General features: G+C 32.3%; 5 protein-coding genes across 15 annotated transcripts in view; 3 read left to right on the plus strand and 2 right to left on the minus strand.

The window, feature by feature from the left end:
• Positions 1-17,859: 17,859 nt before the first annotated feature.
• LOC143232273 (methylosome subunit pICln-like) lies at positions 17,860-52,504 on the plus strand. Of its 7 annotated transcripts, none has more exons than XR_013017472.1 (7): positions 17,860-17,953; positions 32,222-32,396; positions 34,043-34,185; positions 34,845-34,934; positions 45,280-45,351; positions 46,299-46,480; positions 47,281-52,504. XR_013017472.1 is itself a non-coding variant. In XM_076467461.1 (7 exons), exons 2-7 carry the CDS (start codon positions 32,278-32,280, stop codon positions 47,337-47,339), a joined length of 597 nt encoding a protein of 198 aa, XP_076323576.1. In that variant the 5' UTR covers positions 17,860-17,953; positions 32,222-32,277; the 3' UTR covers positions 47,340-52,504. The 7 variants fall into 7 exon arrangements, 6 of the variants coding, with proteins under 6 accessions (XP_076323576.1, XP_076323580.1, XP_076323581.1 ...); XM_076467461.1 differs by having other exon boundaries at positions 46,299-46,412; XM_076467465.1 differs by having other exon boundaries at positions 46,299-46,388.
• Positions 52,505-56,195: 3,691 nt separating this feature from the next.
• On the plus strand, positions 56,196-62,752 carry LOC143232274 (apolipoprotein D-like). Of its 2 annotated transcripts, XM_076467467.1 has the most exons (6): positions 56,225-56,467; positions 56,719-56,849; positions 57,041-57,126; positions 57,521-57,616; positions 57,856-57,988; positions 60,519-62,752. In XM_076467467.1, exons 1-5 carry the CDS (start codon positions 56,345-56,347, stop codon positions 57,981-57,983), a joined length of 564 nt encoding a protein of 187 aa, XP_076323582.1. In that variant the 5' UTR covers positions 56,225-56,344; the 3' UTR covers positions 57,984-57,988; positions 60,519-62,752. The 2 variants fall into 2 exon arrangements, with proteins under 2 accessions (XP_076323583.1, XP_076323582.1); XM_076467468.1 differs by lacking the exon at positions 57,856-57,988 and having other exon boundaries at positions 56,196-56,467.
• Positions 59,229-101,263, minus strand: Mcm7 (minichromosome maintenance 7). The gene is made up of 15 exons (XM_076467460.1): positions 101,045-101,263; positions 100,695-100,774; positions 95,163-95,327; positions 92,505-92,629; positions 91,924-92,104; positions 91,191-91,328; positions 88,631-88,813; positions 86,483-86,561; positions 80,667-80,798; positions 79,692-79,775; positions 75,471-75,682; positions 62,755-62,936; positions 60,543-60,795; positions 60,068-60,177; positions 59,229-59,622 (listed from the first exon to the last, which is right to left on the minus strand). The coding sequence occupies exons 1-15, from the start codon at positions 101,073-101,075 to the stop codon at positions 59,415-59,417; spliced, it is 2,163 nt and encodes a 720-aa protein (XP_076323575.1). The 5' UTR covers positions 101,076-101,263; the 3' UTR covers positions 59,229-59,414.
• A 6,271-nt stretch (positions 101,264-107,534) lies between these two features.
• Positions 107,535-224,580, minus strand: LOC143232276 (serine/threonine-protein kinase mig-15-like). 4 transcript variants are annotated; one of them, XM_076467469.1, is made up of 28 exons: positions 223,979-224,580; positions 217,942-218,007; positions 195,715-195,771; positions 182,586-182,630; positions 180,660-180,740; positions 179,187-179,235; positions 178,177-178,238; positions 177,381-177,471; positions 177,015-177,087; positions 173,074-173,131; positions 170,699-170,753; positions 170,218-170,466; positions 168,428-168,503; positions 161,142-161,320; positions 158,254-158,432; positions 149,460-149,716; positions 146,417-146,469; positions 145,927-146,015; positions 143,031-143,303; positions 141,852-142,073; positions 140,659-140,887; positions 137,938-138,149; positions 137,517-137,583; positions 135,328-135,578; positions 123,158-123,236; positions 114,692-114,772; positions 113,122-113,261; positions 107,535-112,723 (listed from the first exon to the last, which is right to left on the minus strand). In XM_076467469.1, the coding sequence occupies exons 1-28, from the start codon at positions 224,039-224,041 to the stop codon at positions 112,640-112,642; spliced, it is 3,420 nt and encodes a 1,139-aa protein (XP_076323584.1). In that variant the 5' UTR covers positions 224,042-224,580; the 3' UTR covers positions 107,535-112,639. The 4 variants fall into 4 exon arrangements, 3 of the variants coding, with proteins under 3 accessions (XP_076323584.1, XP_076323585.1, XP_076323587.1); XM_076467470.1 differs by lacking the exon at positions 143,031-143,303; XR_013017473.1 differs by lacking the exon at positions 107,535-112,723 and having other exon boundaries at positions 113,211-113,261; positions 123,154-123,236.
• An 8,094-nt stretch (positions 224,581-232,674) lies between these two features.
• unc80 (unc80, NALCN channel complex subunit) overlaps positions 232,675-288,358 on the plus strand; it is a 148,975-nt gene continuing 93,291 nt past the window's right edge. The window contains exons 1-20 of the mRNA XM_076467475.1: positions 232,675-232,828; positions 233,304-233,469; positions 234,846-234,894; positions 236,375-236,395; positions 248,303-248,382; positions 249,210-249,438; positions 251,839-252,061; positions 253,531-253,625; positions 254,250-254,324; positions 256,700-256,932; positions 265,277-266,000; positions 266,439-266,630; positions 267,658-267,959; positions 269,099-269,337; positions 270,499-270,677; positions 277,702-277,853; positions 280,565-280,712; positions 286,044-286,218; positions 286,504-286,776; positions 287,791-287,981. Coding sequence (XP_076323590.1) covers positions 233,381-233,469; positions 234,846-234,894; positions 236,375-236,395; positions 248,303-248,382; positions 249,210-249,438; positions 251,839-252,061; positions 253,531-253,625; positions 254,250-254,324; positions 256,700-256,932; positions 265,277-266,000; positions 266,439-266,630; positions 267,658-267,959; positions 269,099-269,337; positions 270,499-270,677; positions 277,702-277,853; positions 280,565-280,712; positions 286,044-286,218; positions 286,504-286,776; positions 287,791-287,981 — 3,669 coding nt within the window. The 5' untranslated portion in view covers positions 232,675-232,828; positions 233,304-233,380. The remainder of the gene's footprint in view (positions 232,829-233,303; positions 233,470-234,845; positions 234,895-236,374; positions 236,396-248,302; positions 248,383-249,209; positions 249,439-251,838; positions 252,062-253,530; positions 253,626-254,249; positions 254,325-256,699; positions 256,933-265,276; positions 266,001-266,438; positions 266,631-267,657; positions 267,960-269,098; positions 269,338-270,498; positions 270,678-277,701; positions 277,854-280,564; positions 280,713-286,043; positions 286,219-286,503; positions 286,777-287,790; positions 287,982-288,358) is intronic.

Consider the following 288,358-nt stretch of genomic DNA (forward strand, 5'->3'; position numbering starts at 1 on the left):
GTTCTCTGTTGTGACCATGACCCGCAAGAGTGGCGTCTCTTTATTGATTCATCAATGTTAAGCCTCAAAGCTGTTCTGTTACACAATGACAACGTTCACCCTTCAATACCTGTTGGCTATGCAGCACACATGAAAGAAACCTACGAGAGCATGGAAATGTTGCTGAAGCACATCCAGTACAGCAAGTACAACTGGAATATCTGTGGAGATCTGAAAGTCGTTGCTCTGTTACTGGGACTGCAGCTCGGCTATACAAAGTACTGTTGTTTCATCTGTGAATGGGACAGTCGTGCCAAAGAGTCACATTATTCTAGACAGAGTTGACCACTCCGTAAAAGGTTAGTTCCAGGACAGAAAAATGTGGCGCATGAACCGCTTGTCGACCCGGCAAAGATTTTTTGCCTCCTCTTCACATAAAATTAGGACTTACGAAGAATTTCGTGAAAACAATGAACAAAAAAGGCGAAGGTTTTCTTTATTTAAGACAGATGTTTCCAAAAATAATTGAGGCCAAGATCAAAGAAGGCATTTTTGTTGGCCCTCAGATCAGACATGTTATGAGTGACAAGCGGTTCGTAGATCTCTTAGTTGAGCCGGAAAAGATTGCCTGGAAAGCGTTCAAAGATGTTGTTGACAATTTTCTTGGTAATTACAGAGCCCCACATTACATTCAGCTGGTAGACAAACTTTTCAAAGCATACAAAACAATGAAGTACAACATGTCACTCAAGATTCATTTCCTCCACTCACACTTGGACTTCTTCCCCGCAAATCTCGGTGTTGTCAGTGACGAACATGGTGAAAGGATTCACCAGGACATTGCTACAATGGGAAAACGATATCAGGGCAACCGGAATCCGTCAGTGCTTGCTGACTACTGTTGGACAATGCAACGTAATGCACCGGACATTGAATACAAACGAAAATCAGGAGAAAAACACTTTTAATTATGCTGAGCTCAATAGCGTATTTGAAACATAAACACAATTAAACACGTTACTGCCGGTACACAGTTAACTGTCTATTTCTCAGAGTTCCTACGTGATGAAGCAAAACCAAAACTATATTTGTGCATACCCACCAGGTACCTGTCACAATCAGCAAAAACTTTTCAGAAAAATTGTTGTGTAGTGTTATCGATTAAGCCTATCTGCCTGCAATGTGTAAATTCACAAATCTGTTAAACATAAGAAAATTAATAACGAATTGAGTTAATTAACGCACATACAATTTTAAATAGTAAAATAGTTATGCAGTTGGTGATGACTCGTACTATATATTTATTGATTCCATTTTCTGACACTGTGTTCCTGGTTTTCGCTTGAAGTGCTTCTTTAACCCCCTTTTGGTTTCGGTAGCTAGAAGTCCAAAGGAGCTTATATTTGCCAGTTTTTCTAAAGTTAAACTATTTTGATTGAGAGTGAGTGACATGTGGTTTAACTGGAATACTGGTTACTGTGTGTTCGTTTTCTGTAAGTTTTTATTTTTTAGAATAATTTTGGTCACTTTCGATTATTGGAAGATCATGAATAAATAGTTCTCTTTATTTTCGACTGAATGGAAACTGTACTTTTCATTAAGATAGTTCAAAAAAACGTTTAATTTTGTATGATCACGTCCTTAGATTACAAATATCTCATGAACATACTTGCCACCAGGTATATATAACGCAACAGACAAAGCACTATTTTTTAATTCGTTTGTGTAAATTTAACAAATAGCAAAGGAAAAGGGGGAACTATTGATGTACTGTACTTCATATTGTAGACAAAATATTTCCAAATGAAATACGGTGTTGAAAGACAGGTTTTAAATGTTTTTATTACTGTGTGGTCTAACATTTTTTGTTTCAATGTGATAGCATATTATAACTTTAGAGTTTTTGTAATTACTGAAATAACGTCATTTTTGGTACTTTTGTAAGCATTAAATTATACCAAACTACAAGTATGTGTGTGGAGTGTATTCTATGATCTTTAATTTTCTTAACAAAATCGTTTCAATCTATAATGTTGTCAATAGTTAAAGACTTTTACCACCGAACATTTTGTTTTTGGATTTTCGCCCGTTACAAAATGTCACGCTTTAATTACCAAATTCGAGTGCTCTATGGGTGCTGTGGGTGCTTAATTGCTCTAATATTTATGAATGCGACTGATGCTAAGGACCCTGAAGCTGTACGAAAAATACATCCAGTACCCTTATTCATTTTGAAAAGCCTTCGAGTGGTACAGCAGTATGTTTGTGGATTCACGCCGCTAAAACGGGGTTTCGATACCCGTGATGGGCAGATCACAGATAGCCCATTGTGTAGCTTTGTGCTTAATTCTAAACAAACAAACATTTCGAAAAGGTGCTAGTAATGGCTGTAGGAATGACTTATTATAAGTTTCTTCTAGAGTGATTTTCATGCCCTAAGTTGATCCTTTTCCTTTGTTTTAAAATGTCATTATAGAAAACGAATATTTCCTACTTATAAGTTCTAAATTTCTAGTCTGAGCGCATTTGGATGGTCTGAGCTGTAGCATAACCTACCTAAAAGTGACCAGTTATCGGTGGCATCACACTTAATGCCAAACAACGTCAAACTCTAGTTCTGATGTTTATCACTCAACTGCGACATGAAATTGGCTGTGATTACGAAATGACTTTTTGATTTGCATACCCAAAATCACTTTAATGTAATATACTCCACCCCTTCTATTCATCTTCATGAACATAGAAAGAAAAGGTATTTTATTTAAGATCGTTTACTAAATAACTTTTTATAACTGTATGCACTTTTTATTTGCTCGTTGTTAAGTGCAAAATTACATAATGGATTATCTCTGTCTTGCCCACCTCTGGTATCGAAATATGAATGATAGCGTCATAAGAGATCACGATTACCACTGAGCCACCAGGGTAAAGTTCATAAGCGCTTTTGTTGAACAATCAATAAAAGAAATTTTCACTGCATAAAGTTTGATAATCTGTGGTGCTTTGACAGAATAGACTTTCAATGCCATGTTCTTTATGAGTATTATGAGCTAATATGTTGTTACCTTACAATTATCTATCCACAAAAAGTAATATAGCATGGGTGCTAAACTTAACTGATCATCAGAATAATCTCAAAGTCCCTTTAAAATTACTATCTACAGAGATATAAAGATATGTACGAACAAAAAGAAATTCCAATAACAACACTTGACACCAACAACTACACAGTAATAGAAAGTTTAATGAATAAGAATCTCTTGTAAACATTAAATTCACAAATAGAACTACATATTACATGCTTTATACGAAATTCAACAAAATAAACAAATATGATAAGTATAAATTGTTCCATCAGAAACTGTTAAATATTCACTTCTGAAGGAGTATTTACAAACAATCAAAAGCTGCTATAATGCAGTATTCTTACAGTAGTATATCAAACCTGAAATGTTTTTTTTCAAACTGTTAAAGAACGTTGTGTGTGATATATAGTACCACCGTTGTAAAAAAAAATATTAGATAAAATAAGAAAACAAATTAGAGGAGATAAAAGAGGTCTTATCCCATACGAAAGAAGACGTTGTTCCCTTACAATAGATACGCTTTAACTTAATTTAAAATCATTTTCAAGCTTATTTTAATTGGCCTAGTCTTTTGACGTTTTCATTTACTTGGTACTGTTGTTTGTTTCTGAATTTCGCGCAAAGCTACACGAAGGCTATTTGCAGTCTTACACTGCAAAATTAGGGACGGCTAGCACAGATAGCCCTCGAGTAGCTTTGTGCGAAATTCCAAAAAACAAACAATCTTATAATGATTGGATTTTTATTAGTCTTTAACAATGACTGTGCCCTTAATGAGGCCTTCTCAAGATATTTGGGTCCTTAAAAATAGTCTTTCAACATAACCCTGTCCATATTAAAAGCTCTTACAACAGATGTACCCATAATGTTGTTATTCATAATGACTGTATTACTGACAGAGTCAGTCACAGCAATTGAATATTTCGTCAAGTGTTATATAATTTAGTATTCAATAGAGTCTCTTCCGAAGTTCAGTTCATAATAAAGCTCTTTATAACAGTTAAATTGCCCATAAAGCTGTTATTTATAATAGCTTAGTTATTGATGGAATTTCTCACATAGTTGAACCTTTTATGAATATTTTATTTAACCAGTTCTGTAATGGTGTGTCTTCAAAAGTCAACTGTTTACGAAGCTTCTTATAACAGTTGGGTTCTTGAGAAATCTTTTGTAACATCTGTGTACCAATTGAAGTCTTTTTCAATGGCTGAATCTTTACTAAAGGGTCCGTAACAATTGGGTCCATAATGATCACTATTATAACAACTGATTCTTTACTGGAGTCTTCAACATTAATTGCGAACTTAATGATATTTGCACAGTGAAAGGTCCTTGGTGAATTCTCCAACAAAAGCTGATTTTTTTCACAGCAGTTGGTTCCTTAATGATGTTCTCAGAATGGGTATGTTGTAAATGAAGTCTCTTATAATGTTTGTGCAAGACACTAGTAATGGATGATGTTCACAATTGCTTCATCCTTAATCGAGTTCCACAATAGCTGAGTCTTTTATAGAGTCTCCTACAACACTGATTCCTGCGTGAGGTAACTCACAATGGTTAGTATTCTTAATAACGTTCCTCACAACAGTTACTATTATGAACCACAATTCCATAAGAATCTCCTAAAATCTTTGGGTTCCTTATAGCCCAATGACTGAGCCTGATTTGTATATATTTAATCAATAAAGTTTGCAACATTTTTCACAATGACTAATTTCTTATTGAAATCTCTTACATGAAATGGCTGATAATGGAATCTCCCTTATTGCTGAGTCCTCTCACAACAGTTAGCTTTCTTAATAACCATTAATTTCTTACAGCGGCTGGTTCCACAAAAAAGTCAACCATAATATTTTGCCTTTAATACAGTATCCGAGAACGGGTGTAATTTCAGTGGCTGATCATTATTTATATCTCTTAAAACAATTAGTTCCTCAATAATATCTCTTTGAACAGCTGGGTTCCTAATGGAGTCCCTTACAATGATTAGGTCCATAAGAACTACTCTCTGACAACATCTGGTGAGCTTATTGAAATATTTCACAATGTCCGGCTCCTTGAAAGAGGAGGCCGGTATGGCTAGGAGGTTAAAGCACTCGACTCATAATCCGAGGGTCACTGGTTCGAATCCCCATCGCACCAAAAATGCTTGCACTTTCAGCCATGGGGGCGTTATAATATGCGGTTAATCGTACTATTCATTGGTTAAAGAGTAGCCCAAGAGTTAGTAATGACTAGTTGCCTTCCCTTTAGTCTTACATTGCTAAAATTAATGGCGGCTAACACAGATAACCCTCGTGTAGCTTTGCCCGAAATTCAAAAACAAAACAAGCAAACAAACAAATCCTTATAAGAATCTATCACAACGATTAATTTCGAAGGAGCCTCTCAGAATGATGGGGCTTTAATGGAGTTTTCAAAATGGCTGATTTCTTAATAAAGTGTTTTAAAATGACTGTACTCTTGATTAAGTTTTTTACATAAATTGTGTCCTTAATGTATACTCTCATAGTACCCGAGCCTTTAAAAATCCCTCATAATGGCGGCTAGAATTTTAAAGAAGTTTTTTACATTGTCTGGGTCATTTATGAAATACATCTAAATGCTGAATTTTTACTATGATTTATTACAATGTTTAGTGTTCTTAAAGCACATTAGTCTCAGAATGGCTGATTTTATAAATAAATCTCTCACATTATCTTGGTTTTTTATAGTTCAGTGGTTCAATCTTACTGGAATGTCTTTGATTAAGTCTCTCACATCAGCCAACTTCTTACTGGGTTTTCTCACACATCTGGATTGTTACTGAAATCTCCTACAATTGCAGAGCTCCTAAGATAATATCCCAAACGGTTGGCTTGCTAATGACGTTCTTAATTCTGTCTGTTAGAATAAATGAGTCTTTGATGTTGTTTTTTGTAATGACTATATCTTAACAGGGTATCCTCCAATTACTCGCTCCTTAATGGAATATCTTTCAATGACTGGATCCTTAAAAGTATTGTACAACTGTTGGATTTGTTATCATCCATTTGTTTCAGTTAAATCGCGAAATTCATTCATCTCTCTTCACAAACCTGACCTGTTATTATGACGTTCTGAATTATAGTGTAGGATTACATCTTCTTATAAATTTCGTTAAACATTCAACAATGTAATCAGTAAGTTAGCTTAGAATTCATTTGTTTTACTGAAATTAGTTTTTAAATTACAAAGCAATTTTTACTATTATAAAACCATTAAATTATACGTGTTTTTGAAATAGATCTTCTAAATAAATTAAATGTTAAATACATGTTTAAAAACAACTTATTATATTAATTAAAGTTCCGTTAATTGTAGCACAAATCAAATCGGCAGTTCTTCATTTCTACACGTAGATAACATTAAAATATATACCCTTTCGAAAGTCGAAACGCTATGTCTAAAAGGTTTTAAACTGTGAATAAATGAAAGAAACGTAAGAAGAAAAACATCTTTTAGTCAACTTTACATAAGCCTTTTCCAGATCTATATGAAAAGGAAAATTGAAGGTAAAAATGATTGATTCAGAATTCCAAGGGAAATTGAAAAATACTGATGATATTTTCACTGTCAATATTTTGTATAAAATATCAGGAAACAAAACAATGATATTTACTGTGAATAAACTTGTTGTTAGTTAATTTATAGTAATCCTTACATACCTTTCTTAACACCCATCATTTCTAACGAGCTGTACACTGGTATAACAAGATTCAGTGTCTACGTGACGCCACGTAATTCCTCCTAAACTTTTAGTCTCATCGACTTCTAAATGGTACTAAACGAATCATCCCTTCGATTTCCCTCGGTGGACTCAGCAGATAGCCTAATGTGGCTTTGCTATAAGAAAAAGACACATGAATCATCTCGATCCTGAAGTTTGCACACAGGTAAACATTTTTACTCCACACGTTGGGGAACCCGAGGATTTCCCACGAAAACCCCTTCTCTTAAACTACTAGACCCATCAACCTCTAAATGATACCAAACAAATAATCCATCGAGTAACCCAGGGACTTCCAGAAAACCCTTTCTCCCAAATTGTTAGACTCACTTCTAAGTGATGCCAAAAGAATAGTCTCGGCCCTGATGTTTGCAAAAAATCAAAACTTTTCACTAAGTTCCTTAGGAAACCCGGGTATTTTTCAAAAGCACTTTTATGGACATTCTCCAAAGGCGAACCTCAAACATGGCATTAACTGGCATTAGATCACGTAAATAAGTAAATTTACTAATTACTGATCGTAACTTGGTTAAATAAGTTACATTTGTATTGCAGCGCCAATTATAATTAGGCTGAAAAAGTGCAAATAATACTTCAAGCATTAAATTTACATTATAGCAACCATGTAAATGTGGGTCATAGACCCATGGGTTCATTAGTGCTATTACATCTTTTACGAAAAAATATTGCTTGAAGTTTGTTTTTTTTTCGATTTGTTTCCCACATAAACATAAGTATCTATTTGAAAACTATGGAAGTTATCCTTTTATGTATACAGATGAAGAAATCTAACCATAATGTTTTTTGTGTAATATACTAATTGAGACTGTATCACCTTGTTTAGATAAAAATTATAAATCTTTAGCTTGCTTATCAGTTATCATGTCACTATGTAGATGTAGATATTCTTATTGAAAAATCAAAGATAATTGAATAACAATTGTGGTAAATACAAGCATTTTGTCTTTAATTGACCGACAAGAAAAACTGAAGTTTTTGGAAGCAGAAAAGCTACATATGACAGCCGTAGGATAGTCACACATATATGATAGAATACAATACAACTACCGCATGAAACACTAGACAGCTTCTGTGAATCCTGTTAAATGAAAACACAATCTCGAATGTAATTAATATGTTCTAAACGATATTTTGTGTTTGCTTCTCTGTTTGTTTTTTAAACTATAAGTTTCACAATAGGCTGTCTGTGCTTTGCAGACGTAACGGGCGTATGGGAAGTCCGTGGGCTTCGTCGTTACACTCATTACAAAGAAATTTAATTGAATCTCAGGTCATGCTTTCACAAGTGGAACATGCAGGCTACTAACTGAAGGAAGTATGGAATAAAGAGCTCACACAGGGACAACTAAATACAAATCAGTCTTCTTGTTTATTCACTGTTGAGCATGTATCGGAACTCTGAAGGTTATCTAGGAACAATACTAAATCTAAATCACTGAATTATTCATTTTAAAGATCTGGGTGTTCGTACTAAAACCTTCTGTTATGTTCAACAATATAGACAAACATCAGTTAAATTATCAACTAAGTTAACACAAATTATCTTGATCATAATTGTTATAAATGCATTAATAATTATTTTAAATTATAATTCAGCAGCTCCTATAAAAGTGGTATCAAACCTACTATGTGTTAATACATTTAACATCATTCACTTTTCTCTCTTTACACGTTATTGAACGTTTATTAGAACACTGCTACACTAAATCAGAAATAATATACTTACAAAGATAACTTCTTGTAGGTTCTGGATTACTGCCTCTTCCGTCTTCTGCAATCATAAAAATTCCCCGGAGCAGCTTAAAATTTTGAATCGAAAACACGGAATTATATTCACAACTTTTAGTATTTTCCCGATTTTAAGAAAAGTTTAGTAGATGTATTTTTAAAAGTAGTTATTTCAATTCGATTAGTACAAGTGGGCTGTTTCATCAATGAGTGGACTAGTTCGTTAGAGACTAACCAAAATCCACTTTGTTATTGGACCTTACACAACTTATTTGTGTCCCTTATCTAATATCTTTGGCGAAATCATCTAAGGCATTTAATTTAGTATATACAGAGACAAACCATGTGACTCTGGTCTCTTCACAAATATTAATTTACTCATTGGTTTTTGGTAACATTAATTTCGTTATGTGCTTTGCCTAAACAATTACAGTGTTATTTCAACATTCCACGTCTGTCCAGCGATAGAATTCTTGAGCGTAATTTTCTGCACTTCTCAGGTCAAGACTTGGAATATATCTCTAGCTAACTCATGTAATGGGTGTTAAGCCTTTATTTTCCTTATTTGGTATAGTGGTCCACTAGTTAGTGTCCACATTTTTATAATATTTTCGTTCTGCCACTTTCTCCGTACTATACGTTATAAAAAAATAAAACGTACATCTTGAAACCCTTTAAATATGTATATACTTAGTATTTATGTTTCAAAAATACTTCACAGACTACAGGTATTGAAACCTATTATTTCATGTTACACCCTCTCAAGCTCATTGTTGTTGTTGTTGTTTTGAATTAAGCAAAAAGCTACACAATGGGCTATCTGTGATTTGCCTACCACGGCTATCGAAACCCGGTTTTTCGCATTGTAAGTCCACAGACATACCGCTGAGCCACTGGGGGGGCAGCTCATTGTTGAGCTATTGTGTGGCTCTGAATTGGAACTCGAGAAATGTTTACAAGTTTTGCAAGTATGAAATATGTGATATTGGTAACATACACAGATTTGAACCCGACCCGTTAACTGTGAAGCTCAGAAACGACAAGAGGATGAACATGTAACCCTTACAATGAAGGGGGTGAGCTAGGATAAAAGCTGCTCACCAAAGAACAACAAACAGACTTACAAACAAAGGTACAACAGTATAAATTAGATACGAGTAGAGAAATGAAATTTGTGGTTGTATCATATGAAAATTATTTTGAAATGAGATAGAATCAATAACATAATTTAATATGCAAAATATAAATCCAAAGCACAGAAAAGTTTAGATATGATTTATTAAATTATTCATACCTAACAAACAATATTAAAGAAAGTTATAACATCTTCTTTGATTATGTGATTGTAAGAGATTATCAGTTTAATATTACATAATATACAAATAAACAAGTATTTCTCTTAGGATGTTTATGGTCTTCCAGAAAATATATTATTTAGGTTTTTAATTAAATGATTCATTAAACTATTATATATTACATTTTGGAATTATTGTCTACAATTACTGTTTCATTGCTCGTTATGTATGACAGAACTAAATTCGGAACAATTTTGTGCATTAAGACTCTCTCTCTATATATATATATATGACTCAATTAAAAGCATTTTTGTTTTCTTTATTGATAAATTATGCAGATTTATTACCTGAAGAACTCATATCTAAATCGAGATAGTGGATCAGTAGTTTCTGTAATTTCCAGTTCAAGAGGACAAAGTTTAATAATATCTGAAACTGAAATTATTTGCAATGAAAAATAGTTCATAACTACAATAATTACATATATTAAAACTTATTAACACACAAGTGAAACTGACACCATTTTACATAAATTTAGATCTCTGAAGAAAACAGTTTTCGATTTTTTGTGTTTAAACTGCACTGGGCAACAACCAAAAGAACTTTAATTCGTGACCCGACATGACCAAGAGGTTAAAGCACTCGACTCGTTGTCCGAGGATCGCGGGTTCGAATCCCCGTCACTCTAAACATGCTCGCCCTTTCAACCGTGGGAGCGTTATAATGCAACGATCAATCCCACTATTCGTTGGTAAAAGAGTAACCCAGGAGTTGGCGATGGGTTACGATGACTAGCCGCCTTCCCTCTAGTCTTACACTACATGAGAAACTGATAAAACTAAATTCTGAAACAATAAAATTAAATGTGTATTATACATTAAATAGAAATAAACTGAACAAGTAAACTTGTAGCGTATCCACCCTTTACTCTAGTGTTTCGAACACACAGATTCATGTTCATTTCCCAAAACGAAGTTCGTTCTTTATTATATATGGGATCTTGTTTCTTCAGTTTTAGCCCCTTGAAATTAATGCGTCTTAGGGTACTCCTAATCAGTAAACTAACCTTTTCTACTTTCACATCCTCCTTATCGAGTTTACTATAAATTCTTGGGTACTTTATTTTTAAGTGGAGACCACGTGGTCACCAACTACACTCATCCTCAATTTCCGATTATTGAATCAAACCCGCGTTTGAAGAATAAAACTAACATTGCTGCCTAATGGCTAAACCTACAAAGCCAATACTTAAAACAGACTAGGTGTTAGTAGCTTCACATAATCTTCCTACACGTAGAGTGTGTACTTGTATAGGACCAGCTGATAATTAACTAAAAACAAGAATTACTTGTTTATGATGCAGAATTCAACTGAATAAAAATTAATAAACAATCCCCCTACTCGGCCCGGCATGGCCAGGTGGTTAAGGCACTCGACTCTTAATCCACGGGTCGCTTTTGTTCTTTGTTTTGCTTTGTGATATAAATAATTTATATATATATTAAACTGCCTTTGAACATTTCCATTAAACGATCCGTAGTCATCCTGGAGTGTAATAACTTATGAAAAAACGTTTGTAATAGAATTTCAAAGCAAAAATACAAACCTGTGTTCAATATTGAGAAATAAAGATACAGCATCTTGTACAATAAAATATGCTTTGGGATAGATCTGTGTCGGAAGGTTACATACTTTGAAAAACTCGTTTTTTACACATCTGAGCTTTAAAATGTCCCAATAATCATTAACAAAAGCCTTGTTACAATGAGTTGGACAGCACTATCCAACAAACGCCATGTAAGTTATCGAATTGAAGTAGAAGTATTTATTTCGTATGTGACATCAGTCAGCAACACTAGACAAGAAAAACGTCTATTTCGTCGTTTCGATGACCATTTAATTTCACTGACGAAGGTTTTTTTTTTTTTGTTTTTAATTTCGCGCAAAGTTACACGAAGGTTATCTGCGCTAGCCGTCCCCAATTTAGCAGTGTATAAGACTAGAAGGAAGGCAGCTAGTCATCACTACCCACCGCCAACTCTTGGGTTACTCTTTTATCAACGAATAGTGGGATTGATCGTCACATTATAACGCTCCCACGGCTGAAAGAGCGAGCATGTTTGGTGCGACCGCGATTCGAACATCCGCGACCTCGGATTACGAGTCGAACGCCTTAACCCACCTGACCATGCCGGGCTTTTGACGAAGGTGTATGGAACATCTCTCGTACTAGTCTTCTTGTATTATAGATCTACTTGAACAACAACTAAAAATTTACCTAAAATTAATGATTTTATAAGTCATTACAAGCTCCTTTTATATCCTAAAAGTACGAACTTACGATAGAACATAAAATTATGAGTAATAAATGCAAATCTTTAAGGAAACAATCCTTTAAGTTTTATAAATACATAAATATATACGTAACCTAGTTAGCTACAGTAAAGTTTGATGTTACAAAAAGTATTGAAAAAAGCAAGTCAAAACTACAAACTGAGTTATTTGAGTTTGAGCAAAAATAGATTTTTAAAAAATTTCTTCCACGAAAAAGAAAACATATTAATCAGAAACGGTTTTGCATAAAATTTGATGGATATTTTTATTTTCACGATAAATTCATGCACTTGGCGCTCGGCTAGGTTATTCCGCATTGCGTCTTTACTTTTAACTTATTATACCAACACTCATTACACGTATAAGGTGTAATGGCACTACACCCCCTTGCATCCCCCCTGTCGCTAAAATCGTAATGGACAGACAGTAATCGAACTATTCTATATGGATAAATGCATGTTAACCTTTATGTCTCCTTTTCGAGAAATCAAACGTGACGTAACATACACTGGCTTTTGTACAGGTTAGTTGGTTTTTTTATTATATTTGTTCGTTTTTTTTTTTATATTAGCTATATTTTTGTGTTCCAACAATACCAAGCATATACCCGTTTCACTTTAATTGCTCTTCAGGATCTCTACCAGCCTACCCTCAAATCTAATTATACGCCCAAAGTAGTTCATCGTCCATAACATATATATATAAGGATGCTGATATATTATAATATATTTTTCGGTACAAAAAGCAATTATTAGGATCTCAGACAAAAAAGTCCTGTGAAAGAATTAGAGCGATAAAGATCAGAATTGTTTCTGAACGCTTGTGTGGAAAATTGACTTAGATGAGAATTCACTGAAAAAGTGAAATTTTGATTTACTTCAGAAACATGTATGTAGCGATTTAGGATGATTTACAAAGACAATAAGCATTAGTTTTGCTCGTCCAGTACTGTGAAATATTCAGGCATTTTCAAGATGATTTTAAACTGTCAATATTTATGGTCGTGATTTTACTTCATCACGAGTGTGTGTGTGTTTTCTTATTGAAAAGCCACATCGGGCTATCTGCTGATTTCATCACGATCCCTATTATAAAACACAACCGTACTTAATGAAATAACTCTTTTCTATACCTTTCAGCATCATGTACATAAAATCTGTTTCCAAATTCAAACAGTATTTTCGTATGTTTCGATATCTGTAACCACTTTGCCATAATCGCTTGTTTATTTTATTCTTTTATAATTAAGCACAAAGCTACACAATGAGCTACATATCTGTGCTTTACCCACCACGGGTATCGAAACCCGGTTTCTAGTGGTGCGAGTCAGCAAACATACCTCTGCGCCACTGGAGGGCGTCATAATGGTGTTACTTTAATCAATATTTTTGACATCTGTATTACATAAGCATAAGAAATGTAAATTAATCATATAATTTTTATATTTTCTTGAAGGTAAATGATTAGGAAGGATAAAAGACAAAATTTTCGTTATATTACATTAAGCATTTTGTTAAAAACGATAGATTTAGTAACTTATATGCAGGGATAGCCAAGGTATTCAACAAGCATTTAAAATAAACAATAACAAAGAACATTACTTTGTAAGATGATTATCACTCACTTTCATTTTTTTCTCTACCCAACAACCCCAAAAAACAAGTCAATAAACCACCGCTAAGATACCAAAACAAAGTGACCGTTACTCCAAACTGTTCTTCAATCTTCTTGTTTCAGTCAAGATAACTGTACAACTACTTTATCACAAATGTCAGTTTAAACATAAATCTAATCTATGTGTTTGAGGGCAGTGCTCAATGTAATTGTTTAGTCTTAATAACTTCTAGTAGTTAAAAAAAGTCACAATTTAAGTTAAACGATGTAATCATTACTTCTTGAAATAAGCATTCGAACAGAAATCTGATGTTCCTTTAAAAGGCTTCAGAACAGGATGAAACAAGAATTAATAGCCAACACTAAATGAATACTAAATGACTGTAACATGTAGAATATTCAATTCTTTGTACACTATATAATTAGTGACTTTAGACAGTCAAATTCTTTATTATCTACGAAGTGACGAAATTAAAAATAATTAATACACAGAAAATTAAACTTTACTGTACACGTTAAAATAAAATACACTAACTTTCAACCAAGGGAAAAACGTCCCTCCAAAAAAAATTGACAAACGTAAAATGACACTGTAAAAAATGCAAACAAGGATATAAGGATGAAACAGCTATATATAGGTAATCTTTACATAACTTTCAACCTTATAATTCTAATTCTTTACAATACCTATGAATATAGAATATTGTTTTTTAAATATCTAACAGATGTTACAGCTATTCTTGGTTTTCCTGTTATCGTTGTTTATCTTGTCTTATTTTTAAGATACATCCTACAATACATTCCTGACGTATTGATTCTTGCTCTCGAGAATCTTCTACAAACTTAGAGAATAGGCGGGACTTGCGCAATACATACACAACGATATACGTCACAGGCGTAAAAAAAGAAATTATACTGAAACAAAAGTAGGTATTAAAACAAATGTACAACAGTAAATCCGTTACAATACCTATCATGCTCACATCCACCAAAAGACAGTGCTTTCGGTACGTAATGAGCCTGCTCTTTTAGTGTTTCTTTTTCTCTTGATTGTGTATTTGTTTTTTGTGCGTCATTTAACAAGTAACTGTTTTGTTCGTTTGAAGTTTTTCTTAAGCATAAAGATACATATGAGCTATCTGTGTTTTGCCCACCATAGGTATCGAAATCCGGCTTCTATTGTTGTAATTCCTCAGAAACCCCGCTGTGCCACTGGGAAACCAGGATATTCCCATTGATGTTTGGGTGCTGTTATTGCAACTATTCAATATTGTACCTTTAGCGATTTTTACGTATGATATAGTTTTTCTTTTTGTTTTGAAAAGTGTGTTCTGTTGTAAATATGTATATATATATATATATATATCAAATCAACTTCAGATCTAACTAACTTATTATAGTTACTGTGTATATATAATTACAGAATATAAAAAATATTGTAAATGGGAAAAAAACAGTGACGAATGTTTTCAGTATGAATGTTGTTATTCAGTAGTTTTCAACTAATGAAACAACTGAGAAAGAAATATATCTAAACATCACCCAAAGTATTGTTAGCAATATATACTTTCATTCTACATGTTTTTATAATATAGTCCCCTAGTGTGCAAGCTGATAAAAGTAATTTCGGTCCAGACACAGGAAATATAATAATTGTTTTTTTCTTGGTACTGGCTGTTGGCCATAACTCTCTCTTTACTGACAGTAGTTTGAAATCTTTAAACCAGGATATAAGATAGTTTTTCTTCAAAGTGAAATGATGAATAAAAAAATTGATGGCTTTGTAGTTGGACTAAGTATTTTTTCGGTTTCTCTGTCTACTGTTTCTGTAGTTATACTGAACACCAAATTAAAGACCACAAGTGCCAGGAGGACTATTTAAAAGTTAGTTTCATTTACATAGTTTTTAATAATGAGGAACAATAATAATGAGTTATTTGTTTGCGAATTTTAGCAAATGACAGCATGAAGCCAAATAAACGTATAAAACATTGGGAAACCAAACGCCCTGAGTATGTGGGCAATTTAATTTTTCAAGCTACAAATAAAATAATTGAAGTAGAAAAGAAATCTTCTTTGCTACTTAAAGCCTTGAAAACTTCTTTAAAGGCATTTTACTTAACTGGGAAAACACAATATAGGAAAGGCATTAGTTTCCAATTTCCACAAAAATGTGGCATATCACGCATGGAGAAAGATATGGTGAGGCCTCAAGTATATATTTTTATCATATGAAATTGGCTCAAGGCATAATCTGTATTGACATAGAAACTGATAACAACCAACCAGAACAGTTTGGAATTTGCCATACATTGAAGAAACCAAATACGTTGCAAATTTAACTCAGCTTCTAGAAGGTATTTGTATGATATATGAAAAGGAAGTGTATAAAGAGTTTTTATTTTTCCAAGCGCTGAAAGAGCAATATACAGTGGAAACGTTTTTTCTTATTCATGAGGCTTTCACTAAACTCAGTGTTTCTTTAATTAATTGTTTCGGAATATGCACTGATGGGGAAACTGCATTTTGTGAAACAAGAAAGGGTTCACAGCCAAAGTAAATTCACTTGCTCCAGATTTAACACTAACACGTTTCATCACACACAGGGAAACACTAGCTTCAAAAAAATTGTAGCCTAAAGCAAATAAAATGTTACAAAATGTAGTGAATATTGTGAATTTTGTGAAATCAAGAGCATTTAACAGCAGACTATTTTCCGTTCATTGTAGAGAAATAGGATCCACGTTTCACAAGGTCCTGCTGCATACATGAGTGCGTCGGTTGTTTCGTTAGAAGTTACTCGATCTCATTGCAGAGCTGAAAGACGAACTTTGTATTTTTTGTTAAATTGAAATCCAACACTAGCAATGCATTTTAGGAATGAAAAGTTGTTTCTAATGCTGTGCTACTTGACTAATAGTTTCGACAAATTCAAGGACCATAACTTATCAATGCTTCATCAGAAACATAGTATTTTCCAACTGAGTAACAAAGTGTCTGCATTTCGCAACGTAAAACCTGTGCTTATAGAAAACTTGATATTATTAAGTAGTTTAACTGTACATCCACAGCTTAAGATTGGTCACACGCTCAAACAAGTCAAAGATAGGGTAAGCTTGTTACTTAAAATTACATTAAATCTCAAAATCTGATACTTTGCTTAGTTCCATTAACTTGCTATAGTCTTTATTTCTTGAACGTTAACATTTAGATATTGGTCTCAAACTTTATATTCTTAATTCTAATTTCCATAGCATACTTTGATCTGTTCATCATAATAACTACTGGATAGTGATAGTGTCTTGATATTCATTAATAGGGGAGTAAACTAAAGCTGTTTGCTTAATACTATTTATCATTTTAAACCTTTTTAATTTTTATGGTATGAACGTCTTTTGTAAGCTGTCGAAGCATTGATTCTTTTAATTATACTTGCCATAAGAAATTGATGTAACATAATATCTTATAACAAGTATATTTAATACAATAATACTTCGCCAGCTTGTAAACGGCATTTACACCGTAACAATTATTGTTGTAAAAATTGGCCATATTAATAGTATTCTGGCCACTTCTTTGTTCGTTGTGTTTAATTCGGCCTAAACAGCTGTGAATTAAACAAAACGCGTTGTCAGCAATGGATATAACAAATTGTAAGTGTGGTTGAAATACTATTAATTTATAGTCATATAAATGTTGAAAGTCTGTAATGGACTAGATTAAGAATGTAGTGTCAAAAATATAACAGGCCTAACATAATGTTCTATTTTTTTCTGATTATGAAGGAGCGCAAGAGAAAGCATGTTTAGAAAGGAGGGCACCATGAAGAAAAACTTTTACACACCTCTCATAAAATCAAATCTTATACTATAATTAAATTTAAAAGTAACAATTTCCAGTTATTCAAAATATTATTTGTGTCAAGAAATATTTCTAACTTCCTTTTGAAGCGTTTGTTTTATGAACGACTCTTTTGAGTTATATATCTTAGAAAGTAACATATATACATTTTTTTACTGAAAAGCACAATTACTCAATGTTTTTGCGGAAAAGAAAAAGAACGAGCATTTTAAGTTAGAGGACGCTTTAGGACTCGTGTGTACGTTATACTAGTGCTATTGTTGGATATTAGGATTGAGGGTGAAAGTGTTAGTAATGTTATTTGTCTTATTACTAATAAGTAAATCGTTCTATTCTATCATGTTTTTGTACAAAATATAATAATTTAAAATAACCAATATTGTATATACTCACATCTTAGGTTAATTTTGGATATTTGAATAATGATGTTACAAATACAATTAATTTAAACAACAAATAAGCGACTTTGGCACTGAATTTTACTCAACTCGCTTGAGTTTGAGACTCCTCTTCGAAAGTCATCTCTTTCTTTTAGTAGTGAAGGAAAAATTTTATAACCCGATGCTTAAAAAGAGTTACAGATTCACATATATTAAAAAGAGTGAGCTTCTTGTTTAAAATGACATTCAATTTAAGGTTTAAACTTCAGAGTCTGATACTTTATTTATTCTGTACTATATTATCTTAATAAATATATTTCTTTAACTGAAGGTAGACCTTCACCCTAGCATTAAGATACTGGTATGCAATCCTACACTCGAAGTTCTAATTCCTATGGCATATTTTTGTTTTTTCATCATAACCACTGGGTACCAAAAGTGTCTAGAGTTTCGTTAAATAGTTTCATTGTACAGGTATAGCTAGATAAGCCATGAGGGTGGATACTCTTTCTATCTGAAGACATAACTGCCTACTGGTGGTTTGTCCATATCTCAAGTTTCATATTCTTTGTTGTATTGATAAACTGGTAAGGTTTAAATGTACAACCTTAAATCTTGCAAACTTTTGCCTTTTTTTTTTATTTTACTTGAGCAGTTTGTTACATTTACCATTCTCATATAGCCTTATTTCCAGTTAGATATAGATGGGAATCTGCTTGCAGTAGCATAACTGAAGATTTTTTATAATGGTTTCTAAGACACTCAAGCTATCAGAACAGTATTCTGTTTGTAGCAAAGTTAACACTTTTAAGGATGTATTTTTTAGACATGCAGATTGCAAGTCAAGAGAGGAAATTACTTCTATATATGAATCATTATTCTGACATCACTTGAATATTGGATATAATTTTGGTCTCCTTATTAAAGAAAGGATATTGAAATGATTTAAAGGAATGCTATTAGGATGATTCATTGGATGAAAGGGTTAATTAAAATGATCTAAACATACCTTGATAAAAAATGGTCAAAGATAAATTTACTGAAGTTACAAGATTATTTAGGGAATCAACTGGATAAAGGCATCCATTTTTTTCATACTTTATAGATAATGTGACAAGAGGAAAAATGTTGAACAGACTCCAGTTCATACAGTTTCAGTTTTCTAACAGTGTTACTGATTTTTGAAATTAGTTGGCTTTGCTAGCAGTAGAGACCAGCACTTTTCATACATTTAAGAGAGGTATTAATAATTTCCTAAAAAGTAACTGAAGCTATATACTGTAGTTGTGGTTTGATAAACTTAATATAAAATGCAAATTAATTATGCTTTTGCTTCCAGAAAGGCTTCCACTCTCTATCATTCAACATATTTGAATGTTGGAGACACCCAAAATTTATTTAAGATACATCCTGAAGAAAAGGTAGAAGTAGTAAGACAAAATATTTTAGTGAATTTATTTTAGCTTTCTCTCATAGTAACATATTTCACTAAATGATTTTGCAAAGCTTCATTTATCAGCCTACAGAAATAAGAAAGAGGCTTCTAATTTTCATGTTAAATCTTATCTGCTTTAAGATACAAACCATCTGTTGAGTTATCAAAAATAAAAGAAAAAGGTGCCCATATCTGACCTTACATCTACTTTAAAAATAGGGAGAAAACCTTATCTTGTCATAGTGTGTTATCTATTTTTAGTCTCTCAACTATTTTGCTTACCATCCAGGGATGGTATCCATCTGGTAAATTCCAAGCTTTCTGAAAATAAAATCATTAACTTTGATGATTCCTCATAGACTCTTTTTAAGTTTTCAGTTTCTTTTTAATCAGATCCCTAACTGTTCTATAGCTCTTCAATTATAAACTTTGAAATTGATTATATTTATCCCTTATTTTCTCTTTGTTATTTTTTTAGGAATGTTCCTCTCTTGAATAAAAAAATGTTTTAAAAAAGTTTCGCATCACCCTCAGCCCAAGTTGCTAATGATAAATTTTGTTATGTGACTTCATAATTGGTTTAATGAAAATTAGTAATCAAATTTCACAATAGAGCAACACCTCTAATTTTGCATTCATCATCTCTTTTTTTTTCCAAATGTTCACCCACCCAATCTCCATGGTGTAGAAAACAATCCTTAATCACTTCCAAAAGTGTCTATTCCATCACTACTTAACTATATAATCTCAATGTATCTAACATTAAAACTTCCTATAGTTATTGCTTCAGAATTCTTAATAGTAACAGTGCTGAGTCATTATACATTTTTATTAGCATACAGTACTGTGAAAAAAGTGTTTGGACAAGAGAATATTTTGCCATTCTTTCCTTTTTTATGGTGCTAATTCTATGCACAATGCTTCACTTCACTGATCCATACTGACAACTGAATGAGCTAGGATGAGAATATTTATCATTCTTCAGAATTCCTATATATTTGTACCAAAGGCATGTCATGAGGATTCTGTTTGATTGAGCATACTGATTAAATTTTGGGTCTGAAATACTTGTCATGGTACCACATATAATATCTTAACTATAAAGAAAACCTAGTATATAGTACCAGTACATGTTAGAAGAAATCAATTTAATAACACTCCATAAAAACAGTGTTTAACCCTTTTGCAATGGGCTCAGTATAATATACACAAATTAGTCTATGCATTTGCACACATTAAGTATCTGTATTATAACTTTTGATACAGCATTTTGTATAAAAAACATTTTTTTAATCAAATGTATTTACTAATAATTTGTTTGCAAAAATAAGAGTGACTTTATGTCATGGTTAAGAGAACTATTCTTTGTCACAAAAATCTCAAATGTTATTTGGGTAATCTCTTAAACCCTCCAACACATTTCAGACATTTGTTTTAAGTAAGACTATATTTTATTATCTTCTATAACTATCTGTGGTCTGTCATTTGACCAACCTCATAACTATTATACAAAAATTAGGAAATATATATGTTGCTTTTTTCATGCTAGAGTGACTACATACTATAATATGAAAATACAAATGTTTAGTCTAAGTATCTTAACTCTCTACACTGTATATGAACATACATTTATTAATTTGTATTATATTGACCTTCTAGTCATGCATACCCTATATTACATAGCTTGCATTGATGCAGTACACGTGCACTTGGGTCACATATTCAGTAATATGAAACTGATCTTTAGTCTTCCCTGTTTTTGCTGTGTTTTAGTGGACTGGTGTTTTGTAATATACAGTTACATTTCAATTATTTACATTATATATACATATATATAGATTATTACTATTTCAAAATAAATTATTAAAATTATTATTTTTTAAATATACAGCAGTAAGCCAAGAAATAAAGCAAACAATTCTTTTCATGCTATGACCTTTGTATTTGGTTGTTGCTCAACACAGGTTGTTAAGCCTTTTAAAATTTAGCGCATGGAAGATATCAAACAACATTTTTAAAGTTATATATATATATAGTTTAATAGCCAAAAAATCATAAATAACTACACTGATATCAATGGATTGCACTATAATTTTTTAAGCATAGTAACTAAGGATTGTTTAGATTTTAAAAAATATGAAATATCGAGCAGACCAAAGACACAACCTACTTCCTTGAAAACTTGGATCTACAGAACGAGGTGGCTTTTCAAAGTTTAAAATGGCTGAGAAAACCACCAGGGGATATTCTAAGCTGTTGATTGGGTATTCATATATCAATTACCTATAGTAAGAGTATATGAGGGACTGTTTCAAAAAATGGAAGGAGTTGAAAGGGGCCACCCTGTTTGATTTAGTACTTAAACCATATCCCATCAAAATAAAAAAATATGAGGTTCTTATTTTATATTCTAGCTTGTTAATATTAGTAATTTGAGTTTCTAATTTGTACAAAACTATAGACTTAGTTCTTTGACATCACAAATATTTAACTTTATACAGTGCTACATTTAACATATCATGTGACTCACTAAAATCTGTACTTAAATGTGTTCTTTTAATATTTATTTTTAAATTAAGAACTTGTATATAAGATTAAAGTGTGAATTCAAATCTACAGTTTGATTCCAATCTTACTGACATAAATTCATCAAAAAGTAGTTCAATAAAATATTGAATGCAAGTCAACAAATGTGATGACAAGGCCTTTGAACCCTGACCTGTTGCAAAAGTGTTAATATCCTGAATTTGATCAACTTATCAAAATTGTTTTTCCTGACTGTTGCTGTTTCTGGATATTTCAATTGTGTAAGCAATCAAAATAGTACCTTTGTGATTTCTCATTATTCTTTTCAGTAAGACCTGTGTATATGGTATCGGGAGATATATTGGTGCAACACCCCTATTAATAAAGCAGTTTATAGTAATGTTTACTATATGTATTTCATAACAGCAAAATTTTTTGGGATAAACTTTTATACTTTATTTATTTTACCAACTGTAATAAAATCAATTTGTAGTAAAGTAAAAAGTTTAACAATATGAAATAGAAACTAGTATGATTGTAGATTGTAACTAACAGTTATAGTTACTTATTGTAAGAGTTCAAACTTCTAACATATTTCACTTCTGTCTTCATTTAATTTTATAGTTTTGTTTTTCTGATTCCCTTTTATTACAAACAACAAATTACCCAGTGTGAGAGAGAAGAGCTCATGGTATACAAATAGTAAAACTACATGATGTGACCTCAAACTGTTTGTGTTCTTTGAAGAGTGAACACAAGCAGTTTATTACATTTTTCTTTCTTTTAACTTACTTAATGTAATAAGTTTTTGATTTTTATATTTTAGTTAAAATGTATAACAATAAATAAAAAAATTATACATAAAGAAACTTAGGAATTTCCTTAGCCACAGGCTGGTTTGCACTCAGGCATTATCTGAAGTTTAAAGAAGATGCTCAATCTGACTGCTGTCTGGCTTGTGAGGGTTTTCCCAGCTTATATTATGGTCTCATATTCATGATCAACTGCATACTACCTGTCAAAACATTTTCATTCCCACTGGTGTGATTAAGCACTAACTGCTGTTGAAATTATTCATTTTTTCTGATCACATTAAATAATAAAGGTATTCATATTTTGAAGAATATTACACAAAATATGAAAGTTTAAATCTTCAAATTCATTTGTATTGTGTGGTGTGACATCAAATCACTCACCAGTTGCAGACATCGGGAAACTACTATTGAATTGTCACCAATTCAGATTACAGTGCATACATATACACTTAAAATCAAATAAATAAAACATACAACAAACTAATCATGTTTATATGTTTTTATTGAAATGATGAAAACCTGCTATAGAGAGATCATTATCTTTTTGCCAAGAAATCATGGTTGTATGTCACATCTTTCAGGTTATTCATGGGAGGTTAGATCAATATAAAATCATTCCCTGCACAGAAAAAAAATGCGTCTAAAAATAAGTTATTATTAGGAGAGGTTGTATCTACTAGGCACTGCTGTACCAACTTTTTTGAATCTACTTTTTCTGTGTTAATTGTCCAAAAATAACTAGCATTTTAGAACCCCAAAAATATATCGCATACCTGAATAGAATGCCCCAAAGCTACTGTAATTTATCAGGCTTTCTATATCTGCTATGAATACTGTGCATTGCAAAAGTATTCACCCTCTAATGGTAATGTCACATTTTTATGGAATACAAATAATATAAACTTTGTTTTTTAATAAATTTGTTTTTCTTCAAAACTCAAATGACCAAGCTTAACTTATGTACAAAAGATGTTAAATGTCAGATACACATACAAAAACAATGTATAAATTGGAACTTTCTGATTGGTGGAAGTATCTTTGGCAGCAGTTACTGCTGTGAGTCTTTTTTGATAGGTCTCTGCAAGTTTTGCACAATGAGATGTTGTAATTTTTGCCCATTCTTTTTGACAAAATTTCTCCAATTCCAACAAGTTTGTTAGGGATTGTTGATGGATTGCAGTTTTCAAGTCTTGTCATAAATTTTCTATTGGATTCAAGTCAGAACTGTGACTGGAACACTCCAGGACATCCACTTTCTTTTTTTGAAACCAATCCAGTGTGACTTTGGCCTTGTGCTTCAGATCATTATCCTGCTGAAATATGAATTTTTGACTCAGTTTTAGATTCTTGACTAACTCAAGCAGGTTTTACTCTATAATTTGACTGTACTTTCCACCATCCATCTTTCCTTCTATGCTTACAAGCTTTCCAGCCCCTGCTAATGAAAAGCATTCCCATAACATGATTCTTCTACCACTATACTTGACAGTTGGGATGGTGTTGAGTGGATGATGTAGAGTGTTGGGCTTGTACTGGATGTAATGTTTTGAATTCAGACCAAAAAGCTAAATTTTTGTTTCATCTGACCACAAAACTTTCTGCCACATTCGTGCAATGACATTTATGTGTTTTGTCCCAAATTCATTAAGAGATTTAAGATAATTATTTTTCAATAATGGCTTTTTTTCTTACCACTTGCCCATACTACAGGCCATTTTCATGCAGAGACTGGGATTTTTCAATGTATGAACACTGACTCCCATCTCAGACATGGAACTCTGCAAATATTTTAAAGTCATTGTTGGCTTTACAGTGACAACCCTAACCAGTTTCCTGCTTGCCTTGCAACTTGATTTGGAAGGGTGGCCTGATATGGAAAGGAGAGGATAGTGACAATATTTATTACTTATTGACACTTATTACTGATGGAATTCACTATACTCAAAGAAATAAACAGCATCTTTGAAATTTTCTTGTAACTTTCTGACCTGTGCTTCTCTATCACTTTATATCTGAGTTGTTTGGAAAGCTCTTTAGTTTTTTTGGTTGATTTGTTTTAATACCATGCGAGTTGTAGCTTGAAAAGATTCATTTACTGTGAAGTCAAGTTAAACCACTCTGATTATACACAAACAGAGAACATTACACTAATTTTGAGACCTCTCAAACTAATATTTTACAACTGAATTGATTTAGGATTGTTGTAGCAAAGGATTGAATAGTTATGCAATTGAGAATATTTTAATTTTCTTCAAAAATATAACTTGCATAATGTTGGCATTTCTTTAGTTTTTTCAGTACATTGTATATTGTGTAGATTCCAGATACAAAGTCCCATTTGAATGTTTTATGATTGCAAGCTCAGATGGCAACAAAATGTGGAGACTTTGCAGGAGTGAGTACTTTTGTAAAGCACTGTAGATCTAAAAATTTCTGTTATAGTTTGCAGCACTAGCTATCATACGCACATCAAGACCTTTACAAAATAGTGGTTTTGATTGAAAAAACAAATAGACAATAGTTATGTTTACCCAGTGTTCAAAATGCTTTTTATATTGGTTTTTAGGTATGTTCAAATGGCAAATAGGTGTAAGTAAGTGGCTTTAAAAGCATGAAGAGGTGGGAGGAGCTTCTGTAGCAGGTGTGATTAATTATATCTCAGAAAATCAAGAAGGTGGAAGGTTCTAATCTTATATTTTAACTTGTCAGTAGCCTGTGTTTCTATGCGGTTATACCCTGAAAATCAAAAAGCAAATAAAGGAAAGCTAAAAATGAAATTAAAAATAAGATGATATAAAACATTCAGTTATAAACTACATGTTAGTGCAGTGTATATTAACATACATTTATGGTAGTTGTGTAATTAAAGTTAAAATTAAACTCTGTAACAGAACATGACATCCACTTTGACTGAGCCAAAATCATAGGATTAATTCAAAATTGTTTAGTGTCCTGTTATTACTATTTTGGATTATTCCAACTCTTCAGGTTTCATGTGAGAATAATCAGTATATGAAATGCATTAATGAGCCCAACAATTAATTACTTAACAAATTCCACTAATCTCCTAGCTCTAATCATAATATTGATTTAACCAATACTATAAGAGAAATGAATTTTAATATTCTAAATGCAACCAAAAGCTCTTTTGAATCTTTTTTATTAAACTAATTATCTATTATTTGTTTTATTTTTATAAAATTCACGACATTATCCCCTAAAATTTGAGTTTTCTTTACCATTACTGAACATTTCTCCAGCTCTCTTTGTCAACATGCTTTAACATAGTTAACAATGGAAATTATTTTACTCTAAACCTCTTACATTCATCAAAACTCTCATATTGAACACCTTGTATCATATTCAGACTTTTCTGTCTGCACAAAAAACAACTCTTTGCTTGTGTTATTGGATTATTTTCATCCTTTAAGCTTGATGAAAGCTTTTTTTACTTCAGTTACTCCTTGGATCTGCCATTACTGGTTAATGAACTTACATACCTGCATGTGTATCTTTTGCACTATTTTGAACTACATACTTGATAAAGTAGTTCTGGTTATTGTTTTTTTTTCTGCATTGCATCGTATACATAATTTTCAATACAATTGTTTAATAATGTCATAGTTAACGTTAGACAATTATCAGTATTTGGTAATAGAATTATCAACAGCCTAACTGATTAGTACAGTGTTTCTCAAACTATGTTATATAAACAAATGTTGGTGGGGAGTATTGCCAGCCAGCTCTATTCTTTCTAGTCAGTAGTTTAAGAACGAAAAACAAAGTCATTGTCAGGTGCTATAGTATGGTTTACTTCATTCTAGTTACCGGTTCAAAGAAAACCTTAATGAATTATGTTGCAAATCACTTACCCTTCCCTTCAATTAGCAGTTCAAAATTAGTGACAGTTGCAGGTAACATTAATAGCTTTACCATAACAAAGACAGGGAAAGTAAGTTTGGTGGAAGTTGGAATCAAATCTGAGACATCCATATCCTGAGTCTCCTTTTCAAATCACTAAAGCTGAATGAAGTTGAAATGTAGAAACTTGGGCACAGCACAGGTAGCCAGCACACTTAACACCAAAAATATAAAATGTATATTTTTTTATTACTTGGATAATTGGAATAATTGATAAAAAAGTAATAAGAAAACCTAATTTTGATTGGTTTATTATTTTTGTGACATCTGATTTAATCATAAATTAATTTTTTAGTTTACTAGACATTGGTAATTATGTTGATTAAATCACCCATCTCTCGTCTTAATATGCCCCACAGTGGTATAGCTGAAGACTTACAATGCGAGAAACTGGTTTTGAAATCCATGGTGGGCAGAACACCAACAGCCATTTGTGCTTACTTACAAATAAACAAAGTAGTCTTAATACAAAAATTTAGTGATCCTTACATTTTCCAAACTAGAGAAATAAAATATTTTTTGACATAATGACTTTAGTTTGTCATTAACTTGCTTCATTTTCTCTTTTGTTCACCACAATAACATTTTGATTCATTTTGCTGAAATTTTCACCTCGTACACTAACAAGTGGATATCAAATTACTCTAAACTTTTGAAATTTACAGAGTAATTTATTACTTGAGAAATGATCTGCTTGTTGCATTGAAGCTCTCCCACAAATGCCGTGCCTTTTACTCCTTCACGACTTTGGACCATAATAACCAGGCACAAGAAAAAACCCAAGACTCTAGAATGAAGCATAAAAATAAGAAAGTCCTAAAAGTTACACAAAACTAACTTATCTCTATTCACCATAAAAACCAACACCAGTTATAATAGTGTATGCTAAGCTTCCAAAATAGTTTAACTATTATTTCAGAAAACATTATTTGCAAAATAAGTACTTTAAAGACTAATTTAAAGTAACTTAAAAATGGAAATTGGACTAATGAAGATTAGTTTACTTAAACAAGATGAATAATATTACAGAAATAAATTTTGTTAAACTAATCTAAGAAATTATCAGGTAAACAGAAAAGACCCTTTTGTGTTCATAACTGCATTGCAATTGTCATTTCCTATTGGTAGTTACTCACTGCCTTAGTTTTACTATAAATAGCTAGCTTTATCTAATTTTAAGTTAATACTAATTACCCATTCGCCCCTTTCAACTTTTTTTTAGAAACACTTTATTTATTAAAACAACTTTTTACCCATGCTGCTAACAAAATTTAGCACAAGCTCACCAAAATGACTTTCACAAAATGTTCAGCAAATTTTGTTGTCAATTCCCCACACTATATTGTCACCACATATTCAGTGTAAGATAGTTCTTGAACATGCTTAGTCCATTATTACTTGGAAATTGTGTAAAGCTAATATTACATAATTGTTTATTTTACATTTCAAGAAGATTGACTGAAATGATACTCAACATCTAATGCTTGTAAAGTTTTTCAATCCTTTTTAAAATTTCTAATGACTTGTATATGAATGTATAGTATAGGAGTTTCAGTATTAATAAACGTCCATAGGTTAGAGGTTTACATATGTTCATATGCTTTGTGCAGTCTGTTCGGGAAGGTTATAACCATGCTGTTAAACTTGTAAGTACTAAAAATGTGAAATGTGAAAGACCCAAAATGAGTTTCCTCAGATATGGCTGAAATTATTCACAGACCTTGTGACATGTTTAAAATGTTGCTTATGTTATATCCTTGAAAGTCATTAACTTGTGTAGGTCTTTATGTTAATCAGAATAGATTATCCATTGTAAGTATTACTGGAATATTTAAAAACCAAATTTGTTATTTTAACAATCCTGTATATATCCTTAATATATATATATATATATACATGTTAGTTAGTGGTATAGAGTTAAATCAGTTATATGAAAAGTTAGAACTAGACTACATGTTTGTGAGTTTAGCCATAAAAAACAGATAGTGGCAATTTTTAAAGTAAAATTATCAATTGCATTGCAATAACAGAGTAAAAAAGAAATAATTTATCTTGTCAGTTGTGTTCTAAAGTAATTGAACAAACCTGGGTGAATTTTAATGAAAAAAAGACAATTGTTTAAAGCTCTGAATACAACTATGATAACCAACAGTGTAACAAACATTTATATATATATATTTGACTTGTTTTGAATTATTATTTTAAAGCAAGTGGACTGTGTGTTTTTTATTGTTAAAATATACACTGTGCAACAAATTACAGACACCTGCTATAAAGAATCTGACATGTACATATGTAGAACTTGATAGTAGTGATAAATGAAGACACTTGCATTATAATTTTCTTTATTTATGACAAACATGTTATCAGTATGCACCACCTGTGCAGTATATAATCACATTTAAAATAAATCTATATTTTGTGTAACCTGCTCGGTAGTTAAATGATTCTATATATTACAAGTTAAGCACTGTTCATGTGCCCATTAGGCATGTTATTTAATGTAACTGCTTTTTGGTGATTCCCATAAATGTGTAGTAATTATCATCGCCTAAAGGTGCAGGATTGTCAAATTCTAAATTTTACAGTTACTTGATCATGTATTGGACTGCTTTGCATCAGCTAGTCTTAGTAGTTTATGCATTTTGTATGTATTCTTCAAACATACTGTATACATCTTGAAACATCTACTCTCAGTTGATGTAATGATACTTCAGTCTAGAAGAAACAGTTTTCTAGTCATTTTCAGTAATCACTCAATTCAGTATTAATTTGGTCTGCATTTTAAATTTTAGTCATAATGTAAGTCAAGGTGACAATAACCTTTGCTTATTGCAAGTCTTGAGTTAGTTATATGTAAGGTCTCACTGGATAAGTAACTTCTCTCTCCTAAAGTTTGTCCTGTATAATGTTTCCATGTAGCTTATATTAAGAGAGATTGAATAAGCATTCCTCAGATTGTAAATAATGTTCAAGTTTAAAAAATATACAACCTCAAATTTAAAATTCTTGGGTGAATCAAACTTGTTTAAAATCATTCATATATCAAAAAAATTAAGTTTTACTTACCTTTACTGCAGGGTGTATGTTGCACTGACCCAACTGATGCTTTTGGTTTGTCATATTTATCCCTGAAAACCTGTGACTGCATTTTTTAAACTGATAATTAATAGCAGTACTAATTGTTTTACATTGTTCATATAAAGTACTGTAAAACACCTAATGTATTTTTTACTTCAAAGCCAACAAAAATCATTGAACACACATGCTGCAGAATGATGCATAGCGTTAGAAGTTATTAGATGCCCACTTTATTGCTTAGGTAAGGTTCATCCAATCAGGAGTTTTGTTTTTGTAACTAGTTTTCTTCAACTGTTTTAGTTATCAGTAGTTTTGTCATCATGCCTAGTGATTTTTACGTGATTATCATCATTGACTACATTTACAAATCAGCTCACCAACAAATGTTTTCTTCAACATGTTTGACATGAGAATTTAACCAAGCTGTCATTGCATTGTCTTTTGTAACTTCACAGTGTGTTGTTATAATGTCAGATTTATTGGCTCTTCATTTCTTTCTTATTCTCTCTTTTTTTTATATTTTTTGCCATAACATGCTTATTGTCCTTTCATCTTCATTAAACTTGGTGATTTCTGATACAGTATTGTACTTACTCTCTTATATATAGTATTCTTGTTCAGTACTGCCCTCCATAATACAAAATTCTTTTTGCATTCCACAACTTTTGATCTCTCTTCTTTCTTACCTTATGATTGATGTGGTTCACAGCATCTTAATATGTAAAACATCATACAACAACCCTCTGTTACAGAAGCATGCCACACCATCTTGAGAGCTATATTGCCTCATCCTCCAGGGACTTCTGATCATTATACTTTGGCTTATCATTAAACTGATCAATCTTTTCATGACACTCAGCAGCTTGAGTTACTTATGAAAGTGCTGGAACTGACACTAAGAATCCTATGTTTTTGTCCCAAGCCCAGTTTTCACAGCTGCATTAACTGTACTTAATGTTTTTAAATAGAGTTGATACCAGTCTAAACCATATTGTTTAAGGTAACAGTCAAAAATGTTTTTCATATTGGAATTTCATTTTTTTTCATTGAACTACATGAAAATGAAAATATATTAATTGTAATATTTTTATTTTATCCATTTTGTTATGCTGTGTTTGCTTTTTTGATACACCAAGTACTGTATCTTTTTAATAACACCACTCAGAACTGAAAAAGGTAAGCCTGTTGGAACAGTCATGCAATTAAAATAATGTGGTCACAAATTTATTCTTCTCAACAGCTAGTCAACTGAAATCAATATTCCGTTTTGTGATTTTCTTCATTATTTTAAAACTTCTGGCATGTGGTGCTCTCTTGAATAAACATGATGTAACTGTAACCAAGCAAATTCTTTTCTTTCTAGGTGGTATACAATGTTGATAAAGAGTAATCTATTGTAGTTTGTGTAATATTAATTCACAATAACACAAATAATTTTTAATAAATCTATCTTTTACCTGTATAGTCTTCCTCCAAGAAGAGTGTAATAGCATTTTAGTTGCATGTGGTACACAAAAAGTGCAGTTGAGCAATCATATACAGTGAGTAAGACTAGTAAAGATTTGTTTAAAATTACTATTTTATTTTATTGATGGGGATTTGGACATTCTGTTGTGGACATGTAGTTATTGCCACATTGTTACTAGGACAACTTGTAGTACGTGCATTGTTGTTGCATCATTTATATGACATGGCAGGTTTTGTTTCAAATACTGATTTTATGACAGGTGGTTTTTTAAATATAAAATTGATTGATGACAGTAATAAATAAATAATAATGGGTTGTAGATTGTACAGTCATTTGTGGACTTCAAAAACTGTACAACACTGTGAGAGTGATGGCATGTCTAAGCCTATATTATGATGTGTTGCAGGGAGTATGGATTACCGTGAACAGCATTACATAAAATAAAAATTACAGTGAAAGTGATTTAGGTCTACAAAAACATTTATTTTAATCTAACATACTAGTCAAACTTAAATTTTTTTTATCTGTATACAAGATTTGTCAAATCTGAAAACTTTTGGCCCTTCTCTGGAAGAGATGGGTGAGGTGGTAATAGAAGTGATAGTGGTGAATCTATAAACAAAATGCACCAGTCACAAGAAACACTTGTAACAATGTGTTGGTAACTTGGATACCATAAAAAACTCCATGTCAAAAGTTCTCTGCAATGAAATTTCTCGGACTCATTTTAATGTAATAATGTTGTATTGTTTAAAAGAGGTTATTCTTTTTACATTAATTTTGTGACAATAGGATATGAAGAGATGCTATTATATTTAAGAATATCATTGTTTTAAATCAGTTGTAACAACAGTTATATGTATGTGATGCTGATGTGTTTTTATGGAACAGGTTTTTTTTTCACAATTTGCAGTATTTGTTTTCTATAGGAAAGAAACGTGTGAGTCAGTGTCGGAACACACACACACACGTATTCTAGGAAGCAATGGTTGTTATCACCACATTTCCACCTCCCACAGAAGGAATTCATCATCAAGAACCAAATATAGCAGCGCATATTAAGTCAAAAGATTTAGGAAAAGGAACTCTTTATATAGCAGAAAGGTAAGCAGTATGTACACTTACATGAAAACTGATAACCTTTAAATCATTGTCTTAAACATATTGTATTAACTCATAACAGCTAAGAAATTTCACATCATGACCTGTTAAGAGCTGCTGTTTCTTGGCTGTATCAAATCTCAACATCCAGAGTGCTAATGAAAAATGTGGTCCAAAAAAGTTTTCCTTCTTGTGGACATCTTTTGATGTAAAAAACAGCTTGGTTTAGATTTTAGTGAAATAGGCAAAATTTTTACTTCATAAAAATATAGCATTTGGGTATTCTTTACTATGAAACTTTTTGGTTGTGATGTTAAATGTATTTGCATCTTTTAACAATATCTGCCATTGTCTCTTATTATGATACAGTAGATAGATGCACACATCAATATAATCTACAATGTGTTCCAAAATCATCCATCATATATTAGACACTTTTATCAAAATACTTTTTATTCCCAGGGATGATTTTAATTATGCTTTGCAGTTGTGATAACCCCTGGTCACATTTGGTAAGCATGTAGTTCAAGGGTTTATAGATTAAAAGATGAAGCCTACTTATATATATTCCTATCTGTGGAAAATGTTGAGTCATTATGAACTTATACTTATTGAATTGTTGAATAAGGTTGTGTAAGGTTTTTAAAATTTATTTGTAAAAGAAGTGGATCTGAATTTGAAGTTCATAAGGTGGGAAAAACTTGATGCTAGAGTCCAGTTTTGTCTTGTCACCCACTACATTTGAATGCAATAAGGGAGTGGTTTTTAATCTTAGAAAAATTGAAATGATATTCACAACTCAAAGAATCCTATAAATTATGTTTTTAAGCTAAGAATCCTAAAACAGAAATATCTTATGTAGAAGAAATAATTGTTAAAAAATAATTTGTTTTTAATTCTTATAACATTCACATTATTTCAATCAAGTATTAAGCTTTTTTAAATTAACATTCATGTGCAAAAATTATCAAAAAAATAATTGCTTTTTTATCAGACAGTCTCAGAATTTCTCAAAAATCAAATGCTCAAGAAATAATTTAAGAATAAAAATATTCTAGTATCAGAATTTAAAAACAGAATTATGCTTCTGTTTAAACAATCATGGCTTTCATTTTGAAGATCCTAGACTTTAGGAATAGCTGTTTTAATGTTCTTGTACATTATGTACCATAATATGACATAAAGAGTTTTATGTGTTTGTATTCACTATTAGAAACATCTATATACTGGATAGGTGAAGTGAAGAAAATGTGTTATTGACCATTATTCAGTTCTTTACATTATGTAGCTGCACAATAGCAGATGTAATACAAAGCACATTAACACCAGTGGTGTATTTGATATTTTCTACTGTGATATAGGCCTGGCTTATCTCTCTTTGGTTAACTTGTGTTTAGGGTTATTAATGAGAAGTGGAATTCTCCAAAACTAATTTAACCCAATAATACACATTGGTCAAAGTGTAGATTGGACTGGACCTCCCTTGAACTTAGACTTCAAAATTAAACAATTATCAGACTACTATACTTTTTATAATGCTATGTAGATGCTATGTTATTACATGGAATTGATGATTTTTCATAAATTAAAATCAATATACTTTAACAGTATATTTATATATTGTTTTTTCCTCTACATTAAACATTTAGTCGAGTTTCTTGGGTTGGAGAAAGTGGTCAAGGATTTTCTTTGGAGTATCCCTCTATCACACTTCATGCAGTTTCTCGAGATTTGAATGCTTTTCCTCATGAATGTCTGTATTTAATGATTGATGCTGATTTGGAAACTAATGGTATGTTTCTGTTATTTACTTTATTATGTGATCTTTGTATAAATTTTATGCAATTATCATTGTAATAGGACCTCATAATTATTAGTAATTTCCCATATTATGAAAGTTGTCTTTACATAGAAATAAGAAGTTCAGATACTTTTTTGCCATGCTCTGTCATTTTACACATTACATAGGTTTATTTTACATTTACAAATCAAAGTTAATGTCAACAACATGCTTTTTAAATTTGTGATAGTTCATATGTTCTTCATAATTTATTACAAAACATCCTAGAGTTTTCACGAAAGTTTAATGCAATTTTCATATAATTATTACATTTTCTTTCAAGAATTTTTGAATTACTAGTAAGAGTTTGTATACAAGTATAATTCATGTTTATGTTAACTATCATAAACTAGTTCTATAAGAAGGGTTATAAACCCTTAATTTCACCACTTTCATTGTCAGTCTTACTTGTACAGAACTTCTAAATTTTAAATCAGTCGTCCATTTTGATTAAATAACCAGAAAAAAAGTGAGGTGACAACACAACAGCAAGTAACTGATTATACACACATATTGCCATCTTAGTGTGTGTGTGTGTGTATATATATATGTTAAGAATAGTTACTGTAGGATCGGAAGATATTTCTGTATCATGACATTCTTTGGTTCAGATGAAGAGGAAGGACAACATGAAGAGAATGAAAGAACTGTAGAAAACAAGACCTCTGAGGTTCGCTTTGTTCCTGAAAACACTGGAGTTTGTAAGTCTAAATATGAAAATGTTTTTATTCACTTTCTCAATGGACATCATAAAAGTTCTTTAAAATATTTTAATTTTGAATAAATTAAACTTTTCATGGATTATTACTGTCACTTGAACATATCAGGTTGTGAGCTGAAAATGGAAAAGAAATTAAAATGAAAGAAAATATTATCTATTAACACAGTTTGAACAATGTTATGATAATACTTACACATTTTGAAATTGATGTTTTTTCATATAAAGTTAATAAAGTTTATTACCCTAAAAAACAATTAATTAAAGCATCACTAGCTTCAGCCATAGGCCTATATGAGATGTCACCTTATTAAATGTGTCTTTCATTGTTGGAAAAAACAAATTTTAAGAATACCCAATATTTGTCTAAATATGCAGAAAGTATAAAGAAATATCAGAACTGTCTAGATGAAGTACTTATTTAAATATTTTTTTCTAAAATGGGAAAATATTTTATATTTCCCAGAAATATACTTGGGGGCCATATGAGTCTCTACTTACTGTGTGTTTTTCATTCCTGGTGGTGCTTCATTTTTTTTTCTATTAACATAATTTCAAAATTTTTAAATTATTTCTTTGGTAAAAGAAATATTAGGAACAGGGTCATGGTAATGATTATAAGTGTAGTGTGGGCTATACATACACTGAATATTCAAGAGAAGTAGCTGTCTTGTTTTTGTTGAATTATTCACAGTAAATTTAATATTTGAGTTAAATTCATTCATAAGTTAAGCAAAAAATATGTCATCTGTTTATCTTTTATACATTATTGGTGTTAAATAACCTTGAGTGAAGAAGTTGTAATGGGCAGGCCCTTAGGCTAGTTGTTATAGCTTTGACCTTACTGCCAATTTCATCAAATGTATTTGATTGAGGACTGCAGTGGCAAGTGAAGCTCACAAGTCACTAACTGGAGAAAATTTATGGTTTGACTAAAGAAAACAGTTCTGAGTCAGCTTCCACAAAATACATTTTTTTATTTAATTTCTTACAACGACATATGCTATTTCATTAACAGTGTTATTTTTTAATAATCAGACTTTTAAATTAATCATTAATGACATTATTTTTCAACTTATTTTGTATACTTTATTATTTTATTTTAAACTACATTGATTGAACAAAAAATAGCAGTCTTACTTGCATCAAAATTGTATGTTAGGTATCTTCTGGCTCGCTGTGAAGAGAATCTGCAACTGTTGCAGCTTTAGACTAGAGAACTCTTGAATCACCTTGGAGAACTAAACTTTCCAGCTTTAAACATAAGTTTTTATATAGTATTTTCTCTGTATTCTTACATGCTTCCAAGTACAGTGCATAACTACCTGCAAGTAGTTCTGACATTTCATTGGTTAATTTCTGCAACTCATCAGGATTTACCCCCAGAAAATCAAAACTCTTGAGCAATTGGTTACTTTGATGGTGAGCGAGTCGGTTACCTTTTTTCTTACTTGAACCACTACTCCATTCTGTAGTAATGAATCTAACATCAACTTGCTGAGTTTAGATGTTATCATAAACTTTTCAGTAGCCTTTTCTGTAGTACTAGATTTGCATCAATAACTCATCACTGTCAAACTTATGACTAGCACTTTTCTCAGTGTCTTCACAGAGATGGTAGGCATTGATACAATTTTTTTATAACTCTTTAACTCATGATTCTACTAGCTAACTATGCTTTGCCTAATGATTAACCTCAATTTGCAATACAGGTATCCTTTTTTATCTTATTTCTTCATGTGTGTGTGTATTACACCCAGAAACCTAAATTTTCTTTAGTTTCTTTTTTAGCATTGAAGCAATTGTTTAAGACTGTTTAAAAGTAGCAGTTGCTTCAAAATGTTCTAAGAGAGCACATGAAAATGATAGTAAAAGAGGGGTGAAAGAGAACACAAAATACAGATGAACCCCGAGTTATGTTAAGTTTACATTACTTTAATTTACATTAACACTCTGCAAAATCAAAGATCTTACTTGGTTTCCTCATTGAAATTTAAAGCACTCAAACCTTAAGTAGTTGAGTCAGTGGTACTCTCTTAAGTTTATTCACTTACTTTGAACCATTAAATATTAGTAATGTGAATAATTTTACAACACTTTAAATTTCGTTTGCTTAACATGAACACAAGTTTAAACTAAGAGGTATGCTCACAAGTAAACATATGAAGAAAGTTCAAAAGAAACTGAATGTTGTTACCAAATATCTGTTGAAATCCAATTGTGAAAAACAGCAGAAAACTAAGGAGAAATGAAAATTATGTAATTTATTATTAAACTTCTGTAATTATTCTCTCCTAAACTCCAATGCTGCCTTAAGTAACTTGATAAATTTTCCAGTTTCTAACAAAAGAAAGTAATGATTGGTTATTACAATTGGTCAAAAATACAGGATTGATAAATTAAAAACAACAATGTCATTCTCACAAGTGAACTAGGTAAGTAGTTTTGGCCTTCATCTGTACTTCCATAAACCACATAAGAAGAGTTAAAATTAGTAACCCACTCAAATGTAAGGAACTATGAGAAAAATAACGTAATTAAAAAATGTTTACTTTTCAACTAAAGATGTGGAAACGTATGTCCCTATAGCACACAACACGTGCAGTTTCAAACAAATATAGGTAATGATGCAAGTCATCACAGGATGCTTTATCTAATACCCTGTAATTGATATCTTTGGGAGGAGGGTCCTGTCTTCTGTTAGATTGATATGGGACCAACAAAGGGTGGTGGAATGCTTAAAAGCATTATCCTTTGTGTGTGTGTGTATATAAATTGGAGATCATGAATTAGTTACTGTTAGTCATATCTCATTACACTGAATGGTGATTCTATTTGTATGCTGTGTGATTCCAAGGCTGGAAGATACCTCCTCACTAAAATCAATATTGTTCAGATCAAAGTTGTCTTAACTTTGGTATCAATCAGCAGTATAAGTTGTTAGTCTTTCAACCTGTCATTTGTACCATTGTAGTATTAAACTGATGTGTATGGGAGGATCAAAGTGCATTTAACAGCCTGTTTACAAAGCTACATTAAAAATTTAATTAATTAATTTTATTCTCAATGTATGTAAGTATGCTTGGCATCAAAATATTATTAATAAATCAAATTTTTATAGTATCTAAATTTTAGTATCAGAAAAAAAATATTTAAGTTCTTGACCTTAACATCTCTGTATTGAGATGTCTGCTTTACATTGACTATTTTAGGTTGTAGTTTTATATGATCTTGTGATATTTCAGTAATCACACATTTATTCAATTATTCTATAAATATTGGTGAGCAAAAATATAAATTTCTAGCCTTCAAACTCTCTCTCATAAAATATTACAAATTATGTCTGACATTAGATTCTTAGTTTTAACCATTAGAAAGAACGGTTTTTTTTGTAAAAGATTCATTAGAGAGCCAGTTAAAGTATAGTTGTTTTAGGATATCCTATTATGTTACTTGTTATATGTTTCATTCTCAAAAATGTATGGTTGAAAGCTTTGAGAACTTTTATTTGAAGAACTGACTTACTACAAAAATGAGTCTTTGCTCAGTTACAGTTTGCATTTCCAATCATCACATGGGCCTTGAACTTTGCTTGTGATTGTTACAAGCTGTGCTAATCACTTTCCACTGTATTGTTTTGTTTTGTTTTTAGATGGAATAATTAGTGCTCATGTAGGTGCTAAATGTGAAAAGTGAACCAAAACTTAGAAAACAAATGTCAAAAAGTTAACAGTTAAAAACTATGAAAATAAAAACCTCATGAAACAAGGAAAGTTGTCCATCAGAAGAAGGGAACAAGGTATTTTTCATTTTATTTCATATTTTTCAACACTCCACTTCATTGTACATCAATCATGATTTAGTATTTCATTATAATTAGTATTAGAGTAGAAAAAATAAGTAAAATGTGTTAACAAACAAAACTTGATATTCTTTGAGGATGTTATAGAGGCTAATGAAATTCATCTTTCACTCAATAAAGGCTTCAGAAATTCACTGCCATATCTTTAATGAAATTACTCTATTAAAAATCCTGATTTTTTGTGTGTACAACAAACCATTCATGTTTACTAAAAGCTTCTCAAATTTCATGAAGGATACATCTAGTAAATTCAGAATTACAATAAGTATTAGTTCTCCTGTATGAGGTTGGTCCCATAGACTGACTTCGTGCATATAGGTAAGTTCAAGAATTTTTGAGTAAGATATGTAGTGTATTGATTATTTAGTAACTGTAATGCCTTTATTAAGCTAGTTAGATTGCAATGTCAAATCCAAACATTGTAATTTTGGTGTCCTGCTTCTGCCTTTTATATTATAAATAAACAGTATCCTGCAGCAGAGACATCCACATCTTGGTTCATATGAGACATCTGTATGCTATGTGACTGTAATAAAATGTCCTCTGCTGATACTGAAGTAAGTCTTAGGATTTATAATGCAAAAATTGGGGGTTAAATTCCCCTCAAAAGACATACCAAATATTCTGATGTGATTTTGCTATAAGAAATCTCAAACATACTCTGTACTAACACACCAGATGTTGCTGATTTTAATCTTAAATGTGTAGCAGTGAGAGACTGAGATGCTTTTGTTTGCTTCTTCATCTCCCCTGAACATCATTGGTGTAGTGAAAAGGGGTTGGAAAGATGTGTCACTGCATTAGAAAGTAATTTGTAGACATTTCCAGTAGCTATTTTATTTTTTATTTCATAGCCATCTTTACAGAAATGTCCAGAAGTTTAGTTAAATTGTTAATTTCATGTCCATATGTAATATATTTCTCTCTAACATCTTTACAGAACAAAGCAAAGTTTCTTTAAAGTTTTCACACCCTGTAGGTGTAGACAACTTGCAAAATATGTACTGTAAAATCAATGGATTGCTCAGAAATTATGAAATTGGTAGAAGTTATTTAATACCTGCCTTTTGGTGTTTTTTGATTTGGTTAACAATCATGTAATGTGTGATAATAGCTTTTTATGACTATTCAATCAATTTCTTTGAATATGTGCATAATTTGTTTTTCTTCATTTTCTTTTTTACATATATTTTTTTTTTCCATAATAGACCTAGTGAAAAGCAAACAAAGATTTCAATGACCTGATTCTTAATGGTTGCTTTAGTTGGGAATTAATGGACCTCAGTTCTGTCATAAAGATGAATTAACTTTAACTGCTTACTTTCATCAGGTGTCTCAGACTATTAACATTTGTGACTTTGACTTTCAACATATGTTTCAGTCTCCTTACAAAATCTGCTAATAGCATGCAGAAGGGCCCAGCATGACCAGGTGGTTAAGGCACTTGACTCTCAATCCGAGGGTCATGGGTTCGAACCTTCATCGCACCAAACATGCTTGCCCTTTCAGCTGTGAGGGCATTATAATGTGGAAGTCAATCCCATTGTTCATTGGTAAAAGAGTAGTCCAAGAGTTGACAGTGGGTGGTGATAACTAGCTGCCTTCCCTCTAGTCTTACACTGGTAAATTAGGGATGACTAGAGCAGATAGCTCGCATGTAGCTTTGCATAAAATTCAAAAACAAACAAACAAGCATACAGAAAATGCTATGATCTTGACAGGTCACTAGAAATAGATACTCCAGAATAGTGTGACCTTGGGTACATTTCTTGTGATCGTGGAGTAGTTTCTCAAACCACATTAAATATGAGTTTAAAAAATAAAATGATGGCAGATACTGCCAGCCAGATTCCTTCCCTTTAGTCAACAGTTCAAAATTACTTATAGTAGCAGATAGCCTTTATACATGTGCCATAACAAAGACAGGGGTAACAAGTTTGATGGCAATGGAAATAAACCTTGAGACCTTTAAATCACCAACGCTTACACAATCTATAAGTAAAAGCAGTAAATAACTAGTCATGGGGCTAACTTGGGTAGAGAAAAGATAACCAATTATGAAGCTTTGTTTTTTAAAATAAACAGATGTAATAGCAACATTTTGATTACTTGGATAGTTGAAATAATCAAAAGCAGTAAGAACTAGAAACCATAATTTCCATTACTTGAGCATTTTCATTATAGTTGATATTGAGAAACACTAATTTTTATTAGTTTATTGTCTTTGATACAATTTAATTGTGATTTCAGTTCATTGATTTAATTATGATTTTGATGATTGATTTGTTTGTTACACTAATCAGTATAAACTCTGCTCATAGGTTACTGATTAACCTTGTTGCTATGGGTCAAAGGTCATGTCATCATTTTTGTTGACTTACATTCAACTCAGATTAGTAATGAAACAGACTGTTTTCACAAACACATCTTTAATAAAAATATTTCATTACAACTTATGGTTTTTTTGTATACAAAAAATTTGTAATTTTTACTAAAAGTCTACCAAATTTTGTGAAAATACACATGCTGTGTCAAAAGTTATAGTGCAGATATTTAAAGTGTATAGGTGAACTCGTGTATATTATACCAAGCCTGTAGCAAAAGGGTTTATTGATTAAAATTGCACAGCTCTACTGTACTGGTATTGTGGTCTCAGTAGGTTGTGAATCATTTTAGAAATAGGTACATCTGCTAGTAGCTTTTGCAGTTTTAGTTGTATTGGCAAACACTTGGTAACCATGATATTATATACAAATGCATTCTCTTCATCTTGTTACCTAAAAAAGTGCAAAGCCTGAAACAAATCTGTGAACAATTTAAGCAAATTTTAAATTTATATTTGTTATTAACCCAAACTATGTGTGGCATAGTGTGAATGGTCAGTACTTAGCAAAAGTTTAAATTATGTATAATATTACAATTTTTAAATGAATTTAACAGGCATAATTGAATTAATTATAATCCATGAAGATTTAATCAGTATAGAGGCTAGGCCTTATCACATCATACTCATAGAACCTACTATAAAATTATGATAATACAATATTTTTAATGCTATATTGTAAACTTTTGTTTAATTTGGCCATATATGGTCTCAGCTTACTTTTAAATAACTTGTGGTAACTCTTCACTGTTGAGTCCAATCTATACATGCAGCTACTTTGTTCCCACTTGTATTGATAAATTAAAGTAATTTTCTTGCATTTGGGAAACTTGTTGAACCATACACTCATTTTGTAGCAAACTTTGATGTAATTTTAAACAAATCTGTGTTCCTTTGGCACCTATGGCCATGCTGTTGGTGTTATAACTTTTCAAAGGGGGAATAGCAAACTTCACTGGTTTCTTGTGCTGTCAATTAACTCACCATGTCACACAAATATGAATAATCTAGTTCTTAATTTGATCAAAATTATATTTATTTTGCATGAAGTTCTATGATTAAGAAATTAAATACTGCAGGATAGTGTTTTAATTGGTATTTTTATTGCCTTTCTGAGCACAATAGAAATGCTCCTTTCTCATAGTCTGTCTTATGTACTTCAAATTTTCTAGGATTCTGTACAACTGGATTTTATCCAGTTACCATACCTAATAAACCTAATATAGCAGTTGTAAATATGGACAAAACATTGAGATCTTGTCTTTGTAACAATGCATAGTGAATTTATTGATAATTATATATAGTCTGTTATACTTGAAGCTAATAAAAATCTGACTTCAGATGATAGAATTACAAACATTAATCCTAGGTAACTATGCAATATCTTACCTTACAATTAAATAGCTTTTCTCACTTAGTACTGCCATCTGGTGGTTTATATTTTGGGTGCTTTATTGCTAGCCTTATGCCTCTTCTGAATTTCCACATGTAAACGATCATGTCGTAGCTTACCACCAATTAGAGCATACCACAACTCCTATTGTAACCAGTACACTCTTCATTTTTGGACTTGTTAATCACTTCTCATTTGGCAGGTGTACTGTAAAGACATGCTGGGTTTTGTTTATGGATTTGTCAGTATTTTCTTCACACTACATACAAACTTGGTTTTATTTACTATTTATTTAAATTTTCACATTTTACAATTGTGAAAGATTGTTTTCTCCAACTTTTCTTGCTTTTTCAAGGGCCTTTTTAGCTAGTGTATTGTGGATTCCACTCTCTGACAAATGATGTTGACAAGATATATTTTTTGTTGTTGAAAATATTCACTCTTCATGACCATGCTTGATGTCAATTTTACTGTAGTCCTTTCTACCTTGAACCTGATGTACAGTTCCAGATGCTGCTAGGTGTTGGTTGTGTGTCTCCATTCTATTGCCATCTGGTTTAAACAATTGGGTTATGCACTCCACATATATGGGGTGTTCTGTAGGGCTGCTAGTAGTTCTGTCTGGTGGTTTTTTGAATCATAAATATGTTTGACCCAGACCCATACACTCATGAGTAAAGCAGATTGCTGCCCATCTCTTATGCTCTGCAGCATTGAGACTTCTTACTACAGACATAATATACGATTCCAGATGCCACTAGATTTTGATTTCAGCACTGTGCCATATTAGTGTCTATATATCTGACCAATTTCTTTTTTCTGTCATGGCATTCTTCCTTTCTACCATCCTTTGAAGATACATACCAGGTGGGCCTATTGTTAGTTGGAAATACATTTTCATTGTAGGAAAATGCTTATTTCTACAAACACCATGTGGTCTATTAATTCACCCTCAAAGTTTTACAACAACTGCCTAAACAATCCCTGATGGTTAATCTACCTGTTCTAATGAAGTTGCTTACATATTGTAAGAATACAGTATTATCTTAAATGTCAGTTGATTCCTAACACTACATGTATATTTTCTCTGGTGTGTACAAGTGACTACAAAGAAAACCATATTTATCGTGATTATATTTCTAATGAACTTTATAACTTTTTTATTGTTACAGTTTTAAAACATCTTGTTTTCCCAATTTTTTGACTAGTTCAGTTATGATGAAAAGAAACTTTACCTTGGTATTCAGTAGAATCATTAAGAATATTAAAGCATCTCAGAATGACTGTAATGGGTATCAACACTTTTACTAATAAAGCAGAGAAGAACGTTTTGTCCTTCCTAGGTCATCTTCAGGTTAACAAAGAGTTTGCAATTAACTATTGCAGGGCACATGTTTTGTCACTAAAATATGTGTCCGACAACAGTTGGTTGGGAACCCTCTCTTTGTTAACTTCAAGATGATCTAGGAAGGTCGAAATGTTATTCTCTGCTTTGTTAAACTTCAAGATGATCTAGGAAGGTCGAAATGTTATTCTCTGCTTTGTTAACTTCAAGATGATCTAGGAAGGTCGAAATGTTATTCTCTGCTTTGTTAACTTCAAGATGATCTAGGAAGGTCGAAATGTTATTCTCTGCTTTATTAGTAAAAGTGTTAGTACCCATTACAGCCGTTACTGAAATACATTTTTACTTCAAATGGGTTTCTCATCATCAAGTATTAAGAATATGTATATCATTTTATCATAGATGAAGTGAAATTGTGGGAGGTTTACTTTCCCTGTATATGTGGATGGGTTGATAGTAGGAATGGACTTGTGGGAAGCTTTTGAGTATTGTAGATATACCTACAGTGTATAAGTGTGTCCTTGGGTCATGAGTTATAGAAATTTTATAGGCATATTCAGCAAAGTTCTGGAGATATTATTTCTCTAAGCATAAAATACTAAGTATTTGATCTTAACAACAGTGTTTAATTCTCTGTTTAACTTTTAATGCTTTATTTGTTTGTTTCTTGTTTTTTTCAGTAAAATAAATCAGAGTTAAACTTGTGTAATAATGCTTCTCTAACAATTTTTCCCATATGGCAAAACTTTTAATCTTAATTTTGGAAAATTAATGAGAAATAAGTAAACTAGATGGTAATATATATATGAAATGTGCTTGTTTGCTTGCACACTAACTCCTCCAAGCTTATTGGCGTAATCTTAAACAAAATTTGCATGTGAATGCTATGAACCATGTAGAATGACCTGAAGGGGATCAAAATTGAACTTAACCATATTTATATTTTGTAAAGCCTGTTTGTTAATTATTTCTAGCTTATTGAGTTAATCTTAAACAGTCTTGTCAGGTTGATGTTTCAGACAGTGTTAAATATTCTAAAGGGATTCAAGGTAAAAATATGAAAGTTGCTTGATTGTTTCTCAAATATTGATGAACCTGAGTTGTTTCTGCTGCCAATCTTGTTGACAGATACATTCTTATTACACATTTCAACTGACTTATTGGATTATCCTAAACCTAAGCAGTAACCAGGAAAGCTAGATGTTTTTTTTATTTAATAGATTTCTTCTTTTTTTAATAGTTTAGAATGCAGACTTAAAAAATTGTCATACACTTACATATTGGTGTTATGATTTTATTATCTATTATCATTTAAATTATACTCATATTTGCTTATGTCTTCTAGTGGATGCAATGTTCAAAGCTATGATGGATTGTCAAGCCTTATATCCTGATGAAGATGATTCATTTTCAGAAGGTAATTATATGCATCTTTATTTTGCAGATAAACAAGGACAGAGACATTATGTAAACATGTTTAAATAGACCATGCTGTTTGGCTGATTGTACTGCTAATGTTAAATTAGCCCAAAACTGACTAAGGAAATAAATATTGCACAAAGTTCTTTAGATTTGCAATATTAATAGTCATTTAAATATTAATTTATAGTGATATGCATGTTTTCTTGCCATTACCTAAATTCTTTTACCATGATCTCTATTCACAATGATAAACTTCTGAACTATATTTAATTGTGACCTCTATTAGTTAAGAGTTAAATGTAAGCTGCTTTCACTTCTCACAAGAAATAATTTTTATTTATTCTACTGTAAACAAACTACTGTAAATAGTTAAGGCTTTACATTTCACTTTAGCATTTTCAAGTTTCTCCTTTTCAAAATGGAGTCTGTGGTCATTTTTTTAAATAACTTTCATATTATCAGGAATCTTAGCCTTTTTTTTTCACTTTATTCATTTAGCTGTTGTAAAGGTGTATTCCAGTACTTATATAGTCAATATTTTGAACAGTTTTCTTTATGTAGTTTGAAATTAATATTTGCCATTTGAAAATAACAATTGTATAGAACTATATGATAAGGTGTAAAACTACTGCAAGTTTAGATACTTATAAGGAAAAAATAGAATTTCAATACATTTATCTAATAAACGTCATCTGACTGTAAGTTTTATAATTTTTTCTTTAAATTCATTTTAATATCATCAAATATTACAAAGAGTTTAATTACAGACTGTGTATGTGTTTTTCCTAGATGGTAAAATTATTATTTTTATATACTGTGTTTAATGTGTCTTGTAAGTGATTTATCCTTAAGTTTGCCTTTCACCAGTCATAGTGTTGTAACTTCTAGAGATCTTGTTTAATATTTGAGATTTAATGGTAAACAAAAGGTTTTGTTTGGCAGATGAAGAGGGATGTTTTGATGATGCAGAAGATGATTCTGGAGCAGAATATGATGTGGCAGCAGCAGAGAGAGGAAGAGGACAGGGATTAGGTTCAGTTGGAGATACTTATTATGGTCTGGAATCTTAAGCGAAATTATGAACATCTTTATCAATTTTTCTGTGGCATTTTGATCCAAATAAAGTGAATATAAAATCTGGCATTAATATTAGTGACTGTATTTGATGCTTTAAGTTTACCATGTAGCACGTGAGAAAAGTGACTTAATTGTTGTCGTTAAAAGATATTTTGTGCACTAACAAAATGCTTGAGTATGAATATATGTGACCTAGTACAACTCATAGTAAGTACACAGGATTAGTTGTATTTTAATGAACATTGACTTTTCATGACAAGTTAAGTACATCTTTGGTATTCCAAAATATGGGTACCTCACCAAACTGGTGTTTATACACAAAAATATTGCATGAAAATACAAATTATATATTTAGTAGATAACATAATAATGGTTTGTATTGTTTCCTTCATGCATATAAAATCAGATTATAAATGAAACTTTTTTTTTTCCATGTGCAAGTAGAATGAGATGGCAGTTGAGCCTTTATCCCTCATGCACATAGAATCAGTTTTGGTTGATAATGATAATGGATGTGACATTTGACTAGCTTGATCACATGTAAATATTGAACTTTAGTCAACAAATACACACAAAATTGGTTTGTAATTAATAATATGTAATCAACAGATCAGTAAAATATTTAATTTTATTACAATGTTTATTAAGAAAATATGCAATCTGATTTTGTGGTAATGTTATATTTGGAAATGTTATAGAAGACGATTGTGTTAAATTAATTATATTTATGATATATTGTGTTTTGTGACATTCAACAGATATGAAGTTTAACAGTGCTTGGAACTGTTTAACAGTAGATAAATATATGAAATCCAATTGAGCATGATGACTTTTTTAATACCAACAGATGAATATGGAGAACCAATGGAAGTAGTCCAGTTTGAAGATGTGGATCCGGATCATTGATGTGGAAATAAAATATTTAGAAATGAGTGACTTGTTGCTTTCCTTTGTTAGATTCATGAAGTAACAATATACCTCCTTTTCTTGTATTGTTGCAGTATAATATTTGTAATGTAATTATCAGAGAGAGTTCCATCTAAAGATGTTTAATCATTGCTTGTAATATCTATTTCCAGCTTAAGCTCAGAGTGTAACTTGTGTGTCATTCAGAAGTGCATCTGATATTCACATTTTGCTTGTAATACCAGTTTGTCTTCTTAGTTTTCTCATTTTTAAATAAGCAGTTACTATTAAAAGTAGTTTTCAGTTCTAAACATGAAATTATGTAATATGTCTCACATTAAGTTTATTAGTTGTATGTATGCACAATTATGTTGTATACTTAAAAACAATATTCACTACCAGTTTCAGAATTTATCCATTGTACAAGTTTACTATAATTTTTGTATGAAAAACAGCTGTGATTTGTGTTAGTTGAACTTGATTATACTTAAATTACATTTCTTCCTTGAGTGATAAATTAAAATTTCAAACAATTCAGTAATGATCTGTTTAAGAATCTCACAAAAAATTTTTAATACTTTGTAGCTGCTATTGACCTAAAGATTTCGAACTGAATTTTTGTATTCTTAAATGTTTGATGTGTAGGTAATTTTTGGATTAAAAGACATTGAAGTATATAAAACAGCAGCATATGTGGTGAGAATGTATTCTGATTAGAAAATTTTGTTAGCTTAGTTTCTGACATTCCTTTTTCTTATGAATTTCCTTCATTTAGTAGAAATTTTAAACAAGAAAAAACTTTAGATTTAGAAATCTTTTATTTTCTTGAGCTTTTTTTTGTGATTATTGGAAATTATATTTCCATATGTTCTGTTCATATATTATATTTTCCTCTTCTAAAACTAAAAACGAATTTGATAAAACATGAACTTTTGTTTTACCAGTGAGGTTAGTTAATGATCTTGCATTAAAAAAAGCATTAGCAAAATTTTGCCTTTTTACCAACTAACGAGAAGTCAGCAAACTTGACATGCACTTGTTTCAAGTAATCTACAAAAAGTAGTCTGTAATCATAACTGGTAGAGACATCGTGTTGTTTTTTGCTTTTGTTTGTTGTATGATCATGATTTGTTGGCTAAAGATATTTTTCAAATTTCTGTGTTTCTGATGTTGCAGTGTTAAAACACTAGTGTGTTTGTGTGTGAAAAACAAATTAGCATATTATAACAGAAATTCATCCAAAATATGTTGAAATGGGTTTTTCCAGATATCTTTGTGAACAATTGTTGTATTTTCTATAGTGTATTATGAACTTTATTGTAGTGATCAGTTTAGAGATGAGCATGTAACAAAATTAGTTGAAAGAACTATCAAAACCTGGATTTAGTTTTATTCAGACTGATGGTGTACTGAAACACCACAGTATACTGATAATGCTTGTCACTGTGTGGAAAATAGGAAGTTGTAACTTATGTATTAGTGTCAACTGTGACCTCATGCTGTTTCATATGCAGGTTTTAATTATATATGAAAAAACTGTCTTTTCCACTGGTCTTAATACAGACCTTCAAGTGATTTCATATGTTCAGTATGCTTTACTGGTAAATAAAAAAAACAATACAAACTAAAAAGGTGTCATTATTATCTGAATCTGAAAACAAAAATTACTTTGTACCCTGGTTTATATTAATTTTTAACTGCATGTGATGCAATTTTTATTTGTTAAGCAATGTTCTGCTTATTTAGAGAGCCATGTATTATGTTTGTTATCATTCTATCAGATGCTCTTTCCAAAGAGATCTTGATGTTATCAAGTTTTTCATTTAAACACTGGTAATTATTTTGAGTAATATGTATTACAATACTACAAACTTTCATTGAGTATTATTGATACAAAACTACCTAAATTAAAATAGAGATCTGCCAATGTTTTTGTGACAAAACTCATTGAAATTTATAATTATTTTTATAAATTTAAGTATCTAAACAAGGAAGTTTATGGTCTAATGTTCTCTTGTAAAATTAATATTATAGTGGTTGGTTTAGAACTACAAAGATGAAGTCCTTTCAGAATAAGGTTTTAGCTAAGAGTGATAATAGTCTCCAGTTAAAATGAGTTTACATTTCAACAGACTGATGCCAGAGATCAGTCAAGCTAATTTAATTATAACTTTGTCATTTAAGTTATCTATACAAATTCTTTGTTTGTGTTATGAATTTATAGACAGAAATGCGCACAATTAGAATTTTAGTAGCATTTGCTGTGCCATACAGTAGGCCACTGCCATCAAGGTATCTTAGCAAATCATATTTTGTTTGGTATCAAAATACAGAAAGATCTTTGTGTGTAGTAGTGTTAATTTGTGTTACTTAGAATTTAATAAATTCTGGATCCTTATCCAGAAATAACATTAAATAAAATCATAAGAATTGTTACAATTATTTATAATTTGCCTTTCTATTTCTGTGAACTTAGTCACAGAGCTTTGTTGTTTTTTTATTGTAATTAATATTGAAAAAATAGTGTAGCTCTCATGCTAGAATTTATTCTCACATTGTTTTCAAGTACTTTGTTTATCCAATACTCATATCTTTGGTTTAACAAGACTGAAGGAAACCAGTGAAACTCATCATAAATAAGCCAAAATTTGTATTCAGTAAAATATATTTGATAGAAACTTTTTGAAACAAGAAAGTTAATTTATTGAAAATTATATGTTTTGAAATTTACTTCCTGTTATGTAGCTTTCTGAGACAGTTATACATTCTTCCATAGCTTTAATTCAATAAGACAGTGGTAACTCTAAAATGTTGTCCATTTAACTAAGAAGAAAATTTCTCTAGATTTAGCAAACTTCTTTCTTTCTCTATAATGTATTACTTTTTTTTTGTTAATCAGTAAGATTTGAACTGTCATTAATTAATCTTCATTTTTGTCTGCCAGTAAGAAAGAAGTACAGTTGTTGTGGAAAGAGGACCTATTGTCTTGGAATTCAATTTATGTGTTAAATGAAAGAAACTGCAACATTCAATTTGGAGAATTATGTATCTCAAAATATAAATCTATAGAAATCAGTGAATTAATAATCTCGTATAAATATGGCATTAACATAATAAAAAATACAAAATAATTTGTATTCCTCTTTAAAATTACTAGAATAAGTGCTTTTTCTTACAAATGTAAATACACAATAAACAATTATATTCCTGTATGGTAAAATTATGTAGATTGTAAAAAGGTAGACATCATGGTGGTTATCTTACTGTGAACTACAAAACTCAGTATTGTTATTCTAGCTATGAAGTTTCTTAAAAATAAGCAGTTTTGATGAAAAGAAGTAACAGAACTTGTATTCATATTTAAATATAAATTTTATTATTTTAAGATGAAATATTTTTACTGAAACACTAATGCAAATAGTTTGAAACAATCTTTACATAATCTTGTATTTATTATTAACCACATTTATTCTCATTTTAAAAACCCAACATGCTTTTAGTTTTTACTGTGTCTTTATTTGTTCTGAAGTTATAATTAATTTTGCAAGTCAATCTAATTTCTCTTGCTGTTATAGTTACTGCTAAAGTTGACTGCTTTTACATTTATTGTTGTGGTTTTAAATATTTTGCCCTTACTTTTATTTAAAAAAAATTACTTATTACAGTTGTTTTTGGTGTTTAATGCTGTGTGCTGTAAATCAATGTCATTCCCCAAAATAATCTAACTGATTTTATACATGTATTTACATTTAGTGTCAAATTCATAAATTCACAGCCAGTATCTATTAAAATACTAACCTAAATTGAAATATTTAAAACAAGGTAGCTATAAGTTAAATGTTTGGGTATATAGTGTAATATCTTATCATGACAAGATATGAAAGCCTTGCTGCTTTCCAAATGTTTTTAGGGTTGGTGCAGAATACTATTTGTTACCATTTTGTGTAATTAGGCATCATACATGAATAAGATTTTTACTTGTAAATTTCTTTAGTCTTACCATTTGTACTCCGATTGCTTATAGTATGTGTGTAGAAGCTATGCAACTGTCTTCCACATAAACAGTAACAGTTGTTTATAAGAAGCTGTGCCATCTAGTTAAAGACATGATTATTTCTCTATAAACCTATAAATCCCAAGTATTGTAAATTGTGCTGTTGTTTTTTTCTGTCAGTCAATACTACAGTGTGTATTTAGTCTCAGGGTCACAATAAACTAGTCTCATTAGGGCCTTAGACTTGAAAAACTTTTCAAACGTTGTCCTGAAGTCAAAAGAAGAGGCAGAAGTTTGTCAGAAAAAATTAATCTATTTTAGTTTTTTTATTAGAACTAGATACTTCTGTGAAAAGATTGTAACTAATTTGAGACCTCCTGTAAAATGTATTGCTTTTGCTCTAGTCAATTTTTCTCGTCACCTGTTGTTGAAGTCATGACTTCAAAAATATGCATACCAAATTATCTATATATTATAGTGTAATTTTTGTGAATGGGGTATAAAAGACTTTTTTTTGCAAAATTGTGAATCTTAAATTGAATGTTTTTCTAGTAGCCTACAGCTGCACCTTGTGAACTTGAAAAAAATAACATTTTTATCAGAAACACCCAGAATAAAAGAATTGATGGAAAGAAAAGATAAATCCTTGTGAGAAAATTCACAACTGCATCTGTAGTAGGCATGTTATGTTTTACAGCTTTCAGAAATTTGTTAAATAGGGAATAAAATAATAATTAGATGTATAGAGCACATTGTATTGCACATTTTTCAAAAACAGGGTTTAATATAGTGGTGTGATCTGGAAGTGTGAAATGCATGTTTAATAGGTAAATACATATAAACTATTTATTCAGAAACAAAGTTTGCTGAGTTTCAGCATGGCGTTAATAAGCAAAGAATTATTCTAAGGTATGCTCAAACTACTGATAGAAGTAGTTTTGTTTCCAAGTATATTAGCCTGTTTGAATTAGTGCTTTACAAGTTTTCAAATTAGCAGTTGATAATTATAGTTTAACTGATTTGTATTGTGATGTGCATTGTTAACTATTTATTGTAGTCATTTTGATATTTTGTTTTTATTGTGCTTCTTTGACACTTTATAGTAACCTTTATCACCAGTTTTTTATACTCTTCTGTCAATTTATTGATTTATAATAAAGAGATTCTTACGTCATCTGATTTTTTGTTTTGGATTTCACGCAAAGCTACCCCAAACGAGTCTAAGTCTTATAGACAGAACTGAATAAAATAGGCAACAGCAAACTTATAAAAGATCTAATTTGAAACAAAGGAGCGAGGTATTTATAAAATATTTTGTAATTTAAAATCATTTGAAAAATAATTTATAGAATAGAATTTGTTTTGAATTTCGTGCAAAGCTACACGAAAAGTTATTGTAATGTAATAAGAAATACAGTATATTGGTTACTGGTCTTCATAGAATATATTGTTATATTTGTGTTTGAGTTTCGCAGAAAGCTACACGAGGGCTATCTACGCTATCCGTACCTAATTTAGCAGTGTAAGACTAGAGGCAAGACAGCTAGTCATCACTAACCACTACCAACTCTTGGGCTACTCTTTTACCAATGAATAGTGGGATTGACTGTGACTTTATAATGCCCCCACGGCTAAAAGGGCGAGCATGTTTGGTGTGACGGGGATTCGAACTTGCGACCCTTTGATTAGGAGTCGAATGCCTTAACCACCTGGCCATGCCGGATCTACGTTATATGGAATTTCGTTATGAAAACATTACAAACAGATAACATTCCAATTTCTTCCCAGTAAGTTAATACTACTTGTCAAATGGAAAGCTATATCATTATTTAGTTTTCACAACAACAATAACGTGTTGGTCTCTACCTGCTATTAAATAGAAGGGTTTTAATGTATTAAAGTTTCATTCTTAAACTTTATCAGGACTAATTTACATATATCAAATATTATAGTACAGCTTTCTATCAAATCTATATTTATAAACTAGTAATACTGCTGTTAGTTCTGAAGACATTGTAATTGCGTAGATTACTGCCATTTTTTTTGTCAGTATTCAACATTTTGTTACCGTACCGCTTTCCATTTTTAATGAATTTTAGCTATTAAATAATTAATGCTAAAAAGCAAACATTTGGAGTAAGCAAACTGACCCAGTGAATAACCCATACAAATCACGAAACGATAGGAGAAAAGATCAGCCTATTCCATACTTTGTCACAAATAAATGATATGAAACATAAAAATCTATTACGATTTTTTATTTTTCAGAATTTTTGCGAAAGTCTACTCAAATAACTCTATGTAAAACCGTCCATAAATTTCAGCCGATAGCAAAGGGGAAAAGCAACTAGTCAATAGTACCCACCGTCATTACTCAAAGTTGAAGGAGGCGTCTTTGAGACAACAAATGTGTCATGCTGCTTTGAAAGTAAAAATATAATAAACTGTTATATAATAAACGAAACAGCTATCTGTAGAGTTATGTATTCCGAAAAGCAACTAACATACTCTAATTTGGTGAGAACTGACTGCTGTAAGGCGACACAGTCGTGAACTTCCAAAATTAGATAAAGTCGAGTGTACGTTATCGCGAAACGTTGCCTTATCGTAGGGTAGAAGCTGTGAAACAACATTCACATTATGGGTATGCCATTGGAAAAGTAGATTTTTTTTTTTTTCATTTATTAACTACACGTATTTCATAAAGGTTTCTTATTTCACACGAAGTATGTGATGGTCTAAGAAAGAAACTTTAGAAATATTGAAGTTTACTGCTTTGTGCTGTCATAAAAACCACTAAACAAATATTTGTACATCTTTGATCTTTCTTTCTGCTTTTTTCCGTTCGTTTTCTCCGCTAGAGCAATCCAAACATCTGTATTTATATTTACACAATAAACTATGCAACTTGAAATGTTCGAGTACTATTTGTGGTGAAAAAAAAATTGAATTTTTTTTTCTTCTCATTTCATAGCAATTGAAGTTCTATTTGTTTCGTACGTTATAAACATGTAACACACTGACGAATAGATATGTCTAGATAGAAGAAATAAATTTGCAAAGAAAAAGAAATATTGAACAAAATGCCTTGACAATTATGAATTACTGATTTTTATAGATATTTATATCTGACGACTCCTTGCGAACCATGCGTATTTCGAAAAGAAATTATTTTTTTGAGTCGAAATTTTAACTCTTTAAAAAAAAAAAAAAAAGCTATGAGTATCGTTTCTGTTGAGTGACGAAAAACATAGTTTTGTAAATAGTACACTCAATTTTGTTTTCAACTCAGTTGAATTTTAAGGATATTACGAGATATCTGCGCTTGCCGTCCCTAATTTAGCAATGTAAGACTATTGGGAAGTCATCACCACCCACCGCCAAGTCTTGGGCTACTCTTTTACCAACGAAAAGTGGGTCTGACCGTTACATTAATAAGTACCCACGGTTGAAAGGGCGAGCACGTTTGGTGCGACGAGGATTCGAACCCGTAACCCTCAAATTACGAGTCGAGCGCCTAAACCACTGGCCATGCCGAGCCTCGCACAGACAGAACTTTGGGAGAGTTTGCATTACACCAAGCAGGCCTATTATATTCGTGACAGACAAGTTTGTGATAAAATAAACATTGGAACAAACTATCAAAAACTGGACTGTTCCAGCAAAACCGGTACATCTGGTCACCCTACGTTTATGTATATCTAACAAATAGCATATCTTTGCCCTAACTGTGACAAATGTTGAAAAACAACCGAAACAAGTGAACATTTGGGGAGTTTAAGGTTACAACAGTCAGCGACTCGTACCGTAGCCAACTTTACTCATCAGTTATTATTATTTAATTAAACACCATTTTGAAACAGGTCCGTCTTCTGAACTAATCTTAACTACTTGTTTATGATGTTGATATAGGTCCCACTACCAAATTTTGTATCCTTGATACACTGTCCGCTATTATTTCTCTTCTTCGTTAGGCCAAGAATAACTAATTGTTTTGTATTACTTAATAATAAGAGTTATGCACATTAACTCTAAGGAAGCCTCAAGGTAAAACATTGATTAAAACAATATATATATTATATACGTATGAAGTATAAATTTCTTTTTTTCCAGACAATAAATAAGTTCATTCACAATGTTTAATGCATTTCAAATTATCAATTGTCGTGATTTGAAAAACAAACAACCAAAGTCGTTATGTATTAAAGCACGTAATTTGCGTAATAATTACATCAATTACTTTTATGAGGTGTTAAAATTGGGATTTATTACTGTCTTGTTCGCGACTTCTCACCTTTGTTAATACGGAATGATTCCCCCCCTTTTTTTTAATTTCGCGCAAAGCTACACTCGGACTATCTGCGCTAGCCGTCCATAATTTAACAGTGTAAGACTAGAGGCAAGGCAGCTAGTCATCACTAACCACTGCCAACTCTTGAGCTCCTCTTTTACCAACGAATAGTGGGATTGACTGTAACATTATAATGCCCCCACGGCTGAAAGGGCGAGCATGTTTGGTGTGACGGGGATTCGAACCCACGACCCTCATAATACGAGTCGAGTGCCTTAACTACCTTGCTAGGAAGCTATTGAAAATAGTTAGATATATCGAAATACAATCAATTAACTACTTTTGATCAAGTATTTAAGAAATGTTAATATTAGAACTAGAATGCAAATTCACGGCCATCCTATGATAATAGTTATCCACTTTGTGAATGCGACTAGTTTTGTTTTTTACATTTTCGTGGTGAATATACGACTCTTTAAGGTAGATACATGTTTTTGTGCAGTGTTTACGTTACGATAAGTTTACTGGTTATATAACTTTTAACAGTGTGGCGTTAAAATGTGTGAAAAAAAGGTATTCAGAACATGTGGTGAGGGTCAATAATGATATATAGTTACATCGTGTAGGGAGCTGATAACCGAAAGTATAAAACTAGTCTCGTCCATCCAGTTGTTAACCCACAGGAAACTGTCACAACTTCCAACTGATTGTACATCAACCATGCAACTTTACACACTCTTCTGCTGGTTGACTGCTGTAACTATGGCGAAGTGTACCAGCCGCTCATTTCTAAATGGAGTATGTCCACAACCTCCCGTGAAGGCAGACTTCGAATTGGAAAAGGTAGGTCAATGGCCATTCAACAGCACGCACCGCCATCTCTTAGCACTGTATAAGAGTTGCTGTTAGAAAACTCCTATAAGTTATAGCGCACAAACGTGCGTTTCAGTGACATAGAGTTCTAAGCCATGTAGGTTCGGGTTCGCAACCACGCCACACAAAACAAATAGCTCACTGTTTGATCAAGTTATTGATGATTAATAAACAGTGAAAAAGATATATTCCACATCTAATTACCAATATTAATATTTTAGTACTTAGGAACTTGGTATGAAGTTGAAAAGAACCCAACAGTCTTTCAAAGCGGACAAAAATGTACTAGTGCCACCTACACGCTGAAGGATAACGGGAAGGTGACAGTCTTCAACAAGGCCGCCATAGCGGAGTAAGTTAGTCATTTATAAAGTATCTAACTTTTAAAACACATATTCTTTTTGAAACCATTAAACAGTTCGTTACCGGAATAAGACATTCAAAACTTCACATTTTAAAACTATTTAAAACGTTGCTTCCGTTGTTTTACTCAGTTATTAAAATCTACGAATTGTATAAATCAGAATTTATTCCCCGTTACAGAACCGGTGACGTGACAACCATTGAAGGAGAAGCATACATACCTGATCCCAGTGAACCGGCAAAACTACTCGTCTCTTTTCCAGGCAGTAAGTACCCAAGTATCTCAATAATTTTAGCGCATCCACTCATCAAGAAATATTACACATAATCCAGTCGAAACTGAACAAGCCACGTATATCACTTTTAGTCTTGACTCTTATTTTTGTAATAAACATGAAATTAAGTATTAAATTATGAATTTTTTTCATAAAACATTCCAAATCTTCTGAATGTTTTTCAAACGTAATTTGGACTTTTTTAATGCATTAAGCTGAGTTTAATCATGGAAAATAATTTAAGCAATCTTTTTTTTTTTGACATTTTAAATGTGAAACAACCAACGTAGATACTGTTCTAATTTTTCTTATTACGCAAAGAGTGACTCATTGTAGAAAAATATTAATGCCACGAATCCACTGAAAAAACTCCTGTATTCTTCAGATCCCTTCGATAGTAATTACTGGATTCTAGATACAGATTATGAAAAATATTCAGTGGTTTTCTCCTGCCAGGGTATACTCGGCGTCTTCCGTATTGGTAAGTTTTGAACATAATACCTTTAGTGACTGTAGTGAATGGAACAGTGAGAAGATAACTATTTCTATTTCTAATACACATCTTTACCAAAGTGATGAATATTTAACTATCACATCAGTTCGTTTTATTTACTAACATAAACACCGCTTTAAAGTGTTAATTTGAATTAAGAAAACACTTAACAATGGTTATGTTCTTGATGCCATAATAAACATTACTTTCGTTATGTTGTTTTTTAGAATACTTATGGATTTTAAGTCGTGAGAGGACACTGCCTGATACAACGCTGGCCAACATCTACGAAATACTGGACAGAAATGGAATAGCTAGAAATAAATTAACTAAAACAGACCAATCAGACTGCTAAAACAGGTTAATACGAAATATAGAATATATAAGAAAGCAATAGTTTAATAGCATTGCAGGAATAAAGTAATTTCTGGAAGATAATTCTGTGTCTATTTAACTCTGTTGTTCTCATTTGAAACAGGTGACTTCTCATGACACCATATCACACACACACAAAACTAAAATACTACAGATCTTGAAAGGAAGTATTAGTACACAGTGTGTCAAGATGAGGTTAACCTTTGACACCAGTAACATTAACCTATCATGTTTTAAAACATTACTGTTTAATCAATTCATTGTACACTTCTCTTTATTACTGTTTGCTCATTAATTATATATTAGAATCATTATATGTTGAGAGTTTGAAATAATAAAGTCAGTGTAATGAAATATGTTTGCAAACATTCTTTTTACAGTAAATAACTGCCAGAAAATGGTATCATATTAGTTATTAAACCTTTTTGTCCATTGATTTTTCCAAACTGTAATAGTTTAAGAACAACAAATACAGTAGCAACATAAATTCTACAACTACACAACTGTCCCCCTGCTGGTACAGCAGTAAGTCTACGGATTTACAACACTAAAAATCAGGGGTTTGATTCCCCTCTGTGGACTCAGCAGATAACCCAATGCAGCTTTGCTATAAGAAGCTACACAACTGCATCACAAAATTAGTTCTTTTTCATAAACAAATAATTATGTTCATGAAACATTGTACAAGTGAAATTCTGAAAGACCAGTAACTATGATAATATTTTTACAACTTACACCTCTGACAAAATACTGACTACTGTAAAAGTTACCCAACTGGTAATTCAGGGTATCCTTATCATTTCTTGTTTCACACTTTGAACATGCTTCATGAGAACAGTATACTAAATTACCTACCTTAATTACTGGATTAATCATTTATTATAATATATGCAGAGAGCTTCATTTGACCAAAAACTAATGGTAATTCTCATATGACTTTTTTTTCTATCAGTCATAAAAACATTCACTTTAAGATTTACTTAAATTCTGTATCAAACTTAATATAAACAGTTGGAAACAATGCTAAAATTAAAATATTAGAAAATATGTTAAGCTTACTTTTAAAGTTTGTTGTCTATTAATTCAAACATTTCTTTAGGGAATCCAATTTTAACACAAAGATGAAAAATGAATATAAGAAATACACGAAAATTTTAGGATTTGGTTTCTCATTGGAGAAACAAACAAATACAAAATATTTCACAAAAATTGCACTCAACAGGAGTTTCACATGCAACTTAAAATGGTTTTGTGTGTAGTTTATTAAAACTTGGCATTTTACAACATAAAACTTCATTAAATACACATCATATAAAACTCAAATAAGCACTTCGTTTAAAAAAATCAAGGTTACTAATAAAAAAATATAATTTCAGAAGCCGTATTTTAAAAGAGAAGATTATTTCTTTTATTAAATGAAAGTAATTTTAGTCCTAGCCTGGTTGACTTGCCAAACATTCAGTTCCTCATATTCCTCTATAGCTTCATCAATCTGGTCTGGCTTGTAACCCCTTGATGTGCAGCGTTCTAAGGCATCAGTCATCTTAATAGTCTTACTACCTGTCTCAGACATCATGTCTCTAATCATAGCAAAGATCTGATCTGTGACGGTCTGGATTCTACACAAAATAAGCAATCAATAAATGGTCTTCCCTTTTCAAATTATACTAGTTGGCATTTTTAATGTATGAATTTTACTTTAAGTCAAACATTTGTAAATATTGATGCATGAAAAAAAAGAATCTGTGTGTGTTTACTCTTTGTAAGAACTTAACATGCACATTTTTCTTCTATTGCTATACTAAAAAAATTCAACATTTTAATAATCTTAAAGAACACATGCATGAAATTAAAATTGTTTTTTATTTGTAGTAGCTTGAAATTAATGTTTTCAAAGCTAGGTTTCTGTGTTGGCTGTACATCAGTTACCAAGCTGATTAAATAACTAAATATAAAAGGAGATTATATGGTAGAATAATAGTTTTATCACCAATATATGAAACACTGTCCCTTTATTTTTGTGTTTTTATCAACCTGACACCAAATTGTCTTTCATTATCTTACCTTCCAATTGTCTGTCTCTGGTAGTTCAAAGAATCTTTGGACATTTCCATGAGTCTCATAGCTTCATTTATATCTTCTTTTTCAACCACATCTGCAAGTCGAAGTTTAGCCTGTTTTGTTTTTTTTATAAAGTTGAATTACTTTATAGGAGCATAGTAACATAGGTGCCAATTACACTTTCTTGAAAATTATATAACCATACCAATATCAAATTTTACACTGATATACTGACAGTCAGTTTTCATTTTTTACAATTATACTGATGAATGTTGTATATTGAAATTGACTGTTTATTTTTTTCTTCTACTTATTTTGACCCAAGATTGAGTTCTTAAGTGATCTTAATTAACCACATTAGATGAAGAATTATTCATGTTTTTATTACTTCACAAATAAGCTTGTTAAATTTTAATCAAAACATACATAAGCATCTTTTATTTGTATTTCTTAGAAAGTGACACCAACAGACACTTACCAAAGCAGTAGCAAGGCGCAAGACTCCAAGCAAAGTTCGGGCTGAAGTGAAGGTCATGTCCTTATTGTTGCGAGCTTCCTTCCGCAACTCAACATAAGCTCCAACAATATAATCTGTCAAGACTTCTGGAATAACAGGGTTCTTCCCCTTACACAGACTTATATATTGTCTCATAACTTTCATATCTAAAGGTTTGAACTGGGTGGGTGGTTCAGCACAGTTTTGGTGGACGTAAGTAATGTGCTGGGCTAATCTGAAGAATGAAAAAAACTGAAACCTATAACTGAGGCACATGGTCAAATCAACCTCAGAACATACGATTTAAAATTAGAATACTTGTAATTTGTGTTAACAGAGGAGCAATACAATACGTAATCACTACAACTGATTTAACAGGTTCATATATGAAGTAAACTTCAAGCTGTTGTATTTAATAACAGAAAAGCATTAGCTGTTGAACAGGTTCAAATATTATTTATCTTATACATTTCTTAAAACTGTTCACCACTGAAGAAATAATAATGTGATATAATATGATGCATCAAAGTAAAAGTTACAATTTTCAGATTATAGTAGTATTTTATTGTTGAGCAGAGAAATATAAGTTATTTAAACAGCTTTTGACAACAATGAAGAAAAGCTTCAACCTCTTTTAACTTTCTCTGTCAAGGAATTATTTTCTGCACACGTCATGAGACTTCAGTGTTTTACATTCAAAATTTTATTGCATTACCTTTTGTTTATGTTCCACTAATGTTTATGTTATACTTACAGTATAAAACTGGAGCTAATAATTCATATTTTAGAGGTGCACAAGTTTTAATTCCACAAGGCAATAGTAAAATAAAATCCTGAATTCTCCTAGTGTGAGGAAGGTGACATTTTCTCTAGACATACCCTCTTCTCTATTTTACTCACCACCCATTCAATAAGTGTGATATTTAATGTAAATTACTCACTATAATATCATCATTTCTCAGACAAACCATAATTTTTATACCTTTCTATTCAGTTTGGTTACAGATATAATAAATAGAAAATCAGAGCTTGCTGGTTACACCTACCTGTCAGAATCTCACCTTAGGATTTGTTAGTAAATTTCTCCCATGTTGAATTCTATGTTATGTGTAACTAAGAGAAAGCCAAGGTTTTCATCTATAAAATTATGTACTATATTATGCTATTTTATGAACGGATAATTTTAATTTTCTCTATTAGTACAAGATTCGTTTTCAAAGGAAAAAAATTACCAGCTTGGATGAATTTGTAATGGCTCCTGCTGCATAGTAGGAATGTCAGAAATATTATTATAGAGAAAATATCTGTTTTTTGCAAGTTATTATTCAATGTTTTTTGCACATAGAGTAATTAAATAAAAAGTAAAAACAAAAAAGAAGACCTGGGTAAGTACTTTATCTCTTTTCATTTTTATTCTTTATTTATTATTATAAAAGTAACTAAAATGTAAAATAAGGATCTCTTTTAGGTTAATTAAGATTAGATTAGGTAATATAAATTATAATTTAAAATGTTTCATGAGGCACATGTGTAAGCAGCTCGTGGATAATATAATTTAATAGCTTAACGTATCCTCCATGTCATTTACAACTTATAATGGCATTAGTGTGTTTGTTAACACAGTTTAAAGGGCAATCAAATTTAAGTATAAATAGATGTATACTGTTATGAGTTTAAAGATACTTAGGATAAACAAATGTTGTTTCATGTTACAAACTGAAGTCATTATAGAAAGAGAAAGAGAGGGTAATTTAGATGATTTTGATTTGTTTTTGGCAATTACAAGTTCAGTAAAACTGACCAATGACCAACCTCACACAGAGTTACAGTAGAGAAAATAACATACGAAAACATACAACTGTGTTTAGGAGTTTAAAAGATTAAGCAAATGAAATTTGAGATTTCTAAGATAAGTATTTTCAATCTTAACAAAAATATAACTTTGTACAGATACTAGTAAAAAAAAATGCATGATGTATTCACAGATAAATCTGGTTTTTCACATGTAAAGAATTTATAATGTTTGCTGAATGTGTGCCAGGTTTTGTGAAGATATATATAATATATTAAAAATTAGTAGTGTCATACTGTAAAGACTTCAAATGAATACAAAGAAGTCATGTGGTTGGTAAAATCAATTGAGCCCACATTGAAAGAGTTAATGATTATTAAAGAATTAATTTTAGATACACACCTCAAATCGTTTTCCCTATCTGGTTTATCTTGGATTAACCATAACAGATCAAATCTGGACAACAGAGCTGCAGGAAGCTGAATGTTTTGTTCCACTGATTTTTTTGGGTTGTATCGTCCGTAGGCAGGATTAGCTGCTGCTAGTATCGATACACGGGCATTAAGAGTTGTCATAATACCAGCCTAAAAGAGAGAGATCAATTTTTTCACATCTGGCCATCAATATAATCTATATATTTATATGCTTTAGGTAATGATTGTTCAGTAGGCATATGAACAATAGCTCACAGACTTAAAGTTCAAAAACACCTAAAATGTGATAGAAGTGCATCATTTAGAAATTGCTTTACCACTGTTCACATGGTAAAACGTTTTTTTAAATGATACATTTCTATCCCATTGAAGCTGTTTTTGAACTTTAAGTTATGTAAAGTGTGATATACCTCTAACATTTATATTCATAGCTAACAAAATTATCTAAAATAGTTTTTACAAATACCCTAAACTCTGATTAAATGTTAAAAAGGTCTTTTGGGTTGGGGTTCCTATAAAGTATTAATTACTAATAAGAACTGCTGAGTGTCATTATAAAAGTGTATAACAATGCATTAACTATAGTGATATATCCAGTACTGATTAGGTTTTCCATCCAATAACTGGATCTTCAGGATGACTGGTATACAGTTGATATATACAAGTAGTAGTTAATATGTATATATGTAAAAACTGTCATCAAAGAAGGCCGAAACATTGTTCGCTCCTCCACCTAAAAATGTTCTCAATCCATACCAGCTGTTTTTACGTATACATTTTTCTCTACGAGTGGGTTTTCTTGTCATCACTGAGTAGTTGATATGATTTCTATAATAAAACATTGCTTGGACAACAACCATTTTGGTGTGAACTGGATTAAGATGGTGAAAAGTAATTTTTAATCTTGTTTATGCACATCACTACATTTCAGAAGTAGGATAAGGATTTTTTTTAATCTATTATTTGACAGTAATGATATCAGTCTGTATACCCTTCAATGCTTATTCCTGTCAGACAATTATTTTCTCCACTATTAGTTGTATCATATCACTGTTTAGAAATGAGAATGAATCTTCCAAACTTGTATACACCTGTTATATACTCAAATGGTATAGTATGGTTTGTTTGCAAAAATATTATTGCTTCAAGTGTTATTAGCTCATTGGATATGTCCTTAGAATAGCTTTGGACAAACTGTTTTGTGCTTCTGTGTGAGAAAGACTGCACCCCATTTAGTGTTTGGCATATAGACTGACCTTGTAAAGTCTGTAGATAGTTTCCTGCTTGTATAGTGGACAATGTGTTTACAAGGTTTCTGAGCAGCTTTACCATTAGCTGGAAGTAATTTTACCCCAGCCTGTTTTATGTTATTCTGATGCTTCTACATACAAGAGAAGCATTCAGACATCTTTGAGGTCTAACCCTAGTTCATAAATACATTAAGATACTTTAAGCTTTATGATTTACATTAATGTAACAACTAAGACAACACAATATAAAACTATTACATAGGTCAAAGGCTGAATGAATAATCATATTTCAAACTACATAACCGATTACGTCTTATTTGCATAACAATAAACTGAGCATTGTCATCATTTTATTTTCTTGTAATTACAACATTAGAAATTTCAGTCATCATTCATTTGCTTCATACAGTGTATTAAGTAACAGCTGCAATGGCTGGAGCTTTACCAGATGTCACTTAAAGAAAAAATGATGCATGTACATCAAAAAAAGATAAGAATTATAAATATAATGAAGCATAATTACAATTAAGTATCGTATTCTGATCATCTGTTCTGCTAATACAAACAACATTTTCATAGGAGTCTGTACAAAGAGAGAGCAACAATAAATGTAATAAATAACGAAGAAATAATAAAGAACAGTTTATTGGCATGGAAGAAAAAACCCAACTTCATAAAGAATACAACAACCTAGCTTTCAGATTTGCTTAACTGTTATTTGGAGAGAGAACATGCCAATTTTTCCTTACTTGTTAAAATATCAGCTCTAGACGTTTGTTTGAAGTTTACAAATCAAACTGTTTTCACTTCAAGTTTTGCTTATTACATATATTTATTACGAAAGCACATGAAGTTACAAAGTTAACAAATTTCCTTATTTGTAAATATTATTTCTGATGGATACCTCGAAACACAATTAAAATATCTCACTCATACTTCTGCTTTGGATATTTCCAGGTCACTAGCCTTTAGTGAACTCCCACCTAGTCTCACAAGCTTTTTTCATGTGAATCTTCATACTTTGGCAAGGCAAGTAAGAAACACAGACTGGAAGTGGGGAGGAAGGGTGGAAATGTGTATGAAGAAATGAGTATCTATTAGAAACATTTTTAGGCAAAAAGAACAGTAACTTTCAAGACAATACCACACAGTTAAGCTAGAATCCCATGTAGAAGTGGAGGGGTTGTGCAAAAATGTACCGAGTGGAGCTTCTTTCAGAATGCCTACAGACAGGGTCTCCCATAGGAGCATACCCATGGGAGATTGCACCTCATCTCTTCCAGAGTATACTCTTTGCCCATAAATAAGGAAGAAAATGAGCCCATGTGACACAGGGATTGGCAGAATAAGAAAATGGCCATCTGAATAGTTGAGAGCCAGTATGTGTAGTAGGTTTGAGTGCATTTAGACCATACCTTGTGCTCATCTAATCTGTGCTGCAAAGTCTTTACTGAACCAGCACTTCCTACAGGAAGAGTGCACAAGTCATGCCACAGAGATTAATACTGTGTGTGCTCATCTCAACTAAACCGAACAGGTGATGTACAAACTGTGCTCACCACCTAAATTCTGATGAACAAACGTAACTGCAGGACACAAAAGTATCGTACATGTTAACCTCATCTTAATCATAAAGACCCAAACTGCAGGAAGAGGGCACAGTAAACACAACTATATGATTGGTGACCTGCACTACACTGACAGTGTCACCACCTGCCCACTGCTTAGCATCCCTTGTTCTAGCTGCAGCAGTTAGGTCCCAGTTGGTGAGAATTCTTCATGGTCCACCACCCAAACAGCTAGGAACTGGTAAGTGACAAAGGTCTCCCATGCTCCATTTATAATATAAAGGTGAGAAATGTTCAGTGGAAAGACCTGGAAAAAAATGTCTGGATCCCTGGTCAGTCCTTCAACTATAAAGGTCTTTTACTTAAGTCAGTGCACTAAGAAATCACACATCCACATTTTGAAAAACCAACAAGCACAAGCCAAGAAAGCAGGGAAAACACCGGTTGCTGGCTTTTTCCATGATAGGTAATCTGGACTGGGCACTAGTGAAATATGTAAATATACCATGAAGATATCTCAAGTGGTCTTGCAAGACACTCCACAAAATAGCGGGCATATATGGAGCCATGGTGACTGGTGATAGTGCTTTCCATTATCCTGGCTCAATGTGGAATTTTGGTAAGTACATATACCATGGTAAGCACCACCAGCTACCTGGCAGGATCCTATAAGCAAATGCTGTAAAAAAAAGAAAAGGTACTAAGTAGGGTCTATAGAGAGAAAAGAAACAAAACAAGGTGAAGAGTATTGGAAAGGAAAAAACACTATGCAGTATCAATAAAGGCAAAATGTTAAGGATAAAGTTGCACAATAACATGCAATGATGGAAACAACTAATCCTCAGTTGAACAGTCAGGCAGAGAAAAGGAAGAGATGACCAACAGTAGGACAGTCAGGAGAAAGATGACAAAAGACAGCTCAACAGCAAGAGATATGCCACTAATGTTGGTAGGTGGACAAATTGTAAGAGCAACAGCAGGGAGAAAATAAAAACTACACAATTGGAGAGTCTGGTTCAATAGGCAAGGGACCAAACAAATCTAGATAAGGAGCTGAAGGGATGAGATCTCTTGATGGAACAGTGAAATCTTAGGTTGAAGCAAGAGAGTAATGTTGGCAGGGGAAGAGGGTGAGTATGTTATTAGGAACCATAGATGAGGAAACTAAAGGTGAAGTCAGTCAGAAGGTTGCCATCAAAAGGACATGACAAAGAGCACCTTAAATAAAAGCCAAGACCCAAGGTAAACGATTTAAAGGTAGATAAGCATAAAGTGAAAGATGAAAGTCAGTCCTGGCTGAAAGCAGAGATAACCAGAGCCAAGAGATGGGAACAAGAGACCAGAAAAGAAGAAGTTTGGAACTTAGAGAGGGTGACAGAGACAGTAATGAATAAAGTCCCTAAGAGAAAGCACAGGTAATAAAAACCTGAGGGTGAGGAACCCGTTCTGTGGGCAGAATAGAGTCTGGCCAAGAGAGGTGGTCTGCAACTATATTTACAGCTGGCGATGAGAGAGATAAGTCTGTTGAGAATTGGTCCAATAAATACGTTTCATGGTACACATTCCCCCTCAATGGTTAATATAGGAAAAAATTGTAAAGTTGTAAAATGGATTACAGAAAAATGATCAATGAGAAACTGTAAGAAATGAGAGAATGCCCAAAGGATTACTAGACATTAGAGTGAATTGATATGGAGAAAGGACTTGTCCTGGGTCTATGTACATGATGTGAAATGGTCATTCAGAGATGCTTCCCAACCAGAGAGGGAAGTACTGGTGAAGAAGCACAGGTGGTTTGGGAGGAGATAATGGAACATCAATGGTATATTGGATCTGTCCAACAATGAAACAAGTCCTCAGGTATAGGAAAGGATGGGTGAACCACTGAAGTTAAAGTTTCTTGTGAATGGTTCCACTGGGTGTACAAGATGTAATGATGGAGGCACATGTGTGCAATTCAAATGGATAAGCAGTTCCAATGAAGCCCATAGTCCCCTAAAACAAAAAAAATATGCAACATGAGTATGATATGCATAAATTCTTGTGAATAGTAGTTCCATGGCTTGTAGGCAGGTAGGAGAAATATGAGAGAGAAAGACATTTTGATGTGTTGATAACTACTACTCCTTGAGATACTATAGTTAGATGGGATCAAACAGAAGAGTAAAGGAAGTGGGATGACAGAAAAAGATTGATTGATTTAGTGTTTTATGGCACAAAGCAGCAAGGCTATCTGCGCCAAACATCCGGAAAAGGTAAAACAAATTAAATGTAGTAAAATACAGAAAAAAAAAATGAAAGTAAAACAAAACATCATCGAAAAACAGAAAAAGCATAAAACCAATGTTGACACCTAGTTTACAATGGTGAGAGAGAAAGCAGAGTAAAAGAAGTTGTAAAGTACTTTCTCTAACATAATGGTAATGATCATAACCTGCCAGAAAAACTAACAGGTTAAGTACAAGAACCACCGTCAGTCACCTTTCCAGTCCTGGTTCCGGGTTATGTTGTCATAACAGCCATTATCAAAAGGTATAATAAGAAAAGTGTTAAAAGACATATAGCAAAATCGTAATAATGAATAGTCAAATGTCCAGTAAAAAGGTAAAAGTAAAGTAAAGTAAATGTAGTAAAAGTCGTAAAAGGAAACAAAGGTATAAACAAAACGTAAAACCAATGATAACATCCAGTCTACAAAGTTGTAAAGGACTTCCTGTAGCAGAATGTTAATGATCATAACCCACCAGAAAGACTAACAGGTAAGTACAAGAACCACTGTCAGCAACCTGAAGTTGGTCTTTCCAGTCCTGGTTCCCGAGTTATGTGTCATAGCAGCCATTATCAAAATGTAAAATAATAGAAGTTTTAAAAGACATAGCAAAATCGTAATAACGAGTAGTTAAATGTCCAGTAAATAGGTAAAAGTAAAGTAAATGTAGTAAAATTTGTAAAAGTAAACAAAGGTAAAAACAAAACAGCAATTAAAAACAGAAAATTGCATAAAACCGATATTGACGTCCAACTATAAAGTTGTAAAGGACTTACTGTAGCAGAATGGTAATAATCATAACCCACCAGGAAGACAAACAGGTAAGTAACAGAACCACCGTCAGTCACCTGAAGTTGGTCTTTCCAGTCCTGGTTCTGGGTTATGTGTCATTGTGGCCATTACCAAAGGGTAAAGTAATAAAAGTTTGAAAGACATGCAGCAAAATTGAAATAACAACTCGCCAGGATGACTAACAGATAGTTCAAACAGCAGCGCTTGTCACCTGAAGTTGGCCCTTCCAGTCCTGGTGTCGAGTTGTTTAATGTTCTGGTCATTTTCCAATGTCAAATTGAACTGGAGAGAATGAAACTGTAAAAAAGGAGCCACAATTAAAAAGGTGTAATAAATAAATATGCAACACTAAAATGAGATTAAAAAGATTAATGGCCATTAAAAAACGAAAAACTTCATCAAGGTGGACAGTGTCACCCTAACCAATAACATTGTCCAATGTTACAGATACACCCTGGAAAAAAAAACATATTTAAAATATTGCCGTCGTTGAGAAGTGTAACGATGGCAAGAAAGTAAAATGTGACTGATAGTGATTTGAGTGTTACACAAACTACACATTGGTGCATCAGTTCCAGATAAAAGAAAACGATGAGTTAAAAAACTTTGAACAATGCATAGTCTAGTCAGAACAACTTCCTCTTTCCGAACCTAACGGAAGCTAGATGGCCAAAGCCCAATATAGTTTTATTTGAAAAAGCTTGTTGTTGCGTTACTCACTCCAAGTGGACTGCCAGCTGGCACAGAGGTGAGCCTTGAATACAGGACCATAGTCCATGTATAAAATAGGCACAGTGGTGATAGTGCCAGAGCAGACAGATTTAGCTGCCGTGTCTGCAAGCTCGTTCCTGCAAATACCAACATGGCTTGGTATCCAGAAAAACTGGATAGAAGTAGCAGTTAATAAAAAATGGGCCAGTCAGTTTTGAATATCAGCGAGAACAGGGTGTGAGTCAATGTGAAGTGATTCCAGGGCCAGTAGAGAACTAAGCGAGTCAGTATAAATAGTGCAGTTGGAGTACTGCTCAGCTTCAATATGATCCAGGGCAAGAGATATGGCATACAGTTCAGCAGTGAACACAGAAACTGCAGAAGGGATTCTGCGCGCAACCACTGAACCACAACAAACCATAGCAGAGCCCACTGAATTACTTGATTTGGAACCATCTGTATAAATGGGAACGGAATGAGTGTTTGAAAGATGTTCATTAAATAACAGATGGTACTTCCAATCTGGAGTATCTGCCTTTTTCAGATGACTGAAAGAAAGGTCACATTTGGGGGTTGTAATAAGCCATGGTGGGATGGGATGACCTGTGGATTCTGCAATGTTATTCTAGGACAGACCCAAGTCACCCAATTGCGCCTGGATGCAAAGGCCAAAAGGAGCAATGGCAGATCGTCTGTTCTGAAAAAGTACGGACCACTGAGGAAAGAAAACACATCCCAAGGTGGGATGCTTTGGTGAGGAATGAAGTTGCAAAGAATATAGTAAAGAAAGTTGCAAACGGCGAAGGTGCAGAGAAGGTTCATGAGATTCAAAGTATAAGCTTTGAACTGGAGAGGTGTGGAAAGCCCCAGTGCAGAGTTGATGAATGGGGTCCAGCATCTTTAAGGCCGAGGGTCCACTGATCAATAGTCGAGTTTTGATCGAATGAGAGCATGATATACCTTTAACATAGAACATCAATCTGCTCCCAAACTGGTAGTAGAGAGGACACGGAGGATGTTCAGTGCTCTTGTACATTTGTCCTGTAGCTGCTTTAAGTGTGGTATAAAGGTCAGCTTACGGTCAAACACAAGCCCCAAAAACTTGGTCTCAGGGACCACTGACAGCAAAACTTCACCGATATGGAGTTCAGGATCAGGGTGGATACCTCGTTGGTAGCAAAAGTGCATGCAAACGGTTTTAGAGAGAGAAAAATTAAAGCCGTTCGCCGTAGTCCACTTCAGTACACGATTGAGAGCAGTTTGTAGTTGCCGCTCAATATATCTCATGTTCGACGACTGACACGAGATGTGAAAGTCGTCAACATAGAGCTCGTTTGCTACAGTGAGAGGGAGTTGTTCAGTGATGGCATTTATCTTTATACTGAAAAGTGTGACACTCAAAACACAACCCTGAGGACTCCAAGTTCTTGTACAAAAGAATGGGAAAGTGTCGAACCTACACAAACTTGGAATCTCCTGTCCATTACAAATTTTAATAAACATGGGTAAATGGCCATGTAACCCATATGTATGGAGGTTTTGCAAAATGCCATACCTCCATGTTGTGTCATAAGCCTTCTCAATGTCAAAGAATACTGATACAAGATGTTGACCTTTGAGAAAGGCTTCTCTGATTGATGTTTCAAGTCGAATCAGATGGTCTGTGGTGGAGTGCTGTCGTCGTAACCCACACTGGGTGGGCGAGAGGAGGTTGTTTGATTCAAGAAGCCAAACAAGACGAGCATTAACCATCCTTTCTAAGGTCTTACAGAGACAACTCGTCAAAGCAATTGGGCGGTAGTTTCAAGGAATCTTGGGATCTTTCCCTGGCTTAGAGAAAGGTAAAATAATAGCCTGGTGCCAGGCATCAGAAAAAACATTCTCCTACCAGATCCGGTTAAAGACAATTAGAAGGATATCAAGACAAGCAGGAGATAGATGGTGCCGCATATCATAGTGTATATCATCAGATCCAACAGATGTACTGCCAGAATGATGAAGGGCCATTTTCAGTTCCACCAGTGTAAAGGGACAATTATAGTCAAAAAGACAGTCAGTTCGAAAGGAAAGAGGTGAACGCTCTGCCCGAAAGTCTTGATGGCCAAGAAGGTGGAGGAACAAGCAGAAGTGCTAGATACCCGTCAAAAGCTTTCACCAAGAGTATCAGCGATGCTCCGAACATCAGCCACCTCCTGACCATCAGAGAGTAAGATTGAGAGGAAAACAGAATTATATTGCCCACTGACCTTTCGAATCCTGTCCCATATGACCTTGGAACTGGTGGTAGAAGATATGCTGGTTGTGAACTTAATCCAAGATTTCTTCTGGCTTTGACGTCTTACCCACCTGGCATGTGCACGGGCCCATTGGAAAGCGACGCAGTTTGAAAGTGTAGGATATCTACGAAAAGTATCTCAGGCTCGTTTTTAAGCCTTCCATGCTAAGTGGCAAGCAGGATTCCACTACGGACAAGGATATCGTGGAAAACGTGTCGAGGTTTTAGGAATACACTGAGCAGCTGCTTGTATAATACAGCCAGTTACTGCTGCCAAACAGTCGTCTATTGATGGCTGATTCACAATGGCAGGATCAAATGATACGAGAGCAGTGAAAGTGAACCAGTCTGCCTGATCCAACTTCCACCGGGCACACAGGTAGGGTGGCATCCACCACGGCCAGTCTCTCTCAAAAGTATCGGAAAATGATCACTGCCCAGTGGATTATTGTCAACCCTCCATGAAAAATGGGAAAATAATGAAGGGGAGCAAACCAAGAGATCAATAGCAGTAAAGGACTGACTAGGTGCATGAAAATAAGTGGAAGAACCAGTATTGAAAAGAGAAAGGTTGTGATCAGAGAGCATATGCTCTACAGAGCGACCCCTCCCATCAATAACAGCACTTTCCCAGAGGGGATGATGTCCATTAAAGACCCCCAGGAGTAGAAATAGAGATGGCAACTGTTCAACAAGAGCATCAAGGTCGCATTGATCATATGTCTCTCCAGGGGACAGGTAGAGAGAACAAACAGTGATGGTATGACCCAAGGAAACACAGATGGCTACGGCCTCCAAGGGTGTGTTGAGTGACAAAGAAAGGGTGGGCACGTGCTGATCAACCAATAGTGCTACCCCTCCATCACACAGCCTGTCATTTCTGTACAGAGAAAACTGCTGAATGGTGACTGTATCAGCAGGTTTTAGAAATGTTTCTTGTAAGGAAAGACATACAGGATGGTAGGAAGCAATCAGTGTTTTGATATCATCCAGATTAGAACGTAAACCTTGAGAGTTCCATTGTATCAAGGTGGCCATTTTTAATGATGGGTAGGCGAAGTGGCTGGAGAACCCTTCTGTTTACGACTACGTTTTTTATCCTTACTGTCCTTTGTCGGAGGAATTCTATCAACCTCCATGGATCCTGCCCTGGGTCAATTCGGCAGGTCTTTGTTATTGGAAGGAGATTCCAGTGACTGAGAATGCGAACGAATGATTGTTTTGCCTCTTGGGATGGGAGTAAAAGATGTATCAGAAGAAATGCCTGTATTTGAAACTAAAGGATGTGGATCTTGAGGTTTGTTGTAATGTATGGGAAGAACAGAGATGGGTGTAGAAGTCGATTCATCAACCTTTTTAACCATGGAGGTCAAAAGGCTTTTCATTTGTTTTGAAAACGATTCTCTTGGAGGCACAGAGACATCTATCTGTACTCCCAATTACAGAATTTTGGAACAAAATGCAGCAGCATATGTCTGAGATGGAGTGGCGGGCAGCAATTTCCAAGCCTCAGGATAACTAATGTTATGAATCGTTTCCAAACGCTGCTCCTCTTTCTCCTCCAACCATTTTGGGCAAGAACAAAAGTAGGAAGGGTGAGAACCATTGCAGTTGATGCAATGTGGGTCCATGTCACATTCATAGGCATCGTGGTCCTTGCCACCACAACGAGCACATGTCAGGGAACCACGACATGTGGCCGAACCTCTAACATTGGAAACATCGGAGAGGATTTGGAATGTATGGCTGTACCCTGCAAATTAGATAACCTGCCTTGATGGTGGCAGGTACAAGTGATGATGTAAATGTCAAAACGAGGGTATTTGTTGGCAGTGTAATTCCATCTTTGCAAGTGGAGATGCGCCTCATTGCAGAAACTCCTTGAGTGGAGAGACCAGCGAGAATCTCTGACTCTGGGATGTTCATCAAATCCCTCTCAACAATAACTCCTCGTGATGAATTCAAAGTAGCATGAGGGGTTACCTCAATAGGTACATCCCCAATTGCCGTTGAATTCAAGAGGAGTTCACTGTGTTGGGTTATGGATATTTCAACTGATATGTCTCCAGATCAAAGCTTCTTTACTGACTTTGGAGAGCCAGCAAGACCCTCTAGTCCCTTCTGAATAAAAAAGGGGGACAATTGCCCTAAAGGTTTTTCTGAAAGAGAATGTAATATAAGAAAATGAGGTATGTGTGTTACAGATGCTGAAGATTGCTGCTCAGTCTTCAAGACGTGGTTGCTTACCCATTGACTGTTTTTTCACAATTTTATTTATATTTTTTGGAGGATCCATAGGAAAAAGGAAATATTTCAGTACCCACTGACTCCACCCACCATGGAGCCCTACAAGGGGACGCACTACAAAGTCATGCAAGGACAATGCAGCAACACCAGGGTTTCGTGAGCACTATACCCAAACACCAGCATCAGGTGCAATATCCACAACACCTGTTGAGAACTTCCAACACTGGTACTTGGTTGACTCTAGCCCAAGTAGACCAGCTGATTGACTCAAGGGGGTCCACCCAAAGGCCGCCTGTCTACAAGAATTCAAGGCCAAAGTGGTGTGTTAGGGTTGCACCCCTCAACCACCAGGATCCTCTCCTCCCCTTCACGGGTCGCCACGCACGGCAAACACGTGGGTGGATGTTTAGATCCCAGAGAAGGTAACCAGACAGAACAGAAACTTCCCTGGGAGGTCCCATCACCACGTACAAGAAAACACCGAGGGAAAGAAAAGAATCTGAAAGAAAGTCCAAGGTTATAAAGTAAACCTCTCACTGGACAAAAATAGAGTACTCATACCAAATCTGGGAATCAGGAAAATGAATTTCGAATGACTAAAACTGATGATATAAGAATCAAATGGACGTGGAGGAAATGTAATTGGCTAAAGAAAAGTAAAATTAAAATTTGTTAGGGTTAGGATTATGTGGAAAAGAACAAGAATAATTAAATGGGATGGAGAAAAGTGAAACACTTCCCAGGGATGTACTATTTTAAGTCATAGCAATGGAAGAAAATTTAAGCGAGAGAAATTCCTATAGCATAACTAGGTGCTGGTGGAAACAGTCATATTTCTTCCCTCAAAATAAAGAAGGGACTGAATCTTAAAGTCCTGGTTGCCTCAGAGAATCAACTCTCCTATGAATAATGGTGTCATGTCATTCTTAAGCCATAATTGATATATAACCTATGAGAGGATATTGTTCACTCACAAAAATATCTGTAGATGTTATACAAATTTGTGTTCATAGTTTGCGGGAAAATAAAAAGAAATCTAAGTTTCTTAAACTCTGCAACCATCAATAAATCGAAAAAGAAAAACATGTCTATGGTGTTCAATGCCAAAAAAGATTCACAAGTGTAAATGCACAGAGAAAATTTGTGCAAAAGGAGGTGTGTCACCCTTCTTTTGGTGTAGGGCTTTTTATGCATAAAGAAATCATTATGTTTAGTGCAATTCAAAAAAAAACTCTGTGACATTAGGAAGTTCAAAGGTAGTGGCATGCAAATTTGTAAAGTAGAATTACAGGAAAAATAGCCTGAGTGTGTGAAAAGGTGTGATATTGTTTCAGAGCACCTCTCTTAATTAAATCTTCATCAAACAGTAACAGCTGAAGCAGGGATTAGTACAACAATGATTTTGAAAAAAATTGTAAAATTGCAGTTTAATACCCTAAAAACCAAGGTTCTGAGTCATGACTTTTACACTATGTTGTGTGTTTTCATTTACAAACTGGGTTTCACTGTCTTTTACACATCGGAACCTATTATTAAATTGATATAACTGAAACTATCCTCCACTGTACTGACCTTAGCAATAGATATTGTCTGTTGCTCCATGACTTCATGAATAGCAGTTCTGTCTGTGTCTAACATTTTATCAAACTCATCAATACAGCATATACCCTGATCAGCCAAAACCAGTGCCCCTCCTTCTAAAGTCATTTCTCCAGTGAGTGGATCCTTCATAACCGCAGCTGTGAGCCCAACACCTGATGACCCACGCCCCGTGGTATACTGACCTTCAATTATTAACAGATTATCAGTTGATATGCAAGATGGTTGGAGTGCATCATTTTTTTAAACAGAGTATCACTTCATGACATTAAAACCTATTAACACAAATTTAATTACTAAACTAATATGTCTAACACATAATACAAAATAAAATATAAATATTTAAACTAGCTTCTTATAAACTGGATAATAATGAAATGCAATCAAGTCATAACTCTAAGTACTTCAAATTATATGCAGAAATAATCATGCAAGTATTATAATTGAGCTAACTCAAAAAGAACCCTGTATAAAATACAACAGTGATCAACATATATAATTTATAACAAAATACAATTATGGTTATGAAATTAATCCAATATAACATGGAATAAAACACAATACATCATTCAACCTCTCATAACATGTCATAATAGTAACAAATTCAACTTTCAGATAATACTTTAAACTACTTTAGATACTAGTTAAATTGTGTATTTATCACCATGTTTCTTACTACATGAGATAAGCTCAGTTCACTGAGGACTGTATGTACGGAGTCATATTGGATAAAAACATTTTAGTTATTTCTAGCTTAAGAAGTAAGATTTGCTACTTTTGTTTTCAGTATGACTGTAAAAAACTATTTAGGGATAAACAAATCCCTAGACACAATTTCATAATTTGTAACTACAGACCCCAGCTAATCAAATGTGAGCTTTTTTTTTAAGTTAATCTTTAAGTTGCTGAGCAGTTAACCAAACTACTCTTGTTCAGGTAACATATTTGAGTTCATTCACATCAATAAAACCATTTTAGTAATTTCTAGCTTGTTAATAAAAGTCTTATTTATCTTTGGCTATGCAAACATACCATTCTGCATGGGTACATAAATTCACAGTACTAGTTTTTACCCAAACATTTAGGTGAATAAATTTCACTAGGTTAATGTCCACAAAACCTATCCTGGGCTGGAGACTTTCACACAATATTTCTACCTTCTGTTTTAAAAAATATCCACTATGAGCACAAGTTTTATGCCTAATGGGACAAGTTTGCTTTCTTTACTTCCATGGTGGTAAAGCAAAGCAATCATTCACTCAGGTGAATTGTTTGATGTAACTAACAAGCTAAATCTTATCAGTAAATTGGAAAAAACACACTAAATAAAAGTACAAACACTGACAAAATATGCTAATGCAGTGTAATGACTTAAGCTGATAACTAAAATTCATTTTTAGAAATGTGGAACTTAGGTGATTCACTTTTGAGGAAATAAAGCAAGTATTGAAAAGTACAATTACATTCAATGATGGATGAGAAGGTATTTCACTAAACACAGCTGATAAACAATAATATAAAATAGGAACAATACTACAAAATTTTAACACAGAAATGGTCATACTAAGAGTTGAATTGAAATAATTCTACTTATTAACATTAGACTAGTAGCAACTGGACACATTGGTATAAAATGACCACAAAGGACTACACTCAATGCTAAATAAGAGGGAAATGGTAAGCCTGGTAACGAGCAAATGTCCTTGTTAGTAGAAACACACAACAGATGTAGCTAAGTGCTGTTATACACATTTCTTATTGTAAATACCCTTAGACTATTAAAAAAGTGCATACAATATTACCAGTTTTTTTTTTTACATTAGTTTGGTTTAGAATTTCATAGCACAAGACAGCTAAGACAATTTACACCAAATGAAATGAGCACAAAACAAGCCAAAATAATTTAAAGCAAGAGCAAATCATAAAAGGAAATGTTAAAAAAAAATGATAGAAATTATATCATACAGACCAAAGACCTAAAGAAAAGTAAAAAGTGTTAAAGTAAAGAGCATCACCATTTCTAACAATCTTGAACAACGCAGGAAGTATGTGAGATACAAGAATGTGTTTAAAACAGTGTTGGCATTCACAAGAAAAAGACCTAATGCACCAGCTAGCCACCTGAATAACTGGAACTAATGAGTAACAAAATAATGGTCAAACAAGGTGAATAGTGTTCTAATAAGTTTAAGCTAAAATGCTTTAAATTATTATGATGTTCCTTCTAAAGCAAAATATTTAATATTCATATACATAATGGGTAGTGAAACACTGGCAGCATAGAAGACCAGTTTGACTACTTTATAAACCAGAAAAATATCTGTTATTAATGTTGCCAGATATCCAGCAAAACTGGGCAATGAAAAAGTGTAATAATAAAGAATTCATTTTTTTATGAAAAAGAGTAAGAGCAAGGTGTTGAATATCATTAAGTGCTTCTAGAGCACACAAAAATATTAAGCACTTCGGTGTAAATTCCCCTTTGCTTTTCCATTTAACCACTGTATGATCAAGGGAAAGAAATTAAATATAATTCTGCAGTGAACACAGCAATCAAAACTACAATTGCCACAAAAAAGGATTTGGGGCCATACTTAAAATTAAGAATGATGGATTAATAGCTCAAACAGTGTTCCTGAAAACAGAACTACCAATAAGTTGTATCTGATTTGTTACAGTAACTGAAAGACAGATCAAAGATGAGAATACTAACAAATCATGATAGGACAGGTTGTTCAAACATGACAAGTACTTTGAATGACAGAACTTTGTAAACACCACCTGAATACTTAAACCAAAAGGTGGAAAAGCAAACCAGGCTATACACTTGCAAAAGAAATATAATTCATTCATGCATGGAAACAAAAGACAAATGCTTTAGCAAAGATCGTAGCTTTATAGCTAACTTCAAGGATAGTTACTGATGTTCATTATGAAAGAGATGTTAAAAAACTCATTGTTAATGCTTTGGACAAGAGAAATATAAATGCTACTCTGCATTGTCTAAAACCTGATAATTTACAGAATCAAACATTTCAGAGTATAATATCTGGGCAATGCATAAAGTGGGAAAAGAAAAGCATAAGGTAGAATTGGTACTCTATTGGCTCATACACTGACTGTTGTAACACCCTGGTCCCAAAACATCAGAAAAATTTTTCTCTAAGGTGGTATGAGTCAAAATTATTTCCATGGAACAGTTTAAGGTGTTATGATGAGATAATCTCAACAGAAGTCCCTGCAAGAGAACTGGAAAACAACGGAAGCTCACAGTCTTTATACGTTTCAACTCAGAAGCTTCCTGATCAGTTTTTTAAATAGATATAGGGGAACTAGTAAAAACAGGAAAATGATAATGACGAGAATATTTAATGACACAACACCTCAGCTGCTTAATTTGAAATTTCAGTTGTGATTGAATTTAGTTAATTGCTGTAACAAATTAAGGCAGATGTAAAATCCATGAAACGTCATACTATTGTTTTAACTCTCTTGCTACAAGCTCAGCCAAGTTTGTGACCCCACCTGACCTCTGTAGTTTCCATATTATAACTTTAATATGTTTTGTGTATCATCACAAACGTTTGCAAGCACTCATAAATCATTAATTTTTGACAAAAATCAGAATTTGTAATTAAGTATTTTCATTAAAAATTTCGATATGAATACATGGAGTCAAAGTGTTGACTGCTAAGTGCAAAGTGATTTTTGTGTTAAGATTACAAATACCTTTCTTCAACTGAAAAACCTCAAATTTTATTTTATTATGTAATCTCTGAGACTTCCTAAATAAATTTCAAATCTTTCTCAGTAAAACTTTATTTATTATTTTATTATACCTCAATACAAGGCTGGTCAATTTAAATGATCTTGCAACCACTAAAAAAGAAATAAAATCTAAATTATCCTTTTTCCTTGCTAGAATGATTTCATTGTGAAACATGAAATTACATTTAACCTAAATAGCTTTAACCCTCTTGCAACAGGTGACCCTTTAAACACCTTTCTATGCAAGTCACTGTTACATTCGAAATTTAAACACTTTTACTTTCTATATACATAAATAAAATTAATATCATATTGTATGTAAAGGTAAAAATAAACTACCATCTGATTAAAATTTCTTCAGTTATGAGTTAAGTTTCACAACAAAAATGGTTTTCACCAATACTTTGAGTATTTGTAAAATCTTACTTCGAGGAGCAAGCCTGTCAATGTATGATAGCAATTGAGACTTAGCAACACCAGGGTCACCCATCAAACAGATGTTGATAGTTCCTAAAAATACAAATTTCTTTTAAATGGCATTATCAACACAAGCAAGCTCAAACAGAAAAATAGTTAAAATAGTTCTTTAAGGTAAAATGCTTACCACATTCTTCCTCTATGTAACAGTTAATTTAATTACTTTTGTATTTTCAAATAAGCAAATTCAACTCCAATTTATGCATATTTTTACAAGAAATAATGCAATATACCATTTGTTTCCCAATAATCTTAAGTTTTTGTTAAATACATAAAAGATATTTCACTCAAAAATTAATAGAAACAAGTATCAAATTAAAATAATCAGAAGTACAAACAGATTAAAAGCTATAGTTACAAAACTTGAAACATATGACATTAGTTTTTGATAGCTAAAAGTCCTGTCTCAGACTAATCAAAAGCAAAAACAGATTCTAGAAAATTCTAAAAATGATGAATATTTGAATTATTTCTATAATATACTGAGAACTGACACAAAAGTACAGAAATCATAAAACCAGAAACCAATAACCTTACCAATTTTGGAGAACAGATCTTTCTTCTTCAATGATAAACAGATTAAATCTTGAAAAGATAATCTCAAAAACAGCACTCTAATTTCATTTAATATAGCATTTAACAATTTGTAATTCTTATCCAAAATACTTTTCTTTATTTGAATATAATCTCAGAACCGATGCTTATAATACAATGAAATGAAATACTTCTGTAAAGCACAAATTAAAAATTGTTTTGTTGATAAGTACAAAGTTACAAATTAGGTTACCTGTTCTCTGGTTATTAAAATACAACTTTTAATGGTCACATAAGGATTTCTGTAATTTTATTTTTTAAACTGAAGACACTAATTTAAATCAGTATTAACAGTTAACACTTCAGATTAAACTCTAATCACTAACAAACCTCTTATTTTCATTCCAGTGGGGTTTTTGTCCACACCTCCCACAAGCAATAAAAGTAGTGCCTTTTTCACATCTTCATGCCCATAGATTTCTGGGGCAATACTGCAAGCTAACTTGTCATAAAAGTCATCCTCTGGAATACAGAAGAAATAACTTTCTTAATAGTATCAATACTTAACATGGTATGTTACACGAATACAGCAAAAAATACTTGATTGTATCTTTCTATGAATAACAGATACATTTCAAATGTTTGTGTAGTAAAACTATATTTTGTCTGTTATTTTCTCTACCCTAACTATATAGAGTATTTAACCAACCTAATACCAAAGAAACACAAAATAAATTCTAAATTACAGTTACAACAAAAAGTGTTTGTACCCCTGCTTCCTGAGTGGAATTTTGCTCATAACTTAAAAAGTATCAAGATCAGGCTAATAGAAGTATAATATATTATAAATATTATACCAATACACATCTACATAAATTTTTATGTAAATTAAACGACAAATAAACTGTTTAAAAAATAACCAAAAAAGGAGAAGCAGAAAGTGTTCGTACAATTCAAAACGTGTGAAAAAACTGATATTCCTGTAAAAATTTTGTTTAGTTTGGTGAATAAACTACATTATACCATTCCAGAACTAAACACTGGGTTTATAATTATTGGAATTTAGCCAGCAAAAAATGTACTTCCGGCAACTTAGCGTCATCTATGTCATTATATGCTTGGTCATCATGGCAAACAGGAAACAACTGTCCATTGATTTAAAAAACCTAATTATTGTAAAATACAAGTCTCGTGTGTCTCTTTCTGGTATTGCTACACAACTTAATGTGCCAAAATCTACTGTTCAAAGCATAATTGCCAAGTTTAAGCTTACAGGATCAACTGCTGACCTCCCTCGTTCCCACCAAAATTCCAGAGAGAACCAAGAGAAAGGTTCTCAGTTCTCAGAGTAGTAAGTAGGAACCCTCGTTTAACATGTAATGACATACAAAAACTGATAAGGGAAACTGGGATTGAAGTAAGCACCTCTACAGTTACAAACATGTTATGCTCTTCTGGGTTCAAAGCACGCTGTCCTCGTAGAACTCCATATTTAAAGCCTGTTCATTTAGAAGCACAATTGAGGTATGCAAGAAAGCATGTGGTAAACCCTTTACCTATTGGAAGAGTATTCTTTGGTCAGACAAGACTAAATTCGAGCTTTTTGGCCACAATGATGTTCGCTATATTTTCCGTAAGAATCAATCATGCTAATGGGTTTCTTCAGCTCTTCTGGTGTTGGCAGCCTTCACCGCATCAATAGAATCATGAAAAAAGAAGAGTATGTTGATATATTAGGCACTTATATCAAGAATGATTCTCAGAACTTGTGGCTTGGGCATCATTGGATCTTCCAGCATGACAGTGACCCTAAGCACACATCAAAACATGTGCATATAAGAGTTCTGGAGTGGCCATCACAGTCACCCAATCTCAACCCAATTGAAAACATTTGGTATGAGTTGAAGACCAGGGTTCATCAGCATCATCCGAAAAACTTGCAAGAGTTGGAGGCCTTCTGTAAAGAAGAATGGAAGAAAATGCCAGTCGAGTACTGTCAAACAATCATAGAAGGCTGTGAGGAGAGATTACGCCAAGTAATTCACCTGAAAGGCTACACAATTGACCATTAAAATAGATGCACAAACACTTTCTGCCCCTCCTATGTTTGATTATTTGTTTATAAACAGTTTATTTGTCATTCAATTTACATAAAAATTTATGTAAATGTGTGTTAGTACAATATTTATAATATACAATACTTTCATTATCCTAATCGTCATACTCTAAGTTATAAGGAAAAAAACTATTCACAACGTAGAGGTGCAAACACTTTCTGTCGTAACTGTACCACCTTTTTCTTCCTATAATGACTTCAGATTTTCTAACTACTACTCACACAACTATGTTGTAGATCACTTGGGGAAGGTTAGCTTGTATGCATGCCTCATGAAACATTTATTATTAGATTTCCATTATTATTTATTTTAACTAATCTAACCTTAAAGACCCCATCTTCACATTCTAGTTACTATTATAATAATAAATAAAGAATAAGCCATGTATATTAATATCTAACAGCTAACATTTACATACTTATTTACTCTCTTACTGACAAATCAACAGACAGACATGAACATGTATATATGTGCATCTTTTTAATGAGAACAATCTAGCAAAAAATTAAATGAAGTAGACCTCATATAATAACTTCTAATATATAGAAAAGTCTGTGTTTTGGTAACAATGCATTCTGACAATGGCTTTTATATCATTTTGCTTAGCAATAAAAGTAAACGTAATATTGTTGTTAAGAGGCTATCTGCTGAAAGTGTAAAATACAAAACAAAAAAATATTTCTTGTTTCCTAATTCAGATGCTTCATTAATTAAAGAAGTTTGTTTTTTATTATTTAAGTTTAAAATTGATGGACAAGTCAAAGGAAAAGTTACCTTTATAAACCAGCCACAAAAGTATATAGGTTATACTTTAATGTGCAAAAGTGTCATTACAAATTCATTCAAGCTATGTATGCTAATGAAATTACTATTATCAATTATAGATAATATAGAATTAAACATAAGAGAAAACATTTACATTTAACATTTTACTTGATGCTTTTATAGTAATTAAGGTATATCAACCCTTTTGCTGTTCTCATTTTGAACAGAAAGATGTAAAATAGCAATCAAAAATGTAGTTTTTGCTGTCCATGATTCACTCATGGATGAAAATTTAAAATTTATAAGATACAAAATACTGCCTCATAAAACTAAGAACTTAAAATATGTACTATTAGCTACAATTTTATGCCACTCCAATTGGTGTGACAAACAAAAAGTAGTTTACTAAAACTTTAAATGCAAACCACCTTGTGATAAACAGCAAATGATACTTGGATATATAGGGTTAAACATGAGAAAGAACTACTTGCAATTTCTGGACCTTGTAACAATCAAGAAATAATAATGGTATACATACTAGATGTATTTGTCATGACATGCAAAATTTTACCTACCTGTTGCAAAAGGGTTAACTTTCATAATGAGCATCACTTTGTGCACATCAGAAAGTTTCAGTGAGTTATGTTCAAAATTTAATTAAAATCATAGGTAATAATCCAAATCCCCTTGTTTCAGAATTGTGACATTTACCTTCCAAGTATTTGCTTTTTCTCTAAGACATTTACAAATTTAATGTAAATTGCTCATTAAAATGTTGTCATCATTCAGGCAAAACAATTTGTATAGCCTTCAATTATAATTTGTTAAAGAGCCATAAAATAGAAAATCAAACACCTACTACTACACCCAATTGTCACACCCTCTTTATCAGAAATTGCCAGTAGTTCTCTCTATTTAATACTATATTATTTATAACCAATAGAAAGTCAACATTTGAATCATCAAATGACATATTTTCTGTAAAAAAAAAATTGTGTATTTCACTTTCAGCTCAAACTTTATTCCCATGGGAAACACAGCAATTATTTTAACTGTATTTTTAATGCTCTTGTCACACAATTAGAAAGCCATAAAACTGGCCTCTTGTCTATTTTGGCAAGTTATTATTCTGTATTCTTTGGTGCATGTTTTATTTATATAAAAAATATTTAATGCAGTGGTACCATTGGTATAAAAAAAGCAGGATTAAGTTAGACATAGATAAGTACTTTTTTTCTTGTTTTTTCATGTGTATTCTTAATTTATTATAATAAAAGTAACTAAATTGTGAAAAATGTTCATAAGATATACTTAAGAGTATCCTGTGCATTATGCAATTCAATAAAATAACACAAATTCCATTTTTGTCAATTGATTTACAAATTTTATGACTGGAATATTAACACATTCTCTGCAATTTGCCCCACCAACAGAACACAAAATTATACTTCAAAGCCAAATGATTCTTGTGGCATATGAGTTTGGGATGCTGTAAATGCTCCTTGGCATCTCTTGAATGTTTAATGTTTTTTATAGATAAATTATTATGTAGCAGTGAATAAGTTAATTAAGACACAGTTGAAAGGGCAATAAAATGCAAGTAAATATAGTTTCATGTTACAATTTGAACTCATTCAAGAAATAAAAAGAGTAATTTAGATTTTGTTTTACAGCTTTTTGGTGGTTACAAGAGTAGTCAACTTAACCAACCTTGTATATAAAGATAGAGTACAGAAAATGACAGCCAAATACACAGTTGTACTGAAAAATGGCATTCTATAATTATTTGGGAGGTTTTAGAGACTACATAAATAAAAATTACTTTGTACTTAAACCCCTAAACAAAACTATTTGATATATTCACAGAAAAAAAAAACTTTCTTAAAAACACATTATTCCAAGATCTAAGTTTTTTTCTGTACAAGTCTTTCAATGTTTACATAAGATCTGTTAAATTTTGTGAAGATACATGTACAGCATAAAAAGGTAAAGTATGGAAACTCTAACATGTACAAAATGGTTATGAACTTCATCAATATGGCTTAGCCCATGTGGAAAGAGTTAAACCTACTAAACCAAATGAAAAGTTTCTACTTAAGTAATGAGTTGCCTAGCCTAACAGAAAAAAAAAAAAAAGTCATTCCAGGACTAAACTAATTTTCAAAGACTTAATTCATTAACATAATATAAACTCCAACATAACTACTGGTTCATTACAATAACAGTAAAAATTAAGCTATCAAACAAATAACTTCTTCAGCAACAAATACGACTAAGAAACCATACAAAGTATTAACAAATTCTTCATTAATCCCTTGAGTACACTCCAACTGATAACATCTTATGATTTATTACTCAATAATTACATATCATCATTTAAAGTTGTATTTCAGGTGACTGTTCTGAGTAATTTTATTTGTCTTTATTTGTAACAGCCATCATAAGATATTACAGCACCAAAGTAAAATGGTGAACCAGTTTTAAAAAATTATTTATTTTAGATCTAAAAGAAAAGGATAAAACAGTAACACACACAACAATACTGTATATACAGTCCTGACCAAACTTTAAAAGCAGAATAGTTTACAAGATATTTAGTAAAGCAGCTTAAATTTTCACTCAAAATATCACGGCCTAGATCCATAACTGTAAATAACATTAGATATGACAGGCTATCTATAAAGGTATATATTAGGCTATTTCATGCATGGTGGTCAGATTTACAACAATCATGTTTTATATTGTTTCTCTGTAGATTTGTATTTCTCTTTCTTTCTACTCATGAAATTTAGGCAATGGTGATTAAAATATAGGCTGGAAACATTGTCAATTAGAAATTATATTTCAAGTGTTTATGCTGAAGATAGAATTGTGAATGTTCTTAAAAGTCCATGTTTTTATTTTATCAACAATTTTGTGATTTCAGATTTCATCAAAACTAAAATTAATCCTATTTTACACTAATAATATCATAACAAAAACTGTCATGTGATAGCTGTTTACAACTAGTCAGTGTTCAAAAATCAATGTATTTGTCATATGATTCTTACTTTCAAAAGAATTTTTTTTTTATGAAACAAAAAAACACAATAGTGTGACATGAAGTCAATAAGAACATGAGATGTTGGAGTAACAGAAACTTTAAGAACTTTCCAATGGTCAACTGATAAAATTCACTAATTCCCAGAATTTTTGGTGCTGAAAAATTGGCTAAAAAATTATAAGATTTTCCAGGATTTTCATAGCTCATGTGGCCCCTGGTAAGGTACCTGGTTACCTTTCATACAGTATTTAAATTTTTGCATGTTAAAAGAAAAATGTCACCTGCAAGAAGTTTGACTTCTTCTTCAGAAAGTTCTTTTCCAAGCTCATCATCCTCAGTTTTGTTCATCTTCACTATTCTCTGCAAAGACAATTATCAAACTGTTCTCTATTAAACAACAACAAAAAAGTAATACTTTCTCTACAAGTCCCATTTATAGGGTACTCTTGATGACAAAAAACCCACTTGAAATAAAAATGTATCTCAGAATGGCTGGTATGGATATTAACACTTTTATTGATAAAGGAGAGAACAATATTTCAACATTCCTTGGTCATTTTCAGGTTAAGAAACAGTTTGCAAGTGACCCTTGCTGGACACGTCTTAGGGACAAGTGTATAAATGGGTACATGATTTTAGGGGGCATTGCAGTTGGATGTTAGGTTATTTAGTATAGGTATAAAGGTGTTCCTTTATATTGGTTTAATTTCAGTTTTAGTTGCTGTATAACTAGGACTTCTTTGATTTTGCATTTGTTTCCTTACTTAGTATCTGGGTGTTTTCTATGGTTATGTTGTATTTATTTGATTTGCAGTATTCCAAAATGTGTAAAGGTGTTGTTTTTTTTTCTTTTTAATCTAGTTTCTATTTTTCTGCTTGTTTCTTCAATATAGAAGTTGTGGCAGTTGTTACATTGTATTTTATAAATTATGTTAGTGCTGTGTTTGTCAGTGTAGTTTTTACACAGTATGGACATTAGTTTTGTGCCTGGTTTTTGAATAAATTTGGTGTTTACTGGAATGTTGTGTTTTGTTAAGTTTTTTTAGAAACTAGATTCGAAGAACAAAAAAACACAAAACACCTTTACACACTTTGGAATACAGTAAATCAAATAAACACAACATAACCATAGAAAACACCCAGATACTAAGTAAGGAAACAAATGCAAAATCAAAGAAGTCCTAGTTATACAGCAACTACCACCAAAATTAAACCATTATAAAGGAACACCTTTATACCTACACTAATTAATAACCTAACATCCAACTGCAACACCCCCTACAATCTGGTACCCATTTATACTCCCGTCCTGAAGATGTGACCAATAATGGTCACTTGCAAACTCTTTCTTAACCTGAAGGTGACCTAGGAAGGTCAAAATGTTGTTTTCTCCTTATCAATAAAAGTGTCAATACCCATACCAGCCATTCTGAGATACACTCATAGCACAATTTGAGTTATTATCCTTCTACAATATTCTTTTTAAAATACTCATGTTAAATTTGACTAATATTTTAAAATTTAAGTTAAATTTGTATTATCAAGATATCCAACACATGTATACAGACAAAATTGGTACAATATGTACCAACCCTCAATTTCTACGACTCATGGAACTTTTAGAGGGGGAATGAATGGAAATTTCTATGCGAGATTGTAACACTTTTTAAGAAAGAAATGATATATTTCTATCACTAATCTGAATTAAATAATACATAATGTACCTATACTGTTAATCAAATGGTTTAGAAAAAATTAATAAAACAAGATTTTGGATGATATCCCAAAACTTAAAATCTGATTTTCTTAACTATAAACAATGTTTTAAATAGTTAGAGTTATATTAAAAATCAAGAATTAAATGGTTATAATATAGACAATTTAGAAACCTGCAAGAACTTGCACATGAAATGCACCTGTTTTATACCATTTAAGAAGGATTTCAAAGAATATTACTATTGATTGCAATGTAGTTCCTATGATGTTTCTAATATTTCACAATATACAAGACCAGGCTAGATAAAAAATGGAACAGAGTAGCTTAGAGTAAGACCAGTAATGAAACATTAATTGAAATGGTTCAGCCATTTGATGCAAATGAGCCTACGGCAACATACATATTACTAGCAAGAGAATATAATTTACAACAAGAAACAGGGGCAAAGGAAGTCCAAGAAAGCTCTGAATTAATGGTGTCTAAGAAACAGCTAAAAACATGAGACTAAAAACTGCTGAAATGTCACACCTTGCCCTGGAAAGACATCTGCATATAACATAATGCAAAAAGGCACAAGTAAAGAACAAAATAAGAAAGAAGGAAAAATGTAAAGGACTCACTAATAATAATATCACTGGATGTGTGTGTGTGTGTGTGTGTGTGTAAGTTAGCAGAATTCATCTCTTTAAAATCATAAAACATCAAAACTTACATGTGCTTCTAAGTAAGTGTCTGACAAGAGACCAGCTGAAAGTTGTCGAAAGCCTGCCTTCATCATGGGAAGAAAAATACCAGTAATACTAACATGGTCACCAGGGAACACTTGTCGGGTCAGTTCACCACGTACATAGACAGTCATTGAACGAGGTATGTTGCCCACTGGAACCTGGTCACTCTGATTAACAAACAAAACATTAGTTAAAGAAACATTAAGTACTACAGGGTGTTAGGAAAGTCACTGTACAGTTTTGTCTGTTAATAAATATACAAGTGCACAGTGACTTTCCAAACACCTTGCATATATACATACACAAAATCTTTATTTGACTTTCACTGTTTCTGTATTTAATTTAGAACTAAGTTTAGTAAAATTTCAACAAGTATTCCTAAAGTAATAAAGACGAGAAATTAACTTGATATAATCAACTACCTACAGGCACTGATTATAATGATTTTGCCACGTAATAATGAAATAGGCAAAGATAAGGTTAAACTGATTAGCTCTCTTCACGGGTGTCCTTTACAAGCACAGATTATAATTATCATATCAAGTAATAATGAAGTAGGCAAAGTTGAAGTTAAACTGATTAACTCTCTCTACACAGGTGTCCTTTACCAAGCATGATAAAAGGTTTTAGTAACTTATATTCAAAATTTTATTAAACTGCTTTTTGCTTACGTTATACCAATTAGTACAGCATAAGATCATAGCTATTAATCCATATGTTAATAGTATACAAGTTTTAAGTTCTTAATTTTGTAAAGCAATATTTTTTAAAATCCTAAATTTCACCTAGTGTGAGAAATGTGATTTTTCTCTAATTTATTCAGCACCTCTCCAGTACGTGTGAAATTTAATGTAAATTACTCACTAAAAAACCATCATAGCTCAGACAAACCATAATTTTTAGAGCCTTCAATTTTGTTTGGTTACAGAGCCATTAAATAGAGAGTTAGACCTCTCTTGTCACACCAACCTTTCATATCCTCTCTTTCAGAATGTTTCAATAGTTCTCTCTGATATTTAATAACACAGTACTTATAATGGATACAAAGCCAAAATTTTCGTGTATCAAATAATATTACTTTTTTGGCTAAACAGAGAATTGCCAATATTTCTTAGCACAAGGTCTGCTTCCATGAAAGGTCTATCAACTAGACTGGATGAATTAGTAATGGGTCTTGTTGCACTGTTAGAAAGCCAGAAAAACTAATAATAATGGGACTTGTTCTGCTATATCTTGTTATTATTCTACATTCTTCAGTGCTTTCTTATTAAATAAAAATTATGTTGTGCATTATGAACATTATTATAAAAGAGTAGGGTTATATATTGTTAACACTCAATAGCATATTATGTACTTAATTTCCTGTTTTTCCATGGGTATTTTTTACTTATTATTATAGAAGTAACTAAAATATAAAAATAAAAATTTCTTTAGATTAGTTAATATTAGATTAGATGAATAATATAATAACAATGTTCCATGAGGTACACTCAAAAACAGCTAGGAGTAGCTCGTGAGTAATGTAATTCACTAGCATAACATGAGCTCTAAGTTACCCCTATGAATTACAACTTATAATGGTGTGAACAGTAGTCAAAGTTCGTAGAGTAATAAAATAATAAAAATTTAAGTATGAATAAATGTATACTGTTATGAGTTTAAAAGTACTTGGAATAAAAAAATGTAATTTTATGTTACAATCTGAAGATAAAAAAAAGAAACAATTTGATTTTTTTGTGTGTGTGATTATGAGGTCTGTCAAATTAACCAATTCTGTATAGAATTATGGGAGAAAATAACATAAAATATAAATTCTAATGAAAACAAACTTCTGAAATGTATTTATGATGTTTCAGACAAAAGAAATGAAATTTGAGGTTTATGAGATAAAGAAAAGTATTTTCAATCTTAACACAATAAACATTTTGCACTTCTTGAAGTAAGAAATGAAAAAGACTTGATATATTCATGGGCAAATCTTTCTTCAATTTATTAAAAATTCTGATTTCTCATTTGTGAAAAACTTGTATAACATACTTATAATTTGCCAAATTTTGTGAAGATATACATACTACATTAAAAGTTAGTAGTATCAAACCTACAACTACTTTAAATGCATACAAAGTGGTCATGTGGTCAGTCAAATTTGACCAAGACTGTGTCAGGAGAGTTAATGGCATGAAAACAGCCAACTAATCAAAATAAGCATTTCTGATTATTGCTGTTTTAAATTTTTCCAGCTATCAAAGTCTAACGTAGGAATAATTGATTAGTGGAATGTAATAGGTTACTAAGCCCAGTGATTAATCTATTAACAAACTCCATAATTTTCCAGCTTATAATTAACATTCAAGTACTTTCTCAGTGAACTTTTCAAAATATTTAAAACAAATAATCTTATATTAACAATTTTAAAATACATAATTGTCAAAGAGAAATTTATGCTATAAACAAAAATCTTCATGTTTAAAAACTTATCATCCAGTATATTTTATATTTATTCTGAAGTTAAAACAAATGACCTACAAACTAAACAACACTTACATGTTCTTGAATCTTAATTTCTTGAAACTTCATAAACTTTGAACCTCTAGTCTGAAGGTAGAGTCTTCCTCCTGATTTATTAACACTACAATCCTGGCTGGGGCACATGATTAGCGGCATGAATGAAGAACCTGTTATCTAGAAGGTAAAAAGGGTTTTATGAAGGCAAGTTGCGATACTGCCTAGGTGTGACAATTTATATAGTAACAAAGAGTTAAAAACACCAAAAAAACTGACAGTAATTTCAAACTGGCTCACTGAAGGTTTTGGTGAGTGCATTGCATAATAATGATTGTACATTTGTTAAGTACTTCTGTCAACAAGAAAACAATTATAAATAATATTATAATTACCACTGATCATCATACTGTTTCCACACCTGCTGCTTCTTTAAAAATTAGTTTGTAATAATTTCTTACTGTTGAACATGTTTCTCTACATCTACATGGGTATTTTTCATGTCTTAATATCAAGTGTAATTTGATAACCAAAATGTTAATGTTCAAACACCAAATAAAGAACTTCACACACACATAGATAATACTCTAATAAACACCCACCACATATAACAAGTTTATATTAAACTAAATAAACCCATACTTAATCTTACAGACTTCAAAAACATCAACAAATTAGTGGATATAAATGCTAAACACTAAATGGAAATTTGGATACATTTTATTCCAACTTAGTTCAAATTCAAAAAAGTAAAAAATAATCAGGCAAAACATACAGGCTGGTATGTTTCTGCTCCACATTGGTCACAGGTATATGTTGCAACAGACATTACTGGTTTAACCTCAGTTGCTCTAGTAACAATGCCTTTCACTGAAACCAACTTCCCTATGTGTCGAGCTTTCACGTGACGTATGGTAAGGTGTTTTTGTTGAGATGGACTTTTGAAATAGACTTCACTAGAAAGAAATATGTGTATATATGTACCCTTAGTTACATTTATGCAGAGAAAAAATTTTACAAGCAAGATATGATATGAAAAATGCTATAATATTACCCTTTAACAAATGCTACAGCAAAACATAGAAAACTATAACTAGTTAATTTCCTTGTTATAAGACAAAACTCAACAAAAACAGTTTAAAAACAATTTCTACACCAACAGAAGCATTCTATTATGACTAGTGCATGCAAATCTGTTGAAATATTATGTACTTATTTAAAGAGTACATTATTACTTATTTCTTTGGCATCCATGCTAATATCAACATCAATTACAATCACTGCTATATTTACTACTTAGATAATAAGATTCTTTTTACTAATACAAGTTTAAACAAAAAAACATTTTACACTCACTATCTCCTGATCAGTTCTGGAGGATATCTGTTTCGAGGATCTCGTGTCTCTCCAGGCTTGTGATTCCGTTGTTCCATTAGAATTCGATGCTCAATGTAAACATCCAATGAGTCTTTAGCTATTACCTAGATATCAACAAATTATTTTAATAAATATAAGCATAAAATTCAGAAATTTATTTCCTAATAAACAACTTTTTTATTTTGTTATACCTGAATCTTATTATTGACTAATGCATTGGATATTCACTAATATAAAAATTAACCTTCTGTATTAATAATAGGTCCTCAAAGTCACAAGTTCAAAATTTGTCAGTTTCAAGTAAGACAGAAATTCAAATAATGCAGAATTAACAGTATTAAAAGTAGTGCTAGAAAACATTTAAATCTTACAAGAAAAAAAAGTACTAAAAATATTGAAAATTCATGTTGAAAAACAGCTGCTACACTCATACTAACCCTTAATGAAGAATGCCAGCCTAAAAGAAGTAAGAACAGTTTAACTTCTGCATTCACTTTACAGCCTTAAATGGTGCTAAAATACAGAGTAAAGCACTAAAAATACTTGACTTTTACTTATTTTGGGCACTGTAATGCACAGCATGTTGGCAGTATACTCATTTTAATGTTTACATTTTCTAGCAAGAGTTCTGCATTAATATACCAATTTTACTTATTTTGGATAGGGTTAAGTGATTAACTCAATGTGGTCAATTAACTATGAGCATTTATTGCATCAATTACTATCATGTTAAGTATTCAATAATGTTTAATTCAATTAAGGTCAAAATAATAAACTTATAAAAATTAGTGTCTGATTATTCTGAATAACCAAAATTCATGTGAGAATAACAGAACTGAATGCAATCAAATACTAAGTTCAATGATTAACTGATTATCAAATTCCACAAATTACTCAGTTCTAATTGTGGTTACTTTTTTCATTCTTTACACTAAAAAAAAAACACTGTTTTCCAATTCTTCCAAATACTTCTAAATCAACCTCCATTCCATTATTTCTCAACAGATTCACTTAACACTTGGCAGAATTATACCTTGAACGAATACACCCAGATACTATTTTCAGTTTTTGATTTTAAGGATCTTTAAGAATTTTATGGGGTCAAAAGTCAAAACCAAAAAACATATTTTCAGCTTCAATGCAGTCATATTTACAAACACCAAGATGAAAATTGGCACAAATACAAATTTTCATGCTCACAACACACTGACTCGCAAAAAAGTTAGATTTGATCATTTTGAATCTTTTCAGGGAGATCAGAGCTCATTACAAAAAGATTAAAATTACTGCGAGTTTCTTGGTCAATTATTTAGTCATATTTTGACCAATTAGTAAAGGATTTGTTACAAATATACTTTTATAAGGTCCCATAGATATATTCAAAACACAAAAGAATATGGCTCCTTTTTGGTCATTTTGGTTCCAAAAGTTAAATGTACCCATAATTTTAGGGGTTTTGGTCAATCACACAGCCCTATTTTGAATATTACATGGAATTTGTTACAAATATACCTTTATAAGGTGCCATAGGTATACATAAAAAAGGGGTTATGCTCATATTGGGTCAAAAGGTTAAATATACCCATAATTTTAGGGGTCTGGTTTGGATCAATTACTTAGCCATATTTCAAATTTATGGGAATATAATAGAAAATTACTTTTTGTAGTGCAGGTCCAAACAGAAGTATATACAATTCTGGAATTTCTGTTTGTTGCTCAATTTACTGGTAAAGAAAGAACAATTTGGGATTTTCATGAACTATTCATCTTAGTCAACCAACTTACATAGGATGTGGTACAAAGATACTTACTTGCATGTCCCAATCATTAATGTTCCAGTTTTAGACTTTTCTGAGTTGTCATAATTTTCTGGTGTCAAAATTAACAATGTTGTGTGTACATGGCAGATACACGTTGCATTCACCCAAAAATAGCCTTCTTTTATTGTCACTTTTAGTTTACATTATGGCTAACATTTGCTTATTAAACTTATCTCACATTCATTTTTTGTATTTTTCTTTTCTTTGGATTCTTGCCTTTGTGACTTTGGATGTTAACCAGAATTCCATACTGCAATGCAATTTCTTAATTGTAATTATAGTGTTATTTAATTTTCACTTTTACTTCAACAGTAAATCTCTTTTGGAGTTATTCATTCTCAATTTCCTTCTTGTGAGGATAGTGTCCCAGTAGAGAATTCTTTGCCCAATTCCATTTTAGACACACATTCTTGACTAGATAGCTTTCACTTCAACATTCTACCATTGATAATAATATAACTGTTCCAAATCTTGAATGGACTATAAATATGGTTTCTGGTTAGGTAGTATTTTAATCATTGTTACAAAAACGTTTCTGTTTCAAAATACAAAATTCAATGTCTTGACAGCATCAGTTTCACTCCTTTACCACATCTTGTTTTCCTTGCACTAAAACTATGGAACACAATAATATTAGGTTTTTAAATGGCATAATTTCAGTTAAAAACCCAAATTCCAACAAAATAATGCTTGGCATCTCTGTTGCCAAAACATAAAGCTCAAAGAAATTTTACATCCTGTGTTAGTAAACTATAAAATAACCAAAAACAATGAACAACTATTACCAGCAAAAAAAAATTATATTAATTTGCATTACCTCTTTTTCCTTATAGTCAGAAAGCATATCATATACTGCATCAGAAAACAGACCGCAATAGCGCCGAGCATTTTCTACTATGGCATCTGCCAGCTCAGGGTCATGATCATTCACATCATCAAGGTCAATGGTCAAAGACACTTGTTCTCTGTGAGCTATCTTACTCTTCATGAAATAAAAATAAAATATAATAAAATAAACTATTAACTTAATAATAGGAAGCATTTATTAAAAATTTCAAATCCTTAATTCCATCGTCAATAATCTCAAAGTACAAAACAAAAACAATATTTGTAATTACAATAGAAATATGATACAAGTTAGAAATAAACAATCTGAATATACAAATACAAGGGGAAGAGATGAACATGCACCACAGACAAAACAGTAACATTAATAAATTAAGTTTAAATCTAGTGAAGACTGTGCATCATTTAAAGATGGAGTTTTTATCTATAATGTTTATAAGAAGTTCAGTATTGTGTTTGAAACCAATTGAGAGAATTTTAAAGTTACAGAGAAATATCAAATGTCCTGTTTCTGTATTGTGCTGATAGATAGGAGAGTTGAGAAGGTTTATAACCTGCCTTCCACATTTTAGATATCCCCACGTGTTCACAGGTTCATACTTTAACGTGATGTTTAGTTTCACAAATACAAAAGGCCTTTCAGTCTGTGCATGTGTATAAATGAACAAAATGTGAACAATGGGTGGTCAGTAAACAATCTTAGTAGCTGAAAAAAAAATTTAATCTGAAATTCAGTTTCATAATAACTTTCAGGTCAATTTGGGGATTGTGGGTATTACATACATTTTAAATTGTTTCATGATGAGGAAGCTCTGTCTCCTGAAATATGGTAAACAGATGTATAAGGAAAGTTTGGTACAGTGGATATCTTTGGTGGTTTGAAAAACAAATTAGTGAACAAAAAGGAAGTTATTTTCTTCAAGAAATGCAAGGGAAACTCATTTTAAAAGAGAATTTTTGTATAAAAGTAATTTCCTTGTGAAGGGCTAGATAGGATGAAGTAAATTAATAGGCTCCATTTAGTAGATAGACTGTTTTAAAGAGAAAAATATAAAACTGTCAAACAGTGAAATGGCCAGTAAGTGTGTTCTTTACAATAGACAAAAGCTAAAAAGCCTTTAGTATCACGATTAACAAAAACATCCAGAAAGGAAATGAGTTATTTGTCCCAATTTCATGAGTGAATTGTATAGAGGGTATTATGAATTAAGATGATTAAAAAACCATTGGATATGATCAGTATGGTGGAAAATAAAAATGTATCATCAACATACCTTCTGTGGAAAACAAGTTTGAAGCTTGAAGGGCAGTTGTTAATCTAGTTCTGTTTGTAATGACAAAGAAAGATGTTGGCATGTGTAGAACCCAGTGTAAAACCCATAACAATACTATCTATCTGCTGATAAAGGGTATTGATAAAGAGGAGTCTTCAGAAGAGAGTTCAAGTATAGATTTGAAATCTGACTTAGAAAGTCCATTATCAAGAATGCTTTTGGCAAAGAGATTAGACAGTGTAATATTAGTGGATTCAGAGGATCAATAGTAAAAAGAGAAGTAATTAGTCAACTCCACTAACTATCAACACAATACAGAAACAGGACATCCAATTTATCTATCTCTAACTTTAAAATTCTTTCACCATCCAAACATGGTATTAAACTTCTTATAAAATAAAAATTATTCCTGAAACTCTTCTTCCATTGCTAAATAACACAATCTTCACTAGACTTAAACTTATATCAAAATATTTCATCTGTAAATCTTCAATTTCTTGTCTTATATTTGTGTGTACAAACTGTTTACTGCTCGCATACAGTTCTATTGTGAAGATTCCAAAACATTTAATAAATGCTTCTTACCACATTGGTGTTTTATCATTAATTACATTTTCTGACAAAATCGTTTAATTATCAGAATAAACAATATACTAACAAGTTAACTAAAATCCATACAAGTTACAACTGATCCTCTGAACTATTGTAATAGACATAACAGCATATTTCTTTGTAAACCTCTGTATACACACACACACTACCTCTGTAACTACTACTATCATGTTTACATATACTGCCCACAACAACCAATTATTTGAAATACATGTAGGCAAGACCAAGATGAATAGTGTTAATAAGTATTTTTATTTTATACACAGGATGTGTCAAAAGGTAACAATAATCTGGAAGTTTACCAACATTCCATTACAAGTGTTCATCATTATTTGCTTCAACAAGTGCATATTGTTTCAGGTCTAAACAATAAAAGAAAACAATATATTACTAACTGATTTCTGACATATGACATATCATGCAGCATATAAATAATATAACCAATATAGAACTAAGCCTAGAAAGTGGTATACTATAAATACTGTACTAACTTCCAGAAATATGCATTTACAGTTCACATGGGAATCATGTTAAATGAGCAGTAAGCTTAAACATTCATTCAGAAAGAAATCTAATAACTTGTATAAAATATTAATAGTTTTTAAAAATCTAATTAATGAGTTGTTGCTTAATGACTTTTTCAAGTGATTAATTACTGAATTATAATACTTTCTTCTCTACATATTTACATTTTAAAATTTGAGAGCATGGCAGGACTTCTCTGGTGGGTTTGACATATGTTTTAGCACCACAGCACATATAAAAAGATGGTAAGTTATTTTCCAATTTCAGAGTTTTGTTTGTAATTTATGCATATAAAGCACTGCTAATTAATTAAAAATTGAAACAGACTATTCTGCAGGTTAGGAAATTCTGAAAAATAAATTGCAGCTAAGACTAGGCATGTGATATAGAACATTAATGCTCAAATCTGTTTATACTTTGTTTCCAAATAAAGAAGTCAAAACCTGAATAATATAAAAATGTTACTTATAAACTGTTTTCATGTCACATATGTTAATGATAAAGTTGTTTAATTAAATTATGAATGAACTACAATGTTATGATGTGCACTCTGAACTGATTGTACAGAGAAAATTAAACAGTTTGTCTGCTAATTAATTAAGAAATTAGTAACATCAATGCTACAAATCCTACACAAGTACAGGTTCACTATGGTGATCAAGACAACAAAAAACACCACATTTCAACAAGTACTTTATAATAGAGATTAAGTAAAAACATGATTATTAAAACCTATTCACTACTTCAAGAACAAATTTTTCTTGCATATTAAAACTAGATTAATTAATTAATTACTGTCTCACAAGATAGGTTGTAATGTCATTACCTTATACCTGGTTGTTTTACAATAAAAAAAAAACATCACTATTACCTAACCATTTCCTGGTCAATTCTAATCATGAATCCACCAGTTCTTTACATTATCAGATTCACATCCCAGAACCAGAAATAAGTTAACTTTTTCAATTTGTATTCATATTCTACTTGAGAAGAGGTGAGGGGTTAAGTATTAGGACTCTAAGGATTACTGAAGACATTGTTCATTGAAACTGCAAATCAGTTACTTACCTCAAAATGAAAGAAAGCTAAAAGACAAGTGATTTAAAAATATATTTTATGATTTGTTTAATAAATATATATTAAAAAACTTGCAGCAGATTCCAGGATCAAACAGAACCACCTGTTAAAAGTTTCTTCGTATGAGTGATAAACCAAGTACTATATCTAAAGAGGGTTGTGGCTACGTGAGAAAAAATAAAAGCAGTTATTCATGAAATATATTTAAATGACTTTTGTTACAATATTTTTCAGGGGTCAGTTACTTAGTTTTTTTTATTTACATTCGTTATATTGATAACAGCATATCTGGTAACTAACAACGTTTTGCTGATGAGATGAAACTTTCAAATATTTCCATTGATGTTGAAACTATTGAAGATGAACAGAATGACATATCAACTCGTAAGATGTACAAACATTAACCACAGTATATGTAACATAACACATTTAGTTTCTCATAAATCAAGCACTGTATCCTGAAGACATTAAAACACGACACAAATTTAAGATTTAGAAAAAGACAGGCTAGATTCCAATTAAGAGTTTTATTTTCCCAACAGGATGAATGTATTATGTCTACGTTAAAACTAATCATGGAATATACAAGGGGTCAATGCATTTCTTAAAAATAAAGGGTGAATTTAAATGTTTGCTTCTTCTCAATGGTAAATTCACACAAATATATAAAAACTGAATGGTTCTTTTTGAGTCCATAATATCATAATTTTTACTAGGCCTATTTTTCACTTGAAATTAAAATAAAGATATGTTATACTGTGCTTGTAGGATAAACAAATAAACTAATATACTTATTTTGCAAAAAAAAAAAAATTAACTTCTTACAGTTTTATGAAACTTTGCACAACAGTATTTGATGCACTTTTATTGAATGTATGATATGTTTTAGTATCTTAATATTACACCACTAAACAGGAAATCCATTCTTCTCTTATTACACTAAGACAAACACTTTGCTGTGATAAATTCTAATACAGTTCATTTCAAGTTTCAGACTGTATTCCATTTCAAACACAGCACACAATTTTCAAGCAATACTCAAAGGTAAACACATTAAAAAAAAAGCAGGTAGCAACAATGAATATTAGATACATTTGGAATCTTACATCTAGCTTAAGTTACAGACAATATTTTATGGTTTTTATTACATTATAAAATATGTACATTCAAAAGAATTATACACTCACTGATTAAACACCATGCTCACACAGTAACTGAATGCTATAATACTAACCATTTAATATACTGATAATGAGTCTAGATTATCTCTTGTTTCTACCTACCAAAGATTTTTCTAACAAACACACATACGTATAATTAAAAATTAAATGAAAATCTTAAAATTCTAGATCTATTTTTAATACATGGTTATGGCAACCACAACTACACCCAATTTTTACACAATTCTAAATAAGTATTAATATCAAACAATGTATATCTGAAAACTTAAAAACAAAAGATAATAATACACTACATAGTACAGTATTTAACATGGTTCACTTTGTTTTCACTCTCACCTGCACAAATTTTTAAACAATAAATCAACTTAAAAACCTTAAAACTACTATTTTTAAAACTTGTATTTAATCTTCTTAGAACCCCATCAAGCATATAAAATTTAAGTAAATTTCACTTGATAAAATATTCTATGCCATGCAGCCTTTCAATTTTACTCATGATTTTAAATAATCATGATGTAAATTAAATGGGTTTTTTGTGGAATGCTGTTCAGAATGTTTTAAATTAAATGCATCTGATAAAAATAAATTCTTACATAAAACTGGTTAAGCAGTTTTATTTAATTCAGAAATAACCTAAAATCAAAATATTACATTAAAAGCATACAATCTCACTATCATAAACCTAATCTTCACTGCTATACAGTACAAAATTCATACCCAATAACTGTAAGATTTAGAAATACATTCTGCATGGACATCGCAATAACACTGTATAACACCAGATGTCATTTATACATCAACAGTCGCACTAATTCGGCCTGTAAAAAAACTCACCAACTGTCTTCCATATTTAAAGTCTTTCTTTCCTTTTTCTCCTTCTGTATAGAATTCCGCCAGAAATGTCTTGATTTTTTCTAAAATAAAAATACTTAATAATCTTAGTTTTTAATACTTAATGCATTTAATTTGTTTAAATATCAAAAATCACTGACTCACTTGATTATTTAACAATAACAATCACATTAACATCAAGATTTAATTCAAGTTACAGTTCATACATGTATTTAACTGTTTCCACCAGGTCTACGTACAATTATGCTGTACTATCCTACTTTCCAAATTAAAGTAACATAGGAGCAATAATATTCGGAATTAGCTTCAACCTTAGTTTCGCGTCACCTTACCTTTGTCATCCACATAATCTCTTGTGGGCATTTTCAACTTCAAAGTTCACGGTTGTTTGTGGCGGAATTTAAAAGCGTTGTCTATTGTTTTCTAAGTTTTCCTTTAAAACAACAGCGTAAGACTGATATACAAAAACTGAAGTTAGTTACGACAACAACATAAACACCTTAAGATAAGTTACAAAAAAGGCGCGAAAAGTAAATCATTAGATATATCATTGATAGAGGGCGATGTTAGTTATTGTGTCTAAAAAAATCACTTTTATGCATCTTTTTTATACTTAAATTTATTATTCTCTTTTACACATATTACATTTGTCATTCGGGAATTTTTCTATCTCACTTTTACTGCAGCTCTCTTTTTCACTTGGAGTATTTTTTATTCCCTGATTTTGTTATATTAAAGTGAACAATCCACGAACAGGTGTAAATTCTAGAAACTGGGGGAGTTTTTAATGCAGAAGGAGTAAAATAATAAAACACACAAATAATATCGAGTCATAAAATATCCTATAAAATTACCTCTTGTATTTATAAATAAAATGCATATTTTCACTCTTATAACTTGACTTTAAGAAATTGAAAACAGAACATGTTAATAAAATGATTTAAGTACGTTGTATTTTGTTAGCACAAAGCCAACAAAACAGAATACCAACACTCTGTCCACCGTCTGAACTCTAAACACGGTTTGTTTTTTTTGCATTTTGAGCCCCTAAACTTCCCGCGTACCTCTAGTCAGTCTAGTGATACTTGAGCTTATTAAGCACTCCTTTAAGAAAACCTTTGACAAAAGTCCAAAGAAAAACAATTTATATTTAGTGATGTCGAGAAAACCCACTTGTAGAGAAATATATTTGTAAAAACGGCTCGTTTGGGTTTTCACCTGACGATGACCGAAGAAGGTCAAAACGTTGTTCACTCCTCTTCGTAAAATATTTTCTCAACCCAAACAAGCCGTTTTTACAAATACAATTTATATTTGTTGAGATAAAGTATTTTTGGTCTTGTTGTTCTTTAAACAATGTTTTTATTCTTTGACATGCTTTGAATAAATTGATTAGTCGAAACAGTTGGTTTTAAAGTCTGTCATGATCTCGGAATTGTTTCACTTATCTATCGATTTGAAAAATAAGATTTATAAAGAGCAAGCCTCGTATTTGTTGTGATTTTGTTGTTAGGTGACTTCTGTTTGAGGTATTTGGCTAAATGGTGAACTAGATAACATTCATATCTGAAATTATATGCTACGTGTCCTAGTATTACAACATAGATTTTTTTTTCGTAACGGAGACTAATATAATTGACTGCAGGAGCTGGAGCGAAAATTTATCTTCGCTTTGACTGGAAATTCGAAGATCTATCATGTTGAGTGACAGATGTAGTGGTTTATACTAAGAAGAAATAAGACAAAACATTGTGTTTAGTTGAAATAAATCAGTAACGGTTCCAAAGAGAAGAATGACTGATCGTTGGAGTGAAGGACTATTGCCATATATTTTAAATGAAAGGAATAAATAAAAGAATACCGTACGTGAATATGCTCAATTATTCCCACATCATGTTGAATAGAGACAATTACCAGGGTTAAAGTAGTTTAGAAACTGTACGAATCATTCGTGTTTTCATTAATCCACCCTCTTCTTTTATCAATGGTCAGATATTGTTATCTCTGTGAATGTTTATCATCCTGCTGTAAAGCTTCCTACCAATGAATTTATTTATTGTTTGTTTGTTTTTTTAATTTCGCACAAAGCTACACGAGGACCAACTGTGCTACCCTTCCCTAATTTAGCAGTGTGAGACTAGAGGGAAGGCAGCTAGTCATCGCCACCTATCGCCAACTTTTGGGATACTCTTTTACCAACGAAGAGTGGAATTGACTGTCACATTATAATGTTCCCACAGCTGAGGGGGCAAGCATGTTTGGTGTAATGGGTATTCGAACCCACTACCCTCGGATTACGAGTCGAACAACCTGGCCACGCCGGGTCTGAATTTATTGACTTCTGAAGATGTTTCTTTAAATAACGCAACTGGTGCAGATACAGTATTTTCATCTTTAGGATATTGCCTTTTTATTTTATTATTAACAAATGATCTATGAAAATCTCAAATGGGAGTGTCTATGTTTACCGCCCGTATAAAGTTTTTTTTTTATTCTTTGAAAGAAGTTTTTATTTCCAACGGCATTTTGTCTGTAACCTTTACAATATGTTCTTTATAAAATGGTATTGAAATATCTTTTGTCATGATAATTTTTATTCCCCTATGAATAAACAGTTGAATAATTAAGAATATAAAATCTATTATATGCAATTTTTCATAATATTTTGTATTAAGTTGAAACTGAAATACTTTCATTTTCGGTAAAACGATACCTAGTTAATCATCTGATATTTTTTAAACACCTCTATGTGCGATAATTTATATATTTGCATAACTTGTTCTGATATATTCTAAATTGATATATTTAACTGTTTATCTTCAGATGTAACTGATTCAAGTTTCACTGCCAATGGAACAGTTTTTCTTAAAGGTGTGCACTTATTTGCTATACACTAATTTACATATCCTCATCCACTATAGCCAGAAGTTAAATTGAGGTAGAATGATATAATAGAGTCCTGCCACTTGTGAATTCATACCACTGATGTCCTAAACTTCTGATTAGAATGTGAAAGTGGATTATAAAGAGGAACTCCACCTATTTCAAAATCCATATTTAACCACTGACTACACCAACTGTGAGACAGTTTTATGCCAATGAATCTGTTATTTCACATGGAACATTTGGATAAAATAAGTGTGCAAGTCTTGCAATACATTTTGCAGGTTCAGCTAAGGTCTAATTCTTCCTCATTACTCTTTTCATAAACCTTTGGAATAATATTCCAAATATGTTTGATAAAGTACCTATTTACTGGTTTTTAAAAATGTGCAACAAGATGAATAGTTTGTTATTCACAATTCCATCTATTCACTTTAAAAATTATTTCAAATGGTGGATAATGTGCTTCCAATTGGACTTTTACTATCATATTTTAATTTCTTAATTGGACAGCATTGTTGAACTGTTGCGATAAATATATAACCTGAAATAATATAGCTGGCGTAGTCCAGCTATATTATAGTGACAGATGGATAACTAATAGTCTTAACAGATGTAGACCAGATGGGCTATCCTATTTCATAATGCAGAGTCAATGATGTTTGTGGTTTGGAATTCTAGAGCAGTTGCAGAGAGTAATGTGGCTGGAATGATCCCTGCAATTGCCAATTCAATTGCTAGGTATTTTATCCTAAAATTGATGTACTTTTGTACATTTTCTACAGCTCTCTCAGTATCAATGCTACATTACTTCTGCACCCTGTCTGTAGTCTCTCAACTCTTAAATTATGCATTTTCTGTCATTCTTCTAACAAAGTGATCTAAATTCACAACTACTCTAAATCTTATATCTCGTTCTTGTTAATTTCACCTTAAATTTCTGCCTCCCTTTTAGTCTTCTCTAAATTTTTCATTTCTTAATTGTTTATTATTTTCCACTCTTTCATCAATTCTGGCAATTTTCGACCTTGCTTGAGCATGCTATTATTATCATGAAACTTAATGTGGATTATAGTGTTGTAATGCCCCCTCTCCCTCGAAGGTTGTAGAGATGACAGTGTTTCAGAAAGTAAAAACTAGGGAATTATCAACTGTAGTTGTTGTCTCCATCCATTGGTATCTTTCCATTTCTAGCATATAAAACCATGTTACAAGTATTAGTAATTTTACTGTGTCCAAATACATCAACGTTTTTGGGCCATATGGAGTGGCTGTTTTCCATGAGAATCTTTCTTTACTATTCTTGAGCCAGTGAAAAATTTGTATCAAACTCATATCTTCTGCCTGTGCACTTTCCATATAATTTCATTATCATTTTGTTTGGCCATCATTTCTATTTTGTACTTCCCTCTTTTCCCTGTGTTCATACTTTCATTAAAACACAGGCTTTGAAATAGAGTCAGCTTTCACATAGTCCTGTCCAGGGTAATGTATGATATTAAAGTTGTACTCCTGGCATTTTGCAGTCATACTGCTTCTTGGCTTTCTGCATTATGAAAATTCACCAGCCATTACAAAGTTGTATGATCTGTCAGAAGCATAAATTTCTTACCAAACAGATAACAATGGAAATATATATATGTAAAAATGGCTCGTTTGGGTTGTGAAAATTTTTTATGTAGAGGAGCGAACAATGTTTCGACCTTCTTTGGTCATCGTTAGGTTCACAACAAATGTTGTTCACTTCTCTACGTTAGAAATTTTCTCAACCCAAACAAGCCGTTTTTACATATATATTTTTCTCTACAAGTGGTTTTTCTCGACATCACTAAACGGTGAAAATGACTATGGGCTTGAATTACACTTAGTAGCTCCTTTCAAGTTTTACAATACTTCTTTTCTGTGTCATGCAGTGCCTTTCTACAGTAGTGAATCACATGTTCTTACTTTCATCGCAAAATCACCAGCTTCTGTGTCTGAAATAAGTAGATCTTTGTTTACAGTCAGCAGTCCAACAAAATTTGTCTTTTTTAGTTTGTGTAGAAGATGAGCAATAATTGAGAAACATCTTACAAAACAACCATAGAGATAACACAGCTGAAGAAATATCCTTACTTCCTGCATTTTCTTTGATACTGACCAATTTTGGATGGAGTCAGTCTTCACTGGATCTGTAGATACTCCTTCTCTGCTACGTATCCCCGAAAACCTTCCACAGTTCTCTTTCTCTATAAAAAATGCTATTACATTATCTATGAAAACCTTCACAATGTTTTTCTTTCCTACTGTTATCCACTCCAATATTACATTATCTATAGAAATCTTTACAATGTTTTTCTTTCCAACTGTTATCCACTCAAATATAGCTGGATTCCAATTTATCTTTCTTCCAGTGGTTCTCATTCTAATAGTTGGCTCCATATGCCTAGAATTGATTTACAGATTAGTCATTAAAATTCTTATTTAGCAAAGAAATCTGTCAAAACATAAACACTTTTGTTTATTTTAAATATTATCCCTTTCCTTAAGTTACTGGCATACTGATGACATGCCAATATTTGAATTTCGAAAATCATCCGAATCAAACTTTGAGGTCCTAATTCAGTTTGAAGTTAAAATTCAATAAATGTTTACATTTGGTTAGTTTGGTGTTTTATGGTGTAAAGCAACTAGGCTATCTGCACCAACAAATGTTTAGAAAGGTAACAAATGTAAAAACAATTTCAGTAACAATATTTATGAGATGAACAACACTTGAATCTTCGTATTTTAAACATACATTTACCTCATGTAAACACATATATAGGGATAGATGCAAAAAATGTTTTAAAGACCAAACAAAGCCATTTGAACTAAGTTTGACCCCATTTTAATCTATTTTCTGGCTGTTTAAGTAATTTCTGTTTGTTTTGTTGAATTTTGCACAAAGCTACATAAGGGTTATTTGTGCCAGACCTCAAAAATTTTGAAGTGTTAGGTTATAGGGAAGACATTTTGACAACACCACCCACCATAAACTTTTATTTCAGATAATAGAGTGGGACTCAACTGTTATTCTTATATTGGACCCATGGCCCCACAGTGTGCAGTAGAATTTGTTTTAGTTATAATGGGACACAAATCATGCAAACAAAGATCCACGGTTCAGCATTTTAACTACTGGGCATGCTTGGCCAATAATATTTGTACTTTCTGACATCACAAGTATATCATTACTATTACATTTATGATAAAACAAATAGCTACATGACATTTCCTAATACATAAATGTTTCAAGAATCATAATCTAAAGTAAAATAACAGATGAATGTGAATTATAACAGAGATAATACATCCATAAGAAATGGACACCATTCTAACTTTAAGCTTCTTAATTTCAATACTTTATTAAACAATCTTTAATTCATTCAGAAGTAAAATTAAACACTAAAAGTTCAATTGCACATGTGAATTTGTTAACACAGTTCCCTCTAGTATAAATGTATTTGGTGTTAAGCACAAAGCTACATAATGAGCTATCAATTCTATGCTCACCATGAGTACCAAATCCAGTTTTCATTGGTCTGAGCACTCAGACTTACCACTGACCCACTGGAGCTGATGTGTATGTTAAGAACATGTATTTCATTATCCTTACAATAACTTATTAGACTTATTTTAACACTGATTTAAATATGAAAATAAATAAAAAATCTATTATATTTTACAGTAACAGAGTAACATCTATTATTTCAAATCAATAAGAATAACCAAAAACTGAACAATTGAAACTTAATGCATGTGAATTAATTATAAATAACATAAGAATAAATCTCGTTCATTGGAAAAAACTCCAATGTTGATATGAAAAATAACTTTCTTAGATGCAAGAGATTGTTTAATTTACTGATTTAACATAATTTTGGGTGATAGCTTTAAAAATGAACTTAAAGACAAATTAGATAAACAAATCACTTTTATTCAGAGATAAATAACAGTGACAGCACTGCTAAGTCAAATCAGCAGTAAAACATAGATATAACAGTAAAAAAGAGTATACTAATTTACATGCACACCTCATAAACATAATATAAACTATAACTTTAAAGTATCGCAGTCCAATATCACATGTTTCATAAGTAAAAGAAATATATCACCTAATCTTTCAATTATGTCTTTTTTGTCAAGCTTTAAATAACTCCTAATGTTTAAAAATGAATTCACAATAACCAATAAAACCTTTTTAATTTTCTTACAAATTCATCATTAATTGATAATGTTGAGTTCATAAAAATTTCAATTTTCAGTTTCACACTTTAATTTTAAATGAAAATTTTCACAATCAGGCTTTACTGGAACATAAAATCACTCCATTAATATTAGTTACATCTTTCTTAAGTGGGTTTGTGTTACAGTTACAAAAACTGATATAAACTACTATCCTTTAAAAACCAGAGATAAATGAAATACATGGTGTTAAAATTATCTTGATATAAATGTATGTTACATCATTGAAATTTCAAATTTCTGTTGGTCTTTCCCCCTATAAAAATTGTCAGGCTCTAAACAACTAGTAATGTTTTTGTAGTGTATATATATATATAATCTAAGGTTAAGGCAGCCATATTTCTAAATGTTTTAAATAAAGTTTTTCAAGTGAAGTCTGACATAGTTTCAAAGTATCGCTGGTAAAATAGAAAGACTTGTGATTTGTGTACAGCATTATTCACTCTTAACAATGTTGCTTCTCAAATAACTTCATTCTTTATTTAAACTAAAATAGTTTCTCAGGAAGTCATGCATTATTTACAGTTTCAAAAAATGAATAATAAAATACTTCATATATTATAATTTAAAAGGTTAAATATTTTAAGTTTTGCTTCATAATGCTATATAATTTTATAACTTAGGTTTTATTTCTTGTTCTGATATCTTAAAGGCTCAGATGTGTGTTTCTAAGTTATTTACTATGGCACTGTTAGTGTTTAGTATATATTAAACTTTTATTAATTCATAAATCACATGATGTACTGTTCTGACCCATGGTGGATTTAGGTGGGGGCTAGAGATGGCTCAGCCTAAGGGCCCATGGTTTTAATATGGATCAGTAGATAATTTTATTTTACATAAAAGTACATATGATGCAGGGCCCATAAACATTATTATCACCTGCATCCACACAAACTTAAATCTGCCACATACTTTGACTGATGTATGATAAAAGGTGCTCAAACTTTTTTGAGCTGGCTACAAATCATGAATATTTTACTTTATATCTATATTTTGCTTTCAAAAGGATTATTTACTTTGATCCATAATGTAAGTGTGATTAAGGATGCATCTACTGACAATAGGTCATGATTTATTGAAGCAGCAGATGAAAAACTTATGGTCAATAGAAAATGAGCTTGTGAATAACAACTCATGATTCAAGATAGTGCAAGAAGAATTTGAAATCAATGGTAGATAAAATATGAGCCTTCTGTTAACAGCTTGTGACTAAAGAAGGTGTAAAAATAGCACAAATTCAATGGCAGATAGAAAATTACTTAAAGAAGTGTAAGAATAAATGATAGATCTAAAATATTCCAGATATTAAGTGTGATTCATCCAGAAAATTAATGGAAAGAGATTAATATTTAATCCTCACAGATCTGTTTACAAATTTGATACATTATCAATATGTTCTGTATTAGAAATCTTTTCAGTAAATATATAAATGTTCGTTTCAGTTGTTTGTATCAGCACAAGTAAAATAATGACCTATATCTTGAGAATGTAACTTTACTAGCTCAATACTTTGTTATAACACTTTCATCAGAAGCTATTGATTTCCTACCATTTCACTAATCCAGTTGAATATCAATTGGAACACCATTAACAGTAAATCAAACATGACACATGTATTTAAAAATTTCACATCATATTAAAATAATACCAAACATTATTGAACTTAAATTCTTGAAACAAATTAAACCAATAATGCTAAGTATATAATATGTGTAAACTAACAGGTAAACTACTAAAGTCATTGGATTTAGAGTAGGATATGTTACATGTATTCAATATCTCTTCATATTTTTACCTATAAGTATTACTTCACCTTATTATATCAGTACAAACATAAAACAAAGTCTTAAAATATCTACAATTTGTTTAGGGTCTTCATCAAAGTTTAAGGCATTAAAATCTTCAGAATGCCATTATCATTCTAAGGCCAACCTTTATGTTTATTCACTTTAGGTTTTTTTTTCTTGATGAAAAATAAGTTTTTAATTTTTGATTCTAGAAAACTACAGCATTTAGATAAGATATTGACATCCCATAAGATGTTATCTGTTGGTGGTATGTCATGTTCTTTTACATCTTATTCCACAACAGTATTGTTTGTAGTGAAATTTGAGATGTCACGTACAAGTTCAATCATTCAAGTTTCTACTATATACATAATGGAGTATCTACCACAAGTTATTTCATACACAACATTTTTACTATGACATCAACCATGTAATCTACATTTAGTGGTTTTACAGATATATTTAATACACTGTTTTTCTTTCTTGTATTCTAAACTTGTTATTAAATTTAAGGGAGATGCCTGATTTTTTATATTATTTGTACAAGTGTATTGATGTTTGACTTACTGTTAACAGGGTTCCAAGTTAGGTTCGACAGTTTAGTGAAATGGTAAGGCATCGATAGCTCTTGATGGAACTGTAGTAGCAAAACAATGAGCTCATAAATTTAAATTCTGGAAATATACGCCATTATTTTATTTATGTTTGTAAAATATCTCACAATAAACTACAGTTTTGTTAAACAAAGTTAAGAATAATAATTTAAAGTTAATGGGTTTTGTTATTCAGGTAAACATTTCAACTGTAACTGTCTGAAGAGCTATAGCAGATGTTCTAACTATAATAATCTGGAAATCTATACCCATTATATTAACTGTAACTGCCTAGAAAGCTATACAAGATATTTTAATTGTAACTGCCTGGTAATGTACACCAGCTGTTTTAACTATAACTGTCTGGAAAGCTATTCTATGTGTCTTTTTAACTGTAACCTCCACAGATTTGGTACAGACCAAATGTTTTAACTTTAACTGTCTGAAAAGCTGTTATCAGGTGTTTTAAATGTAACTATCTAGAATGCTGTACCAAATTTTCTGACTGTAGGTACTCAAGAAACCAAATAATTAGTGTTATAATATTTTTTAATAACAATGTTTTTACTTTACCACAAAACCACATGCAAAAATATATAAAAAAAAAAATGAAAGAAAAAATGTGATATTTCAAAATTATAACATGGATTGCATATCATGAAAATAATGCTTACGTGGTTAAGAACACATTAAATGTATTTATTTATAAGGTGGCCCCTTGTATAAATAAAAAGTTGAGTGTCTTTATAACAATATAAATATTATTTATACAGTAAAAATGTATTGCTTGACTTATGTGACAAGTGACTACTATAATTTCTTACCCTTCTGTCAACTTGGATAATTAAGCCTAAATGTATCACATAATTTTGAGAACAAAAGCCAAATTTTGTGGATTTAACTGTTAAAAATACTGTTCCTTACATCCATTACCAGCACTTTAACAGTGACATTACATTCCACTAGATGTTAAGTAATAGCTGAATTATTTCTAGGTTTAATCAGAGTATTTGTTTTTATATGAATGAATTATCAGTTGGTAATGAATTCTACACATTCTTTGAAACAAGGAGGACAATGAATATGTAAAAAAAAAAGTTCTTGAGAACAAATATTTTGTGAAAAAAGAAAATCACCTGAAAAATCTATAAAAACATTTCTACTTCTTGACATGTGTTAGTAAGATGTAACATTGTTGTTAAAGATGATTACTTTAGTACCAGAAGTAGAGCTAATGACATGTTGCAGATATGAGTGCACAAGAGTGTAATAGCTGAAACTCTCAGGCTAGCTTTAAAGAAACAAAATATGACTTTCTTCATTTCTTTATGCAATTGTAAGCTCATTTTTCTATATTTTTAGCATCAGTTTAAAAGTTTAGGTGACAGATAACTTAATTAAGAATTTTGATTCATATATTATGAAAGATTAAAATAGTTATTAAGAAAACAATCCTGTTAATCATAAAAATAATATAAATGATTTCATCTGCATTAAAAAGAGTTTACATTTAGAGAGAAAGCTTTCAGTGATAATGCTGAAATGACAACAGCTAAAGTTATTTAAAGTATCGTACTGATGTGTCTAATAATTATAAATCTTTAACAAATATTTACATCAAAGAATAAAGCTTTGCCTCAATAAATAACAAATATCAATCTTAAAAAATATTCAAAGAAATAATTAAAAAAACATTTACCTTCTGAATACAACTAACAAACTAATTCATTATGTTTTAGCTACACATTTTTCAAATTCATGTTAGACATGCTGCAAAAATTAACTACTTGTATATTTAATTGGCAAAGTAGTTAAAATAGAAAGCAACAATAAGCCACTAAAAATTATTAACATCCAGATCTGTTGTAACCTGAGAACCTGAATATCAATTTTTAAGAAATATTCTGAATAAAAAGAATTTCAATTGATATGCCACAGCCAAAACGTTTAGTAGTCATCTTAAAGAAACTTCTTCTTATCAGACTACATGCTTCTCATTTTTCAGTCATGTTACATCTAGAAAAACTGAAAACTCAGGTTCAAAGTCAATGCATATACACATATTAGAAGAGTCCACTTTTAAAGAATATCAGCATAGCTGCATACAATGACTGCAATATTTACATAGCTTGGATGTAATCAATCAATTATACATTCACATACACACACAACTCATTCTTGCACAGATTTTCTTGAGCAATTACAAGAGAACATAAGCTAAATAACTAAGCTCAATTTTAGCTGGTAACAAAATAAATGTTGCCTACACAACTGCCAGGTAAAGAAATTTTCCTGGGGACAAAATGATGGCAAGGACAGTATTTTTCTGGTACTGTCTGAAGCAAGCATACTAACTCTGATGAAACTAACAACCCTGTTAAAGACAACCATGGTACTACCAGTTGGCCATTCCTGGTTTGTTTAGGGTCATGAAATAAATCTGGCATGATGACCCTCCTTTGGCCGAAGAAAAGAAAACCTGTTACAAAAAACATTGTAAGTGTTGTGTTAAGCCATCTTTAGTTACTATTTATTTCCATATCATGCTGAGAGATATAAACAAAATCAAATATTGCAATTAAGTTTTTACCAACTTAAAGAAAATAAAATACTCTTGCTTACATTTATGAACATTTAAAAACATATACTTAACACTAATAATTATCATAATATGCAAATTATGATTAGCTATAGTATAACATACTGAACAATCACTAAGGTAATTGTAAGAAAAGCAACTGACAGAACATCCTCAATGGTATGTAATTTTGAAACACAAGTGTTATTAGAACTTGGTGTCAGAAAACTGACAATCATTAAATAATGATGCTAAAACAAATATCACTATTCGGATATTCATAATAACTAATATCTCACCTTATCATTTCTTTCACACAAAAACTTTAACTTCTGGGATTTTTTATGCATAAATACTCCATCAAGAAGTCCTGTTTCTACGTTCCGAATCTCAATAGCCTTGTTTCCCCAGCCCATTACCTGCCCTGTTCCAATGTAGGCTGTTAAAAAGACACTTTATTTAAATAGGAAAAACTATGATGCTACAGTATTTACAGATTGATTACAAGCTGGGAAATATTATGCTCAGATAAGTACATAATTAATATATTCTAGGAGCAATGATGCTAAGGTATGTACAGATCAATAAAACTCTGGGAGTATTGATGACAAGGTAAGTACATAAATACAGATGGAATATGCTGTGAAAGTAGTGATGCTAACATATGTAAAGATTGATGACTGGTACTGAGATAAGTAGAGACTGATTATACTCTGATGCTTACTTTCAGCTTCAGTTAATATATGTGTTGGTATTTCTACCATGTTATAGGTTGTGATATTTTGAAAATTTTGTTGCAAGGCATTGTTTAAAATAAATATTAGAAGTTCTATTTTTGAGAACTTGATTAGTATTTATTAATACATCTTTTGATGCTTTATTTATGACGACAATTATTTTACAGCTTCTGACTCTCTGAATAGTTTTATAGGTTCTTATGGATGTAGTAACTCATATATTTAAACTATGGGAGCACTAAGAAATTTGAATATTGATGAGATTTGTTTTTTATGTTAGGTGAAAATGATGATAAAAGTTAATAATTTTTTTCTTACTTATGACTAATCTGGCCATTTTTTTTACAAAAATATTACAGCTTTTCAAATTACAGTTTTAACAAGTTTATTTACATATAATCTTTAGATTATGAAAAAAAAAATTAATGCAAATCTCCAGCCAATGGAGAAAGTTGGAGAAAGTGAAATGTGACCAATGAAAATATGGTATACAACATTAATCTTTAAAAAATTATAAATATTGAATACAAAACAAATTTCAAACCTGAAAAAACAAAACAAGTTTCTTACTTGCAGATGTAATAAATTAAAATATAAAATTCATAGTTTACATTATACAATGTTCTTATCATATAAACATCATATACAGTTTATGTTTGATAAATGCTCTCCATTCACTAGAGATTATTCTTCCATGTCACTAAATTTACAAACTGTACTCTTGTTATAAACATAATGTTTAAGTAATAGTTTAATATGTAACAAACAGAAGTGCAATGTGTATATAATTAGTAACTACCTAATAGACAGGCAACTAACAATGACAACAGTTTATAGCTGAATTCCATAACACTTTTTTTTTCTCTTTAAAGTCCAACAACAGTAGCTTCCTTCAGCAGAAAATTGTTTTCTTGTACATATATATTCCCATTTCCTTTTTAGGTAAATTAAACAATGATGAAAGTTGATATCATTTGAAACTGAAATTCTCATAATTCAAATAGTGGTACCTAATATGAGCTAATGTCTTACAATCTACAATATCCACTGAGAAATAAACTACAAGCATTAGCTTTGGCTAGATAGATGGACAGTTGAAATTTGATGTGATACCATATTGCATTTTACTTACCAACTGATGTTGGCATCTCTCCCCATTGAAGAACTATATTTTTACTAACTCTTCCATAAGTATTGACATAAACACCTTCATCTGAAAAAAAAATAGATTTTGCTACTTTATGTTGTAAAACTCTAGAAAATAAAATTGTATATTTTTCAATAAATGATTTACACTATAAATTGTGAAATGTAAACCATACTTGATCATAAAATTAAATAATTAGCCTTTTGTTACCCTAAAATACCGCTAACTTCAGCTGATTCTGAATCAGAATGTCACAAACTTGTAACCCATTAAGGTATGTAATCAATTCAATTCTACCAATACTAAAATAAAATTTCCAGGTTAATCTAAAGATGACCTAGGAAGGTTGAAATGTTATTCTCTGCTTATCAATAAAAGTGTTAATACCCATACCAGCCATTCTGAGATACAGTTTTATTTCAAGCAGGTTTCTCATCATTAAGTACTCTCTTACTTATTGATTTTCTGAGATATCAATAGATTTGCTAAGTCAACCAGAGAAACTCTTACCATCTTTTCATGCATTTGAAGATTTGAAGCAATTTATTTACCCATGCCTACTTGTCTGATGGAATTATTTAAATCAAACAGAAATAACACATTATATTGTACATAACTCTTTAAACTCATTTGTTTAAGTCTGATGGTCAAAGCTGGTAGGTTGAAGTGTGCTGAGTAATGTTGCTGCTTGAGTTTAGTTGGAATTTTTAAAACTTATTTATAGTTTAGTTTGAAAGCCAGTTAAATTAAAGTAGTTTTTGAACATAAAATTTCATTTCAGTACCTGATAAACGTTTTGTGTTATAAAATGCAAATTTGGAAGCTTTGTGAATTACTTTTTTGACAACTAACATACTCACAAAAAAATAAAATTACCAAAGCATGCTCCCAAGTACAGACAGCCTCATCAACAACATAAATGCTAAATATCTTGTTTTTATATTTATGTTTTATCTACTGTCATAATTATAAAAAAATATAAACTTTTTATGTTACCTAACAATATATCTACTTTGGTGACAAAGTTAGACTAGCTCAAGCAATTTAGTACATTCCATAACCTGATCAGTTGTTCAACCCTAAACTATATCAGAAACAGTAATGATTAAAAGCAAGATTGTGAAAAGATTGGTTGCTGAGGCCATTGGAATAAATAATTGTAATTTCCTGTTCCAATCTGCATTCATTCTAAAATTAAAAGAAAAACGTTATTGATTTTATTTCATATTTTTGAACTTTTCAATGTAAATTCCTGATTTTGATACAAGTTAGTTCTGAGTAGAGAAAATGGGAGGTTCTCAAGGTTATACAAGTATGAACCATAAAATAAAAAAAAGTATTTTTATTCTTAGCATGAAATTCCCTTTTGACTCATACTGATAGTAAAAACACTAAAAACAAAATTCAATACATATACATATATATTTTTTTTTTTACAAAAGACATGCAAAAATTTATTAAAAGCTTACCAAATTTAAAGAATATGATGAATAGGATTACTTAATAACTAAATATTAATATACCTTTGAAATATTCATTTTAGAACAAAAAATATGTAACAGGTATGAGAATAGAATGCCTCAAAGTTACTACAATTTAACTGGTTTTTTAACTTAGCTATAAGTATGTTTAAAAATACTGTTGGTTGCTTAGAGTTGAACAACATTAATTATAGATAAAGAATCTGAGGCCAACTGCTTAGTCAGCCCACCAAAGAAAAATAAATTATAACAAGATTTAAGGAGAGGAAACAATAACTTTCTATTGATTATAAACATACCTATCAGTAAGCATGCATAGTACAGATAACTTATTGAAAAGCTATGATAAGATGAAATGGGCATGGATCACTGAAACCCAAAAAGAGAGATGAGAGAAAAGTTTACTAAGGAAATTTATTTTCCCAAGTGAATCATGTGACATAAAAATGTTGATTCATTGATTTAGTGTTTAATGGCACAAAGTAGCGAGGCTATCTGCGCCAAACTTCTAATGAAAAGATAAAAATAAATTAAATGTAGTAAAATACATAAAAGGAAATGAAGGTAAAACAAAACATCACTGAAAAACAGAAAAATATAAAAGCAATGTTGACACCTAGTCTACAATGTTAAGAAAGAAAGCAGAGTAAGAGAAGTTGTAAAGGACTGTCTCTAGCAAAATGGTAATGATCATAACCCACCAGGAAGACTAACAGGTAAGTACAAGAACCACCGTCAGTCACCTGAAGTTGGTCTTTCCAGTCCTGGTTCCGGGTTATGTTGTCATAACAGCCATTATCAAAAGGTAAAATAATAAAAGTGTTAAATGACATGCAGCAAAATTGTAATAACAACTCACCAGGACGACTAATGGGTAGTTCAAACAGATAGTTCAAACAGCAGCGTTAGTCACCTGAAGTTGGCCTTTCCAGTCCTGGTGTTGAGTTATTTAATATTCTAATCATTTTACAATGTCAAATTGAATTAGAGAGATTGAGACTGAAAAGGGAACCACAATTAAAAAGGTGTAATGAATAAATAACAAACATTTAAATGAAGTTAAAAAGATTAATGGCCATTAAAAAATTATAAACTTTATCAAGGTGGACAGTGTCACCATCACCTATAACACTGTCAAATGTCAAAGACAAACCCTGGAACAGAACATGTTTAAAATAGTGCAGTCATTGAGAGTTGTAACAATGGAAGGAAAGTAAAATGTGGCTTACAGTGATTTGAGTGTTACACAAACTACACACTGGTGCATCAGTTCCAGATAAAAGAAAATGATGAGTTAAAAAACTTTGACCAATGAGTAGTCTAGTTAGAACAACTTCCTCCTTCCAAACCTTACGGAAGCTAGACGGCCAAAGCTCAATATTGGGTTTTATTTGAAAAAGCTTGTTGTCACGTTGCTCACTCCAAGTGGACTGCCAGCTGGCATGGAGCCGAGCCTTGAATACAGGACCATAGTCCATGTACAGAAGAGGCACAGACGTGATAGTGCCAGAGCAAATAGATTTAGCTGCCATGTCTGCAAGCACATTCCCACGAATACCAACGTGGCCTGGTATCCAGAAAAACTGGATAGAAGTAGACGTTAGTGAGAAATGGGCCAGTCGGTTTTGAATATCAGCGAGAACAGGGTGTGAACCAACGTGAAGTGATTCCAAAGCCAGCAGAGAACTAAGGGAGTCAGTATAAATAGTGCAGTCGGAGTACTGCTCAGCTTCAATATGATACAGGGCAAGAGATATGGCATACAGTTCAGCAGTGAACACAGAAGCTCCAGAGGGGATTCTGCGTGCAACCACCGAACCACAACAAACCATGGCAGAGCCCAAAGAGTCATCTGATTTTGAACCATCCGTATAAATTGGAATAGAAAGGGTGTTCGAAAGATGTTCAGTAAATAAAAGACGGTACTTCCAATTGGGAGTATCTGCCTTCTTCAGATGACTAAAAGAAAGGTCACATTTGGGGGCTGTAATAAGCTATGGGAGTATGGGCTGACCAGTGGATTCTGCAATGTTTTCCAAGGACAGACCCAATTCATCCAATTGTGCCTGGATACAAAGGCCAAAAGGAGCAATAGCAGATGATCTGTTTGGAAAAAGTAAGGCCCACTGAGGAAGGAAAACACATCCCCAAGTGAGATGCTTTGGTAAGGAGTGAAGTTTCGAAGAATACAGTAAAGCCAGTCGCAAACAGCGAAGGTGCAGAGAAGGTTCGTGAGATTCCACATATAAGCTCTGAACTGGGGAGGTGCGGAAAACCCCAGTTCAGAGTCAAAGTCCTTGATGATGAATGGGGTCCAGCATCTTTAAGGCCGAGGGTCTGCAGAGCCATAGACCATTGATCCATAGTTGAGTTTTGAACAAATAAGAGCACGATATATCTTTAACATAGAACATAGATCCACTGGCAGTAGAGAGGACACGAAGGATGTTCAGCGCTCTTGTGCATTTGACACATAGCTGCTTTAAGTGTGGTATAAAGGTCAGCTTACACTCAAAGATAAGCCCCAAAAACTTGGTCTCAGGGACCACTGGCAGCAAAACTTCACTGATATGGAGTTCAGGATCAGGGTGGATACCCTGTTGGTAGCAAAAGTGCATGCAAATGGTTTTAGAGAGAGAAAAATTAAAGCCTTTCGCCATAGTCCACTTCAGTACACGATTGAGAGCAGTTTGTAGTTGCCGCTCAATATATCTCATGTTCAACGACTGACATGAGATGTGAAAGTAGTCAACATAGAGCTCGTTTGCTACAGTGAGAGGGAGTTGTTGAGTGATGGCATTTATCTTTATACTGAAAAGTGTGACACTCAAACCATAGCCCTGAGGGACTCCAACTTCCTGTACAAAAGAACGGGAAAGTGTCGAACCCACATGAACTTGGAATCTCCTCTCCATTAAAAATTTTTTAATAAACATAGGTAAATGGCCACGTAACCCATATATATGGAGGTCTCTCAAAATGCCATACCTCCATGTTGTTTCATCAGCCTTCTCAATGTCAAAACGATTGAAACAAGATGTTGGCGTTTCAGAAAGGCTTCTCTGACTGATGTTTCAAGTCGAATCAGATGGTCTGTGATGGAATGCTGTCGTCGGAACCCACAATGGATGGGCAAGAGGAAGTTGTTTGATTCGAAGAACCAAACAAGACGAGCATTAACCATCCTCTCTAAGGTCTTACAGAGACAGCTCATCAAAGCAATTGGATGGTAGTGTGAAGGAATTTTGGGATCTTTCCCAGGTTTAGAGAAAGGTAAGATAATAGCCTGGCGCCAGGCATCAGGAAAAACATTCTCCTGCCAGATCCGGTTAAAAACAAGTAGAAGAATATCAAGAGAATCAGGAGAGAGATAGCGCAGCATGTCATAGTGTACATCATCAGGTCCAACTGATGTACTGCCAGACCGACTAAGGGCCATTTTCAGTTCCACCAGTGTAAAGGGACAATTATAGTTAAAAAGACGGTCAGTTCGAAAGGAAAGACATGAATGCTCTGTCCGAGTCTTGATGGCCAAGAAGGTGGAGGAACAAGCAGAAGTACTAGTTACCCAGCAAAAGCTTTCACATAGAGTATCGGCGATGCTCGGACATCAGCTACCTCTTGCCAATCAGAGAGCAAGATGGAGAGGGGGACAAAATTGTAGTGCCCACTAACTTTTTGAATCCTGTCCCAAATGTCCTTGGAACTGGTGGTAGAAGATATGCTAGTTGTGAACTTAATCCAAGATTCCTTCTGGCTTTGACGTCTTACCCACCTAGCATGTGCACGGGGCCCGTTGGAAAGCAATGCAGTTCGAAAGTGTGGGATATCTATGGAAAGTATCCCAGGTCCGTTTTTCAGCCTTCCGTGCCAAGTGGCAAGCAGGATTCCACCACGGACAAGGATATCGTGGAAAACATGTCGAGGTTTTAGGAATACACTGAGCAGCTGCTTGTATAATACAGTCAGTTACTGCTGCCACACAGTCGTCTATTGATGGCTGATTCACGATGGCAAGATCAAGTTCTGCGAGAGCAGTGAAAGTAGACCAGTCTGCCTGGTCCAGCTTCCACTGGGGCACACGGGTAGGGTGGCATCCACCACGGCCAGTCTCTCTCAAAAGTATAGAAAAATGATCACTACCTAGTGGATTATTGTCAACCCTCCATGAAAAATGGGAAAATAATGAAGGGGAGCAAACCAAGAGATCAATAGCAGTAAAGGACTGACTAGGTGCATGAAAATAAGTGGAAGAACCAGTATTGAAAAAAGAAATGTTGTGATCAGAGAGCATATGCTCTACAGAGCGACCCCTCCTATCAATAACAGCACTTTCCCAGAGGGGATGATGTCCATTAAAGACCCCCCAGGATTAGAAATGGAGATGGCAACTGTTCAATAAGAGCATCAAGGTCTGAGTGATCATATGTCTCCTCAGGGGACAGGTAGAGAGAAGAAACAGTGATGGTATGACCCAAGGAAACACAGATGGCTACAGCCTCCAAAGGTGTGTTGAGTGACAAAGACAGGGTGGGCACGTGTTGATCAACCAATAGTGCCACCCCTCCATGTACTTGTCCATCACACAGCCTGTCATTTCTGTACAGAGAAAACTGCCGAATGGTGACTGTATCAGCAGGTTTGAGAAATGTTTCTTGTAAGGAAAGACATACAGGATGGTAGGAAGCAATCAGTGTTTTGATATCATCCAGATTGGAACGTAAACCTCGACAGTTCCATTGTATCAAGGTGGCCATTTTTAATGATGGGTAGGTGAAGTGGCTGGAGAATCCTTCTGTTTATGACCACGTCTTTTTTTCCTTACTGTCCTTATTCAGAGGAGGTCTATCGACCTCCATGGATCCTGCCCTGGGTCGATTGGGCAGGTCTTTGTTGTTGGAAGGGGATTCCAGTGACTGAGGATGCGAACGAATGATTGTTTTGCATTGTGGGGTTGGAGAAAAGAATGTATCAGAGAAATGCCTGTATTTGAAACCGAAGGATGTGGATCTTGAGATTTGTTGGACTGTATGGGAAGAACAGAGATGGGTGTAGAAGTCGATTCATCAACCTTTTTAACCATGGAGGTCAAAAGGCTTTTCATTTGTTTTGAAAACGATTCTCTTGGAGGTACAGAGAGATCTGTCTGCACTCCCACTGTAGTTGTGAAACGAAGTGCAGCAGCATATGTCCGAGATTGAGTGGCGGACAGCAATTTCCAAGCCTCAGGATAACTAATGTTATGGGTCGTTTTCAAACGCTGCACCTCTTTTTTCCTCCAATTATTTTGGGCAAGAACGAAAGCAGGAAGGGTGGGAACCATTGCAGTTGAAACAATGTGGGTCCGTGTGACACTCACAGGCATCGTGGTCCTTGCCACCACAACGAGCACATGTCAGGGAACCACGACAGGATGTCTTTGAGTGGCCAAACCTCTGACATTGGAAACATCGAAGAGGGTTTGGAATGTACGGCCGTACCCTGCAAATTAGATAACCTGCCTTGATGGTGGCAGGTACAAGTGATGATGTAAATGTCAAAACGAGGGTATTTGTTGGCAGTGTAATTCCATCTTTGCAAGTGGAGATGCGCGCCTCATTGCAGAAACTCCTTGAGTGCAGAGACCAGCGAGAATCTCTGACTCGGGGATGTTCATCAAATCTCTCTCAACAATAACTCCTCGTGATGAATTCAAGGTAGCATGAGGGGTAACCTCAATAGGTACATCCCCAATTGCCTTTAAATTCAAGAGGAGTTCACTGTCTTGGGATGTGGATGTTTCAACCAATATGTCTCCAGATCGAAGCTTCTTTACTGACTTTGGAGAGCCAGCAAGACCCTCTAGTCCCTTCTGAATAAAAAAGGGGGACAATTGCCCTAAAGGTTTTTCTGAAAGAGAATGTAATATAAGAAAATGAGGTATGTGTGTTACAGATGTTGAAGATTGCTGCTCAGTCTTCAAGACGTGGTCGTTTACCTATTGAATGTTTTTTCACTATTTTATTTAAATTTTTTGTTGGAGGATCCATAGGAAAAAAAGGAAAATTTCGGTACCCACTGACCCCACCCACCATGGAGCCCATACGAGGGGACGCACTACAATGTCATGCAAGGATACTGCAGCAACATCAGGGTTTCGTGAGTACTATACCCAAACACCAGCATCAGACACAACACCCGTTGAGAACTTCCAACACTGGTACTTGGTTGGCTCTAGCCCAAGTGGACCAGCCAATTGACCCAAGGGGAGCCACCCAATGGCCACCCGTCTACAGAAATTCAAGGCCAAAGTGGTGTGTTAGGGTTGTGGACCCCTCAACCACCAGGATCCTCTCCTCCCCTTCACGGGTCACCACGCACGGCAAACACGCAGGTGGATGTTTAGATCCCAGAGGAGGTAAACTGAAAGAACAGAACCTTCCCTGGGAGGTCCCTTCACCATGAACAGGAATCCACACCGAGGGGTATAAAAATGTAAACACTATAAAAATAATTTTAAACATTTCCTTTTGAAATTAAGGAATTAAAGTATAGATAATATAAAAATTTCAATTATACATTTTCATGCTAAGTTTATTAATGTACAATGATAATAAAACTGTTGAATTAAGTTTAGAATGTATCTCTTGAAAAGTTTATGCATGCACTCTAACCAGGCTGTGCACCTAAGAATGATCTTATGTGCACTGGATTGATCCATTTAATCAACCTTATTTCTTTGAAGCTATACATAATGTTTATGTAGTGAGCATGAATGTCAGTATTTTTCCCATGTACTTCATTTTCTGAAACATTACCTCACATAATTATAATAATTGTTTTTAAAGTCTAGGGTTAAGTTTTTTTAAAATAAGAGGTGTTGACCACTCCAGAATCTTGTCATTTTATAGAGTATTAATATATATATGTGTTAAAACTGTGCATACGAATAAAAAAAAAAGTCTTAAGTCATGGATTTTTACTAACTTACTATCGTAGCACAGCAGCAGTTGCATTCCCTTGGAGTTGGGCAGAGTTACAATAGTGTGTGGTGTGATAGGACCTTGGCTCTGCAAGAGTAATTTACATTGTGTGTGTTTAAATAGTTGTTTAACTCTTAAAATATTAACCTAGAAACTTAATTTTTGTTTAAATAATAAAAATAACAATATTCTTGCTTATATATTGTTACAGTTGTTTGTATTAGTTACTTTAAAGAGATTATAAAATCATTTGATCATTGTCCAATGGATTAGTAATAAAAGATTGATTATAAAAAACTGATAATGAGCGGATGCAAACATCAAAATGATTTTTCAGATTTTTAAATTGTCACTATTGTTCAATAAGTATTCCAGAAGTTTTCAATACGAGTTTAAAGCTGCTACATATTACTCAAGACATTTCTATTTACTGAGTATAACAATTTCTGAGACATGATGAAAACAAAAACTTTTTAAACACACCTTCTAGTACTACATTTTTACACAATATAAAATACAAATTTTTAGAATGATAAGCAACAGTACAGTGTTAAAATATCTCAGTTACTTTCTTACAGCAAATAGCTTAAGTATTGTTCTTTATTTTAAAAAACTAATGTAATATTTAGTTTAATATGTTCAAAAGCATATTTATGAACAACCTGATTCAATTTCATCCATAAATTAAATAAACAAGAAATTACAATCAAACCTGCCAGTAAAAGCAACTTTAACGATATGCCAATAATAAAGTAGTTTTTCAAAACTCAAGAGAAAAAATAATTCTGAAACTTATCAAAATACACACTCACACACAATAAGAAATAAAAAACAGAGGTATAACCACATATCTTAAAATTCAATCCAATTTTCTACCTACAGTAGTTTACCAAGCAATAAACAATCAGACTCCACAAACTGTCATCCACATGGACAATTTGACGATGAACACATACCCGCTCATGAAACTACACGTCCCCGTCAGGAGCGTGAGGGAAAAGTGAGAAACAGTAAACAGTTATACAGTTTTTAAATTTTGTCCTCATCTCTAAAGTCTAACACCAGTAAGTTCTTTCCATTCATTAGTAAATTGTTCAAAGCACTGACATTACCTAATTTACATTTTCAGAAGAACTGAAAAAAACCAAAAAAAACAATAAATATGTAATTATCTACAACTGTTCACAATATAACCTAAAACTAAAAATCATATCATATTAGAGTTACATATCATTTACACAAGTATGATGTCTCGATACTGGAATTTTTAAATTATTTTAGCAGCCTGCTCACATGAACAGTTATGTTTCTTCAACAAAATTATACATTTTCTATACAGAATAATTAATTACATAATTTCCTAATAAATAGGTTGAAAAGTACACCTTTTATTAAAGTTAACATTTTCCTTACCTGAAAACATATTTTCAATACATACTCTTGTACAAGCCTTGAGCTAATTCCCACCTAAAAATCAGGTGTTCAGCATGAACCATACTAATGCATAGTGGCATCATCATAATGACAGCCCTCTACTAATTCCAAAGCAATAAAACCTCCTTACTCAATAACCCACTCTAAGCACTAGTACTTGAAATAACTTCATTCTTATATGAGGCAAGAAGAAAGTGTGCCAGAAGTGTGCAGGATGGATGAGAAGTTATGGAGGTATTAATATCTATCACAAATACATTTTCAGATAAGGAAAATGTTAATTTCTGAGGCAGAAACTCCCCTCTTCACACAGAATAGCTAAAATCCCATATTAAAATGGTAAAGGGATCAATAAAAACATTAAAATTAGATGGGTTCCCTTCAGAGAGTATCCAAAGCAAAGCCCAGTGGGTGTGTGACATCTGATGACAGGAGCTACATAGCAGAATGCACACCCATGGGTGACTAGGATATACTCCTTACCTAGAAAAAAATTAAGGAAAAGGCAAAAGAGCCTCAAGTGTTGCAGGTGAGGATAAAATTTTTTTGCATGACCAATCAAACACCCACACAAAAGTATTTGGCAATCTTAGAAGTATAATGTGGATGGGGCACAATCAAATCATGTAGTGTGTGTATGACCTCAACTCAGTTGGACAAACAGAAAAGATGATGATGAACCCATCCTGTTGCAGGAGGATGGTATACTAACTATTTGAGGGGTGAATTATGACAGAGCTATCACCACTCTAATTCTACCATATTGTGCTGTGCAATCAATGAGGAACTCTCCAAGGTCTACTACCCCAGTGACTAGGAACTGTTAATGGGCAAGAGCCTTCCATGCTCTACTTGAAAAAGGGGAGATAATTCTTATTGGAGAGACCTGGATCCCCAGCCAATATCTGCCAGAAAAGACTTTTACTTTAGACAGTGTAGTTGACGACCACAAAATCTTATTTAAAAAAGTTTCCAAGCATAAGTCAAAGATGTAGAGAGTCACTTCCTTGATGCTGGCTTTTCCTATGATGGTCCACAGAATGGTGTTTCTGGATCTAGCAGTTGTGTATATAATACCACGAGGATACTTATGTTAGTTTGGCAGGACACCCCCTTCTCAACAATGGTCAATGATGGAGCCAGTATTTATTGGGAGGGAAAAAAACAGCCACCTGACAGGATACTGCAAGAGGAAAAAGGATGAAAGGAGAGAAAATTCATTTATCTTTCTCCCAGATTGAAGAATAGTGACTGGAAGGGGATTAAAATCAACAGAAGATGAAATAGCCATATGATAAACATAGTGGGAGAAGAACATGTATGGAATAAATAAAATGTGAAAAAAACCTATGAGCACCAATAGGGAGACTAGAGGTCCCAAGACAGAAGCAAAGAATGATAAAAATTCCAAAAAGTAGATGTTCATGCCACATAACATCAAAAAACCCACAAAAGACAACCTGGTCCTGAATTAGCATAAAAGTGAGAAATAGAAAGGATGGGAAACAACTGAGAAAGAATGATCACCTTACCAAGTGGCCAAAGTATCATGAGAAAAAGACCAGTCTGGGTGGAGGAACAAACAAATACAATGAGAAGAGTGCATGAAGCACTGATGGCACATATGTTTGAAAATGGTGACCATAGACAAGAAAGAGAAAGATGGTATAAAGAAACATGAAGCTTACAGCTTGAATAGAGCATGTAAGAAAATGTATAAAACAACATTAAGATGCCAGTTAGGCATTGGAGTCAGTAGAGGAACAAGGGTTGGAACAAAGTGAAGAAGGCAGGGAAGAAAACATCAAGCAGTAACATGAAAAGTGAAATGTAGATAACAAAGCTACCCAACAACCAGTTAAGGTGGAGATTGATCACCCATGATCAAACACCATGTGAAAAGAGTCTAGAGTAAGGGATTGAGAGTTAGATCAATGGTGAACAACTTGTCTATCCTGTTGATAACTGGACAAAGATAAAAGACGACAAGAATGGGATAAGAAGAAGGCACTACAATCAGATATTTCAGCTCTGTAGAAAATTGTCCAGAACAAATCTCACACATGAAGATGAAGAGATAACAATACCTTGGTGAAAAAGAAACATGTAAGACTGAAGCAAAAGAGAAAGGGAACAAGGAAGAAGGAGAGAGGTTCTGCATACTAATTGATGAAGCAGTGGAAACCAGCACTAAAGAAGAAGTGTTGCAGATCAAGGTGAGGAGATGGGGAAGGAAACAATGAGAAGAATAGGCATAGAGACAAAAAAGTCAGACCAGTCCTATCTGAGAGAACTGACTACCAAAGATGAAGAACTTGGGACCAAAAGTTTGATGTTTGAAGGAGTGGTAAAGATGTTGAGAAGAAGTGTACCTAACTGAGAGCAAACCAGAAAAAGATCACTCCATATGAAGAATCAGAGCTTCTAGTAATACTAGACAAAGTACAATAAGTTTAAGTATGTTGATGTGAAGTAAGTCTCTGAGCTTAACCTCATGTTGTTGTTCAGAGATGCACCTCAGCCTGACAAAGAAACATCTGTGAAAAGATGGAAATCCAGTCCAAGGAGGTGGCAAGGAGATGTCCACTGTGGTATTGGCATGGTTGAGTCAATAAAATAAGTCCTCAACAAATGGAAAGGTTCACAATCAAGTACAATGAATTGTATGAAAGATTTTGTTGGTCCTGAAATGTCCACTGGCAAAGGCACATGTGTGCACAGTCTGAAAGGGAAGCCAGAGTCCCCAGAGTGAAAAAAACTTTAAACGTAGAGTATACAAAAGAAGTTAAAAGCTTAGTGACAAGGCATTCCATTGCTTACAGGGGGAGTGATGAAGACTCAGTGCAAATTAGATGAGAAGTAAATAACATGTCCAGATGTATTAAATACTTAATATGTATAACAAAAAAGTTGGAGTACTTAACTAGTCAGCCCTACAAAGTATACTCCTGTAAAAGAATGTAGGTATGAAAGAAGAAGTTCTCCCAAGAAGGAGCAAAGAGAAGTCAATCATCCATGTAATGATTGGACCTCATCCCCGAACCATGAATGTGGCAGATAAATGACCCTATGACTTGAATGAAAATGAAAGGAGCAGACACAATGCCAAAAGGAAGAACATAGAACTGGAAATTCAATTCCAATGGATGAAACAGAGAAAATGTCTGCAATGTTTAAAAAATTTTCCAATACCATTGTAATAGTTACACACCCACAGGCTGGTTTAAATGGACCACTGAAAAGAAAAAAAAACAAACCCTTCTTCTGGAATTGTAGGACAACTAGAATCCTGTTGAGATGTGACAAATCAATAACCAGTTGTCAGTTTCCAGTCTTCTTGAGGACCATAGACAGTAGTAATATTTGAGACCAGAGGTAAATATTCTCTTGATGTTATTTTTGGTCAATATGTTTGAGACCACACCCTTGAGATTATGAAGATAAATGAGGTTGGAAAGAGGATGAAAGGAAACAAGAAGAGGGGAGAAAGAGAAGTAGAAACAGGCTGTGGATAAGAACTTGAAGAATCCATCTGTTGACCAAACACAGCCCCAAAAGGGAGACAAACAGGTAAAAGTGGTTCTAATTACTCGAAGTCAAATAGTGGAAATGAAGAATGGCTGTAAGTTAGGACAAAAGAATCAAGTAAGAAAGGAAGAGGATGCATGTAAATGTAGGTGTATAATTATTCAAGAAATGAATCTACATGGACCTTAATATGAGGCAAAGAAGGGAAGACAAAGTGTTGCGTGTAAAAACAATAGGAAGGAGTTGTAAGACACTAGAGAAAAAAGAACGTACCTACAAAGTCATGTCATGAAGGAGATCAGAAGGGTCATGATTCTTCTCCAAAGATAAAGTAGTACCAAAAACAAACATTGGTAAAGGAACAGCCTGTCACATCCTAAACATGTTCAAACTGTGAAGAAGGAAAATAACCAAATAGGAGAGGTAGATCCAATATGTATGAGGAAACTCAGAACTTATTAAAAGGATAAGTAAAAGTTCCTTTCACTGGATAATTTATGACAGATAAACAATAAAATGATATATTTTTCTCATTTTCTTTAGTAATGAAAGAAACTAGTTAAACTTAAATGAAATTTTATTTTTGCAACTTTTTGCAAATCTTATATAATTGCATAATAATTTTAGAAACATATCCATTCAAGACAATGTCAAGGAAAAGAATGAAGTTATTTTGAGTACAAGTAGTCAGAGGGAGTTACTGCACATGAAGGTTGTGTTTTGTCTCCCTCTTACTGGTGGAGGATTATTGTTCAATCTTGATGTCATCATGCACTAGCTCAATTCACGTTAAATACATGATTTTTAGTGGTAACTAGCTCAATACCTGTGGCACGCAAATCTTGTAGGCAGATGCACAAGGGATCCAAGGTATTCAGTGTGAAGAGGTAAGATATTATCTCAGAACGTCAATTTCAAATCCTATATTACTTTTTTAAAATAACTCTCACATTCATACATATTACCTTTACTCTCTTGTGATCTCTCATTATGTCCACCAGATGGCACAAGTGCTCTTCTATTCTGATTACTCCATTAACACAAGTGTCAATCAACCTTCCACTGGTTAATTGAAGAAGCAAACAGCAAACTGGAGCTGTAGCTCAATCATATCAAGAGATATCCAACAAACAAAAGCATCCAAATAGTCTCAGGTATGACTGTAGCTCAGTCATACCAAGAGATATCCAACAAACAAAAGCATCTGAACAGTCTTAGGTATTGATATAAACCATAAAAAAATACATGGAAAACTTATCATGTGAAATACCTGTAAATTGATGACTGCTGTTAATCATTTCATCTACAGAAATGTAACAGATGAAAAAAAAAATCTATAATGTCACATATTACAAAGAAATTTAACCTACTAAATGTAAAAGTTACAAATATCATGAGCTGGTTCTGTATAGTACACTGCTGGCCAAAATCTTAAGGCCAATGAACAAAGAAAAAATATGCATTTTGCATTGTTAGATTCAACCACTTATTTGGGCAGAGCTTTGAAAGGTGAAAATAAGAAAATGGAAAATAAAAATAAACTTTTTAGCATTTAATAGGGAAAATGTGAACACTATGAATTTAGCCTAAATACTAGCTGATCAAAAGCTTAAGACCATACTGAAAAGAAGCATTAATCAGTAAACAAGTAACAAAATTTAGTCATTTGTGTTCAAGCATTAGGGTTGTCAACATCTCCCACTGACACCAGCCAATTGTCAAACCAAAGTGAGGCCCTTATGGATGCAGAATGCAGCTCAAGAACAATAATACAGTATCTATGAGAGAAAGGCTTTAAAAACTGTAAAGTCTTCAAAGGCCACACCTCCTTCCACATCACAAAACAGCTCGGTTAAACTTTTAGGGAACTCAAAAATGCAGAATGCAAAAAGTGAGGGCTAAAATAATATAAGGGTATGTACAAATATTGAATATTAGTTTTAGAGATATTCACTGTATTCTATTTCAATAGAATAATGAATTTAGTAATGGTGCCTTTTACAATGAAAGACTAAAACAATATATGAAGTGTTTATAAATCAATTATACAAGTTAATTTCCATGTATGAATTATCTGTAGTATGTCTAATAACATTAAAAATTTTTAATATTTTAGCAATAAATCATTGTGTAAAACTAATCATGTCAAAAACTGTTATATGAAGATATGGGTTACGTTTTTTATGTACAACTTCTTCAAGTGTATTTTTGTTAAACACAACATAATATTTTGTAACAGAGAAAAAATTTACCTTTCATAATGGAGTTTGTACAATCATTGATAAATCTATCTGCACTTTTATTATGATAAAAGAGACTATACATTCATGAACTAAGTTTATAGCAATTTGACTTTTCATACAGTAAATGATCTTTCAAAAAATGTTTATATAAATTGCTGTCCTTTGCACTTAAAGAATTAAATTCTGTGATCATTCATGTATGAAGAGGCTGTTAGAGTTAATGCAAAACTTAAACTATAGATAATTTATTTTTGAAGTTCATGGGAAACAATGACTAGGAAAGTGCCTTATGTTAAACCATTTTAATATGGAATAAAAGATAATGTAAAGAAAATTAATGTTTCTGGATATTTTTGGATACCTTAGTTTATAATCTGGTATACTGACACTTTCTGAGACATACACGATAACTTGCATAGCTTTGTTTCTATAACAGTCAAAAATAATGTGGTGAACATTTTGATAAATCTCACTTTCAGGACTGCAAGTCCTAACACTTTAATATATGAAAAAAATCTATTATTAGATTTAAAATTATTTTAAACTTTACTGAAATTATCATCTTGTAAACGTTCTTAAAAAAACCTGCTACAGTAGTTTTAAAACAAAAAAGACAGAAAAATGTCCACTGATGGAGATATAGTATTTTAAAACCTTGTTTTTAGAACCAAAGAATCATTTTAAACATTTGGTACCAAAAACAAGGTAATTTGTTATTAACAAGCTCATGTGTACTTGCTATGTAAGATTCACCATTTACTAATTCCCATTACTGGTGTTTAATTGATACAAGATTGTTCAGTTTAATTGGTTAGTCCAATTACTCAAACCTCACATGAAAATGATTAGTTGAATGCAATTTGATTAATGAGCTTGTAAATTGATTAATGAGCTTGTAAATTGGATTAATGAGCTTGTAAATTGATTGATTCAAAATTCCACTTATTGTCCACCTCTGCTACATACCCACAAAAACAAAGGATTTATAAATTGGTGATGAAACATTACATTAAAAAAATAAAAAATCAGCTCAACCTATTACTTTCTGTAAGCAAAGTTCAACCACAAAAGCTTTTACTGTTTCATAGGATAGTCGAATTATGTCTGTGTATAGGAGACTACTTTACAGCTGCCACATGAAGCAGTGAAAATTTCAGATTTTTACGTATTTTTATAATTACAGAGAAAGATGCATTAAGATCACAGTTTTGGCATTTTGAAACAGACTCACTTTTGAACTGAAGGGATCAAAACTTATTGCTAATGTAACTCCTGTGTTTTAATATTTTATGTTTTACTTTGCTGATTATATGAATGTTCTTCACTTTAAATATAGTTTGTTTTACTTTTTAACTAAGTGTATCACAATCCACTAGTCCTATCGACATATGTAATAACTCATTTCTGCAATAAAAAAATGGTTACATTTGCCTTAGCTTTATACAGTTTATCCCATTAATTCTGCCTCTACAAACCTCTATACTTGTCCTCTCATGCACTTGTTCCTTGAACCTCTTTATATCGCATAGATTATGTAACTAATAGTGTGTTTGGTTTTGCATCAAAATACTATTGTTGTGCTTTACGTGAATAAGGGACAAAGCTTATTCTAATCATTCTATCATTATCTCATTTTGAATTAGATATATTATTGTATATATAATTTTACATTTGAAAGATTCCCAAAATGTTTCAGAAAAATGAAGTGTATTTTATTGCTAAATACAAAATAGATTGTAACAAATTGTGAATAGTAATTATCTGAGCTTTGCTGTAGAAAACTGATTGTTAAAAAAATATCCAGAACATGACAAAAGTATACAACATAATACCAGGACAGATGTGAATAATGAGTAATAACAGAACTGCATGACTTGGACTATCAGAATTTATCATGTTAAAGTGTTTATTTCTGGTTAACCTCTTATTATCTTGTTTGTTTGTTTTAATCGGAAAAAAGGCTAACAGTCTCTAATGTATAATTTTGTGACTAAAGCCTCACTGCTGTTGCACAGTGCTATTCTAAAAGGTATATTTTAAATCAAGAAAAGGTGATAAAAAATACCTAATATTTAACACACAACATGTCAAATAAGCACTATCAATTAATGAAAAGAGCTGCTCATTCTACTACTTCAATGTAGAAATTAAATTTAAACCATGACTAAAAAAGCCAAAGACAGTCCATCAAGAAGATGAACTACATATACAGTAAGGCTATTAAATGCACACCTACTAAACAGAGAGGAAAAGACAGACAAGCATTGGGAAAAGTTGTTTGTTTCAGCTTTTCTCAACTCCTTGCGATACCTAATCAACTATCAAAAGTTCATGTCTCCATCATGGTACTTCAAGATAATTCTTCTAAGTCTAGTGTCCTTTAATTCTCAACCAAGCGGTGGGACAAAGAGAAACAGACATTTCTGAATACTCCTGAGTATATTTCATTTCCTTCACAGAGTGAAATAAATTTTAACCTAAATTACCCCACACTGTGTTGTTGTACACCTAATAAGTAATGTTCAATGAGTGATGAACAAAACCATATCCCAAAATTAGCCAATTATGCTGACAAAGCTATGCACAAGAACTGGAAAGTTACAGTTATGGCTTGAGATATAAGTATTAGAAAAAAGTTCCAGGAAAACGATGGAAAATTTCTAGATTTGTCTAGAACAATTAATGTTAAAAAAAAAAATGTGGCTTTCAACAATAATGGTATGGTGTTAAGATTTAAGAGCACTGTGCCAAGTGGATGACAAAAACACCTACTATAGAAGAAAAAACTATAAACATAGATGGAAAGTAGTTACGGAAATTAATCAAGTGTATAACAAACAACAGCTCATAAAAGTGTAAACTTTAAATACAAAATGCTTAATCAAGTGATATGATAAAGATATATATAACAGAGCAAGTTTTAGAAACTCTAAATTTTAATTAGTTTTAGTAAAATGAGATGAATTTCATTTTTTCACATACATTTTGACTATACCTCAAACTATAAACTAAAATTTTGTAAATGTTTAATGCCATAAATTTTGAAACTATTAGTAGTATACGCTATTATTTTTGTAGAAAAAAAACAAAAGAGAGAATACACTTTGACGTTCATAACAAAATAAACACTATGTTTAAAAATATCTAAAATCTGATGAGCATAAACATTAACAAAAACTTCTACTAGTTAAATAATAATAATAAAGGAGTAAAAAGCATGTCACTATGCTAAACAAAACTTGTCAATAAACTATTAAAATTGAAGAATTAATAAGTAATTTTTGTACAAAATGAAACATTACTTAAGCAAAAGCATCACAGGACCAGAAAGCACTTCATTAAACAGAACATAGATATTAAATTATTAAAACTGTAAAAGTGGTATGTACTTTGTTGTATATCAAATAAAGAGTGAAGTTTAACAAGCATTTTATTTTAATAAACAAAACACTACTTCAGTCAAAAAAACTCGAGTAGTAGACAAAACACTAATTAAATAACAATATTACAGGAATAGTGAGTATTTTGTCAGCGTAAACAAAACATTACTTATTCAAAAACAATGTATGACTAGTAAGGATTTTTATTTTACCAAAGAAAACATTAATTAAGAAAGAACACTGTTCAGCTAGTAAACATTACAGTGTAAAAAAGAAAATGCTATTTAAATAGTAACACTGCAGGACAAGCAAGAATTTTATTGTAATAAACAAAACACTACCTGAGTAACAATGCTGAGAAACTTGCAAGAATTTTATTGTAGTAAACAAAACACTACCTGAGTAACAATGCTGAGAAACTAAGAATTTTATTGTAGTAAACAAAACACTACCTGAGTAACAATGCTGAGAAACTAGCAAGAATTTATTGTAGTAAACAAAATGCTACTTAAGTAATAACACTGGATGACTAGTAAGAATTCTGGAGTCAACATTGATTAAGTAATGACAGTACAGGACTAGTAAGCATTTTACTAGTGCAGACTTTATTGAACTAAAGTTAGACTAGCAAGTATTTCCTTGCACTAAACACCATATTAATTAACAATTAAAAAACAGTAAGCATTTCCATATCTTAAATAATTGTTTTCTACATCAACAATACTGCTGGACTAATAAGCAATAAATGATACATTAATTAACTTAAAAAGTTGACAAGAATATAAAATGACAAATGTTTGTAACAAAACCTAATTAAATTATTAACACTAATAAATTACAGATTAGCATTATGAAACCTAGATTTACATTTAAAGCATAAGTTGTCATATTAATAAAAATATAGAACAAATATCAGAGATGAGAGCACAAGAACATTTAATACACCAGCAGAAACAAATCCTTTAAACTATATGACATAGAGCAAATAAAATAAAAGAATATAAAGTACCACTAAAAACATAGTATAGTATAAATGGTGCAGTACAACACACTGAAGAGAAGAAAAGTATCACAATAACTATTAAAAACGAAGTAAGACTCCAACTTAAAAGACACACACACACAGATATTAAAACAAATATATAACAGTGATACATATGTCTGGGCTATCATGAACAGATAATTATGAAATAAACAACAATGTACAAACTTCAAAATTAGCTAATACTCAAGCACATAAGTAACATTATGATGAAAACATAATTTGATATGCAAAATTGTAGCCCAATGCTACTTTGTATTTCAATTAACAGGATTTCCAAGTTTTAATAACAAAATGTAAAAAAACGTTATTTCAAAGCTTATTTATCTGAAATTAACTGAGGAATTTACATTGCTTCAAGCTGTTATGATTAATGAGTAAACTTTTAATGTAATCCAGCCTCAAATATCAACTATACGAGTTAAATAATATGTTTGAATTATAGTACACAGTCTTATATTTCAATATGGCAGATCAACTAATAGGATTATACACTTTTTAATAGCACATTACTTGAAGTATGATAAGCTATTCAGCTCTAGCTAACTTACATGGGCTGGTATATAAATGTCATATACAGAAGCTGAGTCAACATCGACTGCATGAAATCCTTCAGCTGACCCATAAATCACCTTCAACCGAATACCTTCTTCAATTGACATGTCCACCAGCAGAGGCTTATGTGCCAATTCAGGGAAGGACTTAAAGGCCATAAATTTGTGATAGGGTTTTGGAGCCCAAGCATATATTTCTATACTTTCTTGAAGAGCTATGACAAGGAATTTAATCCTTTCATATTTCACTGAAAAAATATTTGAAACTGCTGTATCAATTTAACAAAGAAAGAACTGAAACTTAAGATATGCTGAGGATAGTTAGATGCATAACATTGAAAGTATATTAAATCTTTACTTAGGAAATATGGAACAAAAATAATCTTCAATGAAGAAAAAGTAAAATCTGTATCAAAGTAAAAGTTAAACAGTAGACACACTACAAAAATGTTTACCTGAAAAAACAATTAGGACAAGTTTTACTTTACAAAAATGCTGTAAATTTATTGTGTAAAGAAAAAAATGACTTCTTCACAGAGAACTTAAGAGCCATTTTGAAATTTGAAAGAAAAATATTTCCATATTTTGGATTTTGTTATCTCAGGCATAAATAGTGTAGACTTCAAGTACATATGAAATTACTGCAAATAAATATTTATTTTCAAGTTAATGTGACAATTATGTACTTCATCTTCTTTCATAGTACTTGTCAAAATATTTCATAGTTATACAAAATGATATGTTTTATCAAGCATACTGAACTGTTTCAGATAATGTAAATATAAACACGATACAAATTGCACTTATTCATCTTATTTATAACACTTACTCCACAGATATTAGTACATTATCAGTACAACTGTTTGCTTCAAAAGACTGAGCTCAAATTTCTTCAATATAGCATCTTATAGAAGTACAAACCATGTTCCATGTTATTTAGAACTGTAGAAAGTATGAATAATATAGACAGCTGTGTACTACAAGATGTAATTTCCAGAAGTGTGATATAATTTGGTATCCAATTCATAGATTATTTTCAAGATAATTAATTCTGCTTTAAAATATTGCACTGCATTATCATAGTTAACACTTTATATGTTTAATAATATAAAGTAATTTCTACAATGCATAACTACAATTAAAACTGACATATACTCATTAGATAGATTAATTGTCACAATGAAGCACCATGATTAAATCTGATATGTTTACTTACATAGATTAATCACTGTAACAATTTATTCTATACAACTTATATCAGGTCTCAATAATGTCACAGTATGGAGGTGTTGGCATGAAATGGAATTTCACTTTATTGTTTTGGGATTAACAGATGGCTCACTGACTTCCTGAGAAATAAAAGTTTAGTGATTTTCTTAAGATAAAAATAATTACCCCATTGACTGGGGCTACCCTAAATGTACACAGAATTTTGCAAGCCATACATTATATATGGAACACTCACATACACTGCCAGAGGCAGACCATATCTTATAAGACAAAGCAGCTATCACTGGGTCAATTATTGTTACCTCTTATTACAAATATTTCACAACAAGACAGAATAAGTTACTAACATTTCACTTTTTCCAGGAATTAATGAGCATAATTTAATTCAAAATAATTATGACTCCAACTCTGTGTACTGAATATATCACATAACTACTTAAAAATGAATAAAAAAAGATTGATACCATACTTGTTGCAAAACCTAACAGTGACAATGCCTACATGGTAAAACATTTGCATAACTCACTACCTTTACAAGGACTGTTTTTCTCACATTTGTTTTTTTAAATCCAATTATTGCCTATTTTATGCTCTTTTTCTGAATACTGACTACATAAATTCTTTCACACACAGAAACATTTTCGTTCCTAATGTTTCATTGATGATTTTTATCAGACCACTGGAATTTAAAAGTGTGGATACATTTTTACCTCTCCTCTAGTAACTTTATTTTCGTAATTCAATATTTTAATTTTATTAAGGGATACACACATACTGATACATGCTATTTCACACTAGTCTTGCATATCTAATTATTACCTATATATGTTTAATAAGTCTGATTACTTTGGAATATTTTAAGCTTATTTTTTTAAATCAAAGGCTCATGTAAATGTCTTAATATGAAGACAGCATTTAAGAAGTAAAGATCATATCATCTAATTAATTTAACTCACCAATTCTAAAATGTACAGCTCCCTGCAAATCTCCTACATTAATCCATCCAGTTCTCTTTTCTAATTGCTGCAAAAAAAAGAACAAATGGAGGTTCATATATCTTGATGTAATCACAAATATATTTTGGAAAAAAAACACAATTAACTACTAAGAACATCACTTTTTGAACACAAAATTAAATCGCATAGTACTGTTTTTATACTGCAAAAATCATGTTAAAACTATTTTCCTAACAACTAATTTGAAAAATTATACCCTTTTCTAAATTCATGTCAGGTTCAGTGAAGAAAAAAACCCCAAAATATTTAATGATCAAAGTTATGAGTTGGAAACAAATTAAAAATATTCACTGTCATACCAAAATGTACAAAAAAGTTATACAATTAGAAGTACCTAGTTTTAGTTTTGTGTTACACTTACCCCATCCATTCGTAAAATCTTATTTTTAAGCCAAGAAAGGTAGTACACCCTCACACGGGACTTCCTTCCTGACACTGTTACTAAAATGTTTTGGCCTTCAGACACTTCCATTTGCTGAAACTTACGCCTTGTTATAAGATTGTAAACCTTTCCTTGTCCACTCCTATCTAACAGCATTAAGCCATGCTCAGTTCCAATCAACAGGTTAACACCTGTATAAATATCTCAATTTTTAATCAGAAAGATCAGGTAATTAGATTTTTTATAATGTATACATAGAATTGGAAGAAAGAAAATTCAACTCCAAAACATATTAAGTTTCTGTATTTATAATAAACATATACTTTTCAATAAACAGGTTTTTATACAAGTAATAGGAGTTCCAATGGGAGCTAACTACTCTACTTTTATAGCAAATTTATATCTTTATTATTATGAGGATAGATTTATTGAAAACTACATAATTCCAAATACTTTAACTTACAGATATATACATGATTTAATTAGTACAAATAATCCTGAAATAAATATTGTTATTAACACTATTTATCCAGTAGAATTAGAAATTGAAAATACTTCAATATCTAATACTGAAATATATTGTTTAGATTTAGAAATTAAAATAGTTGATAAATACATCAATGTAAATATTTTTCACAAAAGAAAATATTTTGCCTTTCCAACTTATGGTTTACCCTATTTTAATAGTAATGTACCATACCCTTCTGCTACAAGCATTATAACTTCTCAATTACTCACATATTGTAAAATTTGTAATAAATTACAACATGTTATCAGTAATGTTGAAATACTTATATAAAAACTAATAGTTACTGGATTTAATAAAGAACCTTTAACTAAAATTATTAAACTATTCTGTAACAAATATAATAATGTATTAAATAAATATAAAGAAACAAATATTAAAGAAAGTTTACTAAACATTTCTAATAACTATTTTTAGATATAAATAAGGTAATTTAACAACTTTGCACTATTTTATGCTGATGTACATCTTACAGCACATAAAGGCTTATTTAGAGCATGACAGTTACAGTAGATTTAATGGGTGGTTGTTGGGAGTTATACTAGTTAATTTAGATAAATGGATGGGACCATTCATACTAGTATAATTCATTTACTGGGCTATCAATAAGTGTTTTTCTATCATAATGGTGGTTAAAATGCTAACTTTAAGAGGTAAGTTTATTTAACTTACCTACCCCCAGTAGTAGTACCTTTATTTCTTATTCTAATCTCTTTTTTCAATTAATTTCTTCTTCTTCTTTATTTTGGAGAGCAGTTACCTTTCCACAACTGTGTTCAAGCAGTGAAGGGTGATGTAATTGTGGGACGTTGTGGGCTTGAGCACGCACATCTCGCTCTCCTAATTTCTATATCTTTAATTGTACTTTCTATTGTTATTCCTTTACTTTATTTTATTTATTTATGTGAGAATGGCAAATGGAGGTTAAGACTGATAGATAGTGTATCTCCACTGCAATGTGGGCCCTACTTCCACAGTCTCCTCCTAAACCTAGGGTACATTTTGTATTCCACATTATAGCTTGTACCCTTGGGATCCTTTAAGTTAGTGCAGCATTTTTTTTTAGTTTTCCTTGTTTTTAGTTATAACAAATTAATAAAATATATATGTAATATGAACGTAACATTATATAAACAATTAATATTATTGATATATGACAAATCCCCACCACAATGTGGGTCCATTTTCCACAGTCACATCCAAAGACCAGGACATATTTTACATTTTCCACATTATAACTTGTGCCCTAGTAACTTTACTTTCATAATGGTGTAGTACATGTTTATTAAAGCTTGTTATATATCATATATTTCTTCAGAAAGCAACAGAAATTTAACAGAAAGTTTTTAACATGGATTTATGGATTATCTCTGTGACAATTTTATTACTTTAACCAAATTTTTTTAATAATAATACTTCTGTTGGGATTATAAGTGAACAGAATCTTTCACAGCATATGTATCACTATAACCACCTCGTGAGAAGAAAGAGTGATACATTTCTATACCAGGATTATTTAACTCAAAATGAATGGGTGACTATTTCTTTCCTGTAAGTGCTTTTAAGACAACATTTTGCATTGCAAAAGAAGCTTGTATTATACAGCAGATAATTTATCAATACCTCATGCTAATTGTAATCTGAAAATGGAATCAAAATTGCTTGTTTCACAACTTCAGACAACATGCCATAGCAGTATTTAATCCCAACCTAATATACATAAATCTGGTTCATTTTTAGCTAAATATTTTCTCATATACATACATACACACACTCTCATAATGCCACTTGCTTCTAATAGCTTACAGCTGTCATCAGAAGATCACATTTCATACTTTCATGTTATCATATGGTCATATTTTACAGGTCACATTATTTGATGGATTTTGCATCCACCATTTTATTAGAAGATTACATTTCCCAGCTGTCATCATTATATGTCCCTATTTTACCTGTGTCACTTTATCACACGTTCATATTTTATATGCTGTCACTTTATCAGATGCTCGTATTTCACATTGTTAAATGTCACTTTATTAGATAATTGTATTTTAAAGGATTTCACTTTAAAATATGGTTATATTTTACACCTGTGACTTTATTAAATGGTCACATTTTACAGGATGTTACCTTATCACAATCTTTCACAGACAGTTACTTAACTGTAAACTTACCCCATAAGGCAGCACATAATATTTCAGAGTTGAACCTCTTTTTGTATTTTCGTATCTCAGGTGTATCAGTTGAAGTTTCATGAGATGTAGGTGTCACATTCACATTAACATGGGACTCTCTTCTGGGTGATGGATTTGGTCCACCACTGCCAGCTCCAAAGCCAAAAGTCAGAAAGGAACGTTGCTTGTGCTGTAACTGAGGTGGGGTTTTACTCACTGCTTGATGATACTACAAACAAAATTCATAATATGCCTCTCAACTATTCCAACAAAATGATTAAAAACAAAAAGTATAGAAAAAACTTGTGCATATTCTCTGCTGCTTAAAACACTGCCACTGGTACAAAAAGTAACATTAATAAGTATAAATGCCATTATTATGTTTTCACTCTCTTTTAGTTTTCATATCCAATTTGATGATTGTGTATATCAATAACAACTTGAAATTACACATGTAAGCATGATTTTAACTGAATATCGAAAGATCTTTATGAGTTTCAATTATAATTATAAAACTATAACCTAAGTAATGCTTATTTTCTCAAAAAACCTTCAAGTAACAGTAAAGTTTTTAATGATACTAGAGATGCTTCTCCATAATTGTTACAAACTCTATTTATTTTTATTTTTTTATAAATCTCCAACAACTATGGAAGTCTAAGTTTAGTTATGTTTTTTCAGATGCTATTTTTTGAGAAAGTCAAATAAACTGTATAAAAATTATGAAACCTAAACAATTTTTTCTAAAGCATATGTTTAAAACACAGAAAAAGAATATGTTATTAAGAGCATTTCCTCAGCTACACCAATTAGTCATTATTATCCCTACTCTTTAAGCAGTGTAGATTCACTCAAAATCTTCTGTAAATGAAATGCCATATACCCCAAAGTTTATCATTGGAAATATAAAACTACTTTACACATAGTAATAATAACAGAAACTATACTGTAAACTTTAGAAAACAACCAAAATTACTATAGCATGAAGATATTAATAGGATGAATACTCAAATCTTTTATATAATAAAGCCAAAAACTAATAAATCTAAACTTCTTTGCATTTCAGCTAAGCATGAAATAAATATTTAAAATATCATGATTATTTGCATAAATGCATGGAAATCCTTACAACTTTAATTCTTCCTAATCTTTATATGATTTTTAATCACATTACACATTATACAAAAGTTTACCTCCTCAGAAAAACTTTGATCAAGTTGCCTCTGTTGTCCAGCAAATAGCTGAACTTGAGAAACACTGTTTTGTGGAAGCAAGTCTGGAAGTACACCACTGGATCGGCCCCCAATGTTACCAGGAGAACTCTGAGACGACTCCATTCTTTGCATGTAGGGTCGACCAAGTCCTTCACCTGGGAAAGGAGTTCCTCGTTCAATTCGATCTCTCTCTCTCTCACCCTGAAATTTAGAAAATAGATTGAAAATAATTTAATCCCACAAGATAGTAGTTTAGAAACCATTTAAATAATTTTCAGCTTCATAACACAATCATTTTACCAAGTAATTTTATTTACCTGATACAATTACATCAAAGATTAAACCTTTGCAAATTTTACAAGCAAGCACAATAAAAATTGAGAAGACCAGTTTTTGAGAGCAACAGGTTTAGTGGGTCAAGTCAATAATTTATTGTTTGTAAGTTTGGTAGGAAGTGCTCATATGTTCTCTCCAAAGAAAGTTAGAACAAAACAAAACAAAGAATTGTAACACAGGACAGAAGAAACATGTTAATAAAGCAAAGAAAATAGAAAAATACCTACTATCAAATAATTAAGACTTCAAAATTTCTAATGCAACTGTTAAATAAAAATAAAAAATAAATAAATAAAATAGTCTGCAGTATATGTTGCTTAAATATTTTACACTTCTTCTTGCTTTGGATTATAGTTTACCAAAGGATTCCGTTGGTAAACTATAACCTAACAAATTTCATAGCATAATTATATGGTTATTGCCAGGAAAAATGATTAGCTTTAGCTGAAGTCCTTTCAGTAAGTATCAGAGATTTAGAACTTCCAATACCAGTATATGATAACATTTTGCTTTTATAGTTTCATTGTTTTTGGCTTTTTACAAGAATGTCTAGAAGTGAAATAATACTTATAAATTACACATATTTATTTGTAATTCTTAAAAACAAATAACAATGAAATTCAAGTTCTTCACATTATCACTTTCTGTATGGACTGATTTCAGGTTTCTATAATTAAGTTTTCAAGATAATTTCTTTCATCTCTGAAGCTTACATAAAAATTAAAATTTCTACTGAAAAAAATTAACTAAGGAACTATTCAAACAGAAATACAAAAATCAGAGAGAAAGGAGAGAGCACTACACAGAGCTAACCCCACTGACCTGCATTTCTTCCTTACAAAACACTAACATTGACTTTAAATCTTTTTCATGCATATCTTCAGTGGGAGTTGATGATGCAGCTGACACATCTGGAGTACAGGTTTTGTATATTGGAGAAGAGTTCTTCTGTTGAAACTCTTCCTCACCTTCATCTGATGCATCAGAATCTTTCTTACAAAATTTCTTTTCAATACTATTATTAGATTTTTCCTTTTCTTCACTGTCATTAGCAATATAGTTTGAGTTTTTACTGGATTCCACTTTACTTTGGTTCTGTAAGTGCAGTAAACACTATGCCTGAAATCTTCATTTCATAAGTTCTTATGAACACGTTTCTTTTGAAATTTCATCTATAAAAATATCCTCATACTTGGCAAATAAGTGCAAAAATTTTACAATCACTTACAATTACAATAAAATAGGTAAAATTACCATGTTTGTAGCACCAAAATACATTTCTCATAATCTTAAGTATAAATGGTTTAATGAATTTAAATAGAAGTTGTATTATAGATGTGAATATATAATTGTAAAAATGATCTAAACTGCTACAAACAAAGCACTCTAATTCTTTTGTAAAGGCATAAAAACACTACTTTTTAATTTCTTATCTCATTCAATACGTTGATTTTTAATTTTGACCAAAGTGGGTAGCTTGCTTTGATCACAAGCTAATATTAATGTCTCTGATACCTTCTCCCTAAAAATAAAAAAATAATATGGAAGTTATGAACATTTTTGGGTTTATGGGTTACAGCTAATAAATAAAAGTTTATACAAAATAATTAAAAATTAGTTCCAAGGTTCCACTGAAAAAACATAATGTTATAGGGAAACTACTTTTAAAAGGTTACTAGACATAAGTTTAGGTGTTACATTTCCATCCTACTTGTGGTATTCACTACATCCAACCTACTCACATTGCAGTCCTCTACCAGGTGACACGTTACCGATTGTATGAAGTTGGAATTTGATGACATTCCTTACGTTAGTATACTGTAACAATATTTAATCATCAAATGTTCCAGTAGCACAGCCTTTATCAGTACTGTCCCTACTTCTATACTAGAAGTTCTACATTGACTGTATGGTGAATAAATGAGATACTGGCCTCCATGTGCTGCTCTATATTAAAGCATGTGACACTATTTATACAAATTTTCACTGGAATTTTGAAATTTATTCTTTACTTTAGGTATCATGATTCACTCTTTTAAGATGCATTTTCAAGTGGTCAACTTAGCTTATCAATTGTCACTCAAAGTCCAAACCCTGGGTGTGTGTATACTTCATTTTTAATATTACTTAAATCATGTAGAAATCATATAAAGGCAAACTTCAGTCTGGCCTTGATGTTTCTCTTAGAGAGCAAAGGTTTCCTCCTTGCACACCTCCCATACAAGTTAAACTTGTGCAGTCTCTTTCTGATTGTAGAGACATACACTTCCACATCAACAGTAGCCAGAGCCTGCTGTAGGTCCCGTGATGACATGTTAGAGTGTTTGGAGATCTCTTTTAGCATCTTGTGGTCTGCTTTCAGGTGAACTTGCTTGGATGACCAGACCTAGGCATGTTGGCAGTTGTTTTGAAAGCCCTCCACTTGTTGACTATTTTCCGGACAGTGGAATGGCTGATTTCAAAATCTTTTGAGATCTTTTTAAATCCCTTACCAGACTCATAAGCTGCTACAATTTTCTTTCTGAAGGCCTCAGACAGCTCTTTTGTTCTCACCATGGTGCTCACTCTCACTTCAACAGTCAGGAGCACACCAAACTAAATGTCTGAGGTTTAAATTGGGCAAGCCTCATTCACAATGCTGATTAACGATTTTCTCATCATGTGCACCTGGTTTGATACACCTGTGTGTGAGTTGAGCCATTTTAAGTGGGAATAAATGTGGGGGTGTCCTAACTTTTTCCTCAGTTAGAATATGCATTTTTGTAGAATTACATTTTACAGAAGATCTTGAAGAGTCTTTTCTTCAGTTTTAATTGTTTAGATATATTACTTTAATCACTCAGTATTGTAACAACTGAGATTAAATATCCATTTGTCCAAAATTGTTACAAACATACACAGACTTTCATAGAGTGTCCTAATTTTTCACATGACTATATATCTGAAATAAATATATTTAGATCTGTCTCTATTTCAATACATCAGGATCATTTAAAACTGGCCTACTACAAAGTTATTGAATGAAAATGCAGAATAATAGGATATGAAAAAAAAACAACTGAAAGAAGATGCATATCTTTAAGTTGTGCAGTTATAGTACTTTTGAGGATGTCAAATTCTTGGGTGCTACATAAGGTCAGAACAGAAATAATGTTGAGGGCTTCTACTGCAGATAAACAATTGTGTTTCTTGGTAACATCACCATGTAAGATTACCTGAAGAAAGCAATTCTTCAAGGGATGGTGAGGAAAAGGCTAGTGGAAGCATGGGCAGATGGAGCTTGTGTGTCTGTGTGTCATGGCTGGTATCAGCCATATGAAAGATTTGGAGCAACTAGCTTTCACAGCAACCACACCAGTGTACATTCATGCCATGTAATTTTGGGGTAATAATAAAATTATTAAACACGTGTAACAAAAGTTATTTCTTGAAAATGTTTTCTTCTGAATGATGTGTGGAGACAAATTTATTACTATCTCTGATAAACATTAACAAATTACACAAGCATTTGTTATTTTCCTTGAATATGAAGATTTCATGTAAGCTTCATATTAATATCTCATAATTAATTTCTCCATCCTTAACAAGACTTTAGTACTTAAAAGGAAAAAAAAACTGAACAGACAAATTTATGACTAGATTTTTTCATACATTTGGCCCAACTGCAATGCAATGATCTATACATATATTCTAACTTTGATGCAATGAATAGACTAACCCGTCTAATTAACAGTGTCCCATCATTACTTTCTTCATCATCAGGGGTTGGTGGCAAAGGTCTATTTGGTGCCTGGCTTGAAGAGGACTCTTAAAATAAACAAAAGTGATTATGTCTATTAAGTACTTAAATAAAAAAGAAATATCAATATAATATGCTTATTAAAAGTATTCATTTTTTAAATGTAATTATGTTTTTGTCATGGTGCTCATTAATTACAAAATGTAAAAAGTCTATAGAAACATTTCTGGAAAAAACCGTAAAATTTAGTGTTTCTTGAAGGACATTTGTTTCATAATACACAAACAAACAGCACTGACTTGACATTTTATCATGCTTAATTCTCACTAAATTTGCCACAGGCATTTTTCTCTGTTTTTTTCATTAGAAAACAAAACTAACTGAGATAAAAAACAATACAATAAATATATTTCTGTTAAACTAAAATCAAAAATTAAATTTAGTTTAAAATGAAAAGGCAAATTCTCACCTTCAGGGACAACAAAAGTTTTTAATGCATCATTGTTGTAACCATCTGGAGGTCTAATTTCAGAGAATAAATAAAACAAAATTATAGAGCAAAGGTATATTATTGCACACAAAATAATGTTTGAGTACTGTTGTAAACGAAATTTATTAATTTGTTTCATAGCATAATGAAAAACTGTTTTAATGTATGAAATTTACAGCAACAAAAAAAACACTGATTTTGCTTATGTCATCATTTCAGCTTCATTAATACAAAACTGAATGGAAAAATATGTCAAATTGCACTATCATCTGCAATACTTTCTTATAATCATATTTTTCAATAACATACAATACTGTGAAAAAGTATAAAGACAAGATAAAATTTGTTTCACTCTAATTCTTCCATGCATTTACAGAATGTAAATTTCAACACTATGGTAATGCCTCACTGATCCCTGTTAATAACTGAATAAACCAGAACAAGAATACTTATCATTCTTTACAATTCCAGTATACTTGAACCAAGAGAATGTTATTAGGGTTCTTTTTTGAATGAACATACTGATCAAAATTAGTGTATGAAATAATTGTTATAGTATACAGAACAAAGCTAGCAAGAAGCTAGCATATGGTATTGGTATATGCTAGGAATCAATTTAATAGCATTCCACAAATAAACCTTCATAAAAACAGTGTTTAATACCATATATTATATTTTGTTGTCATGCCATGGCCAATAAAGCATAGAGAATTTACAGTAGAGCAGAGAGTTTGCATAAAAGCTTTATGTTATGTTATTTGGACTTTTTAACAAATTGCTGCAGATTTGAAATGCATCCCAAACACTGTCAAGCACACCAAAGATCATGAGATCAAGACAGGTAATTTTGAAAATAGGAAAGGAAGAAGCAGAACACCTAAACTCAATGATACTGATAATAAGTATCTTCATTTATGCAGCCTTCAGAACAGGAGAAAGACTGCCACTGATCTCAAGCATGAGATAAATTACCATGTATCAAATGACAGAAAAGTGTCCAGATCTACAGTATCAAGAAGACTAAATAAGAAAGGAATATTTGGTTGTGTACTAGTTAAAAAAACTTTTACTTCAATATTCAAATATTGTCAAGAGACTGAAATTTGCTACAAAAGTACAAAAACAGGGCTGCTGCTGATTGGAAAAGTGTGTTATGGATGAGTGAGTCAAAGTTTGAAATATTTAGTTCAAAGCATAGATTGTACACCTTGCAAAATAAAATTTTAAAGTTACTTACTTCAAAGTACAGTAGGTACCATAAAGCATGGGGAAGGCAATGTGATGGTTTAGAGGTGTTTTTTGCTGAGGAAAAAAAGAAATATTTATAAAATAAATAGAATAATGGACTGTCAGATACTGATCCATCATGGTATATCCAGTGGTTTGTATAGTATTGATAAAGGATTCCACTTCCAAGAAGATAATGACCCCAAGTACTCACCCAACCTATCAAGAAATTACTTAGCTAAGAAAAAAGCTGTTGGAGTCATTCAAATGATGAAATGGTCACCATGGATCCTCAATCTCAACCCAGTTAAGGAAATATGAAATTTGATATATCAAAAACTTAAAAAATTAAAAATTACTTCCTAAGAAACTTTATGGGAGAGCATTAGAGACATCTGGAATAAAATCCCAAAGGACACTTTGATCAAACATGTCTCAAAAATGCCTAAAAGAGTGTCTGCAGTTATTAAAGCAAAAGGGAGATGTACAGATTATTAACTGTTTGCTAAACACAAGCACTTTCACTGAATTTTTGTTATACTAAACATGAAAATAATAAAATTTTGAAGATTCAGCTATGATTTACCTTTATTGTTGTTTGAAAGTAACCTGAATTCTAATTTTTGACTTTGTCCTAACACTTTTTCACAGTACTGTATAATAAACTTAATTTTCCTGTTTCAGTTACAATCAACATTGCTTCAATCTCCACTTAGCAACAGTATTTACAATAATGCTGAATCCTTTGATATTTTTACATAAAACATAAAAATTTCAGAATGTTAAATATTTTCTCTATTACTCATAGTAACATTTGAATTCTTTTCTACATTGCATTTGTTCATTAGAAACAAAAAGTTTCAAGTTCAAATTTGCAACTGTTAAATTTGACTTACATCTTATGTTTTATTCACTTTTTTGCACTTAACAAAACATTTGCAGTAGTCTCTTCAAATTTTTCCCCATCATCATGCAGACACTGGAATTTTGTCAGCTATTCTTGCTCAAAATATCTATACTTTTTTTCTTTTTAGTGTAACCAAGCATTATGGCTCAAGCAAGAGAGTTCTATTATTCTAAGAATTTTACAGAATGTTTCTAAATTCAGTAAAAAAATTAATTTGTCCTCCCTATCAAACAACTTAGCTCAGCTTTGTAGTAATGTATGCTCTTAATAGGTAAACATAAGAAGCACTCCTGCTTTAGGGAAAACCATTAATCTAGTAGCAGAATTCAAAATGGGGTAAGCAGATCCTGCAAGCCTCAGACATATATTTCTTACACTTTAATTCAAAGATAATAACCCCAAATTATGAAAATGGTAAAAAAAATTCTATATTTTAAAAACATATTTGTGTCAATGTCTTTTATATAATTACTCAAAGGTGGTCAACATAACAGGATCTTCACTCATTTCAGCTCATATATTTTCCTAGCTTTACATACCACAAAGTACATGATATTAAAGATTGATAAATAAGGATGCATCCAAGCTAAATTGCCAAGTGGTGAGATCTGTAAGACAGAATGGAACATTTGCACTTGCAACAGCACAGAATGCTGCATCAAAGCAAAATACAGAAAAAATATTTCAAATGTACATAAATCTATACATTGGTGAATAGGACTGAACAACCAATCTGAAGGTAATTTTAGCTTGTATCTTTGGGATGCATTATTAAACTCATTTCTCCATCCTAGTATTAAAATTTGTAAATTTACACATATGAAAAGTGCATTAATATAAACACTGCTAAGCACTACAATTAATAAACAATGAACATATTTTAATCACAAAGGTCTGGGTGGATCTGAAGCTAGAAGTGTCCCATCATTCTGAACCTGTCCATCCTCATCATCATCATCGTCATCAGAATCAGAATAGGTAATACTTGTTGTGGGGCCTTGTTCAGGAGTGATTCCATTTATGCGAGTTGGTTGTTCATTAACAGTGGGCATGACTGGCCCTCTTCCATTTGCTCTTCCCAATCCTCCACTACTGTTACTACCAAGTGCTAATTCATTTAGTTGTGCTGCTAATATCTCAAGATCCTACAAGTAGCCATAAAAACATAAGATTGAGCAAGGTAACACAATACCATTAAGCCCATCAAGGTCATATAACAATGAAAGATTGAACAACATAACACAATAACATTTAATCTATCAAAATCACCTAACCATTGAACATGTCAATACTACAGCTTCAAAATAATTATAAAAGACATATAACCTTTGCTTTAGGACAAGGCTTAAGCTGTCAACACATTTTACTTGTTAACTTTATTCATATTCATGTTCCAATTACCAAAACTGTAGAAATAAAATACATACTTCCAACAGGAAGCCAAATCAAATCATCAATAACTTTTAAATCTGAATCATACCAAATCTAGCCATTCAAGCAAATTGCTCAGAATTTTGTAATCAGTTATCATGCCATTAGTTTTTCCCTATACAATTACCAGCTAATTGATAATTTTGTTATAATATGCATCCTGAAGTCATCCACAAATATTAATCATTTTATTTTTAAGCCTCAGAATCTGATCAGGATCAGTCACAAATGCCAGACATTGAGTCAAAGGTTCAAGCATTTCTTGTAATTGCATCCAGATTTTTATCCCTCTTGACATTGACAGGAATTTTTTAACAAAACAGGATATTATTTTCTGTGTTTCTGTGTCTTATTTGTAAGACTTTACACTTGTCAATAATAAGAAACAAATTTTAAAATTTCTTGACCAATCACTATGTTTGTCAATGTACTTCTAAATAAAAAACACCATTTTATCCTCAGTACCAACATTCAGTAACAACTTAGTGTTATCATAATAAATACACGCAAACACACCTACACTGCTGGCCAAAATCTCAGGGCCAATTATCATAAGGAAAAAATATGCATTTTGCATTGTTAGACTCAACCACTTATTTGAGTAGAGCTTCGAAAGATGAAAATAAGGAAAGGAAAAAAAAAAAAAAAAAAACTTTTTTAGCATTTAATAGGGAAAATGTAAACACTATGAAATTAGCCTAAGTACTAGCTGATCAAAAGTTGTGGGTAAGTGACTGTTCTCCAAATTAAAGAAGAAAATTAAATATAAAAAATAATAAGAACAAATTAACAAGCAATTACAACTTAGGGGTAAGTAAGTTAAATAAACTTAACTCCTGATGGTGGTATTCCAATTCCCATTATGGTGGTAAGACACTAATTAGTAGTCCAGTAGGCAAATTATATCAGTATAAAGGGTCCCAATCAGTTACCTAAACTAACTCGGATAACTCCCAAACACTAACCATTAAGTCCACTGTAACTACTGATTTTCAGACTCTAAACTTATGCAATAAGGGGTTCATCTGCATGACATCTGCTTCAGCAATTGTGGTCCAAACCTCTTTTTTCGTTTGAACTCTCATTTACAGCATAAAGCTGGTAAAATTGAAAATGCTGCCAAATTTAAACCATCCATCTACTTGCTTATGCATTTAAACACTATCTTTAGGTAAGTCCACATCAGTTACTCAATCTTCATTGTTACCTATTAACTTACACAAATAATCAAAATGCTCTAACTGCAGCCTTTGAGAAATGTATTTCTTCGCACTATACTACTGAGCAAAAATGTGATCCACATTTTAATCTTTTCATTCATGCTCTAATAACACTATGTAACACAAATTTTTTTCCTGGATAGTATGTGTTATTTCTTAATTGCTTATATTGTAAAAGTACAGCAAATGGCCATTACTCTCTTCAAACTTTGCTTTTGTGACCTGGACAATGAAATTTAGAAATTAACTTATTTTCTATGTAAAAACAGGCAAATTTGCACATTATCATTTACATAAGGTCTGAATAAAACAACATATGAATCAAGATTTACATGTATTTATACTAAAGTTATATAAAGATGAATAAAAATGTTTAGAAGTGAGTAGTTTTTCAAGATTTGTGACTGTAATTTAAATCACTTTCACGTATCAGCCCCCAAATATAGTCTCCCATCATGTTTTTGTTATATGCTCCTTGGTAGCAGCATTCAAAGTCCAGTATATCTTGGTGGAAGTGCTCGCCTTGCTCATCTGAGTATGCTACCATGTTCTCCTTGAATTCATCAAGGATATGGACTTTCAGGGACATCCTGCAGTCCATTTTGCCGTAGTTCTTCACCAAAGCCTCAACCAGTTCTACATAATTTTCGGCCTTGTGATTGCTCAATAAGCCCCAAACCACTGCGACAAAGCTGCCCCAAGCTTTTTTCTTTCCTACTGAGCTTCTTGGGGAATTCTGTGCACTCCAGTATCTTCTTTATTTGTGGTCCAACGAAGACACCATCTTTGACCTTTGTTTCAGACAGCTTAGGGAAGAAGTCTCAAAGGTATATGAAGGCTGCAGACTTCTTATCAAGAGCTGTGACAAATTGTTTCACAAGACTCTATTTTATTTGCAATGGTGAAAACAACACCTTCTGGAGGTCCAATAATGGCTCACACTTGACATTGAGCCTCCCCACAGAGAACTCAGTCCGTTGTTGCCACTGCTTCCTGTTGTAGTGCACTGCAGTGTCCCTGCTGTCCCAAAGTCAAAGATAACATGGAAACTTAGTAAAGTCTCCTTGAAGATCCATCAGGAATGCCACTATTTTGAAGTCTCCAATAACCTCCCAGCCACACTCATCATACTTAAAGGCTTCTAGCAAGGTCTAGATGCTGTTGTATTCCTTTTGGAGGTGAACCAAAAGATATTTAAATTTTAAAAGGTCTAAAATTTGTATAATATAAAATCTTACTATTCAAGCAAGCAAAAATTATCTGTTTTACCTTCTAGGGTTTTTTTGAAGTGCTCCAGGGTTTGTCTTGATCCCAGACAGGCATGCCAAAATATGCCTTGTAGGCTTCACCACTTTAGCAGATACTGTCACAGAGTACTTTTTTGCTCTTGTCTTGATAAATTGGCCACATACATCAAAAAATACATCTGGAGAATGCTTGCAGCTTCTTGATGCCATCTCTGATAAAATCAGATAGGTCTATGTGTTCACTAAGGCAGCTAGAACTAAACTAAAGTGGTGAGTGGTGAGCCCCTGTATATATATATTACTATGGAAAGTTCTAGAAAATTCTCATAAGTTCTTCAACATTCTAGAAAGTTCTTGAACATTCTTGCAAGTTTAAGAAAATTCTCTATCAGCTACTCAGCACTGAATCTACCTGGAATTTTCTGGAAAATGGGTAAATTTGAAATTTTCATTACCCAGGTTGCAAAAGCAAAGTTTGAAAAGAAAAATAGGTCACTTCCATTTACTTTAAGCATAAGCAATTGGGAAATAACACCTTCTGCTCAGGAACAAGAAAAAGTAAAACTTTTTTTACACAGTGTTGTCAAACTTGATTACTTACTTGTACAGTACACCTTGTAAAGGCCTCCTAGACATTTTATGCCAAAATTGTTCAAAAGAATTGTCATAATTCTGACAAAACATGAATGAATGACTGACACTGAAAGTTCATGATGAGGAGAAACCCACTTTACTCATGTTAGTCATGAGAGAACAGTCCAGGATGAACATATTTATGAAGCAAAAGACCATGAGGAGAACTTACTAGTGGTTTCATGAAACACCCCATCTCAATACTGGGTGTAATATGACCCACTTAGTGAGATATGTGAAAAACATAGAGATCACATCAACAGAGTCAATGAATAAACACCTGGAAGCATCTGGAATAATATATCCTGCCAAGAGTAAGAAGTATTATTTGATGTCTTATATAAGTAAGTGTGATCCAAATATGTGACAAAGACCCTTACAAAGAAAATGAGATGGAGTACTTACTAATCAACAGAGAGACAGAGGGGTACAACATGACAACAAGAGGAATACAAACCATGAATAGCAGGAAAATGCCACGTGATAAAGATAATGAGATGTAAAAGTATGTGAAATATTCCACATACTGGCACTGATGAGGTCCTCCAAGAAAGGAAAGAAATGCACAGTCAAAAACATTATAAGGTAATAGATTTGATGAAAAGAAATATGAAAAGATGACAACCATCAGGAAAAAGGGAATAATATGCTAGACATGTCAACCAGTGAATCCAAACTGTAAGGATAACAGGAGAAAGGTCATAGTAAAGATTAGGATTACAAGGAATAAACAAATGGGAATGGGAACTGTGGAAGGTAGTAGTGAGTATGATATATCATTGGAGACCCTGAGCAGATAAAGGAGGCAGTTGGGATCATAGTGGTCATAAAGGTTGGACAAGGAAGGAGAATGGGTGTGAATGCAAAATTACCTTCTTGAGCAGCCCAAGTTTTGGGCATAAAGAATGATCAGAAAAAAAAAGAACACGGGAAGTATGAAACAAAATGCAGTGAAAATTTATTGCAAATACATCAAAAATATGACACTTGCATCCCAACATAAGTGAGAAAAGAGACTTCAAGAAAAGGGAATATAACAAACATGAAGACAAAAGTTTGGATGGAGGACATGTACAACCATATATGATCACATCACATCAGGTAGAGAAACTGGGCAAGAAGGATGGAACATACAGAATGAATTAAACAATATCCAACAGATAAAACTGAAAAGCCCCTGTCAAAAACGACATGATATGAGGAACTGTAGGATGGCAAGGATGATAGCCATGTTAGACAGACCAATGGTAGTATGTGCACCATTTATGATGCTAAACTTTCATGAATGAATCACGATCAGGATGGGAAATTAAGAAAGCCACATGATGCAAAAGTCCAGTCCCTCTGATGAGAAACCAGATAAAAGATGTGCATGAAAACAGAGTATTGGAACGGATAGATGATATGTCTGAATGGAGCCGATGCAGTAGTGTTAGAAATAATGGAAGACACCAAAAGCTAGTGCATTAATGTAAACCACACTTTAGCCACCAACAGAAGGCAACAAGGATAGGTCCAAATCATGGAAAGAACACATGGGAGTAGATGAATAGGAGGAAATGCACACAGGTACCAACCTGTTTAATCCTGAAAGCATCTACTGTCCCTACCAATGCATGAGGAGTAGGAGAACAAAACTGCAAAAGTTGTGTATCAAGATGAATAGCTAAAGCACCAATCTGGGATACCCCACTAAGCATACAATCCCTGAAAAACAAAAGGATCCAAACACCATTCCATGTGTAAAATTTTGTTGGAACAAAATAATTAGCTACAAGATTCAGGGAACCAAAAATATGACATATCAACAAAATGATGTGATGGCTGTTGGCCCAGTACAAGAGATCCAATGTTTGAAAATAGAGGTTTCTCAATCAAGTGCACTCTTGATTGGTAGTGTATGGGATTACCTTAGAATTTTTGTAGTGTATCATCACCAACTGACCTTGAAGAGCCCATAGGAAGCAAAGTTCAACAAAACACAGGAAGTTTCAAGAGACTGATATAAAGAAAGGACTCCAAAGAAGTTCATCTCCCTGAAACCTCCTAAGTATCAAGGCATGTCACCCAACTGGAAGGAGAAGCATCCTTAAAAAGATGACACTACAGATTTAGGAGGAGAAAGAGAAACACTTCCAGTAGTGTGGTCCTAACCCAATCACCAGGCAAATTGGGCTGGAAAAAAAGGGGAAGGGTGAGATGGGCATCTAAGAAATCCCAAACAAAACTCCACTGGTCTATCAAAACCTACTGAAGATCATCCATTTGGGTGTGACCAAGAGAAATGAGGGCTTCTATAGAAGCCCATATCCTGAAAAGAGAGAACCTTTTGTTCAGCAAGAGAAGGAGAGTATGAAATGCTGCATATGAGATGTTCCACAGCTCTCATCTAATCTGGAAAAGGTTAGGCTTCACTGATAAGTGAGATGAAAAAAAAACAACCAATATGAACTAAGTATTGTGTAGGTATTAGAAAAAACTTTTCCACTTTAACAAACCAACCAAACCTTGCAACTACTTGAAGAATAAAGTTAGCATGTAGGGCAGTGTTTTCTGTGAAGAAGCAGGGAGAAGTCAGTAATCCATATAATGATGCAAAAGATGATCTCTGGAATAAAGCAGATGAGCAAAAGCTTGGAGTGTTCTATAAAATAGGAGAACAGTCAATGAGTCAAGGCAAGTCTGAACAGAAGTGCCAGAAACTGAAACACACACCCTTGATAAACAAAATAAAGATACTGCCTGGATGCAGAAGAGATGGGGCTATGCATCCAACACATTGACCTTCATCATCCACAAACCTGGAATGAAAGTCCAATGAAGAACTATGTGTGATTTCATTGTGAATATAGAAATAAACAGGAAGTGGCTCAGAGACAATAAACTGATTAGCAGTCACCAATATCCCATCTTTTCGGGAACACCAAACAGACAAGAATGAAAACATGGATGAGAAGACCCTTCTTTTTTGATGGCACCCTTGTGAAGTAAGTTCTGAACTACCTCTGAAAGATACTGGCAAGAAACAGGATTCTGAAAAGTGAAGGAGATGGAACTGTGAGACAATGAGAAAGATGAATCAAAGTCAAAGACAAGACCTTATGAAATTACTTTTAGAATCTGTGAATCTTCAGCAAAGGACCTCCAAACTTGAGCAAAGAGAAAAAGTCTGGCTCCCACCAGCCTTGACATGAAAACATAATAACCAACACCGGATATCCAGAAAATGATTCCTAACAAGATACTGACAGGAAACTTTCAAAGTCTGAGAAGCCAGAACTAGTAAAGGATTGGGAGGGTGAGAAACAGGGGAGGGAAAATGCTGGTAGGGTAATCAACTGACCAAAGATGACAGACACATATACAGATGGACTGACTAAGCCCTCATCTCCAATGAGCCATGGATAACCCCAAACACCTTTTGATGCACCTTTTTAGGTGTAATGAGCAAATCACACAAGGTGGAAGATAAACAACTCTAGATAAAATGGCATCTATACCTAGAAGATCTCAATAACAGAGCAACCATGTCTGTAATGCAAGGACTAAGAAGGAAAAGAGTGCTTTGGCAGCAAGAAGGATATTCCAAGAAACCCTATAGGAATTAAAGAACAGCCTCAAATAGAAGAAGGACAGATAACAAATGGAGAAGGGTGGTCAGGGCAAAATGAATATGAAAAAAACTATGTTTGGAAAGAATAACCAAAGTTTTGGGGTCCACTCCACACAAACAAATGAGCAATTCCAAATGTTGCAGATTTAGATAAGAAAGGTGGGAAAGATGATAATCAAAAGCATGATCATTCATAGTACTTGGGGGTAGAGGCACAGTTACCCCCAAATGCAGCTGCTCCCAAAAATAACTTAACTTGCATGAACCCTAATATCCAGGAAAAGAAGAAACATTAAATATTGGTTCAAAGGCTTATCTCCTAGAAAAGCAGGAGGGGAACCACAAGAAACAGGAGGTAAGGAGAAACCACTAACCAATTCCACAAAAAAGTGAAGGAGGTTTGAGCAACTTCTCCCAAATGACATGCAAGTGAGAGGCATATTCAGGAAAGGAAAAAGTTGTCCAAAACCTCTTCCATCCTTTACACCAAACACTGATCAGGTATTATAGGATCATCATCAGTGTGTTATGATTGTTGCATAAAATTGGCCAATTTTTGACACACAAGTTGCCATCACTTCATAGACCAGTAATCATGCTCCTGACACCATGGATGTGGTTGATGAAACCACTGCAGCAGCAACAGCAGTTGTAGTTATAACCACTTGAAACTGCAAATACATAACTTATGAAAGTGAAGTAGGAGAGAAAAGAAAAAAAAAATTGTCTTAATTCTACGAGAAGAACAAAAATGGGAAACCACAAGTGTTACTGATATAGAAAAGAAGTCTGAAAAATGAAAAAGTAAAAATTTTTGCATGTGTAATTCAAAACATGTCTACACAAAAAGATTGTCAACTGAGAAGTAGATACCAACTGCAAGATTTGAATGGATGCCAGTTACAATGAGGGTAGTACCATATCCCCAACGGTGGAGGGTTGCTGCTTAATCATTTGCATGTTAGTATGCAGATATTTCACGTTAACAAATATGAGGGTAAGTGAGAGTATCAAAGACAGCAATGAGCAACACCTGTGCTGATAGAGGGCAGTAAAACCTAAGAAAAGCTTTTTTTGAGAAGATATTGCATCTGAATATCTTTTTACCTTCAGCTTGAAATATCATATTTAAATATTGTAAAATTTAAATCCACTAATCTGGCAAATTTTTGAAATATTATGCTGGTTATGGTTTATAATATTGCTAACAGTGAGAATAATACACTGGTGAATCAACATATTTGAAACATTACAAGTTTATGATGTTGCAAAGCCATAATTAGAATAGTATACTGAATTAGTTATATTATTTACTAACCTATATGCTATGTAGTTAGCTTACTGATATCAGAAGTTAAAGATAATCACATTTTCTGAGATTATTGACTTGTTACTCTAGCACAAAAAATGTTATTAAACTTACAATTACAATGCCATTCAAATAATTTTCTTAAAATCTTTTACCACTGGAAAACCATGAATATTTGAGATGTGCAAAGAAATCATATCTTATTATTTTTAACCCTTAATGTACCTACGTCTGGTCTTCGAAGTGGGGCTTTGAACACAGCAGAATTCCGACTTTCTGGAGGTCTTGGAGGCTGGGCTGGATGGTGATTTCTAGGAGGTGTAGCTGGTTTTCGCTCCTTTTCTCTTTTTTCTTCTTCAACTGGAATAGGTGGGAGAGGTTTACTTGGTGGTAGTGGATCTGGTACAACTAAAAACAAGAGTGCTGTTTTAAGTTATGAATAATAAAATAAATATCCCAATATTTTTATTTTTTTCTTGACCTTAAAGTTCATTTCTTAATAAAAGCCTATATTTACAAGCTTAGAAATATCCATTTGCCCTACAATAATAAAGAGAAAATTAAAAAATACCTGAAGCTCTTTACTGCTTGCTATACACACAAACCTCCCTTTTCCTCACTATAAATATAGATTATTTCTGCTTACTTGCTCATCTTCCACTTGGTGTACAGTGAGACTTTTATCTTACTTCTAAACAGAGGCAGATAAACCCAAAGAAATGTTGGGAAATTTCCTCTTGGCTGTGGCAGGACAAAAGTTATCGTAGAATGGTTATGGATTTTCACAATGATTATTTACTAATAACATCCCTGTGAGCCTTGTCACTTAGACGTTCTTTATTTTTAGGCTTATCACATGTCCCAATTTTAGTTGGTGTCCTGACAATTACTTTAAATAATTCACAATGTCTAATTTTGTTTGGTCCGACTCAACAAGACTATAAATTTGCACTATAAACACATCTTTTTTGCCTTATGTTTTCCTTTTAAAATGAAAAGACTGGCTGCATTATATATGTCTGAAAGTTTAACACATAACAAATCTTTATTGTACTTTTACAAAGACCTGTTATGGTTCTGCATGTACTGATTACAAACAAACAATATAGGAATTAAACTTTGGAAGTATACTGTTGTTTCTAAAAGTGCATGGTTAAGTCTACCAAATGTAGGCAAGACAAAGAAAAATAATCCCATGGCTTAGTTATTTATCACTGGTGAATCAAATAACTGCTTCTAAATTTGACCAGTTTGTTTTCAACACAATAAATAGCTTCTGAATTTAACCAGTTTGTTTTCAACACAATAAACAACTTCTGAATTTTACAGATTTGTTTTCAGTCTAATAATAACTTTTATTGTGCTAACTATTTGCCAATCACATTGGTGAAGCAGTTATGAATGCCAATGAAATATACTAGATTGAAGTACACGATCAAATATTAGAGAAGTCATTAGAGTACAAGTTCTCCTTTCGACCCTTATGGTGCACTATGCACTGATCCAATAAAAACATGTCTGTATCCCATGAACTGTCCTAAATGTTTTTACAGGATATCAGAGTGATGCATTATATACAACAAAGCACGTTAAGGTTTGTACCTGACGTAAATTACTTCTCATGTCATCAGTTACACAAATGACTTGTAAAAGAGCCTTTTCAAAAATGAAATACACAGGCTTTTATGTTAATGGCAATAAAATAGAAAATTACAGTAAATCTCAAAAACAACAAAATTATGAATATAGCAGACAATGTAAACTACTAATTTATATTTATATTTAATAGAACAATATTTTTACTTTGGCATTGATAGGCATTCACATCATAACAATTACTCAAATAAACTACTCTTAACTCTATTTTGCAGGTTCATGTATCCTTAATCATATAAAGTTTCTATATTTTTCTTTTCGACAATAACTGATCACTGATGTATTGAAAACACAAAATTAGTATTATTATACATTACAACATTTTTATTATGTATGTTTTTTGGTATGAAAGTAATCATCTGTGTTTGGTAGGATAGACAAAACCTATTTTTAGCAATTCCATTTAAGCAGGAAACTGCTATTTCAAACAATATTTAAAATGCATTTAGAAAAGATTGGTCATTGGATATTCCCAATCTTTTGTACTAACCATTTCTCAGGACAGTTTTCTATTCTCCCCAGGCCTCCATCATAATGCCTGTCTCCCCATCTTGCTACATATTTTTCTGTTTGTTATACCCACAAAATTTCCTTTTGCAAGAATTATACAGCAAAATTTCCTTCTACTTATAATATACTAAAATTACCTGTAATTTTATTTTCAAAGCTTCCTTTGTTTCCAATGCCTAAAGTTCTATTATGTTTGATATGAATATAAAGAACTACTCTGCTTACTGTACAAAGCTTCCTTCTGTTTAATATACACAAAAACATTATATAGCTTTCTTCTGCTTACTATACCCAAAAACATCATAAAACTTCCTTCTGCTTATTATACACAAAGTCCCCTGCTGGCACAGTGGTAAGTCTACAGATTTACAACACTAAAATCAGGGTTTTGGTTCCCCTTGATGGACTCAGCAGATAGCCCGATGTGGCTTTGCTATAAAAACACACATACTATACACTAAAGCATCATAAAGCTTCCTTTTGCTTGCTATACACAAATACATCATAATGTTTCTTTCTGCTTAGTGTAAACGAAAACATCATAAAGCTTCCTTTTGCTAACTATACTCAAATACATCATGTTTCTTTCTGTCTACTATACACAAATACATCTAAAACTTCCTTCAGCTTGAATTATACACCAATACACTATAAAATGTTTTTGCCCTTTTTCTATGAATAAAGCTTCTTTCTATTTACCACAGTTCTGCTTTTTATACATCAAAATTTCTGTGCATTTACTAAACAGCTAAAGCTTCCCTCAGAAATCCATATTTGTGAATTTCATTTAAGACTTTTAAAAACCAACAATCCCTGTGTAATAACCAAATACATTACAATTCTGACAGAGAATCTATTAAAAGTGTACTTGTAGAGTTTGACAAAAATACTATAAATATATGTAAAGTATGTTTTTGTAATGATGTAATGGTTTTATCTCAAGTTTCTCACCAATCAGCCTTTGAGGAGGTACTGGAGGCCTTCCAAGAGGTCCTGGTGTCTCAAGTGGACCCCCCAAAGAAGGTAGAATACTAGAGCCTGATCTTTCACCAGGAGGTAATGTGTGACCTTCCTGAAGTTGCTGAAAGTTCCTTCTCAAGGTTGAATCACGTTGAATAGGGTTAACTGAACTGGAAAAAAGGAGGTACTATTTAATACTTCAAGAAATATTTTGTGCAATTAATTAAAACATTTCATCTTATTCCACTATTTTCCTACATATTACATTTTAAGGTCACACTAGCACAATTTGTTGAAAATAAAAAATAGCCATGGGTGAGCTTGAGCCTCAAATCTCAAATTTCATTGCAAGCACAAACGTAAACACAACAGAAATAGCTGATACACTGTAAATATTCAAGGAAAATTAATACTAAGTCTTATTGATTGATTGATTGATTGATTTAGTGTTTTATGGCACAAAGCAGCGAGGCTATCTGCGCCAGACATTCGATAAAAATGTAAAAAAAAAAAAAAATAAATGTAGTAATAGACATAAATGGAAATGAAGGTAAAACAAAAAAGTATAAAACCAATGTTGACACCTAGTCTACAATGTTAAGATAGAAGGCAGAGTATAAGAAGTTGTAAAATATTTACTCTAGCAAAATGGTAATGATCATAACCCGCCAGGAAGACTAACAGGTAAGTTCAAGAACCACCATCAATCACCTGAAGTTGGCCTTTCCAGTCCTGGTTCCGGTTATGTGTCATAGCAACCAGTATCAAAATGTAAAAGAATAAAAGTTTTAAAAGACACTCTGCAAAATCGTAATAATGAGTAGCCAAATGTCCAGTAAAAAGATAAAAGTCAAGTAAATGGAGTAAAATTTGTAAAAGTAATTGAAGATAAAAGCAAAACGGCAATTAAAACAGAAAATGGCGTAAAAACCAATGTTGACATCCAGTCAACAAAGTTGCAAAGAACTACCTGTAGCAGAATGGTAATGATCATAACCCGCCAGGAAGACTAACAGGTAAGTATAAAAACCACCGTCAGTCACCTGAAGTTGGTCTTTCCAGTCCTGGTTCCGGGTTATGAGTCAATATGGCCAGTACTAAAAGTTAAGTAGTAAAAGTGTGAAATGATATGCAGCAAAAGTATAATAACAACTCGCCAGGACGACTAACGAGTAGTTCAAACGGATAGTTCAAACAGTAGCGTTAGTCACTTGAAGTTGGCCTTTCCAGTCCTGGTGTCGAGTTATTTAATGTTCTAGCCATTGTCCAATGTCAAATTGAAGGAGAGAGATTAAAACTGTAAAAAAGGAACCACAATTAAAAAGGTATAATGAATAAATATGCAACACTTAAATGAGATTAAAAAGATTAATGGCCATTAAAAAATTAAAAACATTATCAAGGTGGACAGAGTCACCATCACCAATAACTCTGTCCAATGTTACAGACTGACCCTGGGAAAAAATATGTTTAAAATATTGCCGTCGTTGAGAATTGTAACGATGGAAAGAAAGTAAAACGTGGCTGATAGTGATTTGAGTGTTACACAAACTACACATTGGTGCATCAGTTCCAGATAAAAGAAAACGATGAATTAAAAAACTGTGACCAATGCGTAGCCTAGTGAGAACAACTTCCTCCTTCCGAACATTACGGAAGCTAGATGACCAAAGTCCAATTTTGGGTTTGATTTGAAAAAGTTTGTTGTCACGTTGCTCACTCCAAGTGGACTGCCAGCTGGCACGGAGCCGAGCCTTGAAGACAACACCATAGTCCATGTACGGAATAGGCATAGGAGAGATGGTGCTGAAGCAGACATATTTAGCTGCCATGTCTGCAAGCTCGTTCCCGCGAATACCAACATCGCCTGGTATCCAGAAAAACTGGATTGAAGTAGCTGCTAATGAGAAATGGGCCAGTCGGTTTTGAATATCAGCAAGAATAGGATGTGAGCTAACGTGTAGCGATTCCAAGGCAAGTATAGAACTAAGCGAATCAGTATAAATAGTGCAGTTGGAGTACTGCTCAGCTGCAATATGATCCAGGGCAAGAGATATGGCATACAGTTCAGCAGTGAACACAGAAGCTGTAGAAGGGATTCTGCGTGCAACTACTGACCCATAGCAAACCATAGCAGAGCCCACTGAATTACCTGATTTGGAACCATCTGTATAAATGGGAACTGAATGATTGTTTGAAAGATATTCATTGAATAAAAGACGGTACTTCCAATCTGGAGTATCTGCCTTTTTTAGATGACTGAAAGAAAGGTCACATTTGGGGCTGTAATAAGCCATGGTGGGATGGGCCAACCTGTGGAATCTGCAATGTTATCCAAGGACAGACCCAATTCATCCAATTGCGCCCGGATGAGAAGGCCAAACGGAGCAATGACAGATCGTCTGTTCTGAAAAAGTACTGCCCACCGAGGAAGGAAAACACATTTCCAGGTGGGATGCTTTGGTAAGGAATGAAGTTTCGAAGTATATTGTAAAGATAGTTAAAAACGGCAAAGGTGTAGAGAAGGTTCATGAGATTCAATGTATATACTTTGAACTGGAGAGGTACGGAAAGCCCCAGTGCAGAGTCGAAGTCCTTGGTGATGAATGGGGTCCAGCATCTTTAAGGCCGAGGGTCTGGCAGAGCCATAGACCATTGATCCATAATCGAGTTTCGATCTAATAAGAGCACAATATACCTTTAACATTGAACAGCGATCTGCCCCCCAACTGGTAGAAGAGAGAACACGGAGGATGTTCAGTGCTCTTGTGCATTTGACCCGAAGTTGCTTTAAGTGTGGTATAAAGGTCAGTTTACAATCAAAGATAAGCCCCAAGAACTTGGTCTCCGGGACCACTGGCAGCAAAACTTCACCGATATGAAGTTCAGGATCAGGGTGAATACCCCCGTCGACGGCAAAAGTGCATGCATACAGTTTTGGAGAGAGAGAAATTAAAGCCGTTCACCAGAGTCCACTTCCGTACACAATTGAGGGCGGTTTGTAGTTGCCGCTCAATATATCTCATGTTTGAAGACTGACATGAGATGTGAAAATCGTCGACATACAGCCCATTCGCAACAGTGAGAGGGAGTTGTTCAGTGATGGCATTTATCTTTATACTGAAGAGTGTAACACTCAATACACAGCCTTGAGGGACTCCAAGTTCCTGTACAAAAGAATGGGAAAGTGTCGAACCCACACGAACTTGGAATCTCCTGTCCATTAAAAAATTTTTAATAAACATGGGTAGATGGCCACGTAAACCATATGTATGGAGGTCTCGCAAAACGCCATACCTCCATGTTGTGTCGTAAGCCTTCTCTATGTCAAAGAATATTGATACAAGATGTTGGCGGTTGAGAAAGGCTTCTCTGATAGATGTTTCAAGACGAATTAGGTGGTCTGTGATGGAGTGCTGTCGACGGAACCCACACTAGGTGGGCAAGAGGAGGTTGTTTGATTCAAGGAACCAAACAAGACGAGCATTAACCATCCTTTCTAATGTCTTACAGAGACAGCTCGTCAAAGAAATTGGACGGTAGTTTGAAGGAATCTTGGGATCTTTCCCTGGCTTAGAGAAAGGTAAAATAATAGCCTGGCACCAGGCATCAGGAAAAACATTCTCCTGCCAGATCTGGTTGAAAACAATCAGAAGGACATCAAGAGAAGCAGGAGATAGATGGTGCAGCATGTCATAATGAATATCATCAGGTCCAACAGACGTACTGGCAGACCGATGAAGGACCATTTTTAGTTCCACCAGGGTAAAGGGACAATTATAGTCATAGAAACAGTTAGTTCGAAAGGAAAAAAGTGATCGCTCTGCCCGAGTCTTGATGGCCAGGAAGGTGGAGGAACAAGCAGAAGTGCTAGATACCCAGCAAAAGCTTTCACCTAGAGTGTTAGCGATGTTCCGAACATCAGTCACCTCCTGACCATCAGAGAGTAAAATCGAGAGGGGGACAGAATTGTAGTGCCCATTAACCTTTCGAATCCTGTCCCATATGATCTTGGAACTGGTGGTAGAAGATATGCTGGTTGTGAACTTAATCCAAGATTCCTTCTGGCTTTGACGTCTTACCCACCTAGCATGTGCACGGGCCCGTTGGAAAGCAACCCGGTTTGAAAGTGTGGGATATCTACGAAAGGTATCCCAGGCCCGCTTTTGAGCCTTCCGTGCTAAGTGGCAACCAGGATTCCATCACAGACAACGATATCATGGAAAACGTGTCAAGGTTTTAGGAATACACTGAGTAGCTGCACGTGTAATACAGTCAGTTACCGCTGCTACACAGTCGTCTATTGATGGCTGATTTATGATGGCAGGATCAAGTTCTGCGAGAGCAGTGAAAGTGGACCAGTCTGCCTGATCCAGCTTCCACCGGGGCACGCGGGTAGGGTGGCATCGACCACGGCCAGTCTCTCTCAAAAGGATCGAAAAATGATCACTGCCTAGTGGATTACTGTCAACCCTCCATGAAAAATGGGAGAATAATGAAGGGGAGCAAACTGAGAGATCAATAGCAGTAAAGGACTAACTAAGTGCATGAAAGTAAGTGGAAGAACCAATATTGAAAACAGAAAGATTGTGATCAGAGAGCATCCGCTCTACAGATCGGCCCCTCCCATCAATAATAGCACTTCCCCAGAGGGAATGATGTCCATTAAAATCCCCTAGGATTAAAAATGGAGATGGCAATTGTTCAAGGAGAGCATCAAGATCTGATTGATCATATGTCTCTCCAGGGGACAGGTACAGAGAACAAACAGTGATGGTATGACCCAAGGAAACACGAATGGCTACAGCCTCCAAGGGTGTGTTGAGTGACAAAGACAGGGTGGGCACGTGTTGATCAACCAACAGAGCCACCCCTCCATGTACTCGACCATCACACAACCTGTCATTTCTGTACAGAGAAAACTGCCGAATGGAGACAGTATCAGCAGTTTTGAGAAATGTTTCTTGTAAAGAAAGACAAACAGGATGGTAGGAAGCAATCAGCGATTTGATATCATCCAGATTAGAACGTAAACCTCGACAGTTCCATTGTATCAAGGTGGCCATTTTTAAGAACAGGTAGGTGAAGTGGCTGGAGAACCCTTCGGTTTACGACCACGTCTTTTTTCTTTACTGTCTTTAGTCGGAGGAGGTTTATCAACCTCCATGGATCCTGCTCTGGGTCGGGTGGGCAGGTTTTTGTTATTGGAAGGGGAATCCAGTGACTGAGGATGCGAACGAATAATTGTTTTGTCTCTTGTGGTGGGAGAAAAAAATGTATCAGAAGAAATGCCTGTATTTGAAACTGAAGGACGTGGATCTTGAGGTTTGTTGGAAGGCATGGGAGGAATAGAGATGGGTGTGGAAATCGATTCATCAACCTTTTTAACCACGGAGGTCAAAAAGCTTTTCATTTGTTTTGAAAACGATTCTCTTGGAGGCACAGAGAGATCTGTCTGCACTCCCACTGTAGTTGTGGAATGAAGTGCAGCAGCATATGTCCGAGATGGAGTTGTGGACAGAAATTTCCGAGCCTCAGGATAACTAATGTTATGTGTCGTTTTCAAACACTGCACCTCTTTTTCCTTCAACCATTTTGGGTAAGAATGAAAGTAAGAGGGGTGAGAACCATTGCAGTTTACGCAATGTGGGTTCATGTCACAGTCATAGGCATCGTGGTCCTTGCCTCCACAAAGAGCACATGTCAGGGAACCATGACAAGATGTCTTTGAGTGGCCGAATCTCTGACATTGGAAACATCAAAGAGGGTTTGGTATGTATGGCCGAACCCTGCAAATGAGATAACCTGCCTTGATGGTGGCAGGTGCACGTGGTGAAGTAAATGTTAAAACGAGGGTATTTGTTGGCAGTGTAACTCCATCTTTGCGAGTGGAGATGCGCCTCACTGCAGAAACTCCTTGAGTGGAGAGACCAGCGAGAATCTCTGACTCAGGAACGTTCTTCAAATCCCTTTCAACAATAACTCCTCGTGAAGAATTCAAGGTAGCATGGGGTGTAACCTCAATAGGTATATCCCCAATTGCCTTTGAATTCAAGAGGAGTTCACTGTGTTGGGATGTGGATGTTTCAACCAATATGTCACCAGATCGAAGTTTCTTTACTGACTTTGGAGAGCCAGCAAGTCCCTCTAGTCCCTTTTGAATAAAAAAAGGGGACATTTGCCCTAAAGGTTTTTCCGAAAGAGAATGTAATATAAGAAAATGAGTTACGTGTGTTACTGATGTTGAAGATTGCTGTTCTGAGTATTCAAGACGTGGTCGCTAACCCATTGACTGTTTTTTTACAATTTTATTTAAATTTTTTAGAGGATCCATAGGAAAAGGAAAAAATTACGGTACCCACTGACCCCACCCACCATGGAGCCCTACAAGGGAACGCACTACAAAGTCATGCAAGGACAATGCAGCAATGCCAGGGTTTCGTGAGCACTATACCCAAACACCAGCATCAGGCACAATGTCCACAACACCCGTTGAGAACTTCCAACACTGGTACTTGGTTGACTCTAGCCCAAGTAGACCAGCCGATTGACCCAAAGGGGGGCCACCCAAAGGCCGGCCGTTTACAGGAATTCAAGGCCAAAGTGGTGTGTTAGGGTTGGACCCCTCAACCATTAGGATCCTCTCCTCCCCTTCACGGGTCGCCACGCACGGCAAACACGTGGGTGGATGTTTAGATCCCAGAGAAGGTAACCAGATAGAACAGAACCTTCCCTGGGAGGTCCCCTCACCACGTACAGGAATCCACACCGAGGGGACTAAGTCTTATTAGTGAAGTCAATTTTAGTAAAATCCTAGTATTAATATTGCAAGATTTTATAATGCACATTACCCAACTTTATTTGTGGTGTATTTGACAAAGCAATACTTCATGTGAACCACATAATCATTGAATAACATAAGCTGCAAAACAGATAATTTTACAAACATTTTGGTAAATCAGTTGTTTAGCCACAAACAATTTTAATGTTCATAGAGCAATTTTAAGGTTTTGTTAAAAGTGGCTTTATGAGGGTTTATTGATGTTGTTAACTACTGCTGCCAATTCAACAGCAGCATGTTTACACAACTTGCTAACACTACTAATGTAGTGAGTAAAAGTCCAAAATAGCATTGCTTTCAGTGTCTGCATGCAGTAAAAATTACTTCTATTGGATATAACCACAGAAAAACAAGATTATACTATAAGTCAATTAAATGTTATATCTTGAGATGTATCATTCTGAAAAATTCAGATTGAAAAGTATATTTGTATCACCTAGGCTCTCCTGTAGGTGGTGTGTCTTCCTCCTCTCCTTCACTACCACTATACCGATATACATCCTGAGGTTCTCCTAGTACAAAATATAGTATAAAATTCTTAGCACTAATAATCATAAAGTTGGGAACAATTTCAAATTCCATGCAAGTTGATTTGCTGATGTTTTCTGATCTTTTGAAAATTTATTTAAAAATCATAACAAAGGCTTATAAAACTGAAAAACTAAATAATCAAAAGATCTGTTATTTAACTAAAAAAATCAATATTATAATTCTTCACGAGCATTAATTTCATAAATATATAATCTATAAAAAAAAGTACAACAAAAGTATTGTTTATGGTTTACCTTACTTATTTTTTTCAGTCAAAAATCTTGTTTGTTATTCTTATATAAAATGTTCTTCCCTCCCAACCTTCAAGAAACTGACAGTTTCATTTTTGATAGTGCAAACATTTGTACACTTCACATTTAGCTTCAAAGATATATGATTAGCTAAAACCAGCTTTATATTAAAACATAATTAGCCTCTCTGTGTTAAGAAGAAACACTCTATCAGTTTTACTGGCATAAAGATGGTTATAATAATTTAATTATACTGATATATTATAAAAGAAACGTACATATCTTGTAAACCTATTAGAATCTTTCAGTTAATATGTACTTTTTTTCAAATTGAACAAATTGAAATGTGACAGGCTGATAAAAATTGTCATAAATATAACTTATAACACTTTGATAAAAGATTTTCATGTAATAAATACTATAAATTAAAACTGAAATACAATAAACAATAAAACCTGTCATGGCAGTTTATACAATCCCAGTTTTATAATTTGAGGTGATACTTCATAACAGAACACTACTTACAGTTATGAAGACATGTATCTTTTACAATGTGAAAGTAACCATTATGAGTAAACAAAGTGTTTTCTAAAAGTTCCCATTTTCATTGTATTGCATCCATTTAATAGTAAATGTAATTGCAAATAAATGTTTACTGTCTTAATGGAAAGTTTGCATTTGAGCAAAATTGTGAACAAATGGCACTTTTTGTAAAGTCACCAGCTGATTGTAAAAATGACTTAAGTCTAAAAGTGTAACAGCACTTTTTTCTTTTACAATAAATCTGAATGATTATAAGCTTTGCAAGTATAAACTCAATGATATCTACCCATATTCTTTCGTTAAAATTTAAGTGAAAGGTTTACTACCAACTGTTAAAAATTTAATGCAAATTTGCCTTTGCACTTACATGCTTTTGTATATGAACCTTTTGCTATTACTGTGAGTTAAAAAACAAATTTTTTAACATTATTTAAAAATAACCTTCCATAAAAAATTATAATTTTGTGTTTTTTAAGATATCAATTTAATTATGGTTCTGTTATTGAATTAAAGAATTAATAAATAAGCAGAATAAATTATTAAGGACTTTCTGTTCAAATTTACTCTTAGACTAATTATATCTCCTCTTCTGCAGTTACTAATTATTGAAATCATAAGATTTACCAGTCATTGCTAGAATTCACCATTATCATCCTTTTAAAAATGCAAGTCCAGACGAACAAAGTAAAACTGTAGTAACATGAAACTTTATCTTTCCTATGTCACATCAGTTTTATTATTTTAAACATTAAAATCTGCATATTAAAATAACAACTGTTTTATTAAAATCTTGTGTTAGTCAAAACATGAATTAGTGATCATTATTTTCTTACAACAGTAAGAAGTATCTTGTAAGCAAGTTTCATGATAGTGAAGGTGCAACCTCGTATTTCCATATTACCTTTCTTGTGTTTCTGGTACCTATCAATGTGGTCTTTTAGCTGGATGCGCACTTGTCTCTCTGTTGGTTGATCCCTGATGAAGGGATGTTTTAATAGTTGGTCTGTGTATGGTCTCTGTTGGTAGTCCTTCACAAGTAATGTCTCAATAAAACTTTGAAATTTCTTTGACCATTTTTTAGACTTCAAGCGTGGAGGTGGGTTACGTGGAATTAAAAATAACGCTCGCATTGGATGCATGTCACACAAGGCTACAACAAGAAAACAATGTATATCAATATATATATTGTACATTTATGAATATTTTGTACATATATATAGACAAACTACTCAAAACATAGGATAAACTATGTATTTTTTGTAAATAAATCTTACTTTAAAATCCATATGTTTTCAATAAAAACACTCCCTTCACACTACAATTTAAATCAAGATTGATTTAAAGATTAAAAAGAGCACAGCTTTTGTGCTTTTATTACTTACGTGGCTGAGCTTCTGCCATTTCAAGAGCAGTGATTCCTAAAGACCAGAGGTCACTCTAAAGTTAAGAAACACATTTCAATTTAATGATAAAAGACTGCAAGATAACTGCTTTTCATTTTTATTTTTGTTTAGCATGAACAAACTTAAACATAATCATTTTCACTTTAAAAAAACTTGTATTCAATACTTGGAGAATGAAAAGAAAGTTAACTTTTGCACTCATGATAGATCTGAAATTTACCATTTTACACAAAAAAAAAACAACTGAAAAGAAAATGACAAACATTTATTAGACATTATTAAGTTTTCCAAAACATTTTTTTCAAATATTAGAAGTTTATTATTGGATTTTATATATTCTCTTTATATTACCATATTACTTTGAATTTAAGATGCACCTTTGTCACATTTCTCCAAACTAACAATTTGGGTGCATCTTAAATTTGAAGCAACATTTTTCACTTTTTGAAAGTCTTGAAAACATCATTTTCCTCGAATAACAAAGATTTTCGAAAAAATCCTGCATTAACAAAACAATTGGATTATATTTTAAAATGGACTTAGTTTAGAGAGAAGAAAAAAAGGTGTACAAAATGTCAAATTTGCAGTTGTCAGCACCTCTAGCAGTGTAGTTGGATATCACCGTCCTGTCTTTGCCTGACTTTCCTGTTGTTCAGACGTTACATTATTGTATTTTTCATTTTTATTACATTTTATAAACATGGAAAAATATTTTACCTATAATGTTGAATTCAAAAGAAAAGTTATTTTGTGCACTGAACAGAATAGGATTGTGCATCCAGTGAAAAGTATTTAGTGAGTAAGGCAAATATATGTTGTTGACACGATATTAAAACCAAGTTGTTTTCTTACAAGAAAAGTACAAAGTCATTTTCTGGTTTAAGAAAAGGAAGACATTGTGAAACTAATGCTGCCACTTTAACATATTTCAGAAAGTTATGAAATAAAGGGCTGCCTATACGTAGCCACAGCTACCTCAGTTTAATTATTTGAATCTAAATCCTAACATTATCTGAGTTTTATGCCCTTCCAAATGAATTCAGTTTGATCCAGATTGGGGAACAATCTGGAAACCCAATCACATGCATGTTCATCCCCATAGACAATTAGTTCTTTCATAAACAGTACTCAAATATATGAAATTTTATATTTACCCTTGATATAATGCATGCATTTGTATATTTGAGTGTTTTGTTATATTGCCTTCATACATGTTATATGTTTTCACAAATTTGTTACGTTATAATGATGCCATTATTGTCAATCAAGCACGTAAGAATACCGACTAAGAATAACTATAAATAGATTTACTCTGTTGTTAGCGTGGTCACAACCATGTGGGATTTCTTATAATAAACACTGGAGGCTTTGGAGTTTGAATTAAAGACTCCTCATATACCTGCTGGTCAAACGAGGTATTGATTTGTTTATCTTTTGGAAACTTTCAAAGATTGTCTTGATTTTGATAACGTAAGAGTCAGGATGTTAAAGATATTTTGTATAGGTCTTAATTCATTGTTTCTATCTTGCCACAATCCCATGTTGAATTGATAAGTCTGTTGAGCTGTAATTTTGTGCTTGTACCAGTAACAATATGGCTTTGTGTACAGTTATCTTTTATGGGCCTGTAATTCAAACATATGTGTGTATTTGCTTGTATAAACTTTGGCAATGTTGCTAAACTTGTTAATTCTTGATTGTTACACTTTCACAGTGTGGATGGTATGAATGTAGTTTGTACATTAAATTCCATTTAAACATCAGTGATCATCATGTGGGTTCATATGGGGCAACACTATAGCGAGAGAAGTCTTAAATGTTAAAAGCAAAAGAATGTGCAGAAAATAGTATTTCTTTCAATAGTTGTGGTTGGTGTGAGAAAATTTATGAAAAGAGAAGTTTTATCATTATGCAAAGGACAGCAATTAGTCAAAAATTGCCATCAGATTTTGAAGATGCAAATGATGGAATGCAAGATCACATTCTTTGGGACAATACTGAATCAAGCAATGAAGATGCTTCAACTTCAGAATATTGTTATATTCAGAAAGAAACACTGGAATAGCATTCTGATTAAGTAAAGAAAGCAGAAGAAACATTACTTTAATGAACATTTTTAAATTCCTGTATATTTCATGTATTTTTTATTATATTTCATTTTGAATACATTACTAACATTTGTGATTCGTTAATAAACTTTTTTACTTCTTTCTAATTATCATCTAAATTTAGTTTTTCCTGAAAATACTTTTTTAAAAATGGGGTATGTCTTAAATGCAAAGTAATATGGTATTTAAAAGTATAACTATTTGCTTCCACTATTTCTTACAGTACTCTACTTAAATAAAACTCACTCGGTTGTCATATGTCGCATCAGGGTTTTCATCACAAGCTATTACCTCTGGTGCCATCCTAAAGGAAAAAAAAGAAAGAAGTATAACCTTGAAAATGATGTACATGGTACATCAAAACTAGCCAGGCAATAAACTGTACATTTCTCTGAACAAAATTTTAATTAATCTGTATATTTTACTGAATTTCTTCTAAATAACGTTATTTGTCTTAATATAATTTGTATTAGCACAAAGTAAGTTATAACATGATTTAAACGTTCTCTATTTCTGTGAGTCAGTGTCTATTTAGAATTAGGAAAATTAAAAACAAAGAGTTATTATTTCAATAAAGCTACATAATTATTTATATCTTTACTTTTAAAAAATAATAAATGTAGTGAAACAATATTCTCATCAAATTTTTCAAAATGTTTAATTACATTAAAATGTACCACTAAAGTTCTTTTAGACATAAGACTCATGATTTTTTAAACTAAGCATAAAGCATACTTTGTTGTTTGAGTTACCAAGTATCAGACAAATAGAGAAAAACATTATTTGGATGAACGATAAAAAAACAAGACTTTATAAACTCCAGCAATTAGCTAATCAATAATATTTTTAATTTTCAAACTTAAAGTTTCAACTGTATTTAAATATGATGGGCTTAATTAGGCATTACTGAATTTCAATAGTTTGTTTAGCCCTATCTCTAATGATCTTCTAAGATCACAGATCAAAGGCCATCTTATTGTGTATGTAGACTCTCACTGAAAATGCTAATGAACTATTATTTTATGAATAAGTTTATTATCGCATTTTAGTATTATACATTATTAGATTTCTTACTTTAAATGTAAGTATTAAAAAACACACCTAAATATCAATTTTTGTGTGTCACATGGTATGTTGAGTGCAGCATTGGCTCATATTAAATGATTGTGATGTCAAAATACAATATCTTTAGTTTCTTTTGAATTAGGAACTCAAATTACAAATGGTGACAAGATAAAATATAAAACAGAACTTCCTATCTTTTTTTATTTGCTGAGATATTGCTATATGTACCAAATCAAACTCGGTGACCCCACCCACATCTTACAATTTTTGAAAAGACACACTTACGTACACTTACTTCTGTCTATGACATATGAATAATCAGTTGAAATCTCAGAATGTCCCCTGGTGGCTTTCTCAGTGTAACTGAATTATTTAGCCACCAAATTCATTCTTTTAAAGCTTTGATTTGAAAAAGTAAAGTGAAACTTTAGTGAGCTCAAATTTTCATACTTTTCGAGACCCAAGTTACTAAGCCTGATGAATTATAGTTCAATTCTATGGTATTTATACAGTAATTTGTGATTTTTGGTTATTTCAAAATGTACATATATATTTAAAAACTTTAAAAAAATTATTTTGTTTCATATACTCTATGTGCAAATTTTCATGAGGCTTAGCAACCTCCAACAAGCAGCAAACTAGTACAAATTTCATAACTAGAAGGTATAATTGTTTGCTATACTTATTTATTTACTCTTCTATGTTTCTAGAAAAATAACTTTAATAACTGATTTGCAAATAGTAATAATGTATGTACCTACACAATGTATTATAACTAAAATTTGATTATATTTTACAAGTCCACTAAAACACAGCCAAGATAGATCACTTTGTAAAAGTCAGTTTTATATTCTTGGATAGAGTAACATGAGAGCACATTAAGCTATGTCACTGCAAATTCAGTAATGTTAGCAAGGCATAGTTAAAAGGTCAATATAATAAAAGTAATAAATATATATACATGTACAATTTTATGACATTTAAGCCATTTAGACTAAAAACTCATGTTCTTGAGTTATAATATGTAGTTATTCTAGAACAAAAAAAATGAATTTATATATTTATTTCCTAATTTTTTATTGAAGTTAAAGTCAGTTAAATTGAACCAAACCATATAAAAATTCAGTAATGAATATATCAGATATTTTTTCTTTAAAAGAAATCTGATAATATTCTGGACATTATAAAAATTTTGCATGTGAAATTTGAAAATGTTCTGATGTATAAAAGTGATTTGAATCTTAAAATCAAAATTACTTTCCATGTTGGATTGTCAACATATTGAAAGAAAAAATTTTATGAAAAAATCTTTAAATTTAATTTTAAAACTTGCTATTTTGTGTACAAATGCCTTGTAAAATTTTGTAAAGATATGCAAACATTATCAATAATTATAGCATAATTACTCTCATGGAAACTTGATAGTCAATAGCTCAGTGCATTTCACCCAGCCTGTAGTGGAAGGGTTAATTGTTGCAGTTTGCAATACTGTTTTTAAATACAAGAATTGTAGTTCAGAACATTACCTTATGTTTTCATCATGAATTTTGCAAAAATGTTGATAATTTGTTTTTAAATTGAAAATATTCCAGTTTGATACAGAGTTACAGAATTATGCAAATACTTGAATATGGATGACCTTTACATCATAATGTCATGCAGGTAACAAATGGCCCATAATATGCCTAAACAACTAATTTCAATAGATTTGCAATATTCTAAATATTCTATACATACTTAACACTAATAAGAAAAACAAAACTTCTGACTTGGCCTGTTTAAAGACAGGAAAGAAAGAATTTCAAATAATAACACTTTTAATGGCTTTTTGTCTATTTTTTCTGTTTAAGTCCATAAAGCTGTATCATATAACTGAATAAATAAATATGGCAAAAGTGATTTAAATACAGAAAACATCAGTCCAAAAAGTAAGAACATAAAATACATATATTTTTAGAATAACATTCTTCTTAAGAAAATCAAAAGTATACAGTTTTTTAGAAAAACCTGTAACTTTTATAAAAGGAATTTTGTTTTATTTTGATTTTTCTCAGAGTACAGTAAGAGTTTTTACAGTAATACATCAGTGAAATAAACATGAATCAAACCACTATAAAAAATCGTTTTTTTTACTTTCATCAATCCAAACATATTTTTTAAATTAAGTTTGTCAAAAAAATTGCTATGATTTGGTTTTTGTATCTATCATAATATAATATGGCGATCATACTCTTGGTACAAAAATGTAGTACAGTTATTATATTCACAGTAGAAATAATCTAATATGGCAATCATGCAGATGAAAACTGATAAATCCTGAGCTCAAACAACAGATTTTGGTTCAACTTTCAATTAGTAGCTTTTGACATCAAATTTCATGGTAAATATTATCCTTTCATAGTTTCCTATTTGAATTTAAGATTGTAAACTATGGAACTATGGACTACTAGCAAAACTTGCAATGACTTTTACAGCATTGATGTTTAAGTGTCTTCAATATCAAGTAAGTGTGATCAATGTCAGTAAGTCACAAAATTATTTATGCAATTTTTATATGAACTTTAAATTTTAAAATAAGTGTAAAAATAATTATCATGGATTTTAGTTGCTTAAACTATGATCTAATGCTGACATTGGTATTTCTTATAAGTTAGAAATATAAATGTTAACAACCTAAATATGTTATAATATGAAATAATTTATAAGGACTAGTGGTAACATCACTCATCCTAAAATGTCAGATTTGGCGCGATAGCATCCAATATGATCATACTTTGAATCTTAGAAATGCCACATCTGGCTTTACATGATCAAATACAATAATATTATGCACTGCAAGAATGCTATATCTGGCTTAACAGAATTTAACATGGTTATACCATCCACCATATAAATGCCAGATCCAGCCTGACAGGATCCAATATGATCACATTTTACATCACAAAAATGCCAGAGCTGGTTTGACAAAAAAACAATAAAACCATATTATGCATCAGAGGAATGTCAAATGTAGCAACTGTTTAGCCTTGAAATAAGATAAATGTTTCACTGTTTCAGTGAAACCCTTTAAACTAATATCCTCAATTAGGAACACTTTTAATTTATGCATTAAAACTAATTACCAATATGGTGTCCCAATAAAAGTGTTTCTTCTTCCTATTGTTCTATCTAGTTGAGCACTCACTCCAAAATCAACTGAAAGAAAATACAAGTATTTTTGATATTTTTATACTGTTAAACAAAACATACTGAAAGAAAGCTAACTTGATAGTTACTGTACATTGAAAACATGTCTTTTATGTGTGTGTCAAATACACAATGCAGCAATTTATTCTCATTCTACATGACATTTACAAACCAAAGATTAAATACACCACCATACATTAAAGTTAAATGCTTTCATATTACATTTTAGGATAATAATAAAACCTCTAAAAGCCATAATATGCAAGCTAATTCCACACACTATTCTTTTTGTAAACACTCACCTAGTTTTACTTCTGCATTATCAGTGAGAAGCACATTTTGACCTTTTATGTCTCTATGAATAATTTTGTTTGCATGAAGATGACTTAAACCCTAAAATATAAAATAATGTTTTGGTTAGTGTTGCATAATTACAGTTAATTTAACTGATTTTCACTGAATTAAAAATACGTTTGCATAGCATAACAAACACTAGCCACCTTTAATTTATATTAAGCTTTTATTTTTTTTCAATTAGAAGATATTTTCTTCAGTTTTCAAATATATTGTTTTTTTTTTATATAACAACAGTTGTTAAAGATATTAATAGGATTAAATAATTATGATAAATTTAAAATAGATAACTGAGAAACACTGTACTTTTAAAAAGAAAAATAACATGTACATCTATATTACACAGTTATATTTTAACAACTGACAGCCAAGACATCACATGAATTTATATGACAAACATTTGAACCAACACTTTGATACAAATATGTTATTAAATCACAATCTGAATAATAACTCCTACTAGTTGATTTAAGTGTTCAAATATAAAGAAACTCATGCTTAAAAGTCATATTCATTTGGTTCAATTCAATTTGACTGAAGAGGGTTAAATATATATATTTTAACTTGCACTTCATAGACTCACAGTAACAGTTATTAAACTGCACAGAAAGTGCTTTGTTTGCAGACATTAAAAGTAATGTAACTTTTCAACTGTTTTATTTACAACTATTTTCTAATATTTTCAGAGTCTTTTCTATGAAAAGTAAGCCAATCATATCATTTAAATCCTTATTAAGTACTTACCCGAAGAATCTCCCGACAGATATAAGCTATCCACTCTTCTTTGAGAGACTGTCCTTTTGTTGCTGAAGAAAAAATGTCAACAATGAACAATTAAGCTGTTACAAAAATCTATCAATAAAGCTGGCTGCTTAAGTATGTTACAGTAATTATCAATGATGATCAAGGCCTAAAAGCAAGCCATGTTTAATCACAGATACTTCATTTACATTTTTAAAGTGTTTCTGGAAATATATATAAAAAATTATTTATTCAAAACCTTCTTCTAAAAACAACCAGATCATATAAGACCAAAAAAAGTGTAAACATAATTAAGCAAAGGTTAAAAAAATATGGATATTTAAGCACACATTATGTTGTATAAATGTATGAGTTATTAAATTTTGTAGTGCTTATTGGTGTATAAGGGACATTTTAATACTAGAAATAAAATATCATTGTTAAAACTGTTCTATAATGAAGTGAGGGAAAAATATGTAATTATTTTAACAAGAATTAAAAAAAAATTGTTTTGAATTAAGTTTCTACAGGATCTGTTCAAACATCTGTTTCTAATTAGTTTATGTTTTGTTTTTTTAAACCAAAATTTTAAAACTTTTTTGTTATTTCTTCTTACAGACTTTTAAAATTTTCATTTATATCAAACCTGTTATATTTTATAATTGATTATAATGTTTTTGGTACTTTTTAATCCATGTTTGTAACTTTTAGACTTATTCTAAAAATATCTAAGCTCAATTTCTTCATTCTTTTATGTTTTTAATTTTGAACTTAAATAATTCTTAGCTCTGAAACTGTTTATCATTCATCATTTTTAATCAATGTTAATCACTTCAAATTTATCACTGTAATCATAAACCTGGAGATAAAAAACTAAACACATTTTCCAAACTTCTCTTATGTTTCAACTTTGACCCCAAATGGTTCTTAATTCCATAACTTTCTTCAAATGTATGTAATGCTCTAGAAACATTTGACTTTTATTTTAAATATAAAAACAAGCTCAATCTTACATTTAACAAGATCTGTAACAGAACCTGCTCCACAATATTCCATCACCAACTATTAGAAGAAAATGATTTAGTTAAATAACATTGACTGTAAACAATTACATAAAAATCATAATAATAAAGGTACACATTTTATTTTAATTTTAAAGATTATGTGATGCATAAAATCTATACTCGTAACAGAAATAAGTAGAAAATATATAAAAATATGAAAATGAAACAATAATTCTATAGTAAATAAGCTGTATATATACTTATTCAAAATATATTACTTAATGACTTAACAAAAAATGTTTTGAAACTGCTATATATTCATTAACTCTTGAAACAATTATTTGTCATGTGTGTGTAATTAAAATTTCAATGTGTTTCTCTTACATGAAAACCAAATTCTTCTACATACCCTCTGTGGTTCTTTCTCTTCCTTTAAATATTCAGATGATAATTTCATTATTCACAATCTAAATTTAAATTAATAAACTACAATATCAATCCTTTCATTTATGTTTTATATAGTTCTTTTCAATATTTTTTTTCAGCTAGTAACTTCTGTTATGTAATTCAGTCAATGAAAAGATGACAAAATATATCAAATTGTTTTATTTCTTATTTTGTAAATCCTAATATGTTTTGAGGTCTCATAACCTGAAACCTTTACAAGTATACATGTATGTGTGTGTGTGTGTTTCTACTCACCTCTGTATGTAATATGCATATATCACATGGAAACATTTTTACCAACTTCTGTAAGTGATATATGTTCCTACTCACCTCTACAATTGAAATATAAGACATTTAACTATGAAATTTCAGGTAAAAATGATTCATGGAAGCATTGAAAATATATATTTTACTAAGGGTTTCAAAATGGCTAGGATCAATAATTATTTGTTTAAATGTTAGAAATCATGACTCTTCTCAACAAATAATCAGAAATACAACTTGGTGCTAGCAGATTTTTCTTACATTTGTTTATTAGTTCTTCAGTAACTAAAATCAGTGTGTCTGTTTGTCAACTGTTGAAAAATTAACATCTGAAAAGATGGCAAAATGGAATACCCGTGTTAGATCCAATTACAGTTAAGTAAAAATACCTCAATTTGCTGTGCATATTTAAGAAAAAAATTTGATTTGCATAATAAACATGATCCACTCCATTCACATCAATGGTTAATATGTACATTATATACTACTATGTTGACAGTGATAATAATCATTTATCATATAAAAACTGGACACTAACATTACCTTTTACTACATATCAATTATAATTATACAACAAAAGTAGCTCTTAAATACTATAGGACCAGTAGGAGCATTCATATATACAGATTTTAATCTACTTGAATTACAAAAAAGCAGATGGTAATTTTGGCTTTGAAAAATTATTATCTTTAAAGACATATTTACAACAATAATCTAACATAGGAGTATTAAAACAAGCATAACACAAAAGTACAACAAGAATCAACTAACCCACAGTTTGTCATCTTTTCCTGGTGGACTTTTCTGAATAAAAGCACCATAATATGTTGCTATGTTTCTGTGATGAGAATACTGAAATATGCAAAAAAAATTAGCCTCCAATGATGTATCAAGTTTTTGTAAAATTATATAAATAGGAAGGAAGTTAATGCTGTTTGAATCATATTTTCTCCAGATACATATATAAGTAATTAGGTATACTGAATAACATTATAAAATTTTCTATACAGACCAAGCATCAACAACATCTTAAAATCAAAATACAAAAGTTCACTCTGAAAAACTACTTTGTAATTTATAAATTATTTTTGTTCCAATACTATGTTTTATTCATAAAATATATTTAATGTAATGAATTAATTAATATTAAAACATCAGGATTTTGTTTCTTGGTGACTCATACAGCAGAAGTTCTGGGACTACTTCTACTTTGGTGTCATGTACCACTTTCTGCAGCATTAACAGTTGATGTCATTACTAAAAGAAATAACATTAAAGTTTTTTAAAAATATAATTAAAAATAATATAAATTACACACAATAACTGGACAAGCATAGTTTTGGAAATTGCATTTGCTACATCATTTCCAGTAATTCTAAATATAATATTTATTTTTAAATTAAAAACTAACATATACCCAATTATAAATTGATAGCTGCCAAAAAAAAATTCTTGATATGTCTATCTTTAAAAAACTAGTTCTGTTTAGTCAGACACACACACACACACAAATTATTTTCCTGGCTCAGGTTCAAGAGTCACTATAGTCTAGTGTAAGCTTGGCTATTTATAGGCACTTTCTAACACCATTTCTCTCTTTGCTACAGTATACACATTGAAAGACCACTTAAGCTGGTACAGGAAATGTGCATGGTTAGCTCTGAGTATGCTTCCCCCTCTTATCTTTAATATTTTCCTTCTTTTCAGTCTTGCAGTTAGATGTTTCTTCTTGGAAAGAGAAGGCATACACACTTAACAAGCCATGCTTTCTTACAGTTAATAATTTATCAGAAACAGACTCTGCAACATAACTGCTGGAGCATTTTGTTACTTGTTTATTTAAGTTTTTTCTTAACATCTCTTGAAAAACAGCATACTGATTAAAGAGCTGTAAATTAGGCATGTCAGTTGAGAAATACATATACACAATTAAAGTCATAATTAAATCAGGAAAAACAATAGAAAATTGCTTGTAGAAAGTCTGTGATGACTGAATTAGGAAAACTGGTAGATAATGTGATGAATGAAAATAAAGGTTTACAAAAAACATACCCAGTTACTGCCAACACAATACAGAAAATATAAAGACATTTATTATGTCTTTATTATGCAGATCTTAAGTGAAATTATTAGAAATACAAGAAGGTAATTATAGTCTCAATTATACCCATACAGTTTATGAAATATGTGAAAACATTTAAATTAACAGCTAAATTGGACTATTTAAATGACAATATAGTATGCACATAGTCAATGTTACAAATAAACCAAAAAGTTGGTAAAAAATATTTGTAAATAGTTTACATCACAAGCAAATAAGATAATAAAAAAATTTGTTATATATTAAGTATAATTTTAGGAATAAATATATTTCAGAAATTAAACTGTTGTGGAAACAGTGGTTTTAACTAATGGGAAATATGCTGAAATATGTTTCTCTCAAGTAACGTTGACATTCAGTTCCTCCCTAATTGCACACAGCATATGTACAATGTATGTTGTCTATCATGGGTAGTTTTTTTTATGGTTTCATGTAATTACTTTTACCTTATTTATAGGGTGCATTAAGCTGTATGTCAAATAAGTACCATTTTTCTTAACAGTTACTCCACCTTACTTACAGTGTATTCACTGTGTGGTGTATATTCATCAACTATACCAATACTCTCAGCTCATCTAATTAGATTACTTTCTTACCTTTTTGAGAACATTTATTTCAAGCTTGATTTCCTCCTCTTCATCCTGAAAAGAAAACACAAATTATTCAACATTTAAATTTAATTGAAATGATAAGTATAATTTTATGTAATGAATCTTTAGAGAAAAGTTTAAGGTCATGAAAAGAAGGAAGTATCATCAAATAGAGATCATAACAGTATCTAAAATCACCACCATGGTGTATTGCCTAATACTTAAATACTTCAAACATTGGACGGTTAATCAAAAATGAAATAAACCTACTGTTTAATTTTATCAATAACTGCAACAGATGATAGACTTAAAGATTACCAACTGCATAATTAACTTTTAATTAAGCTATCATCTCAACTAAAAATATGAGCTTCTGATAGAAATAATCTACATAATAAATATTATTCACAATGAATGATTATGTACTTTAATTCCGATGAAAACAATAAAATGTTTCTACTCCCTGTATATGCGATTTCTTTACTGAACACAAATGTTATGCAAAAGAGACCAATAGATCAATTCTTTCTTAATTACTAAAACACTGGTGTAGCAACAAATATGTAATTTCAATAATTATAAAACCATGTGTTTTAGCATTAATTGAAAGAACCTAAAATAACCCATAATAGTCATTATATGTGCATTTTATCACATTAAGTAGTTAAGAGTTCATGAATGATTAATATCTGCATATTTATTTACAACTTTATCAGCTTAATAATTTAAACGTGGATGGCTTACAGTCACTTAAGCTGACATATTAATTCTGCATGCTATTTTATGGAAAAATTAAGCTTTTGATATTAGAAGATCAACAGAAATATACTACTGTTATCAGTATATCAGCATTAAGCGTAAAATAAATATATGCTATTTCAAAAATAGACATGATGCTTGGGAAAACAATAAGTCTTTTTAGTTTATCTATTTTTGATTTTCATTGATCAATCAAAAACATTTATATATAGTTGTTTTAAAAGAAACTCATTCATATAATTAATATCCAAAGAGGTTGTATGTGACAAAAAATACTCAAATTATAAAAAAACAACATCAAAATCAAATAAATAATAACAGTAGTTAAATCACTACAACTACATAGAGAATAAACAGTAGACAACATTACTTCTTATTGTAATTTTATCATTTAAACAGGTGTTTAGAACTCTAATTTCACATACTGAATAGCAACAGACTATTAATTATTTATTGTGTGAGAAATATTTCAACAGCAGAGTGATACTTCTAGCAACTAAATGGATTTCTACCAACTTCAATATACTTAAGAGGAATGGCTCAGAGTTATAAAAAAATAAAGATCATTTGACAAATTACCAGGGTTGCTAACTTTCAGGAATCTTTCAAAAGAAGCTTCTGAAAAATTAAAATATTAGCACATAGTAAAGTGCTGCAAGTGCTGAATGCAGTTGTGTTCTTGGGAGTCTGAGGAAACGGTCCCCAATAATACTTTTTATTCAATGAAGCAAAATGGTGCATTTCCTGGAACTATGTGATACTGAATTTTAACTAGATCCAGCTGATCAATCAAACATAATGCATTATAAAGAGCTGCTAATTTCACCAAAGCATAACCTCAGACGAGGTCCAGATGCATGTTTCACCCTCAGTGTGGTAAGTTCTGATACCTCTGCATTACACAAAATGTTTTGAAATGATCCCACATAGTTTCATATTATCTGACTGTGATTTGATTAAGCCTGACTGTGATTTGGTTAAGCCTAAAAAATTTAAGAACTTCTTTTATATGACCAAATATTTCATTTATTTATTCATCAGCATATCAGGATTATTAACGAATAAGTTATTCATGAAACACTGGAGAACAACACATCAAAAACTTGAACAGCCCTAAATACGAAAATGTTCCTTAATAATCATCAAACTGAAATATTAATGTCTGCTAATATCAACTAACCTCAGCCTTAACAGTTATCAAACTGAAATATTAACATATAATATCAACCAACTTCAGCTATAACAGTTATCTATGTGAGCTATTAACATATTAATATCAGTCAACTTCAGCCTTAATAGTTATTAAACTGAAATATTAATATCTGCTAATATCATCCAACCTCAACCACAATAGTTATCAGAGTGAAATATTAACATCTGCTAATAACAACCAAATTCTGTTTTACTATGTATTAATACAAACTAACCTCAGCTATCCAATTTTTGGGTGCCTTAAAGATAGTTCTACTTATCATCTTCAAACATTTTAAATTAAAGACTAAAAATCAGTAATAAGTATGACTACCTCTAAAATAATTTCAGACTTTGGTAAAAATGATATCAACTAAACACTTGTAATAATATTAGTTATACATTGATTCCCAAGAAACACTTTGTTTTCACCCATTACACACTGAAAAAACTACATACAAAAGCATAATTTTACTGCTACAAGAAAAACTTTGCTTTTGAATTTCGTGCAAAGCTACACAAGGGCTATCTGCACTAGCCATTCCTAATTTAACAGTGTAAGATTAGAGGGAAGGCAGCTAATGATCACCACCCATCACCAATTCTTGGGCTACTCTTTTACCAATGAATAGCATGATTGACCATCACTTTATAACATACCCATAGCTGAAAGGGTGAGCATGTTTGGTGTGACAGGGATTCGAACTCTTGACCCTCTTATTACATGTCAAGTGCCTTAACCACCTAGCCATGCTTGGCCCAGAAGAATAAGACTGCCATACAGAAAAGCTTACTTCAGGATAGTTTTGTATGACTGTTAAATTAAACAACACTGTTGTAAGAAATATCTTCTGTCCTTAAATGCATGTTACAGAATATTTCTTACAATTTGTTTATGAAGGTATTAGTTACCCAAGAATCATATACTGTTGACCCCTCATTAACGCCCTAGATACATTCTTGAGAACTGCAATGTTATTGAAATGATGTGAGTTGGGACCCAATTCCCTTTTGGTATAATGGTATAAGTTGGAATTGTGTTCCAGCAGAATAATTTAACATCCTATATATGATAAAAAGCAAAGTATAATATAATAATAAAAATGAATAAAGAATAGAATAAAATAAAAAATACATACTACAGTGCAATATCTAAAAAAAAAAAAGGAGCTGGCAATGGTTTATTGAGGAGAAAAATAACTGGTTTATTTGCTTTATTTTTCTTCTTCTCAAAAGACTAAATTATTTGTGACTCTCTTGCCTACTCCTTTTCTCTTTATAAAACTCCTAGTAACCTGAAAGAGCTTCCCCATGATGCCTCCTCAAGGAACTGTTCCACATGCAATCAGGGTCATTCTCAGCAAAGACTGCAAGGACCTTCATTAATTTTGCAAAAAGTCTCTGATGTTCTTGTATGTCAACTCAACAACTTGTTAACTACTAACTCTGGTTGCCCATTTCTGTTAATAGTTGTTGATTTAATTACTTTAAATCTTCATTGGACAGACCTTTTTCATGTGACTGAAACAACTCTTCTACCCTTTCGTCTTCCATTTCCTCCAGTCCTACATTCTGGCAAGGTTGGCAATTTCTCCACTAACTGTTGGTATTTCTTCCTTAAAACTCTCGAATTCATAAATGCATTCCAGTCACATCTTCCTCCAAACTCTGTTCATACATCTAGTAAAGTCGATGTTGTCAATTGCCTTAATGATACTATACAAACACTAGAAGTCTCTGATTGTAAAATTCTCATTAATATATGCCCCATTAAATAGCTAATGCAAGTATGATGTAGATGATATGTTTTAAGCATTGCTAAGACCCCCTGATCCATTGACTGAATGGGCAATGTTATTTTCTGAGACAAAAATATAGTTTGGATTGGGATGCAAGTCTCAAAGTCGTCCAAATGAAAATGGTGATCAGGAACATTTTGTAGGAGAAGTAATGCCTTTTTTTAATGCAGCATTTCTCCACTGCCAAGAAAAAAATATGAGATGAACCAATCTTGAATAACATCAGCTGTCACTTAAATTTTGAGACTGGACTGTCAAACAACTGGCAGATGTTTCTAAATGGTACACTAGCACTGTTTTCAACTTAAAGTATCCTGCTACATCATCACCAAGTAACAGTGTAAGCCGACCTTTAGCAGCTTTAAATCCTGAGGATGTCTTTTCCTCACAAGAAATAAACATACAGGACAGTATCCAATTACAAAATAGCTTCATTTCATCTGTGTCGAAATCCAATTCAGAGGAACATCTGCCACTTTCTATAATCTCCTTTAACTTGTTTGGAAATTCCAAAGCAGCTTGTTGATCAGCACAGGTGGCCTTGCATCCTATTTGATGTTTTGTAGATTAGTTCTTCACCTAAAACTGTCAAACCAAACTTTCCTTGCAACAAATGCCCCTACTGTTGAGCTTTCATCTTCTTCTTCACGTAATTCCTTCTATAAAGTTTTTAGCTTTCCCAATTACCAGAGTGTGATTTAGTGGCAGACAATTTTAATTTTGATCTATAATCTTCAATGTTACTAATCTATCCATTTTTCTAAGATACAGTTTCTTACATGACTTAATTTACTTGAAGTTAATAGCATACAAGCATGAGCTAATAATGCCTTTATCTTCTCTGCATTATTGAATTTGGTTCTTACTACTGTTGCAGGAAGACTCGTACAACATTAACAGCATGCCACTCTTCCTCTAAGTGTTTTAAGTTTCAAAGCAGTTTATTCAACATTATTATATTTAGAGATACTTTTTTGTTTTTATTACCTGCCATAATTCATGCAGGGTAAATATAACAAAATACAAGTGAATGCTGTAACTTAAAAAAGCCAACACCAATATGTAAGTAATATTACTGTGAAGCCAACCCTGAATCACCAAGTAAAGCTTACCCATGGAAGGAATTTAAAGAAAGAATTTTCAGTGTGTTTACCTTCTTTTTTACTCATTAATTTTATTTAATATTTTTTCAATGACGAAAAACGAAATGACTTAATTGGGGATGACGTTATATATAGCCAATTAGTTGAACCAGCTCTATAAGTTCTGAGCTTGAATTTTCAATGAAGTAATAAACTACAAGTACCCTGTGTAACAGAGAAGTTTGCTGGTAAACAATTATTTAGTGTTGTTTGTGAAGTTACACTTATCCTCTCAAGTTTAGTGCTATCAACACTCACCCACAGAGCATATTTTTTGTTTGTTTATTTGTTTATGAAAGTTGAGCAAAGCTATATGAGGGCTATATGCGTCAGCCATCTCTAACTTAGCAGCATAAGACTAGAGGAAAAAGAGCTAGTCATCACCACCCACCACCAAGTCTTGGGCTACTCTTTTATCAGTGAATAGTGGGATTAATGGATACATTACAACACCCTGTGATGAGGATTCAAACTCACAACCTTTAAATTGCGAATTGAGCGCCCTAACCACCTGGCCATGCCCGGCCTCCACAGTGCGTGAAATTCGTGCATCTTGGCCCACTCCAATGCATTTGTAAAAAAATCTCACATTTGGATGAAATTGGCAGCTTTCTATAATTCATTATGATTGTTTGACCAGCCGAATTAATCCAGGTCAAATTCCACATCACATTGACCTAGGACACGCAGTAGATTACATCATTTTACTTCATTGAGTAAATCATTTCATAGGGAAGCAAGCCCCTAGATTCTCCTATTAGGCCACTGCCTTCGGCACTCACAGCATATTTTACTGCGAGTTAATGCTTTACTTTTTGAATTCTCACTCAAATTTATAAAACTTGGCAACCTGTAATTGTATTTGTAGAATTGCGGTTAAAGAAATAAAACGCTTTCGTTATCATTAAGTGGTCCAGATTGCGTAGTTTTTCAGGTGACATTACATAAGGATAATAATATTGAATAAAGCCGACATATAGGGACACGCCTAAAACCAGTTTACTTTTTGTACTTGATAAACGTCTTCCGTTTATAGTATAATTCTTATTAAGCAAATAACATAAAGTGTATTTCTTATTGTTTAAAAATTGTTCAAGTTAGAGGTACGTATTCAGATATCCAAATATAATTTCTCCCAATGTATATTTTTGCATAAATGTTTAAATTTAACGTTTTCGTTTAAAGTGAGTGTTAGAGTTTCCCTCCCCTTAATTGCAGGTATATATACGGATTTACATAATGAAGAATAAAATCTGACACCTCTGACGATCAACTCTTTCATTCAATACCTATGCTCATCAAGTAAACTATACACGCAAAACGCACATTCTCGATCGAAACGCTGTTTTAACTAGCCACAGAAAATATGCAACATATTTCCGTATACATATATAGCCTTACGTTGGCGAAGCGTGGTCTGAAGATAGGTTGCATGTGTCCAACTCCAATGTAAAGTGGAGGATGAGGGAGTTTAAGTAGTAAATAATGTCATTATTAATTATAAATAATTTCACATTGACCAGCATACAGGGACACTTCACATTATTTAATTTTGACAGATATGATTAAATGCATCTCGTCGTTTGCAAAAATATTATCACATAACTGAAACATGTACATTCATGTTTAACTACATCTAAAACAGGAAGGGACAGGTACATTTACTGTCTTTCCTCATTGCTAATGGTGAAGGGAAACTGACTACCCATTCCACTCAGGATTTACGCCTATGTTCGAGTGGCATTACGTCTCAATACACCTTTAAGTATTCATTCTGTACTAACCTTATGTGACTTTCCAACAGAAAAAAATGTAATAGTCAATCGACACTTTTTGCGTTACTGACGTGTTTATTTACTTACTAACAAAGAAGCTTATGAAATCTATTAACAATTATGCCACACAAACAACTGATCCACATACCACACTTAGAGGGTACATAACGTCTAACTTCACAAACACTAAACAGTTGCTTGCTTACCTGCAAACCTCTCTTGTACACAGTACTTCCTGTACCTTATTACTTCAATGATAATTCTTCATGCTAAATATTTACAGAGATAATCTCAATCTATCTCAACAACCAAGATATATGATGGTAAGTCTGATATAAACAAGACTAGACTTGGTTTTATTTTCACCTAATAATTTAAAAGAAACCACCCACCGAAAGATTGTAAGACTAATATTAAAAGTGTACAAACAATCTTGACCACCTTATTTTGTACACTTCTAAAAACGATGTTAATTTTGGACTACCCCTGTTTAATTAATTGGGGCAGTAAGTTCATAGCTTGTAACCTTAAAAGGTTAATAATGTAATAATTTAAAATAACCCTCCCTACAAATTAACAGCGTTACTAGAATATCATTACGTAAGTATTCTGTTTCATTTCAACATATCACTTTACCTATAACAGAACAATTATATTGGAAGCGTCAAAAATGTAAAAAGGAATACCGCAAACAATACATACTACAATAAGTTCTTATACGTAGTTCAAAGTTTAGGGCAAACATAGTTGAAAAAAAGGTTGGATGTTCAAAACAATTAAGAGAGTCTCGTATTATACTAAAAATTCTATTACTCAGTTTATTATTATTAAAATGTATTAGCGACTACGATGTTATTTCGTTGGTCTGCAGTTAGCCAATTTGTGTCCTGACCTCTCTTAGTTTAGCTTGTGAAATTAAATTACTGCTGTCTGCTTTCTTAATAAAAACTAAATTTCCGTAGAACAGATCGATACAAATCTCAAAGGTAAAAAACTGACAAAAAAAAAACATTTTTATCCTAAAAGGGGTACAGATAACCTTCACCCACTCTCCTCACAGTGTACGTTTTGTACATTTCTACAAATGGTGCTGATTGTAGAAGAAGACATTCATTAATTTCTTCAGTAAATTATTTTCCCGGTCTTGTATCTGGCAAACTGATTCATTATAGCACCAAAAATCTCACTGTGACGTAAGACTTTAAGACGTAATCCCATTACTATAACCACTGTCTAGTTTTTACTTTTGTTTCAAATACATATGTACTTGTCATCCAATATCAATTATTTCATTTTTATCACTATATATATTTTACTTTAAAAAATAATAGATTGTCTTTATCATAAACCATTATTAATTGAAAATAAATCATTTTTAACCATAGGACTAATGTCCCAATGGATATTGTCCTATTACACTAAACTTTAGGGGATAATGTCTCTTCCACCCCACGAGCAAAGCGACCTACTTTCCAGTGTTTGCAGATCTATTGGTCTATTTAGGACATCGCGATAATCTCCAATCATCGTCAACTTGCTAAATGATCGTTTTTCAACTGTAATTGGCTACAAAGACGTTTAAGAACAGTGCCTGAATCATTTTTTTATTTTGTTTTTCCATAACTCGGTATTAATTTACGAGATTTTCCCCTTTATTTAGAGATTCCTTTAAGGTCATGGGCCATCGGGAAAATTTACCCGACCGTCACCGCTCTCTTGGTGGACGTGGTTATATACCCTGATAATTGATATAAAACAACATATTTACCAAAATCTTACACGTTGCATACTCCGCTGACATGATAAGCTGTTGGTATTCATGGAAGAGCCTTAACGCCAGCAATCGGAAGCAAATAGAGTGTGAGGGCGAGTTGACATTGTTTTCTTTTTACTGGGCGGCCCAGTATGGCCGGGTGGTTAAGGCACTCGACTCGTAATCCGAGGGTCGCGAGTTCGAATCCCCGTCGCACTAAACATGCTTGACCTTTCAGCCATGGGGGCGTTATAATGGTACGGTTAATCCCACTATTCGTTGTAACGGGGATTCGAGCTCGCGACCCTCAGATTACGAGTCGAGTGCCTTAACCACCTAGCCCTGCCTGGCGAAATAACAGGTGAAACAAGTGTAAGTTGCTACGTTTGGGGAAGGAATCTTTTATTGAAAGCTGATGTTACAATTTAGTCATTAGACTGGCGGTAGGTGGTTTCGCTGTGCTATACACCGCTATAAATTACGATGTCTGAAACGTATAAGTAAACGCCGACAAAATATTAAACGGTCTATTAATGTGAATGGTTACAGTTTACACAGGGTAACCTGACTTCCCGATTTTGTTGGAACAGTTCCGGATTTGGGTCCGTTTTTCTAGTGCCCCGATATGCACTTCTCCTTCCAGGGAATCTAAGTGTTCTGGTTTTCATATCTACTAGTAATCTGTAATTGTTGATACTGCTCGTAATAACGTTGCCTTGCCTTTACTTCTACCTATGAAGTTGGCCATAAGTCAGGCTGCAGCAGATGACATAATTTCACTAATGTATACGTCACTAAACACGTAATTGTGTGTTTTCTTATAGCAAAGCCACATCGGGCTATCTGCTCAGCCCACCGAGGGGAATCGAACCACTGATTTTAGCGTTGTAAATCCGGAGACATACCGCTGTTCTAGCGGGGGACTAAGCACGTAATTAATCACTCGCCAAAACACAGATAAACAATTAAACGCAAACTGTAGGTGTTGTTCACATAAATAGTTAGATTTTCAAATCATGAAGTACTTATTTAACAACGTAACTCAAGGATGAACAGGAACGATAACACAGAATTTTACGATAAACTTCTGATAAACAAAAGTTTCTCCCAACAAAGTAACTATAACAGCAATAACCTAACTGAAAATATCCTTTTCATTTGATATTACTTATTATGATAATTGTTTTCATTATTTTTTCTCTAAAAAAACAACACATCCCCAGTTTTAAAATCGAAAGTTTTGGTCACCCTAGGTTTGCGAAGTTTCGATTTTTTTTTTTCAAACAAGCTGATGAGGTGACAAGATCTAAATATACACACCACTATGGTATGTCACATTGACAGTGGTATCTCATGATAACAAAATCATTGAACATATCAGTGTTAAGAACGTATAGAGAAATTAAGTATTTAAAAGAAAAACTGTGATATTTACTTCAGTATACTAAGCCCAAAAATGCATATGTCAAACATGAAAAAAATTGAAAACTGGCAGAAAAAATAACAATAAATACGGAAGAATACAGAAAATGTTACTATATGAAGTGTTTTTATAACACTGTGTAACACAAATTTTGTTCCCGGGTAGTATGTGTTATTTTTTACTTGCTTATGTTGTGAAAGTACAGAAAATGGCCATTATTCCCTTCAAATTTTGCTTTTGTGACCTGGATAATGAAATTTAGAAATTAGCCTATTTTCTATGTAAAAACGGGCAAATTAGCACATTTTCATTTACATAAGGTCTGAATAAAACAACATATGAATCAAGATTTGCATGTATTTATACTAAAGTTATATAAAGATGAACAAAAATGTTTAGAAGTGAGTAGTTTTTCGAGATTTGAGACTGTAATGTAAATCACTTTCACGTATCAGTCCCCAAATATAGTCTCCCATAATGTTTTCGTTATACGCTCTCAAGTCACAAAACCAAAGTTTGAAGAGAAAAATAGGTCTTTTTCATTTACTTTAGGCGTAAGCAATTGGGAAATAACACTTTCTGCCCAGGAACAAGTAAAAATTGTGCTTGTTTGTTTTTGAATTTCGCACAAAGCTACTCAAGGGCTATCTGCGCTATCCGTCCCTAATTTAACAGTGTAAGACTAGAGGGAAGGCAACTAGTCATCACCACCCACCGCCAACTCTTGGGCTACTCTTTTACCAACGAATAGTGGAATTGGCCGAAACATTGTAACGCCACCACGGCTGAAAGGGCGAGCATGTTTGGTGCGACGGGGATTCGAACCCGCGACCATCAGATTACGAATCCAACGCCGTAACCCACCTGGCCATGTCGGGCCAAAAATTTTGTTACCTAGTGTTATAGTGCAATTATATCGACCTGTTTTTAAATGCATTATTTTGCTAAACTTAAAGTAATACCAAAGCGATAAAGTTGCCTAAGAAGTTCATATTTCTGTACAATATCATTCACTATAGTTTTAACTAAAACTACTTTACTCGAACATAACACTAGTACGCACACATTTTAGAACTTTACGTAGCTCGGTTAGGGAGTTCGACTCACAATTTGAGAGTCGCAAGTTCGAATCCCTCTCACACCAAACCTTTGTTAATTCTTACGGCATAAAATATAGTTTTCTTAAAGTATGGATTTCCAGCCATAATAAATGTATCTTCTTTTTAACTGTGAGAAGATTAATCACATCGAAGTAACAACACTTAAGGTTATAAAATCACTCATATGACAGGCAATAAAATAACAATAATCAGGTTTCCTAGGAAACGTTAACCCCAGTTAGTAGACTCTCTCTTATTATGTTTTGTACCCGCTCTGTAACAAGCAAAAACGCACGCTAGTAAAAAAAAAAAAATCGGTCATTTTCATTATACATCCCTACCGTTTGTAAATATAACCATCCTAACGGATACATCAATGTACAGTGTAAGAATATACTTACACCAAACAATATCCGAGCTTTCTGTGATTGCAATAACTATACAGGGAAAATAGTAAGAAAACCTAGAACGAATATCCACATTCGTTTGGAACATTAGACAAACAATGAAAATAAAATAAAAATAAAACAACTGATGAATCACTGACTAGACCAGGGGTGGCCAAACCGCAGCTTGCGAGTCACGTGCGGCTCTTTGACATATAATGTGCATTTGTTTCATCTCCAGCCAGTCTATTATTGTTAGACTTACCAATCCGTTTGTTGTGATATAACCAAATCAAGTCTTATTGTTGAACTTACCAATCAGTTTGTTGTGATATAACAAACTAATAATAAACACACACACACACACACACATGCATTCACATTAATTAATTAATTAATTTATAAACTATTAGCGACAATTTACAAGATTAACTAAGGTTAAGAATTAAAACATCTCATGTACTTTACTTTATATAGTTCCACTTGTTTCTGGAATATGGAAACAACAAATTTAATTTGGTGTTTATTTAGGGTTGTTTATCGTAAACACTGTTCATAGAGTATCTTAAAAATTGGTATTTTGTATACGACATGTTGCCTCTTTTGTAAAATGTTTATCACATAATGAGACCCAGTTTATTTACGGTATTCCTGAATATACAAACTTTAAAAAGAAAAAAAAACAAAATCAACACAACTTTAGCGAACAAATTAAACAGTCTTTGTTTCTCATTTTACATCATAAAGTCCCAGAAGGGTAAAAGCAGTGGCACGAAGATACGAGTTAAAAATACGAGCAAGAACAAAGAAGCCTTTTAACACTGACTTTACTTGTCATAGTCAACGTTTCCTGCTACTGGGCAAAAGACAAAAACAAGATAGGAAACAAGAAACTTCGAACTGGAAGGCTTTGTTTTCCGAGACAAAGACTTTCCATAAAATTACAAACTGGCAAACTGTCTAGGTTGACGTCTACCTTAGAGGTGGTAAACCCTAGGGTTATGTTCGCTACAGATCAAAGACAAGAATACAGAGTCAAACTGCATCCTAAAACAAAGTATTACACAAATAACTGAATTATGAAAAATAATAATTTAAAAACTCCTGTCGATATTATAAGAAGGTAAAGTTCACGGGATAAGAATACCATAATTATATACTAAAATAAAAAAATAATTAAAATACAATTATTTCCAGTGAGAAGCCATGCTTTGTTAAAATTTACTGAGTGTTTGTAAATGTTGGATGTAATAAATTAAAGTGTAAAGAAAATTTAATAAAATAAAAGAACAAATATCATTAAATAAAATATCACTGTAAAGAAAAGTATTTAAGATATCACTGTATATAACCTTGTAATTAGTCAATATGTAAAATATTTCGCTGAAGCACTGTACGTTCCAATATAAAGTGCTCATGCTATAAACGTGTGAAATAACCTAGATGTAGGTTTGGAGTCTAAATTCCATCCGATAAGTTCACCATGCACAACTGATGCATTCATTTCTAAACAATGAGTAAGTTAGCCTTCCTGATGACAACTTACCAAACATATAGACTGATTTTGTTTGTTGAATTTCTCGCATAGTCACTTGATAGTAATCTGTGTTTACTGGCCCTAATTTTTAGATGATAAAACAGAGGAAAGTCAGCTAGTCAACATCACCCATTGCCATCTCACAGGCTACTCTAACCGAATAGTGGGATTTAAACGTTACTTTTATAACACACCAAAGTTCCAAAGTGTGTGGCCCATAGTTGGGCGCACTCCTCTGGCCACGCTCGGCCCTGTATGGACTGAACTTACCTCTGTAACATCCATTATTTTGATTGCTGCTAATTGTCCTGTCTTGGTATGGCGACCCTAAAAATAAAATAATAACAACAATTTACTACAACAACACAATCTACAAAATCAATAAATTGTCATAAAAGTTGTCCATCATAATTGTATTCTAAGACTTATGGATAATGTCTTTAATTTGTCTAAAGCTGTTATTATTTGACTGGTTTATATTTTTAGCCAATAAATGTCTTTCAACTTAAAATATTGATGATAATTTATCATGTAATAAGTTATCAGATTCTTCTCCATATCACTAGCTGAGATATCAGTTCGACGCATGGAGAAGATATGGGTGCTCTCAAAAAAGGAAGGTCCGAACGCCAACTCCACCTATGACACTCCCCAGAGGGCCCTAAGACTACATATCAGTTTGATTAAAGAATTAGTCTAGCGGTTCGCTAACTATAAGTGGACACATATACACACAAGACATCTGTTAAATAATTGTTTAGATGTAACACTGAAATGTTTATTCAATCATGTATATATTTATTGTGATTATTTATAAGAAATTATGATATATAGCACTGTTTTGTGTAAACGCCTTCCATTGATTTTGTCACTTGATGGCCAGGTTTGTTTCAAAGACTGCCAGTTTAGACAATGACGAAAGTTAGTGCTATCCTCTAATTAGCACAGAATGCAGATTTCCTAAGAAACGCCACCCGCCCTTGTCCTTGTTCAGCAAAGATTATTACAAAATTATTACTGACTGCAAGTTATTTTAAAATATCAACTTTCACCCCACTTGTACATGCAGTTCATGGTTTAATTTGGTTTCATACAGAAACTAAAGACTAAGAGGACTTTCTACATCACTAAGCTATGTTTGTTGTTTCTTCTTGTATTTGTATCAAGAGTCGAGGACTGTTCCAGAGATAAAACGTATTTTCTGTGTTCTCCAGACATTATAGTTAGTAACTGCGTTGATTTGACTTTCATTCATTTTCTATGTTCTTATGTATTAACCATCACCAAATTATTCTGTTAAAAATACGTTAGGTTAAACTTTAAACACATAGAGTTATGATTTAGTGCAAGTTCAGAATTGTTTCAAATGTTAGACATCGAATAAAGAGGCGTCGTATTAATGGTACATGGATTAATTAAGATAATCAAATATTGTTGATGTATTGTCTGGTTTTTGTATATAGAGTGTTAATATGGTGGGAAAATAATTCAGACTGTTCAAGTCTGAACTTTCTTGAAATAATTCCACAAACAGATACACCACAAATACTGAAGGTTCAGAGTGTAATATGAAACCTACAATATAGATACCAAAACGTCATCAGCCAAAAATTAGTCAGTGGCTTCCAACAAAATAAAATATTTCATGAACTCGTCTTTAAAAGGAGATGTTTTTCTTTTACTGCATATAACAATATGGATTTTAACAACTGATTTATATTACTTCTTCGGTCTTTACGTTCTATGTACAGAATGATAAAATACAGATTAAAGTGAATTTCAATAAAACCAAATAAAAGCACGTGCAGATCAAGTTTCTAGCATAATATTACATTATATTCTTTCAGTAGCCTACTGACCTATTGGCAAGTGTTTGAGCACAATGAACTTCTCAGTTAACAGCAGTTGATTCTTACTAGTTCGACTTTTTTCAACTACTTTATGTTTCCTAGATGAAATTATTGGCATTATTTCTATGTTCCTGTCCCTTGTACTTAGTAGGACTTCCAATGTATAGGGAGGGATATTTGTCTCTTAGTTACAGTCAAGCAGTGACTGGTTGATAACTTCTACTTCATATAGATGTGACTACAATGCTTTTATTTAGAGTTTATACCAAGGTATTCAAGTCTCAACACTTAATAACCTTTTCTTATTTAGGTGCATCTTCCTCTAAAAAACTACAACGTGTATCTATAATGACTCAACAATTTTACATTATTGCGTGTTCTGTCAAGTACTCAATGACCCGGTACGGCCCTGAAATTTATAAGGAACTTAGAAAAAAGTTAATTGTAAATAAGTTAAAATAGGCAATCCACTCTCATAGTTGGCCTGGCATGGCCAGATGATTAAGACGCTCGACTCGTAATCTGAGGATCGCGGGTTCGAATCCCTGTCACACCAAACATGCTCGCCTTTTCAGCCGTGGTGGCGTTATAACGTGACAGTCAATCCCACTATTCGTTGATAAAAAAGTAGCTCAAGAGTTGGCGGTGAGTGGTGATGACTAGTTGCCTTCCCTCCAGTCTTACGCTGCTAAATTACGGACAGCTAGCATAGATAGTCCTCGTGCGAAATTAAAAAAACAAACCACCACCATAAATGTAGACAATATAACGTAATTCCTAAATAACTTAGGGCCGAATGAGGCACCAATGTACCACGATACTAAAGGCAAACTCGAATATTTAATAAAGCCACACTACAAAACTGGATCAGTTATCACCCTACAGGTGAACACAACAAACAATAACGGGTTATATCAGAAAATATATAAATAACACAACAGACAATGACTATCAAATCAGGCATATATTGATGCTTCAAATAAACGCATACATTCACGAACAAGATAAATTTGCAGAAAAAATTAACTTCACTCATCAATTCTCATAACATGAAGCATCCTAACAACACTGACACACCTAAACACCTGGTAATACACCTAAATAGGACCATTAAAACACAGAAGCAACTGAGCCAACAAAGTTTGGTTGGTTGGTTGGTTTGGTGTTTTATGTCACAAAGCAACTGGGCTATCCGCGTCAAACATTCGGTAAAAAGTTAAAAGTAGTAAAATTTATAAAAGCAAATTAAAGCAAAATTAAACAAATTTTGAAAAACAACATAAATAGCATTAAAACCTATTTTTACATCTAGTCTACAGCAGTAAGTGAAAAACTACAGTAATACAAGTTGTAAAGGACTTTCTGTAGCATAATTGTAATTATCCCAACTCGCCAGGAAGACTAACAGGTAAGTTCAAAAACCACTGTTAGTAACCTGAAGTTGGCCTTTCTAGTCCTGATTCCGAGTTATTTGACGTTATGGCTATCTTCAGAAAGTAAAGTAATAAATGTTTAAAAATATTTGTAGCAAAATTTTAAATAAAACTCGCTAGGATGACTAACGGGTTGTTCAAACAGCAGCATTAATCACCTGAAGTTGGCCTTTCCAGTCCTGGTTTCGAGTTATGAGCCAATAAAGGACTAAACTTCGCCCTAACACATAAAAAATGTCAACCCCAGATCAATGTTCCTCTAATTGTTCCAATCCATGTGCAGAACGAAGTTTTTCATATGCACTAGTATCAAGGCAGTGTGCAAGTGTTCGTTACCAGTTGTTTGTGTTTTTTTTTCAGAAGGGTGGGGGTATTTTTAGGCCATCGACTTTATTGGATCATTAGGCCTCTTTGCAATGCTACCAGTTGGTTACTTAGGCTTTAGACCTATCAATTGCTGGGGTCATTAAGGCCGTCACGTGATGAGACTCCTCACCATTACCGAGGATGTGCGCGGCTGGAATAACTAGGTGCGCAGCACTTGATAGGTTGTTTTGCGGCCGCGCACTTAGATGGTACACTGCCCTAGATACAGCTATATAACTACAGAGGACACAACGTAGAGCCAATATACCACAAAAAGAAAAATAATAATTTAGAATCAATGTAGAGTAAGCAGTACAGAAAGTCAGGAAATATCAAATCTAATACAATGTCACTTTCACAGATAAAACAAAACCGCCGCTATGAACTAAAACAAAACAAAACACAATAGTATTTCTACAAGTAAACAAAGAGAAATACATCATTAGCTCCAAACTCTAGTTGAAAATGGTTACTAAAAGAAGAGTAAATCTAGTCCAACTGCAAACAAAGATTTATCAATTTCCAAAGAACCATGAAAAAACTTAGTACAGAAACAGTTAAACAACTAGGAGCACGGCACATCCAATATATGTAGTTCACCTAAAATTCACAAATAAGGATACCTTCTCCACCTCCAACGTTGACTACAGAGACACGTCATGTTACCCCTTAGCTAGATATATATTAATTACCATTAATCGGTAAACATTTTTCACTTGTTAAAAACTCAGTTCACTTTGATATTCGATCACCAGAGCTTTACTATGGGTACTGAATATCTGCAAAGGTTTCCCTTCTTTTTTTACTCATTTTACATTTGAATATAGCTTATTATCCTCTCACTAATGAAGCATTCCAAATCAACTGTGTGGTAAGAATACTAATTTTGTGTGAAAGAGTTCCTAAGATGTTGTTGGACTTGGACTTTTAGAAGAACAACAAAGTAAGATCGTTCTTCTTTCTTCGATCTATTTTCTTGCTAAACGAAATGACCCCTAATGTGGTTTCTACGGTACTTGAGCACCACAATATGTTTGATTTTGCCTAATCAGAGCATATTAGACTATTAAACCCTGTTGCTTCAGAGCCAGTTACAGCCATATAAAAAAAACTGCTGAATACATTAGATAATCAGATAATCCATATACATTCATATTGTGTGAATTTTATGACAAGTGGCAAATTTGAACAGCTTTAAGCCTGACTTTCTTGACATAAACATAATTCTCTGTAATATCTAATTTGTTGTGCTCTCTCATTATAGTTTCCTCAATACTCTGTGGACCACTTTAATAACTAATTTCCACGATGTATTCTACTTTTCAGCATATTTCTGTTAACTTGTTATTTAATTCTAAACAGCCCTTCTTTAAACTGGTAGTCGCTCTCAACATTCCTCTGTATTTCAGCCATCTCCCATAAACCTCCCCAACACCTCTTTAAATTTATGGCCGCACAGACTGAGTTTCTTAATGAAATTTTCGTGCCACATATTTATGTTTTTATTGTTTAAATTTCATTACAGTCATTTACTTCTTAATTTTCATGCTGTTACATGAACTCCAAAACTTTCTTAATTTCTGTTTTTCTACAACATGGTCCAATTTCAATACATCGATTCCGCTCTTAACATTAAAATGTTATATAATGGACTTCAGTTTCAATTCTTCAGGCAGTGGCAGTTAACTTACAGAGTAAAAGTATATTTTAATGTTTGTTTGTTTGTTTTGGATATTCGCATATGCTTACACCAGATCTAGTACACTAACTGTTCCTGTTTTAATACGTTAGAGGGAAGACTGCTAGCTAGCCAACTCTTGATTTATTTATGTCGAAGAGCAGAATTTAACAGTTGCTCTTGTACGCAACTACGGCCTCAAAGTGAGAAGCACAATATTTAGTAAGAGAACGTGAGCCATTGACTTTTAAGTTAACAGTTCAGCACGTTCTAACATAGGCCACGTCCGGCCCTCTTAAATTGTTAAGAATCACTTATGTTCCATACTAAAATACTTAAGAGCTACATAACTAATTAAATTTGCCTATGAGATCACATTTCGAAAATTTCTACCTTTAGCACTGTGTAATTACTTCCTTTTGCTTGTATCTTCTACAATGAGGCTCTCGATTCTTTTTCATTTTGGAGTATACAAACTTATAAAGTTTTAGTATTTATTTCAGAAATAATGTAACATTTTCAATTACGTTTAATGTCGTTCTTTTATTTGGTAATTATCCTATTAACTAAATCGTAAAACAACACAATATATTTCAAAACCTGAATTAATAAATATTTTGAAAAATACAGATATAGCACACAACTGTGCAGTATTTCATTAAATTCACCATAACAAAAATGGGTCACTGACAGGTAATGCACTTAATAGCACTGCATTCCAAACCCATCTGGGCGCGGTTCGTAAACTGAAATACATATCCCACTAACAGAAATTCACTAACATTACTAAGAGACATTTTAATAAAGCTGGCTCTCATCATTGATATTTATACAGCTGTTTCGAAACATTTCTTGGAACTGCATGATTCACCAAGAATATTCTAAACAATGGCCGCCTACATTTATTCAAGGGTCTTAAATAAAATTTTAAAAAATACTGAAACATTTTTAGTTTTTATAAAAAGATATTCAAAGCATGGATTTTTCGTTAATCATATATTCAGAGATTCTACACGTTACTTTCTTATGTGTTTTTGCTCTGAAAACTGAATACGAGCTTTGCAATTTACTGGATCGATCTGAAACCGACTCGACTGCCAAGTACCGAAGAAGCCCATAGATTTTACTGTTTGCTACATAAATGCGCAGCAAAAGCAGAATCAGTTTGATGAACCTGTTGGTCGACTTTACATACATTATCTATAATATGATCATGAACCTACAACGACGACGTCACAAGAACATAACTCATTTTCTTGTATAGTGCAAAGAATAAAAGAAAACAGAAAAACATATATCGTACAGTAATGTGCAGAAGTGTAAGCGCAAAGTCAGGAATTATATTTCAGGCTACTTTCAAAGAACAGTGGAAGGTAAAACATTAAAATTCTATTAATCTTTATATTCAGTTCAACACAAAATCAGTAAAACTGCTTAAGTTTAGCAAACAGTTAACATTTTGTTTGCCTCCCTTTTGTTTTAATAACTGCTGACAGTCTTTCAGATATCGTTGCAACATATTTAAGCAAAGTACCCTTGGGGTTTTTGCTCTTAACGTCTCTAATACACTCTTATAAAATTTCTTTACAAGTAACGTTTGATTTGTAAAGTTTTTGAAATATCAAATTCGAGATCTGTTCAATTGGGTTCAGATCGAGGCTCTGAGGGGGCCACCACTGCACCATTTGAATGACTCCCTCGGCTTTTTCTTAGCTAAGTAACTTTTGAGTAGGTTAGATGAATGTTTGGGGTCATTATCTTCTTGGTAGTAGAATCCTTTATCAAGAATACGCAAACCACTGGGTATACCATGACGGATCAGTTATGTGATGGTACTTGCGCTGATCCGTTATTCCATCTATTTTGTAAATACCTCCTGTGGACTCAAAAAAAAAGTCACAAACTATCATAATTCCTCCCTATTTTAAATGCTAGGTGTTGTGCATTGAGTTAAGTATTGTTCGCCTTCCTTCTGCCGGTTGTGCAACCTACGCTTTGAACTAAATATTTCAAACTCTGATTCGTCTGTCTGTAGCACACTTTCCCAATCATCAAAAGTCCTGTTTTTGTACTTTTTAGCACATTTCATTCTCTTGACAATATTTATAGATCGAGGTAAAGGTTGTTTTTAACTTTTAAACTACCAAATATTCCATTCTTTTGAATATCCTTGATACTGTAGATGTGGACGCTTTTCTGCCAATTGGTACGTGGTCGTTTACCTCACACTTGAGATCAGTGGCTGTCTTGCTTCTTACCGAAGGCTGTATAAACGAAGATATTTAACATCAGTATCATTTAGTTAAGGTTTTTCTGTCTCTTCCTTTTCTATTTTAAAATTTACCTGTCTTGATCTCATGATCTAAGGTGTACTTGACAATGTTTGGCGAGCATTTCAAATCTGCAGCAATTTGTCAGAGAATCCAACCAGCATCAAGTGAAGATTTTATGCGAACTCTCTGCTCTACTGACAATTATCTAAGTTTTTTGAGCCGTAGCATGTCAACAAAACTTAATACATAGTGTTAAACACTGTTCTTATCAAGATTTGTGGAGTGAAATTATATTGATTCTTTGCTAGCATATATCGGTACCATATGTTAACTTCTTTCTATATAATTAAGAAACTGCACGGGGTACCACGATAGTTATTTCATACCCTAAATTTGCCCTTGGTGCAAGTATTTGTCAATTCTAAAGAATGATAAGTTTTCTCAACCTAGCTCATTCAGTTATAAACAGGGATCAGTGAAGCGTTATCACAGTGTTGAAATTTACATTCAGTAACGTCATACAAGAAGTAGTAACATAAAATTGGAAAGAAAAACAAAATATTCTCTTGTCCTGACACTTTTTCACAGTTCTGTGTATAATAATAACTTCCAATCACAGTAAGTCCTAAACTTAAGAGAAAAACTAAAAATCACCATGACCATCAGTATAACTAATTAAACACAATCTTACGTTTCAAATTATAAAGATTAGAATACATTGTTTCGTTGGATGAGTATTCTGTTATTATTCTAACAAGGTAACTTCACTGTGATAAAGAATCAACCATTTTAAAATATATCATATATACATAACTGATTAACCACTTTGACATACACAGTACCCTGTATTAATAACAAAATTATTTACCGGTATTATTCTGTTTCAATGCACACACTGTACCTCCCATTATCTATCACGTTGATGTAATTTTGCAGGGTTTAAAGTTGTACGGTTACTTGCGATACTTTACTTTGAGCACTAACACCGTAATTAAAACTTGTTAGTTTCCACCAACTGACATGCCGTCTTCACGTTAAGCAAATAACTGTGTTTTATAGGTTTAATCATTAAAATTATTCACCGTTTTCTAACCATAATTCTTTCACTCGTGTATGCATCAATGCTCTATGCATTTCTCTTGTGCAGCTAAATAATCAAGTTCGGTGACTAGCTTTAACGTAAACTAATATCACCGTATAATATATTCACATTACCTTACTGAAAATGTCTGGAATAACACATCACGAAATACTATTACGTTGGGTTTAAAGCAAAATTAAAAATATAAACAGAACCAATAGCTTAAGTTTACGAATGCATACGTGAAAAACATATTATCAATACATAAACAGAATGCTATAGTGAATGACAATGTTTCTGTAGTGTTTTAAGTTATTAATATTATATATTAAATTCACAAATTTCGAGTTCACTTAACTAATCTACGAATACATTTGACAGAGTATCTTTAATGTACTTTGAACTTCCATACTTGCTGGATAGAAGTATTGATTTATGTCATTCAATACTTTTATTACCGTATTTTACGCCTTGTCAGACGCTACATTGTGGAAGACGACCCTAATTTTGGTTTGGCTTGTTTTGAATTTCGCACAAAGCTACACGAGGGCTATCTGCGCTAGCCGTCCCTATTTTAGCAGTGTAAGACCAAAAGGAAGGCAACTAGTCATCACCACCCACCGCTAACTCCTGGGTTACTCTCTTTTTTACCACCGAATAGTGAGATTGATCGTCACATTATAACGCCCCCACGGCTGAAAGAGCGAGCATGTTTGATGCGACGGGGATTCGAACCCGCGACCCTCAGATTACGAGTCGAACGCCACCTGGCCATACCGGGCCCCCTAATTTTGGAAAGACAATTCTAAGTAAAAATATTTTAACTCAGTAACCAACACCTTGATGTAACCTTGACTTTTTTCAACCTACTGAGTAAATACAGTCAAATACACCATATTCTTCACAGTATCTAGACAATATTAGTTTGAATGTTTTATGTTATTGAAAATACTTGTAGTTGGTAAGTAATGAGATTACAATCTCTATGAGAAGCCGTTTTGAGTAGACCCTAAACTAAGCTATTGCCTTAACCCATTACTTTTGTCTGGGAAAACGCATAGGGAGTTTTCAAGGTAATTTAAAGAAAAAGTGCGTCTTACAAAGCGTAAAATACGGTACATTTAGAATTTTATCGCAAAGGTACACGTTTGTTTGTTTGTTGTTGTTGTTTTAATTTCGCGCAAAACTACATGTGGGCTATTTGCTCTAGCCGTCCCTAATTTAGCAGTGTAAGGCTAAAGGGAAGATAGCTAGCAATCATCACCCACCGACAACTTTTGAACTACTCTTCTACCAACGAATAGCGAGAATGACCGTTATACTATAACACTCCCACAGGTGAAAGAACGAGCATATTTGGTGTGACAGGGATTTGAACCAGCAACACTCAGATTGCAAGTTGAGTGCCCTAACCACCTGGGCCTCGCAAAGCTACGTGATAGATTATCTGGACTAACAAGATACAAGGAAAGCAGTTTTTCCAATGATTATATTTTTTTCTGTTTTTTAACTAAAGACCAGCTAGTTCCTATCCCAAAGTTTCACGGACTGCTTTGTAGAATACTAGCTTTTCAAGAACTTTTAAATCACATTGTAAAACAATATACTTGGAACTTTAGTTATATTTTCTTTTCTGCCGTCTTTCGAACCAGCTAAAATCTCCTTGCGGACTAGAGATCAAAAACCACTGATTCGGGACAAGAATCGTGTATCAACAGACTAATATTTCGGGTAGCTAACTAACACACCAAGCCTAATCGGCCAGTGAAAATCTCTATATACTTTAAAATACTGTTAAAAATATTGTATTCCTTTGGTTTGATAAAATCGTTGCTAAACATCAGCTGCACACGCACAATATATTAATGTTTCAATAAAGATCTACTTCACGCATCCTTTTATTAATATCTTTATCTATAATGTTTCTTTATTTTAAACCAAAAATATTGTAACCGAAGGTTTTCTTATTACATCTCTATGAATATTTAATTAAATATTCTGGGGATGTTCGGCTCAGTGGTCATTGTGTCTTTTGTGCACCTGAGGTTTCTTGGTTCGCGCCCTGTTGCTGGAAAAGGTTTGTTTGTTTTGAATTTCGTGCAAAGCTACACGATGGCTATCTGCGCTACCCGTCCCCAATTTGACAGTGTAAGACTAGAGGGATGGCAGCTAGTCATCACCGCCCACCGCCAATTCTTGGGCTACTCTTTTACCAACGAATAGTGGGATTGATCGGAACATTATAACGCCCCCACGGCTGAAAGAGTAAGCATCTGTGGTGTAACAGTTGTCGGAGAAAGCAAAATAGCGCTGCGTACTTTGGGACTGTGTGTTCATAATAAAAATGACGGTCAAGTCCCACTATTCTATTAGAGTAGTCCACCAGCTAGCGGTGGGTGATTCTGACTAACTCTTTAGGGCTTTGTAATTAAACATGTCTACGCTGGTACCCTTTTAGTAGCTTTGAGCGAAATTCAACAAATAACATATTTTACGGCTTACAGTGTAACTTGATAATCTTACCTATTTCCGTCAAACCAGACCAAAGAAAACTACATATATTTTACAGTGGTTTCGGTGTAATGTTATACAATCTCTAAACAAATAATTTACAAATATTCGTGAATTCCATCTTATGAGCTTATTGACCTATCTTTAGTTAACTACTCAATGTAATTTTATGAAAATATATAGTAGAGTTGTTTCATGATTCAAACAAATGAAAAAATTATACGTTGCTTTTTGGGGATGTTGCGCCATGTAAAGTCGTAAGTTTGTTTTGTTTGTTTGTTTTGGAATTTCGCACAAAGCTACTCGAAGGCTATCTGTGCTAGCCGTCCCTAATTTAGCAGTGTAATACTAGAGGGAAGGCAGCTAGTCATCACCACCCACCGCCAACTCTTGGGCTACTCTTTTACTAACGAAAAGTGGGATTGACCGTCACATTATAACGCCCCCACGGCTGGGAGGGCGAGCATGTTTGGCGCGACTCGGGCGCGAACCCGCGACCATCAGATTACGAAGCGCACGCCTTAACGCGCTAGGCCATGCTGCATAATGGACTATTCGCGCTATGCCTGCCACAGGAATTTCAGCGTTTTAAGAGCTCAAGCTGACTGCTGAATCATCAGGGTAAGGAGGCTAATAGTTAAATGTGTGATAATCTAAATACTTGACTAACGATATCACTGGTAATAAATCACTTTTTAATACAAACATAATTTGCATGTAAATTTCCAAGTATAAGATTACAAGAATAAAGTTTAGTATGATGTAGAAATCTTTGAAAATAAAACCACGTATTATTATTTATTGTTGTGCCAAACGTTTTCATACAGAACATTTATTTGTTTGTTCTGAATTTCGCGCAAAGCTATAGAGAGCTACCTGCGTCAGCCATCCCTAATTTAGCAGCATAAGACCGAAGTAAAACCAGCTAATCATTACCCCCCACTGCCAACTATTGGGCTTTTTGTTGTTGTTTGTTGTTTAACAACCAATAGTAGGTCTGATCGGATATTATAACGTCTCAAAGGCTGAAAGGGCAAGCATGTTTGTGAATCATGTGCCCTAACCAATTGGCCAAAAAACTCTCAGGGAATATATATAATTATTTATGGCTCAGTTGCTTGGTATAGCATTATTTAATATGTGCACGACCGTCCAGCAGTATTAAGAACTTAAGAGCGTAACAATTAAAAACAATTTTATGTCAGAGTGTGACAAACATTCACAAATTACAGATACCTCCTAGAAAGTGATAAAATCATCTTTGTAACAGATTCGCGATGATTTTACTGAATTCAATGTAGCCAAGAGTACCCTCTGTACGGTGCAAACAGTGTGCTTTTATTACGTATAGTTGGGACTTCTTTGAAAACACTATAGTATATAAACCTTACATTAACCCAGTATTCTCGGCTCCTTTTTATGATGATGTTTGATTTGTATAAAGCTTATAACCACCAATTTTGACGACTGTTTTGGAATTTTCTGGGGTAATTATGGTTTTTCATTCAGTTTCAAAACAAATAGTCAACTAACATCGGGGATGCAGACAGGTGAACAATTAAACTGTTTTGCCGGTCATGAAAAAGGTTTGGACAGTATAGGAGGGTTAAAGTGACGGTCGCAGTCATCCATATAGTATCGACATGTCTAAATACACATGGGCATAAATGAGCATCTTAAATCAACACTTCCAATTGTCATGGTATAGTATTATTTTTCACCCACAGATCTAAAGAACATTTCTTTTCTATATATATTATAAAAATACATAAAACTACAAAGTTACAGTATATAAATATATGGATGTACAAACAAAAATACATTGAGACATGAATACAAAGTAGGAAAATGGCGATAATATGTGTCTGCTATCCTTTTATTTAAAATGTATTTTTTTCTTTAACTACATTTCAGAGTTTTCGATTTGGGTAAAGAGTTTTGTTCAAATAATACTTTGACTTTCCATGTTTTCAGAGCACGCAAGATATGGTTTCGTTAATCGGCAACTATCCAGTTTTCTTGCAGGGAAGATATAACGTGATGTCCACTCGGAGAAAACTCTTTTCTGTTGGTTAATTACTTAAGGTTCAAGAGTAACCTCACCCCAAGCTCAACTTCTGTTGGACACGGATCTTGAACATAAGATACATATTTGCGCAAACTTGTAGAAGAATTAAGAATTTTCAAGAGTTACTGTAACAATTTTCAGTGGTGTACGACAGTAAGACCCAATGTTAGCCTTTTCTTATTTTGATCTCTTAAATGAGCTTGCCAGTGTTTTCTATTTCTTATTTTAACCTTATAGCATATTGAATCATGTCCTTAAACTTCAGAAGTACATGCTTAAACACCTGAATTTTGTATTATTTTATTTAAATTTTTACCGTGATGTTTGCCTAACATTTTCACTGTAGTTTAAACTTACTCTTTGATATTTTAAATGCACCTTTTCACTTCATTTAATATTCACCAGGAGTTAGCTTTCACTATAAGTTTAGGGTTTAACTTATGGGTGAGTGGAAACTAAACTGATTAGAGCTTCTGAATAAAGTTTTCATGTTACTCTTATCACTTCAATACACACCACTGAACACTTACCCATGTTTTGTTATTATCATTCTTGTATAAATTAATATTTGTGCACTATATTTCTATCGATGTCAAGTCTTTGTATTGTAAGCTAAAGAGATCAATACACTTTGTAATACAATATTTTCCGAACTTCCAGTTAGCAGGCCTCACTGACTGTTGTGCAGGAAAACCCATTTGTATCGGAAATACACGACAGTAAGATTGATTCAATCTAACTAGATGACCAAACATCTACTAAACTATAAATATCTAAAATAAAACCAAAATACATTCATCAAATATTCTATTTTATGAACTAGATCAGAAATTAAAAAACATAACAAATGGGAGTAAACAGTTAAATAAAAATATTTAGTTTTTTGATTAATTTCATATTGATCTTTATTTCAAATTTCAATTCAAATAAAACATTTGGTTTGATACATTATATATTTACAATATATTAATGCGTTTTTCTCGGATGTTACTTACGAGTTCAATTCGAATAAGAATGTAGCCCCATAAGGCCTAGTATGAGTGTTGTAAAGGCCTAGTTCTGTGCAAAATAACCATTTGACGTACCATGTTTGATCGAACTTTTCATCTCGCCACAGGCCTTACGTTAATCTTCTGTTCAGATGTCACACTTCAAAAAAGCTGTTGTAAATTCTGTTCAAATAAGTTAACGTTGAAACGTCTTAAAATAACTACAAAATATATGCTTCTTGAACTTGTCAGCGCATCTTTCGTTCTCTTAAGTCTGTAATTACCATATGACTAAATGCTAGTGTATAACCTACTAAAAATTATTCTTTTGTTATTCACAGATCTCGGATAACTTCCATCAGTTCTTTCTTGAGCCATATATCACTTCTTAATTCAAACACATACTATTTGTCAGAAACAAGACGCATGCAGTGTTTACAACACATTAACATACGTATGGTTATAAATTGTCTCTTAGTGTTGTTATATTTACACTTAGTAATCTCTGATTTATTTCCTATACGAGTAATTACGAGTACGAACTGTTTTCCCTTTAATACATGAAAAACATTTACACTAAGCATTCTTAAAGAAAAATGGATATGACCTAAAATGTCTTTTAGGTAAACACTGGCGAAGTCGAGCGCCTGATAAGTAGGCAGTGGATTTCAACTTTTATGGATTAAAAAACACGAGTTAAGACTGTTCATCGTAACAGCTGCCACTGCGGAAGATATGTACACGTCAAACAGTTTTGTACAGTAACCCTGAACGTTCATAGCTACCTCTAGCCTCCGCATAGGTACATGTTATGCACAGTTTAGATTTTTTATTCACCGTGCAACAAAGCACGTAGGTAATACAATTTTACTGAGCTTTGTAGTTGTCGAAACATCTTTAGATAAACGACGTCTTGTTCCTGCAAATAATGTATAACATTACACAAAAAGTTTTATAATTTTAAGCTTTTCTTTCAGAGTTGAAAATTGTTCTTTGAAAAATATGCAATTTTTAATTGTTTATATTTCTTTTTTAATTTCGCGCAAGGCAACACAAGGGATATCTGAGCTAGCACTCCCTAATTTACCAGTGTAAAACTAGAGGGTAGCAGCTAGTCATCACCACCCACCACCAACTCTTGAGTTACTCTTTTATCAACGAATAGTGGGACTGGTCGAATATTATAACGCTCCCACGGTTGAAAGGGTGAGCATGTTTGATGCGAGTTAGGCTACCCTTTCACCAATAAATAACGGGATTGACCTACATTATAACGCCTCCACGCCTGAAAGGGCGAGCATATTTGGTGTGACGGGGATTCGAACACGCGATCCTCGGATTTCGAGTCGAGCGCCTTAACCACCTGGTCATGCCAGGCTTCTTCAAGTGCCTCACTGTGTAACATTTGTAGATGCACAAAAAAAAAAAAAAGAAGCAAAATTCAAGGCACCTTTCGAGACAAGAAATCAACGACAGATAATATAAACCTCAACTGTGAGTTTGGGTTTACTCATCATGCACTTTGTTATCAAATCAGTCTCACTAAATGAGACAAAAATCCAACTTTTACCTAAAAAAAATATTTGATAGAAATGTCCACAAAACACCGCAACTATTTAGATGCAATATACACTGCTGGCCAAAATCTTAAGGCCAACATAAAGAAAAAAATATGCATTTTGCGTTATTAGACTCAACCACTTATTTGAGTAGAGCTTCGAAAGATGAAAATAAGAAAAGGGAAAAAAAAAAAAAACTTTTTTAGTATTTAAAAGGGAAAATGTGAACACTATTAAATTAGCCTAAATACTAGCTGGCCAAAAGTTTGAGACCATACCGAAACGAAGCGTTAATCGGTAAACACGTAACGAAATTTAGCCATTTGTGTTCAAGCATTAACGTTGTCAACATCTCCCACTGACATCTCCCGTGTTACATTGAGTGAAAACATGGCAGTGGCTAAAAAGTTGACAGAGTTTGAACGTGGCAGATTTGTCTAGCTTCAAAAGCAACGTGCCATAGATGGTGAAATTGGGCGTAGTAAAACTGATGTTGCAAACTTCTTAAAAGGCCCTGAGGGATACGGAACGAGAATTTCAAGTGGTCGGCCCAAGAAAATTTCGCCAACGTTGAGCAGGAGGATTGACACCAGCCGATTGTCGAACCAGATTAAGGCCCTTACGGATGCAGAATGCAGCTCAAGAACAATAAGACGGCATCTACGAGAGAAAGGCTTTAAAAACCGTAAACGTCTTCAAAGGCCACGCCTCCTCCCACACCACGAAACAGCTCGGTTAAACTTTGTTGAGAAACACAAAATATGGGACGTAGAAAAGTGGAAGAAAGTTTTGTTTTCTGATGATAAAAAATTAACCTAGATGGTACAGATGGCTTCCAACGTTACTGGCACGATAAGAATATCCCACCGGAGATATTTTCTACACGACACAGTGGAGGAGGTTCCATCATGATCTGGGGTGCTTTCTCCTTCCATGGAACAATGGAGCTTCAGGTTATACAGGGGTGTCTAACAGCAGCTGGCTACATTGGCATGTTGGAGAGAGCATCCTTATTGACTGAAGGCTCTCGCTTGTGTGGAAATAACTGGATCTTTCAGCAGGACAACGCTGCAATCAAAGGACTTTTCATGGCGAATATTCTTTTGGCATCTAGCGTGTTCGCCTGACTTTGAAAATGTTTGGGGTGGATTGCAGGCAAATAATGGACGTCAATGATTCTTAAAGCCACTTCACCATCATTCCAGCCAGCCTTCTACATGCCAAAACGATTGTTTGCAGTTATTCGCAATGACGGCCGTGCAACTCACTACTGAGACCTCTCGTTGGGCATTTCCTACCCTGTTTAGGACTTCTTTTTAGTATGGTCTTAAACTTTTGACCAGCTAGTATTTAGGCTAATTTCACAGTGTTCACATTTTCCACATTAAATGCTAAAAAAGTTTATTTTTATTTTCTCTTTTCTTATTTTCATCTTTCGAAGCTCTACTCAAATAAGTGGTTGAGTCTAACAACGCAAAATGCATATTTTTTCTTTATGTTCATTGGCCTTAAGATTTTGGCCAGCAGTGTATTAGAACACTCTGTTCAAGAAGTTAAAAATATTCTTTAAAAATTAGCTTTCAAATTCCACGCCCTATATTCTTAAAAAAAAACAACAGTGTACATCGAGCTGAATGACGAAATAAAACATTTTTAAGGCAGGTAATGATTATCCCAAAACAACTTTATTTCATAAAAATTTTCTTCATTTAAGTCTAATAAAAAATGTAAACAATAAAAGTTGCATGTAATTCTAATAATCAATTTTAGCTGTCTATTGTGATAGGTAAAGACTAATAAAATATGAGATATTCAATAAAACGTTTATTAATATAAATACCAACATGTCAGTTTTAGCTTGTAACGATAACTCCAAAAGCACTACATTCCGACTGTAAAACGCCACTAAAATAATTAATAACTGTAATAAAACATGTTAATAGCTATCAGAAACATTATTTTGGGGGTTGGAAAGCATTACGTGTAAAATATGAATTTGAAAAATATGTTAATCCTCTTTAAAACGGTTATAAAATAAAAACAGTTCAAGGTTCAGAAAATATACTTATTTGTCAACTTTCAATTTATGCTTATAAAATAATCATAACAGTAGCATTACACACAACTGTTATATTACTAAATATATGTGATAGCAGCGTATTCTTGTATTTTCCCACTCGTGACATTTCTCTATCGTAGCCAGTACGAGCCCGTTAACTGGAAGTTTGAAGGATACCAAATTACGTAGTTTGTGTGGTGGGTGGGTTTTATGGCGCAAAGCAACTTGACTATTCGCGCCAGTTTGTATATGTGTGTCTGTTTATCTTCTCGATCTCTAACAGACTTCACAACGAAGAAATATTTGAATCACGGAGGGGCATAAGAACAATCTTTATTAATAAATAAAAACACAAGCAGAAATAAAACAAGAGCAAATTTGTCTGTATTCGCTGTGTTGGACTGGCGAAAGAAAGACAGAAAAAGTTAAACCTTACTGAGCTCTGCAACACCAGTTCAGTGTTCGTCCATCCACCTTAAAGTGAACTAAAATTATAAAATTAAAATAAATCCAAAGTTAAAACAATATTTAAAAACAAGAAAAGCTAAGATCTCAGCTAAACCACAACATTAAATCTTGAAAAAAGTTAATGAGAAAAGAAGTGAAAAAATCTTACTATACTCTATAATCTTAATAAAAGTTCTGAATAATAGTTTTAAAAAATCAGCAAAACCTGCCTAACAGAGGAGAACCTGGCGTTTCATACTATAAAATACAATAACAAATTAAGCCAGATTTGCAAATAAACATATCCTGCAAGTGAGTTTCGTCGTCTCATATTCAAGTGTTGGGGTAAGGGAAAACCCACACCATTACCCGATTTGCTGTTAATAAAGACAGCTTTTTATTCTTGGACGTCACATCCTATCTTCCCTGCAAAAAACACGGTTAAATAGCAATTAGTGAATGAGATCCCGGACTGAGCTGGAAAGAAGCAATGTTAAGATGTTTTTACTTGAATGACTTTCCATGTCCAAACTGAACTGGAAAAAAAAAAAATCGAAAAATGAACACATTAACTATGGGAATAGAAAACACAATAGTTTAATTCAGAAGAAAAATAGTCTGTTACCTAAATATCTTGAAACACTTAGTTCGAGCAAATAGTTTTAAACTAAGTATTTGCAAGATATTTAGATAATTGATACAAATAATACCTGTAGGCCTAAGTTTTGTGACAAAAATCACATACGCTGTATATGTTGTTATTGTTTTTCACATTTCTCTTAATTTGACCATATCGAATTCAAAATTAGTGTGCAATGACTTGTAGGAGACAAAAATAAAATGCTGTTTTTATGCGTTTGTTTTTTAATATAAAATAATCAACTTAAGAGTATCGCAAAAGAAAAAAAATATATTTTACGTGATTTTTATTAAAAATAAAATAATGATTATTTTAAGTAAGGGCGTGTTTATTATAACTGCACAGAAAGCATATTCACGTTACTATACTCTTCAACAAACACTTTTACTGTACTTAGAGCGCCAACTATCATGCTCTTGTTTGCACAACCAACTATCAATCAATAAGCACGTTAAAATATACATACTAGTTGTACATCCACAAGGTCCCGGAAGGTCTTCTTTTCAAGAGTAAATAAAACCAAAGATGAGAGTAAGATATGGTTATATGACCTGATTTTGAGTTTCATATGTTATGCTGCATTGTAGCTCACAAAATGCATAATGCTTCTCGTGATTCATGGAACGCGCTCTTTTTAATGAAGTCACAACAGTACAAATTTAAACGTTAAGCGTTCCTTATGTTACATCATTTTAGTGTCGGCTGACTGACTGACAAACAACACAGAGTGGTGCGACTGATTAAAAGGGCGTCCTTCGATCTCCTTTAGGAGGAAATAGTGTTCTGCTAAGACAGTATTGAAAAAGTTTTTCTTCCAACAATTTTTAACTGTCACAGTCACAAAAATAACATAGCAGAAAAGTGTGTTTCCAACTAATTTTCTTATTCAAACGTGAGCCTATAATTCCTTAGAATAACGTTTAAGAATATTCAAAACCTCCAATTCACAACAAGAACACTGGATACACATGCATGAGGTTTTCAAGTTCTACACCCACTAAACATAATACTTTAAATAATTCACCTGTCTAATTATACATTACATAAGCTTCGATTAAATTAATTAGAATAATTACTGGTTAAAACTGCGATTCAGTGTTTGACACCACAGCATTAAGTAACACATGTTACGTTCTCAATAATAAATAATATTTTATTAAAGTGAATTGAAGAAAAATAAATAATGTTTGCAAGTCCATGGATTTTACCTTTATCAGAGTATTCACAACTATGTTTGCACTGAACGGCAGAACGTTCCCGCACATCACGAACTATTAAAAAATACGTTTTTCGTTCGTTCCATTGCTCTTTTAGTTTTGAGGTCATGCTCTCTTCACACACACGCGTCTGATTTTTTTGTTTAACGTTAACCACAAGCTGTACAATGGAACAGAATTGTAAACAACTTGAAAACACAAGTTGGACAGTATAGAACCTAAAGAACAAATCAACGAGCACCTAACTTCACAAGTGTTAACCATATACAGGTAACAAAACACAGACTGAACTTAACGACGGCACACCAATTCTTCATAATTCTTCTCGTAGCACAGATAACATAAATCTACAAACTACTGAAAACATTACAACCAAATGAGAAAATCAGGTTCAAAATTCGGGAACAAGCGCTTTCATTTTTGCTGAAAATATCCGATACTTTTTTTTCAGTTCCGGAGACAGGTACCACACCTAATTACCATAATCCGTTTTGTTTGTGTGTAAGCGGGTTTTTATTGTTGTCGTTTTTCACGACGTGAAGTTAATTCACATCATCTAACAACAACAATTCAGTATTACGCTCTACAACAAAACATTTATATATTACAAGTGTCTTAAGTAATGTGATAACGTGCATATTTATTGAATAATGATTGTAACAAAATAGTAATAATAAAACGCATACAATATAATACATACAAAGTATTCGTTTAATTAAAGGCCTAGCAACAAAGAAAAACTACTAGTTAAAATAACGTCATTTTTATTGAATAAGTGAAGCCATGTTTTTAATACATTTTCAACCTTTCTTTTGTATAACTGTCAGAATATGATTTCCTAACCTAAATTCCTTGAGGCCTTTGAAGAAGGAATCAATATCTTCAAACTACGATCACTAAAGAAATAACTAGAATAATTAATCATGGAACAAACGCAACACTTCGAACGTGATGGAAGCAGGGATAGACATGTTTTCTTCAACCCAGTGTCACTTGGTTTGATTCAGTAAATTTGTTTGATGAGTAAAATAAACACTTTTTGTACTTTCCTAAAAAAAATTTAATCACTTGGTCCCAAAAGAAAATTTTATTGGAATGTTTAATGAATCACAAAACAAAAACAAATGAGAAAAAGACACGTTATTCCATCTTCTGTTCAATGTTTTTAAGAGTTCACGTTGTGTAACGTTCAATTTCTTAAATGTATAAAAAAAATATAATATATAGAATAAGTGCCACATAATATAAAATTCCTGGATGCTTGCTAATTAAGATATATTTACAGTCAACGTTTTAATAATTTTGCAGATCTTTTACTATAGACTCTCAAGATCACTGTACTTTTAATAGTTATAATAATTCTTGTCTGACAAAAATTCTGCAAATATATATTCGTTTTACATGCTATGCATTTAGCTAAAATTCTAAATCATTATTTTATATTTAATTTGGAGTTTATATTTTAATGTTTACAATTGTTAAGCTTTCAATACATGATTTCTGCTTTGAAAACTCTTTCTTTGTTAAGAGTCTTAAATATATTTCATCATTCATTTACAGTTTCTTCCAACAAACTAATGGTTTCAGTTATATATTAATACACAGTATCTGCACTATATAATTAAATAATGAATTAATAACCAATAAGCCTAACACAGCTTCATTTTAATTATAGATTCAAAACCAGCTAGTATCTGGACAATAAGTTCTTCATAAAATCAATCTCTTCAAGTGTACTAATTTTCAACTCAAAGCACAGCTTTTAAAAGTTCTATGCACAAGTTCAGGATAGGATTTTTTTTTTTTTTGAGGATTCCATACACACTATTGTTATTAGTGTCTGGAATTCCATCCTTGTCTTCTACAATCATTCTTTGCTGTATGTGACAGCTTTCATATTTGTATTGCAGTTTTTAAAAAAAGTGCTAATGAGCTCATTAAAATAAAATTTTATAACCTAAAAACTATAAGAATATTTCCTTAAATTTAAAATATTCTCATCCATCTTGAATATAGTATTTAAATACTTTTAATCCTTAATTTCAGAAATTTCAACAAAATGCTGAACTACTTCTCAACCAAAACTTACAATAAAGGGATTCCATGGATACTATTTTTCATATATATATATATATATATATATATAGGTTTTAAGAAAGTGAAATATGATTTACAAAAAAACAACAAAAAACATTATATAATACAAGTTATCAGGAAACTGGATCCTTTTAGCAGCTCTGGGATTTTATGAATCATGTGAGCATACAAACAACTATTTTTAGTCTTTATATGTTTACCTATGCTTACAATTGAGAGAGTCATTTACCTTGTACACCTGACCATAAGTACCATTACCAACCACTTCAATCAATTCAAATATACCAGCAGGATCCTAAAAAAAAATAAGATACTAAAATTAAACATATATATTTATATATAATATCCCAAAAGAAAGTTCCAAATTATCATGAAATAAAATGAGTCACTAGTGATTTAATTTTAATTTGAAACAAGTCTTGGCCTTCATATATAAAGACAGAGTTAAGACTAACCATTCAAACAAATTTTAGAAAAATACAGAGATATAAATAATATAACCCAAAACTTAATCAATGTCTTCCAGTATAAAGTCTTTAAATAACAAACAGTATTAAAATTCAACCCACATCTTTCTTTATAAAATAATGTCTATATAATAACTTCTTATAAAACCAATAAAGATACATATCAATCATTATCAAAGCAATTCCTTGAAACAATTTCACTTTATTAATTTGTTTAAACACAAACTGTATGTGAAACAAAACAATGTTGAGCAAGTTTCACAAGTATCTGTAAATCTGAAAATATTTGGGCATTATAAGAAATTGTTTTCACAAAATAAATGTGCCAAAAATAAAGATATGTAATATATATTCAAATACTTGACAGGTGGTCAGTTTTAATCACTTATATTTCCATGCAATCCTACAATTTTCATAATTATGATTCTATATAATATAAATAGACACAAGATTTACAATCAAGGAAAGAAAAACCAAGTTTTTGTTAATTTTAACCAATTTAACAAAATTCACAGTACATACTTAATCATTTCTACAGAAAACAATATTAGTTGGATTATTGCTTTTTCATTCTACTATTTTATGTAGAACAACAAAATAATTATACCAGTATGAGGAATATTTAATTTGATCCCTGTATCATGGTAAAATGTTACCAGATCTTGCATTAAAGTAACATGTGCTACTGTAACACTAGTTATAGTAACTAAATGTTAATTAAATATAAAGTGGTTTAGCCAATCATAAATAAAGGTTAAAAATTATATCAAACCTTATTACTACCACACTGCCAAAAAATAAAGAAACTGAATAATCACAGAGCATTATATAGAACATTTTTAAATTTAAAATTAAATGTTCTTTATTTCTTTCTAACTGGAACATAAATGAATTAGTAATTTCAAGATATACATATAGGTTTCTCAATTAATCACAAATTCAAGTTCCCTTTACACTGTTGTAAGTAACATTATAAATCTTTCCAATAAGTTGCTATAATGAAAAGCCTTGTGATGGGTAGCATGTTAAAGTATACAAAATTGGTGTTACTGAGTTCTGAATATATGGATGTCATGTAAATTAAAGTTTTAAGGAATTCTGTTAAAAACCAATGTTTGCTAGAAATAGGGTAAATGTTTATGAAACATATAACACAGAAGTTTGGCAAACTGTGGAGTGTACCTAAGTTCACACTGTTAAGAAAATGAGTAGAACAGTTATGCATCAAATAGAAATTGTTTTGTTGTTATAAGAAAATAGGATTTTAAGGATACTGACTGGACATGTCAACTTCATACTGAAGAATTTTGTGTCATGAGATACTGCTTCTTTACCTAACATGTAAAAGATCAACTATGAAACATGAAGATTCACACCTCAGTACTGAGAAACATATGGTTAGGACTAAGTTTGTACCAAAGTAATTCAGTAATAGCAAATATAATATTAATTACCAATGATATTGTAATGAAATCCATTTCTAAAGTTAACAAGATTTATGATGCAGTTTTTAGAAAAACTGACTTCCAGAAACTGTCAAGTACTGCAAGGGAGTGAAATTGACCAACTAATCTTAGCAAGGAAAATAATACAGAAGATTAGGTTTAGCTGGACAGCTTGCTGAAGTTAGCTAAAAAGAAATGTATTCCAAATATATTTGTAGGTTCTGTCAAAAAGCCTTTTCTTAATTCAGTGAAAAGAGGAATAAAACTATCTACAAATACCAAACACTTAAATTACAATAATATGAAATTCACTGGTTAAACAGAAACAGTAGAAAATTAGCAAAAAAATATGAATGAAAGCTACAAAAAAGATGAGTATGAAACTCAAATATATTTAATATTTACATGTATGTTAAATACAAAAACAAATATAAGGATATATATATATAAAATGTGCATCTTAAAATATTAAAAAAGAACCTTTCTTATGAAAAATGTAAAAAAAAAAATCAAATGGTTTAACAAGTTACTACTGACAAAATTTTTTCTTTATATTCTATCTAGGATGAAAAATAATTTTACAAAAAGCTTGGGAAACATTCTGACAGTAAAAATCACATTGGTAGAGACTACGGAACAACAAGTTCATTGGATTGTAGAGTGACTGAATGTGAAAAGCAGCAAAAGATTGTATTAATGAAGTCTAGATAACTTGAAACTTACTAGTAGAGTGCTTCAGAGTTCAACACTTTGTTTTTTCTCAGGCATATTAATGATACTAAGAGAAAATAATTAGTAAATTAATACAGTTTGCTGAGGGTAAACTCTTAGGAACTTATAGTTATACTGAGAATGCAGAATGTATTGGATCATTTGGTAACTTAAATATTTGGCAAATTATATTTAATTACAGCAAGTATAAGATAATACATTTGGGTTATCATAACTTGGATCCCATGATTAATATACATGGAAATCCACTCAGTACCATGTCAGAAGAAAAGAATCATGATATCTGGTGGTAATGTCACCTAAGTCATCAAAGCAGTACTCTGCTGCTAGTAGTAAAGATAACAGAAGTTCAATTTATTTTAAATAAACATGATCATAACAAATCACTAGTTAAAGCTCCTTTGGAATACTGTGTATAATTTTTGGTTTATTATCCAAGAAAAAATATTATTAGAAGTGGTTCAGAGCATGACTTCTACAATGATACTACTGATGGAAGAGTTACTTAACAAAAGTATGTTTAGACCTCTTACCATATTTTCATAGAAAAGGAAGAGCACAGGTGATCTCAAAGCTTAAACTATCTATAAAGAGATTGATAAAATGAAGGCTTCTCATTTCTTTGTGCTATATTCTAAAGATAACTAGATGAGAAGACACAAGTTTAATAATTGGACAAAAACAGGATAGACTTCAATAACAACAGTTTTATTATTCTAACATGGTGACTGATTTTTGAAATGATTTGTCATTATTAACAGTGGATGCCAACATATTACAGGAGTTTAAGATGAGAATCAGTTACCCCAACTGAAGAATAAATGGTGGGTTTACATTTTAAGTTTTCTCAAAAGTGGGTGTGAAAGGGCAGCCTTGAAAATCCAACAGTTCCTTGATGCCCAAATATATTCTTAAAATTCTCTTAACACTGGAGAAATTCCTCTTGATTGGAAAACTACCAATGTGATCTTATTTTTTTAAAAGAAAGGGCCAATAGAGGGTTTAGGAAGCAACATACCTACTAATGACCAATGACATCTGTTGTTAGTTACATACTTAAAAATATTATCAAAATTCATTAAAAAAAGCATTTAGAAATTTTGCATTTTAATTACTGATTTACAGGAATTCTGCTCTTTTGGATGAAGAGACCATAGATGTGCATACTTATTCTCAGAATGCCTTTAATAGCATGTCTTACAAGAAATAAGATAAATGCTTCTACATATGTAGAATATAGATTAGTGGCAGAAAACAAAGTGAAAATAAGTGGGCAGTTTTTAAATTATGAATGTGGCTAGAGAGTTCCCTATCAGAGGTCAGTCTTGGAGCTTTTTTCTGTTTCTTACTTACATCACTGTTCATGACATTCTTGGATAGTAATGCTTTCAAACTTACTGATGATGTAAAACAATCAAGGGTAAACTGATTTCACTGAAAATGCTTCTCTTATTTAGAAAAACACTGAGTCTTATTACATGAGCCAGAATGTAGAAAAACTTTTGGTGAAGAGGAGTATGGACATTTAAAAAAGAAAGTATTGTTTAAAAATGTCAGTGTCATTTAAAGGACTTTTCAGTGACTGTTTGTAAAACATTAAACCCTTCTGTTGCATGTTTATGGCATTTCTGTCTTTTACTCACAATAATGAACTTGTATAGAAAATTTAAAAATAATTAGTATTTATGGTACTAATTTATTCTTCTGAATTATTCACAAGTTATTTAAGATACTAAAAGGCTCAACCTATCATTCAGTTAACTGTCACTAAACAACAGGCAAATAAAAACACCATGCATGTAATACACAGTTCACTGTTACAAGAAAAAAAAGTCTTCTTCTATGTCCAGGGTTAATGATGAAGAGTGGAATTCTCTGAAACTGGTATAACTCAGTGGCAAATAGTAAATCAAATTATAAATTAGGCTTCATATTTCTTTCTAATATCTTTTGCTAAATGTTAAGCTGGTGTGACAAAAGCAAATTAAGTTTTCATTTGATATATTTTCTTAATAGTTCTGGATTTAAGAACAAGACTATTTTAAGTTTGAAAAACTAAATTTTAACAAGATCTTATTTGGCATACCATATCTGAAAATGTTTGTTTTTTTTACTATAGGGAGGACATCGATATCATAGAAAAAAAGCAAAAGCAAGTTTGTATGATAAATGGTTTATTTAAGTTATTTAAACAAAGCTTGAATATTGTACCAGTTTTCTCCTTATCATATAAGAATTAAATTTGACTAAGCTGTTAAAATAGTTAGAAGATATGACCAGCTTTTCAATGGGTAGTCTGTATGAACAGTGGAACTACAAAAAGGTTTGAAATACAAACTGTATTATCACATATCATACATATAGTTATAAACTTTGAAAGTCTGGATGTAAACTTTATCTGCAACTACTTTTTTGCTCAAGTCATAAATTTGTGAAATGGTATCAGCTGAATGTCTAAGTTATACAGCTGTGTTGCTAGTTTTAACACCTGTAAAAAAAGAAACCAACTGGTATAAGGATATTAAGAGCTATATTCACCTGGACAAAAATAAGATACTATTTATTTATTGCTGAGGAGAACCTTAATGGATTGGATGCTTTTGTCAGTTTGCTTTTTCTTGTTTTTAAATTTAGTAACCTAGGTGCAGCTTTGACAATTTCTTGACAATGGTTCTTTTGACAATGTAATTTTGCTGTAAAAGTTGTTAACTTATAAAATGATCTGTCCAAACATTTTGTGTGTAATTCTTGTTACATTCATTCAAATTTGTTGGATATCTATGTGAATGGCTGACTTTCCTTTGCCTTTGTTTGTTACAGTTTATTTTTTAATAGTTCTTTTGTTATACTCTCAACTTCATTGTTCTTTTGTCAGATAGCAAATAAATAGCAATGTTTACTTTCATAGGAGTAGAATGATTATTAAATATTTGTCTTAAAAATTTAAAATATTATACCCACAAGTTTTAACTCACTGTAAAAAACATTTTAATGTAACTGTTTGTGAATTTTGTAGTACGTGTCTTGTTGAAAGTAAATGATTTTAAATCCCTCCATTTTAGTAGATTGTACATACTCATGAATCTTATGCTAATGCCTACATCTAAATTTATTTGTATGATGTTTATATAATTTTTCCCATAATAATGTAACAAATGAAAATTGTTATTCGGAGATGACTAATGTTACAGTTTTATCAATATTACACGAGTAGAATACATATTTTTATAGTTCCCTGCATGGTGTGCGTGAAGTTTGTATGTCTTTTACTTAAAGTAACGTTGAACTCCTGTTAGATAAATTATGGTTCTAAATTACTATATTTGCTTGTGATGAATATTAATTGTCATTTCTCTCAATAACTTAACTTTTAAGTTAAGGCTAAAGTTCTGATCTAGCTCAGTAAGTGTCATTAATAAATAAATGAAAAATGACAGACTAATTATACATAAAAAGTTGCTAATTGTTTTTAACTATGTACTCTAAGTCCCGTAGAAACTTATCGATCAATGTTAGAAATTCTTATAAAGCAAACTAGTACAGACGTTAAAAAAATATCTGCCTTTTTGACATCATATACAATTAATTTATGCAAACCATGTTTTTCACACATTTAACTTACCTTCAGACTGTTTAAATCGATATCGTCCAGACTACAGTTGACACTCGGCTGAGTAAGCGCCATTTGTCCTATCAAATAAAAGAAGTCTTAAAACTAAAACGAAATGTAATATTTGATAATTTCACTTTTTTTATATCCCGTTTAACCTTTAGCAAAATAAGACTCTGTAAGTGTATTTATTATTGATTTTACAGTACTGGTACTTCTTTCGATTTAGGCTTCGTTCATTGCAAGATAGAACAGCTTTCGCGCTATCACAATTTCCAAACACCAACACATGTACCACACTGTCTGCTTCAACGCCTAACTCATCGCGTAAAGCTAGCAGTTGAACGTCAAACACTCAGCTGATATGAAGAGGACAGCTCGACCATGCGCTAGATCAACGTTAACATTTAGTAGATGGCAATGTTCTCACAGTTTAATCTTCATTCATTTAGTAATAAGTAAAGTTACATGATGTAATTTTTTATTTCAAGAATCTTCACTAGTGTCAAGTACGAAAATAATAAAAAAAACACGTTATTAACACAATAATAACGCTTCTGCAACCACTTTCTACAAAGAAAGTACTATACTTTACGATACCACATTCAAGTTCATTTACAGTTACTTTACTGCCCTCTAATGACAATAAGTAGAAGCCATATAATTTTTTCCAAATAATGTTTCGGAAGTTCACTTATACACGAATATACGTTTCTAAAGTAATGTTAAATAATTTTCGGGATCACATGAGCTTCAAGCTCGTTACAGCAAACTGAATCGTGTAAGATATGAATGGTTTTCTAATGGTATATTTCAAACGTTTCTTGAATATTAGCTATGTCAAAGAGAAAATAATTAGTTCTAACTTCTATAGTAATATTTTCAAATTCGCTCGTAATACTGCCAAGATAGTTTCTTTAATTTTGTTGTAATCTATATTTTCACTGGTCTATTTTTAGTTACTTGCTACAGACAGCTGTTAACATGATGATATGTAACAGAAAGCTTTTAAAAATAGTTTTAGAATACCTAGAATTTTAATACTCGAGAAAATATGCGAAATGTATAAAAACGAAGATATAGATACATAATAAATACGAGAATCATTGAAACAATGTTCAATGTTATAGAAGTTAGTAATATATTCAGATTACCGTTAGTGTGATGAGCTGTTAAAATGTACAACTTTCAGGTAAGTTAATTTATACAATATTGAAAGTTAAAATATTCTTTGTAAAATATCACCTGCAACTGCAGGGCCAACATTAGGAAGGTGCGGGGCCTGAGGTGAATACTCAGGAACAGGTTCTTCAATTTGGAAACTAGAAGAGCACAATCGACTGAGCCTATGAGGAGCGGTATGTGAGGCTGTTGCTGTGTACTAGTGATAGCAGGCTGTAGCAAACATTAAAGAAATAAAATGAGTAGTTATCATTACGTGAACTGCACTTCATATTATCTTTCCTTAAATAATCATAAAGGAATCCCTTCAACGAAAAAACATGTTACAACAATATTGAATAACTCAATCTGACTGTCGTGATGTGTGGCAATAAAAAAGATGAAAGTGGGCTTCAATGCTAAAAATTGTTGGAGGAAGCACTTTGGGTAGGGAAACTTTGAAAATGATTGTACTTTTACTGTTTGATTTTTAGAGAGAGTCTCTTAGTAGAATTGGTTTCAAATTGACTTGCGTTTGCTTCTTTTCTGAGCTGGTGTGTTAGCTGTCGTGTAAACAATGGTGAGAGAGAATTTAACATAACATAGTACTGGAAAATTGTTTATAATAAAAACAAACCACCTGTTTAGATATCTTAGGAAACTCCAAATAACAATACAAGTTACTAGAATTTTGCTGATATGATGTTGTTGGTAATAAAAATATGAAAATACTTTGGAGAAAATACACAATTTTTAAAGCTTAATTTTACAAGCTTAAAGCGTTGCAACAAGCAATCTGCAAGCATGCATTTTCTTTCATCTCTAAATTAGTGTTATTGCTAACAGAACAAAGACCAATTGCTTTGTGAAGAGCAATATATCATCTGCAGTACATAGGCAAACTGTATGTTTTCTACTTTCTTTTATTAATATAGGAGTTTCAGCTTTTTATTTAGCTTTATTTTATTCATTTTGGTATAAACATGTAGTCCAGAAAAATCACCGAATTGCTCTTGTTCTAGTTATTTTTGCTCCCTTCCTTTTTCTAACAGGTACTCTTTGTTTTGCTTATGGGATTTTGCTTCAACTTTGTATATTTCTGTACCTAATCTCAGGCAAGTCATGGAGTACATTATTTGTTTACCAGGCACTTCTGCTCCTGTTAAAAGAGTATTTTCAGTGAAGAATAGTATTTGATCTCAAGAAAGAGGTCTAATGAATGAATCAACAGTAAAAGGACTGTTGCATTATGAGCTCATTATTGACTTGAATTAATTAGTTCTTTGAAAAATTAAAAACTAATAAAGATTTTTTGAAGAAAGTTTATTCAAGTGAAAAATATGAATGGTCACAAAAAAGTGTTCAGTGAAAATTTAATGAAATTTTGATGTTCCTTGCCTTGCTGAATTTAATGTTAGTTATAACCTATCGGTACTCCTTTTTTGTGGCAGCATTAAAGCTTAAGGGGAGTTAGGTTATGAAAGTACTTCTTTATTACACCAGTGCCGGTACCTGTGATAAAAATTGAAAACCGTCCTAGTTTGAGGCTTGGAAATTATGGTAAGCCTAACTATACATAAAAAATATTAATTTTTCTCATAACATTTAGACGTTGGTGACATTTTGATATACAGTACAATGAGTTCATTATCCCACTGAACTATCAATCTAGTAACACCATCTGACGGCACAAATACAACCCTTAATAACACTACCTGTCTTTACAAACAAGTCTCCCTTTGTAAAACGTATTTGATGTTTTACGTATGTAACAGATCCACCGTTACATGTTTATTTTAATGCCTACGCTTCTTTTAGTATAGTTTTCTTTTTAAATGTGACGCATAATTTTGGTTGTGTGTTGCGCAAATCACTCCTATTCTGTAAATTTATATAAGATTATTGAAAGTAAGAATGAACAATATTTGTTTTACAAAAATGCGTTAATACATTGTTGAAATCTCTACAAACTCGCATGATTCGTATAAAAACCGGCTAGCCGAGAGACAGATTAATATTATTATTGGACAGCCACAGTAAGTGTGCTATAGGCTTCGGAAGCTATAATTGTGATTAACGCCTATTAATCAAATAACTACAGAATTTGACCAGGACCTTTATAGATTTCGAACAATGCCAACAGTTCAACTATAGTGAATTACTTCGGATAATAAAATTTATACGAAGACGTTAAATATCATCATCAGTAAAAGTCAGCGGTGTGAAGCAAATTGAGCGATATAGCTTCAGCGAGACATAACAATATCAATTTGAAATTAATTTACTCGTTGTGGACCTGGATCTTCGATAAAATATCTAGTTCTATACCGGATATAAGACTCATACTGTCTGCAAGTTTGTAAAATTGTCGTAAAAAATCATTATTTCTAACAACTATTAGTAATAACGGTTATTTAAAATTGTATTATTTGTGTGTGTTAAAAAAGAAAATTGTGTGTATCATTCTTGTTGGCAAACACCATAAATATGATACATATTAATGCTGAATTTAATTATAAATTCAAATTTCCTATTATATGAAAAAGTAACACATTAACATACATATCGTAATAAATCGGAGACTCGTTGAAAATAAATTATAATACAAATTCTTATAAAACAAAGCTGTAATTATAAAAACTTTCATCACAGATAACTTGAAACACAAAGTTGTGTAAGTTATATAAGCTATTCATTTTAATATTTTAACTGTTACTATAAAGCAAATTTTATGTTGGCCTACATTAATTACTCTCTAGTAGTTCGCTCGCAAATATCGCCCCCCCCCCCGCTAGTACAGCGGTATATCTACGGATTTACAACGTTAAAATCAGGGGTTCGATTCCCCTAGGTGGGCTCAGCAGATAGCCTACGTGGCTTTGCTATAAGAAAAACACACACACGCAAATATCACATAAAAGCGTCCTCTTATGTTGCTTCGTGGACCTATGAATTTATCATTTCTACCCCTTAGACTGCCAATCAGCGTGCAGTGACTAGTGGATCACCTTAACTTATTGCGTGTGTATGTGAATGAAATAACGACACAGAACAAATTTAGTAAAAATGAATACAATCTTTTATTATAAAATAAATAAAAATGTATTTATTTACTTGAACAGATAGAATTACCGTCAGTTATACTGTGTTGTGCTTATATCCACAATATTTTTTCTCTCGGGATAAACTTCCTTCAAGATAATCATAATGAAATTTTTTACTCAAAAAACATCAGGGAGAACTGAACCAAGAAATTGCAATTTAATTCAATAACTAAACTTAGTTCATTTTTTTCACTTTACAGTGTCACCTTGTATTGTTTCAATGGAACATTAAGCAGAATAGATAAGTAGTTTTGAAAATTAATGGACTGCAGCTACCTGTGAAAAACAAGTCTTTTCTTTCACTAGGCAGTTGCAATCCATTAAAATTTTCATATATACAGTGGCACTTTAATACATTTGTTCTCTTACAATACTAATTAACTGTTATTTAGACAATGTCAATTCAGCTAGCAAAGGATAATATAGTCATTAATTTCTTCAGTCCAGATGCTATATTTTACTGTTATATTCTCTTGAGCAGAATAGACATTATCTACTCATCATTATGTACCTCCTTTCTCAGGACGGTTGGCTGTCACAATCTTCCATTTCTGTCTGTTCTGTGGCTTTCTCACCATGTCTTCATAGTTTGCTATCTCAGTCTATATTTTAATAGTTGTTATCCACTTTGTTCTAGATCTTCTTCCATATATTTTCCCTTTTATTTGATCCTCTAGTAGGACTTGTTGGATGTTGTCTCGTCTCATAATATAGCCAAAATATACTATTTTCTTCTTCGTGACGGTAGGTACACCATATATTTTCACATTCAACACACTAAGAATTTTCTTTATTTGTTGCCTTGTCTGTCCGGGATATTTCCATCATCTTTCTGCAAACCCATATGTCAGATGCTTCCAGTTAATCAATGCTTGAGTCAAAGTCCATCTTTCACAGCCATATAGCAGAAATGACTATATATATATCACTTCATGATTCTCTTTCTTGTTTTTATTATATTTATGCTCTTCGATGTCAGACTTGTTTTCATACTATTACAGGCACCTCTTGTCACTTCAGTTCTCCTCACTATTTCTTGTTTCACATTATTAATTTTTCCAACTTGATGCACAGTTAGTACATTCCATGTAGCTATTTATAAGATGTGGCCTCTGGTTCTCCATCTTTTATCATCAAATGACTGCCTTCCTGGCGGATTTGTGTAACCATCATCATCTTTATAAGGTGTACTATCCATAATACCAAACTCTTCTTCCCTGTCACATTGAATGAGAGGTTCAGTCGCAGAGGGCTCAACTTCACTTCTATTTCCATCATCATTTCTACGTCTAATGATAATACTCTTCCAAGGTAACTGGCCACTAGTTCTCTTCCTTCTGAACTGTTGATCATGTAATGCATAAGGTCCCTCTCCTTCTTCTACTGATTCAGTCTTCGCGCTCTTAAAGAGTGACGTCCCCTGTTCGACAGCTCAGTCCAGAATGGCCGATACCCTTACTTAATTTGGCACGCTGGTCGAGGCGGGTCCTGTGCTGTGACTGTCAGCGTGCACTACCAGCTACTTGGAGTTGTAAGTGAGAGTTGTACAGTTGTGATAGATCAGAGTACAATGTCCACTATATTTACTGCACAGAGAAAAGCTACTAGAACACGGCAACTCAACGACTTTGTAGATCACATGTATCTGCTTCAATTGCATAACAACAAATTAAACAAAAAACTTTAAAAATTCCTATATAATTAAGGCTAGTAGAAATATTATTATATGTTGTTTAGAAATACTCTTTCTGCTTTAGTTGAAAAAGTGTAACTGCATGAGACGAGCACAAGAACAAAGGTCCTAACGATATCATATTTTCAAGTCAAATGAAAGCATCAGCATCGTATCCCATGATTTTAGGTTACTTGGGTCAACAATTATTTCCACTGTATACATTTTATATTCAGCTAAACAAGTACAAACTCATTCTAGGAAAACATGGTCAAGCAAATAAAAATTTTACAATACAATCGTTGTTGTATGTAACTTTTGACAACATTAAAGGATTAGAACTCGCTAGTTTACGGCCTTTCACATCCTATTGACGAAAGTACTAACTAACTAAATACCAAACACCTGTAAAAAAAGGTTCAGAAACAGTTACTTGATTATATCTTTAAAAACCTTTGTTTGTTTGTTTTGGGAATTTCGCACAAAGCTACTCGAGGGCTATTTGTGCTAGCCGTCCCTAATTTAGCAGTGTAAGACTAGAGGGAAGGCAGTTAGTCATCATCACCCACGGCCAATTCTTGGGCTACTCTTTTACCAACGAATAGTGAGATTGACCGTCACATTATACACCCCCACGGTTGGGAGGGCAAGTATGTTTAGCGCGACGCGGGCGCGAACCCGCGACCCTCGGATTACGAGTCGCACGCCTTACGCGCTAGGCTATGCCGGGCCCTTTTAAAACCTTTACAAATCATGAAAAAGTGAAATTATTTACTGTTTGAACATTAACTCTTTAGTTTAGAGTCTTTCTGTGCGTAAATCATTAAATTAAATGTTATAAAACCAAAATACAAGTTTAAATAACAAGGTTATAACCTCTGATACATTATCTCATAAAAACGTGTGAGACACTACGAAGTTTGAACACTTACAAATAAAATAAAATGTTTCAAACATACACTTTCCAACAGCTAGATGAAACGGATTGAAATAAAATACTCTGAATTAAATAGACTTGAGATCATGATATTGCTTCCTAAGAAAAAGAGCTCATTTTATCACAGCTGATGTTACTTCGATGTGTCAGTGACATATTGGGACAGGGATCTTTAAGAGCCATCGATAGTTTACAGTCCTTTCTTCAGTGAAAAGGACAACGAAGAAGCTCGCAAGGTTCGTGACTTCATCAACAAGCTAAGGTACAACATGTTTAGATTGATAAGTTACAAGAAGGTTAGGAACTTAAGTCAGTAACTTATGGTACATCTAAGCATCAAAATCATGCTGACAAGCATCTGCAATGTTCAACAGGTTTCATAATGACAATGCTTGAAACTATTGTGATATAGAGTGACGATATATTAGTGACACAAAATTTTCCCCAACTGTGGCAAGCTACCATGCCGGAAACAAAAAAAAAAAAATGTTCTCCTCCTGTTATCTGGTTGCTACAACAAAGCCCTGGACCTAAAGAGGAGTGACCACAATAGAACGGTTTTCTATGTCTAAAACCAAATTTGTCCTTAGTCATGAGAACCAAAATACTCAAACTTCCTGCTTGCTTTCTTAAACAAGTTAAACGTAGTTTAATGCATGAAAAATATCATACAATGTTTAAAAGTGTTTCATGTAGCTAACAAAGAAATTATTTCATAAATTTATAAATAAATATAGTTTACATGCAATTCATGTGTATTGATTAATTGAACTTCTTCGTTCAGAAATAATTTCGAGATAAAAGGTTTAGTTATCTGTTAACTTCAGAAATAATTCGAGTGTACAATAAATACACAATGTTCTCTTTCATTGTGATAAATCACTCGGTAAGAATCCACTTTATAAGGATTAAGTTTCAAAATTTAAAAATATTACAATTACCTTAATTGCAAAATAGTCTTTCCCCAACAGTAAAAAAACAATAGGTTCACCATATGACTCACTTGATATGCTGTAGAATATTCTTTCAGCTTTATGCTTCTTCCACAAATTACATGCTTGTGAATATTTTAATTCAAAACTAAATCAAACACAGAACAAATGGTGTTAATTTTGATGCATTATAAGCTTATAACTTTGGTATTGGTCAGGTGGTTAGGGCGTTTGACTTTCAATCTGAGGGTCCCGAGTTAGAATCCCCGTTACCCTAAACATACTTGTCCTTATGGCCACAGGGACTTTATAATGGGAAGATAAATCCCACTATTTATTAGTAAAAGATTAACCCAAAAATTGGCAGTGGGTGATAGTGGCTAGCTAACTTCCCTTGAGTCTTTCACTGCTAAATTAGGAATAGGGAGTGCTAATGACACTCGTGAAGCTTTACTCGAAAGTTAAACCAACTTAGGCATTACTGAACATACACATCCTAGTATTTCAAACCACTTCTTTATTTGTGGTGAAATTGTTTTTATGTATATATTACATTACATTAGCGTCCAGGCATCATCCAAAGAGATAAATTATTACCATCTGGAATTATATAACAAAAAGTAAAATTTGCAATAGATGAAAATAAGCAGTATTGACACTTATTCAAACTATACATAAAAGATTAACAAGAATTAATTATTTATGAATTTCGTTTGACTAGTTTTCTAAAATAAAAGACAATGGATAAAAATTCAGCAACATTAAGCTTAATCTACATCTTTGTATAATACCCACAGATTTTTGAAGTTGTTTCCCACATATTTTAGTTTATAATATGCCTACTAGAGGACACCAGTGTATATGTTTTGGACGGAGGATATCATACAAGTCAGTATATATTTAGTTGCGGATGGAGTTACCGGCGCAGATGTTTATCTTATGAGACGGCTCGAGAGGATGAGGCGTCAATGTAAAAGCAGTGTGCTGTGACGTCACGAATATGGTTGTTTACAAAAGGTGGCAAATTCTCAAAGCTGTCGTAAATAGTGATACTTGGTAAGATTTAAAGTGCAATCTTTACTATCTTAGCTTTTGTTTTCTTTTGAAAACTAATTAGAACATATATTTTTCGCTTAAATATTTGTAGTTTTACAAATATAACAGGAGGTTGGTGAAGTCAGGTTGACTGAAGATGATTTGTCAGATATTATTTGTTACAAGTATAAGATTGAACATGAAGCAGCTACTAATTTATATGACCTACTTTATTGTTTTTATTTTTATTACCTATTATTATTCTTGTTCAGTTTTTATTTTATAATATTTTAAAAGTATAAGTGATTTTGCTTTGGTACTGAATATAAAACTATAAACACATGCACATTCCCATGTGATCAAAATATTTCACCCTCATTCAAAGAATGAAACTTCTAATAGTATTGAAATAATTAGAACTCAAAATCGATAAGTTTAAACTTTAGAGTATATAAATATCTATGTTTAAGAAAATATAATTGCTTTATTTTGACAGGTAACATTAATATTCTCATATATTGAAATGAGAGTTAAATAGCTTTGTAACATTCTGTGAAGAATTTCCCTTACACAATGCCAAAAAGAAAGTTTGATTCTGATGGTGACAGTGATAACCTGTCAGTACCACTTCCAATCCAAACATTTTTTTGGAGACAAACCAGGTAACTTATTTGGATGATCTTTTTTTCCAATTAAATTATTTGAAAAACTTACAAATATTGTAGTTATGTATTTCTTGTTTACTTTTAAGGTTTACAATAATAATATTACATATTATCTATATCCTTTTTACATTATCAGTATTAGAGAAAAATGAGTTTCATATTTGTTTTGAGTGTATACAAGTTGAGAATACTTTATGTATATTATTATGAGCAGAAAGAAAAATGATCATGAATGCTTCCCAGCAATACACAATATAAACTTGGTTTCCAGCTGTTGTTTTTTATCTTTGTGATAAATAAAATGATAATAAAACAGAATCACATTTGAAAAATAGACTAAATTATATTTGTGTGATTAAAAGTCAAATTTAACTCATTATAGTTAATAAGAAAGAAGACATTCATATTAAACATACTCATGGAAATTAGTATTAAAGGGGGACAGAGGTGGATGCTATTCACTCACAGTTTTTGGGAAATGACATTTTTCATACTTTACCTGTACTGGTTTCTGTCTTGAAGAGTAGTTTTGGAAAGTTTCAATTTTGCGATTTTATCTCTGTGTTGGGTGATATTATACTGCCCACATATTATTTACTGTAGGAGTTTAACCCTGATGGAGACTATATATGTAAGAGAAAATTCATAACAATTTGATAATCATCTATGAGATTCACTATTAATAAAATAATAGCTTTGGAAATTTTTTTCAAAACCATTGACTTAGCTTGAAAAGACCAATAGGTTTTTCTTAGAAAATACATAATAATCTGTATATTTCTGATTTTGAGGAAAGGTTCAAATCATCAAACATAGTTATTATGAGTGTATTCAACAAATTTCACACACTCTTTAAGTTTTTTGCTTCTATCTGTTTTGTCTTTAAAATGCTAAACATAAAGTATGAAAAATAATAAGTCTGTTTGAAATAACAGAAAAATAACTATAAATAACATTTGTTTTTTGTTAGGATCTTTTTAAAATGCTCATTTAAAAAATACTTCAGAATTTTAGGTTAGACTTTCAAATTAATCTAATGAAAATAACATTAAATTCTATGTAACTTTTTGAACTAAAAGAAGTGAGATTGATGTAATATATATGTATATATACAATTTTCTTTTCATATAATATACAAGTGCAATGCTTAGTCACTTAAAAGCAACTGCATAATCTTGCACAGAAAGATATTCTGAAATTGTTTTCAGAAGTTTTCTATTCCAGAGTTAACAAATAACATAACCTTGTTTAGTTTTTATTTGTTAATTAATGTATTTATTTCAATTACCTGATAGTTGTCCAGTGTGCTATTTTATACAGAGTAACAGTAAATTCTGAAAGTGAGCATTTATTTTTTTACTGTATCTTTATAGTCCATTTCTTAGACCCAAGACTGGTAAAGTTCAAGAGGCATCATGTATGGTGAGTATAATAGTATAACGATTTTTCAGGATTTCTCCATTAATATAAATGAAAAAATAACAGTTGTTGAATAAATTATTAAAGCTTAAAATTGTTTTAATTCAAACTTAAGCCTTTTTAATATTTCAGTAAAATGTAACAGTTTCTTAAATAGGCAAGAAAGGTTCCATTTGCCAGGTATTTCTTTATTTGTCTCATAATTTCATATATAAACTAAAGAGCTATTAAGACTTGCTATATGAACACAGGTAACTACTACAAACTTAAATAACTTGTCTTGATCCTTTCTTTTTTGGGTCACAAGTTTTTAACTGTTGCTGTTAACTCTGTCAGTGATTGTTAACTGAGAGTGTTGAGCATTCTAGAATTATACTCAAATATGTGAAATGTTTATATATGAATACATTATATATGAATACCACTAAAGATGAAGAATACAATGATATCTAACTAAAATATACATTATACTCTGAGCTACAACTTTCAATTCATACAGTTTGGGAAGTATTACTTTCAATATTTTGAATGTTTCTTCAGATAGAAACTACAATCTTTTTAAATAAAGTTACTTTCAGACCAATATAGACTCCACTGGCTTCCCTAAAACGTTTTTTCAAAATTATGTATATTCTAATTTACTTGTGTGTCCCTGACTTTGTTGGTTATGCTGTCTTTATCAACATATGAATTACAGAAAAAATGTAAAACCATCACAACCAGTATTTCAATGAGTTACACCATTTACTACTTGGATTTGGTCATTGTTTTATGTAGAAAGTGAGTGATTTCTTTCAGTTTCATTTTGTTAATTCCTTATGGTGTTAATTTTACAAAAAAAAAGCAAAAACAAAACTTAATCAATTTGCTGGATCTTGTAAAACAAACTGGTAATTTTGTATAGAAGTATTTAATTCTATTTTTTTAATAATTAATTTGTGCAAATAAAAAATTTAATTTTCTGACAATTTGAAAATAATATTAAGAGTCTGATTGCAGACTTAGGAAAACATTGTCCATTTGAAATAATATAAGAAGTGTTGTGAGAAATTTCTATGCAGTTTAATGTTTTCTTTTGGGGTTACTGACCATTACATTGTTAAGCAGGGGGTTCTTTAGAATGGTCATCACTGAAAAGGTGTGTAGATTGTTAAATTTTTTTAATAGGGTTGTGCTCATTGCCCTAACAAACTCTCACTTTAAACATATCACACTTGTCAGTGATTTGAGATATTTAGCAATTTTCTATAAATGTATTTGTCTGTTAACTCTTTTAGCTTAAACATTTCTCCTCATAGTTATTTATTCATATAACCATATTGTAGGTGAATTAAACTATAAAGAAACACTTAAGGAAGAATTAATTTGAAAATTTTACACTGACAGATACATACTGGAAAAGTATATTCATCATTCTGTATTTATTATTCATAGTAATTTTTTAATCCATAACTTTTCTCCTGAGTTTTTTTTTTTTTTACAGGAACAAAGGGAAGCATGCAAGGTAGGAAAATATTTTTCTGATATAAATTTACTTTATATCAGCATGTGATTTCAATAACTCATTGAAATAGATTATTTCTTGCTAGTTATTTGTTCTTGTAAATAAGACATATACAATGCATAAAACAAATCATAAAAATTATTTTTATGAGTTTCAGCCGTTACTTTGACATAACAATAACCTTTTTAAACAAATACAAGAATATATTTACTTTATTATTTAAATGTTTCATTTAATTATTTTTCATTAATAAATTTGATTTCATAAGTTCATTACATTACCAAATTCACTTTGTTATATGAGGAAATGGATTTTATTTTAAACTACATTTATCAAAAGTAACAAAGAACAACTTTCACCACTTGTGTTGGTGGTGTGTAGAACCAAATATCATTTCTCAACATGACACTTATTAAACATGATGAATTTCTTCCATAATTTTATGAGCTTCCTTGAACAAGCTCAGCTAAATGCAGGTGTGATGTTATAAATTTTATTACCTGAGAACATCAGTTGTCTAAACATTTTGTCCATACATCCTTGAGTGGACCAAAAATATGTAAGTCAGGATTATTTGTAGGATGAAAGGACAGCCTATCCAGATTACTCAGTTTTTAGTAGTTATTTATGCAATGCTTGAAGTGGGGTGGGATTAGCATTCCACTTGTTTTCAAAAGGGCCTAAAATTATCCTGCTATCTCTTACTAGACTATAAGCTTCTCAGAAGAGAAAAAATGAATAGAAAATACAATAAATATTTATGGTGGTAATGGAATGGGGAGATAAACTTTTTTGTTTGACTCACTTGGTATGAGTGAGTTCATAACCACAATGTAACCATCAGAATTTTATCTGTTTTTATTTAATTTTATTGTTTTATTGCCCTTTGAACCATGCCTGACTAATAATCTCATCATACAAGTTGTTAGTCACTTGATGAATGTGTAGCTCACATTACTTTATCCAGTTAAGTGTATGAGCTGTTCATGAATATATTTCATGAAGAATTTTTATTATTACTGTTGTTTTACATTATCTTACCTAATAGGTTTCTAATTTTTACATTTTATTTACGTTTGTAATAATAAATAAAAACGTAGTCCCACAGTTTTCACAAACCATCCTGCTTCCTTTCCCCCTATTCAAGCACTGTATAGATGAGCAGTATAATGCTGAGCCATGATACACATTAAAACAACTAAACTCCAAACTTTTAACTTAACAATATATCTGTGACTCAAAATGTTAAAAAAAACTCATAAAGAAAAAACAATACCTGTAATAATATATTATCATAAAATCTATTTAATGATACAACAGTCATAAACCCTGGTGAATTGCAACTTGCAAAACTTGTAAATTACAAATGTCACCACTTTTCAGGCAGTATCAAATCCATGTTTTCAAGTTTCTGGCTAATGCAGTTTTTATTAGTTCTTTTATTTCGTAGCAGGGAATGAGATTACACCATAGCACAAGATAATAATTGGCTGTTGACAAAAAGACTTATCAATCTATTTACATGGAATGACAGACCAATATATAGACAGTCTTAGCAAAATGATTTTTTGAGACAATACACACCTCTTTACACAGAAAGGTAGCTTCTCTGTGCATCTGCCATAGAAATTTGCATACTACTAGCCTTTAAGCAACTTCCACCTAAACTCATGAGATTTCTTATGAAAAGCACTATTACTTAATGACGTTATGCAGCAAAAGCCTTTCAATAGGAGGGTGACACAGACTTCCTGTGCACTTGTTCCCTCTGTGATTTTTCACTTGTTTTCTTCAACTTATCATTCCACAATGCCTTTGTGAAGCTTGTGGATAATCCTTGTTCATTTCTTTCCTCCACTTTGGCTATTCTACATCTGTCATTTTGTTTTCACTTACCTTTTTGTTCTTGTAGGTTGTTGGGTATAGATACTCTACTATTTCCAGTTCATCTTCTTTCTTTCATTCTTTCTTCAAATTCTTCACCAAGTTCTTTACATTGCCCCAGATTTTGGTGATATTCCTGATTTAATTGAAATATGGCCCTGAGACTGCCTGTCATCAACCTGCACTTCTGTATGTTGTTTCCACAATATTTTCAACTTTGTATTTTGTCTTCCCCTTCTTTTGATTCCCATCTTCCTCTTCTTCCTGCCATCAGACTAATTGAAGTGATATTTCATCTTGTTGGACCCTATGAGTATCCAACTGACTGTTACAGGTTGAGCTGCTGTGATCACTTTCTTTCATTACATAAGGGTTTTTTATACACTTTACCCTCAGATTTCTTTCTAGTTGCCTTCTCTTTCTCCATTCTGTCTTCATCTTGTTTTCTGTCCCCTATCATTTGCTTCTCTGTCCATTGGGTCTGTGTTTATTACTACTTTCACTAATTCCTCACTTCTCCATATTTTATTCACTGAGGTTGTGTGTGTGTGTGTGTGGGGGGTATTTTTCAACTCCAGCCTGCCTTGCAGTTACTGGGAGTTGTGCTTGTTTTACTTATTCTGCATGTTAAATTGACTATTTGATGACCATGATGTCATGGGAACTGCTTATCCTTTTGTATAATACATATATGTGCCTTCTCTGTTGGTACTTGGGTGTCAAGAGTTATGCCTCACTGGATTATTTGACCTCAGTGGTTCTCCTGCTTATTCCTCCATTCTAGTAGTTGTATAGGTGGCTGGACCAATCCAATATCACCCTCTGTGTTCTTTTACTTTCACCCACACTGCTTATACACCTTTTCATCTATGCTTCTCCCTCTTGTCAGGGAGAATCCCTGAATTTAAATTTTGCAACTGTTGTAAACTCTTTCTTTGTTAGACTGAAGATGACATAAGAAGGTCAAAATGTTGTTCTTTGTTTTATTATTAAAAGTGTTAATACCCATACAAATCTCTATATCGAATGATATACACACATAACATGTTCAGTGCATGCAATACAAATCAGTGCACTGTCAAGTGGAACAGTAGACCTACATATAGCCTGAAATTGGCTGAACGTGTCAAAGGTCAAATGCATATGTAAGAAGAGTGGTTCAAGAAACATGAGTACTATATGTGGTTGAATCAAGATGTGATAAATATAGTGCAAGATATACTTTGTGCATGAAGGAATTCGATATTCAATGGGAGAAGTGGTTTTAAAAACAGTGCTACTGGTATGATGTATGTGCATTTGTGTTTGACAAGTGGCAGATTATGTTTATTGGGAAGAATAGTCTTCTTTCTTAATAATGTTATTCAAACTAACTTCACTTGTCCACTCCCAGTTGACATGACCACTTATACATGTACCTCACAGTAATCACCAATACCATTTGTATCAAGGTTGGATTTTTTAAAATCTGAAAGCCTGTGGACATTGAAAGTTGTTAAGTCACACTACCTGTTCACCTCATGTTCCAATGGTAATTCACTTTTCACTGAAATGTTCTCAGACTCAATAGTTGCAAAATAGTTTTCATGTGGGGAGAGGACATTTGTTTACTTGTATAATTTTAGGATAGTAGCACATCTGAATGAGTCTATTCTCAATAAGAAAACAAATGGCCAAAATGGATATGTCTTGCTCTTTGATGAAAGCCTAAATCACAAAAAGAGAAAAACAAAACAAAAAAAAAACAGATGGATGTCCATGCACAGATTTAGGAAGATGGTAAAGTTTGTATCAGATTCTTGGTGTATAATTAACAATAATAAATGTAATAATTGTAATACTACTACTAATATATATTTACAATTGCTTTCAGACAGTCATAATGATATGTAAAGGGTTACAGATAAAAGGTTAATTAGAATATAACTTCTGTGTTACTTTCTTTTACTAACAATACACCTTCAGTCGTTATGGAAATATTTAAACTTGCAAAAATAAAGAAGTTCTCAGGAAGTGTAATCAGCTTATTTGTGGAATTCTTTGTAACTATGATCATTTATTCCTATAAATGTGAGTAAATATAATCAAACAAAAGACAAAATGGCAAAATTAGTATTAGAAGTCTATGTTAAACAAAATTTCATATTAACATATGTCTAAAGTTAACAGCTTAAGAATTATAACACAAAAACACAATATTCTTTAAAGTTTTTGCACTGTTATCACAAACAGTCACTTACGTATATGATAAAAAGTAAAATTTATGATAATACAAGAGGGGTAATCAGTAAAGCACATACATTCACAACGTAGCATTTAAAAAAAAAATTTTAATTTCCACTAGTTTGAGAATTGTGAAGTTTTCTCTCTAGGCATCATCTCCTTTTTGTAATTTATTTATGATCCTTTTTGTGGATTCTGTTTCAGTTTTCTTCCCATGGCAACCATATATACTAGCTTTGCAAGATTTCTAAACAACTGTTGTTGCATAGTTAGAAGGACAGAAAAACTTTGATAGTCGTGAGACATTTTATTGTTTTTGAGTATTATTATTCTATGTTCTTTTGAACATTATTCAGTGCAATTAATTTTTAAAAGCACCTGAAACACAAACATAGGTAACTTTTAAAGTTTGTTAATGTTAGGATAGGTAAAATAAATAATAGTAATATATCACCAGGCATGCTTGAAAGCAGAGTGTAATTTGATAGTGTAATGTGAGCAGCATATTTACTAAGTGATATAAAACATAATGGCATGGATGGAGGTCAAACATGATTCCCAGTGACGTTGAAATTTGACTTTTCTCTTCCAAAAACTAACCATATTTAATTTGGGTCATGGTTCATATGTGTATAAAATCCATCTAGCTATATTTAGAAACCTTGCTAACCAGTACATACTCACACAAACACCCAGGGGTGAAAATATAAACTCTATCCACCTACAGTAGAAATGTAATTAATCCAATAAGATTAAATTACCATTCAATGATTATTACTCATCTTGTATATGGACACCAGTTAATAACCAGTCTTTTAATTTTCTTTTTTTATCTGTGTAATGATACTTATATTCCATAAATTCCTGAAAAGTTGGTTCATTAAGTATCGTATTTTATACTCTCTTACTCTTGTTTTGTAGTTATTATTATATTTTTGAATTTCATTGCATTTTCTAATGTTGTAGTATTACACATGATTTCATTGATACCAAGTCAATACTTTAGTTCAGGTGCCTCCAAACTATGGCATGCAGGCCACTTCTTTCTGATGTCTTCAGTTTATGTGGCTCATCAATAGTTTATTAAAGTAATAATATTTTTTAATATTATAAAAACAAAAAATAAAACATAATTGAGCAAAAGCCAAACTAGTTGCAATATGGCCTGCCAACAGTTCATTAATGTAATAAAATAATATAATAATATCATTTTTTATGATATAAAAATAAAAAAAAACATAACTGAGTAAAAGCCAACCTAGGTCTGATGCACTTTTCTATTTGCTGGAACATGTCATATTGCTTAGTACTGCATCATCTCACTTATCAGTTCCAGTGCCCTGAAGCAGTGTTTCTTCCAATGCCTACCCCATGTACCTCAGTGTGTGCCAGTGAATTCTGCTGTTTACTTTATCTTCAAGTTCATAGCTATTCCTAGTTATTATGTAAGGACAAAAGATGAAAAGAAAACTTGACTCTGAATGTTGTTTTTAAAAAACAGTGGAGTGTGGACTAATTTGTTATTGAATCGCATAACAAAGTGTTGTACTTAATATGCAATGAGACTGTCACAGTGCTAAAAGAATACAACATTTGTAGGTATTACCAAACCAAGCACTCATCAAACTATTCTCAGTTCATGGGAAAGTTACATTCAGATGAATTCAAAACCTTGAAATGTAACTTATCATCACAACAGTTTGTATTTAAGAGGAAGAAAGCCAAAATTGAAGCTGCAACAAGAGAAATTTCCAAGTGGCACACCTGTTAGCCAAGCAAGAAAAAACACTTTCCAGTGGTGAGCTAATTATGTATGATTGAAGCATCTGAAGAAATGTGTCCAGAAAAGTAGACTTATTTAAGACTATTAGCCTTTCGGTGAATACCGTTGCTTGTAGAATCAAGGACATTGGAATCAATATTGTGCCTCAGCTGAAAGACAAGGCCAAAAAGTTTGAGTAGTTTTTCAATGTGCTCGACGAGTCTACAGGTGTATCTCACCTTTTCAATTGCTGTTGTTTATTTGCGAGATGAGGACATTTTCAAAAAGGTTGAAAAATCACTAACTCAGTACAACCTGGAATAGAAACAGCTGAAGTGTGTTACAACAGATAGTGGTAGAAATATGTGTGGTGCAGGAAAAGGTTTAGTTGGGCAGTTTTACAAAGCTGTTGAAAATGTGGGTTGTTTTAAGCTTATGGTTCTTCACTGCATTATTCATCAGCAGGTACTGTGTGAAAAATATTTGGATCTATCATGTGTCATAAAATCTGACACTCTCATAGACTCAATCATCATCAGTTCCATGAATTTTTGGCAGAAATAGAAGCAACATATCTCACCTTGCCCTACCACACTTCAGTTTGATGTCTAGCTGTGGGAAGGTTATGCCACAATTTTTTGAGTTTAGAACTGAGATTGAAATTTTCTTAAATGAAAAGAACGACCTTCATCTGTTACTCAGAAACAGTGAATGGCTTTGGAAATCAGCTTTTTTGTGTAGGTTTGACATGTACCTGAATTAATTCAATGTTGGAAGACAAGATGAAACCAAGCTTATCTGCAATACTACACCAAAATTAAAGCATTTCAGCAAAAACTAATTCTTTTTGATGAGGAGTTGCTTCACACACTTTCCATACTGTGGAAAGTTCAAACAAGAAGTGGGATCCCCATTCCCACACAGGTTTGCACAAGATATACTTTCTGATTTGAAACTACATTTTAAGGAGCATTTCGTTTAATCTTGATGTGAGTGTAACAGAAGTAAGGATCATCCAAAATCCTTTGATTATGTTATTGATGAACTGCCACCTCAAATTCAAACAGAAGTGATTGATCTGCAGTTTAATGACATGATGAAGGACAAATACAAAAAAGGGAAACTGATAGAGTTCTATAAATGCCTTCCAAGTGATCAATACGTTCATCTAAAAACTTTGCTGCTGAATTCATTTCAGTTTTTCACACTACCTATTTCTGTGAAAAGACATTTTGAAAGATGAAGTACATGATATCTAGTTACAGATCAGCCTTATCTGATGAGCATTTGCAATTACCTTTAATGATAGGGAGCACTAATTTTGAACCTGAATTAAGTGTAATTTTGTCAGAAAAGTACCGGTTTCGTGCTTCTCACTAATTCTAAAAAAAAGATTGTGCATCTTAAATATTTCCAATATGTGCTCTTATGAGAAATAAATTAGTGATGTATTCTGTTCATGTATGCATCATCACTTAATTTTACCATGACCTCTTTGGCTTGTGAAGCCTAAAAAAGTTCTACCTCCTGGCCCTTATCTAAAAAACATTTGGAGACTCCTGCTTTAATTTATTGAAATATCCTGTAAAATTTCTTTCTGGTTTTGTTTGTTTTTTGAATTTCATGCAAAGCTACACGAGGGCTATCTGTGCTAGCTGTTCCTAATTTAGCAGCCTAAGGCTAGAGGGAAGGCAGCTAGTCATCACACCCACCACCAGCTCTTGGACTTCTTTTTTACTGATGAAGAGTGAAATTGACTGTCAAATATATATGCTCCCATGGCTGAAAGGGTGAGCATGTTTGGTGTGATGGGAATTTGAACCCTCAACCCTCGGATTACGAGTCAAGTGCCTTAACCACCTGGCCATGCCAAGCCACATTTCTTTCTATTTTCCGTTCCAACATGATATACAGTTGAAGCTGTATCATCTGAAATGTATATCACAATATCATTAACACACAAATTAGACAGCAGAACCTTGTGAAAAATCACATTTTATTGTTATTGGATCTTTTATTATTTCTACAGTTATTACAACTTTATTACTCAAATAATTCACAAACCAGTTATATAACTTCCTTTTGCTAATAATGATGATAATGGTGGTCGTGGTATTGATCATTTTGAAGAAGCTGGTACTGATTAATGTAAATAACTAAATTGATCATGGTTGTAAGTACCAAGGGTTTTTTGTGTTCTTTTGCACAAGCAAAAATTTTATATTACAGATTATCTTTCATGGGGCATGAAACTTTCAACAACATGATGTGCCACTGTGAGTTGTCTATTGAAGGACTAAACATAAATAAAATTGTTGTAGCTCTCACTGGATAATCCCAATGTAATTCTAGAACTGAAGTGACTTGTTGATGAGGAACTACTGACACAGAATGACAAGTCTCTTTTAGATGTTGACAGTTTTGGTGTACACATACCTCATGTTGCTTTTATGGATGGTACTGCTTCTTAAACATGGCCTGTTCAGAAAATTTGGATGACTCTCTTCAGATCTTTCAAAGGTTCACCAGCTAGAAGAATGGACTATACATTAGTGACTGGATCATATGTTTATCTTCTTAAGTTTTGTTCCCATAGGTGACTGGAAAATGGCAGAGCATGCCATATAAATATGACCAAATATTTTTCAGTATGTTACAACAGTGAGGGAAAACAATTGACAAATCCTAAGACTGATTTGTATGATAGTGTTGCTTTGTGTCTTCAAGATAAATTGATCATTCTAAAATTGTCGTCCTTCTTATGCATTGCTAAATTGATATCACCATTTTTGTTGATTTATCAAATGAACAATCCTATGATACCATTTGTTGTACAGGATATTTTCATCATGGCAGACCCGGCATTAGTGCTTAGCTTGTAATCTGAAGATTGCATGTTCAAATCCCCCATCACACAAAACTTGCTTGTCCTTTCAGCTGTGGGGGTATTGTAATGTGATGAATAATTCCACTATTTGTTCGTAAAAGAGTAGCCCAAGAGTTGGTGGTGAGTGGTGATGATTAGCTGCCTTTCTTCCAGTCTTACACTGCTGAATTAAGGTAGCTCTCATCTACCTTTGTGCAAAATTTAAAACAACAAACAACCATCATGGTAATGAGCATACTGAAATGTTTTATGAAACTGAAAGTGTTGGGCAGTATTACTATTATAAAGCTTCAGTGACTTGCAGAATGAAGAGAACCATAGTTTATACAAGAAAATGGATCTTTGATCTGCAGAACAAGAGCTCAGCAAACTTCTTCCATCAAAAACATAGGCCATCAGTGATATTAAACGTCATGGAACTGAGAAACATCCTGTGATTTTATGGTGTAACTTGCTAATGAAATGCTGGAAAGATCTCCATTTAAGTATCTACTGGCCAGATATATCACATGCTTTGATCCCAGGTTCATGACAGTGTGACAAGGATGAAATAAAACTGCTTGATTTACTGGGAAAGACTAGGAGATTGCACAGAGGATGAACAGCACATGATGACATAGTGGCCCAGTTTGAAGAATTCATTTTTGTAGATGTAATGCACAATTAATCAGATTTTCAATAATTTTTTACACACAACAAGAAATGAAAATTGGATGAATTTTTGTCCAAGTTTCAGTCTAAAAGATATCCATATCAACAAAGTCTAGTGTTGTAAAAGATTTGCTTCTAATTTCACTTGGACAAGCAAATGTAACCAAAGGATTTTCTATCAGAAAGGAAATTGAAGTGGAAAATTTACATGAACCATTCCTCATTTCACAGAGTTTATTCTGTAACCATAATAATGCTACTGCTGGAGTCGTTAACACTAACATCAACAGCTCGCTTCTCGCTTATAAGCATCTGCAGGCAAAAGATATGTGAGTGACTTTTATCAAGAAATAATCAAAAGAAAATGCACAGATTGGTTAAAAGAGAAAGACTGTGATGGATGAAACAGACAACAAGAAAAAGAAAAGACTTATGCTTTGCATAAGTTGGTTTAAGTATGCTGAAAAGGCTGAAGCATCAAGAAAATTTCCCTTCGTTACCCAATTCAACAGCATTAGGTACACTGCTAAAGAAACAAAACAAGAAGCTCATAGAGTTAAAAGACCAGTTAGATGAAAAATTAAAATAACGTGAAGAATAAACATATTTACATATATTTCATTATGCATATGCGTAATGTTTCTTTCAAATTAAAAAAAATCTATACATGCATTTGTCACTCTTTACCATGCTGTTTAAAAATATAAAAGCAAAACCTGTGCATATGTCTTACTTGTTTCTTTAATTGTGCATAATAATATAAGCTCATTGATATAAGTAGTAAATGTAGTTTTCATGTTATAATCCTACCTACTTAACTAATTACTCCATAAAAATAGTACACATTGTCCTGTAAAAATGATATGTTGGTGTGAAAAGTCCTAGAAAAAAATATTCTGAAAGAGTATGAACCCTGATTATACTCATAACATGCTAATGTTCCTGATCACACAATGTAGCTTTTGAGGTAGCCTGGTGTGGGATTAGTGTTGGAACAACCAATATTAAATCCTTACACACATGTGGATTGTAGAGATCATTATCATACTGCAGACCAAACGACAAATTCCTAAAGAGTATACTCAAGATAAGGTGCAGTCTTCCATGTGTGTGCTTCAGTATGGAGCCTCTGCTATTGGGTGTCACTATATATATGTAATAATATGTTTTCTTTGTGGAAGTTAACATTTGTCTCACCTGAAGATGTGTTTCTTATAGATACTTACCTCATCATACACATTCCCATATATCATATTCATTTCTGGTGGATATTTCTTACATGCTTTACCAAAGTATGAAGGTTAAAAATTGCCTTTTTCTCTCTTCCAATCTGGTTGAAGAGTGCACCCTGGAAGAGATAAGATGTAGTCTCCCATGAGTGTGCCTCTATGGAGCTACTACCATCAGAAGTCACACTCCATTTGGATGCTTTTCAAAAGGAGCTCATCCAGGCAACTTTCATATTGATCTCTCCACCATATCAATGTGGGATTCTACCTTTTTGTGTAAAGAGGTGTGTATTGCTTCAAAAGTCAACATCTTTCTTACCTGGAAGTGCATTTCCAATAGACATCTTTTCACATACTTCCCACCCTTCCTCCCCACTTTTGGTACAACTTAATGTTCCTTGCCTCATCACAGAATGAAGATCATGAGTGCAAAACCATATAGAGAGTTATTGTACAGGAAGGCTGTGTTGTTTTCTTATTGATGGAGGGATTTTGCTGCATAATAATGTCATTATGGAGTGGCACAGCTCCAAAGAAATCTTGTGAGTTACCTGAAAGCTAGTGGCATGCAAATCTCAAAGGCAGACAAAAAAGAGGATAGATTTTAGTTTTAGAGGTGAGCATCTGTTGAAAATACACTTTCAGTAAGGCAATCTTAACTTATATGCCAACTAACTCATTTATGTGACTACTTCTATCATGTCAAAAACCTCAGTGCCACTTGTCAGTAATTTTCTCATTCTAAGAGGGCTATTACAGTTAATTAAAAAGTGATTTGAGCAGTAACATGAATAAACAAAACTTAAGAAACAACTAAAATGAACAACAGAAGAAACATAAAATTTAAATATAATAATAATTTACAAAACATGCAGGAATACTACCTTAACTTTCTCCCTTTGTTTCACAGAAGTAAAGTTAATCACATAAATTCCAATTGGTACGCACACTTTGTTGTTGCTTTTTTTTTTAAGCAAGTCAATTGAGATCAATTATTATGATCTTTCAGTTTTGTTATTTTCTGATTTTTATCTTGGATGGAAGCTAAGATAAATAGTACAGTTTTGTTTTTTATACTATGTATACTCTGGTCATTTAAAGTCCTGATGTTCTTTTTATAAAAATAATAACAAGCAACTTCTTGGGCAAAAAAATATTTAATTGTAGTTGTAAATATCAAACTGTAATCAATAAAGTAAATCTTCAAATTATATTTTTCACTAAAAATTATGAAAGTAAGGATGTATAAAGATTTTATCTGCTTTTTTCAGGTATTTGAAAAAGTTCTTGTGCAAAATATACAGTTTGGTTTGTCTCCAAGTTTAACAGAGGCAATAAAGAGCATTAGCAGGTTTGTTAACTCCTGAATCCCTAAGATACTGAAGACTGCATGTGATCATTATTAAGTTTCAAACCTTCACCATGAATATTTGAATAAATGCATTTATAAATATCTGTAGTACACATATACTCTGTATTATATTCAGGTTTTTGCCCTAAATACTTTTCTTCTCCTTTATAGCACCAGCAGCTACCTTTGGTAAGGTCTTCATAGAATATGTATGTTTCTATGCATGATTAAGCATCTCACATAATAACAATTGACAGTATTTATAATTCTTGTACTCACATGTATACTGGAATATGAATATTATTTAGATGCAAAAATTCATGTCCGTGTTGCTAAGTTGAAAACTTTGTTAATGTATCATGCTGCAGTATTCAGAGAATTGCACCAAAGTATTTTAAATATGTGTATAAAAATAGTACACTTTGTGATATTGAAATAATAGTAAAATAACTGAAATTTACTTTCAATAGATATAAAGTACATGTTCATGTAATTGCTCAAGATGCAGAAACCTACTTCTGTGTATGATTACTACTTTGTAGAAATAAATATGTAGTTTATACCAATTTATGGCACTTTGACTGAATAATTTTTCACTGCTGTGTAGGTAATATTCATATGGTTTAATTGTATCTTAGTGTATTTTCAATGGTCTGAAGTCATTAAACATTGCAAAAATATATGCAATCTGTATAATCACACAAAAATTATTAAAAGTTACAGAAAAGCAGTTGGAAACAAGAAAACCTTGGGTGTATTAATTAATTATACTTTAACCATGTCTTAAAGGATTAAAAATTCATTTTTAAATACTTATTTACTAACAGATGGCGTCTAATACAAGCTTCCTTGCCATATGTTATGCACTGCTGTGCTGCCCTTCTGTACAATAGGAAAGATTGCTGCACAGAGAAGCTTGGAGCTGCTGAGACCAAGCTTCTTTACACTTTACACTGGATTTTATTAGATGCTGCTGAGGAATGTATGGATGCTGAAATAGATCGAGGAATTTTACGTCCTCCTGGTCATTATCTTTTTTCCATCACAACCATGCAGGTACAAGTAGTCTGGCAGCTCTTGAATAAATGAAATATGAAAATAATGTTATATTCATTATGTTTTATTATGAAATATACCATAATATTTTTTCCCTGCCATTTCAAAAGAACAATGTTTTTTATTACTTAAGTATGTTAACAAATTGTATGTTAGAGTTTGGAATAGAATATAATTGTTTTAAACCTTTTCCAGGCTGATGAGGGGTTCACTGACATCCTTTAATTTATTTCCTCTCGCAGTGGAAGAACTGAATTGAGTATCTAATTAGAACTTAAAGAACTTCATATAAACTGATTTAGTTTCTCTATCATGTTTATGTCAAAACTTTTGTGAGGTACTTGTTGAAAAATATTCAAAATACTTTTCATTTGTTTTGTAAAATTTTAGTTTTTTTGTTGTTGATCAGAAAGTTACATTTTATATATCCAGTCAGTTTCAACTTGATCAACTGATATTTATTAACACATTTTTGTTTGATACCTTATTTTACTAATTGGAATAACTATAACTTCTCGTTATGCCACTAAGAAGGTAATATTTCATCATGGTTTATTACTTCTTTACATGTACATTTAATAGATAATGTGTAGATACAGTTACTCAATCACATGTATACATGGTAAATGATGTTTTGTTTTAGTTCTTCTTTAGCATGTATACTATGGTGTTCATATTGAGTTCTCTTTCATTACCCATTACCATATATATGGAGGTAATGTTTAGATATCATTTATTCTCTCATAACTTGCAACACCTTTTTCATGATGTATAGACTTCATTCATTATTCCTTAACATTTCCACTTAATGATTAATGTTTTGTCACAGTTTTTACTGCATAATATGTACCCATGGATGTGATGTTTAGTTTTCATCCATTACTCCTTAGTAACACATAGACAATAATATTTTGTTATATTTCTCAGCAGTTGCACACAGCAGATAATGTTTTGTCCTTGTTCATTACTCCTTAACATGTCCACATAGTTTATAATGATTAGATTTGGTTATTTACTTCTTTATGTACCACTTGAAGATACGGTTTTCACATTGTGTATCCATAACATGTCCATATAGACTATTATGATTAGATGGGGTTACTTACTACTTCACATACTGTTAGAATTTAGTGTTTAGACATAATTATTTATTCTCTCCTCCCATATCACCTATAGTCAATGTGTAGATATGGTTACTTTTTCCATAACATGTACTCATAGTAGATAATGTTTAACCTTCTTTCCTCGCTTGTTAACATGTACAAATTGAAGATAGTGTTCAGACATAATTCTGGGCCTATCCAATTTGAATATGTTCCTAACCTTTCAAGTTCATGGGACACTGCACATCACTGCAGGCTATCTTCTTGAATTGACTGCATCCCACCCAAAGATTGGCTTTTCATCTGTCAGTGTTCCATTGTTCAGCATTCTCATTGTTCCTTTTCTTCTAGTTTCCTTGCTAACTTCCACTGTTCTGGTCTCCTTATTCACCACTTCTCAACCATATCTGTTTATGCCATCAGTGGGGTCTGGTCTTATCTTTTATATTATGCATGCCCTCATCTCTCTCCTCTTCCTCAGGTCCTTGATCAGAGTTTCTTTGATGGTCACTCACAGACTATCCGAACCTTGGTCTATTACTCTACCTCCTTGTGTCTCAGCCCTGGCTTTCCCTTCCCACCTTTTCATTCTCATACATTGTTCAATACTTGGGATATGACAGCTCTTTATTGTTAAATGTGAGATTGTTCAGCCCACCTCCATGATCATCCGTTTGTTCCACTCCTGCCATCCTTCTTCCATTAAGATTATAAGAAACCTATAATATGTTCAAATGATTTATAAAGGCATATTTTCAGATTGAAAGTATTTTGTGAAATGATTGAAATTCAAAGAACACTTTTGGACACAAGTTTTTTTATGTGTTATGAACAGTACAAAATATTGCCCTCTTTTAACCAATCTTTGTAATAATTTAAATGCACTAGTCATTCAATATTCTAAAACAGGGTGTGGTGTGGTCAATCAAGGTCATCTGGACCTATTGCAGAATTTACGTATTTGCCTCCATATTGTTTTGCTTGCTCATAAAGTAATGACTAATTAACTTTAAAAACTGACCTTTTTAATTGGTGTGTCAATTTTATCTTTTTAAAATTATCTTTGAAAATGAGTAAAGTCACTAATATCAAAGTTTTTGTTCTCTTGCCTGGTGACACATATTCACTTATAACTGGTTTAATAATTACTTAGTCTAATATTTGCTTAAATGCATTGTGCATAACAACTTATTTCCCACATAAACCTAATCTTAATTTGCAAAAATCATTCAGTGTTATATTATATTCAGTATTATATTTTATCTATTCATGTTTCATATTTTTTTGTGAATTTCAGGTTTTTGTATACCTTTTTGCACCCTTGATGGAACACCTCAATCATTCTGACTTTCTAACCAGCTTCCGTTTAGAGAATGGATTGAAACTCTGGGAACCATTTTGGGAATACCGACATCCTGATGTTAGCTGTTTCACTTCTCATGTTCGACCTAGGCGAACATTTTTAAAAGCTAACAGAAACAAAAATGCACACACTAAATTTGGAGATGTTTTCCTTGGAGGTATAAGTTGATTAGTCACATAAATCATGTGAAATATGATGAAAATTTTTAGATTAGTTTAAAGATTAGAATAGTTAAAAATTGCAACTTAGCAGATTTGAACAGGGCTAAAATAATTGTTTTTGTAGGTCATTTGTTATTACTCACTGATCATGTTCATAAGATCTTTGTTTTCTAAAAACTAATAATTCATATGTTTATATTCATGCTGTTCTGTGTAAAATTATTTGATGCACATAGAAAAGCCTAGGGACCTTTGAAGTACCTGAAATTTTCATAAAATATAGCTGTGTCTAAATGTTATCTGATTGTAGTGAAATTGTTGAAAATAAATAATAAGGAATAACTAGGAATTACAACTGTACAATCTATTGTTGTGCTTTTCTTGTTAATTCTCTTTATGTTTTGCAGGTCAATGTCACTATCTACTTTTCAAAGGTTTTGATTTAATTTATAATGGATCTTTAGAAAAAACAAAAGAGTTATTAATGAGTGGAAACAGTTAACACTAAAATTCCAATATACTATCTTATGTATAACAACATGAAAAAATTTCTGGAGAAAAAAGATAAAAATGCAAAATAACATGAAATATTTTTCTTAATTTCACTTCACTCTTTTTCTGTGTTATTATGTTATTTTATAAAAATCAAAATGTGTGTTTTTTTCAGTTTGTTTAATTTTCAAGGAAAATTCAATGCTATGCATTTCAAGTAGCTTGTTTTTACCTGCCAGAGTTGGTAGTTTTTCATAAAACTGTGAAAGTGGCTTGAGTAACATTAGCAAACTTTGGCCAAGTTTATACTTTCACGCACTTGATCAGCTTTGACGTTCCTTTCAAGTCATACATGTATTCCACATTGTACTACTTTCATGTGACAACTTTTCTATTTGTCATAGACCCTTGTGTTTTATATATATATATACTGATTTTGTGTATAAACCCTGTATGCTTAGCTGTGTATTATACTAGAAGAAGACAGACAAATGTTCTGTAAAAATATGTAGTGTGTTCTCAGCATACAGTAATTTTTATTCTGCTATAAGTTGTTGTTTATCAGTTTACTACTGTATTGGAATAATGTGCTTTCACATTCAACTATTTATAAACCCATATATAAAATCTTCCATAAATTTATAAAGGTTTTTAAACATGTATTTAAAAAATTATAGTCATCTTCTCAAGCTTAAAATCTAACCATTTTTGTCTACACTATCAGACCTCTTTATAGCATTCTAACTATGTCTAGCACTTGTTAGCTGTGTAATGTAAATCATACTCAGTTCACCTTGAGTGCCAAAAGCTATATCATCATTAGTGTAGTATTGAAACTTTCATGACTTTACTTAATGGAGCTTCAAATTGTTTCAGGCTGAGAAATTTATTACATAACTTTTGATGATTTACTAGATATTTCTGTTAAAAATATGTAATATTTACTAAAATTAGATCATTATACTTTATACAGCAGAGGACAGAAATAGTATGGAGATTATAAAAAATATGGTGTGTCAGGTCACCATTGCAAGTCCTGAGAAACTGGATTCAGGTCCAGCAGTGTTGGTGAGTGATAGTTTATGCTGTTACTCTTTTTTTTATATATGAAAGTGTTGTTTTCTCTATCTATTAAGGAGTATTTAAAAGTATTACTGGAAAATTACTGTTACAAGTATGTTTTCTAAAAGCTTAGATATTTCAAGATTTTTCATAAAGTTGATTAGCCTTCAGTTGCTTAAAATTTGATGAGGAAATTATTTTATTCCCCAATTTACTGTAATCATACTGAATTTATAGCCTACATTTCTTAAATAATTTTCACTCCAAACATCACAAGCTCACAATGCTAAAATCCTGGATTAAATATCCCATGGTGGCTAGACTGCAGATAGCTTAATATGTAGCTTTGTACTGAGAAAAACAGATAAAAGCTCTAAACATTTGTTAAGGCTGAAAAAATTATGAACTGACAATACATAAAGCTGTTTAGCTTGTACACTCTTTTAAGTTTCTGAAATCAAAGTGTACCTATTTTAAGATGAGAACATTTAAAAAAAAGATAACATAATTTCAGTGAGAAGAAAATTATAATGAAATATTTTGAAGTTGTTATAGCTTTTAAAAATAATAATATGCATATGATTTTTATTAGAAACAAGTAATTCATTGATGTGTACATTTTGTAATCAGCCAGAAGAAAAACTGTCTTCAGAAGAACCTTCTCAGAATGTTTGTGAGGTGTGTCAAACAGAATCTAGTGGACAGGTTAGTTTATAAATTTAGTTAAGATATGGTAGATTGGGTTAAATTTATGTTATGTCAAGAGTGGAAACATTTGATGGTGGTGAAGATAAGGGACAGTCTAAAACTGGAATTTTTCTTTAACTGTAATCTGTAGGTTTTATTTTAACAAAAACTTATATTTAAAGCTACATTATAATAAATCTCAAATATTTTTATGAGCCCCAATTGCTTTTAAATGAAACTGTTTGCATTGTGGTTTATTATTTAGTGATGTAACCTGCAGCTAGGTTGTAACAAATAAAAAATAACAGTAATTTAAAGATTTAAATTGATGAAATACATTAGTTTTGATTAGCTTGTGAGAAATTAAAGAATAAATTGTGTGATTGGGTATTAGAAACATAAATTAATATTTTAGCTTAAATGTGTATATATATAAATGATACTCGATGACAAATTATTTGCAACTGGAAAAAGTGTAAGTGATTTGGGTAATTTGATAGTGCTAATTTTAAAAACTGTAGTCAGCTATTAAACATTGCCTCTAGATTGTAAGATATTCTCATATCTCAAAATATCAGCACTGTGTGAAATACCAACGCTGTACAACAGATTTATTCTGGGAAATTAACTTTACTTGAACAATTTAATCGGTAAAAGACATACACCTTTGACAACTTCAAACATTGACTGAATTGTATTGGTGTAAAATTCCATATATCTATTTGTTTTTAATATAATTGTTGCAAATTGCATCACTTTTTCTTCATTGTCATGGCTACCTGCTGTGCTAAGGAATCTTAAAACCCTCACATGTTCAGTTGACTAGAACATTCCAAAACTCTCTCAACTGAGTATAAAAGGGGTGCAGTCAAATATTTCTCTCTCGGTTGCCTCTCACTTACTCATTTGGTCACTTTGTTAAAAATCAAGTCCAATCTTCTTTCTTGCTTTATACCTGTGATGCAAACAAATTTTGCAAAACTTTGATTTTAAAATCTTTTAAACTCTAGTTCTGTAAACATAAATTATTTTATATGTTTTAGAGAGTCATTTGAAATGTTGACTGCCTCCATTTCAAGTAAAGCCTCAAAGTGCAAAAATTTCCCAAACAGTATCATCTACATTTCTAAAAAAATTATTATAGATATTGACTGTGCAATGAAATCAGAACTTCATGCTAATAGTCTTCCAGTGCTACATTCACTAGCAAATTGGGGAAACATAAGAGTTATCTTTCTAAGAAGACAGTAAATCATCTTCACCCTATTCATCAAGTATTTCTATTCCTGTGACACCTCAACATAAACTGCCTCATCTAATCATACAAAAAGAACTAAATGATCTGATTCATGATATGTCTCTATCAAACAACACGAGAAATTTCTTGGTTATTGTTTACAGCAATGGAATTTATTGACTCTAGAAACAATACTCGTAATTTACTGAAGTCACCAATGAAGTCTTGGTTCTCACTACAATATACAAGATATTTTGTGTTTCTGTATAAATGTTGGTACATTAATAGAAGAATTAGGTACTGAATATCATTCTCAAGAATGGGGACTTTTTAAGGACTAATTTAAAATCAGTCTGAAAGCTGTACTTTTGCACAATAGGCACACTAAGCCATTGATTCCTGTTGCTCATGCTGTGAACATGAAATAAACTTATCAAAGAATATAGATTATACATTCTTAAATGCAATTTTGAATAAATAAATAAATAAGGTTATTATAAAAAGTTATTTTCACAATATATAAGAACATTTTGAATAAATGTATCTTAAAATCAAAAACTAGAGATGATCAGTAATTTTCAACATCATTTTAAGGATAAGCCTTGTCAAATTATTTGCAAGTAGTTGCATTTTATTTTATAGTAGCAGAGAAAATTATTTATTTGTTGCCCAGCGTTATACACTTATGAACTATATGTTCTTGTTGTAAAGAAAATTATTTTACTATTTTAAACCAGCATAATTTCCTGGGATATTTTAATGGTATGAAGTAATATTTATAGCATTTTATAATGAATTTGATTGCATTAGGGATAGTGTTGACTGTATACATCTATCATATCTATATGCTTGTTTGTCTTTGTGCCTGCCTCTCTATAGCTGTGTTTGTGTTCATATATAAGGTTGCTTGAAATTCAATTTGTATCAGGAATTCATTTGTTAGAAAAATCCACTGTCTTATAAAGTATTAAAACATTTGTGTGGATATACTAAAAATTAGCTTGAGTCTAATTTCACAATTATAAGACTACACTGCTGTGGTAATGTATTTATGCATGTGTGTATTTAGTAATGTAAGCAGTTGTGTTATGTTTCATAATTTTTGTGCTTACATTATAATGAGATAAATACAGTTTATTTTTATCAATTATTGCAGAATAGTTCAGAACAGAGCACTTGTAAGTGTGGTAAGCTAAGTACAAGTGAATCCACTCCTGGGACTTCTACTAATAAGAAAGATGGTGCTTCAAAAAAAACTTTTCCTTCAAAACCTACACTCTCAGATGTTTCTATGGCAACCTATTTAGATGTGGCTATTCTAAGGTGCTTGTTCATCTCCCAATGGCTCGAAGAAGGTGTATATTGGGCACTTCAATTTCTATATAACCGGTATGTTGTTGATAGACTTGATGAGCTTTGGTATTGGGCAGAAGGGCTTTTCAGCACTGGATATAACATACAGTGTGATTGACATATTATTACATTCTTCTTCAGCTTCATTCAGAAGTTCTAGACATAATGCTATGTTTTTATAGAAATGCTATGGATGTATTTGATTTATTACATTGAATTTGATATTGTTACAGTAAAATACTTAGATAAAACATTATTTTTAAGTCAAAAAGTAAAAATCTTTAAGTATTATATTATAGCACACACAACTCAAAATATCACTGTTGCATATAAAATGTTGGATTTTCACGTGCAAATTTGAAACTCGATTTTTAATGGCTGAAAGAGAAGCATTATTGTAAGTTTGTCAGAATAATATAGTATATTGTTTGGTTCATTTCAAGCTTTCTTTACTTTTCTTATTTCAAAACTAAATAATATTTATATTGATTTTTGTCACCATGGATAAAATTGATATTTGTGTAATTTTCTTGTGTGAGCTCAAACTTGGCCACAATGCAGCAATAACAGGCAACTCATAATATCAGTGATGCATGTGGTGATTGTACAGATAATGAGTGCACAGCACAGCATTGGTTCAGAAGGTTTTGCTATTGTGACACAAGCCTTGAAAATAAGCCTTGGAACTGCCCTCAACAACCATTAATGAGGAAGAATTGAAGGCCGTAAGTTGAAAGGCCTAATTCATACTGAATACTGATTTATTTGTTCATATCTAAATCATCTTCTTCTGTGGTAATTTCAGTATCATCTCCACTATCAAAACCTTGCCACTCATAATATAAATCACTTCTTGCAGGATATGGAAATCTTCCATAATTATCATTTTCATTTTCCTCTTCTTGAAGGTCATTAACAGAACTTGGATTTTTATCATGGTCTTTTAAATCCTCCTTAACGCTTACTTTGCAGGGTATTTCTACCAGTATTTCTGTGAGATATAATGTGTGTATGACCATCATAGACATCACTAACATCAGTTTCTAAATGGTTCAGTGTTTAAAAGCTTGTTTAGCTCAACGACTGACTTGCCATTGAGGTTTGCTTTTGTTCATTACTGTCTTATAAAGAACTTATAAAGATGCTACATGATATGAAACTATTTTGTGCTTTGTTGTATTTGAGTCTAAACTGTACCAGTTTATTGTGAACTCTGTAAATTAAGTCTGTAGAAAATTAAATTTCCAATTATTGTAAAATATCAAGGAGGCACACATTGTAAATTGTCACATACTGAGAGACAGTTCAAAGTATAATAAAAATCATAAAATCAAATGAAAGTAGATGCTGAAAGGTTAGAAGCTGAGGCTATTAGGATGAATAATTGTGAATATCTATAACCATTTTTAATTTTATTCCATATTTTTCAAACTGTCATTTCACTGTATTTTGATGATTTAACTATAGTTAGTGTTATGTTAGAGAAAATAACAAATAGAATATAAAGCTTTGCTCAAAGACTGTTTATATTCATTCAGGAGGTTATAGGTGTTATGGTAATGAAATGTGAAAAATGTAAGATGAAAGTATGAAAAGAAGTACTTTATTTCTAAGGTGAATATCAACTTGCACTAAGATTGTCTCAGTATAGGCTGTGGAAATTCACAGGCAAATATTTTTTAATTTTTTGTGTACAATGGACTTGTAATGTTACTTGCCAGGTGCTGTAAAGATATATATAGATATATAGAAATTCAAAACAAAATAAATATTACAATGTTAACTTTACGGATACACAGAAGGTCCATATAGTGTGTCTGTATTGGTTTTTAAGAATATACAAAACACCTAGTATAAAGGAGGTAAGAAACATATTGCTTTGAACAGTGGATACTTTTCACAGCTGCACTGCTTTTGATGTATCTTTTTGTTATAGTTGAAGGTCCATATTTATTTTCTAATTAAAGTTTTGCTATTTATTTATAATTATTTATTTATTTAGCTGATAACTTTAGCCAAGCTGTATGCTTAATTAATAAACAGTGTTGTCAACAACAAAATATGACTGATAATAGCATTGTCTCTTGTAATTTATTGTAGTTGTAGGTACATATTTATTTTTTAACTGAAATGTTACCATCAAGCAGTTCAATTTGCTGTTTATTTATTATGGTTATAGGTATGTTTAGTTAAGTGACAACTTTACATTAATATGACTGCTTGGAATAGTGTCTATTAATGAAATATTTCTCTTGCTTTTGAAAGGCAGCTTCAGCTTTTTTATTTGGCTGCAATGCAGTGCTCTTGTAGTGACAGCTTACTATATATTTGTAGATATATGGATATTGCACATTAATCAAATACGTCTACTTCTTACTTAAAATATAAAAACCTCCTTATTGTTTTATATACTTGATACTTGACAGTATCTGTAGTTGGTGAAATGCCATAATTATGGAACTGAGGGAAACAAAACAACTCTACATTTCACAAATACACAATCTATTATGACCATGGTTTTGCCAATAAAGGCATCAGCAGGTACAGACTGAAATGTTTTGTAATATAGTCTATGTATATATGTTTAAACAAAGAACCAGGAATGACCTTGACATTCACCTGGAGACAAATGAGAATGAACTTAAGTTAGCTTTGTTATTTAGAACATTTTCTGAATTTGTTTTTAGGTATCGTTCATTTCTAAAATTACCTGACAGTTTAGTTTTTGCCTTCTTTTCACAGGTAGGTAAAATTTAATAGATTTGTCCACATCAAATTGGTGTTTGGTTTCAATAATGTGGGATGCAAAGGTTGAATCAATATTCCTTAATTTTCAACTGCTACTATTTTCTTTAATTTTCATTTCTATGTAAATTCCTGTTTGGCCTATGTATATGCTATTGCAATCTTGACACATTAATTGGTAAACACCACTTTTGCTGTAGTTTTTGATTCATCAATGTTGCATTTTTGTTTTTACAGTAGTCCCCCGCTAGTGAAGCAGTGTGTTTACAGATTTACAATGCTACAATCAGGGGTTCGATTCCCCTCGGTGGGCTCAGCAGATAGCCCTATGTGGCTTTGCTATAAGAAAACAGAGACAGAGAGTTTTTACAGTAGAAAGCTGGTCTGTAATTTCTTTGTTCATTAAATTTGAAGTAGCTGCAACATAGACAGGTGGTTATTTCTTATTTTAAATCCTGGGCTTAAACAGTGTTTGCTTTTTCTATATCCATTATAACAGTTTATTTACATTCACTAACAGGTATACACTGGTGAATAGACTATGAACATCAAAAGAAACAATTTTGGTGTTATTCAGTATCATTATGTTTGATTTTCTACAAGCTCCAGTGAGTTTTGTGTATTAAACATAGATTGAAAAGCGTTATATTTTTGTTGAAGGAATTGGTAGGGTCTATGTTTAGGAGTGTGAAACTATTAGAATCAAGAAAGTTATTTTATTATGATAATTTTGTTTTTCGAGTACAAGAGTTGTATTACTTTTGTCTGCTTTTGTGTTTACTAAGCTATAAATTTTAATTTTATATTTATAGACATTATCTGTTTGGACACCTCATTTTTGACATAGTTCTTAGAAGAAGTTTGAGTGATTTTAGAGCATATAACTAATGTTATAGTCAGATTCAGCATTACTTGGTACCTTTATATCTGTTGCAAGATTTTCAAAGATTTTCACAATTAAGCTTCTTTGGGGACAATATTTTAAGTATTTACTAAATAGATTTGACTCAGGCTTAAATCACTGTACATTTGCCATCTGAAGATTATCAAACTGAACTAAAAACTGTGAGACAAATTGGTTTAAGATAAGACACATTGGAAAACCTTCTTACTAAATATATAACATATTGGACAAAGAAACTGCAGACCAACCTTCTATTACAAAAACAACCAAGGATGAATCTTGTGCAATATACAAGAACAAAAACAAAATTGAAAAGTACAGCAGTAGTGGTGTTCACCAGTTAATGTATCAAGACTGCAATAGTGTGTATATGTGTGGTGTGTGTGTGTGTCTATATATATAAGTTCTAGATTATGAAAAGTGGATTCAATTTTTGCATCCTACCTTATTGAAGCTAGACACCAATTTGATCTAGAGAAAAAATGGAAAATTTTACATATCTGTGAAAGTGGTGAAAAACTAGACAGTTGAAGTTTTTGAAATAAATAGATGTCTGAAAATAAATCCAGAAAAAATTGTAAATGACCAAATCTGCTGCTCCCCACTTGTTTCAAAATGAATGTCAAAGTCAGTTTTGGCTCTTTGGTTAAACTATGTATAAACCTATTTTCAAATCATTTCAGTCTGTACCTAATGTCATGTCATAACATGACTGATGATGTCTTTACCAGTGAAACCATGGTCGTGAATAAATAAAATTGTCTTTGTCTTCTTTCTTCATTTCTGTCTTTTTTAAAAACAATACACTTGATTTGTTTTTGAAAAATATTCTGAACATTTTCAAATGGGTGTAGTTTACTAATTTCTTCTTGTGTTATTGTTTAAGAATTTGATGTTATTTATTCCATATATGTGAATGATAATAGTGAATTATTGCAAACATAACCTTACTTATCTGAGTAACCATTCTTCTCCTTTAATTTTACAAAAAAAAAAATCATTAAACATGTCACTTTTCAAATATTTATACATGATGTATCTCGATACTCAGCATTCTACTTTTCAACTAAGTGTTTCTTACAAATAATTCAAGTTGAACAATAATAAAGTTTCACAATAGATCCAACAGTTGTAGCCATGGTGTTTAATTATATTTCTCACCATAACTTTTAAGTTATTTTAAAGGAAAAGTAGTTTGATGTTTACAAATGATTTTGTAAATATTTTGAGTTTAAAACAACATAGTTGATATACTATAATGTATAAAGTACTCTTTAATGTACACTACAAGTGACTTAAATGTAATATGACAGACAGACATACTTTTCTTATTTTATGTTTATTTTGGTTTTCATCTAATAGAATTTTTTCACTGGTATTCTGAAGATTTTGAAGGAGTGTATACGGTTATCTGTGTCAGTATTGAAGTCTAAAAAATTGATCTTTCTATTTTCCACAATTCAGTAGTAAAGTTAAGAAATTTCTTTTATGAATGTGGAAAAATTACAAATTTGTTGAGTTGATGTTTAGATCCTGTCCAGAGACGAATCACATCATTATCATATCTTTACCATTATTTAACATGTTTTATATTATTTTCATCACAAAACAATGTCTTCTCTAAATTATTCATGAAGACTTCTAAAAGTAAAGGAGAAAGGGGGTAATTCCATAGCTAAACTGTTGTTTGTTCTGTTTATATACTTGGTCATTAAATTTGAAGTTTTGATTTAGGCAGGTGGTTATTATTATTTTTAAATCCTGGGCTTGAACTGGGTTTACTTTTTCTATATCCATTACATCTCTCACAATATGTTTATGTTTGTTTGTAGGTATAATATTGAAAATACCACAAACATCAAAGGAAACAGTTTTGGCATTATTCTGTGTCTTTACATTTTTTATTTTATGAAAAGCACCAGAAATTTTTTTTATATCAAACTTATGTTTAAAACCAGTTAGAATTTTGGTAAAATTAATATACCAAATTGAACAAAGAAGTCTACAGACTAGATTCTACAGTAAAAACGACCTAGGAAAAATGTTGGGCAACAGCAAAGACAATAAAAAGTACAGAGACAGTGGTATTTACCAATTAATGTATCAGGAATGCAATAGTGTACACAAAGATCAAACAGGAAGTTCCATAGAAATGAGAACTAAAGAACTCTGTAGAAGTTGGAAATTAAAGATAATGGATTTCACCTTATTGAAAGTAAAGACCAATTTGATCTGGAAAAATCTGCAAAATTTTACATATCTCTGAAAAAGGCAAAACCTAGATAGCTTGGAAATTTTAGAAATGAAACATGACTAAAAACAAATCCAGAAAACGTCCTAAACAACCAAACAAACTTAAGCTCCTCCGCAGGTGAATGCCAAGGTCATTTCTGGTTCTTTGTTTAAACATATAAATTATATTACAAAACACTTCAACCTGTACCTGCTGATGTCTTTAACAGTGAAACTGTGGTTATAATAGATGATGTACTTGTGAAACATACAATTAACCTTTACAGGTGAAACCATGGTTATAATAGATGATATGCTAGTGACACATGCAATTATTTTGTTTTTCCTCAGTTCTTATTACACTTCTCTATAATATATTTTTAAATTACTTGCAGACATTTTATTTTATTTGCATAGATTACCAGTACAGTTATAGGGTTTTCAATGATACATAAACTAATAGTTATTTTGATATCATTCATATAACTTGCAATTTTTTACGATTGAAGTTTCAAGTTAGCAGCAGGAAACTACATCAGTGGGTTGAGTGACTTAACCTTCACTGTATTAAACTTTTTTTTGTCATGTTGTTGAGTCATTTCTATGTGTATTGAATGGGTGATATAAATAATGATAACTGGAATAAATTACCTTATACATATTGTAACTTTTTGGGACAGTAACGGGCCTACTGGTACACGTTGGGTATTTTGTCCTTAAAGCTAAACTAAAGAAAAAACACAAAGCCAGTCCTTAGCATTTATATAATTATGAAGCTATCTTTTAAATTCACTTAATTTTACAAAGGGCAACAATACATCTTGTTATAAAATTAAAACTTCCTTATCTGTATATGGCTTCTATCCTGTCAAAATTTATATTTTTGTTTTCTAATAAATTGAATTTTACTTTAAAAATAATTTCAAGACTTACAATAAGTTAAAAATAAGTGCCAACAAATGTTCAGCCATATGGCAAACATTAAAACATTTGAGTTGTTCATGAGATGCCCATGTTCTCTTAAATTGCCTTATTCATTAAAAAATTGTGCTAATAACTATATACCTATTTTGCTAATCAAAACTAACTTAAGTATTTGTTAATACATGGCTTTAGAAATGTTAATGGAATAAATCATAAAAGTAACATTTACAAGTCAACTATTATCAAATAAAGGCTGAATCTGAGGATATTGTTAGTGAAATTAAATATTGGTACTAAAATATAAATGCTTTGAAGCTATATGTCTATTAAATTGAAATAGGTGTTACAGTATAAAAGTCATGCTTCAGTCTGTTAGAGTTAGTTAAATTAAATTTAAACTAGGTTTTACAAAATAAAGATATGTGATGAATCAGAAGAAACTTAATTGGACAAAATATTTAGTTAAACTTATACCCACACTCCATTTAGTAGCCTGTATCTTAAAGTCTGAATGCAATGAAAAATCTACAAACCTTACTTAGACGTCTATGAAATTAATGAGAATATCTGTATGTATGTGTGTGTGTTTATTTATTTAATTATTTGTCTCAAGTTAAAACACAGATTAATCCAAATAAAAGGGACTGTATACACTTTTTTAAACTTATAAAGCAAGCTTAGTCAAGCTGTTCAGAAATACTGAACTAGTGTTAATAGATCAGTATAAACATGCAAAATGAAAATTATATACATATATATGTGTATGTAGTAAATACATGCACTCTTAAAAGTGAAAACTTTCTTAGATTTATAACATTGTGTCAGTGTAAAAATAGTCTACATATTAATCCTTTGACACTAGGGCATGATAAAGAAAAATGGTCAATATGATATTATTTTGTTATAATTATTTTATGACAATTTGCTGACAAGGGAAATCACTGTGTGTAATTGATTCATTATAACCCATGTAAAGGAGTTTTCAAATTATTAAATATGTAAGTGGTAAAACAGACCTATTTAAATGACTTTGTAATTCTGTGGTATTGCAAAAAGTATTTATCATAACAGAACTGGTTTATAAAGTTTGAACATTGAAAAAAGACAAAATTTAATCCTTACCTTTCAGTCAGAAAAACCACCATTCAGGAGATCATGAGTGAAGAGTGTTGTGCCACTGTAATGTATATATAGCTTGTGCTGCTGCCTAGTGAGTGTTATACATCATATCTCAGTTAAATCTTAATGTCCCCAAGAAAACTTGGTATCTGTGACCATTCAGAAACATATATTTCATGTAAGGAATATGACATAATACAAACACCAAATTGTGACCATAGGGTGATGTCACAGAGAAGTACCATCTTTGGTGGGTAGCTACTTGAACTGTAAGAAGTATACATATTGTTGAGAAGTTTCATAACATGGAATAAGTTGCAGAAATGTTGTTGTTTTTTATAAAATAAATGGAAGAAAAGTAATAACAATGTTTAATTATAGGTTTAAGATTACAATTTTTTACAAATATTACATATAATAATTTGTGCTCTCTAATTGCATTTCATGTTTTACAAGTTTGCGAGATATAGCTGAAGAGCAAAGCCAAGACTGGAAACCTCGAAAAAGAAGCAGTTCCCTTCCAATTCCTACAATTGAGATTTCTTTTTACCAGTCACCTGAACAAAAACGAAGAGAACTTGGAGATACCTTTTTAGATGGAGACAAAATGTGTGGAGGAGAATCACCTTTTCCTCCACCCAGTCACCACAGCAGCATGCAGGAACTTAGACATTCTTCACTGAGTGGCCCTTCAGACAAACCTAAACAGAAACGAATGAAGATTGGGGATTTTAGAGCATTTGTAGAAGAAAAACTTCGTCTCTCTGAGCGTCTTCTCGATAAACTAACCAAGGATGATAGCCGAAGTTCATCTATTTCTGAAGACCAAGATGTAGCACTACTTGTAGATACAGAGAATATAACTTGTGAAAGTAAAGATGTTTTACCTTTAGTTAAAAATCCTCGTCCTCAGTCAGCTTTGGCTATGATTGGAGACAAATCTTCTAAGCTAGAAGACTCAGCTTCTGTTTTCAAGTCTGAAATGATAAGAGGAAAAAGTTTACCAAGTTTACACCTGGTGTTGGAAAAACCAACTGCAGAAATTATGTCCAAACTTGGGAAGCTTGCTCCTCCTTTCACTGGTAAAAAAGTTGCTCATCATACTCATAGTGTGCCAAATCCAATCATCACTGTCACTGAGCATTCACCAGTTGCATCAGTTCAGTTCTTTCTTAACCAGGTGAGACACATAAAGTTTTAATATGTTTTACTTTTTATTACCTAACAAACATATATTCAACTGTTCTTGTGTACTTATAATCAGTACAGTTTTGGAGCCAATATTAGTAGCCACTAGAAAGTCTTGGACTTTATTGATAAAAAGTGTTTGTGTGTGGACAGACACTTTTCCTTATAGAACCTGTATATTTAAATGATAAAACAGTTAAATTATAAATTTGAAAAACTTAGTTCTATATTCATTATCATTTATAAAGAAAAGCAAAATCGGAAAAAAAAATCTCTTACTCACCATATACTTGTTTACTGTGTGGTCAAATTTTATGAGTCTTAAATACTTTAATAAGCTGTTGTAAAAACATATTTATAAGTAGTAAACTTAAGATACATGAATGGTGTTTTTTTAAAATACAAAATTTGTGTTTGAACTGCACTTTAGGACTCAGCAGAAAGTCCTCAAGAAGAATCTCCACCTGTTTCTGCATTACTTCCTCCTTGCCATCAGTTTTACATTACTAGAAGCCAAACAGATTCAAACATCACCTACACACCAGAAGATCTTCAGGAAGCTCCAGGCTCAGCTCACTACATTACTAAAGATGGAGAGATCTGCTATGTTGTGGTTTTGAAGGTAGTGCAACAGAATTTAGAGACATGCATATATGTGTTTATATCAGTGAAATTAACTTTTTTTTCCTACAATAGATAACATTTGTAATTAAAATAGTCCATTCTAATGTCTCAGCTTCTGTGTGAAAGGAATGAAGAATGATTTACTTTATTTTGTAATGTGTTTGATCATTCCTACTAAAATTAAACTAATATTATATTATACAAATACTAAATATCTCACTGTCCTATATTGTATATAATTCCTATCCTCAAAAGCTTTTATTTTTCTGAGTTTTTATCTGTAACATTCTAAATTTCATTGAAGTCATATTCCAAATTCAATCTTTTGTGTTGCCTTCTAGAAATTGTTTCATTGGATTGTTACATTTACATTGTATTCTACTTTACCTTGTGTTTATAACTTGTCTCAGTAAATAGAGTAGAGATATTTCTGGATTAAAGTACCTGTTTTTTATTGGTCAACTACTGAGAAAATGTGTATTGTTAATGACTGAGAGAATGTGTGTTGTTAATGCAGTCTTGGCACTTTTAAGAGAAATTCTTTATGAAATCTGAGAAGAGCAATTTGTTTCATATTTGAGAGTGCTAAGACTTGTTGAAAAGTTTAATTCATTTTCTTTTCTGTTTTTTTTTACCTACTGATTATGTGTACTTCATTCTAACTTTATTTCATTTTGAAATTAATTTCTTTTTAACTTGCTTTGATTTTGAAGAAGTTTATTTCATTTTAATTTTAGTTATTTCTGTTTCACAAGATAATATACTGCTGTTATTTAAATCAGTTCTACTCTTAGTAGAATATTTTATTTTTCTTGACTTCAACACTGTGTCTTGTATCTTTCCTTTCATCTGTAATGACAACACAATGTCTGGCCTTCCACATATAAGATTCTCAAACTTACAATTTTTTAAAAGATTGAGTGCCTGTGTGCTAGCTTTAATCATAAGATTTCTAAAGCATCTTATTATTTTCATAGATTTTGTTGTTGTTTTCATTGTTTTGACATCTGTTATTTCTATCCCAGGCTATACATGCAGTGACTTTACGAGAAAATGCATGCTCATTACGAGTTTGTGAGGTGATCTTAAACTTGCTAGAGCTTTTACTGTCTTTGGGGCTCTTACCAAAGAAAGAACCAAAGGAAAAATCTGAACAAGAGCATAAAATTGCTTCAGAGAAGCCTACAGAAAGTAGTGGGGCTACTGGAAGTGGAGCTACAGAAGAACCCTCTAATAAACAACCATACGTGGAAAAGTCTAAGAGCAACTCAGATAAGAAGAATGAAGAACTGACAGTTCATAACTTATTTATGAATGCTGTCCTACGGTAAGGATCATATAGTTTCAAGGATTCACTTGTTTATAAATGTTGCTTTAATGTAAGGATTTTGTAAGTGAAAGGATTCCATTGTTTTATTTTTATATCAGAAATAAGCTTGTTTTGTTTTGTACTTGTGCTTATTGTATATTTAAACTGAATATAAATAGTTTTCTTTATGAGTAATATATTAGAAATTATCAATATTTGTAATGTGTTTGATGTTGCCTGATACTTGTATACAAATTTATCCAACATTTTACACAGATAATATCACTGTTATTTGGTTGTTTTTTTTTTCAGAGATATGCCTTTATTTTATTATTGTGTGTTTATGAACATTGAAAACTATTGATTAAATTAGTACACTATCTTTTAGAAGTAGAAAAGTAACTTGTCTTATCACAAAATAAAAGAGAATTTACTGTATTAGCTACTAAGATTAATATATACTATAATGTATAGAGAAACACTAAAAATATATTCCACAATAATATGGAACATCACTAGGTATAACTAGGAAATTTCTTTTTCATTGTGATTTCACCAAAGAATGAAAAACTAAAGCTATTATTTAGTAATATTTGGTATAGTTGTAGTTGTAACGATAAAAGAAGAAACTAAAGATATCAGTTATTAAGTTTGATACATTACTGGTTATAATGATTACAAAGAAATGAAAGGTGTTAACGACTGATATATAATACTGGATTTGATGAAAAGTTAATATGGTACTGATGAAGTGACAAAATATTAATATTAGGTTTATGACTAACAAGAATGAATGCTCTTTTCAAGACTATATATCTTGCCTGAAGTTGAAAGCTTTACTACTAAAAACTCATGTTAAATACTTTATAAGTGAAGTGCAATGTGGCATAAAAACAGAACTATGTGTTAGTTAAGGTAAATGTTAAGACACACAGGGCAACTTCAAATCAACCACTATAATACATAATTGAATTTGATTATAATCAAACTATACTATGAACTGTATTTTTCTAATAAACTTTAGATTAGTAAAATAATTTTTAGAAATGTTGTTCTGTTTAACAAGAGTATGAATTTATATAATTCTTTGAATATAGTGTGATAATGTATCTTTTTTTAATACCCAAACCTACTATGTGTATATTTTGTTTACTTAGGGTTATAAAGCATTTGGGATGTCCGCATGGTTGTGGTGAGGGTCATCGATCTCCTGTTGCTGATGTATTGCGAACCCAGACCTTGAATATTCTTACTCGTCTGGATCAGGCTGACCCTTCACAGTTTCGAAAGTTTCTAAGAAATGTGATGGACCAACATGCCCTCACAGAAGTTCTAGATTTTTTTCATTCATTTGTCGGCTTTTGCTCTGAGCAAGGAACACTTCTGTCACCTTTAAGTGAGTACTGTTTGTAATTAAACCTTTAATTAATGTTTTAAGTGATTTTATTATGCGTAGTTAGATAATACTAATAAATATGTTTCATATACCATATGGTATATACCATATACCATATATATTAAAAATATGCAATATAAATTGTTTATGTTAAAAATTACACCCAATTAAAGTAATATGCTGCACATCTATATAAGTATCTATTCAAATTATGAAATATCACTTATTTTATGAAAATATACTCAAGTTTACCAAAATGTCATCCATATTAACTGTCCTGTTCAAGCATATTGCAATAAAATCTGTCTATAATCTTTGATATTCTATAGTTTTTTATTTTAGATACAACAAAAATTGTTAATTTTGTGTGAAGAGAGTAGTACTATACTTTGTGTATGAATGTGAATTGATAGGATTCCCGTTGTATTGTTATTGGATATTTTGTAAGTTGACTTCTTCTGAAGGGGAAATATTTTTATTTATTGATTAGTTATTAACATTGAGTTTATGTAGTTAATAATTTAAGGTCAGAATATTAATACATAAATGTATGTTGAAATTATAATTTTCAACCTGGATGGTAGTGCTAATTTATGTGCATGTGGTTGATATTCAGGTAAAGACAACCCTAATTTTTGTCAGTTACCCAGCAGCACCAAACACTACAAGAGCCTTAACTGTACTTTGAACTAAATAATGGTAGTTACTGCCAGAGTAGTTTCAGTGATCTTATATTTTGAGCTCTAGATCCTTTGATATGTATTCCAAAGGACTAACTATTAAGCCATGGACAGTCTGTTAGTAGTTATCAAAGCTATTTTGATAACATATTATACAAATAGAAACTTACATGTACAGTCATTGGTGATGGTGTGGTTAACAACTAACTGTAAGTGTATATGTGTGTTTGTAAATGTATTTCACATTATCCTTCTTTTCCTTATTAACTCACAGTTTAATTGGTTTGCTTGTATATCTTGTATTTAATAAATAAAAGTAATATACAAAGACAGTCTAAACAAAGGTGGCTGAAACACATAGCAAAATATCTTTGTTTTGCAATAATAAACAATGGTCATACTTTATGTATAAATTTGAAATATATCTTGAATCTTTATCAATGTGTATGTTACCTTAAATTTGTATTGTGTTTTTCACTAGATCAGAAACGCTCAGGTGCAGTCCTTGGTCAGGAGAGTGGTTATGCTAACAATTTTGGAGGAGGGCTTAAATCTGTATATGGTAAAGGTCCAGCAGGAACAGTTTTAGGTCATGTTTTTAAACCTTTAGTAACTAGACTGGTTCAAAACATGAAGGACTTGAAAAGTCAAGAAAACATGGCAAGTGAATAATGCTCTTTTATTTGTATTCTGTCTTAGTCCTTTCTGTATGTCTTAGAAAACTGTAAGAGTTTCATAAGTTACTGACATGCAGAGTTTGTAAAGGTTATATTGTTTTAACCCTAACTAGGCAGGTACACACCATTCAGGTGTTTAGTGCATTTGAACTCCCATGCTGGCTATTCAGTGGAATCTTGTACAGGATCCCTTGGAGACCTCTCTTTGTTAACCTAAAGATGACCTAGAAAGGTTGAAACATTGTTTTCTGCTTGTCAATGAAATTGTTAATATCCATACCAGCCATTCTGAGATGCATGGTTTCTCTGTTGTTGGGATCTCTTGAAGAGGGATGTTACCTTGTTTTAGGTTTGTTTACTACCATATAATTATCTCCAGGACTTATGTATGGCCACTTTTCATCAGAAATATGTTTTTGGTAATGTTCCTGACATTGGAATCTTGTGTAGAGTTGATGCAAGAGCACACTACCCTTTTATCTTTGGTTTTTATTACAGCTTCCAAGAAAAACAAACAATTGTGGCCAGTGATTGATTTGTCCTGCCTAAATACATTTTTAGTCCTACCAAGATTTACCATGGTGAGCATTCTCATGGATGGCCAAGGTAGATGTCTTGAATACTTACCTGCATATCTTGATATCTCGTCAATCAAGATGCTGTCTTTGGTTTTTTCATTATGAGGAAGGTTATCAGTTTCATGCCCTACCCTTTGGGCTTGTTTCAATACCATATGTCTTTTGCATGATCAAAAATTGCACTTCTATCATTACAACTGAATTCTGTTAGCGCAAATCAAACAGGAATCGTCACATCAACCCATTGGCTTCTAGAGACAGTTCAGATGGGCTTGTTACTCAAATTGAAGAAGTCGTTCCTCTTGGGTATTTTTTTTTCAACATTTATCTCAGTTGGACCCAACTTCCCCTTGTCCAGTAGAGTTTTCTGTTCTTCGTGCCCTTACTACTCCCTCTCTTACAACGTACAAGGTTCTATCTCTTTTGGGGATGTGGTCTTCTATGGAAAAAACTTATCTGTTTGGTTTGAACTCCCATGCTGGCTATTCAGTGGAATCTTGTATAGGATCTCTTGGAAACTCTTATTTCCTGTCTTCCTTTCCTCATAGATTATCTGCACTGGTGGTTGGACAAGACTATGTTGGAGGGTGTTTCACCTCCTCTCCTTTGTTTAGATTTACATATCTTCATGGATGCGTGCCTTCAAGGATGGGTGGGCATGGATATATCAGCACAAATCTTCAGCTTGATAATCAATAGCCAAAAAATGTTACTATATCAACATTTTGGAGCTTCTGTCTTTATGTTTTGCTTTGGATTATTTTCTTTATCTGGCTAGGAAACATCTGAGCATGATCCTTTCTGACAATTCTACAGTGGTGGCTTATCTCAGTCATCAAAGCAGTACTTTCTTTCATTACCTATGTGAGCAGATCTTGGTATTTTCATTTTTTGGGGTCCACATGCTTTGTATTTATATCATTGTGTGTCATGTTCTGAGGCATTCAGTCTTATTGTAGATTGTCTTTTCTCCTTATGCCAAATTTATCCGATGGAGTGGTTTTTAATTCCTCTTATTTTCTAGTGGCTATGCCTTTGGTGGGGTACTTATTAACTGGATGCCTTTGCCACATTTTTCAATACCAAATTACCTCTGTTTTGGTTTTTGGTTCCTTGTTCTCTTACTTTGGCTGTTAGTGCTTTGATTCAGGATTGGACAAACAAATAACTATATGTTTATTTTCCCATCCATCTTTTCAATCATCCATGCCACTCTATGTAAAGTACTTCTGATTGTTTCTTGCTGGTTGGCAGTACTGTAGTTCCTAAGGCTGCTCCAGTTTCAATTTGCTTCTCCATTTCTTTTTACTCCATCCCTTCTGTATCAACCTTGGTTACTGGTGTTTCATCCAGCCTTTCCTATTCTTCCTCTTCACACCTGGTTTTTATCCAGTCCCTGGCATGGAAATACAGTTTGTCCCAAAGAGTAGCTATATTTTTAGCATGTTCCATTCACCATTTCTCTAGGAATGTTTATCAGTCAAAGTGGAATGTCTTTTGTTGGTTGTCTTTGTGTCAGGGGATTGCATCCAATAGACCTACTCTTTTACTTATTATAGATTTCCTCACTTGGCTCAGTAGTGGGTTTTTGGACTACTTCATTTTATACTTTTCATTTTTTGCAATACCATAGAGTGTTTATCAATTTTACCCTTTTCCTCTTGTTGTGTTCCTTCCAGATTAGTGGTACATCTCAGTGTGCTGTTTTTTCCAATTAGGATGCGAGTGTGGTTCTTCACTGCCTCAGTTTACCTCCATTTGAACTGATATCGTCATATTTGATTTTCCATTTATCCATTAAGATTAATTTCCTTCTCTTCTCAGGCTGTGGATGTCAGAAGTTAGATTTATTTGCCATTAACGTTTCATGTCTTATTTAACATTTCTCATATCTTTTCCTTTATCTGGATTGATCTTTCTTACTCAAAACGTCAGTTTTTTAAGAGGGTAATTCTTTCTTCTTGCTGATTTTCATTCCTTCTGTTTCCCACTTTTAGTCTCATTCAGATCTGGAAAGGCTACTATGTTCTGTCTGTGTTCTTCATTTTTAAATACTCATCTTATTTCTGTGGCACTTGTTCTTACCTATTCATTTCTTGGCAGACATCCTCTGTTTGTGACCTTTCTTCCATCCGACCAATTGGGTTAGTCTTTTAATTTGATTGGCTTAATTTTCCTTATCATCTTCTTCCCATAAATTGTTCCAGGTGTCTTTCCATTAGATTTAGGCACCTTATGTTTTCCCTCATGTCATATCTCCATCACCCTTTAGAGAAAAATCTTCAACTGGGCATGAAGGTTACTTCTCATATGTTTATATCTCACTATTTACATTAAATTACTATTTCTTTTTCATTGCGTTACCATATTCCATCTGTAGCTATTCTTCAGACTTTGATACGACTGTGACTGAGTAAGTTATCTTTTGTATTTCTATCTTTTATTTTTCAGGGACTTTTTCCTTTGTCATTTTTACACTGTCTTGACCTCACTCTGTGGCAAATCTTGCCTGATCAGGCCCACTAATAATAATCAAATGGGGTGTTCTACATGATTGCTGATAGGTTTTATCTTTGTTATGTACTTGCTTCATTAATATACCTGTTTCAGATTGTACTTACCCATGGATTTCATGTGTAAAGCAAAAGGGGGTAGCTGCACACCCCTGTCATGCCTTGCACTGAATAATCAGGATGGTTTGATTTTAAAAATAAGATTTTCATGGTTATTCATTGCACTGTCTCCAGTGTTGTCATTCCTCCATACTCTCCACTGCAATTTTTTCCCCTTTCTCATCCATTGGAGTATGAGAGTCCTTATCATTTTCATTTCCAAGCCATAGGGGTGGTGGACCATAGAGTCATCCTCCTGAATGTGATATTAATAATACAATAAATATATACATTAAAAATAATTAAAAACATTCAGTTGAGAGGAGGCTGGTGTAGATGACATTATGACCTCCACTATATTTAATTTGAGCTGTCAGAACTGCAGTTCACCTCTCCAATTGGGATAGTTCATCCTACCCCCACATGGAAGTCAGTTTACAGTGGCTAGGTTTTAGTTTTAGAGCTGAACCAATTGGCATAAGTCCTCACTCACATATTACAGGTTTTTTTATTCCCTCACTCAATTATACCCTTGTTCCTCCATCAACATTGTGGGTCATGATGAAGGTACCTGATGATTTAAACAGATCTTCATCTGATATTATCCCTCGATGATTTTATTGTACCAGGGATGTTATAGCACAAAAGCAACTCCTGTTGTTGGTTTTATGTAAAATAGTTTACATTACAGAGACATCTTTATGATACCAGGTGTTAGGATCCCAGATCATCAATCAATTTATCATATTATTATCATGTGTCTCATTTTCTCATTTATAAATCAGGGATACAAGAATCCCTCTGGTCTAATGAAATTGAGGTGAAGATGGTATGATCTTCTTTCTTAACCCCACCAGATAGCTGGATTTTGCATTGTAGTTTACTTGCTGTGGTGGTATGATCTTTTTTTTATCCCCTCATGAATGTCTGTACCCAGTAGTCAGGATTTGGATTTTAGTTGACTTGCCAATGGTATGATCCTCATCCTAATTCCACTTGGATATTGGTACCTGATAGTCTGGGTTTTGGATGCAGTTGACTTGCCATGTATGGTTTGTCATGCTCTAGCCACTCTACACCTGGAGTAACATCCTCTTATTCTCACCAACATTGATATATTCTATGGGATTGAGATTTCAATATAATATAATGATTCAATCCTTATCCAATCATTGTTCTCTCCCATTTTGATGTGCTGCTCCAAATTTTTGCTCATGTATGTGACACCTGTTTTCCACACTGGATCAAGAGTATACCTGGTACAAAAGTAGTGCAATCTCCCACATATGATCCTCTAATGGGAAGATCTACTTTTTTAGAGTGTCTCTTAGATGCTTCTTTCTTTCCCTCACACCGGTCCCTCCACCTCTTCATTGTGGGATTCTATCTATTTTTTTATGAACAGATAATATACCTAATTGAAAGCTGTAATTTTCTTATACTGAAAATATATTTCCAATAAATACTTATCTCCTTTCACATTTCCCACCATTCTTCCTACTAAAAACCAGTTCTTCTATGCTTTGCCAGAAATCAAAGTGATAATTCATTAGCATTGAATAGAGGGAGTCACATGCATCAGAATGTGTTTTGCACTCTTATTGGTGAAGGGTTGTTGCATGATTATTTGCATGTGAAATGCATTTGAATTAATTGATTGAAAGACATGTGGGAGCTTAAGGTTTGTGACATGCTGAAAACATTTTCTGCACATAGAGGCCAACACTGGAGATAAGTACCTATTGGAAATATACATTACATGGCCTAAGGTATGTGGACATTCCTTCTTATTAGTGGGTTTGGCTATTTCAGCCATACCCATTACTAACAGGTGCATAAAATCAAGCATACAGCCATGCAGTCTCCATAAACAAACAGTGGAAGAAGAATGGATCATACTGAAGAGCTCAGTGACTTTTAATGTAGCACTGTCATAGGATACCATCTTTCCAACAAGTCAAATAGAGCTGCCCCGATCAATTGTAAGTGCTGTTATTGTGAAATAGAAACGTCTAGGAGCAACAATAGCTCAGCCACAAATCGGTAGGCTACACAAGCTCGCAGAATGGGACCACCAAATGCTGAAGCTCCTAGCTTGTAAAAATCGTCTATCAACAATTGCAACACTCACAGCTGATTTTCAAACTACCTCTGGAAGCAATGTCAGTATAAGAACTGTTTGTTGGAAGCTTCATGAAATATATTCCCATGGCCAAGCAGCCACACACAAGCCTAAGATCACCATATGCAATGCCAAGCATCAGCTGGAGTGGTGTAAAGCACACCACCATTGGACTCTGGAGTGATGGAAATGCATTCTCTGGAGTGATTAATCATGCTTTACTATCTGGCAGTGTGATGGACAAATATGGGTTTGGTGGATGTCAGGAGAATGCAACTTACCTGAATGCATATTGCCAACTGTAAAGTTTTGTGGAGGAGGAATCATAGTCTGGGGTTATTTTTTATGGTTTAGGCAAGGCTTTTTAGTTCCAATGAATGGAAATTTTAATGCTACAGCATACAATGACAGTTGAGAGAATTGTGTGCTTCCAACTTTGTGCCAACAGTTTGGGGAAGGCCCATTTTTGTTTCAGCACAGGGCTCTGACCTCAACTCCATTGAACATCTTTGGGATGAATTGGAACACTGACTGAGAGCCAGGTCTTCTTGCCTGACATCATTGGCCAACCTCACTAATGCTCTTGTGGCTGAACAGGAGCAAATCCCCACAGCCATGTTCCAAAATCTAGTGAAAAGCCTTCCCAGAAGAATTGAGACTGTTATAACAGCAAAGTGGGGGGCCAACTCTACATTAATGCCCATGGTTTTGTAATAACATGTTCAACAAACACATATGGGTGTGATAATCAGGTATCCACATACTTTTGGCCATGTAGTGTATTTTTAGTATAGGAAAATTATAACTTTAGTATACTTTATAAAACAAACAGAATGTTCAAAGTTACATTTTAGCACAAATCTGAGAAGTCTTGCTATAAATAACACACTTTTTGATTCTGACTATATCCTTGCAGCCACATCCTTTTATGATGGCACAGCATATGTTAAAAACAACCATTTATGAAACTCAACTTTGTAAATAGCTACAGGCAAATTATATACCATTGAAAGAACATATTATAAACTATTTAAGGCAATAAAAAGTGATTAAAGAAGTATGAGAAATAGTTTATGGTGAGAAGAAGCCTCAAAGTTAAGATGTTAATTTTATTATTCATAGCTTATTCCACATTGTGACTGGTGATACATGTTTTACAATTTATTGTATTTTGTACCAGCAAAAGCAAGTTCTAAGTTTACAATTTACTTATAAAGTTGGTCACAAAAGTATTTCCTGGCAAACACCTGAGTGAGTGGTTATAAATTCCTAGTATGTAAAGGAACTGAAACCCTAAAAAGTTTGTTTGTTGAAGTAGGGATAGTGTGATGTGTAAAGAGGGTGTACAAATAACCAATGAGCTCACACTTGGCATGTAATTAAGTGTCATTTAACTGGTAAGGTCAAATACTTCATGTTTGCAGAACACATAATCTGGCTAGACATTTATAAATTTGGTATTTTAACGTAACTATACACAATGCAGTGTTAGAACTTTATGCATTTCTGTAGTTTTCGACTCAGGCAGGTTCTGTATACATACAAAAGGACCAGACCAATTTTAAAAGCTTGTCCTTGCTACTTTGTTGTGTTTAATTTACTTTTATGACAGATATAGTTGTAGTTAAGTGAAGAAATAATGGAAACGAAATGTTATTTAAAAATGTTTTCATTTTTAATTTATTTCTTTATAAGGCTTTGTATTGTGACATTCGACAACTAATGACATACATTCGAGATAACCATGGAGGAGTTTTTCGTAGAGTTGCACTGAGTGGTTTGTTAGATAGTGCTGATCGACCTCACAAAAAAGACCAATCATCAACTCCTTCCACAAGAATAGTGAGGTAGGAACTACTGTTTTCTGTAGCAGTACGTAAGCTAAATACATAATTTAAATTTATTTAATTTGTAATCAGCAAATATTGCTTGCATAGTTTTGTATTATTCATTCCACATTGAAGATTTTCAAATTAAAATTTATCTGTTAAATTAATGAGTCTGTTGTATCTTGCAAAAAACAAACAAACTCTAAAATATACTTTAATGGATTCAAAAGCTTATTAGATAACTTTCAAATTATTTGAAATTGCATTTATATAACTTTTGATAATTTTAACCAAAGAAACATAACTGCCAAGGTTTATTTTTCTGAATTCGTATAACATTATATATGGCCCTCTGATGGCTTAGCACTAATTCTGAAGATTTATAACATTAAATGTCAGGTTTTGATATCCATGGTAAATACAGAATAGACCACTGTGTAGCATTGTGCTTAATAACAAATAAACAAACAAAAGACATACATATGTATGTGTATATATCTATGTGGATGCACTATATATATTTATAAAGTACCCAAAATTGGCCAAATAACACTTTTTCTCAAATGCTATCAAATATTCAGAATTAACTTTTTTTTTTATAAATCTATAGCATGTGGAAATGAGCAAGCTTTATATTCAAGTGATGAGTGAGTATTTTTTACTGTTGTTGGTTTATCACTTTTTATGTCTCATGTGACTTGTATATTCATCCAGTAATAAGATTTTTGCTACATTGGATGCTCTACATCACATGGACTATCTTTTCATTGCATTTAGATAATTATTGGTTAAGGATGTGTCATATCTTGGGAATTATCATGCTATCTCAATATGACACAGAATGTGGTGTCTCAGGATTATGTTGTTACTGATTTATGTGTGAGTGAGTGCCATTTCTTGTGCTTAGAAGTTATATATAATTCATGCAAATGTAAAGAGGCAGCAAATAGGTAGCTGAATAAGGAATTCAAACTATAAACAAGACTGGTTCTGACTCACCAGGACCCTTTCATAAAGCATGAAAGTTCTAATGTGGCCCTGAAAATTCATTTGTAGTTCATGTATCAATCCAGACTCTACATAACAGAAAAAAAAAACCTGTATTAGAATTCTGTCAACCAAACACCAGAAGCATGACAATTGAGATTATGGCAAAGAGCAACTTACTTGGATAATTCAAGGTTGGATGCCAGCAATCTTTTTGAAGATCCCAGACTGTCCTGCAAGAGCATGAAGAAGACCTGGGAAGCACTAGTACAGTGCAAACTTAGCTTAACATCATAGTTTGGTGCTGGTGATAATGGCTGTATCATGGTCCAGAGCAGCATTAGATTAAATGGTTAACCTGACTTTCCTACATCCTTGTAAAGCTCTGTTGTACAAGAATGAGAGATTCTGAAAACGTACATGAAGTGGTACACTAGTACCTTTAATGATGCCTTTTGAAAGATAACAGTCACCCAAATCACATTTGATTTGTGTAACCATTCCTTCAGAAGGAGACTGTTGTCCACATGAAGTTGCTTGCTTGGTCTCAACTGAGTGAGTTTGAAATGCTCTAAAGCTTGTTGCTCTGGCATTCCCTGTCAAATCTGTGATTCTCCACACGTTTTGAAATGCCCTTATGTAGGCTTGTAACCACCTGTCATATATCAGTATCCAAAAGCTTATCAGAAACATGCAAAACTATGCTATGTGGTGGTCAGTACTTTTGATGGACACACTTACTATTAAAAATATTTATTTTATAATCATTTGGAAAAAGCTTTACTTTATTTCACACTCACTTGTGTAAAGAAATGCCAGGAAAGAGTTATTACACTTTGTGTTTTGAAGCATGTAAAAGAACTAAAGAATGCAACTGTTACTAGTTAGCTGTTATTTGTTTATTTGTATTTTGAGAGTGATCTCTAGCAAGTTTTAAGTGTTATGTGGGCCCTTATGATACTCAGTGATAAAATATAAGTACTAAATAAAACTGTAGTGTTACATCAATTCAACATATTGGTGTACTAATTTTGATATTGATAGGTATTTGTATTTAAATGTTCATTTGTAACTAAGGATTGACTAGTGGTTTAGTAAATGTTGGTTCTCTTTTTTTTGTGGTATTTTGAAAGAATGTCAGGGATTTTATAAGATAGTTGAATTTGGACAAGGAAGGTTGTGATGAAATAAAATAAAAGTGTACAAAAACTTATCATTATTTGAAGTGAGTATAAAGGATTATAATATATTAAAGTATAAGATCTGTAATTACATAACAGAAGAGATTATTTAAGACCAATTAAGTTGAGCTGTGTTTAGTTCTTGAAAAACTGAAAAGAAGCTGAAAAGCTCTAATAAAGGAATCTTTTTGTTGTATTTAAAGCTCTTTTTTTAAGATTTTTTTTCCATTATTTGTTATTCAGCTATCTAAGATGCCTAATAAAATAGAAAATAAGAAAAAACACATAAAAATTATTTATTTTTGGTTTGAAACTATTTCTTGGTTGTAGTTTTATAATATGCTGATACAAAATGTTTTATGAATTTATTGTTGCATATTACAAGTAATAGAATGAGTTTGAATTGAGGGTAATATGTATATATATACTTCTGTATCAGATAAAAAAGCTTTGAAGCATTCATTATTTTCAAATACAAATAAATAATTCAATCTTTTTAATTTTAGGATTAGTCATTTAGGAAATCACTTTTTAACTTTTGGCTTTTTTCTCATCTTACAGACACAGCAAGTCTGTTGACCATAATGATTACAGTAGAGAAATTATTTCTTCACCCACTGTGTTTGTAGTCAATGAGACAGTTCCAGAGAAGTCTAGCAGAAAGTCCTTTTTCAGGAGGCGAGGCATTCGTAAGGCTCCAAGCAATCAGGTAACTAAAAGTTTAATAAAAATTATGTTCAAAATATGAATGGCTAATAAGCCAAAGACATTTTTAAGAAACAGCTGTGCATTTTTAAAGATATATTTTTTATATTCAAAAAATGTATTGCTATTGAGTTTTTTGTTTTTTTTTAATTTTCCAGTATAAACCTGACATTTATCTTAAATCTGGAAAATGATGACAATCTATCATATAGTAATTATCAAATTATACCATACTGTCTACATAGATCAGAACTAACAATTAACTCAGCAAATAATGTAGATAGGTTAATATACCAGTCTGAATAGAAGAATGCATGTCATAAAGCAAAACTTGTAATGATTAGATTGCACTGATTCATTATTTGAGGATCTCTGTTAGATCAACATTTTCAGACATAATCTCAATAATATCTCATGAGGGTTCATAAAATCCTTAAAAGATAATATATTCAAATGTTATGAAATGTGATAAATTTTATCAACTGAGACAAGTGTGATAAACTAGTCATCTTCCAAGTTTGAGTGGAATTAGTGATATAATGGGAAAATTGCAATAAATCATGTTAAAAGTTTGTAAAAGTATAATAAAATATAAATGAAAATCTTTTGACCATTTTTTAAGATAGAATATAGTGGGTATTAAATTGATTAATGTGAGCTACAATTTACTAAACTGGAGATTAAGAATTTCTTTTAACGTTTGCTTCATAAACTTCTACTTTTCTGTGTTTATATTTCTTGACGTGGTAAGTAAATAGTAAGTATAAAAATGAAATTGGTTGTTATCCATTGGTGAAAATAAATGCCATAACTCTACCCTCCCTTATTGATGTCAGTGAAATATAAATATATTTAATTCCTGTGCCTTTTTCTAAAACTTATCTGAACCTTAAGATAGGGTCAGGAAATATTAAACTTTAGATTGTTTGATAACAACTGGGATATGTTTATAATGTTTGAAGATTAAGATAATTAGTGAATATCTTGGATTAGGTTAATAAAAGCCTGAATTCTAGACCAGAATATCAAAAAAGGCTTCTAGAGAAATGGTATGGTTAGAAGGTAGTTTAAGATTTATGACTATTAATAGTGCAACTGTTGTGAACCAAAAAGGTGAATCTATAGACTAGTTGTCAGGTGCTTGGGAGTCTGGAAATTAGTTATTGAAATATGAATTAAACAAAAAATAACACTTTGAGCCCTGAAATTAAATACATGAAACATTAACTATAATTATGTTTGATTTATCATATTTTGTATGTGGCCCGGCATGGCCAAGCGTGTTAAGACGTGCGACTCGTAATCTGAGGGTCACGAGTTCGCATCCTTGTTGCACCAAACATGCTCTCCCTTTCAGCCAGGGGGGTATTATAATGTGACAGTCAATATCACTATTCGTTGGTAAAAGAGTAGTTCAAGAGTTGGCTGTGGGTGGTGATGACTAGCTGCCTTCCCTCTAGTCTTACACTGCTAAATTAGGGACGGCTAGCACAGATAACCCTCGAGTAGCTTTGTGTGAATTTCAAAAACAAAACAAACAAAAAACAAACATTTTGTATGTGATCATCAGCAAAATGAAGTTGGCTTCCCAAAAATGAACTTTTAATTAGATGTTGACTTAACTTTTTACACACCCTGTGAAATCCATGCACACTTTCAAGTGTCTCTTCCCATGGGTCTAGTAATTGGCTTGTTGTTAGGACATTCAGACTCAGAATTAGAATGAAGGATCCATGTGGAAATTTTGAATACTAAAGTGACAGTGGATTTATTAATAGTAGACCTTTCCTTTAGTGTCTAGAAATATACTAGATACATAAGTCAGAATGGTATTTCTTATAATGATAAAGCATTAATTCCAATATGATATCCTACGTCCTTTCAGAAAATAGCTCTTTTCTACTAGCACTGCTCTCTATTGGTGCAAATTTTCATCACAGTGCCTTTTTCACATCTGCACTTAATAATTGTTTCTCAAATGGCAATAGTACACTATAAATGTACTGGTTTTTGTTCACATCTTTTCACTGTTTTCTCTTGTACTATGATTTAGTTTTTCTTTCTTGTTTGCTTAACTTTTCACATTTTGATATTTTGAAAGTTTTCTTTTTTGTTTCAATATTTTCTTAAGTTTTCAGGGGCCTTTTTGCTTGTATATTATGGATTCCACTCTGTAGCAAGTAGTGCTTGACACGTATAATCTTTTTTGAAAAATCTGCATTGTCCATCTTGCGATTATGCCAAATGTAATTATGTTGTAGCCTTTTCTACCACAGACCTGATGTACAGTTTCATATTTTCCAGGTGTTGGTTGTGTATCTCTGTTTTATTGTTATCTACGACTAAACTGTTATGTTACAGGTTTAGATCATGCATACTGTAGAGATGGAGTGTTCTGTAGGACTGCTGGTAGTTCTCTGTAATTGCTTTTTGCTTCTTATATATGTTTGTCATGGACTGTACACACATGGACTAACATGGGTAAAGCAGACAGAGATTGCTGCCTATCTCTGAAGATCCATGGCATTGAGACTCTTTCTACCATAGATTTGATGCATAATTATAGATATGGTGTGACAGTCATATCTTGCACTGTTTCTTCTGGTGAAGTATTAGAGTGTTTATCACTTTCTATCTCTTTGCACCTGTGGTGGTGGATCATAAGGGCCTGTCTTTCTGGGTGATGAATCATACTACTCAGTTAAGAGTAAGGTGGTGGCATTCTGCAGGTGTTACTGGTACATAACACTTTCTACCACAGATCTGATATACAGTTCTAGATATTGCCAAGTTTTGGTTGTTGCATTACATCATATTCCTGTCTATGTATCTGACTGATTGTTTTGCTCTACCATAGCATTCCTTGGATATATATTTCTGGTGGATCTGGTTTAAAATGGCCTGGTCATGATTATTATCTTATGGAAAAAGCAGTGATGCCCTTTCTACCATAGATCTGATGTACAATTTCACATGCTGCTAGGTTTTGGTTGAAGCACTCTCTGTATCACAAACATACTTGTGTCTTTGTTTCAGTTTCCCCTCAAGCTCAGATGTTCTTCCTCCCTACCATCTTCCAGATGTACATTCCCAGCGAGTCAGGTATTAAAGATGGTCCAACAAAGTATGTTCTTACATATGTGCTAGTTGGTATTCCTCCTTCTTTCATGAACTGGATGACAAATGCTCACTGTCACCAGGTTTTGGACTGGAGATGCATTCCAGCTTCTTAGTCCTTCTTCCTACCATCTGCTGGATGTTGGTTCCTAGTTGATCTAGTGTTGGTTATAGCTGAAATCAGCACATTTTTCTACTTATGTGTTGATGGATATTCTCCTCCTTAAGTGGACTGGATATACCATACCCATTGCCAACAGGTTTTTGTACCAGACATGTCATCCTACCAGGGCTTTCCATCTTCCTACTTTCTGATGGAAGCCAGTTACAAGCAGATTTAATGTTGATTGTGTTGGAAATATGTGCAAGTGTAGACAGATTTTGGTATGGAAGCTTGTCTTCCCTACTAATTCCTATTTTGAAGAGAAGAAGTAAGTGATCCTTCTACCTACCATGGATCTGGTGTAATGCATTCTGCCTGGTGTTGGATGAGGTTGAACTACTACCATGGTGTGTTGCAACCTAGTCACTTGACACCTAGGAGTTCCATTCATCTGTCATAAATATTCTTGGATTGCTTCATGTTTTTTATGTTTCTGACAATATCATGAAAAAGCAAAGAGTATACCTGGATCAGATGTGGTGCAGTCCCTGCTGAGGTGTGACATTTTTTATTTTGGTTTCACACTTCCTGATATTTCTTTGGGTGCTTCCTAAAAGGGGATCTTTTTTTCATCAGCCCTCCACTAGTGAGATTCTAGATATTTTGTGTTAGGAGGTAAGATATTGTGTTAGAAGTTATCATTTTCCTATATTTAAAATGTATTTTTGATAGATACTTAACTTCTTTCACATTTACAATTCAACTTTCCCTCTTCTGATGCTATATGGTATAAGTCTTCTGACCAGTCTTGAAGTTATTAACAAGTGAAGGTGTGAAGTGGATGCTTGTTATATTAGGAGTGGTTTTGTTTTCCCATTTGTGGAGAGCTGCTTCATGATCATCTGCATGTGGATATGCAGTAGGAGGTGGAAGGCTAGTAGCATGCATTGAAAATTCGTGTCAGTAGATGACAGTACTAGTCAATAAATGCTATTTTGTGAAGAGAGGTAAGTATGCAATGGAACTACGTTTTCACTGTAGGAAAATGCTAACTTCCTAATGCAGTAAAGTGCTTAAAATCTGTAACTTTACAACACTAATCTGTATTCATTTCTAGTGCTAGCTAGTTTGAGACCATAGGCAAGATACAAAGTGAAGAGTTTCTCAGAGTGTTCTGCAGTAGAGAAATGTCTTCTATTATGAAATTAAATATGCAGTCAGTAACACAAATGAATGCTCTGTTACCACATTTGGACTTTTTATTTTTGAAATAGTGGCTGTATGCAGGGTTTGGTAAGTATTGTCTGTAACTACATATATTAAAGTGGTAATATACCTTAATATAGGCCATCACATACAAGAAAATGTTGTAATGTGAAAGGGCATTCAATATCAAAATCGAGACAGAAGGCAATGCAGTGTCTGTTAAACTGCAGGAGGCTGCACAGACTTAAGGCCAGCTGTGTATGTCTATTTCTAAGTGTTTTACTTTATTGATACTGTTTGTTTTGTGGTTCATTTGTTTTATTAGCATCTCTTATAAAGGAGAGCATATTTTCATTTGTTCAGAAAATTTTAGTTGATGTTTCTTTTGAAAAGAAAATTACAACTAAAGACACTTGGCGGAACATTACTAGCACGATTATTTACCTCTATAAAAACGAAGAAAAATCATTTTATGTTTTTTTTTCCTTTTTTTGTTGTATCAGGTTCCTGCATAATACAACAAGAAAAGTTATGTAGTGAGTCTTGTTTTATTGCCTTTTTTGTTTTAAAATAATAAAATTTTTCTATAAAGACTCATGAGCTGTATTTGTCTTATTACATAGTTACAGCTAGAGTATTAGCAACCATTTAATAATTCGAATCCTCATAACTGTTCTTTAATAATTTGCTTTATTGTGCATCATTTGAATTGTATGGAAACAAAAATTTCTAAATGTTTTAATTATATTTATCTTTTGTTGCACAAGTAAAATGTTTCAGTTATTTTTTGTATACATGAATTTTATTCCATGTTGTGTATTTATTGATTGTTTTATTTTGATTCAATAGTTAATAAAAGTTTTAAACTGAGTAGAGTTTAAGTATAGCATGTTTATGTTCTGTTTTCAGAGTGTTTTTGACGAGCGAGAAGATCACTCAGTTTGTGCCAGTCCTGCTTTAGGACAAAGTACTCCTTCTTTGTTACGTCATCATAGAGCTGTTACTCCTCGACTCAGTGTTTCAGAAGAAGGAGCCCACTCGTTGCAGACAACTCCAAAAAGTAGTCGTCGACGTTTTCCTATTGGTTTGTGATATTTACTTACTCCTTTAAACTTTTTGGTATATATAAAGTTGAAAAGATTACACCTTTCTTTCTTTTTGACTGCGAGTGTTTCATTGTAATGTATATATAATAACGTATTGTTTTAGCATAAAACAAGTACTAAACATGTTTTGGGAGATATATTTGTACAATCCCTTGGAAAATAATAAATATATTTCTTATTTGTAGTTTTTTTTTTACTAATATGAGTTTTAGAGAAACACAAATTTATTTGTACACCATCATTTACTTATTTTATTTTTATAGTACATTGGTTAAAAGGAGAACGAGTGAAGCATGCCAGACAAAGATGGAGCAAGAGTGGGTCTGCTTCTCCAGTTTTATCAAAAAGTTATCCTGGGAGTGAAAGATTATCTCGTCGAGCGAGCTGCATTAGTCGTACTGCTAAACTGGGTCAGAAGTCTTCCAGTCAGATGAGTTTGACATTTTCACGAGCACGGAAGAGAATGGAAGACCACTTGAATAAAATTGGAATTGGACGAAATAAAAATAAATATGGAAGCTTTGAAGAACCTTTAGGTTAGATTTGTGCAACATTTACCTGATTGGTTGGTATACATGTATAAAATTTCTTAATGTATAATATGCTAAATTAAATCAAGTGGTATACTTTCTTAGTTCAAGGTATTGAACTTATGATAAATATAAAGAATTAATATCAGCTTTCTTTATTGTCAGGTTATTCATTGGCTTTGGAAAGATGACATCACTCTTTGAGATTATTCAAGATGTTTTGTTAGATAACATATTCTCTTGGGGTTAGGAAACATGTGTCAAAACTATTAAATTGTGTTTTACCTTTTAATAGTTGAACTCATTCAATGCAATTAAAACCACTTCTACAAATATATTGAGGAGGTTGAACAGTTTAAAAACATTTTAATGCCCTCAAATTTTTAAGCAATTCACTCTTACTCAGTGATTCAAAAAGATTCATGAAATTGTAAGGAACCATCTCAAGATGTTTTTCATTGCACTTCAAATAAATCATAACTTTCACTTTATACTTATGCTTAAAAATAAAGTAAATTATTCAGTAGGTTTTGATGTTAGTTTACTTTTTCTAGTTTTTCAAGAGTTACAAATAAAGTTCTAACAATAGAAATAATCATATAAATATTTTAGTAAAACCTACTATTTGAAATATATGTCTTGCCCAAAAAGCAACTGAAGGTAAATATTACACTCTAAACTATGTTTAGAAATGAGATCCCATTTTTACAGATTTTAAACATAGTATTTTTCAGCTCATGAAATTTTAAACAGTTTAACATGTTTCTATATCATCTCAAATTTTTCTTTACTTTTCTATAGCCAAAGGTTTGCTATCAAAAACCTGTACCCAGCTTTTATCTAAACATTTTAGTTATTCATCTGTATATTGTTTTTGCTGGTTTTATATATTTTCTAATAAATTTAGCTTGTAAGAGAAACAGTTTCTCATATCTTTATATGTGAACTGTAGATAGAAAACTTTATTATTTGATGAAATTAAACTGATAGATATGACAAATTAACTGTTATTCTCCTCAGATCTCAGTCGACGCAACTCTTTTGATCTTGAACATGGAACTCGTGATGGAGATCTCCTAGTGGTAAAGGAAAGCAAACTAGTAAATATTCAACTTGTGAGAGATGGGATGTTTCGTTTTGCTTTCCTAATGGAAACCTGTCATCCTGGATCAATACCTGATCCTCCTCTCATGGCTGCAGCTCTGGACCTGGTTTGTTTTGTGAACTTACTTGTGGGATATGTGTTAGTCTTAAATATTCTTCAACAATTGTCAAAGTGTGTGTGTGTGTGTGTGTGTATATATATATATATATATAACACATCACTTTAACCAAAAGCTTGAATAATATATTCATATATCCTAGAAAAGCAAAGGACTTTTGAATAATTTTGTAGATATGCTAAGACTTCTGAATCTGTAAACCTGAATGAAATAAAGTTAGACTATTCCTTTTACATGCTGCTAAACTAAATATAATTTTTGTTTGTTTGTTTTTAAACAGATATGTTACAAAACTATAAATATGGTACAGTTAAATTAAAGTCTACACATTTTGTAAATAGATTACAATTTATGTTCATGAGAAA

The sequence above is a fragment of the Tachypleus tridentatus genome, chromosome 11 (assembly GCF_004210375.1).
Source record: "Tachypleus tridentatus isolate NWPU-2018 chromosome 11, ASM421037v1, whole genome shotgun sequence".
Lineage (NCBI taxonomy): Eukaryota > Metazoa > Arthropoda > Merostomata > Xiphosura > Limulidae > Tachypleus > Tachypleus tridentatus.

What these genes read in the sequence shown, in the direction of transcription:
- LOC143232273 (XM_076467461.1), top strand. Translation starts at nt 32,278, where the DNA reads ATGGTTGTTATCACCACATTTCCACCTCCCACAGAAGGAATTCATCAT. An exon ending in ACTCTTTATATAGCAGAAAG is followed by an intron (nt 32,397 to 34,042) that starts GTAAGCAGTATG and finishes TTAAACATTTAG; the next exon opens with TCGAGTTTCTTGGGTTGGAG. An exon ending in AGTTGGAGATACTTATTATG is followed by an intron (nt 46,413 to 47,280) that starts GTCTGGAATCTT and finishes TAATACCAACAG; the next exon opens with ATGAATATGGAGAACCAATG.
- LOC143232276 (XM_076467469.1), bottom strand. Translation starts at nt 224,041, where the DNA reads ATGGCGCTTACTCAGCCGAGTGTCAACTGTAGTCTGGACGATATCGAT. An exon ending in TTTATTGGGACACCATATTG is followed by an intron (nt 173,132 to 177,014) that starts GTAATTAGTTTT and finishes TTTTTCCTTTAG; the next exon opens with GATGGCACCAGAGGTAATAG. An exon ending in ACTGCTGCTGTGCTACGATA is followed by an intron (nt 114,773 to 123,157) that starts GTAAGTTAGTAA and finishes TTTTTTTTTCAG; the next exon opens with ATGAAGGTGTTTATGTCAAT.
- LOC143232274 (XM_076467467.1), top strand. Translation starts at nt 56,345, where the DNA reads ATGCAACTTTACACACTCTTCTGCTGGTTGACTGCTGTAACTATGGCG. An exon ending in AACAAGGCCGCCATAGCGGA is followed by an intron (nt 56,850 to 57,040) that starts GTAAGTTAGTCA and finishes TCCCCGTTACAG; the next exon opens with AACCGGTGACGTGACAACCA. An exon ending in ACTCGTCTCTTTTCCAGGCA is followed by an intron (nt 57,127 to 57,520) that starts GTAAGTACCCAA and finishes TGTATTCTTCAG; the next exon opens with ATCCCTTCGATAGTAATTAC.
- Mcm7 (XM_076467460.1), bottom strand. Translation starts at nt 101,075, where the DNA reads ATGCCCACAAGAGATTATGTGGATGACAAAG. An exon ending in AAATTAAGATTCAAGAACAT is followed by an intron (nt 88,814 to 91,190) that starts GTAAGTGTTGTT and finishes TTTGTTAATCAG; the next exon opens with AGTGACCAGGTTCCAGTGGG. An exon ending in ACACTTACTTAGAAGCACAT is followed by an intron (nt 86,562 to 88,630) that starts GTAAGTTTTGAT and finishes TTGTCTTTGCAG; the next exon opens with AGAATAGTGAAGATGAACAA.